The sequence below is a fragment of the Chelmon rostratus genome, chromosome 3 (genome assembly GCF_017976325.1).
Source record: "Chelmon rostratus isolate fCheRos1 chromosome 3, fCheRos1.pri, whole genome shotgun sequence".
NCBI classification, from domain to species: Eukaryota; Metazoa; Chordata; class Actinopteri; order Chaetodontiformes; family Chaetodontidae; genus Chelmon; species Chelmon rostratus.
The window spans coordinates 14667421-14951120 of record NC_055660.1 but is presented as its reverse complement, the minus strand read 5'-3'; the positions used below and the strand labels follow the sequence as shown (position 1 = coordinate 14951120).

The 283700-nt window shown below is 42.7% G+C and overlaps 19 protein-coding genes across 32 annotated transcripts in view; 10 read left to right on the top strand and 9 right to left on the bottom strand.

Moving 5' to 3' along the window:
* Positions 1-276: 276 nt before the first annotated feature.
* On the bottom strand, positions 277-10146 carry crmp1 (collapsin response mediator protein 1). 3 transcript variants are annotated; one of them, XM_041966747.1, is made up of 14 exons: positions 9796-10146; positions 7867-7955; positions 7405-7589; positions 7140-7304; positions 6588-6649; positions 6388-6468; positions 5412-5480; positions 5197-5317; positions 4890-5046; positions 3048-3189; positions 2763-2933; positions 1288-1467; positions 575-740; positions 277-456 (listed from the first exon to the last, which is right to left on the bottom strand). In XM_041966747.1, the coding sequence occupies exons 1-14, from the start codon at positions 10144-10146 to the stop codon at positions 365-367; spliced, it is 2031 nt and encodes a 676-aa protein (XP_041822681.1). In that variant the 3' UTR covers positions 277-364. The 3 variants fall into 3 exon arrangements, with proteins under 3 accessions (XP_041822681.1, XP_041822682.1, XP_041822683.1); XM_041966748.1 differs by having other exon boundaries at positions 7867-7957; positions 9837-10146; XM_041966749.1 differs by lacking the exon at positions 9796-10146 and adding an exon at positions 8959-9006.
* Positions 10147-11626: 1480 nt separating this feature from the next.
* Positions 11627-20449, top strand: wfs1a (Wolfram syndrome 1a (wolframin)). The gene is made up of 12 exons (XM_041933984.1): positions 11627-11727; positions 12649-13254; positions 14844-14923; positions 16437-16581; positions 16672-16845; positions 17162-17239; positions 17311-17450; positions 17559-17696; positions 17802-18047; positions 18180-18458; positions 18971-19134; positions 19270-20449. Exons 2-12 carry the CDS (start codon positions 12654-12656, stop codon positions 20447-20449), a joined length of 3225 nt encoding a protein of 1074 aa, XP_041789918.1. The 5' UTR covers positions 11627-11727; positions 12649-12653.
* A 4386-nt stretch (positions 20450-24835) lies between these two features.
* On the bottom strand, positions 24836-30142 carry ppp2r2ca (protein phosphatase 2, regulatory subunit B, gamma a). Its single transcript, XM_041933439.1, has 9 exons — positions 30010-30142; positions 29340-29437; positions 29013-29196; positions 28345-28457; positions 27956-28133; positions 26329-26493; positions 26030-26199; positions 25454-25545; positions 24836-25133 (listed from the first exon to the last, which is right to left on the bottom strand). The coding sequence occupies exons 1-9, from the start codon at positions 30071-30073 to the stop codon at positions 24836-24838; spliced, it is 1362 nt and encodes a 453-aa protein (XP_041789373.1). The 5' UTR covers positions 30074-30142.
* A 2003-nt stretch (positions 30143-32145) lies between these two features.
* On the top strand, positions 32146-41967 carry pde5aa (phosphodiesterase 5A, cGMP-specific, a). The gene is made up of 20 exons (XM_041933980.1): positions 32146-32411; positions 32667-33345; positions 34392-34475; positions 34654-34734; positions 34919-35008; positions 35099-35251; positions 35366-35433; positions 35598-35746; positions 36539-36714; positions 36809-36859; positions 37251-37397; positions 37704-37832; positions 39005-39099; positions 39244-39331; positions 39815-39915; positions 40015-40092; positions 40193-40256; positions 40357-40431; positions 41091-41174; positions 41297-41967. The coding sequence occupies exons 1-20, from the start codon at positions 32146-32148 to the stop codon at positions 41468-41470; spliced, it is 2832 nt and encodes a 943-aa protein (XP_041789914.1). The 3' UTR covers positions 41471-41967.
* Positions 41968-43125: 1158 nt separating this feature from the next.
* Positions 43126-49783, top strand: LOC121604492 (histone PARylation factor 1). Its single transcript, XM_041934021.1, has 8 exons — positions 43126-43242; positions 45948-46131; positions 47183-47369; positions 47572-47670; positions 47953-48106; positions 48454-48541; positions 48828-49000; positions 49494-49783. Exons 1-8 carry the CDS (start codon positions 43126-43128, stop codon positions 49626-49628), a joined length of 1137 nt encoding a protein of 378 aa, XP_041789955.1. The 3' UTR covers positions 49629-49783.
* Positions 49784-67282: 17499 nt separating this feature from the next.
* LOC121604459 (ankyrin-3-like) lies at positions 67283-117730 on the top strand. Its single transcript, XM_041933972.1, has 57 exons — positions 67283-67408; positions 70774-70875; positions 77683-77781; positions 78847-78945; positions 79059-79157; positions 79302-79487; positions 79911-79934; positions 80423-80431; positions 80999-81097; positions 81497-81595; positions 81781-81879; positions 82096-82293; positions 82644-82742; positions 82859-82957; positions 83132-83230; positions 83434-83631; positions 83789-83887; positions 84123-84221; positions 84497-84694; positions 85142-85240; positions 85826-85924; positions 86046-86144; positions 86259-86357; positions 86467-86539; positions 86658-86708; positions 87530-87656; positions 87856-87947; positions 88088-88184; positions 88526-88561; positions 89465-89689; positions 89790-89888; positions 90368-90522; positions 90836-91047; positions 91136-91343; positions 91616-91712; positions 91805-92033; positions 92376-92501; positions 92627-92749; positions 92856-92888; positions 92982-93003; positions 94719-95950; positions 97286-97583; positions 100500-101021; positions 101472-101942; positions 102759-102851; positions 103598-103675; positions 103906-104037; positions 104314-104454; positions 104575-104776; positions 112943-113067; positions 113683-114092; positions 114791-114880; positions 115370-115453; positions 115691-115855; positions 115992-116165; positions 116417-116508; positions 117523-117730. Exons 1-57 carry the CDS (start codon positions 67283-67285, stop codon positions 117728-117730), a joined length of 9048 nt encoding a protein of 3015 aa, XP_041789906.1.
* A 2852-nt stretch (positions 117731-120582) lies between these two features.
* camk2d2 (calcium/calmodulin-dependent protein kinase (CaM kinase) II delta 2) lies at positions 120583-157096 on the bottom strand. 4 transcript variants are annotated; one of them, XM_041933181.1, is made up of 22 exons: positions 156943-157078; positions 156700-156859; positions 153461-153555; positions 137969-138028; positions 136664-136718; positions 135791-135856; positions 135118-135190; positions 133454-133556; positions 133208-133291; positions 132867-132961; positions 132061-132183; positions 131726-131809; positions 131391-131433; positions 129865-129905; positions 128599-128658; positions 127127-127171; positions 126661-126709; positions 125671-125691; positions 125199-125274; positions 125008-125102; positions 123359-123587; positions 120583-122175 (listed from the first exon to the last, which is right to left on the bottom strand). In XM_041933181.1, exons 2-22 carry the CDS (start codon positions 156759-156761, stop codon positions 122172-122174), a joined length of 1563 nt encoding a protein of 520 aa, XP_041789115.1. In that variant the 5' UTR covers positions 156762-156859; positions 156943-157078; the 3' UTR covers positions 120583-122171. The 4 variants fall into 4 exon arrangements, with proteins under 4 accessions (XP_041789115.1, XP_041789114.1, XP_041789113.1 ...); XM_041933180.1 differs by having other exon boundaries at positions 123349-123587; positions 156700-157096; XM_041933179.1 differs by having other exon boundaries at positions 156700-157095.
* A 1136-nt stretch (positions 157097-158232) lies between these two features.
* Positions 158233-159502, bottom strand: LOC121603808 (permeability factor 2-like). The gene is made up of 4 exons (XM_041933044.1): positions 159254-159502; positions 158972-159104; positions 158752-158838; positions 158233-158607 (listed from the first exon to the last, which is right to left on the bottom strand). Exons 1-4 carry the CDS (start codon positions 159318-159320, stop codon positions 158595-158597), a joined length of 300 nt encoding a protein of 99 aa, XP_041788978.1. The 5' UTR covers positions 159321-159502; the 3' UTR covers positions 158233-158594.
* A 3467-nt stretch (positions 159503-162969) lies between these two features.
* Positions 162970-166715, top strand: LOC121627792 (interleukin-8-like). Of its 2 annotated transcripts, XM_041966854.1 has the most exons (5): positions 162970-163126; positions 163562-163694; positions 163841-163927; positions 164075-164132; positions 164435-166715. In XM_041966854.1, exons 1-5 carry the CDS (start codon positions 163075-163077, stop codon positions 164552-164554), a joined length of 450 nt encoding a protein of 149 aa, XP_041822788.1. In that variant the 5' UTR covers positions 162970-163074; the 3' UTR covers positions 164555-166715. The 2 variants fall into 2 exon arrangements, with proteins under 2 accessions (XP_041822788.1, XP_041822789.1); XM_041966855.1 differs by lacking the exon at positions 164075-164132 and having other exon boundaries at positions 164435-166714.
* Positions 166716-168824: 2109 nt separating this feature from the next.
* On the top strand, positions 168825-175951 carry fbxo10 (F-box protein 10). The gene is made up of 11 exons (XM_041934116.1): positions 168825-169055; positions 169341-169970; positions 170140-170970; positions 171126-171275; positions 171783-171919; positions 172501-172571; positions 172741-172893; positions 173019-173369; positions 173465-173775; positions 173889-174076; positions 174735-175951. The coding sequence occupies exons 2-11, from the start codon at positions 169386-169388 to the stop codon at positions 174913-174915; spliced, it is 2958 nt and encodes a 985-aa protein (XP_041790050.1). The 5' UTR covers positions 168825-169055; positions 169341-169385; the 3' UTR covers positions 174916-175951.
* Positions 175890-181184, bottom strand: polr1e (RNA polymerase I subunit E). Its single transcript, XM_041934117.1, has 12 exons — positions 181105-181184; positions 179598-179701; positions 179384-179460; positions 179209-179294; positions 178950-179005; positions 178717-178861; positions 177691-177801; positions 177411-177507; positions 177181-177311; positions 177006-177087; positions 176532-176663; positions 175890-176175 (listed from the first exon to the last, which is right to left on the bottom strand). The coding sequence occupies exons 1-12, from the start codon at positions 181178-181180 to the stop codon at positions 176010-176012; spliced, it is 1263 nt and encodes a 420-aa protein (XP_041790051.1). The 5' UTR covers positions 181181-181184; the 3' UTR covers positions 175890-176009.
* An 824-nt stretch (positions 181185-182008) lies between these two features.
* Positions 182009-189393, top strand: LOC121604854 (zinc finger and BTB domain-containing protein 5). Of its 3 annotated transcripts, none has more exons than XM_041934486.1 (4): positions 182009-182052; positions 183412-183625; positions 183779-184633; positions 184988-189393. In XM_041934486.1, exons 2-4 carry the CDS (start codon positions 183416-183418, stop codon positions 186152-186154), a joined length of 2232 nt encoding a protein of 743 aa, XP_041790420.1. In that variant the 5' UTR covers positions 182009-182052; positions 183412-183415; the 3' UTR covers positions 186155-189393. The 3 variants fall into 3 exon arrangements, with proteins under 3 accessions (XP_041790420.1, XP_041790418.1, XP_041790419.1); XM_041934484.1 differs by lacking the exon at positions 182009-182052 and adding an exon at positions 182278-182496; XM_041934485.1 differs by lacking the exon at positions 182009-182052 and adding an exon at positions 182527-182548.
* Positions 189394-189603: 210 nt separating this feature from the next.
* On the bottom strand, positions 189604-193148 carry grhprb (glyoxylate reductase/hydroxypyruvate reductase b). 2 transcript variants are annotated; one of them, XM_041934122.1, is made up of 9 exons: positions 192976-193148; positions 192444-192577; positions 192252-192324; positions 191922-192038; positions 191744-191832; positions 191538-191642; positions 191270-191405; positions 189860-189990; positions 189604-189725 (listed from the first exon to the last, which is right to left on the bottom strand). In XM_041934122.1, the coding sequence occupies exons 1-9, from the start codon at positions 193146-193148 to the stop codon at positions 189604-189606; spliced, it is 1080 nt and encodes a 359-aa protein (XP_041790056.1). The 2 variants fall into 2 exon arrangements, with proteins under 2 accessions (XP_041790056.1, XP_041790055.1); XM_041934121.1 differs by having other exon boundaries at positions 191922-192072; positions 192253-192324.
* Positions 193149-194757: 1609 nt separating this feature from the next.
* Positions 194758-207101, top strand: uba6 (ubiquitin like modifier activating enzyme 6). The gene is made up of 31 exons (XM_041965407.1): positions 194758-195078; positions 195267-195361; positions 195483-195511; positions 195632-195726; positions 195871-195982; positions 197764-197844; positions 197968-198090; positions 198405-198528; positions 198741-198844; positions 198956-199018; positions 199273-199349; positions 199500-199566; positions 199720-199863; positions 200051-200197; positions 200288-200368; positions 200478-200555; positions 200706-200887; positions 201105-201210; positions 201371-201460; positions 201563-201643; positions 201744-201872; positions 202001-202052; positions 202154-202217; positions 202307-202376; positions 202460-202531; positions 202617-202740; positions 202952-203145; positions 204093-204220; positions 204438-204525; positions 204643-204737; positions 205046-207101. The coding sequence occupies exons 1-31, from the start codon at positions 195038-195040 to the stop codon at positions 205185-205187; spliced, it is 3078 nt and encodes a 1025-aa protein (XP_041821341.1). The 5' UTR covers positions 194758-195037; the 3' UTR covers positions 205188-207101.
* Positions 206986-224615, bottom strand: polq (polymerase (DNA directed), theta). Its single transcript, XM_041933970.1, has 35 exons — positions 224584-224615; positions 224323-224431; positions 223765-224225; positions 223421-223665; positions 222378-222554; positions 222145-222275; positions 221893-222049; positions 221703-221814; positions 221397-221598; positions 221149-221290; positions 220922-221068; positions 220623-220835; positions 220311-220453; positions 219779-219968; positions 219427-219569; positions 219008-219201; positions 218274-218398; positions 217563-217806; positions 215350-216913; positions 213620-215267; positions 213329-213469; positions 213047-213249; positions 212155-212362; positions 211879-212072; positions 211627-211755; positions 211371-211545; positions 210920-211043; positions 210336-210436; positions 210161-210243; positions 209963-210064; positions 209760-209871; positions 209427-209551; positions 209166-209301; positions 208959-209065; positions 206986-207820 (listed from the first exon to the last, which is right to left on the bottom strand). Exons 1-35 carry the CDS (start codon positions 224613-224615, stop codon positions 207707-207709), a joined length of 8433 nt encoding a protein of 2810 aa, XP_041789904.1. The 3' UTR covers positions 206986-207706.
* A 989-nt stretch (positions 224616-225604) lies between these two features.
* ptpn9b (protein tyrosine phosphatase non-receptor type 9b) lies at positions 225605-236232 on the top strand. The gene is made up of 13 exons (XM_041933103.1): positions 225605-225639; positions 227887-228030; positions 228825-228914; positions 229207-229331; positions 229521-229626; positions 229753-229863; positions 229966-230867; positions 231061-231157; positions 231889-231958; positions 232072-232150; positions 232293-232443; positions 232691-232898; positions 233486-236232. The coding sequence occupies exons 1-13, from the start codon at positions 225607-225609 to the stop codon at positions 233707-233709; spliced, it is 2340 nt and encodes a 779-aa protein (XP_041789037.1). The 5' UTR covers positions 225605-225606; the 3' UTR covers positions 233710-236232.
* A 3936-nt stretch (positions 236233-240168) lies between these two features.
* adamtsl7 (ADAMTS-like 7) lies at positions 240169-250117 on the bottom strand. The gene is made up of 13 exons (XM_041933966.1): positions 250114-250117; positions 249778-249821; positions 248899-249028; positions 248400-248575; positions 248211-248319; positions 245554-245697; positions 244822-245002; positions 243876-244098; positions 242960-243133; positions 242656-242829; positions 242370-242549; positions 241749-241893; positions 240169-240323 (listed from the first exon to the last, which is right to left on the bottom strand). The coding sequence occupies exons 1-13, from the start codon at positions 250115-250117 to the stop codon at positions 240169-240171; spliced, it is 1839 nt and encodes a 612-aa protein (XP_041789900.1).
* A 3665-nt stretch (positions 250118-253782) lies between these two features.
* On the top strand, positions 253783-263427 carry melk (maternal embryonic leucine zipper kinase). The gene is made up of 18 exons (XM_041933451.1): positions 253783-253912; positions 254191-254303; positions 254397-254482; positions 255113-255229; positions 256051-256194; positions 256313-256381; positions 257109-257201; positions 257462-257560; positions 257878-257946; positions 258256-258354; positions 258707-258793; positions 258982-259113; positions 259301-259465; positions 259593-259884; positions 261619-261715; positions 262124-262280; positions 262374-262477; positions 262573-263427. Exons 2-18 carry the CDS (start codon positions 254225-254227, stop codon positions 262748-262750), a joined length of 2067 nt encoding a protein of 688 aa, XP_041789385.1. The 5' UTR covers positions 253783-253912; positions 254191-254224; the 3' UTR covers positions 262751-263427.
* A 9775-nt stretch (positions 263428-273202) lies between these two features.
* pax5 (paired box 5) overlaps positions 273203-283700 on the bottom strand; it is a 56444-nt gene continuing 45946 nt past the window's right edge. For all 5 annotated transcript variants that reach the window (XM_041965790.1, XM_041965792.1, XM_041965794.1 and 2 more), the window contains 3 exons: positions 283464-283550; positions 281988-282074; positions 273203-280464 (listed from right to left, as the gene is read on the bottom strand). In XM_041965790.1, the coding sequence (XP_041821724.1) occupies positions 280382-280464; positions 281988-282074; positions 283464-283550 (257 nt within the window). In that variant the 3' untranslated portion in view covers positions 273203-280381. The remainder of the gene's footprint in view (positions 280465-281987; positions 282075-283463; positions 283551-283700) is intronic.

Below are 283700 nucleotides of genomic sequence, written 5' to 3'. Positions count from 1 at the left end.
ACACTGGGGTCACATTTGGGTGCTTGGAGGATGTCCAACACCGGATCTGTGTGTTGTTGTTGTGTGCGTGTGTGTGTGAGTGCCCCGATAGTGAGTCTGTGAGTTTCTCATATTTCTGAATGACTTGGCTGATTGTAAATCACACTCTTCTTTCATTGGAAGTGTTAATGTGCTTCTTCTCTGTGACTCAAGGCAAACTGATGAAAATCATAACGGTCAAAAAAGAGCGCGTCACCATTGTACCAAAAAATACAAAGGTATTCATTCATGCCGGCGTGCTCACACTCTCAGTCATACGCACGCACTCACACACACTCGGGAGGTGAAACCCCACAACGACCACACTGGGCGCACAGTCGGGCCTTCAACCAAGGCTGGTGATGTTGGAGCGTCCACCGGGGGGTGCTACAATGCGGTGGCCAGACCGACGAGGGACGTTGTCATCAATCTGTGCCCCTGGGAAATGACGACAAAATGAAAATAATACATGAAAGGCTGTGTGATGCATTTATGTCCCATTTAACACACTGGAAACACTGGATTTTCAAACTTCCTCATGTTTTGTTTCTGTTACCTGACAGGCTGAAGTTGGACTGGTGAAGATTGCGAATTGGTGGTGGTTGGTGAGAGGTGGGTGAGGTTTTGGCTGACGGAGCAGGAGTGATATATTTGGGGGTAGGGACCACATCGTACACAGGGCCGTCGTACATACCACGAGTAACACCCTGCTTGCCTTTCACCTGAACAGAAAACACACAGAGACGCAAACACAAAGCTGAGCTAATGGAAACCCACCACTCACCGTAACACATATGCTCACATTACTCAGCGACTGTGGAAACAACGATAGAACGCTACTGCACTGATTCCTGTATAATATATATATTTATTTGTAATCAAAGCATGGGTGATTGAGTTGAGTTGTTTTCATAACTTGAGCTTTACTATAGTTATCTTACAGCTACTGACCAAAACTGAAGCTCCATTCTTGCCTCAGTTTTCTGAACATAACAATGAACAACCACAATTAGAGCATGACGAGGTTTTAACGTGTGATTTCCTTTATTCTCCCTAAATATCATCGAAGTTCATAGGATTCAGTTTTGTAGTTTTTTGCTGTCCTACTTTCTAATATTTCTTAATGTCAGACAAGAATGCCTGTTTCCAGTCCTTTCCAGGTCCTTTTGAAGACAGCTGAGACAACCATCGCTGGATGTTGAATAATCTTTTAATGGAAAATATTTTTAAATGCAATGATTGCAGAAATGGCGCAGATGCGTACTGTACCTGGTTCCTGAACTTGACACGCTGGTAAGCATGGTCCGGGAAGTGCTTGCGAGGAATAAATCGGCCGGTGCCCTGCTGAACCTGCAGCTTGCCGTCCTCATAAACCACCTGACCTTGACTCATCACCAGCGCCGGACCCCCACGGCACTCCAGACCCTCAAAGATGTTGTATTCTGAAGCCTGTGTGTAGAGAGATAACACACACAACACAAAGAATGTGGAAAAAGGGAATTAAGCAGATCGACGAGGAAGAGCTCTTCCATTTCCCACGACCATTTCTAACGCTGATACCCTGCACTGTCTGGCCCCACCGTACTATTACAAGCATGTATTGTATCAGAAGGCTTAATACATGCAGTAAAGTGCAGCAGTTGAGAGGATGGGGGATGAATAAGTGAGAGGCTTGGGGCATTTAGCAGGCTCGACAGTGTGAATACAGGGGGATGGGTAGAAAGATGGCAGCACAGAATGGGTGAGGGGTGAAGGGGGATTATAACCTAAAGCCAGCACCAGTCTGGATTAGGGTTTTTGAGAGTGGCAGAGCAGACTGAATACATTACCCGCTGTCTGATATCTTTCACTGTATTGTGTCACATTGCTCGAGGCAAATTTTCACCTCTGAGGCCATCCTGCTGAGTTTAAATTCACCTTTGTGTTTAGAAATCTCAAAGGTTGAATCACTTGAATTACAAAAAAAGACGCCATATTTTCTTACCTAACTCTTGGAGCATCTGCAGATAGTTATGATTTTATTCCTCTAGGATTTGAAATAGTCTTCACTGAGACTGATGCCACCACAATGCAAAGGGGGTGAACTGACAATAAAACAAACAGTGTTTGGATAAAATCACTGCACTTCACTGGAACATCTTCCTCTTTAAGAATTTTAACTGTAAGTGAAATAAAGCTGCGTGCACCACAAATAAAATCATCATTCAGTCATTCATTCCCCTCAGTTGTTTTATGGTGGCAAAAGAAAGAAATAAGCAAACACCATCTGCATGGCTAGATACCACTCAAAGTATCGTTTATCATTTTTGTTCATCTAAAGACAAATTCAAATCCTAATTTCATCTTTCTTTAAACATACTCTATAACCTTGATAGCCAGTGGCTTTGTATGGAATGCAATGCATGCATTGTATTATTCTGATACTACCACACCAACGCAATATGGCATCAAACCACTCACAGTAATGCCAGGTTTGCCTGAGTATTATATTCCAACTTAAAAGTACATTTCAGGTTTTTCTTCACCTCCTGTGATCTTTCACTCGGTTTTTATCCTATTTCACAGTCCACCATCGCCCTTATGAAACCCTCTTGCCTCCTGCTCTTTTATTGTGCCTCTGCTCCCTCGCCTGATGCAGCATTTGAGTTCAGTTTAGCTGTCAGACACCTTGTGACTCTTTGTATTCTATTCAACAATTTATCCATCTTTTCTTTTTCCTCTCCCACGTTTTCTTTCGCTCTCACCGACTGCTGGAGTTTGGCACTGATGGTTTTGACGCTGTCAGGGTCCCAGATGACGATGTCGGCGTCAGAGCCCACCGCTATCCGGCCTTTGCGTGGGTACAGGTTGAAGATTTTAGCAGCGTTGGTAGATGTGACTGCCACAAACTGGTTTTCATCCATCTTCCCCATGGCCTAAGAGACATAGAGCAGGATGTGTGGAGTGCTACACTAAACTCACACTCGGAGCCACACAAAGGACACACACACGCACACACACATCCACACACACACATCCTCATTGCTCACCACGGCCTTGTCCCAAACAAAACCCATCCTCTCCTCCACTCCGTTGGTTCCCTCTGGGATCAGGGTGAAGTCATCTTTACCAATTGCTTTCTGTGAAGTGCTGTAGGTGCAGTGAGCGCTGCCCACCACCTGGAGGTCCCCACTGTAGGGAGCAAAGTGACAAAATGATATGAAGTCATCAGAATACCCTTAATAATTCAATGATTAACATGTCACATGTCACATTACATGCAGCTTGATCTTTGCACTGAGAGGATCTGTTAAGAGACATTCGACTGCAAAAATCAGCTGAAGACAATGTTCACATTCAAGCAATGATCCTAATAACAAAGGCAGACATTCCTAATATTAGCCACCAGGTGTCCTCATTGAGCGTCTGAGTTAAAGTACAAGTCATGCAGTGGCCGGGGGGCAGAAAAACCAGCCAGCTAAACCAGTCAGAATGGTGCAACGCAGCTGCAATGCCAGTCCCTAAAGCCTTAACTAGATCACACCACAAAGATCCACAGCATTATCAAAAAGTGATCAACATATATACTCACTTTACCCCTGAATACACAAGAGGATTTGACATGATAAATAGCTGTGATTAGCGTAATTTCTCATCTCAGGCCCTTTATTCATGTGTTAATTACAGTGATTATTTCATGATAGTGAACTGTGGGATCATTGCTCCGGTGCCATGACAGTGCTCATTATGGAAATAATGGGCCTCACTGGAAAGTGAGGAAAAGTGTTGTTCTTTTGTTCACGCCTCCAAAAAAGAGCCTAAAAATACACCCCGTCGCTTCAGCGGAAGCTCAAACACAACAGCAGTATCACACCACCGGTCTGACAGCACGGACCCGCCCTGAGAAGCTGGAGTTGCAGACGAAGGGTGGAGGAGGAATGAGGAGGAGGAGGAGGAAGGCAGTTGGTAGCCAAGGCAACAGATGATGAAGGATCCTAGTTCCTGTGCTATTTATGGAATCGGGGACAGTCAAAAACTGTACAGCAGCATGTTCTGTGCATTGTGTATGTATGAGAGTGTGTGTGTGTGTGTTTGAAGTGGGAGCTGAGGTGAGTTTGGCTCTGGACACGTTATCCCTCGCTATGATGCTCATGAATTACAACTTAACTTACTATCATTAATGTCTTTTACACATTTTGCAAATAATAACTCTCTTCTTTGCCTCATACATACAGCTTCACCTTCTCTCCATCTGTCTTTCTCTCTCACTGAAACTGGTCTGACATTGTGCATCGCACGAGCAGTTGTTTGCCTCATGAATACCAAACTGATGCCTAAGGGCAAACAGTTAGAGTTAGATCCTTGGTGCCTCCTTTGGTGTCATCCAGCTGATTTGCATTTCACTTTCTGCAGAGGTTATAGCTAAATTAAGCACTCTGTCTGCCCTCACTCTGCATTAATTAGAAAAGTTTTTACATGTTCTAGTGTTCATGAAATACGCCGTGGTCTACATATTTTTTAAGGCTTCTTAGATCATTATCATCACATGCTGTAAATGCTCTAATCATGCAATGAAGACCCACCTACTGCCACAGTATTTAAGCACCAGCTCTGCATCCAGTATTGGTGGAATTGTCTGTGAAACAACTGAGCTCCTCTTCCTGTCTTTGTATTTTACGGTGTCCGAGTTTAGCATTTGGGTTCAGTTTCTCCAGAGCAAATCATTACATCGTTGCCTGACTTCTTTACTAATATAACATTTTTTTGTTTTGCTGCCCCCAGAATTATGTGATCTGTTGTATCAATCCACATTTGCTGTTACCACCAGTAACTACAGGTGTCACCAAATCAACGAGGACTGAAATCTTTGAGATTGCCACTTTAAGACGTACCAAGCCAGCAGTGTGTGGAGGTGGTCTGGGGTTGTGGGGTCAGGACTCAGAGGTGGGGAGGTCACACAAGCAGCCGCTTTTGCCCAGTTCTTGTTCCAATAGTGAGAACCGTCTGTGGCCAGGCTAGCTGTAATTGGCTCCCCAAAAACGACAGAACCTGGATGGGAAGATAGTGAGACAGTGAAGCGCAGGATGTGAAAAGATGTTGATAAACATCAGAAAAGTAATTTGAACAAGTATCAGAGGCATGAAACGACTGAGAAGCTGAAGAGAAAAAGAAATGGGGTTAACAGGAAGAGAGGCTGACCTTTCCTACGGGCCTGAGTGATGGTGTCGGCTGCACTCTTGCTCATCACCTTGGTGATGTACACAGGACAGTTCACACGGTTGCCAAGGGTGATGGCGCGGAACACCGCCTCAGCCTCAAGCTGCGTTGACAGGAAGTAAAGTAAACATTTCAACCCATGGATGGATGGATGGATGATGGATTCATAATGGAGTATAAAATGAAAATGATATCACCTCTTCAGGACGACTCAGAGGATGGCCTTCAGGTCCGGTGATTCCCATTCCAAGGATTTTTCTCTGTTCCTAACACACAAATTAAAAGAATTATGTTCATACACTCCTCAATAACCGTCAGCATCACACACAGTACTTGTCAAATCATGTTTTACCCACAAGATTCACGTTTTAGTGCCTTTGCTGGTATCTCATGGCTGTAAAATGAAAATCTCATGGTCTGTCATGCTATCAAAGAAAATAAAGCGAGCATTGTGATCCTAAAAAGCCCAGCTGTTCTGCTTCTGACAGCGCTGTCTGGAGAACAGCAACATTTGGATGGAAACCAGACCCCCACCCCCTTGCTGTTTTTTTTTTTTTTTTTTTTTTTTTGGTTTCATTGTTGTTATCAAGGGGGTTGCTGCTTCTAAAGGTATTTCATCACCCGTCTCTGCGACTACAGTTAGGTTAACAAGCATGTCATTGTCATTCATCAGCACTCCCATTATCATCCATTACCCTCATTTATCTTCAGATATATCGGTTTCTGCCATAATTGTGGACGTAATAAGGACCATCACCTCTGTGACCACAACCACCACTTTTGATCACTGCTGTCAGCAGTTTCAGCACCTTCACCCTCATCATCTTAATCACAGTTACATCATCATCATTAGTATAATAATGGCCAACAGCAATGGTGGCCCGTGATAAAGCTGTCATACCCAGCAGCAGCATTAATCTTCTCTCTCTCTATGAGAGCTGGGGAGTTACGTAACAAGAATAACTCTGAAGTGCAGCGGAGGTTGCACAGGACTATTAAGGTAAAAGATGTGATTCAGTTCAGCTGTTACATGTTTTTAGTGGTTTCACAGCAGCAGACATCTGCGTCTGCAGGCTGAGTAAAGACACGGAGAGGTTGTGATGGTGTTACAAGAGGTACAGGGTGCCAGTTGCCACTGTGAGACAAAAATAGAAGAGGTTATGTGGCTCTTACCTGTGCAATTAGATCTCCGTTTTCAGCATGAACTAACACCACAGCACCCAGCTGCTTCAGGAAGGAGAAAGCCTCATACAGCTGAGGGAGGGATGAGTCCAAAGAACAGAAAACAGATTAATAGTGACAGGAAAGAGTCACAGATTCACATGAAGAAATTAGCGTTCATGATCAGTGCAATTAGTGACTATGAAACTTACCTCAGAGTCCGACATCTGGTAAACACCCTTATACGCCATGTACACTTGGAAGGAGTTGATACCTGACAACAGTGTAAGCGATGACAAGAAGGTAATAAAGGGAACCCAAAAGCATATATTATGTCAAGATGAAGAGCCAACATCAAGCAGCAAACTACAGAAACTGACCTGCAGCCTCGTCTGCAGAGCATTTTTATGTCTAGCATCTGAGCCAAGAACTACAACTTTATTTCTAAAAGAAATTAGTCACACAGGCCTTGGCTCAGTTTCTGCATTATGCTTGAGCCTCCCCAAAAGAAAAGTCATTTTTTACTTAGAAAAGATTACAAGCAAAATTTATACACTGCCACCATGACAGCACCGTAATGAGGACAATGGATTTCCGCTGTGACTTCGCTATAAGAGGATTCAACTCTGGGCCAAATTGTTTCTAAATCTGTCCCTATTGTTTTTGTGAAATGGGTCCAAAGTAGGGATGAACATGGATTGAAAAAGAACTACAGCAATGACCACGGCTCTGAAATGTTAGAGAACCACTGGAAACTGACGTACCTTTGTCGTGCACCAGCAGCTCCAACTCGTCTTTAACAGTCTCATTCCACTGGGGGATGTCCACGTGCAGGGAGTAATCGCAACATGCCTTCTTATCTGCAGCCTCCTGCCAGCACTCAAACGCCTCCAACAGGCTCTCCCCAGGCTGGGGGGTCACATGGTCGACTGAAAGGTGGGAGGGGTCAAAGGTTAAGATGGAACGAGCGCAAACCAATATTTTGCATGAATGTGTGGCTACAGCATGTACTGTGGCATCCACACTCACTGATCATGGTGGTGCCCCCTGCAAGTGCAGCCTTGGTGCCCTGGAGGAAATCATCGACGGGCTTCGTGCCAAGGTAAGGCTTCATCAGGCAGGTGTTGACATCTATCCCCCCCGGTATCACCATGCGGCCATTAGCCTCGATCACCTTGACACCCCCAGGTACAACCAGATTCTCGCCCACCTGCCTGCCAAGGGTCAGATGCATGTTGAGACAAAGGGGTGGGTGAAAGGGAGGAAGAGAGCAGGAACGATTCGGTGCCGAGACGATGGGAAAGCACGCAGTGCAGGAAAATATATGGTTGGAGGATATAAAGGGGTTGGTGGAGGATGAGGAGATGGAAAAGAGCATAAAGGGAATAAGGAAATCATTATCAACTGGAAAATATTCAGAATGCTACTACACAAAGCCATATTTAGTTGCCTCTGCAGTTCTTTGACATAATTGGCTCCTTGTGTACGCACTTGATGAGTCCATCTTCAATGTAGACATCAGCATAGAGAGACTGGTCATCATTGACCACCCGCCCTCCTTTGATCAACAGCCTTTCATTCTGCAGGGGAGAGGCACAGAGAGGGAGGGGGGTGAGAGAGGGAGAGGCACAAGAGGGGTTGAATTCAATCCTGACATTTTGATATATTGCACAATCACTTATGTAATCCGGGACTTTATAGCTATATTATGACACAGTGCAGTGGATGAGGGTGGCAAAGAATGGGTGGAGTCAGCTAATATCAGTGCTGTTTCCCGTCCTGTCTTATTTGCATCCATTGTATGATCATATACATGTATCCATGTATAATGAGATTATTAAGTACAGTCGAATGCTGCAAGGTGTTAAACAACCGCAGGCAGGCTACCATGCATCCACACCCTCTACCACCATGAAGGTTGCCTGGCAACAGCATTAGGAAGATGTTATGTCTCCATGGTAACCAGTGATCACCCATGGTTCGAGATGACGGCAGCTGACAGCCCTGTTGGATCCTCAGCATCTTTGGCCAGTAAGGTTGCTCACAAAAGGAAAAATGTGATCACAGTCTGGTGTGTTATGTCCTGTCTTCACCGTGAAATGTAATGCTTAGTTATGTTTATTATACTGTACGATTCGGATTCATTTCGCTTTTACTTTTCCTCTGGAACAATATTTGAGGCTTTCTACAGAGTGCATGCTTTAGCTGAAAAAGGATGCATCTTTGCACAAACCCAGTCTCACACCTTTGTGTTTGTTTCATGCAGCCGCTGTTTGACGTGCGAGTCCAAGTTCAATCGTCACGTCAACCGAGTTAATCCCTCTGACAGGCGGCGAGATTACACAACACCGTCCAACCCTGAGTGAGAATAATAGGCGCTCGATTTGACACACAGACACTGACAGCTGTCACCTGCTCGTCTTGGGTTTGCTGTTACAACCTGGAGAAACAGTAGAGGGGCCTTCTACTCTTTACCGCCTTACTAAGAATTTAATCCCTTCCCTGCCGGCACAGGCGGCAGGGATTTGCATACCAGCGGAGAGCTTCTCCGGCCAACGCCGCTGACCAGGCCGGGTCGCTTACCGTCAGATGGGGGATGCTGTTCTTCCCCTGGTAGCTGCTCCCAGACATGCTCTCCACGTCGCTCTGCCCCCGGGAAGTCAACTCTGAAGCGGGTTGCAATGACTCCGGCGCCCTGCGCTGCGCTTTGCGCCCCTTTGTATCCCCCCGATATTAGTGTTTCCTTGTGTGTGAGAGAGGGAGAGCTATGAATCCGCCGCCGTACGGCTGCGTAACGATGCGTGGAGCGCGCACTGTGAAAGACAGGTGACGATCCTGTGCGTGCGCGCGCGCGCGTGCGGAGAGCGAGCGTCCGCCAGCTTCATGGCACCGAGAAAGATGGAGCACCCCGCGACAGCCGCGCGCGCGCGCAAACAGCTCACGTGAGAGCACGAAAACAATTCACTGTCGCTGTCCGGTTCAGCACCACAGGCGAAGATGAGCGTCACGGTGTCGACGTGCTTGCTCATTTGCATATTTTTGGAAATTTTTGTTGGAGCTGCGTAGAGACGCAAACCAAAATGGCCAAACTGCAATGCAGCACAAAAGTTCATCATTTATGCAGACTGATTCATTTGAGTCAGAATAAAAACCCCTGAGGGGTTAGAAATAAATAAGGCGACACTTTTAATCTCCCAAATCGAGGCCATCACAACACCCTCTGCTGCTAAAAACACGTTATGCACGCAGGCTATCCATGCTTTCAGTCATGCTTTGTTCTTTGTTGTTTTCCACCAACTGTACGGTTTTTTTTGTCAATGCACTTCATTATTTTTATCAGAAAGCCTATTCATACAAGGCACCTCCATCAGAATCTCAACCAAAAAGGCAGAGAGAGAGAGAGAGAAAAGCCACCAGTACCTTCCCATCAGGGCTCTCCTTCCCGGATGAATATCTGATCTCAACACCGGCGCGACCGTCGTCTCTCTCCCCGGGCGAGTTGCTGAGTGACCCTTCCCGGGCCTCGCTGGGCGTCTTGCCGATGGGGTCACCTGCGTCCAGGAGCCTCTCCCGGCTCCCACTTCTCGGGGTGCGGCTCCCTTTCCTGCCCACCGCGTAGTTATCGAAGTCTATGGTCTTGCTTTCAAACGCCCCCTCCACGGAGCTGAACATCCCGAAGCTTTTCCTCTGGTTCGGCCCGGTGCTGATCGGTCCCGCCAGGTAGACCGGCAGCTCATCCTCCCGGTTCCACTGCCTTCTGCAGTCGGACATTGCGGCTTCCACGAGAGACTTCCCCCAAATCTGAAACGATGGAGACAGGAGCCTGGCTGGTTTTGCGTCTAACCGGGTCACAGACGGCCCCGCCTCTCAGGCGCGCTCCGTGAACTGTGAAAAGATGCTCTCTCTCCGGGCTGCCGGAGGATGCTGCGTCTCCAGGCGAGCGCACATAAAAAAAGTGAAGTGATGCAGTGCTCCAGTTTTAATAGGAGGGGTGTGAACTAGTTCGAAGAGCCTACTTAGTGACCAGACCTTCAAACATGCGCGCAAATAAAAACAGAGCAGGTCTGTCATCCCTCCCTCCCTCTTCCCTTCCTGATGTGGGGGCTTTGTGAGCAGGTCACACCATCAGCGGATTAAACCAGCATGTGTCATCTTTTAACCCACATCTGGAGGCAGATTGTTGAATGGGGCCTTCAGAGTTAGCTCTGTTGTCGCGTGGGGCTCGGCCCGCTGCAAAACACCATGAGTGCAACCTGCAGGTGGGGCTCCTGGATGCAGCAGGGGTGCTTTTATCTCGGCTGGGCTGAAGCCAGTGAGCTGTCGTGCTCATGGGATGTTAACTGATGTGAGCCGACAGTGAGAGCTGAAAGTTTGTTCCAGGCGGCAACAGACCTGTCCTTCTCCTGGCCCAGGGGGATACTGGGAAATAGTTAGGGAGAGAGAGAGAGAGAGAGAGAGAGAGAGAGAGTGAGAGAGTTGTCCTTTCAGTACTCGCGCAGGTGGACAGCTCCCAGAGGAACAATGCACCAATCAGCAAACAGCACCGAAACATGGGGCCTATTGGAATGCACTACAATGCACATTCCTGCCACCGCATACCGGGAAGCGGGCCCACAGCCGATATAGCACATGAAATAGACATTATTAGGTAACATTTTACAACAAGGGTACACACATGACAAAAACAGCTTTATACTGAAGAAAGTGTTAGCTCCTGAAGTGATGATCCATTACGCATGAACCAATCACATGTACTCATAGTGGCTTATCACTTCTTAACGTCGCCCAGCAGGGATCCTTGTTATTTCCTTCCCCCACATTGCGCTGGTCGGGGTTATTGCCTGCTGGTGCCATATGGGAGAGAGTCAGACTCGATTAAGAGCAGGCCTGTAGCTTTTAACCTGGAACCCAATAATCTACTTTAACTGTGCCACAATTCGGCAAAAGAACGACACATGCAGCGTCATTGGACCTCAACCAGCCGCTATTTAAAAGCGCTTATCATATCATTCGAGGTTATTTTTGAATCCAAAGAGAGACACTAGCGATTGAGCCGAAAGAGCTGAGTAAACTCATAACCAATCGGATAGGTTGCACGTTTGATTGGCATGTCTTTCTGCCTGTTAGGGGCGGGTCTATTTCAAGAGGGCGGGCCTTGAAGTTGCGGTGTTGTTGTGAAGCAGACACACGAGAGTTTCACCACAGACGGGCCGCGTCTCTGGTTTCGCGGAGCCGTGTGGAGCGCGCGGAACTCAGAATGGACAACGCGCACAGCTTTTAAATCCACGAGGACAATTTGTTTTCTTTTTTCACCGCAGAAGAGATCGGCTCATTTAGCCACCAAGTAACCAAGTAAGGCGTCTTTATTTTGGTTTGACTCAGTGTTGGCTTGGCGCATGTTTAGCGTTGAGAGTTGAGCTGACATGAAGCGTCCGCGTATGCAGGACGAAGCAAATTCCAGGCAGTTCAGATTAGAGGCTATGACGCGGAATAATTAAAGTTATCCTAATGTAAACTGACTGAATGTTACCCCTCTATATTTCCCTTTTATAGTTGAAACTTTAAGCAGCAGTGAGATATTTTACTCAAGTGTGAAAACACTCCATTTCAAGTAAAAGTCCTGCAGTCAAAATCTTCCTTAAAGTATCAAAAGATAATTAAAGTACTGCAAAATGTTTGCACACTGAATATTATCAGAATATTATTGTGGACGCATTTATGTAAGCAGCATTTAACCTGAAACCAGCTGTCAGATAAATGCAAGGGAGGGAAGAGTCTCTGAAATGTGAGTAGAAGTATAGCATAAGTAGCGGAAAATGGAAATACTCAAGTAAAGTACCTCAAACTTGTACTCTATTGCCGTACTTGAGTAAATATACTTAGTTACATTCCACCACTGGTATTAGGTCAGCAGAATGTTTCTGCTTTCATTTACCTCTTTGTTTTTTTTAATTGCATTATAACTGCAACAGATATTCCTTCTAAACCCCTGCATCCTCATTCATGATGCTGACTTTAAGTAGAGCAGGGTTTCACTGATGTATGCTTGCCTGTCAAGATCTTTCTCCTTTCAAAGAGAAGGTGTCTTATTTTAGGTGTAAAATATCCAGAGGAAAGGGTCCTCCAGTTTCTCTGTGAGAGAGTTCTGACGGACCCGCCGCCCAGCTGTGTCTTCACTGATGAGCCACTGTTAGAAATGACCTTCATTATTTTGCTGCAGCGTATGGTTGTCATTAGTTACATGATGAATTACTCACACCCTTTTTATTCCAGGTAATATGGAGAAAGATTTCCCATCAACCCAAACTGCTGTCAACACCCAGGGGTCATGCCCTGTCCTGGATGAAGCCCCTCCTCCCTCCCCCATACAGATTCCTCCTTCACTCGTCTCCAATAACCTCTCTGCTGCCCCCTTTCACCCTGCCAAATCTCCATCCTCCACAGAAAACACTACAGAGCCCAGGAAATCATCTTACTCCTCTCCCCCATCCGCTCACGCCATCTCGAAACCGAAGGATTCCCTGCCTCCTTTAGAGGGGTCAAAGTCTTCTGCTGTGTCCTCTAAACCCACACCTAAAGCTGTTTCCACTAAACCTTCCTCTCCGGCTTCAACCAAAGCACCACTTGTTACTTCTCCTAACTGCTCCACCACTCCAATCCCCAAAATTTCATCCCTTTCCAAGCTCTCATCTGCACCCTCTACGTCAGCTAGCTCGCTCTGTAACACTCCAGCAGATTCCCCTGCTTCGTCCTCCACAATGAATCCTGCAGCCTCTCCCACCTCCCCCATGAAACGCACCTTCGCCTCCATGGCCAAGCGGGTGATAATACAGGAAAGACTTAGGAAAGCCGAGGAGGATGCCAATGATGAAGAGGATGGTAAGAATGCCTTTATTTTGAGTTGGGGTTTAATTACACAGAAGTCAAGTCTCTGACCACAGACCCATTGCTGTGTCGAGGTGGTAAGCCTTGTAGCATGTTTTGGAATGTCTTGAATGTCTTTCCGTCGTGCAGAGCAACCCTGCACTTGGATAAACATGTCTCATAGCCAGACTGGAGAATTACTCACTTCATTTTTTTCTATAATCCAGTTTTGTGAAGCATCTTTGGCTGCGTCTCTGCAATAACAGGCATCACACAAAAATAGAGTTTAATAATTAGTTACTAATTAAAAACAGTTAGATAAAATAAAGGCAGTTTCTCTATCCAGTGGTTCAATTAAATTCAACCATTCAGCATTTGAATCCCTATCTGTTAGACCACTATTGCTCAAGAACTTCCACAGAGAAGAAGAGCATACGTTACCACAGCTCCTTTACTGTGTGACTGACAGGTTACGAGTAGAGAACATGCAGACAAATAGTTTTGCAGCGGCTTGCCTTCCTTTCTGCCATGCGTGCAACACATGTGCCTTAGTGAACTATTTTAGTCAGGCCAGCAGCAAGGCTGTAGAGATGGTCACTATCTCAACTACTTGACGATTGCCATGAAATTTTGACATTCGTGGTCCCTTGAGGGTGAACTCTAATCTCTATGTGATGTTTCATCTAGCGCCACCATCTGGTCAAAATGTTTATTTGTCTGGCACTTTGGTTTGTGACAAAACACCTGCAAAACTGATGACATTCCCATCAGTCTTAGCCATGCTGTGCTTTTAGTGATAATAACCAGCATGTTAGCATTGTCTTTGTGGGCATGTTAGCATGATGATGTTAGCATTTAGCGTAAGCGCTACTGTCCCTTAGATAGATGGATAGATAGATAGATATACTTTATTTATCCCAAGCTGGGAAATTGCAGTTAGAGCGTATCTGAATCTGAACATGCTGTTGCTACATACTAATCTTTTGTCAGCAGTATATGTAACTTTCTCTTTCCAAAAATCCTTCCACATTTATTTTCCATAAATTCGTCAGAGAAACTGATATTATTAATTACCAATTTTGATTTTCGCATTTTTTGTATTTTAGAGCTGCTGCAAGTGAAACTAGTGAGCTGGCTGCACCAGTAAGAGGATTTGTCTGTGTATAAAAGATCTGACATTTGAAATATGCCTAAAAGGGAAGAGGCTGAACTCCATTGCTTGAAGGACACTGGGAAGACAGTAACAGTCATGAAAGTATTGGTGTGACATAGGAGCTGTGCACAGTGTTGATGGAGCTCTGGGGTCTTGTCACAGGATATCTGCATACACAGACAGATACACAGACGTGTTTAAAATCCACACTCTCTCACGTCTACTCCACCTCTGACTCCTTGTTATTCTCATGTTACACGATATATGTCAGATGGGATTTGTTCATTGCTGGCTGTGAACACAGTGTGTGTAATAATCAGCACAGTTCTACCACTATGCAAGTGTGGAAACGAGGGCATTATGCAATCCATCAATTCAAAAAGCTGTTTTCGAGTGATTGAGATGGAGTTGTGTATGTTTAAGACATCTCCTCCTCCTCCTCCACCTCCAGATGAAGAACCAGAGGAGGATCTGTCCGTGGAGCAGATGAAAGAGAGGGCCGAAGCCGGTGATGCCAGAGCTCAGACCCGGGTGAGTGAAAGCACATGCATGCAGGCGGACTTGGCATTGTTTTCAGTCCTGCTGCTTGACTCTGTCTGCTTGTGAGCATGTGTTTATTTTTGGCCGGTTGGAAGATGAACCCAGGCTTTCAATATGATACTCCAAAATATTGTCACACATACAAATCATTATGAGCACTATTACAGCACCGCACTGAATTTGTACAAATACTAATGAAACATTCACCTTTTCTTTACTCCTCCTTCTCTACCGACAAGATCAAATGTAAAAAAGAGGAGTCAGAGGTGGAAGATGAGCCCAGGCTTTGCATTTAAGACTCTCCAGCACTGAAAGATTAAATTCCCAAGTGGCTGGTTGTGTGACCTGAACTTTCACATGCTATATGTCATGCATTTGCACATACGAGACACCTAAATAACCACAGGGTTCCATGTAAGTGAACAGCTCAATATATGTGACCACGTCAGTACAGTGGTTGGACATACATGCTGCGAGGAGTGGGTCAGAGTGAATCAGTGTTTATTGTTTCTGTGTAAGTGTAGTTGCTTTTATTTACATAATTAGTCGTATTATTCAGATGTTTTAACAACACTGTGAATTTAAAATGCATGCTTATAAAGCAGATTATGAGATTCTATGTATGTAACACAGACAGGAATATATTAATGCTGAGCCACAAGTGAAGACACATCTCATCCTCCTACAAATAGACACATTTGATGATAACTGTGAGAGAGGGGAGTTATGAAATGAAAGTTAAGATTAGAAAACAGCCACTTGATATGCCACTGCGGCCTCTGCCACCCCTGATAATTAGCCATGATGGAGACAGTAATGGCCACAGGGACAGGGAATTATGGGCTGTGTAGTCATCTGGCATCTGTGGATTCTTTACTATATTTGACTATATTTTCTCCCAAAGAAATAGTCCCTTTAAAACCAGCCAGCCTTGAGGATTATCCAAACTAATGGGGACACTGGTTCTGCAAATACAGGCTCCTGTTTAATTTAAATTTTTCAATGCTTTGTGTTGTTTAAATAAATGACTGTAACAAATGTATTTATTTATTTGATGATGAGCCACATCTCGTGCTCTGCTCACTATCTTCTTGGTAGCCTGCTTTTACCTTTGTTTTGTCTGTCTGAGTATAAACAATACCGGTATTACGTTTATAATGTTACACAAAAGCACTGATACATTTAAGCAGTCATAGATATAAGCACATATAGACACACACACACACACACACACACACACACACACACACACACACATAAATGACTTAGTGTAACAAATAATCCTAGGTCTTACTGATCAATATAATTCCATTAAATAACACTGTTTATGAAGTAATAAGCTAAACAAGTAAATCAACTCTAACGTAATAATAATGTAGTATTGTGATGGATTTTAAATTCCACGCATACAATACAGTACATTAAGCTTTAAGGTGAACTTTTTAGTAGTTAGTAGTACAATGGCCACACAAGTTAAATTCATATCCTGTCTTCTGTGTTTCAGCTGGGTCAGCACTACTTGATTCTTGCTGAAGAGAAGGACACAGACCTAAATAATGGTCTGGCTGTTAACTGGCTGATTAAAGCCGCCAAACAGGGGAGAAAAGGTGCAGCGAGACTGCTGCAGCGCTGCTGGATCCAGAGAAAAGGTTCACTTTACTGAATTCAATGCATGCCTCTGCGAGTTTGTGTATTTGTGATTGTAGTTCCCTGACCGTTGGCGTGTCTGTCGTCCTCAGGGATCACTCCAGAGAATGAGCCCGATGTGCGCAAGCTGTCGACAGAGAGTAAGTTTGAGCTGGCAGTGCGTAAAGCAGCCATGATGATGTACTGGAAACTCAACCCGGACAGGAAGAAGAAGGTGGCCGTGGCTGAGATGCTGGAAAATGTCAGCCAGGTCAATGCAGTGCAGGGTAGGGTGCGCGCACACACATACACACACACACACACACATACAATCACACACATGAGGATAGAGGCACCGTCCACACTATATCAAGTACTTTTCTGAATTGTGACAACAATCTTGCCTGATGTACTGCAGAGTGCACAGGATGCTGTAGCATGTAGTTACGTGATAGCTGCCATTGCTGTTAAATATATCATATATTCCCCCTTTGTGATTTCAGTATTTGCAGCTGTCACGGTGAAGAATATCACATTACATGCAGGCCTCCGGGGAAATGTCTGTAACTCACTCACAATGCTGTGATCATTCCTCGCCAATAGGTGGCACTGCGAGCAGGATTCCTGGCCCAACTTCAGGCCAGACCCAGAAAGTGTTGGAGAGCATGGTCAGCAATGAGTGTAAGTATCCAGACAGAGACAGAGAATTTGATGTGTCGCCTTATATAACTGCCTGCTCTGTGTCCTCTCAGCCACACAGTTGGTGGACCTGGATGACTTTGTTGAGATGACTAAAAAGTATGCACAAGGTATTGTCCCCTCTGCTCCCCAAAGTGGCAGCCAGGCTGCGGCCAAGACGGAAAGCCCTAGGCCTCATGACAGTGCTAAAGAGGTAAAAGACACAAACAACAAAAATAGAGATAATCCATTTATATAAGGACACAGATGTCATGTTATTTTGAATTTTAACTATTCAGACTATTGTGTATTTGTGTTGAAGCACAAGGCTGAGCTTGTTCCGTCAGGATACAAGAAGGCCCACAGAAGTTCGTGGAGTTTTGGTCGGAGTGGGATGATGCTAGACTCCAAGCAAACGGGCGCCATGAAGACAGCCATGGACATGAAATCACGCTTAATGGTATCTTGATTGTATCTATTATTACCATATTCTGTTGCTTTACATATCCTTCATTAAATATCAGTCATTAAACTCTTGTCAAATCATTGCCTCTCCTCGCGTCAGATGCTGCAGTACCCGCTGCATGCCATTGTTGAAATGAAAGAGCACCTGGTGGACTGGGCGTCGCGGGCCGGGGTCCAGTGGCTGAGCACAATCATCCCCACGCAGCACGTCAACGCGCTCATTTTCTTCTTCATCGTCAGCAACCTGACCGTTGACCTGTTCGCTTTTGTCATCCCGTTGCTCGTCTTCTACCTCTCCTTCGTCTCCATGATCATCTGCACGCTACGTGTCTTGCAGAGCAGCAAGGTGAGTGTAGTTAGCGATTCTGAAAATCTCTGTTGCTTTTCAAAGATCTGAAGAAAATCCATCTTATTTTCAACTCTCAGCGATGTCTTTCCTCCTTTAACCTCACATCTTTCTTTCTCTTTTTCTTCGCAGACTTGGGAGAACTTCAGGGCCCTGACATCTCTGCTGACACGTTTCGAACCTGGCCTGGATGTGGAGCAGGCAGAGACCAACTTTGGCTGGAACAACCTAGAACCATACCTCTATTTTATCCTGTCCGTGTTCTTCGTCATTTTCTCTTTCCCTGTAGCCGACAAGGGCTGGATCCCCTGTTCCGAACTCTCCACTGTGGCCATCTTCTTCACGGCCGTCAGCTACAAAAGCCTCAGTCCTACTGCTGCGACGTATGCACGCAGAGCAATGGTCATAGAGGTCAGGGGGCACACAACGCTGGCATTAAATATGTGATTAACTGATCAGAATCAGTTTTGCATGTTGTGGCCTATTAACTGCAAATCAATCAGTATATTTGCAATTATAACTACAGTCTTACATATAGTAATAAAGTAAGTTTGTAGATGGATTTTCTAACTTTTCATTTCTAGCAAACATCAATAACTGTGGAAAATAAAATATCAGTCTGAAAGCTTCAGACTTGCTAAAAGCTTGGACAAGAATTTTAAATGTACTTCACAATTTGTATTTCATGAGTTAAAACATGCAGAAATTTGGTCATTTTAGTGTTGTTGAGTGACTTTGACTTGAAATAAAACAGTTCTTTGTAACCTTTACAGCCACTGTTTCACTAACAACCTTGGATCCCTGTCTTCCCTGTCATTGTTAATGATTGATTAGATTTGTGGGGTGCGAACTGTTTCCAGCTTCTGAGGGAAAAAGTTTGAGAACCGCTGAAGTAGGCCTATGCACTATTTTTTTTAATCCAGGTAGCATCATCTCTGTGCTGCCTGACCCACTTCCTGCCAGAGAACATGACATTGCTTCGCTTACTGGGACGCACCTTCGCCACACTGCCACTAGGGGAGTCAGTGGTGCTGAAGCTCAGTCTCCCCTGCCTGTTGTATGTGTACCTGTTCTATCTGTTCTTCAGGTGAGGAGCAGCATTTGGGCTGTTGGATGTGTTTGTTGAAGTTCACACACTCGATTGTGTCAGCAGACTTTAAAATGCACCTCAGGAAGTTTAAAATTAAATTCTTATCTTCTGTCTGTCTGTTTTCACCTCTAGCATGGCCAGGATGCGTGGTTTCAGGGGGACTTACTGCTTCCTGGTTCCATACCTTGTGTGCTTCATGTGGTGTGAGTTCTCGGTGGTGCTCCTCCAGAGCTCCTCCGCTGTGGGTCTAATCCGCACCTGTGTGGCCTACTTTCTCTTCCTGTTTGCCCTGCCTGTCCTGGCTTTTGGCCTTGCCGCCATGCTCCTCATCCAGCTCTTCAAGTGGTTCCTCGAGCTGGAACTGACAAAGATGATTGTGACTCTGGTCGTTTGTGCAATCCCGGTCACCCTGCGGCTGTGGACACGGTTCAGCATGTCTATTCTGGATGTTGCCCGCTCACTGACCCACCGCGGCCCGGTCAAACTTATCTTACTCTGCATTTCCATGGTGATCCTGTTGTTCTCTATCTACGTGTACCATGCAGAGGGACAGAAGGTGTACAATTCCACCCTGACTTGGAGCCAGTATAGCCATGCGTGCGGCCCACCTGCCTGGGAAACTAAAGGCATGGCCCAGACGCAGATCTTCTGCAGCCACCTGCACGGACACAGAGTCACCTGGACTGGGCGTTTCAAGCATGTCCGTGTGGCAGAGACAGAGAACGGGGCACAGTCAGTCATCAACATGTTGCCAGTGTTCATGGGAGACTGGCTGCGCTGCCTGTATGGAGAGAGGTATCCCAAATGTGAGGCAAAGAACATGACCATGGCAAACCTGACAGCTGCCAGTCTGGCAGCTGGTTCTGCATCAGCTACCGCTTCAGTACCCATACTGCTCCAAATGCAAGAAGAGGAAGAGCTGTGTCAGATCAAGGCTCTGGCGAAAAACACCTGCCACATCAAGCGCTTTGACAGCTACCGCTTTGAGGTGACGGTAGGGATGATCCGGGATGTGGAGGACCCAGCCAGGGATATAATCTTAATGGCCAGCCATGAGTTCAGACAAGTTCTCCTGAACCTGAATCCTGGCAACATGGTGGAGTTCAGCACCAAGCTGGAGGGCCGTCTAGGAGCCAGAGCTCCAGCCTTCGAGTTGAAAGCCATCCACTGTCTGGACTGCGTTTCTTCACTTCTGAGCGGAGGCCGGCAGGTGAAGATAGAGAGAGACTGGAGACGCACCACAATGAGAGCCCTGAAGTTCGCATTTGATTTTTTCTTTTCGCCCTTCCTGTCGGCAAAAATCACTGCCTGAGAAGAGAGACAGTGAAGCTGAAGTAATAACGACTCACTTGAATCTCTGCAGGGAGCCATGCTGTCTGGTTACTTATGCGACTTACAGTATTGTTTACAGTTTGATCTAACATGTATCTACACCTCTTGTTTAGGCGATGGCATCTAGGAAAGGATTTCATCCATGTAATACTTCCTGCGGGCGCATGAGTTTACACCATCACTTTGATTTTTAAATGCCCTTAAGCCAATTTTCAATTCGTTGTAAAGAACTGGACAAACACCCATAATTTGATGGTTCCAGATTATATGCAGGGAAGCTAATGTTGGGTGCTGACCATGTCTGAGACACAGAACATTTAGCAAATAAAATATGATACCATAAACTTTATCTTTGATAGAGCAACGTTGCTGTTGACTTTGTATTAAGGAATTTCTTAGATGTATAAAGGAATATGGTAGCATGCACTGTATGTGTGTACTTTTGTGTGTCCACTTGAGTGCATTTTTAAATGTGCATTTCCCTTTTTATTGATTTATAGGTGTTCATTACAAAGGGTGTGTAGCAGAATATATATTTCTAGCTCTATTAGCCAACATTTTCTGGCTTTGTGGTCTTAAAAGAGAAAAAGTCTGGTCTTAATTCTTATTTTTAATGATCAGATTTTACTGTGCCTGGAGCTACAATGCACATAAAATGGCATTTGAAAAGCCATTTTTTCCGTTTTTGGGTTTTTTTTTTATGTTTGCAGTGAGGCAGTGAGTTTATATTAAGTCCACAAACTTGTCAAAGAATGCAGCTGTAGTCTCAGGTTCATGGTTTGTATTACGCACTCACACAATAAAATGCCAAAGATGTCACAGCCAATGATGGATCTTATGACAGTATTTATGATGGTTAGCCAAACAATGCAGCCATTTCATTTTATTTTCTGGCAGGGATGACTTCTAAATGTGACTTTTTTTTTTTTTGTTCCTCTGGGAAACAAATATCCAAAATCCTGGTGTTCTTCTCGGTGGAATCCCTGACCATAGACAAACAAAACAAAACATTGAACAGTGTTCATTCCGTAGAAATAGAGCCTCAGTAGTGGGAATATTTGAAATGATTTGTGTTGCTTCACAGCACAGAGTGCCTGAATGTTTGTAATTTGTAATGACAAAATAAATGTCAGCTTTTAATTTTGCTATTTGTCACTTTCCGGTGAAACCATTTATCTCCCCATTATGGTGATTTTTTAAGATAAACTGTATTGAGTGTTTCTTTATGGGTTGAGAAAGTTCTCCTGCTTCTTACGGAAGATAAACAATTTAAAAAGCAATTTTTAAAATCCTGAAAAATTACTGAAAAATACAGTCTCAAAGATGAAAAAAGGGCCGTTTTCTTTGAGATACATGTTTTTCTCAGGACAGTGACCCCGACATTTTACAGCAGTACGGGAGGGACATATACATGAACACTATTAATCAGTAACCTCTGCATACCTGTGAATGTACTGTGAATTTGAGTGCCTTCTATATTTAGTTATGAGTTTATGGGAGAGTGCAATGACCATTAAAGAGCCTGTCTTTCAAACAGAACCCCTCCTGAATGTTTTTATTCAGATTTGTAGTCTGAAAGTGTTGAAGCGATGAGTAAAAATGGCGTCCTATTCAACACAGGCACACACGACACATTTGTCTGATTTCACATTATTTTATTAATGCACATTCCTTTCATTCACCTCATTTGAGTTATGTTTTTTCTATTGTTAGATTTGTCTTCTTTTTTTTCAGTATGATAGATATACACGCTAGTAGCATTGAGTAATGGCAACATGCTGCTGCTGCTGTGCTCCTGGACACGAATCCTCTCACTGGGTGTATGTGGTGGTGGTTATGATGCGATTACACCCGGCCGGCTCTAAACTACAGCTCGCTGTCGGAGGACTGAGCCCTGGGACTTACATAATGCTTTGGGTGGCCTGTCACTATGTAAACCATTTTCTTGTGGGTTGTCATTATTGTGGATTTTGCTGTGTTTTGTACGCTTTGTTAAACCAATCAGTGCAAGATCCTGTCTGCATTCAACAATGGCGGACAGTCAAGACCAAAACATAGAAGTAGCACACAGGCTGCAACAGAAGTGATTTTGAAACCAAAAGGAGGTGAAAAGTGAGGAGAGTGGAACATACAGTATATACTGTATTAACAATATTCTTCTTTCCTTGTGGTTTAAGGTTTACACAGAGAAGCTGTTGTTGAGGGACTTTGCACTGACTCTATTACTCCACCTCCTACAGCACGCATCCGGACTAACGTTGTCTCCAACTTTACATTATTGTTGATACCAGAATTTAAATACAATACTAGTACAACAAAACAATACTCGATACCTCTTTCGATACCACAGCAAAAAGAAAGCAAGTCCTAGGCACATACAAAAATTTTTTTTGGTGTTTTTCTTTTTTATTAAAAAACTGCACACAGAGCTGGTATAGAAAAACTCACTGAATACATACCAACACATTTGTAATAATGTTTATAGCAATGGTTGAGGGCCAGTTGATTGTATTCCCCATTGTTTCATCTGTGCAGCCTTGGGTTGAAATTTGATCAGTTCTTTTTATAGCTTGGGTACTTTTGATAGTGTTAAATATAGAATCGACAGAGATTTTCAAACAAGTGGTATCAAAAAAAGTATCGTTACTTTTGACAACCTTAATCCGGACGACAATAACTCCCATCAGCGCCAAGGTCACTTGAAAACAAAGCACTTCACTGTAAACAATCAAATCTTGACCAAGTCACATAATTCAGTCCAACACAGACATCACCTGACTGCTGTACATCCTGGGCCTTCAGGGTCGCACCCCAGAGTAGCATGTGGCGCTGTGAGGTATACGGTATAATGACATTTAGAACCTGTGATATGATAAACTCACACGACGTTGTCGTTTTAATGTTAAAGACGTTTCAGCAATGTACACAATGAGCTATTGCACTGATGATAACCTCTGACCTTCAAATACACTGGACACACACGTACTCACCGAACCTTTGACTGGCTGAATCACAGGCCTCGCTTCTGAGCAATGTGCTTGGTTTCCATCTTTTTCTTGATTGTAAGATACTTCCCCAAACTGTGCTTATGCGTTATAAAATGAACACTGCTCATCTTAAATTAGCATAACACTTAAAATAAATTAAGCTTTTGTCTTCTTTTTGATTCAAACGCCAATCGGCCTCAATTTGAGCATATGTGAGGGAGCTCAGCATGAACACACCATCGCCCTCATTTTCAGTAATGTGCCACATAGATATATAGACTTTAGACAAGAAAATGGCCTTAATACAGCAATCAAAGCCCAATACCTAATCTACATAACGAAACAGTAAGTGTTGGTTTGTGCACAACTCACCCCTCTCTCTTCACAGCCAGCTATATCTTTCTATGCACTGCTGCAAGCAAAAGCCCCCACATCTTTAACTGGAATAGTGTGATTCTGCAACTTTTCTATACACGAGGTCCCAGGTTCATCTGCAGTGTACGAGACAAAACTCATCCTTTAGCTCTCTGGAATCATAATTAGTACCACTTTTCAAAAAAAGAAAAGAACACAGACTATTTACAGCCAACAGTAAAAAGAGTGTGTACCTGTAGAAGAAGAGCTCATGTTTTAAAGCAGGAATACTGCTGCACTGTGGTTTTCTTAGTGCTGTTATTGCAAAGTGAATGGGCAAAGAGTATGGGTCATTTATGCGTGCAATCTCCAAGAGCACTGCTCGAAAGGAGGGTTCAGCTGCTGTTGTCACCCAATAGAGGAAAAAGGATGCTGTTGTGAAGAAATGTACAATAACAACGCTCCTAATGTTCCTCAACACTGAACTGAAAATGCTTAGATTTAGCGCTGTCTGGCAAAGTCACTGGGAATCTGCAATCTAATCAAGACCTTTGTGTTTTTGTAGCATCATTCCTTCTCTGTTGCTACCCAACATGCATCTTCCATATTTTGTGTCAAACCAGAGCACATCCATGAGGAGTGCAACATCATGTGGTCACTGCAGATGGAGAGGTGTCCCCGCACCTCTTTTACTGCCCCTACAGTGGGACAGTTATGCAAACATCTTCAAAAAGTGGGAGTAGTGGGACCAAAAACATGTCCTGATAGGTGCTGGAGATGTCAGTTCATCAAAGTGTTGAACAAAAATGATTGTACACCTTCCTTGGGGATCAAATAAATTAACAGTCTTCTCATTTTATCATGAAGCCAATCTTTCAGCGTGTTGTGAAACAGCTTGGTCTTGACTTAATCTTCTCACACAGGCCGTCCACCCCCCAAGCCCTCTCTAAGACATCCAAATATACCTGGGTCATAGTCTGTGACAATCGACAAAAGCACTGTGTCTGCCACTGTCCATATCTCTGTCACTGTGCCTGCGTCTCAGGGTTGACACGATCCTGGAAGATGTACAGGTTGTTGGTGGCTGCTATGGCAATGATATTCTCTGATGGATGCCAAGCCATGTGCAGGATTTTCTTGGTGAAGTCCAGGCTATCAACGCCCACATCTCCTCTGCGACGCTTACCGCCAGTGTACACTCGCCGCGTCCGCAGCACAGCCCGAGGCTTGCTGCTTTCTCGCCAAGCCTCCAGGGTTACGCCCCGCCCCGTCTCCCTGTCAAACATCCGGAAGAAGCTGTTGTACGCCCCTGTCATGATGACGCTGAGGAGCGGAGAGGAGAGGAGGACATAATGAGGCGTCATATTGAGAAGGGCAAGTGAATGCAATGAAGAGAGGAAAAGCAAGGTTCAGGGAACGGCGAGGAAGTGGATGGGACAAAAACAAATTTGAAGGCAGAGGGATTGATTTGATGTCCGCAAAGCTTGTCTCCGGGATTGATTTAAATGTCAAATAACGGCAGAGGCAGAGCGTTTAGGGAGTCACTGTAAGCAGAAACACACAGACACGAGGCCTCTCCTTTGCTTTCAACAGGAGTTAAATACACCGTCCTTCCTTTTCTCATCAGTATCTCTGCCACTTACCTGTCTGAGCTGTTCCAAACACACTCAAACTTGTCAAAGATGCAGTCGTTTTCATAGAGGGAGCACAGCTTACTCCTCAGGTATTCATGGACCTGAGGAACATGCAGACAGTCAGTGGACTGACCACATGCACAGCTTCTATAACAAACTGCATGTGTTCATATTCTCATCTCTTATCTCACATACTGTAATATACAATCTTTCCACATGTAATACCAAAATTAAGCAACACGTGCAGCATGTCTGACAACATAGGTCTCCAACTAATCAGTATTTTCAAGTGTTGCCCATTGTTAGATTCATTATCATAATTTCATCTACAAAACGTCGGCAACATGTAGAAATTTCGCATCACAATTTTTAAGAGCTCAAAGCTCTTTGAGCTTTGAGCTCTTATTGATGTCCCAGAATTAACTGGTTTGGTTCAAAAACCAAAAGACATTCGATTTACAATACCACAAAAACAGAAAATCCTCCAGTGTATGTTGATTAATTAAAAGAATAACTGATACATTTTATTGTGAAAACCATTACTCAGTTATCAGATGAACACAGAAACCTGATGTACTGCCGTACCTGGTATGTCTCGACGGGGCCCTTGTCCATGTTCAGGTCCCACACCTTGGCGGTGAGGTAGTCTCTGGTCAGCAGGTAGCGTCCGCTGTGGCTGAACTTCACGTCCGACACAGAGGAAATGATCTCTGAGAAGAAGGAGCGGCTGCCTGGATCCTCAGGTTCCTCAAACACTGACCAATGAAAAATTGATGAGGTGTATTTTCTGGACTATTTACAATCACAGATTTTGCTTTGTGAGAACGATTGTTGCAAAATGTTGTGGATGCAAATGAGCCCTCTAATCTCGGCGGCATGCTCACGTTTGGTGTGTTTGTCACAGAGTGCGGAGGCTCTCATGTCACAGAGTCGAAGGGTTCCCTTGCTGCTGCTGTACACAAACAAGTGGCAGTGGTGAGGGTGGAACTCTGCTGCTGTTATCACCTCCGTCAGATCCTCCATGTTGGCTGGTTTGATGTCCACAATATCTGTGAAGAAGGTCTGTTAGGGATTCAACACCACAGAGGTGGCACCACGTTCTTCGGGAGGTGGCAAACAGTGGAAAGGCTTTCCTGGGTAGAAAAAGTATGATGACTATGCACTTGGTATGATGTACGGATACCCAGGAAGCACATACACAAGAGGGCAGAGGAGGCATGCCAACACATTCACCCGACATCCTTTTCAGTTTTCAGTGTCTTTTCTTAGCACCATCATGTTCTCCACGCACCTCAATCCATAATCACAACCCAGAAAATGCTCCCCAACCACTAGCAACCCCCCCTACCCCAGTATGCATGCACACTCTGCTCCTCTCCCTGTTCTATTTGTGGTAGTCCTGCGTGGTTCAGTAGAAAGTGTACTGCTGAGTGAATTATTTAAACTCTTCCTCCATAGATGCCTCTATGATTTTCTAGGTCAGCTTCCATTTGAATGGGAAATCACCAAATGCACCCCATCCAACATTCTACAGCCGGCGCAGGATACACACTCACATAAATCCAAACATAGCCGTGTGCTGTTTACATTAAATATAAATCCAGGCTGAATTCAGATAAGCAGGAATGTAAAGTATATTTCAGCTGCAATGTATATTTCAAGAGGTGGAATTGTGTGTGTGTGAGTTTAATTAGGCACGGTTTAAGACGAATAGTTTTGCTGTTCACGGTGGCGGTAGGAGTGGACGAATGGTAAAACTGACCAAAACAAACTATGCACAATACAATTCAAAGCGAGATCATTCTTTGCAGCAGAGTGACACGTGCACGTGCAATGTAGTCCACGTGAGTTTGCTTCTGAGAGCCCTGGAGAGCATGCAGATGCATTTTGGTGCACTTGCATGTGGTGCACGTCAACCCTATTAGTTCATGTGATCGAGTCCTGCAAGCTAACATGCGTGGGATTTAGTGTTCCCTTGTTTTGACAGTACACTTTAATGCAGAGATTCACTGCCAATTGGCAAACTATGTTATTTTATTCCAATCAACCAATAAATCAAATGTGATTAGCCTTTAAGCAATGCCATAAGCATTCATTTTAGGTCAAAATATTATTGACGTATTATTACACTATTTTTCCCTTAATCTGTAGGAATGCACCTGGGGTTTCTGCTACACATTGAATCTTCCGCTCTCCTTATTTAGTTCTGGAAATGGATTTTCCCTTAAAAATATCCAAGTATAATGTTGACATTGCTGCTGCAGAGTTAGTTGTGATGACACACACTAATACTTTCATAACAGTGAAAAAGATAGCCTCAGTGATCTACTTTGTTCTGGGAATTTCATACCCTGTGAAATGTGAGTCACCTCCTCCAGTAAAAGATTACGTTACGCACAAAAATCTGAGGCGAGCTATTATAGGAAGCAGAGGGTGATGTCTCTGAGCACCATGGCATCAAAATGATACGTGTAAGACATAAACAAGACGAGTCGGCGTTAGGAAGGATACTGAAGCTGCGGTCCGTGATGCCCAGGTGCCACATATTGATGCGGAGGTCATCAGCAGACAGGTAGGTCTCCCCGTCGCTGTTGACCGAGATGGAGTTAACATGGTAGGTATGTCCGTTGGAGAACACTCGCCTGGGACGAACCTCTACCATCAAATCTGTAGGTTTCAGCACCGGCACCTTGGATGCAGTGAGGGAAGGAAAGATGGGGCGATAGAAAGACAACAAGGAAGACATGAAGGACAGAATTAGAGGACACTGACAAGTCAGGGGTCATATGAGGGCTGGAGCAAAAGCATAAAAGGCAGACGCTGGGTTTGCCAATCGAACATCAACTTGATACATACAGCATCTGACTGACCAGAATAAAGGTGTGCATGTGTGCGCGCACCTGCAGAGAGGTGATGGTAGAGATGTCCTTGAGCCGTCCCTCCTCATCTTTCAGGTTGTATCCCTCCGGTCTCTTGTCTCTCTCACTCACCTTCCACAGTTTAATGGTCTTATCTGTGACAGGCGGAAAGATTTGCACATCACAGGAAGCTGATTAAGTGCACAGAAAGCTGACAATAAACGCTACAGACAACTGAAGCAGCCTTGGGGGAGTGGAGACGAGCCCTGATAATGATTTCTTCTTTGTGTGGCCAGTTTCTAAGGCAGACCAGATGAAAAACTGTCTAGTGTATTTTAAAATGTATTGTTTATGTAAATTGAGCTACATTTCTTCAAAATATGATCCCTGTCTCACAGATTTCAGGGCAATTCAGGTTTATGACAGGAATATAATTAAAGCACAGATCAGATTCTGTGGCTTCCACACTGGCCGGTCAGTGTCTCTACTGCACCCACAAATGTGACCCCAGTGAGCTTGATGTAAAATTATCCCACCCAGGTAATAGAAGATGAAGCCAGGCTGGCATAATAGGTTCTGGAAGTAGGCTGTGCTGATGTCATTTATAATATCAACCAAAATTCATGCATATTCATGGCTGATATCTCATTGTACAAACTGTCTACTCGTTGGGAGTCATGGTTGATTTCCTGGTCTCGTTGGTTTCTCACCATTGGTGGAGAGGAGGAAATGTGCTGCATTCTGCTGTGGCAGCCATCTGATCTTGTTGATTTTCTCTTCAATCTCCAGACTCTTCAGGTAGTCAAAGTCCGGCTCGTGGCTCTGGAACGTGCTGTAGACATTGTACTCCCCAGAGTCCCCTGTCTCCCCCACCTCCTCTGACTCCCCTTTAGACTGTCCATGGCAAATGGTGAAGAAAACGCAGCTTTGAATGAGCATTTACATGCAAATATACGATGCACAGAATGCTGTAGTGTTTGTGGTTATGCTGAGTATAGAACGGGTTGATCATTTCAAGTTTAACGTGCTAAACTGACCTCAGTCTCTCTCTGGAAGATGACCACTCGGCCACCTTTATCCCCCGTGGCCAGCAGGTCCCCCGTCTGGTTAAACTCCACCGTAGAGATGACATCAGCTGGGAGGAAGACGGGAAAACATGAGGTGATTAATCAGAATAATGGTTAGAATAAAGGAAGAAGGGGTAAAGGAGAAAGAGAAAGAGGTGATAGAATAGAGAGGAAATTAATTAGGCGCAGAGAAAACGAGGGGCAGAGAATTAAGAGGCAATAAGAAATGTAGTAGGGCATGGGATTGAAAGATGCTGGATCAATACACAGTATCCTGTTCAATGAAACCAGAATAACTGGTACTCATGAAGCCTGGGCCCGGCATAAATTCTCAGTGGGAAAATCACTGATTATTATTTCTGCTGCCTTCTGCTCCTTAGTCTCCAAACCATAAATCAAACATTTATCTGTCACAGCAGAATACAATGTCAAAATCATATCTAAAATTTAAACCAGGCCCAACAAAGCAGTGTCTCTCAGTGAGCATTGAGTAAGTCATGGAGTGATTAATGTCAGCATCCATTCCCTATATCCAGCAGCGCAGGGATAATGCACCCATGAAGCTGAAATGAGTGCACTCAATCATGCCGGCATGTTATCTGACACCAAAGAGACGGCGATGACACACCGTCTGTTCTACCTTCAGTGACGTAGTCTCGCAGGAAGGTGTGGTTGATTTTGGGGCTCTCAGCGTCCTCGCCCATCTGAAGCTGAGGGAGGCTGACCCGCCAGCGCGCCCGTCCTGAGGGGAAGGGTCCAATCCGTGCTCTCTCTCCCCGCCCAGGCACCGCCCATGCTGCTGGGGCCTAGCGGAGCGGCCTGAAACAAGGCATCCTGGGAAACCAGCCAGCCGGAAGGAGAAGAGGCGTGAAGAAGGGATGGAGACGGGAACGGAGAGGGAGGAGAAAGAGGGTTTTGAGGGAGAGGAAAAGTGACAGAGAGGAGAGAGAAGATGCAGGTGGAGAGGAAAGTGGTGAGGTAGAGGGCGTGAGGCAGGGAGAAGAGGATAGGAAAGGCTGGCGATGAAGGTAGTTTTGGAGAGAAAAGAGGAGGGCTGTCATTAGGCAGGCTGACAATACATGCACACAGCATTCCAAATGGTGTGACCTTTGTTAGGCATTCACCACACTCATTAGCAAAGACACACGTGTGCACAGACACAAGGCCTTGTCAACGCTGAAGCAAATCCCAGAGCTGTGGAGTGGAGGAAAAACAAACAGCTCCAGCAAAGAAGCAGAGAATATAAAACCTTCTGCATGCACGCAGAGCAAGTACAGGATGAAGAGGATGTGAGTATGAAAATATCCACTGCAACATTCACCCCTTGAAGCCCCGCCAGTGGTTCCAAATGGTCCCAAGGTGTGGTAGTCCTCTCTGCCTACTTTCCAGATCTCTGCTCTCCCTCTCTCGCACACACACACTTCTCAAACAGATAGTCCTTGACGGAGATCAGAGGAGACCGCGATTTCTTGCCTGTGCTGCAGGAGGGAGACAGGCCTCAGCACACCTACCAGTCCGCCTGCTGCTGCTTCTGCTGCTGCTGCTGCTGTTATTCCTGCCTGTCTGTCGGAGGGAGAGGAGGAGGGAGACGGAAGAAGAGAGAGCAAGGGTGGTGGTGAGAGGACGAGAGGCGAAGGAGGAGAAAAAAGAGAAGGAGAGAGGGATAACGAGGAGGATGGAGGTCCACTGCCTGCTGATGCTGTGGAACTGATTCTGTGCAGCATCCACTGTGTCATGGCAGCCTCCTCCTGGAGCAGCCAATCGCGGCACAGCTGTCATCCGCGGACCCACCCACTGCAGATGGGAGAGGAGGTGGAGGCCAGCAGAGGGAGCAGTTAGACTCCGAGAGGTGTGAGGTTGCACGCTGGTACAATTCAGAACATTCGGGGTTTTCAAATAGAAAAGTACAAACATGGAGTTGCTTTAAAAGGAATCAGAGGCTCTGACACCCCCTCAACAGAACAAAAAATGCTCTGACCATGTAGCCTTCATCCCTTTATCCCTCCTCCTCACATGACTTCTCAAAATTTACCATCTCTTGTCAGAAGCTTTTTATTGCTACCATTGTTCCACTCTTTTAAACCTGCATGCCCTAAACGAGGTTACACCCTCATTACTGCCTTCTTGTACTAACACCGGCAGGTATTTCTTTATTATGACACTAAACTGGACGTATGTTTTATTCATTTGCTGTTTTGGTGCACTTTTTTAAAAAATATATATAAACTGCATAAAATGTACGGAAGTTTATTTTTTAGATATTTCTGACAGTTGGTTATTACAACATGTACTACACAGGCCAATTAAAGCAAAGCTATTTATCACCAATGTTCAATGTTTGAAACTAAAAATGCTTCCTATGTCTTGTTATAAAGAGACGCACAGAAGCGAACAAGAATGCTGATACAAATAATAAAACGCGACAAAAACTCGTTTAAACTTAAACTTTGTTCCGGTGTCCAAACGCACCAAAATATGACGGGGAGTCCGAGCCATTTCCATCAGAGCAAAGCCCAGTCCATTAATTCTGTGATGAAGTTTAAATCGGATCCGTTTAATGAATAAACCCGTGGCGCCAGATCGGCTAAATAAAGGTCAGGGGATTACCTTGACGCAATCGTTTCCACGGGCTCTTCCACAGGCATCGCTCTCCTCTCTGGCGCGTCACCTCAGTCTCCCTCACCAACCTCCACATGGCAAGTGTTTCTCCCGAACAGGCTCAGATAAACTCAAACTGAGTCTAGTCGATCTTTTCTCGCTGTACTTGAGCGAGGGGATGCCTTGTCTGGAGTCCATGGAGCTCGGCAGCGCGACTTTCAGGCCATCTCCTGCCGCTGGGGCCGAGGAGTCCTTCCGCAGGGAAACGGTGACTGCGCCGCCGATGGCGCGCAGCATTGGCTGGTTTTTCTCCCCGCTGTGGGGCCCTCGCTCCGAGGCGCGCCGCAGGAGGTTTGGAGACGGTATGAAGAGCGGCCAGGTGGAGGCATGGCTGGATGACCACTCCGACTTCACCAGGGCGTACTTTTTACGCAGAGCTGCCGCGTAAGACATTTTACACTATGACCGTGAACAGCTGATATCTAAATCTATTAGTATCATTAAAGCAGGACTGCATGAGGGACTGACGTACTGTATTTAATGTTAATGACTGTAAGCCAAGAAAATGTGGCCTTTGAAAACAGTTTTTCAAGTGTTATTGAAATAAGGTGATGTCTGCTCCACAAAAACATTTTTCATGTTCTCATTTGTGTTTTCCTAGCAAATGAGTTGTGTAATCTGCCTCCTCTGTGACTTCAGGGTCAGTGGTCCACAGGCAGAGATGTCTCCACAGCTGCCCAGGCTTCCCAGGAGCAGCTCTGACCACTCTGACCTGCTCACAAGGGCTCATCATCGCAGAGCTTCCTCTTCACTGACCGGCTCACACTTGAACATTGCGTCCTTAACCGACCGGCTCAGACCCCTCTCTTCCAATCTCAGCGCCCCTGAGTGGTTGGATCGTTCCAGTCCAGATGTGCTGGGCTGTCACTCCCCTTGCTCCCCCCGCTCTTCACGCTTCTCTTTTTCTCCCTGCCATCCACTTTCTCCCGTCTGCCCCTGCTCCCCCGACTTGCCCCACTCTCCTCAGCCTCTGCGTCCCTCTGCTGCAAAGGCCGCAGCCTGTGGCCATGGCGAGTGCTGCCCGTGGATGATGGAGCTCCTGAGAGGAGGTCTCAGCTGGATGGGCTCTGTAGCGGAGCTCTGCCAGGGGGCTGTCCTGCACGCTGGGGAGCTGCTGTCAGCTGAAGGCAGCTCCCTCTCTCTGGTAAAGAAAGACTCCAGTGGAAGGAGCACCTTGGAGGAGGTGATTCCCCCGACAGCGTTTGGGTGCTTGAGCGAAGGCAATCTGTGCAGCCATGCCCACCTGGAGCTGGTGAAGGGCATCATGGGGTGTGTGCTGGCTACAGGGTCACCAATGAACCTGAGAGACGTATCAGAGGTAAACCTTCAAACTGGCACGTCAGTTCTAGCTGACTCTGCAGTTTGTAGTGAGCTTTACACACAACAGCCTGACGAGTTTCTACACATGACAAAGCTGTCAGTTTTTCCAGGTATTTTAAATGAGGAATGAGGACTGTGCACTAAGTGAGGCACCCACTTCCTGATAACCTGTTTTTAGATGATGACAGGGTTATTTTGCGACGTGTGGGGGTGTGCTAGGGAATCCCAGATGACGCACCTGTTTCTAATCCTTTTAGAGGTTCCTTCCACTGATTAACCTCTGATTACTGAGACGCTGATGTTCTCTACTACACAGTGTGTCTTCATCCTCGGACACACCCCCGCAAAGAGGGAAGACAGCACAGCTTACTTAAGGGCTTATAGGAGGTGCCCAAACCACCCGTCCCTTTCCTCAACGCCAATGTGATTAGGAACCAGAGCCAACACCTGGCAGGGTTACACACAGCTGCTGCGTTCCAATGCCCATGATGGCATACTATTTAGTATGCCAGAGAAAGGATTTAGTATGTCCCCATACATAGTGTGTCAAATGCAGTATGCCAAAAATACCAGAAAGTCCTACTGCAGCTGCAGAGAGCAGGGTTCATACACAGTTTTGGCATCTGTTTCAAATCAGTTTGTATGAGCAAGAAATGGGCAAAGTCCAAGGCGTGATGTTATGACCAAGCAGTATGTCCAATTGTGTTTATACTTTATGCAACAGTACACACTCTGTGAGGGCAGCTGCAGCACATACTAAAAGTAAAAAGAAAATGCAGGCTATTTGGAATGCGGCACAGGTAATCCCCGGTCAGCGTGGGTGTGGATGGGTAGTTCCTAGCAACCTGGCAGGATGTGTTTAAAGCTGATGAGGAACACAGACTAATTTAAGCACACAAGAGTTACGTTTGGGAAGCGTTAAAGTCTGCTGCTCCCAAATTACATAAAGAACTTAATGCACACAATGCTTCACACACAAATGTGTTGCACTTAAGTATAAATTGTGCTTGTCTGCAATGGTCATTTAAGTGTTCACCTCCTCAGGACCCCCAATTCAACTTAGACGAGGAGCAGTCATCAAAGATCAGGACTGTTTTGAGCGTTCCCATCAAGAACCACAGGGCAGAGGTAACATTCACAACTCTTAATATTTTATTTGTTTTTTGCACACACCTCTTGCTATATCAGGACACATATATAAACACGCCTGTGGATCTTATAGCCGGATTAGTGTCGATATACTGCAGCAGTGGTTATAACACAGACTGCGTAAATAAGCTCAAACATGTCTCCTTTTCATGGACAGGTGGTAGGTGTAGCGGTAATGATCAACAAGAGAAATGGCTGCGATGGATCAGCTTCTGTTTTTACCAACATGGATGAAAAGGTGAGGGAAGGGGCTGTTATTACAGGAGAGCAAATTTTAGAGCTCTTTTCGATTGTATATTGCTTAGTATGTATTGTAAGCATGTCTGTCACTTTAATGCAAAACATATATTAACTTGCACATTATGTTAAGTGACTAATGCATTCAATTTGAGTAACGTCTGAGTTGAATTTTTATTGGCTAGGTCCTGTCCAATCATATGGATGTGCTGGGGTTGGTTCTGGACAATGTTCAGCTGTATGAGAGCTCAAGACAGGAAGCCAAACGCAGTCAGGTAACACCACCAGAGAACAATATGAAATCTGTTTCTATGTCTGTATTTCTATGTAATCTATCCGTGTGTGTGTGTGTGTGTGTGTGTCAGGCCTTGATAGAGATGGCACAGGTATTGTCAAAGGAGCACCGTTCCTTTGAAGTTCTGCTGAGTAAGATGGCTGCCACCATCATGCCCTTCACACATGCTCAGTACTGCACCATCTTCATCCCCGGCGAGCAGCCCTCAGTTGTTGAAGACGAGGTGTGTTATCCTGTTTTATTCCTGTTGTTTGTCTGTTTGCTTGGAAAATCATGCATCAAATCTAATCTCACCTAATGCGCGGTGCTGCCTGTTCCTCTGTCGGTTCTATTTCAGGTTTCATTTTCCAGAGTGATCCACCTGGAGTGTGAGGAGCTGGGCTCAACCTGCCAGATCTACAGAAGGTGGTGCCCGCATGTTGCTTGATTGATAAAGACAAAGCTTGCTTATTACCTGGTTGTAGTTAACTAACATATATTCCACGTTTTGCTTAGATGCATCAACCAAATGCTATTTTTCTTCATCCGCCATCAAACATGGTGTAAATGGTCCCATATCTTTCATTCAGGGAGCGTAACATCAGTGATATAGACCCATCGTATGCCCTTCGAACTCTAGTTGCAATGGATACACTTAATATGTCGGTGAGCTCTGAGGAATCGATGAAGAGTCTGATCTGCTGCCCCGTCAGAAATGAGAGGTCTGAAGATGTTATTGGTAAGTCCCCTTTGAATGGCAAAGGCCATTATACATTATTCATCAGTCTCAGTACTCATGGTATCACATCACAAACGCTACAGTCATTCATGCTGTGCACACTAAACGTGTAGCATGTTGTTGAGTGTCGACTTCCTGGAAAGGAAAGTTAGCTGTTTGCTAATGTGGTTCAGACTGTTAGATCAAACAGGAGAACACTTTAGTTTATGAGAAATTATTTACTTAAAATAATTTAAGTATAGAAAAGCCTTAATTGAAATTCTATGTTTGACATTTACTTTTAGGAAGTTTGCTTCTAAGTAGATGTTATTAAGTTCTACTTAATTAATGTATTAGAAATGAATATACTAATTCAGCAATACTTAAAGTGGTATTTCAAAGTGCAGAAGAAGGAACTGCAGCTCAAAGTGCTTTACAAGGAAGGCAATTACATGCATCAAGTGAGTGCTTTACAAGGAAGGCAATTACATGCATCAAGTGAGTGCTTTACATAGAAAAGACAGGATGGACATAAAAACATAAAAATGAATGACTAAAATTACAAGATATAGGTAAAAGTAGAGTAGGATAATGATGAAAATAGCATTAAATCACAGCATAAAATAATAAAATATAGGTGAAAAGAGATCCCACAGAATGCATATGCACTAGTGCACTGGTCCTGGATCTCCAACCAAAGTCCAGACAGTTCCTCCTCCTCTCAGGAGGATATAGGTTAATTTGAAACATGTCGTTCACCTTTCTCATGCTGCACAACTGTCCTCTCTGTTTCTTTATTGTCACACACTGTAGCGGTGTGTCAGCTGATGAACAAAAGGAGCAAAGACTCAGACCAGATGGAAGCCTTTAACAGATACGATGAGCGCCTGCTAGAGGACCTGGCGGTGTACTGCGGCCTGGCTCTGCAGTACGCTCAGGCTGTGCAGATCACGGAGGAGCGGAGGGCCAGCATAGAGGTCACACAGGAGGTGGGTAGCCCCCTCATTCCCCTCACATCTGTAGCCCAGAGCCAAGTGAACCTATTCAGATGTTTGCATGTGTGTTCTCTCCTGGTTTTTGCAGGTTCTTGCCTACCACATCACCGCAGCAGAGGAAGAGATCCAAGCGTTGCAGGTGATTCTTAACTTTCTTTGGTGGAAACCAACGTTTTCTCTCAGTCCAGTCTAGCCTCGCTACAGCTCCTGTTTTTTTTTTTGTTTTTTTTTTACCACCCTTCCTCCCTCGCTCTCCCTATTGTTTTTTCAGTTGTCCTGGAATGACCCCTCAGTTTATTCCTGCAGGTCAGATTAACTGGCTTTAATGCAAACGCACAGCTAATGTTCTACTGTGGTAAAGCTCTTGATTAGCTGCTATCACCGGCTGTCAGTGGCAAAGGTGACATAACCTCCCTCACCCGCATTAAATCAAGATGATTTCCCTGCCTGAACTCATGTGTTTTCACTTGTGTTTGTGGGTGTATGCGTATGTTTCAGTGGCTTTTTTTTTTCTCTTTTTCTGTTTTCAGGAGGCCACTATTCCTTCCGCTGAATCGCTGCTTCTTCTAGACTTCGATTTCTCTGATTTTGGTCTGCCGGAAGATCTGACCACCCAGGCCACCATCCGTATGTTCCTGGACCTCAGTTTGGTGCAGGATTTTAACATGGATTACAAGGTAACTGAAAGGTTACTGTTGATTTTATTAGTTTATTGAAGGTTTTTGAGATTAAGCAATAAACATGATTTAAATTTATGTTTTTACCAAATGAGCCTTTATGAAAATTGCGAGCATATTCAGTTTTTTCCAACATTTTTGAGGGGTTTTCAGTTGCTAATTTGTTGTGTTTTTTATAGTTGCTACATGTGATATATGACAGGATGTAGTTCACCTCCAGGAGTTTGACTGTTGGCAACAGATTCCTGAAGAAGTGGATCACTCCTCAGTTGCTCACCACCTCTTGTGCATGTCTCTTTCCTTCAGAGTCTCTGCCAGTGGGTCCTGACAGTGAGACGTGGTTACAGGAACAGCGTGCCTTACCACAACTGGAGCCATGCGCTGAGCACTGCTCAGAGCATGTTTGCTATGCTCATGGCCACAGAGCAACTCCAGGTCGGTGCATGCAGTTTTTGCTCAGGTTGTCTGCACAAGTCTCATTTAAATACAGTCAAAAAACTGTGTGCATCTCCTAATATGTTGTGGGCCTTGAAAGGTGACAATCGAAGAAGTGGAACTGTCACTGTTTTGACAGTTGAAGCATGTTGATGAATGTCTACTGAGTGTCTTCTGCATCTCTAAAGTTTGTCTAGAAGTCATTCAAGGACTGCAGGGTTTCTCTAGTACAGAGCAGTCTTAATTATTTGAGGAGGATTAATCTTAGACCTCCTCCAAACCCTCTTAACTGGTTTCCACGGGGATCACACACCAGACTAAATCTCCACTTAACTGACCTCTGCTGCTCACTTATTTCAGTCTCTCTCTCTACTCTGTGTGTTATAGTACCGTGAAACCGGTCATACATCCTGTTTGATGTGTCAGCATTTTGCACATCGGATGTTTTGGTGTTGTTGTGTTGGAGGGAAATAAGTTTAAAGGACACTTTTCTGTCATTTATTTGGTCTATGTATTTGTGTAACTTCTGTATCTTTGTCTTCTTTTGGGTCAGTCAGTCAGATCTGATGTGGCTTAGTCCTGCTGAACATAAATCTTTTTATCTTTTCATTAAATTAGCTCTATTTTTTTGCTCTGTCACTAGAAATAGCTGTGTTTGAACAGCACATGGACCATTAATAACACATCCATGCCAACTTAGAAAATATCCATATGACACTTGATATTTCAGCCAAGCCCGTGGCTCTGTTTTCACATGCCAGTACAGTTAAGCATGGAATAAAAAACAGCATGTTCAAAGTGCATTATCTTCAACTTCTCTATTGTGCATCTCAGTTTTTTTTTTTTTTTAAAGAGCTCGTTTTTGATGTTCTTTCTTGAGAGGTGCAATATGCATATGTTTTATTTAACTTAACTCACCAGTAGAGAATAGGGAATGTTTTTTATCCTTTATTCAAGGGTTTTGAGGTTGCACACAAAACAAAGTGTGAGTCTTCTTTCCTTGACTGTGAAAACTGCAAGAATGTACAAAATTAAACAGGTGTTCATTTCATTTCAAGAGACGAGGAAATATCTTTCTTTTTGATCTATTTCTCATTCTATTTCTCTCTCTCGCTCTCTCTCTCTCTATCTATCTATCTATCTGTGTCCATCTCTTTCTGTTTGTATTTCAGACTATTTTCTCCCGTCTGGAGATCTTAGCATTGATGATAGCCACTCTGAGTCATGACCTCGACCACAGAGGAGTCAGTAACTCTTACATAGAAAGGTAAACATCAATTTCCCTTCATTCATGGTTGTGTACATTTTCATTTGATTTATATTTATCCCATATTATACTGGTTATTCTATCAATTGGCAGTCACTGTCGTGTATTCAGCCTTTCTAATTCCTCTGTCTCTCTGTTTCTCAGGAGTCAGCAGCCTTTAGCTCAGCTGTATGGACACTCTTCTCTTGAAAACCACCACTACAACCTGTGCCTCTTCATCCTAAACAACCAGGTAAGACCTCCTTCAACCATCTTTTCATTCATTTTCACTCTTCGCTCTTCTTCTCAACCCACGAGTCACCAGTACGACCAGCCGCTCGTAAACCATGATACACTCCAGTGTTCTTCTCCAGTCACCACACTTATCTGCACACTGTCAATGTGTCTATATCTCTTTGTGTTGCATTATAATGTATGATATCATTGTTTTTGATTATTAATTGTCAGTTGTTTTTAGAATTATACACTTGGAATAGCTTCTGCTTGCTAGACAAAATGAAAATTATAATTATTCAAAAATGGCAAAAGCTGCCATGCTGGATATTCTCTCAAAGAAATGTTGCCAAATTTCCATTTAATTCTCTCTTTTATTCTTTTTGTTTTATCTGAGTCTTTGTTCTCTGAACAGACAGCTTGTTTTATGCCTGGCTGCATCGTATAGCTGGTGGTCGCTGAGTCAAAGTCTTCATTTCATGTCACTCTCTTCTTCTCTCAGGGGAGTCAGATTCTTAGCGGTCTCTCTGCAGAGGACCACCGAGCTGTGCTACACATGATCAAAAGGGCCATCCTCGCCACTGACCTGACCGTCTACATGGAGTATGTTGAGCCAGAAAATGTCAAAATACCTGTAGTCAAGCAATGCGTATGTCTTGTTTTACCCCTGATACCCTTCTTTGTTTCTGCTTGTCTCTCCAGGAGAAGAAAAGAGTTCTTTTCTCTCACGAAGAAAAGCAGAGTGAGCTGGAAGAGTGAGAAGCAAAGAGATTTACTGAGGTGAGAATCGAATAAATGAGAATCAGGGACATGTGATAATGACATCTATGATGGAGTGGGGCAGGGAGCTGTTATTTCATCACATTTATTCACCACACAGGTCGATGCTGATGACAGCCAGTGACCTGTCAGCTATCACAAAGCCTTGGCCTGAGCAGAAAAGGGTAGGTCTCACAGAATGGTGTTCATCTGAACACTTCACGCTTAATCACTCAGCCATTCTGAGTTCATCTCAACCTTTACCTCACTCCTCCTCCAAAACAGATTGCCAACCTGGTTGCCATGGAGTTCTTTGCGCAGGGGGACAAAGAGAGAGAAGAGTTCAAAATCAAACCCATTGTAAGTCCTGCTAGCAGGATTTTTGTCCTGTTATATTTTATACTGGTTATCAAAATGTTTTAGACTGAAATTCAGATTGGGGAGCCTGCTCTGGATTGAGGTGCCTTGAGAATCCTAATTAATTAATCAATCATTAATCACCATAATAATAATGTTGTTTATCAGAACTGTCAAATAATACATGATTTTTTCACACTCTACTTTTATGGTAGAATAAGAACCAGGTTCACCCTGAAATTCTTATTTTGCCTGTCTGATGCAGCCTTTTTTTCATGGCAGAGTCCTTCAGGTGTGTTTTAATCGCAGTTAAATTCTCACTGTTGAACTTATGTAACTTGCTTTAAAATAGCATCACACCTACCCAGCCGATGTCAGACCGTAATAACAGTAGAGAAGAAATGGAGAAATACACACAGCTATCTTTTTGCTATTCAAACACACCCGGGCGTCCTCCAGGAGGACTGTTTGAGGTGACGGCACTTTAGTTATGGAATCATGAGTGTTTTCTCATGCAGTTTCATCTCACAGGGCCTTTATACAGACTTCACAAAGTATTTTCATGGGCTGTTATTGCCTCCCAGGCTGCACTTTGACTTTTAATAGATCAGCTACAGCTGGCCTCCTATTCTAACAGCCCCTTTCCGCTCTCTTCTCACCAGGACATAATGAACAGAGAAAACAGCACTCGACTGCCGTACATGCAAGTCGAATACATTGATGACATCTGCTATCCACTCTACAAGGTGGGCATATGTGTGCAGGCCTGCAAGGAAAAGAAAACCCAATATCGTCTTTATGTGCTGTCCTGTTCTCTCATCCTCCGCTCTGATTTCCATGTTTACATCAATGTCTCCGTCTCCCTCAGACTGTTTCAAGACTGTTTGGCAGCTGCTCCCCACTGCTGAACGGCTGCAAAAAGAACAGAGAAAACTGGCTGCATCTCACTGAGGAAGCAGAGGAAAAGAACAGTGAAAATGGCCGTAGTTTAACTCTGGAAACACATAAAAGCATTGAGGACGAGACACAGAGAGAGGAGTAGAGGACTGCACAGAAGATGAAGACAAATTGCTTTGGAAGCTAAAAGGAGTTTTACTCACATGCGCCTGTTGTTCTCCATCCTCTCTTGGACAGATCTGGACTAAATATTGACTTTATTGATTAATGGGATACATACTCATCTTGAATAATCCAAGCAATGCTGCAGTTACTGTCTAAGGGCATGTCCTATCAAGTGTATGTAATGTACAACCTGTCAGTAGTGTCAAGTCTCACATAAGCAACATCCATCTGTTTCATTACTTGTTAAGAGTTGAGAAAAACAATAATTTCTTCACTATATCTGCACATCCTCTGTACTTTGTATGTGTGTATGCAGTCTTGAGAATGTATAGATTTGTGAACACATCCAGATTAGAAAAATTGCAACAAATCAAATAATATTTTGATGTAAATGATTTTCCATGTTATCACCTAATATCAAACCAGCACGCAACTTTTTGTTGTCCACCCTTTGATGTAGTCAGAGATGACTTATACTGAGATTTAATACTGTATGTCTTTTTTACAATAATGAGAATTATTATTGACATCTTGTGCTTTAAAGACCAGGCAAACAGCAGTTGGAGACCAAACAACTATGGATCGCAGTCACAGGCCAGCACTGAGGTTTGATGGCTACAGCAGTGTGGAGAATTCTCCACACTGTGCCAGTGCTACTAAATGTTTGCAGTCTGGGGTCACAATTGTTAGGTTAGCTAGTGAATATGCAAACTGCAAAGAAGTTTCATGCCAAACACCACGTCTGGACTCTGAACTAAAAAGTCAAGGGTGGAACAGCATGGCATCGGTGACATTCAGTCCAGATCCAGCAGCGTCTTCTCACTCAGATTCACGCAGTATTACTGTTCATTACTGTTTAAATGACACAGTACCTATTTGTTTTTCTTCAGTACCTTCATTATGACATGTCCATATGACTTAAAATGAATTATGATTAAAACGTTATATTGAATTGGTCTCATACAGCACATTTATTTTGATTGCTAACGTGTAATTAATTTATTACTGTACACTTCTTTATTTTGGGCTTCAGTGTTTTTTTACTGTATCAAATTACATGGAAGCTATTGAACAAAAACATCAATAGTTTTCCATGAGACTATTTCTATAACATAGAAAAAACACTAAATTTCTATATAAAGAGATTTGTCCTATGTGACCTGTGTAGTAATCATTTTTGGTAATGATTTGGAGTCAGTGGGTCGCATGATGTAGAAATTATTTAAAAAGCCCCAATAATTTTCCATAAAAATATTTCTATAAAATAGAAAAAGCACTAAAATCCAATATGAAGAGGTGTGTCTTATTTTTCCAGTGTAGCAATTTTTGGTATTGATTTGGAGTCACTGGATGACACATGTGGTCACTACTGACAAAAGTGTCACTATTTTCTCTTGAAATATGAATGAAAAACACATTAGCAACAAAAATATAAAATAAAATCAAACGATATTTTAACAGCACTGGACCTACAGAGTGTGTTTCTCCTGTAGGACCAGTGTTGTTTAGAAAGCCTTACACATTTATGAATTTTATCACCAATGAAAATGACATGCCTATTGCGCATTCTGAATTTCTTAGCATACTGATGCTATTAAGCTCTGCAGTTACCAACCTCGGCCTCTGGGGGCAGTGATGCGCTTTAACGCAGCGCAGTTGCTACCGAGTCCTACCCGCAGAAGAAGACGCCGAAGGAGAGACAAGAGGAAGAAAATGACAGGGCGCGCAAAAAGAAAACCTAAATCCAGCCAGGTAATTTTTCTGACCATCACTTCTGCTAGGCTCCAAAAATATCCGTTTAAAGCGCGGGTTCAGCAGGCAACGAGCTGCTCTGCCTGTGGTTAGAATAGCTACGAAGCAACTTCTGATAAATGCAATGGGCAGAAGTGTTTGGCACGCTGTCTGAGCAGCAGCGGTCAGACGACAACATGGCAGCAGCACTGCTTGTTCATTGACGTTCACAAGTAGCTGCACACCCGTCTTAACACAACGTTTCGATGGTGTGCGCAGTATACAATTCAGCAGCGCTGTCCTGGACCGCAGTGTTTGTTTTAGCTAGGTCACCTTAACGTTACCTGCTAAAACACTGTCGCGGGGGAACGAGTGAGTGACGTATTGATGTGATTCGTAGTATGATCCCACAAAGGCCATACATCAGTGCCCTGATGGCCAGCATTTGTTAGCAAAGGTTTCACGAAGCTGTTTAAAAAAAGATTTTGATTCTTAACTTTTGCCATGGCCTCGTCAAAGGTGTCGTTCTCGGTCCCTTAACAGTCGTTTGCCCGATATAAGACATAGAGCCCCGAGCACAGCTCTATTTGGACTTGATTCAATGCAGCTCAGGGTAATAATGATCGTTTTTTGTTTATGCTGTTGTGCCAATTCACCTTGATGGTCATTTTGTAGGCTGTGGTTGTGTTACACTGAAATGTGTTGTCATTTTTTGTTGTTGTTTTGTTATTTCTTATTTAAGGCAGATGTGGAAAGCACAATCAATAACATTCACGTTATTTGACAACAAGACTCTGTAACTGTATGTCAGTTAAAACATGAAATCTTAAGAGTAAAAGACAGGGGACATTAGATCACAGCAGATAAAGTAAAATAAAAATGTATACTGTGGTATACGGTCAACTACGTTTGACCAAGGGTCAGTGTTTCCAGACACTGCACCAGACTTTCAAATAATAAATACATTAATGTATTTTGGCCTAGTTAGCCTTTTATTGTGTAGCATTTTCACTTTCCGGCATTCATGTTTGTTTTTGTTTTTTTTGCCCATATCAGTGTGAACAGATATGGGAATATCCATAATGATAACTACTAGATACTTAACTAGAAAACACTCTCAGACCTCCACCAAGGAGGCTGTTCACTGAGGAGTGATGCTTTATAAAACAGGAAGACAGGGATTTTGAATTATTTGTCAGGCAGGCAAAAATGTCGCTCTCGAGCCTAAAGCAGAACACTAATGGAGAAAACCACAGTTTAAATGAAGAATAGTCAGACAAATATGTATTCATCATCTGCTTTCATTAAGGCTCAACCTGTCTGCCTCATTTGCAATTAAAAGGCTGCTTTGCAAAAGAATACACTCTTAGGCGTCACCATTACACAAAGCATGCAACTTTCCAAAAATCATAACCTGAGCAGTCAGAGGCCGTCGCTGACAAATTGCCACCTTGATAGCTGGATATTCCAGTGGCTTTATTAATCAAGCTTTGACTGAACAAGACAAGCCACAAGTGCATCTTTTAATGCTGTCTGGACTCTCACCAAATATAAACCTTTTGCAGATGCTGAGGTTTTTAATGTGTGTGGTCACTGTTTTCAGATCTGTGGACAGGATAATTTCCTCTGTTAAGCAAATACTTCTGTCTGCTTCAAGTACCACCCGACATATCTATGTGTTGGCAGAAGATGTCCAGCGACTTGTACTTATTGGGCTGAAGGAAGCACTGACCACTTGCGCATCATGCAAGACAAAGAATACATGTGCAAAATCGCATTTTTAGCAAACATATTTTCCAGTTTGAAAGCACTCAGTGTGCAACTACAGGGGAAAGAAAAGTCTGTGGTGGATATGGTGATAAGGTTTGCTGCCTTTCGGAACAAACTTGATCTGCCCCATGAAGATTTGTTTACACAGTTATCAACACGTTAATGACAGTTGGTGTAAGCAACGTCACAGAGAATATGAAGAAATTCATCACACAACTGAGATAGAATTTCTCTGCCATATTTGATGACTTTGACATTACCAGCGATGTCACAGAGTTTGTGCACGATCCATTCCCGATCAGCACAGGTGAAAAAAGGTGGTGCTGTTGGAGGAAGTGCTGATGCAGAGTAAACTAATTCACATCCAGGCCTTGAGCCAAATGAAAGCTGCTCTCCGTGGTGCTGAAAACTTGAGCACTTTTTGGATGGCTTGTTCCAAAGGTTAATATGTGCTTGCCATGTTTGTGTCAAACCTATACATGTGAATTTGCATCCTCAGAGATGAACACCATCAAGACGCTGCTTGCTGCGGCAAGATATCCTAAATACTGGAAGGCATTTTTTTCCTCATCACATTTTCTAAATTCATTAATATTCTGTGGGCCGGATGTGGCCTGCGGGCCATCAGTTCACAATCACTGCTCTTATCTCTCTCTTATAATAGTGTTCTTATCCCCACAGGAGCTTAACATATAAATACTAAAAGATGTTGACACATAATGTACCTGCACATGTATGTTCTGTATGCACGCACACACACACACACACACACACACTTTAAACTGAATAGAGAAGGTATAACCAGTAGGTCAACTGGTTAATCAAACACCTACCAGTGTGACCCAATGCAATTCAAGTAATTGCTTTGTTGCTGTATTAAAATGCACCAGTTGTATCAAATTAACTGACAACTCAATGTCTAACATAGATGTTTGTCTTACAATATATTTCTTCAGGAGTCGGGAACAGGCAATGGGGAGTTGAAGAAAGCCCGTATTGATGAACCCAAAGCCATGCCATTATCAGAGGTGGATTCAGATCAGCGTGATGAGATGATGCAGCTGTACAAACTTCAAATGCCAGAAGATCTGTACCACTTCTGGGACTTCTGCAAGGAGCTTTGTCCTGACAGCCCCTGTGGTATGCTGGGAACATTAATCTAATTTATCTTGTTACAGAAATACTGATAGAACAGAAGGTGCATCTGACATTTAATCAATTCTTCTATCTATAGACCTGGAGAAAACAGGATGGACCCATATATAACCAATGAAAAGTCTGGACAGATGGGCTAGATGCACAAATGCTCTACCAGACTGTTTGTGAAAATACACAGTAACAAACATCATAACAACATTTGAGGAAACCTGCTGACCAAACTTTACATAATGTCTTTGTGAGATGTCGCATTTCTGTTTGCCAGTTTTGCATTGATCTTGTGGTCTCGAGTTGCCAGTCAATGACAGTTTAAACAACATTATATTCCAACATCCCATATAGGCAAAACAGTTACTGACAACCAGTAATCATTTATGTTATTAGGAGTAAAAAATAAAATAAAATAAAAATACTCTGAAGTATTTTCTTAAACGTTTCCCAAAGTGACATTTGAAAATTCCTGCTTTTGTGTTACAAACAGTCCAAATGTATAAAAGAGGGAAAGAAAAGAGAAAAATATGAAATCTCAACATATGAGATGCAGGAACCAGAAAATTATGGAATATATTCAGTGTGATTATTATTGTACTAATTTGTAAATTATCTTTCCAAAGTTTCATCTTGCTTCATTGTTCAGCAAGATGGAAATCACCCATAAAGGACAAAAGTGAGGACACAGCATATTACCAAAAGCTTTTAGTTAAAACCTTGAATTCACAATCAGTCGATTTATTGATCCAACAAGAATCCCTCACCACTGTGTAACATGTGCTGGATGATCTGTCTTTGTTATTGGGCTAGTGTTTTGTAAGATCAAATCAAGATAAAGGGAAACTACTGTAAGAATTTGATTTGAGCATTTCTTTGAGCTTTCTTAGGTTTGTTTATACTGTTGACTGAATAGAAAACGATGTATATATACAGTGTATATTAACCTGAGTTTCAAAACCGTCCATCGAAATGTAATTTGTGTACTCAAATATTTCAGCTATGTCTGTATGTCAGTTTTTTTATTATGTTTTAATCTTTATAGGTGCACTGAAAGACACACTTGGTTTGCAGCTGGTTGGTCCCTTTGACATTCTGGCTGGAGCTCACAAAAACTGCAAGAATCCTCAGCCCAACTTCCACCTTCACTGGAGGTATTATTATGACCCGCCGGAGTTTCAGACCATCCTTCTGGGGAGTGAGGACAGTCAGCATCACATCGGCTACTACAGGTATAAAACACATACCCTCTGAAGTCTGTGATGGTGTTGGATCAGTGTTAATTTTACTTGTATTAACTTTGCAAACGAACAGTCACTACACATACCAGCTACAGTAAGAGAACACAGTCTAGCCAGTGAGGGGTGGATAATATGTAAACAGTAATAACTCTATGTAGTAGGCCTGATCTGCTGAATTTATTGTTCCCACCAGAGATACTCCAGACTCCCTCCCTTCATTTGTCGGGGAAAATGAAGCCAAGAAAGGCTTCACTATTACACAGATGGGGGACAACGTGTTTGCTGCTGTCCTGTGAGTACTAACCACCACATATTCACCACACGGAAACATATACTTGTTTTCACTTTCAGCTGCTTGGTTAAAAAAGAAAGTTTGGTCACATTTTATATTAAGGTTCAGATATTCTCCATTAACTAGTTGCTTATTAGCATTTATATTAGTAGCTCTACTGATTAGGATAATCTGCCTTATTGTGTGTGTGCCCTTGTCTTCACTTTATTGAATAAGACTTCTCTCTCCTTCCATGCATGTCATCATCCCTAATGTTGATCCCTTTGTTCCTTCCTCCATCAGCCTGTATCTGTTGAGAAGGAGGAAAGAGAAGGGCGGCAAGAAAGCAGCAACAGAGGCTTTGGAAAGCTTGGAGGCACAGCTGAAGGACAGGGCAGAGACGCTGGGCCTGTCTCTGGAGCAGAAGACCAAAGGCATGAAACAGAGAGATAAGAAGGTAACATACCATAAACAGTAGCATTGTCTTCAGTGTATTATTTTTGGAACTCACTCCTGATACCTCTCTGGATTTCTACCTCTGTGTTGCTTGTCCTTAAGACTAAAAATGGAAACCATTGCCGTGTATCAGTTCAATAATATTTACTGTTGACCACATGATATTCGTCTACCAGTATGCCACGACCATTTGGAAAAGAGTCTGTATTGGTTTCAAGGAACGTCCTTTGTACAGTCACAGTGGACAAACTGAAATCATTTTAAAGTGGTTGTGGTTGTGGGTTTAAAACCACAAATATGTCTGACCAAAGTGTTTTAGGTTATAAAAAAACCTCTTGTCTACTATAGGTGGTCACCAAGACATTCCACGGTGCCGGCATCGTTGTGCCCGTCGACAAGAATGATGTAGGATACAGAGAACTACCAGAAACAGATGGTGAGCTCATGCACTCTGTATATATAGTCATAAATATAGTAATAAACCTTGATGTTGAAAAAAAGAGACCAGTGACGTCAATTATAAGTGTGCCTGTTTATTATTATTATTTGTGTTGCATCTGCGATCACATCTGTTATTACTCCGCATATACGATTGATGATGAGAATTTGCCGTTTTCCTGTCAGCTTTTTTTTTTGAGACTTAAAGAATGTATTAAACTCCAGCTGTATTTAACCTGTGAGTGATGACTTGATAATTATTTTTCTCCCTCCTCCGTATCCAGCTGGTCTGAAAAAGATCTGCAAGGCAATCGCTGAAGCCCGGAATGATGAAGAGCGCGTCAAGGCCTTTGGACCTCTCCAGGAGATGATCACGTTTGTTCAGTTTGCCAACGATGAGTGTGACTACGGCATGGGCTATGAGCTAGGAATAGACCTCTTCTGTTTCGGATCCCATGTGAGTCTCATAAAGTGGTGCATGAAATCCTTCAACGCTCACACTCAGAGATGTGACTTTATTACACCCACTTTCTTTCTGGTTCCTGGCCGTTCTCTTAAATGTACTGTATGAAAGAAAATATTCAGCATGCAAGTGCTTGCTTCAATGAACGAATCAGTTCAATTCTGTACACTGTTTTCTCAGTGTCTTGTGTTAGGTGCGTATTGCACAGAGTAAAGTCAAAGCACTCATCACAAAGCAGTGCCTAATAGGCTTGTTGACAGTTCTCAACGGTTCAAAAGATAAATTTGAGCTGCGGCATGTTGGGATTTAGTGGGATATGACGGACAGGAAAACAGATTGCTGCCTCACACTACACACATACTTTACTCATTTTTGGGATTTACAAGCCAGAGTTTCATGTCATGCAAAGGAGCGAATGTTGCAAAACTGCTAAGACTGTACTTGAAAGAAATGCATCAATAATCTTTGGTTTCCTGACTCTCCCCAGTATTTCCACAAGGTTGTCAAGCAACTTCTGCCCATGGCCTACAGCTTGCTGAAAAGGAATTTGTTTGGGGAAATTCTGGAGGCCCACCTCTCCAGCCGCAGCCATGACAACCTGGACCAGCTCTCCACACAATGAAAAAGACTAAGAAGTACACTTCAGTTCTAGCTCTTATAAGCTTTTCTCCACCATTTGTCCTCATGTTCTGTTGTTTGTCATTGTTAATGTTTCTTGGTGGTTTTGGTGCTGCTGTCATTGATTGGAACCAGTTCAATGATATCTTGTTTGTAAAAGGTAGATGTTTAATAAAGTATTTTTATATATTTACCTGTCTGATATTTGTATCTGAGGTGATCTCGATGAATCCTTAAAGTACAGAGTATACACCATTGTGTATACTTAACCTTAGTTTCACTTTTAGATTAAGGTAATCAAGGCGGGGTGTATTTTATAATTGGTTTGACTACTGCCATGATAGGTAATCTTATAAAACATGGTTTGTAGGACAGTATTGTGTTTTGGGTGTGATATCATGCAGTGGAAACAGAGGGCAGTGTTGCATATTGAAAAAGCATCCTTTGTGAAAGATGTGTCTCTCTGAGTCATCATGTCCCATAGTTAAGATAAACTCAGCAGTCGGTGATCATTTAAACTGATTAGGTAGAAGCTTTACAAAGTACGACACTCAGCTTGTGTTCTAGATGTGTCATATATTAAGCTGCAGGCCCACTAGCCGTTGCTTCCCGGTTCCCAACAAATACAGTGCACACAATTCTGCACAGATGGCCACAGATTTTGATGAAACAACTTTATTTAGGAAAATCCACCGTGTGACCACAATAAGAGCTAGAATAATATATTACATTTTGACACAACTAAATGATCACACAGGCCACAAGATTACATAATAATGGAGGACTGGGTCGATATTGTACTATGGCACAGATATATAAGGTATCAGCTAAGCAGCAGGCACACAATGAACCTAGGGCTTTTGTCGCTCCAGTGGTTTCTGGCCTTTGGGTAGTTTCCTACTTTGCTGGTTGGTAATCCTGCCTTGCTTTGGAGGTTTCTGGGGGTGACCAGGAAAACAGCGGTATGATAAGGTCATTGCATTTAATATTCCTCATATAACCACTAAAATGTATTTGCAAATGCATGTATGTACATTTATTGTGACCAGATGTCTCTGGACTAGTAGAATAATGAATTTAGACTGAGATACAGGCTACCTGCCTGGTGTGGAACCTGTGTTTGAATCCAAGACTCTCATTTCCTCCCAAACAATCAAGGATTAACATAGTCCCATTTCAACAACAACAAATCATCTGAAAGCTTATTCTCCTAGACCTTTAACAGAACAACCACAACAAACAAGACATTTCTGGATTGTAAGTCCTTGGTGTTATTAAACTATGGAAAAGCCTTTGGATTTGTTTATTTGGTGTTGGATGCTCACCGATACAATCTTACAACACCTATTACATGTCAAAAATCCAGCTGCTACAGCAGCAGAAGGCCCAAAGTGGTCATTGCTGATGGGGCAAACCTCTGTGAAATAGACTTTATATGTATTTCTGGAGCCATAACAGTCTAATAATTACACCCATGTGTGATAAGTAAACACTGCCAAAAGTTTCTTCCTGTTGGAATCAGGGGCATGTCTGGAAGGGGGGGTCTGGGCTGGCACTGACAACCCCTGAAATCTGATTGGCCACCCCAAGTGCCATCCCATTATCCTAAAATATAATTGGCTATTCGATTGTGAGAGGCAAGATCTTAGTTTGAAATGTTTGAATGTGCATTGTTTTCTTTTGCATATAGTCTACTTTTGGATGTACAATTTAGTTTTGAGGACTAAAACATTAAAGTATGGACGTTTTTTTATTATATTTGAATGGTACCATTGTTGTGTTGTGATTGCTAGGACTGTTTATCTTTTAAATCTTTTAAATGCACTTATTCTAAGTTATTTTGGATAAAAGGATCAGCCATTTAATGTAATGTAATGTAAAAAACAAACAAACATAGAAATGTAAGAAATGGTAAGACACTACAATGTTAGTAGTTCAGGTAAATATGAGAAATGGTAAATTAATGCTATTCTGCATCAGCCAGTGCCCCATTTGGACCACCTCAGTGCAAAAAGTCTGGACACACCACTGACTGGATTCTTTAATACAGGATGTTTCGACCATGTGCTTGTTGAATAAACACATAAATGCACAAAAACCACCTTTGGTCCACCTACCATACATTTGTCTTTTACCCAGCCATTTAAAGAAAATGTCATTTAAAATTATATTTAACTTGGAATAATATTGTTCCACCGTCCGCCTCAGTCTGAAGACTCTAACAGTGACAAGTTTGTGTCTGTTTAACATGATTTCTTACGCCCCCTTCTCCATTTCACCCTCCTCCACAAGAGCCCTGCCTGGTTTGTAAATGTCTCCAAGACACTGTTATTGATTTTGCCCTGTCAACCTCCATTAAATTTGCAGCTCAGTGAGAACACACAGGCCAAAGTGGAGGCGTAAGAATACTAAAAGGGATATTGTATTATGTAAGACAAACCCATTGTGCCTGGACTCCGATGGTTTCATGCCTTTATAAGCAATCTTACATTTTTCACTGAATCATGGGACATCATGTTAACTTCCCCGTCTGATGCCACTGCTACTGCTGCAGAAGCACCGACGGGTGGGGGGCTACGAAAAGCGTAACAGGGGCACACTATACCGCTTGGCGGTGCATTCATGTACTATTGGTGAGGAATGTTCTCTTCGCATCATCATCATCATCATTATTATAGGAATCTTACAGAGCAGGGCTTTTTTCCCTTGGTGCTAGTAAGACATGAGTGATCTGCTGTGGCAGTGGTATTTCTGTTATATGTGGTGTAATATAAATAAAAAAAAACGCAGCTTGTAGTATTAATCTTGTGACTTTGGACTATTATCCATTCAAAACATACACTTTAACAATTGCTCATCGCTGCCTATGGATCGTATTTCAGCAAATGGAATGTCAGAAAATTATAGTTTTTCAAACCGCTTGTCCTTGTGACAGTTCGTTAACGAAGTTTCCGACTGTCTATGAAGGCAGCATTGATCCTGCGGAGTTTCGGGAAAGCGCATTCGAGGCGCGTTCACGTCCTCACACACATACGCACACGCAGGCACACAGCAACACACCGGGAGCATCCTCGTGCGGAGGGAGCGCTCGTGTTGGTTTGACAATCTGGGATCCCAACCGCTGTTTTATATTTTGTCACGTTTGTTAACAGACGGTCTCTGACGCCGCAGAATGACCCCGGGCCCTGCCGAGCCGTCCGGAGTTTGAGGCCCGCGCAGAGATCCACCTTGCACCGGCAAAAGGACCACCGCTGACCGCCTCCAGGAGCAGCCAGCCCGAGACAGAATGTCAAGTACACCCGAAGAAAGTCACTCCAGGGGCGGCGGCTCCGACACTGACTTGAAAATGGCCTCTTCGAACAACACGACCCCCGACGGCGGACCTCCACCACCGCTGCACCAGAACCGTATACGGCAGGTGGGTGTCTGTCTGTCCGCAGCCCGCTCTCTGCATTGACTGGCCCAGCCAGCCGTGTAACGAGCAGCCCAAACCGCTGCTGATGCTGGCCGCTCAGGGAGAGCGCTCCAAGGCGTTGCCGTACATCGGCGCTGGTGATCTGACAGATTTTCTCAGATGTTGTGTTAAATTGTGTTCAAATTAGCTGCTAATAGGAGCGAGCCTCTCTGCGGAGAAAACACCATCTGCTTTGATAAGAGACTTACAGTGATGGTGCTTCAGGGGGGATGCGATAATACCCAAACAGGCCAATTGTGCCAGTTATTATGGCCGTCAAAATAAACACCACCAGACTTGCACCGACTCTGCCAGTGACTATTGCAGGCTGCAGTGAGGGATGTTTACAACTTCACGCTCTGCCATTGGAGGTTTACTGTTGGCATTTCTCTTCTTCCCAAAAACATGGCATATTGCAGGGAGTGCATCAACTGGGCTCTTGTGATTTTTAAAAGCTGGTCTGTGTGAAACAGTGGTACTCTCAAAGCGTCCTGTGTGAGCCACACAAGCTCATATATTCACACACTGTATGTGAAGTCTGCTTGCTTGTGGTTCTCCTCCAGCAAAATGCATTGCTGGGTAAATAGTGTGTGTGTGTGTGTACACACTGTGCTCTCTCAGGCCACTCTCGGGCTGGGCTGGTGTGCCATTAAGTCCTGAAATACTGATATTACTGTGCAGCCTCTTCCCCTTCCCTCTCCTCTCCTCTCTCGTGATCATCTGTGTTCGTTTCTATGCGTTTAAGGCATAAACCAAAAAATAAATGTTAGGTGTTACCGTCCAGATTCGATCCTGTAATGTGAGTGTTGGTGTATTCAGAGAAAGCGAGTCAGGAGATGCTAGATGGCCGTTTCCTGTCTCGGTGCACTCTCTCAGGCTAATGTGATTTCAGTAATGGACTGTAGTGCTACATACACAAAGGCACACACACGTACATAGACACACACTTTAGTCCCTTCTTTTTGGGTGGGGTCTTTGCTTTGGTGCAATCAGGAGTTTTTGTATCATCAGAACTGAAAAGAAATCTCAACTGGTGTTTGTGTGGTCGTGATTAAGATCATGGCGAGGGAATCTGAAAAGCTGTGTGCTTTTGTTGGCGTGTTCTTCATGTACACAGGCGGAAGATTAGACAGTTAACCAGTGCTCAGCCTGTGCATCTGTGTGTTTATCTCGATACGCTCTGTAATGAAAGTGCAAAGGTTACTTCTCCTTAATTTCCCTGAAAGATTTCTTACTTCTGTTAAGTGTGAAGGCCAGGGCTTTTATCTTGTGGCATTTACTGAGGTACGCATCCACATGTGTGCAGATCTTATAGTATCTCCAAAGCATCAGCTGCACTTGGATAAATACGTCTCCTCAGTTGTGAGCTTGTCCTAAGCAGTTTTTGACATGGAAGTACAGTTGTAGTTTTACTTTAAGTCATCCTATCACCGCCTTGGAAACTCCTTCTTTTGGTTGCTTGTGTGCTGGCAATTGTTAAACGGTCACTTTACCCAAATCGCAAAAAAAACCCCCACTCTTTTCCTACACTCCTACACTCTCACGAGGTTCGTTTTTGTACTCAGATGCACAAATTTAACAGATTTCCTAGAAAAGGCTCACAAGATTAAATATGTGCCTTTTGATCCACTTTAAGTAGTTTTGGGTGGTTGAAGGAACAAATTTGTAAACCTATCACGTGACCTGAGGCGGCTGGGTGGTGCAGGGGAGGAATCATTTACCACTGCAGAGATCCATGTTTAGTCCCAAAGCGGCAGTGTCTCTAACTTGGCTGTATTGATCGATCACAAGTGGCAGCGGTGATGAATGATCTTGTCTTTGTCGCGGCACCAGTAACTCCTACTAGTTGTTTTCATTTTGTCTACACCCTCCCCTGACTGAGAGAGTGACTTGGCATTAGTCAGGACTGAACTTCAGGTAAACAAAAGTGCAAAAATACCAAAAAAATGAGACTCAACAAAGCCCATTGATTATAGCATTGTTTAAAAACACCAACACACCCGGCAGGTTGAAGCTGGGTGGGGCTATGCTGTGAGTTAACAAGGTCACCAAACTCGTGTACCTGTTAGAATGATAGAGGTGGGGGTTGCTCCTCCTTGATGGGCGCAGCGGAAGAATGAGAAAGCTGCCGATCAAGCACAACCTGTGCATGCCCACACAATCCTGACAAGAGGTCTAAAGTAAATGAAAACACCTGTGTGGGTGGACCATGAGTGTGTACAGCCTTTATAGCTGAAGTAATTGTTGTGGCTTTTTCTCCACGACAAGCTGACCGACACAGCCCTGACATAATATTAACTCATAAACATATGGCTATTTACAAATGCAGCAGACGCGGAGCAACATTAGCGTTCTTCTGGAGTCGTGTTTCTAATATTCACTCTCCTTTTAGCTCTCGTTTGGGCCTCCTCCAGTCCAGCTGCTGTGCAAAATATCTGTGTCGTTACCTTCCTAGATGTTCCTCTCCAGCTAGCTGCCGCTTTGTCTGCAGTTTGGTGCTTGGAAGGAACTATACAGTTGTTTTATTAGAGCTTCTGTTTTTGACTGAGACAAGCTGGGTGTGATGAAACCAGTGAGACTGAAGTATATTTTTGTGCAGTAAAACCACAGCAATTAGCAGGAAGCTATAAAGAACTGCAGAGTTGGGTGAGAATCCTCTGTGGGTTCATCACTGTGCCCATTTCACGTTACACGCAGTCATTCCATTCATTGTTAACATAAAATATTGAGTACAAGAGCTTTAAAAGTGCAATCGCTGATTGTGCTTTTTGAGGTAACGTAGCTGTTGTATTCAAAAGCTACAATCGAAGTGCATCGAGTCTTGAGGATCGTTATGGTTTTATTTGTTGAACATCAGGAAATCTGTCTAGAAAAAAACAACCTGGTTTCTCTGGACAATTCACAGACCTTGCTGTGCATAGTTTTTACTATTTCCTCCCTTCATGTCTCTAAATTCCACAAAAGTATCACCATGGAATATCTCACAAGCTCTAAAAATAACTATATACATGGCTAGATGCTAGAGGTTAAGTGGAAAACTGTGTTTTCTGTGATTTGGGTGAACTGACACTCAAACCTGGGGCTCTGTGCGAAAAGTGCGAGAGATGCAAAACATGAATTGACAGGTCGGGGAAACTTCAAATTAAATACAACTAATAATACTTAATGTTAAGATAGAACTCAATGTAGAAATGACAGATCTAAGTACGCGAGACAAAAATGACAAAGGGACACGATGCGATGGCAGGCTGTTACTTGCAGGTCTAAAAATACTGCTCGTCTCTCATGTGATGTGAAAAATAGCTTCTTCCGAGCCAAGTGGCTGTGTGTCCACTGAACCCGTGTCACTGGGCATTCGCTCTCTGCTCCGGTGCTGAGCGATTGTCTGCTCTCTCCTCTGTCTGAACAATACAGAGACTGCGTCATATACGCTGTCGACCCTGTGCCTGTGCCAGTCCACTTCCCCGTGGTTGAATAGTGGGTACTTCAGAGCTCAGTTCACAGAGATCAATTCAGGGCTGGATTTTATATCCACTGCAGTCTGTTATTGATAATTGAAATCTTAGAGCCTCCAGGCTTCAGTTGAGTTTGAGTCCTGCAGGATATAAGGCTATCTAAGGAATTTGTTTCTCTCTGAACATGTGTGTGTTCTGGCCGTGTGTCTAGAGATGACTTGTGTGTTGTGTGTGTTTAAGACCAGACAACTTGACCTATTTCTAACTCAGCTTTGTGGGAAGATCCCTCTTCAAGTGAACTTAGTGTATCATCCCCTCTTTCCCTTCATTTCACAGCTCTTCCTGCACCACATTCCTCCATCGCTTCCTTGTCGTCTTGCCATCCGTCTCTCCTCCTCCAGAGCCTGACTTCGTCTCACTGCCTTAAAATGGGGGTTTGACTCTTTACCCGGCTTTCCTCCTCTTCTTCTTGGCTCTCATTCCTATTCATCTCCCATTTCCCTCCATAATATCTCCCTCCGTCCCTTCACCCCGCCCGCCCCACACTCTTCCCCGCCGCTGGTATCTACACTAAGTTCCTGATGTGCCAGGAGGTCAGATTTCACTGCAGCCTTTGACATTTTCATCTGTCTCTTTTCCGCCTCTGTGTCTGTGTCTCCTCTGCCTCTCTGTCTGCCTCCCTATCTGTCTCTCTCCTCTTTCCACTGGGAGTGGCATGATGGGATTCTGCAGGAAAGGAGTCCTAATGGAGCCATGGCCTTCATTACATTACCTCTGAGGAGCCACACACAAACACACACATAGCCATGGCTTGCATGATCTTCAGTGGCAATGTTGGGCCAGCTGAGGTCTCTGTGGGTGTAGTTATACAGGGCGCGCTGTATTGTGTATGTATGTATGTATTCCATACGGTTTGTCTGATATCGCCATGTTGGTGTTGTTCCAACATTAAAGTTAATATTGCTGCAGCGACATCATTGCAACTGATCAAAAAGCAGCAAAGGCCACACAGGGAGCAGGTCATGGTGGCTGAATGATGAATGGGTCAAGCACAGAGTATCTGTGTCCTGTGTGGAACTTATTGTTTTATTGTTGACTTTTTATTTTCAGTTTCTTGACCTTCAGTTTTCTGTTACAGTTTGGTTACCGCGTTAGAAAGACTGATGTTGCAGGAATAACACCAACAGACCAGATCATGCATGCCCGTACTCACTCAGCATTACAGAACTGTATTTACCAGAGCTGTTAGAGCACCAGTTTGGTTATAAGTGCTTACACAGAGACCTGAGAATGACCGCAAGTCAACCGCTCCAGTACCTCTACTGATGGTTACCAAAAGCCATTAAGAATAAATAAGTGTTTCCTGTGAAATACCTGCACTGTTGTGGACTGCAGTTAGGCATGATTCAGCAGGATATGTCTGTCCTGTGCGCTGTCTCGCTCTCCATGTACCATCAACATAATCAGAAACGACCGATTGTCAGTTGATGCCATAATGTCGTAAAAAGTAGTTTTGACAAAGCTAAACCCAGTGAGTGACATTTGTAGTCTTCAGTCTTTGTTTTTTATTAACGGGCACAAGTGTAAAATAAGGCAACATCAAGTATGAAGTTACCAATTCTAATTTTCATTGTCGTTTACATGATCAAGAAATGTTTTGATTAATCAGTTCATCATTTCATTCATCATTTAATCTATAAAAGTTTCCAGAGTCAGAGGTGAGACTGTAGATTGTAGATCTGAAACAGTTAGTCAGTTTAGCAGTAAGTCGATCAACACAAATACAATCATTCACATTTCTGATAATTGATTAAATCTTAGAACAAATGCCAAGCATTCACTGGTTCCTGCTTCTCAAAGGTGAGAACTTGCTGCTTCATGAATGGGTTGTGTTTTTTTTTTTTTTCTGCAGATTAATCAATAATCATTTGTCGCAGCCCTGGTGGATTGTATGTTTACTGCAAAAGGCAAAGATTTGGCATTTGCAAGCATGCAAATCCTCACAAGGTGGCGCCACAGAGTGCTTGGTATAACTCTATAACTTGAATGATTTGTTGATTATCAAATCTGTTCCAAATGATTGATCAGATAAGTGACCAATCATTTCAACACTATTGTTATCATATTTAGTGCTCCAACCAACAATTATTATTTCCAATGTAACTTAATCCAAACATTTTCTAGATTAATCCCATTTTTTGAAAATGTCTTTTTCCCAGAGCTCAGGGTGACGTTGTTTAGTTCGATCAACAGAACTCAAAGATCACTGATGTCTCAGTGATATAAAACAACAGAGACGCCGCAGATCCTCATATTTAAGGAGCAGGCACCATTAAATTCAGCTAATCATTTCATCTTCTTTCTTTTGCTCTCGTGCACCGTGCAAAGTTGACCTGAAGAACTGACACACGAATATTCACATCCCAATTGGGTAAATTCACCTCAGACAGTGACCATATTTGGCATGATACTCAGACCTCCAAATACCAAGGAGCCACTTTGTCGACCAGCTCTGATGCAATATACAAGCAACAGTCATGTGATGGTTATCTATGGGGTAGGGATGAGTTTCCATACTGTGTAATGGTGATAGGGCAGTGAGGAAACCTTTGGCATTCCTGCCCCAGATCCAACATCCATATGGATCGGCAGCATGTCTATACTTAGATACAAACGGCGTCCTGACACCCCTGAACTGTCCGTCTTGGTTGTCATGTTAGAGCACCTCATAAGTAGTTGGGGTGGCCTAGTTATAACTGACACCGACTCCCTCCTCTGACCTATTTTACCCTGATAGATGTTTGAAGGGCGCAGATAGCATCATTGATGAGTCATAGTTAGTCATCATTGTGCTTTTCTTGTTTAAGTGAAAGGCTCTTCATCCAAAAAGTCAAGGCAAAGTCAAAAAGTGACAAAGCAGACTTTGTGGGAGACAGCGAGAGTACATAATGCGCAGAGATGACTGCATTAACCGGCCACAGATGCAGGATATACAGATTAAGACTAAAATGCATCCTCAGGCGAGGAAAGAGAAGCATTTTGTGTTGAGTTGCATCCTTTGCCAGTCACGCTCTATAGAAGGCAGGTGTTTTTGGACTGCAGACAGTGGGAGGCATTTAGATGTCAATTATTCATCATGGCCTTATACTGTAGCTCTGTTTCCTGTCAGAAAGAGGGAGAGAGAGGAAGGCGTGGTTGGTGATCAATGGACTTCTCAGAAGCTCCACTCAAACACCTTCATGTAAATGTGGTCTCTCTCTCTCTCCTGTTCTTCTAACCCCCCCCCCCATCCCCTCCCCTGTCTCTCATCATGTTTGAGTTGAGTAAGTGAAGGTTTTCTCACAGGAAAACACATCGAAGCTCTTGGCCGTGTTGTTGAGAATAGCACGGCTCACAGCACCGCACGCAGAGACAAACACGCACAGATGTGGCGGCAAAACACCAGACTGCTTTTGCTGATGAAGATGCTGTGACGCAATTTGGAACTTCTGAAGTGGGGGAATCAGAAGAGCACAGTTTACTCAAACCCATCATGTTTGGTTTTAGCCTGAAACAGAACTGAGAATCGGGACTGCTGATTAAATGTTTACACTTGAACTCACATCTGTTTTATTTGGTCTGAATCATTTTCTCTCTCTCACAGTTTTACATTCTGTCTGTCTGACTAATTGTCTGCCGGGTTATTCCCCTCTCTCTCTGCGTCACTCAGCTTTCCTCGTATGGCTGCGTGCTCCTGCGAGTTTTAGGTCACACGCTTCATTATTCATCATACATTCAACTTGGAGGTGAAATCAGTTTCTGCCTCAGTGCCCTTTGTCATCTGACGCTGGGTGAGATCAGCCATCGGATCAGATGGAAGTTCTTTATGCCAACACTTTAGCAATGCTAGCACTGTGGGTCAATGGTTAAACAGAAGCTTTTTCAATGTGTACCGCAAATGCACGTTCACAGTATCTGATCTTTTAGTCAGTTCAGTTTTGTCTCGTATCGGGACTCAGTGTGCACTTTGGGTTGTTTTGGGGGAAAAAAATCTGTAACTCCGACATGTTTTTACTTATTCTTGCAATTCCAGCTTAGCTATAGAAGAACTTATTAAGTCAGTTAATGTCTCAATGGGTAGCTGAGTGGTTTGTGTCGTACTGCTTTGGACTCATAGCCTGCATGCTCATCCACAGCTACCACGTCCTCTGACGTGAAAAAGCCCTCCTGTGATCAAGTGCATTACAGGCTTATGCACACACTTTTTACAATCTCAAATCCGTAACACCCTGATGCCGAGATATTGATAATGTTTTAGTATTGGTAAGTAATGGCAGTCGGCATGCATTTGGACTGCAGTCTCTCTGGACTATTGTAGGTTACCATCCAGTCAAGACCTCTCTCTCATCTCATTAACAGGAACGGCAAACTGACGTCATGTGTTCCCGGTGGACTTGGGCAGCACTTCAAGGAGGAAAAAAGGGAAAGCCATAAATTAGTATGACGGCCATTTCCAAGCAGCGGGTGTCATACCAACCCTCCTCTGTCATGGTGAAGCAGTGGATATTGGTTATGCTTGCAGGCATTGCATTTTACTGATGGCTTTTACATATAACACCTCATAAAACCTGGCGTCAGCCGCAGGAGGTGAATGATGAATTTACAGGCGTATTTAGTTGCTTACTCTGCATTTCTTGCCATTCTTCTAGAGTCCTCAGTTTGCTTTGGAAAAAAAAAACATGAAGGCTTCAACCTCACGTAGTGACAAGCTGCAAGCAAGCAAGCAGAGCTGCTGTCTGCCTGTAGGGCTGCTGTCTGTGGAAGTGGAGAGGCTTGTTAATGTGGTAGCAGCACTGAAGGACATGTTGCTGGTAAATCAGCTATGTCACGAATCAGAGGGATCCATTTGTGTGCGTGCGCTTGCGTCGGTGAGTGGACGTGGTACCGCTTCGGTTACAACGGGGTGTGGTCTTCTTGACTTTCTCCCTCCAGTTGTCTCTCCCTCTGGGCGTATCATGTGACTCTATCAAGGTTATATGCCCCATCCACAGTGCATCTCTCTATTCCCTCTCTACCCATTTCAGCCGCACCCACCCACGTCTCGGTGCCATTACTCACCGTATAAGGGTGTGGTCCGGCCTGGGTGCTCAACTGCCCGCTATGTCCACTGGCAATTCAATTTGAATCTGCGTGATTTGGTTTTGTGAGAAACAGAGAGAGAGAGTCGGTGTGTGTTGTGTACGTTATAGCTCTGACCTTTCATGAGCGGCAAGAGAGGCTGCAAGATGACTTGACATTTAAATCATATCTGTGAGCCAATCCATTAGTCCGCTCTCTGCTCTGTATGTGATCACTCTGTTAGGTGTTTAAAAAAGGCAGATACAATTTATGCTGTAGACTAGCAATTTAGACATTACCAGTATTTACACAAGCCTGCCTATAGCAGTGTTGTTTTTATAGTGCTTGTTGGATGGTCTATGAAGTCCACAGGTTTGTCACATACCTCACTCCTGCAGCGAAGCTTGCACTAACCTTGTAAAGTTGCTGTGTAGTCTTTTTAACTGCAATTTAAGCACAAAGCCACCACTCACATTAAGAACCTCTACAACAGGAAACTATGTTTGTTTGAACATGCAGTTTTCAGGCGGGTAGTGTAGGCACTATAGACCTCCTGTTGTCTTGTACGTAGACATAGAAAAATATTCGCTCAAGTTTCTGGATGTGTGTCTTTATTCTGAAGCTCTCGTGAAATATAGCGAAGCTTGAGTTGCAGGTGTTATTTGCCACGGCTGGCTGATGGGCTCAAAACAAATCGTGCTTCCCTTTAAAGGAATAGTAGATATTTTGTGAAATGTGCTTTCTTGATTGAATTGAATTGGAAGCTCTGTACAGCTCTCATGAGAGTCAATTATCTTAGCATAAAGATGGAAAGCAGTGGAGGAAAAATCTCTCCAGAGCTCCAAAATACACCTACCAGCATCCCAGTGTTTCATTTATTTAATCTTTACACAAACTGAGATGCAAAAAAGAGAAGATGAGGTTTTAAGGGAGTTACCAAAGAATATATTGAAGAAGGCACTGTTTCTGTCTTGCACAGGAGCAAGTCAGTCAGCGATACGCTTGTGTTGATACTAATGGGAAATGTATTGAAGCATGGAGAGCAGTTGGGCCTCTTTGGTTTTACTTTCTAGTCCACTCTTTAGAAAGTGTCCGTTGATGAAGTACAAGGAATTTCTGCTGCACATAAAGATTTTTCAGTCACTCACACACTCACTTACCAGGTTAACGTAAGCCTAATGCATCACTTAAACCAAACAGATGTAAGCACTAATGACAGCTAGCGTTTCTTAGTGAGGTGCAATTGGGAGGGGGTTGAAAATTGTGCTCATGAAAAATGTATGGGCTTCTAGAAGTCTAAATGAGTCATCTTAAACATAGAGATCCTCCCGCCATTAAAATCTGAGATGCATTATGTGCTGCCAGACACTGCCAGTCACTGGCAGAACTCCACTAGCCAGCACTGTGGCTCCATTATCAGGCGGACAAATGATCAACAACAACAACAACAACAACAGCAGCAGCAGCAGCAGCAACGTCCAAAGCAACCACGGAAGCAAAAATTAAGATACAGACCGATGAGTTGGAGAAGGCACAAACCAGTGGTTTTCTATGTTGTAGCTCATTTACTATTAATTGTATACTTTACATTACAGTTAACCATGTGCTGAAGCACAATATACAATCAATTCATGCATTTCTCCTGCATCCCAGGAAGCCATTTAAGTTCACGTCAGTTCATGATATGGAAATAAACTGGCAGAGACGAGCAAGTTGCACGTAATCCATCACAGTGAGCGTTTATTTATTTATTTGCTGTCATTTTTGCTTGGTAATGGAGCTAAGAGCAAGCACTGAATGCAGAAGCATTGAATTCTCAATATTTGTTGTTGGATAATCAAACACAAAAAACAAAGAATATGTGTGTGTGGTGATTTCTCACATTAAAAAAGGCTGCAAGCAATTCTTTGCATTTCCATACCTGTAAATGTGTGTGTGTGCGCGTGACGAAGTACATACGGGCACGTGCAGGGGTACGTGCGCTGGTCTCTGCATCTCTCATATCTGTCTATCATAGAGTCCTAATGGGCCACATAAAAGCCTTTGGATCTATAAAATGAAAAGTAGACCATTAACCCCTCCCCATGTACGAGATCCACTAAACCAACAGAAACAAGAGCTCACATCAGCTCTCTATGCCCCCCCCTTAATGTAATCTGACTCCTAAATGGACACACACACACACACACACACACACACTTCCTTAGTTTATAATGTATTCTCCTAATCTTCATTATCTGCATGATGGAAGGGATCAATAGGGGTCATTGATCAGCCTTTGCTGATGCATAAACACTGAAAAGTTAGTAGTAATAATAGTAGTAGTAGTATTAATAAAGACATACTGTGTGCGCACACACACACACACACCACTGTAACAGTATTACAGTAAAAACAGTGTTTCAGGCTCAACTAACATGCGGATCAATAAGCTTATAGATTTTGTCTGAAATGTGAAACTCAAGAACTCAGGCAGTACAGTAGTTGCTTAGATTTGCTTGCGTTGTACAATGTAGTGTTTGTTACGGGGAAGGTTTTTGTTTGTGTTTTCCTTTAGATTTTCGGGGCTTTAAAGGATTAAATGGATTATATGATATGCACATAGTTAAGTTATTGCTAGGAAGCTTGGTATGAAGCAGAAAGACCACATCAAAATATCAAGGAGAGTCAAGTACCAAAAGACTGGGACATAAAGACATGACAGGACTCGGGGTAATAGCAAAAATTGGTGGACACCATTGAAAATCTGAGACCCAAGTCATCCCAACACTCTGTTAAAGTCTTTTCTTTGCACAGTCAAGTGTTGGAAAGCAGTTTTTACAGGCCCTAATCCTCCTATGTGGAGTAAAACTGTATATATACACATTATAATGGGCACAGATGAATCTTGATTTAATATTAATCATTTAATGTCTGTATGTAGAAAAAAAGGGTCATCATCAAAGTATTATTGTTCTGTTACTTCTTCTATTTGTTGCGTTAAATAAATGAGGGTTTAAGAAAACAATTCCTTACTCTCACATCCACCAGCAGAGGGTGCTAGAGGTGCAGAGCACATCTGCAGAGCAGTTCCAGCAGCCGGGTCATTAAGGAGCTGAATGAAGCACTCTGGCTTTATGCAGCAGGGTAAAACATATTAGACTGCATTACAGCGTGGGGTGATTCAGCAGATCTGTCCCATTCATGCCTCCTGGTAGAAAGAGATGCTGCTGATGTTGTTGACCGAGCCTGTGAAAACATATCAGGGAAAATGTGTGAACGGAAATAGAGGTGTGAGATAGTGTCCCTGTCCCTGGTGCTGAAATTTCAAACTCCTAACATTAGCTGCATTGACAGAGGGGGACCTTGACAGCCGCATGCTGGTGGCGGACGCACACACACGCACACACACACACACACACACACACACACACACAAACACACACACACTGTCAAATCATATTCTATCAGCCACCAGTACTAACGGTGCAGTGCAGTTGAGATTCAGACCGACCCACTTTCCCCACCATGCTGGGGGTGGGCTGTAACTTGCAGGTGCTCGGGAGCCACTGTTCTGCGCTCACTGCTCACTGGTCCCCCTCTGGAGCAGGTGGTCTGTCCCGTCTTCCCTGCTCTGCACAGAAGCTTCTGTACACAAGTTCACCCTGTTTCTCTTCCTCCCCACTCATTTTCCTCTTATTGTATTGTATTGTTTTTGTTTTAATTCATTCAATCACCTTCTTTTATTTCTTTTTCCCGTAATACCTCGCTCCTCCCACTTTCCCCTCTGCTATCTTCTTATTAGAACCCTATCAAATATCTTCATACCCACTCTGATTTAAAGTCGAAATGAAAAACGCCTTCTGAAATGTTTTAGATCACGTCATACTGTGTAGCTAATTAACAATATATGCAAAAATACAATCCATTCCATTTTATTCTTATATCAAAATCCAGTTATGTTTACACAGACTTGAGCAAATAAGTTTCAACCAGTAACATCATGACATCCACCCCTCAGTCAATTTTCAGCCTTTAGCGACACAGAGCTAAGATTCAGCAGTTGGCTACAGAGCATGGTGTGTCGGTGTTTCATCGGGTGTCACCACCTAAAACCTTGTTCTATTTCCCCAGCATACAGTGGTTAGGAGCCCGCTGACTTGACTTCATTCACTTTGATAAAAGTGACAGCTCCAGATTATGCACATGGTATTTTAGAGTAGACCGCTTCAGCAACAACATGGACCCTCTCTCTCTCTAACTGATGCTGCGATCCCATTGGTGTTATGGCACGCCAACATTCAAATAAAATTCCTCCCAACGTTATGTCCTGCCTGCCTGTCCTGTTTCACCCAGAAATGCACCACAATGCGGAAACTTTATCTGGACGCGAAGGTCTGTTCTTCATCGCCAGATGTAAGGGTTGACTATGACACACGTCCCTGCTTTTGTGTTGTGTAAGTGAGCAAATCCTTTTTAAAAAGGAATTTAAGAAAAGGAAACGTTGGATTTGCGTTTAGCCAAAACGGCACATGTGAGAACCCAACTAATTGTATGACATTGGTAAATAAGCTAAAATAACAATTCATTTGGCTAGTTGGCTGAACCTTTGCAAATGCTCACTGAATTTAAAGCCTCAATGTGTGCAGTTTTTAAGTGATTATGTCATCAAAATTATTGTTATGGACTAAGTTTTTGCTTGTAAAAAAATAGGCAGTCAAAGGAAATCCTTTTAGTCCAGTGTCCCTGTGTCAGATCCATTGGGGGTAGCTTTTCTCATGCGGGGCACCAACACTGGAAAATCCCACAGAAAATGGCTCCAATGTCCATTTCATTTCCCCTGTTTTCTCCCACTCTCCCCCTCTAATCCACCCCATCTCCCCTCCTCAACCATTAACCGTCCTCTCTCCCCATGTGTCCCTCTTCCCCTCAGGACAGAGTGCATTTTCACAGCGGTAGTGAGGGAGAGAAGCCGTGGCTGTAGCAGTCAGCTGGCTGTTGACATGCAGCCTCCCTAAACCCCCTCACACAATACACATTTCCTGTTACTGTGGCTCACGTAGACACATTAATACTGACACACACACACACACACACACACACGTTTTGCAGCCACATCTGTTCACTTGGAGCAGGGTTTTCATGTACATCTGGACTGGGTCATTCCCTGTGTGTGTGATTGAGTGTGTGCTGGGATGTGAGGGATGTGATGGGTTTTACTCTCATCATTCATCAACCCTTTTCAGTCATCATCTCCCTCTCTCATGTCTGTGCACATGAATGTGAATGGTTCGTTTTCTGCTGCTGCGTATGGATGTGTGGAGTGTCTTGTGTGAGAATTTGAAAATCCGGTAGCGGTTTCCTGGCTTGATTTGGAGGGACGAAGGCTGATTCACCTCCTGATCTTGCTCCTAAGAAGAAAAAGGAGACTGAGGAGAAGAAAACAGAAGAACTGGAGGAGGGAAACTGAAGAAAGGAGTATCTTTTTTACAATCCACATTCTCTTTTTTTTTATTCCATTTTCAGTTGAGGAGTTCAGATTAGTGCTAATTTGCAAAGGCTAAGTGTATATGTGGTACTAAGTCTAAGTTAAGGACGTATGAAAGTTAAAGTGAAACATCAGCACCTACGAAGACTACTTTTCGAGACGGACAGAGGTAGAGAGGCGAAGTCATGGCCCATGCTGCGGCCCACCTGAAGAAAGCTCGAGAACTCGAGCAAAGTGCGGAGTACAGAGCTCTGCAGAAAGCCAGGGAGAGGAGGAGACGGCAGCGTGAGAGAGCCGAGCGAAAGCGGCAGGTAAAAACGCACGTCATCCTCTGGCAAAGCCATATTCACAAGTTACCGCTGTAAGTTACCAGTTTGAGCTCTGCAACGCATGCTCTCGTGGGCTTAAGAGTGTACTGTAAGCGCTGTGTGTGAGAGTGGCTTGTGGGGGTTGCACAGACGTGGATGTGGTTGACCATAGAGGTGAGCCACATCATTTCATTCACAATACGGGCGGACGACAGACTGACCTGATCCCAAGTAATATGAGGGCCAAGATCATCGACTTGTAATTTAAAGCCGCTAATTTGCTATCAGAGAGAATTAAGGAATGATTTGTGAGCTGAATGAACTAATAGGCTACTTCTGAATATATTTAGTGCCACCAAATAATTTGCCAAACAAACTTGAGGCATTTCTTTTTACTTTTTCTCTGTTAAAGACTTATAACGATAATGATAAGGATCAAAAACTCAAAAACAGACTTCCTATCAGTAGTATCAGATCTTTGGGGATCAATCTGCCCACCCCTGGTTCACAATGATACTGATATAATTTTTAATATGATAAAAAAAAAACATTGTATCCTGACCTCTGAAAAGGTCAAGTAGTCGAATCTTACTTTATTTGGATCAAACCTGTGTTTAACAGCACTTGACCTCATCAAATCAATATTGTATGAGTATACTTGGTGTTATAATACAGGCCCTGACACTGGTATAAAATTACCATAAGTGGCCTTGTGTGCACATTAATGCCGCTGCTAATGAGATGTTTATGATACCAAGCAGAGTTTTGATTTCCCTCCAATGTAAGCATAGATTTGGACAGTAGTACTGTACAGTGTATAATCCAGTATCCTCCGTTACATGACCGACTGCAGGTCAAATCCTGTGCAGACAGAGATTACAGCTGGTTCTCAATCAGTCCGATCCGTTTGTGTGTGTGTTTGCTGACCAGAGACATGAACCAGGCAGCGATAGCAGTGGGTGAAAAACATACCGAAACATAGAGAGCACTGACACACGTGGGCCGTCTGTATACTGCTGGATTCTGTATAGTGGTTCTCGTTTTGTTACCTGTTTGAAAGTCTGTGATGATGTGCATTTGTGGTTACAGTCTGAAGAGACATATGAACTTGTTATTCAGAATGAGCCAGAATCTGGAATATTCTGCAGTCATGGCAGTAAAAGCAGGTGCTGTTTTCTGAATTGTGTCTACATATCATACGTTTTCTACATTCCCTCATTGAACAATGTGTTTTGTGTGAAGTTGCTGAAATTTGAGCACTGTGTTCAGGCTTCACTTCTATCACTCCATCATGACCCTCGCCGTTCCTGGAGAGCACCGCAGGCCATGCGGTCTCCAGCCCGACTCAGACCCAGCTGTCATGCACCCCACCCTGGGTACACACAGCAATGGGTTGTGGTCTTCACTGAAGGAGAGGGTCTGGAAAGGTAAAAATAGCCAAGGCGGGAGAGATAGTTAGGGTTTAATGTTTATGGCTGCAGTTGTTATCCTACGGAGAGAGGAGAGGTATGAAGAGGCAGGAAGGACTGGGCCTTGGCTCACACACACTAAGACAGCAGCAGAGGTATTCAAGACTCAAGAGTTATTGCTTGGCAAGGGATGAAAGAGCACAGAGTGGCGGTAATACTGATGCAAGTGAGATTTGGAGAGAAGACATGGACAGATTTAATGGATTGTATGATTGAACTTCAGGAAAGTGGGATTTTAACCTAAGGACGCAAAGGGAGAAACTGCAAGGATTGGACTTTGGTGGACCATACAGTGAGTCAAGTGAAGAAAGGCCACAGTTTTGAGGCTCAGCTGGCATTATCACCTGGATTTGGCTTGTAACAATGGGCAACGCAGCAACATGCCAGGCCTGTGGATCAGATAAAGCTTTAAAAAGCAGTGGGAGTGACAGAGATTCAAACCATCACGCTGATTACTACAGAGCTGCTGACTCTGGATCTGACGCTGATGATTCGCTGGTAAGAGGCGGACAGAGAAACACCAGCTTTTCTGTTGCATATGTCGGACTGATGGAGTGTTCAAGAAAACATGTTAATCTCTTTTCTGCTGTTATGTGTGTGTGTGTGAGAGAGAGAGAAAGAGATAGAGAGGTTGACCTTTGACCCTCTGCAGCGGTGTGGCCTCATCCCAGACATGTGATTGGGAGTTCGACTGTTCTGACCTCACGAGTTAACACCCAGAAGTGTTTGACTGACACGTCACTGTCTTAACCCCACTAATAAGAGGTTGAAACCTTGTCAACACTCTCTCCAATCAATACATCCAATAGTCCGATGTAATTGTCCCATATAGCAGAATAGAAGCTCGACAGATTTTGAGGTGATGTCTTTGCACCACATGCACTAAAAGTTCATTATTAGTTGATTAATCAATGAGGAGTTGATCCACAGGAAATTAATCAACTATTTAGATTCTTCACTAATTGTATAAGTCATCATTCAGTGCAGCTTTTCTTTGTCTTCCTCTGTGTGACAGTGAACTGAATTCTTCAGGGTTTTCAAAAACTGTTTGATGACATTGACTTAATGCATTTTTATGTGCATTTATTTCCAATTTTTAGGCATTTTGAATTAAGCAGGAAAATAGTCATCAGATTAATTGATAATGACAGTGATTGTTATTTGCAGTCCTTAACTCCTCAGCAGACTTATATTACTTGCTGATACTGCCTTCTCATTTGTATGAGTCTATATGTTGGCAGATATGCAATTAAAAATTATAATATCGTTTTTTTTATATTGTAATTTTTTACGTATTATATATATATTTGTCTGTTTTTTGTGTTTTTATTTCTTATTATTTAGAGAGATTTCATGTCCATTAAAGTTTAAAATGTGGTGATTTTACTGTACTGTTGTTATGAGCTTTGATAAACTGTTCATCTGTAAAACATCCTCCAGTACAGGCTGCAGGCTGTCAACATTTGTGTGTGTGTGTGTGTGTGTGTGTGTGTGTGTGTGTGTGTGTGTGTGTGTGTGTGTGTGTGTGCGTGTGTTTGTGTGTGTGTGTGTGTGTGTGTGTTGCAGCTGCTTGTGTAGCCTTGATGGCTAGTGGTTAAATTTAGAATAGCCTACTCAGACATACTATTGACATAAGCAGGAAGTCTGACTTCCATAAAACCCTTTCTGGACCCTCTATATTAGCTTTTTATATCAAATAATGCATGTGCATTAACAGCAATAACAAAATCACATCCGTCTTTCCAAAAAGACATTTTTAATCCAGTTGTGTACGTAAACAGAACCAGACAAAACTGGGGGTTAAATAAAATTGCTTTTAAAACCAGAAAACTGATAAATAAATACATGCTTGTCTTCCCGTTCCTAACATTAGCCTCCTTTCTGTCTTCGTCTCTCTAGTCCGACAGTAACACCAGTTTCCTGCGGGCTGCCAGAGCCGGGAACATTGACAAAGTCCTTGACTTCCTGAAAAATGGAGTGGACATCAGCACCTGCAACCAGGTAAGGAAACTTCTCACCAGCCTCAACAGAAACTACATCTAACATCTGGTGCCTGATGAGATTTCTGCTGTTGCTTCGGATGTATTATGTATTTTTTCTGTGTTATCTCTGCAAATGGACCGCTACACCACACCACACTGCAAAAAATGACATCTAAGTAAGATGAAATATCTTAAATCAAGCCAGTATAAGCTTGTTTTCTGTCTGACAGGATATCTCTTCTTACCTGGCGGCTTTTATGTTAGAGCTTTTCTCTTGTTTCAAGCTTTTTTTGTGTCTTTAATTATGTTAATAAGATGTTATAATTTCTTATTTAGTTTTTATAACTGGTTCTCAGTAATTTCTTTGTAACCAGATAAATGTGCTTGCTTTTAGTTTGGCCACACTACTTTTAAGATAAGGTTTTTTCTTCGTTTTTGCAGTGTAGCTATCTGTAAAGTCCCATTACAGCCTATTCTGTAATGTACATTCACTACGTCCATCTGATCATTTACTGCCTAGTTTTGCTAAACTATAGTCAGGTCATATTTGCCGGTAATCCAGTCCAGCTAGCACCTTTTTCAATCCGCTTTCATGTCTCCATTATAGATTAAATGAATGAATGTTTTCTTCTACTCTCCCCCTCAAACCTGACGCCAACCTCCTGCAGCAGTTAAACAATTTCCACTTTACCTCTTCAGTGAACATGCTTCTTTCTTCTCTCCCATTTCCAAAACGGTGTTGATCATTGTTTTCATGGAAATTTGGAAACAAACGCAGTGTGTCCTGTGTTTTTGGTCGTTGCTGTGTCATTTTGACTTGTCTGAACATTATAAATTGTTAACTTTTTTTGCATCTTGCAAATATTCATAGCCTAAACAACAACTGATTTATGGTCTTTAGAACAAGTTATTGGAAACTTAATCACAAATATTGGAAACAGTCCCACGCAGTCACCACTGGAATCTAATCCTACAAATAGTGAAATACCAATTCTGTAAAAAAATCATTAGAGAAAACACATTTTCTGAAATCTGCTGTTTAATGGTTCATGTTACACATGCAAGTAACATGCAGGACATGCATTACTACATTACATGCTACTGTCACGTTAGTAGGTCAAAGCTGGTCTGTCTGTGAAACCTGCTGAATCTAACCTTCACTCTGCTGTGTCACGGTGGCATCGCACAAATGAGCCAGGTCAGCGCATACCTTAACCCACCAGACCACCCTCACAAGATCGTCATGAGCACATCTACAGTTGCTAACTCTCCCCTGCCTTATCCTCCACCACACCCGTTCTTCCCTCCAGCCTCAGCTGTATTTGATGGGTCTAAGTCCTTCTGACAGCTGTTACCCCCCCCACCCACCCTCACTCACATTCCACTGAGGAGGAGGGTGCAAAATACTTCGCCCTAGATCTCTGTACACCCCCGCCCCCTGCCCTGGCTATGTCAATATGATTTACAGTAGTCACAAGGTAGCTTAAAGGAGTGTGGCTATGTGAGTGTGTGTGTTTGTGTGTGTGTGCATTTGTGTGTGTCGACGTGTGTTACTCAACTTGTATGGACGTAAATCTGTTTACGCAGTCAGATTGAGAGGACTTGCCTTCCTTACAGGGACGAAATGCAAATCCCCATACAGTAATGTCTGTGTGTGTGTGTGTGTGTGTGTGTGTGTGTGTGTGTGTGTGTGTGTGTGTGTGTGCACGCGCGTTTGTGTGTGTATGTTTTATGTGTGCGGCCGTGTGTATTGTGCATAGCTCCAAACACTTTGTGCTGTCTCATTGCTCTTGGCCTTTTGTAATTTTCCAGTTTAATAGCAACTATTTATACACTGGGCTGTAATTGGTTGGCAGACAGGAAGTGGCAACTGCCCACCCATAGCTCTGCTATTTGTTGCCATGGGCACCAGGGGTTTTGTTTTGTGCACCAAGAGGATAGCCTGGCTGTTAGGGTCTGTTATTCTACACATGCTCTCTCACTCAGTCGCACACACAGAAACACATGCATTCACACACACACACACACACACACACACACACACACACACACACACACACACACACACGCATACACACAGCGCTCCCTCCCTGCAACAGGAGAGCCCTGCCCTTCATAGTATCTGTCATGGGTCAGATGATCACATTTTGGCCCTTGTCAGGTGACCAAAAATGTGAGTGACATTTTCATATATATCTCAGTGGTGCACTTTGTGTGTGTGTGTGTGTGTTTAGTCAGGAATCTCAAGAGATAAACTGCTATGACCATGCCCTTAAGCAAACAGTTGTAGCTTATTTTACTTTGTATTAGAGAGCTGATCACATGGATCACACACACGCAGACACACGCACGCGCGCGCACACACACACACTTCTTGTTGGTATTGCCACTGAAGGCCACATTCAGATTTACTTTACATGAATGTAATTTAACGTGTGCATGTTTCCATGTGTGTTTTAGACTTGAATGCGTGCTCATGTTTACACACATACAGACACACATTCCCACAAGTCCAGTGCTTTTATTCGTCCTGTAGTATGGCTGATGAACAGTCGTCTGACACTTCATCAAACAACTTTACTGCTCAGACTGCCGTGCTATCATGGTCACATTCTTATGGCTCCACTGTCACAGCTTAAGTATAAATACTTTAGATCCACACCCTAATACTCATGTTTGAAATCTCTCAGTGCAGGAGTGTGGTCAAACAACGCACAACACCGCTTTCTGGTGAAGAGTGTCTGTCACATGTCAGCCAGATTCATTGTTTGTGTTGATGGCAGCTGAGGAGTGGCTTGACCCTCCTGACACTGCTAATTGACATTTGCCCAGATATGATGCCATTTGAACCGCAACGATTTTTTCGAGGAGACACCAATCTCCACAAGCGCCACAGCGATAAGAGATGATGACTCAGGCGTATCGTGTTACTCGTGATTAGCCGCAGAATTGCTGTCAAGGAAGTGAGTGGATCAGAATCACGTCAGTAGAAAAGCACTCCACGCAATTAGAGGACCATTATCTGTAGCGCTGTCTGCAGTGCAGTCAGTAGAGTCAGAGTTCTGTTGATAAGAGCCCTGAAATTATATACATCAAGAATGTGCAGTCTGGTTAACTGGAAGAAATGATCTGCAAAATATCTGCAGTGACTTTAAGGAACCTCAGATGTCCCAAATTGTCGACAACATGAAGTGTTATGTTCTGTAATGTCATCAGATACGAACTAGGAAATGTATCCTAAAATGAATCATCAGTGGCTTCATCTGGAAAACAGCAGGGGGGGCGCTGGAGGGTCGAGCAGGAATTTTTAGTGTGGCCCTTGGTGGCGTGTTCATTAGTAACTGAAGAGTCAGATCCTAGAAAGCTGCAACAGGGTGGCGAGGGCCAGAGTCTGGCGCCAAGGGCAGAAGGCTGTCCAAGTTAGTCAAAGAGAGGGAGAGAAGGAGCTACGCTACGCTGTCAGCCAAACCCAGCGTCAAACTACTGCACAGATTTTATGAATGAGATAAACAAAACACCTTCCTGACTTTTAGACGGTGTAGCTGTGTGAACATGCAAGCAGGAATCCGTTCATTTCGGAATGGCAGAGGGAAAACAGTGGAGGGATCTGTGTGTGTATGCGTGTGAGCGTTTGCTCCATATGAGCGTGTCATTTGTGTGTTTTGTGTATGGGAGCTGTTTGCTTTCCATGTCCTCACAATTAAAGGCCAGACTTCCCCCTCTAATCTACCCAAATGTTAATCCTTAGTGAGTGATATTGCTCTTTAATCTGCACGCATTTACATTATTTCCTCTTCTTCCTCTCGCATTGACCCCCTCTGCCACTTTGGCCTGTAAAACAACACCCAATAAACTTTATTTATCATGCATGATTATAATGAAGGTCTGCAGTCATGGGGGCGCGAATATTAATCTGCATCGGACGGAGCTCAGCTGCGTCCCTCCTGCCAGGAAACACTACAAACTGCCAGGGATCACGGCGCTGGGCTGGACGTCCATTAGCTAAATGAAGCTTTCGCTTACAGCTCAGAGGAAAAGGGGCTTTGGATCAGTTTGTGTGAGCGAGGGTGTGTGTGTATGTGTGTTTGAGCCCGTCGTGGGTTCTGCTTGTCTCTCCTGGAATACATACTGGTTGAAATGTGATTGAAACGCTCTAATAAGATTGCATAATTCTTGCTGTCCATCATTCAGAACTGATGGCTGAAGCTGATACTTTCTGCATGTTCAAACCGCGGCAAAGAGCATCTCGTCTCACATTTGGAAGTTGTTTCATCTCGCCTGTTGGCACTGCGGTGAAAATGTCGCCGACTGACTGACTAATGTGATTTATGATTTACTGAAGTGATGACGTTCAGCAGCACCACCTTACAAACGTCATGAACATTTCTCCGTAGCAGAGCATGTCAAGTCTCACCAGCTCAGTCAAACCACACCCATCACCTGATGACTGGGATGGTGCTGATGATAATGATTCTAATGATAATGATGATGACATCCAGGTTAATGCTGAAAGGATTAGTCAGTTAATCAACAAGATGATCAAAAAAAAGACAATTTCATTCATTGTATTGTGTTGTATTTAAGTCATTTAAGTAAAAATGTCAGTGATTTGCTTGCAAATTCTCTGATGTGAGGAATTTTTTAAGCTATTTGAAAATGTAGCCTTTGGCTCGAGGAAATTGTGCTTGACATTTAATATTAATCAATTTATTGTAAAAAAAAACAACAAAAAAACCCACAGATATATCAATTATGGCAATAACAGTGAGTAGCAGCCATAGTTGATACCAGTGGGCTTGGGCTGCAATGCAGTTCACAAAAGGAGATGAGGTTTGTGTTTTGTTTGTGTGCGTGTGCTGAAGTTAGTAATCGATTAATCATCTAGTTGTTTACAGCATCGTAAATTACAGAACAGAGTTGTATTCTGGGAAACTGTAATGGTCATTTTTCACAATTCTCCTGCATTTTATAGCCTAAACGATGCATTTGTTAATTGAAAATAACCGACAGGTAGATTGATAATGAAACTAATCATGACTTGCAGGACAAGTATGCTGAAGATTTTAACTAAGAATTCACATCTCTTCTGTTTTCAGAGGGCTTTTTGCTGATCTTCAGCATGATCAAAGTTTTCTACTTGTTGCTTTAAGCTCTTCTTGTCTTTGGAGAGCTGCATTAAGACATACATAATTTACAGTATTGTATTTTCTTTTATTGTAGGTCATGATGATGCTCTCGTTTTTACCTTTTAAAGTCATGTCATATACTGTATCATTGACACAGTCGCTCGCTTGACCAGACACTCACTTACATGTGCTTTGGCCTCTGAGGAATGCCCTCTTTTTTCTTTTTGAAAGGTTGACATTTTCAGAAGCTTCTAAATATGAGTGTGTGTGTGTGCGCGTGCATGTGTGCGTGTGCGTGTGTGTGTCCTACATACCCTCTATGACTGTGCAGAAACATGACACCCCTTTGGCTGTTTGGCATTTGGCAACTCGAGAGAGAGAGAGAGAGAGAGCGTGTGCGTGTGTGTGCACGCACGCACGCGTGTGCGTGTACTCGTGTGGTTATTTGTGTGTGTGCATGCGCATGGTAGGTGTGTGAGGGAAGGAAGGGGGCAATGATAGAAGTGTTAGCAACATAACAGCTCCTCGTTTACATCAGTGCCAGGAGAGCCTTCAGAGCCAGCAGGCACAGTTCCTTTCTATAACCAAGCTGATAGAGCCTGCAGGGGGAGAAGAAGACAAACAGACCCGGAAGCTTGGATCTAAACCACGGGCGGGGTGGTGGAAGGAGGCAGAGGACCGCTGTTGATGGTTGACGCTCCATCACTTCTGAATCCAGCTTGAGCAGCATTTAGAAAGGCAGCAGATAGAAAAGAAAGACTTACGAGGGAGCAGAACGCACAGAAAGCAAAGAAGACGGAGAAAGTTTGACTGGTGGTTTGACAGAAGAAGAAGGACCCTTGAAGGATAAGAGCGAGGTCTCTGTTTGAAACACTTAGTTGGAGAGTCGCAGCACAGAATGGAAGAAGAGGAGGATGAGGTGAATCACTCTGCTTTGTGTTTATATATTTGCGTCTCAGTGGAAGTATGTTGTACATAAATACTTTTTTGCGATTGCCTGTCAGTGTGAAGCATTTACACTCTACTCTATTCTGCTCTACTCTACTTTACTCGTCTTCTGCTGCTCCTAACCTGTAGTTGATGAATCATAAACCTTTGATGCAATGCTCACGGAGAACATGCCTGAGGGACGTATTTTCTCTGACTGAGCTGGTGTGAGCAGTCCAAAATGTCGATCTCCCAAAACTTTTCTAGAAATATGCATCTCTTTCTTCTCTTCCTTCTGTTTATTGACATTTTTTAGAACTGTAAATCATCCCACTTCAAAAATTTCTTTTATCAACATGCAAAATTGATATCAGTGTTGTTTTTAGGTGCATATTTTTGACCACTGTCAGAAATGTTCATTTGACACATACTAACATCTGTGCAATACAATGTAATTCACTAGATTACATGCTACGTGCAAGCCTAACATTCCTTCCTCATAACTGCATGATGCATCAAGACATCAGCAGCTTTACACTATGCTGTCTGCAGGAATACGTATTTCAGTGCACCAGGTTGTGCAGTTGTTGATGCTACTGTGTTCACTCCCTGTATTTTTTGCTCATTCTAATGCAGATACTGCCTTTGTTGGTCAAGCTCTGTGGTCTTGGGCTTAATGCATAATGCCCACGACTCATGTATGCAGCAATCACTTTACTACACTTGTTTTCTTGAAGTCATATGTTGATGTTTTGTGTTTGCTTTCTCTCCAGAATGGTCTGAACGCACTACATCTGGCTGCTAAAGAGGGACACAAGGATTTAGTGGAGGAACTGTTGGAGAGAGGAGCACCTGTTGACTCTTCCACCAAGGTACATATTAATATTCTTCAAGTTTTTATGCTTGTCTACATTACAAATATGGGGGGTTGATCAGTTGGAGCCACTGAAAATCTTGGGGTCGCACACGTGGGGGAGGAGGAGTAGTTGATTGGGCAGCACCTGACAAGTGACAGAAAGAGGGCGATGACATGACGGGGGTGCACATGAATGCAAGTAATATATAGGGGTATCACTCCTTCTCTTTTGAACTGTGTAACTTGATTCATAAGGGTGGTGGTGGACATGAGGGTGATTTAAGGGGAAGAAAGTCACATCTAAAGAGCTTAATTTTGTTACTTTATATACTGTAGTCACAAGCAACAAATCCAACAAGAATGTCTCGCCTATGCAGTTCTGGATTCTTTCTTTTTGATGGCTCCCTTTTTTAACTTGAAAACAAAACTTAAAAAACAGTTTCTCCAAGCGGTCAGCTCTGAAAGAGGTCACAATGGACTCACGAGTGCATCACGGTGAGATGTTCTACCTTTACTGGAAAGGACAGAGAGGGATGAGAGTGAGCCTGTGGTAAGCTGCTAGGCGAGCTGTTCGTCATGTGACTCTGTGGATGTGTCAGCTATCAACAGTAAACAGCCGGTGAAGAATCTGTCACCCTGCCGCCCATGAATTTGCCTTTGATATTAATCAGCCAGTCACCTTCAAGGCCTGAAATAAAAGCACAGTTTCAAGGAGGAGATATTAATGTCAGTGGTCAGTGGTTCTCACAGGACAGCGAAGCTACAAACGTATGATGATATGATGATATGAGGCATTGCTGTAGATTAAACTACCCAACAGCATATAAAGTAGATAGAATTGGCTTTATTTTAAATAAGTATAGCAGTAAAATGCATCACACACATTAATGCAGTATGCATTATTAATCCATAAACATGATTTTACTTCTATACTTTTACTGAAGTAAAGTTCTGAATGCAGGACTTTTACTTGTAGTGGAGTATTTTTGCATTGTGGTATTAGTACTTTCACTCAAGTAAAGAATCTGAAGATGAATGCCCATACGCAGCATGGTGGCCATAACCCCGTTTTCCTCTGCAGAAAGGAAACACCGCCCTCCATATTGCCTCGCTGGCCGGACAAAAAGAAGTAGTCAAACTGCTGGTGACGAGAGGGGCAGATGTCAACTCTCAGTCACAGGTGAGAAGCTCCTCAGTTATCAAAATCTACGATATTATGCGTGAAAAGGTGTGTAACATCAAGCATATGATGTTACGTTCCATGTGTGAGCGTGTATGTATTTGCCTCGACAGAATGGCTTCACTCCACTTTACATGGCAGCCCAGGAGAGTCACTTGGAGGTGGTGCGATACCTGCTGGAAAATGAAGGGAACCAAAGCATTGCAACAGAGGTATGTTTGTGTGTTAAACACCTGTGTACAAGTTGAACTGCACAAATTATAAAGCTGAATACTTTATATACTATCATCTCCCTCTCCTCTTCTCGAAATCGATCATAGTCATTCACTCTCGCCTCCTCTTCTCTGCTCCTCCAGGATGGCTTCACTCCACTCGCCATCGCTCTCCAGCAGGGCCACAACTCAGTGGTCTCCCTGCTGTTGGAGCACGACACCAAGGGCAAGGTCCGCCTCCCGGCCCTGCACATCGCAGCCCGCAAAGACGACACGAAGTCTGCCGCGCTGCTGCTCCAGAACGACCACAACGCTGACGTTCAGTCTAAGGTGAGGGAGGGCTACGGGCAGTAATTGATGGAGGGCGGAGAAGGGTGGAGGTGGAGTGCCAGAGGAGAATGGAACGAGAGATAAAGGGAGAATAGGAACAGAAAGGAGGGGAGGGTGTAATTACAAAATGGGAGAGGGACGGAGGAAGTGTGTGATAATGCATCTGACTGAAAGGATCATTTTTCACGTCGACAGGTTTATTTATTTTATCGACTATTTTCCGTCTGTCCATTTATGAATATGATAATATTAATGCACAGAGCCTCCCTTTGGAGGCTTTGTTGTTTGCGTCCTCTTCTTTTTGTTTTCTATTTGTGCGACCTCGTAAACTTACCCTGTGTTTTATGTTGATGTCGTGACAAGCCCTTTCCCTAACAACCCTACACCCTGTCCCCCCTCTCTCTCTCTATGCATCCTAACCAGATGATGGTCAATAGAACCACGGAGGTATAAAGTCTCATCACCTCATCATTTAATTCTGTCACTTCTGACCATCTCTTTCAGCTCTTTTGTCCCTTATTTGATGAGGATTTGTGAAGTCGTGCATGTCGGAATTATGTACCATTTATATGAATGCATGCAGCTGACTATGCTGTACTACACACTCCTGCATGGCTGACAGTAAAAGACATTGTGTTGTATTAACGGGTTCCAGAGAATGTTAGTCAGTTGTATTTTATTTACAGATTGTTTTGCATTTCTTCATTTTTAAATGAATAACTCATTCTTTGAGATATTTTAGCACAACAGGTTCTTAACTTGAACGCTGACATCATGAAACTCACCTCTTTATTTCTTGCTCTTTTTCTCTGCATTACCTACAGCATGTGTACTTCGAAGCACTTTGATAGCATTGTTTTTTTTTCCTCTCTGAAACACGTTGTTGATCTTTAAGTTAACTCTGTTTCTTAATTAAATTGCACCATGTCTGTCAGAATGGGAAGGTAAGGAGTGAACCCACCTACAACTGTGTACTGTAGATATTTATATATTCTTATATATACCTTATATATATAAATGTCCTTTTGTCCATCCAAGCAGACATTGTAGTGCATAGTTGCTTCGTGTATTTCTGTTTTGTTTTTTAATGTCCTTCATGTTGAGCTTTTAGTATCCAAAAACCAAACTACTTTGATTTTTTTTCAGTATTTGTTTTTTTTTTTTAGCAAGCATGGCAGAATTACGGGGTTTTTGCATGCATTATGTATTGCATGTGCTATTTTGGGGGTATGCTCATTTTTTATGCTTCTTCTTACACCGACGTGTCTTGTTTCTTCTTTCAGCACGCTGCCTCATTGTAATAGTGCTTCAGTAAAATCAGGCTCCTGTCCTGTATCTGCGACAGAAAAATCTCTCTTTTGGCTCTTTCTTTCTTTCTTTCTTTCTTTCTTTCTTTCATCTTGATTTGCTCTTCTTTTGCAGCTGTTCTGCTTTTTTCTCACCTGCTGTTTCAACCAGTCTTCTCTTTTTTCCTTTTTTCCAACTTCTTCTTCCTCACCTGTCTCAAACAGAGCGGGTTCACCCCTCTGCACATAGCGGCTCACTATGGTAACGTGAATGTCTCCACCCTGCTGCTGAACAGAGGAGCTGCTGTCGACTTCACAGCCAGGGTAGCTCCCCATTTCCACTTCTTAGCATGACATGACACTCTCTGTACTGCTGTCTATTAAAACTTGACACTCTGAGGCTTGCAGAACTGCATGTTTCCTTTTTACCATAATAAACTTTACCTTTTTAATCCCAAAGCCTGTCAAAGATTACATCTGTTCTTGCACGTTTTCAGGTGGATTGCTTTCTTGAGACTGGTCCATGAACTTAGCTTCTTTTTCTATAAAACATGATTGGTAGTCAGTGATGTAACTTTCTATAATTGCCCTCAACTCAATGGAAACAGAAATTAAAATCATACAAACAAAGCAGAATCTTGGACTTTCAGCTCCTGCTCACAGCCATGAAGTATATTTTTGCTGTGTAAATTGACCCGTATGTGTGGTTCTTTGCATTGTCAGAATGGGATAACACCTCTCCATGTGGCCTCCAAGAGGGGAAACACCAACATGGTGGCCCTGCTGTTGGACCGAGGGGCTCAGATAGATGCTAAAACCAGGGTGAGACTCTTCTGTAAAGTCTGGACATCAGCTTTTATTAAATGCATTTTGTTTTCTGCCGCTACGCCCGAGCGACTGCTTATTAGAGTATACCAGCCACTGGTCAATTACCTCTTTTGTCTAAACAGAAAAACTGGATTAATGTCAATACATTGTGTATATTGACATGTTTGTGCCTTTGTCAGGATGGGCTGACCCCCCTGCACTGTGCAGCCCGGAGTGGACATGACCCAGCAGTGGAAATTCTGCTGGAGAGAGGAGCCCCCATCTTAGCCAGAACCAAGGTATAGCTATGCAGCATACCCCACATTTGTCTAGAGTTGTTCATTTTGCTCCGGGATACAGTTTTAGACAGGCTTTTAGTGTTATTTCACTTGGAAAGCATACAGCATGTTGTACCTGTGTTTTCTCCTCATTTCGCTGCCGTCTCTTTCCATAATGTACTGCTCCATCTGACCTTTTGCATCTCTCCGTGTATCATCGCTTTTGCCCTCACACAGAACGGACTGTCCCCACTGCACATGTCGGCCCAGGGAGACCACATAGAGTGCGTTAAACTCCTGCTACAGCACAAGGCGCCCGTTGATGATGTCACACTGGATTACCTCACGGCGCTGCACGTCGCCGCTCACTGTGGCCACTACAGAGTCACCAAGCTTCTGCTGGACAAGAAGGCCAATCCCAATGTTCGAGCACTGGTGGGTATTCTCAGCAAATAACTGTACTGTATGAGCACAGACACATGCAGGCACACACAATCATTTAAACATGTTCAGACAGAAAGAGCAGAGGACAATATAGGTTTGGGAATGAGTGCTACAATACCTGTCAAACTAAATTTCATGTAGGAAAACTGCACAATTCTCATCAGTAAGACACAAGGCCATTAGCCAACAGTGGGAAAGAAGTTGTATACTGTAAATTCAGTGATTATTTACAAAGAAAATATTTCACAGATTATACAATACAGATTAAAACTGCATTTTCTGCTCCAGATGTACGTAGATATAATATTTACCTGTTTATTTTCTGTTCCTCTCTTGACCAGAATGGTTTCACTCCTCTTCATATCGCTTGCAAGAAGAACAGGGTTAAGGTCATGGAACTGTTGGTCAAATATGGAGCCTCCATTCAGGCCATTACTGAGGTGAGACACTATGTGGGGATGTCTACTGTCTACCACCTGTGAACACAGTAAACTTTTCTTTGTAGAACTCTGCATTTGATGCTCATCTTCCTCTCGCTGTCTCCCTGTTTTTCTAGTCTGGCCTGACGCCCATCCATGTAGCTGCCTTCATGGGCCACCTCAACATTGTTTTACTTCTGCTACAGAATGGAGCATCTCCAGACGTCCGTAACATTGTGAGTACAGACAAAACAAAGAGTTCAGCTCTCTGTAGTCAGTAGTCAGGAATGCATATGGCAGGAAGTAAAACATGTTTTTTCAGCCATCGGGTTTCTTAATGTGACCAGCCTGCGGGGTGTTCTCCGGCACAGCATCTTAATGCTTATAAATGTTCTGTGTTTGCATATCAGCGTGGTGAGACAGCTCTCCACATGGCAGCACGCGCAGGTCAGATGGAAGTGGTTCGCTGTTTGCTGAGAAATGGAGCGTTGGTGGATGCCATGGCCAGGGTGAGTCATCAGATTTAATCACTGTTTCCTTCTGTTAATCATAAATAAGCATATTTCATATACTCATGGGTCATGTGGCCTGCTTCAGCTCTGACTACCGTGTAAATTCTGTTTACTCTACCTGTCTTATTCCTTGTTTTGTTTCTCTCCCATATTGCCTCTCTACTCTTAATTTGGACACACTTTTCGTTCCTCCACCACAGGAGGATCAGACTCCCCTCCACATCGCGTCCCGCCTGGGGAAAACTGATATCGTCCAGTTGCTGCTGCAGCACATGGCCCATCCAGATGCTGCCACCACCAACGGCTACACTCCCCTCCACATTTCAGCCAGGGAGGGCCAGGTAGAGACGGCTGCTGTGCTGCTGGAGGCCGGAGCCTCACACTCACTGGCCACGAAGGTGAGCAGAGGACAGAGCATGACACACATAGACAGAGAAATACCTAATTCTCATCATAATAAACCAAAATTCTTATATAGGCTCATAAATATCCAGTTAAAAATGAACAGCTGGGACATGCAGGTTTAAAACAAGCTTCTTCCTTTTCCGTCCACAGAAAGGATTCACTCCATTACATGTAGCAGCAAAGTATGGAAGCCTCGATGTAGCACAACTTCTCCTTCAACGCAAAGCTCTCACTGATGATGCTGGCAAGGTGAACCGAAAATCAAGCTTCATTTCGTATTTGAATAGAAGACACAGAGTCAGATTCTGACGTTTTTCCAGGGCGAGGTTACTCATTTCAGAGAGGTGCACAGAGCGCTGAATCTTTTAGTATCTGACTTGAATTTGTGTCTGCAGAATAGACTCATTATAGAGTAGAATAGAATAGTCTCAAAGGTATGCATAACAGAAATATCAATCATTCAATCAAATGCTTCCTCTTACAGAATGGCCTGACTCCGTTACATGTGGCAGCTCATTATGACAACCAAGATGTAGCTCTGCTGCTGCTGGATAAAGGAGCATCGCCTCATGCCACTGCAAAGGTTGGACAAAGGATTTTAAAGAAATTTGTGCTGCATTCTACTCTAGTAGTTATTTTGTGATTAAGCATTGCAGCTAATGTTTTTACATTTTGTTGAGGATTTTATAGTTTAGCATTGATAGCAGACCAAGAAGTTGAGAGTGATGCTAAGAAGTCCTTTGATTTGTAATGTTTTAGATTTTAGCTGCACTGGAAAAAAAACAAAACACCAGCTGTTTCAGCCATATAGAGTGATGATGTTACAGCATATAACTGTTCACCTTCCTCCCTTTCCAGAATGGCTACACTCCTCTCCACATTGCAGCCAAAAAGAACCAGACAAACATCGCATTAGCGCTGCTGCAGTATGGAGCAGAGACCAACATTCTCACCAAGCAGGGAGTCAGCCCTCTGCACCTGGCAGCCCAGGAAGGACACGCTGAGATGGCCAGCCTGCTGCTGGGCAAAGGAGCTCACGTCAACGCAGCCACCAAGGTCACACACAAACAGAGACACGTTGTAATTCTTCTGTCAGACACTTATGTTTATACTGATTTAACATCTATTACTAAGGGTTCACGCAGCACCGTTAGTTATCACATTTTCAGGAATCTGCAATATTAACATAGAGTGTTATGTCTTAAATCTTGCAACAATTCAGAATATGCAGCAGGGATTGAGCTACAGGTTTGTGTTTTTTTGTAGTGCCCTGCAGTACTAACTCTATGTAAAATGTCACTACTTCGTGAACACATGATTATGTGAAGGATGTTACTGCATGGGTCAGGAACACTTTGTAAAACCATTTTGGGAGACAAGGTTTGTTTGTTGTTGATTGCATTCGTTTTTTATTTACACAGCGTCCCAACTTTTTTGGAGTCGAGTTTGTTTGTTTGTTGCAAACAAAGACACTAAGACAAATCTTTGCTTTGTATGTTGCAGGCTGGACTGACTCCTCTGCATCTCACAGCCCAAGAAGACAGGGTTAATGCAGCAGAAGTACTGTCCAAACATGATGCAAATTTGGATCAGCAAACTAAGGTACAAACATCACATTTCATTCAAGCAGAATGTTTTCAATTCTGACATGGAGCTATCCCTGTAAGGCCCACTGTTGCAAAATTACAACATCAGTTCTAGCTATACTAAAAAAAAATCTGCATTTTGCACAGTCAGTGGGTCGTATTGTTTAACCCTGCAATGCTATTCAATGGTAAATGTGCTTGTAGGTCCTGCAATCTGGCCAAGAACTCACACAACTTGACAAACTTTGGGGGTATTTTGGGTTTTAGAGGTTTTAATAAGCCCCCCAGGAGTATTATGTAGCTTTGTTTGTGTGCATTCACTGCAAGAGGTTGTGTTTATTAGATGCTTTTTAATTGTGAAGAATGCCCCAACCAGTTAATCACAAAAAGTAACCCATGCATACAAATTCAGTGTACCTGCCACCTAGTGGCTTTTGAGAGCCATGACATTGTCCGCATCATGCGGCTACATCCCTCAGAGCATCTATGACAGTTTGTTGTTATACACAGCTTCGTCACAAACAAGTCAAACAAATCAGGCAAATTTGGAAATAATTCTTTTTTTTCTCTGTATCACCTTCTCATCCTGTTTACACCTCAGCTCGGATATACCCCTCTAATAGTGGCCTGTCACTATGGAAATGCCAAGATGGTGAGCTTCCTGTTACAGCAAGGGGCCAGCATCAACGCCAAAACCAAGGTAAAATTCAAAACTGTAGAAAGTCGGATCAGTTTATTCTGCAAGAATGCAAGCACATGACTTAATACACAAGTTATTTTAATTTTGACAATCATAAAGTCTCCCCCCTTTCGTTCTATAGAATGGATACACACCCCTTCACCAGGCAGCACAACAAGGGAACACACACATTATCAATGTGTTGCTACAACATGGCGCCAAGCCCAATGCTACTACAGTGGTAAGGAAAGAACGTGTTTGCTCTCTCATTGATAACCAGTATTTTGTAAAAACTAGTAAATGCATATTCTCACTTTTATGTCACATGAACACTTTGTCTCCGTCTTTCTGTTAGAATGGAAACACTGCTCTGTCTATTGCCAAACGTTTGGGTTACATCTCTGTAGTGGACACACTGAAAGTCGTCACGGAGGAGGTCATCACCACAACAACGGTAAGCTTGTGATAACAGTAAGTTTTGTCCGACATTTTCCAGAACACCCAGTTAACTTTTTTACTTTCTGGTTGTCTTTTTCCATGACTGTGAATGGGGCTCACATCAGACGGTCACAGAGAAACACAAGCTCAATGTTCCTGAGACAATGACTGAGACCCTTGACGTTTCTGATGAGGAAGGTGAGTTCCTAGATGAAGAGTGTTGGCTCTCTTTCCCCTGTTCAGTAGTCATAAAGAGCTGTGTGTTGTGGGTGATGTAGATTTGTAGCTGTGGGTCATAAAGCTGTGTTTTTCATAGCTTTGAGGATGGAAGATGAGCCATTATCTGAGATGCCTGTGGAGCTTGAAGGTACTGCAGAATGTCTGCCCTGCTCTGCCGGCTTGGTGTGGACTATATTTGTGCCCTTGTAACTAATCAGTGTAATCACATTGGTAGTGTGCACTAATGCACTTACTGTTTTTGCTGAAACAAAGAATTTTGCAAATATGATCCTTTTGTAGCCTTTTATTTTCAAATTTCTGCCTCTAGATAGTCCACGCTATTAATATGGCTGACTTTTATTGCTGTGCACTTTATATGCCTGATTGTACACCTTCCTTGGTCCGACACCTTGTTGTTTATAGGATGTAAAGCAGAACTTTGTTGATTATGTGCTCATGCAGTGGTGGGAGCTAACTGCATGAAGTGTTTGAGGCTGTGGATATGATCATGACACTTGATGATGATTGGGTATGATTGAGGAATGCACTGATTTAGTAATGCTGACATACGAAAAATACATTTTCTGCAACGGCGTCAGGTCTTCAGAGCCAGTGACTCATTTCTCAAATGATCACACACAAAGTGCAGATAAATTTGTGAGGTGTACTACAGGACTCTCTCATGCTCATGCAGGATGGTGTTTCTAATGATGAGTTAAACGTGTCAAAATTAGCCAGGAGAAAATGATCTTATGTTTTACACTGCAGCTATTAAGCTGTAAATTTGATGAAATGGGTCAGAGACTGGAAGTTCTCACCTCGGTCAATAAGCTGAAATAGAAAGATGTAGCAGCAGGACATGTTTAAATAAATACGCTGATAAAAGGTTACGAACAGACTTTTTAGTTTTTCATAAAAACTGATCTTTTTTCTTCACAATATCTCAAATGGCACACGTGTGTTCCCCAGGTGAGGACACTATGACAGGTGATGGAGGAGAGTATCTGAGAGCGGAGGATCTCAGAGAGCTGGGAGACGACTCTCTGCCAGGACACTACCTGGACGGCTTCAGCTACATGAGCCACAACCTCGACAGGTCACCAATAACACACACACACACACACAAACACACACACTCTCACACTTATCAAAATGACTAATTTCACATCTCATCTCATAAAGGATGTGTGATGGCACATCACTTATACCTCCTTCTACTCCTGTTGAATGACCGGCCATGATGCAGTCAGAGAAATACACAGACCCTTAGAAAACCCAATTTGTTTTTCAAACAGGCCGCAACACACTCCCATTCACCAAAGCTTCCATCAGAGAGAAGGAGTCCTCATCGAAGACATGCTGACAAGCCACCAGGTGAGGACAAAGTGTAGAAAAAGGGTTTTTCTGTCATCTTGTTGGTTTTGTCCAACATCACCTTACTTCAGGTTTTTGTACTTCAGAATATTTGACAATATCTTGACTTGAAGCCAAATGAGCTCTTGATGTTTGTTGGTCTGTAGGTGTCAGCGCTGTCTAGAGAGCACGACAAGGACTCGTTCCGTCTGAGCTGGGGTGCTGAGCACCTTGATAACGTGGTGCTGTCCTCCAGTCTGCTACACTCTGGGTACGCACACACACACACACACAGACACACACACACCGTTAAAAGTCTTTCACTTGCTTTTGTTCACTATCAGGTGTGTATGAGTCACCTCTGGATCAGTTTTTATTATTCCTTACATTATTTTTCAGTCCGTCATGTCTGTGTTTTCTTCTTTCTACTCTCCATCATTCTTTTATCTTTGCTGCTGTGTCCTTTTCTATGTGGTCAGATTTTTCTCACTTTTACTTATGCTTTATTCTCTTTTTCTCTTTTTGTTTATTCTCTTGTTGCCTCTCGTGCACTCTCTGGTCTTGGCTGTGTTTGTGATTGTGTGTGTGTGTGTTGTTGTATTCTGCTTCTAGCCATTCCTCTCCGTGCCTAGACCATGACAACAGCAGGTGATACTCTTTATTTTGGCTTCTCTCTCTTTCTTCTCTCCTCTGTGCCCTTACTTTTTTCCCATTCACTATTAAATGACCTTCTCATCCCCATCATATCTGTCGGCATGACTCCATAACGCATGATTTTGCATTTCCAGGGTGCCGGTTTTGTTAGCTAGAGATGTTCCAGACAAGCTGTTTTTTTCTTGATGCAGATGTGACTCCTTTAATCTAGAGCATCTGCTGATACACAGATATGATACACCATTTATATTGTTCTACCTAATGCAACATCACTGATATTTTGATAGTCCTATAAGAATAAGTGGTTTTATTCTGAGTTTTTCTTAATGTCAACAAATCCCATGAAAAACTCAAAATCAGTATTGTGGTGGTCTCTCAATACTTTTCAACTTCCTCCAAGCCCATTTGTTCCTACTGATGACAAAAATCCTTTAAAGACTGGTCACAAATATATAGTTCCATTGTACTGGTTCCAAATGTTACTCAACCAGCATTTTGAATATGGACATCTTTAAGTTAGACTTTGCTAACATTTCAGAAACAGAAAACTTGAGTATTACTGTAAGCACTTGCTTGCCTGAAGCTGTCTAATATTTGATACCTATTTTCTTGACAAAAAAGAAAAAATCTTGTTCATCAGCTTTGCTTGCCTGGCTTGCAAATTTGAGTGGAATTAAACTTGAAAGGCTTGAAAACAATGAAAGAGGACAGGCTGGAATGACATAATTTCTGCTGAGATATGCTTGTTGTTATATCAGTACTGAATGGCTTCATAAAAATAGTTCCGTCTGAGTGTCTGCATGAAGGCTCACAGGCGACACACTTCTGTGCCAGAAACATCACATTTGTTAACAACCAATCTTAAAACCAAGTTCCCTCCTGGACCCTTCTCTTTAGCTTCCTGGTCAGCTTCATGGTAGATGCCAGGGGCGGGGCCATGCGTGGTTGCCGTCACAATGGGCTGCGAATCATTGTACCGCCAAGAAAGTGTTCTGCACCTACGCGGGTGACATGCAGGCTGGTGAAGAGACACCGCCTGGCCTCTATGCCTCCTATGGTGGAGGGTGAGGGGCTGGCTGGTCGCATCATAGAGGTGGGACCCACTGGTGCCCAGTTCCTGGGGTAAGTGTGTGTGTATTTGCTTGTGTGAGTGTGTTTATAGTGTTGTCTGGTGTGTTCACATTTTCTTCTTCACTCCCCCTCCGTGCTGCGTATGGATCAGTAAGCTCCACCTTCCCACAGCTCCGCCCCCTCTAAATGAGGGTGAGAGCCTGGTCAGTCGCATCCTGCAGCTGGGTCCTCCAGGGACCAAGTTCCTCGGGTAGGACACTCTGGTTGGGGGACACCCTACCATCCTGGAAGTGGTCACATGCTCACCCATATTTTTCCACTGTGTTCCCGCTTTTTTTGCTTTTATTTTGTCACTTCCTTTGTTTCTGGGTACTATAAAAGTGCAAGCCTTAGTCTGCAGCCCCCTGACCTGTTGCCTTGTTGCTGAGTTATCCTCATGCTTTAGTACCAGTCCCCAGACTTGTTTCTCATTGAATTCTTTACCTGTGAAATGGACCTTTATGGATCTTCATGTGCTCTTTATGTTATCTTTTTCATTATTATGTTTGCTTTTATTAGGCATGAAAATGACATGTTTTTAAACTCAAATTTGAATTTCGTGTCTGTTTTTTTTTCATGCATAAATCGACCCAACATCATATTATAAAGCCAGCTTACCTGCCAAACTGCTACCACAAATGCACTGTTATGTCCAACACGTGTTTGACTTTACCTTGTCACCCCTCTCAGGCCTGTGATTGTAGAGATCCCCCACTTTGCAGCTCTGCGGGGCACAGAGAGAGAGCTAGTGATCTTGAGGAGTGAGACGGGGGAGAGCTGGAGGGAACATCACTGTGACTTCACTGAAGAGGAACTGAACCAGATACTTAACGGCATGGATGAAAGTAAGGGACTTTAACTGTCATGCCAAACAAGGGTTTGTTGATAGGGGTTTATGTCTTACATCACAACATTTTTTTATTGCAAAAAACATATGGCAGCACAGACACCACAGACACTATAGTAGCCACAGTATGATCACATTAAGCCATCACACAGGCCACAGTTTATGATTAGACTGCTGGGATAATAATGCCAAGCAGGAGGTACAGGAAGTAATGAATGAAGGAAAAACTAAAATAACCTTACATCTGGATCTCAGTTTTCCAGAGTAGCTCTTCATGGGGTATCTTGACCGAACATTTCTTATCTTCACAGAACTTGATTCTCCCGAGGAACTTGAAAAGAAAAGAATATGCCGCATCATCACCCGTGACTTCCCACAGTACTTTGCAGTGGTGTCACGGATAAAGCAGGACAGTCATTTGATTGGACCAGAGGGCGGCGTCCTCAGTAGCACTCTTGTGCCCCAGGTCCAGGCAGTCTTCCCTGAGGGAGCCCTCACCAAGAAGATCAGAGTTGGGCTACAGGTACATACAGTGCATTTCTTGGCAAGACATGAATCAGTGGTACGTTCACTGTTCAGGCAACCAATAAAGTTATGTTACTTTGTCCTAGGCTCAGCCCATTGATGTAGAGGTGGTGAGAAAGATTCTTGGTAACAAAGCGGCATTCAGTTCAATTGTCACATTGGAGCCAAGAAGGAGGAAGTTCCACAAACCAATCACCATGACAATCCCTATCCCCATGAGCTCCATCAGTGACGGGCCAAGCACAGAGTTCACTGGGGAGACACCCACCTTACGTTTGCTTTGCAGCATTACGGGTAAGTATGGGGAATAATTCATCATCATCAACATCAGCAAACAACAAAAAAGATGAACAATAAAAAAATGAACAGATACTTAAACTCACCTCTGTTATGTAATGTCATTTAATGCAATGTGATGCATTGACATGATTTTGGCTGCTTTGGCTTCTTCCTTCATTGCATGCTTGGAGAGAGAAATACATAAATACAAAAAAATAGAAAGCAACCGTGACAGGTTAGATAACAAATCATGGGTCTATTAACAAAATCATGGGTCTGTGTTTCAGGTGGAACCACTCCTGCCCAATGGGAGGACATAACCGGCTCTACACCTCTCACTTTTGTTAACCAGTGTGTTTCCTTCACCACAAATGTGTCAGCGAGGTAAAGTTTCTAAAGGCCAGTGTCCCTCACATAGAAGCTTAACAGCTGGTGATATTTATCAGCAACTGACTAAGTCTCATTCATATTCTTAGGTTCTGGCTGATAGACTGCAGACAGGTCCAGGAGTCTGTTAGCTTTGCCTCTCAGCTGTACAGAGAGATCATCTGCGTTCCATACATGGCCAAGTTTGTCATTTTTGCAAAGACACTGGACCCCATTGAGGCCCGTCTGCGCTGTTTCTGCATGACAGACGACAAGATGGACAAGACCCTCGAACAGCAAGAGAACTTCACTGAAGTTGCCCGTAGCCGAGATGTTGAGGTGCAGTGTGATGATGGGGAATATATAAGAAGAGGGATCATAGTGAGGAATGGTTCCCACTGAGAAATGAGAGAAGTAATGCTGAATTAGTCTTAGAAAGATATAAAGAAGATAGAAAAAGATTGTGGAGAAAGTATAATGGAAATTAATGGAAATTAAGAGTGAACTGGGTGATGTGAGTATCTTGATGGACTCTGGAAAGAGGTTAACGCAGCCTGTCAACTGTTTCTTTTTAATACAGTTCATGTCCGTAAACATTCTGACAATGCTGTTTTTCAAGATTCGAGGAAGACCTTAATGGTTTGTTTGAATCATAAAAATGGCTCTGGTATCCACTCACAGGTGCTGGAGGGAAAACCTATATTTGCCGACTGCTTTGGAAACCTGGTGCCTCTTACCAAGAGTGGACAGCACCATGTGTTCAGCTTCTTTGCCTTCAAAGAGAACAGACTGGCCCTCTTCATCAAAGTATGACAATACATTGGATTAAAATGTCTGAAATTTCTACACATGTGCTCATAGATTCAGAAATCCAAATGTGTGTAATTTATGTAACTAATGTGTACCTGAATTGTTGCTTAATTAATGGACAGATCAGAGACACAGCGCAGGAGCCATGTGGTCGCTTGTCCTTCACCAAGGAACCGCGCACGTACCGTAGTCTTACCCACAATGCTATTTGCAACCTTAACATCACTCTCCCAACTTACTCAAAGGTTTGTTTTCAATATATTTCAGGTTGTATTTATAAAATAATAGTAAATTATTTTAGTGGCAGCAACTGTATTGTTTGCTTTCTCTCTGCTTCGTTCTTCTCTTTAGGAGTCTGATTCAGACCAAGATGCAGATGACGAGGTAAATTAAGTTTACTTGATATGGTTCAACAACAAATAATAATCATCATAATGAGACTGAAACTAACTACACCTTTTTTGTCCTTTTTTGCAGAGCGAGAAGAGTGACAAGAAATGTAAGCTGAACTCTTTTGTTTAATAATATTTATGTTTCATGTTGAAAATGTGAAAAGTAGAATTTGTGTGATTTTTTTGACACATATTTTCCAGGAATATATTCGTGCATTTAAGAATTTATATATATATAATTGTATTTATTTTTTATAGTACAACATAGTCTGAATTGCAGTCACATCAATTGATTGGCATAAGATTACTGGTCATAAAGGTTGTAAAATATTAGTTTAGAAATATGAACATCTACATGTGCGAAGAGATGCACTAATTAATATACAGTATGTTACTTTGTATTTGGATTAACCCTGCTCTCTTGTTTTGCTCTACTAACACTGTGTATAGTTAAATGTTTGTTACTGACAGCTATGCTATGGCTGATGTACTCTGCATTCCCTTCACACTGACTTTATCATTTATTGTGTCATTTTAATTTTCTGTAACTGCTGTGACCCTCTTTTATTTTAATGAATCATAAATTAAGGTCAAAATAATGCTTTTTATTCACTCCACTCAAAATTTCTTTGACTTGGTCATGTTATTTGTGTTAGAATCCCATTTTATCAACACAGTAATTACTTTTTGTGGTAATGATGTATAAGAAGTATTCATTTTGACCTAGTATTTTCTCAGATTACATTCCTATAACATTTTTTTCCAGTTGCATGCTGAAAAACTTAATTTGTTCTCATGTTGTTTGTTCTTTGTGTGTAGATTTATTGCTGGTTTGTTTTTATTATTACCATTAATTTTGTATGAATTTGGCCGCTGCTTTTTTGCTTCAGGTTCATTTACCAACTTTCATAAGTTGCTGTCAGTCATTCATTTAGTTTCACTATAAATCATACCCCTCTTCACATTTTTACATTGTTATTTTACATCAGTACATAATTCCATTATGTGGACTAATAATGTTATAAGGTCACAAAGCAGAGTGAATTACTAGTTAACAGTATTTACAGATTTTAACCTATAATGATATTTGATACCATGGAAAAAGCACATACCTAAAAAAAAAGTGTGAATTTTTCATACATTTAAAAAAAATTAAGACTTTACTATATATCATTTCTCAAATTTGAGTGAAGGAATTAACATTGCTTACAAATACTCAGCTCTGTAAAATGGACTCAAAAAAATCCAGTAGCAATGCCCCAATTTCTTGACCTGAATATTTTACCTCACACTCCCTTTTGCTAAAAACCCTCTATTAATTTTTGTATTCAAAGTTTATGTTTTCTATGCTTTAGAACTTTAATTTGTTGGCAGACATGAGTCTTCATGTCAGCAACAATCTTGAGAAGTTTTGTTTGTCTGTTGTCCTTCTTTCCCGTCCCTTGTTTCTTATGTAGGTTTCTCTGTTCCCTTTCATTCTTTTTGTATATTTTGTGTTCAGTTTCTGAATGTGTCAACAAACAAATTAGATGAATATTTTTCTTGTCATTCTACCTGTTTTGTTACTCCTCCTGGCTTTGCTTATGCTGTTGCTGCTCTACTTCCCTCCAAACTCTTCTGGATCACTTTGTCATCTTCTTTTTGGCCTTCTTTTCAAGATTCCTTTATCCTCTGCCCTGTCATTCTTCTCCTTACTCTGTGAACTGAAGATGGATTTTTGATGGCATTGTCTTGATCACAGTTTTCTGATGTTTCTCTTCCCCACTTCATTTGTCCCTTATGTTCTATACCCTTTTTGGTTATTAAACATTTTCAATTGGAGATGATGAATCTGAATCAACTGAGACATTCTCCCTGAGAACTAACCAACCTCTTGACCCTGCAACCCTTGCAAGCCCCGATCTTCTCTCAGACATGTCGGATGTCAAAATGTCTGTAATTTTGACTGCAGAGCAAATGGAGCATTTGCTATATGAAGAGAGAGCTGGAGCTAGGGGTGTAGAGGAAAAAGAGCCTTTGGCCATTGTGGAACAGTTCAAAGACAGGCTGGAAAAGGTTGGAGAGATTCAAAGAGATGGAATAAACAATAGTAGACAGGAAGCACAACGAGATTATGCTAAAAAAGAAAAATGGAGTTCAATCTATGAGACTAAGACTGTTGAAGTGAAGCATCCACCCGTCATGGAACCGGTCTTACAGGAGATATGCATTGAGGGGAAGAGTTCAAGTAGAGCTGACACAGAGGTCAGGGACATGACAGGAATGGTCTCACACCTCACAATGGACATTGACCAGTACCTGGAACAGAGACCTGTAGTGACATATGGTTCTGAAGAAGACCTTCTCCAAGACAGATTTGAACAGGTTATTGTAAGGCGTGATGGCAAACGGCGTCCCCCAGATATCAAGAAACCTATTAGGAAGAAACTTAGAGACAGAGACCGTTCTGGATGTAGCAGCTCTGAGGGTGAGCTGGAAAGAATGAGCTCTGAGGAGTCTTTAGATGGAGATGCTATTCTTAAGGAGAGTGCCCATGTACCCACCACAGCTATGGGTCCTCCAGCTTCTCCTTCAGTGGTTGAGACACCTATAGGATCTATAAAGGACAGAGTTAAAGCTTTACAGAACAAAGTCAAAGAGGAGGAGGTACAAAAAATTACTCAGGAACTAATTCCTCAGGCAAAATCTTCTATCACCATAAAGAAGACTGAGGCAGACATGCCAGAACTTCCCAGAGTTCCCAAGTCTCCCAGATCCCCCAGATCTCAGACAGAAAGATTAGAGGAGACCATGTCTGTGAAGGATCTGTTGAAAGCATTCCAGACTGGACAGGACCCTTCAAAAAATAAAGCTGGGCTTTTTGAACACAAAGCAGTGGTGTCTTCTCGTATTTCACCATTGATATTTGAATCAGATGATTCTGAAGAGACACAAAAGACTGAACAAAGTCCCATGCAGGAGCCAAAATCACAAATCCAAACTCGGGAGCTCACAATTTTCAACCAACAGAGTGGTGTTAAAATATGTGACAAAACAGGCCTTGAGGATCAACCAGTAGAGTTAAACAAACAAGACTCTAAGGAATCACTATTCATTTCTGATAGTGCTTACGTTGGAAAGACAGTAAAATTTGCTGATATACTTCAAAGGGACAGTTCAAGTCTGAGCACACAAGGAGAGACATCAGAGTTGTCAGAGAAGGAGACTATGTCTGTGAAAGACCTGATGAAAACATTCCAGACTGGGCAGGACCCCTCAAAAACGAATGCAGGACTTTTTGGACACAAAGTTGTGGATTCTTCTATTTCAACATTGATAACTCAGTCGGGATATTCTGAAGACATACAGAAAGATGAGCAAAGTCCTACGCAGGAGCCAAAATCACAAATCCGAACTGGGGACCTCACAATTTTCCACCAACAGAGTGATGTCCAGATATGTGACAAAACAGACTTAGAGGATCGGCCAGTAAGCTTAATCAGACAAGACTCAGAGGAATCACTATTGATTTCGGATAATGTTGAAAAGACAGTAAAATTTGCTGATACCATTCCTTGGGACAGTGGAAGCAATAGCCCACAGGCAGAGACACCAGAGTTGTCACAGCAGGAGACTATGTCTGTTAAGGAGCTGATGAAAGCATTCCAGACTGGGCAGGACCCATCAAAAAATAAAGCTGAGCTTTTTGAACACAAAGCAGCAGCTTATTCTCATATTTCAACATTGACGTCTGAATCAGCAGATTCTGAAGAGATATTGAAGACTGAACAAAGTCCTACGCAGGAGCCGAAATCACAAATCCAAACTCAGGACCTCACAATTGTCCACCAACAGAATGATGTCAAGACATATGACAAAACAGACTTTAAGGATAAACCAGTAGGCATTATCAGACAAGACTCTGAGGAATCACTATTAAGTTCAGACAGTGCATATGTTGGAAAGACAGTCACATTTGCTGATACCATTCCTTCGGACAATGGAAGCATTAGTCTACAGGGAGAGACACCAGAGTTGTCACAGAAGGAAACTGTGTCTGTGAAGGACCTGATTAAAACCTTCCAGACAGCAGAAAATCCTTCACAAACTAAAGCAGGAATTGTTGAACACAAAGACAAAACTTGTATTTCAACATTGATATCTGAATCAGGAGATTCTGAAGAGATACAGATAACTGAACAAAGTCCTTCACAGGAGCCAAGATCACAAATCCAAACTCAGGACCTCACAAGACAGAGTGGTGTCAAAATGAGTGACAAACCAGACTTAGATGATCAACCAGCAAGCTTAATCAGATATAACTCTGAGGAATCACAGCTAGTTTCAGATATAGATCATTTTGGAGACACAGTAAAAATTACTGATACAATTCATTTTGCTAATGGAAAGGTTAGCCGTCAGAGAGAGGAGCCAGGGTTGTCAGGGGTGAGCCTAGGCAGAATCCAGTTAGAAGAACCAGTCATTGGCACTGGTAGGAGTTTATCTGAAGATTTACAGATCAGCCCTGATCGCAGACCTTCTGAGGACTTCAGTGCCGACATAAAGGCTGAACTGGAAGAAAGTCCTGAGTACCAGCTTTTTAAGCAGACATCAGCAGCTACAGATATGAGCTATCAGCTGGAGGCACCTGAGCAGGAAACCTTGGATGATGATTCTGTGACAAATCCACTATCAGTCTCCAGTCACTGTATGAAAAGTTATTTTGGGGAAGGTGTTTCTCTTATTGAGAATCAAATAAGAGGTGATGATGTAAGTCCAGAGAGTCCCAAGCATGAAGGTATGACTGAATACTCCAACACTAGTGTCCATATTAGGGCCCATCTTTCCAGCTCAGGGGGGAGTGAGAATTATGAAGAACCGATGGTGACTCATCAAATGACCAATGAAATGCTGACATTCGATCATGGGAGCAAAATAATGTTTAGCCATTCTGACACTGAAGTCACAGTGGTCAAGATCGAGGAGCCACAACTTCAAGAAGTCCGCATTGAGAGAACATCCGACCAGGTATCCACTGCAGTAAAAGATATGTCAGGGATATTGTCTTTGATGAACAGTGACTTGGATCAGTATCTCCAAGCTAGGCCTGTGGCAAGGCAGACACAAGAAGAGGATGTTGCTCAGGAGAAATGTAAACAAATTATTTTAACAAAGGACAAAGATAAAGAAATTCACACATTTGTTACTGATGAAAATCAAGGAAAAATAGATAATGCACCACCAGAAAAACATTCAGTTACATGGGGAGGTGAAGAGGCAGAGAGTGAATGTAAAGAAATAAAAGATACCTTGGGTATGTCACATATGCCCATGGCTAGTCAATCAATAGGAGAGGATAACAAGCAGGAGAATTTTGAAAAGATCACATCCTCCTCTGATGAAAATGAAGGGTGGATAGTGGATGGCACAACACAAGAAATAGATTGTGCTGAAGTGAAGCATGAGGTCACAAGCAGAGATGAAGCAATTGTGAGGAAATTTAAAGAAACTGAAGCAGCTTTGGCTGAAGAACTCCCAATGAAGGAAGAGTGGTTAGAGAAAAAGACTTCATATCAGCCATCTACAAAACAGAAGGAGATGTCCGGCATGCTGTCACTGCTCAGCAGTGATCTGAATGAGCACCTGAACGACAGGCCTGTGAGGAATAGGCCTCCAGAAGAGGACATTATCCAGGAGAGATGTGAAGAAGTTATCCTCACCAAAACCACCAAATTCTCAAGTGAGGAGCAAGCGCTTACAATATGTAGAAAAACAGCAGCAGCTAGTGCTGATGTTGAGGATACATTCAGTGGAGAGGCACATGAACAGACTGATGTGTTTGAACTCAAAAAACATTCAAGTTCTGTATTGGAGACACCATTCCAAGAAGTTTGCATCAATAGGAAGACACATGACCAACAGTCTACAACTGAGAAGGATATGTCAGGTATGTTGTCACATCTCAGTAGTGACTTAGGTCAATATCTCAAGGAAAAGCCAGTGGCAATACAATGCCAACCACAAGAGGATTTAGTCCATGAGAGCTACAAACAAGTTATACTGACAAGAAAAAGTTTTGAGGATAAGATAGATGTAGAGGAATATGAACACATTCAGACCGATGAAGTTGTAGTCGCCGAATTTTCACCAAGTATAGTATTAGAGACACCATTCCAAGAAGTCTGCATTGACAGAAAGTCACAGCAACAGCAGTCTTCAACTAAGAGGGATATGTCAGGCATGTTGTCACTGCTCACTAGTGACTTAGATCAGCATTTAAAAGAAAAGCCAGTGGTGATACAGGCCCACCAACAAGAGGATGTAGTTCATGAGAGCTACAAACAAGTTATACTGACGAGTACTAATTTAGAGGATAACATAGGTGTCGAGGACTATGAACACATTCAGGCCGATGAAGTTGGAGTCACAGAATTGTCACCAAGTTCTGTACTAGAGACACCGTTCCAAGAAGTCTGCATTGACAGAAAGTCACAGCAACAGCAGTCTACAACTGAGAGGAATATGTCAGGCATGTTGTCACTGCTCACTAGTGACTTAGATCAGTATCTCAAGGAAAAGCCAGTGGCCATACAGTCCCACTCACAAGAGGATGCAGTTCATGAGAGCTACAAACAAGTTATATTGACAAGTAGCAATTTGGAGGATAACACAGTTGTAGAGGACTATGAACACATTAAGGCCAATGAGGTTGGAGTCACAGAATCGTCACCAAGTTCTGTAATAGAGACACCGTTCCAAGAAGTCTGCATTGACAGAAAGTCACAGCAACAGCAGTCTACAATTGAGAGAGATATGTCAGGCATGTTGTCACTGCTCACTAGTGACTTAGATCAATATCTCAAGGAAAAGCCAGTGGCCATACAGTCCCACCCACAAGAGGATGTAGTCTGTGAGAACTACAAACAAGTTATACTGACGAGTAGTACTTTGGAGGATAAGATAGGTGTAGAGGATTATCAACACATTCAGGCTGATGAAGTTGAAGTCACAGAATTGTCACCAAGGTCTGTATTAGAGACACCGTACCAAGAAGTCTGCATTGACAGAAAGACACACCAACAGCAGTCTACAATTGAGAGGGATATATCTGGCATGTTGTCACTGCTCACTAGTGACTTAGATCAACATTTAAAGGAAAAGCCAGTGGTGATACAGTCCCACCCAGAAGAGAAGATAGTCCATGAGAGCTACAAAGAAGTTATTCTGACAAAAGATGCTAAAAGAGAAACACTGACATTCTCCCCTGACCATGAGATGACGTCGCCAGAAGACACAAATTTAGATATTCTGGACATCAGTAAAAAGAGAGCTTCAGAAAGTGGATTGCAGACATGTCGCCATGAAGATGAAGGTCCCAAGAGTTTCTCATCCGAGGAGGGTCAGGCTACAATCTCACTGCGTGCAACGTCACTTTTCAATGACTCTACTGAAGGAACAGCTGCGACAGGTGATGACTGTAAGAATGGTAATAGGGATGTCAGTGTTGTTGCTGCTCATTCAGTTCTCAAAACACATGATTTTTTGCAACTAGCAAGCAGTTCTAATACACGACAACGACCGGCAAATTTGGATAACCTATACACTATGGATTTTGATGACCCAGCGAAAGAGTCATGCCATCCAGACTCGCTAGAGGCAAGTCCTCTCATGGAGGATAGATCTTCAAAGACATCCCCTGATTCAATTGAGCCAAGCCCTACCAGAGAATCCCCTTGTCCAGATTCTCTTGAGGGTAGTCCCAATCAATCAAAGGATTCAGAACTTAAGATGCCATCCAAAACAGCTGTGTATGAGGATTATGCCTCCCAGCTAGAAGCATGTTTTGCTTATGGCAAAAATATTTACAAGGATGAAAATGAACATGGTGAACAAGAAAACAAATATGAGATCATCCAAACAGACCCCAGCATGTGTGACAGTGAGAACCCTCACACACCCATAAGGCAAGACTCTCTTGAAACAGATGACGGTGAGGATAATACCACCAATAAACAATTCACCCCAGAAGAGGAGATGTTTAAAATGGCTGCAAAGATCAAAACATTTGAAGAGATGGAACAGGAAGCTAAAATGAAGAGAGATGCATTTTTAGATGTCACTTCACTGTCAGAGACAGATGATCACAGTGATGATGAGCTAAATCTGAAATATGGCCCAGATATACACTCTTCCTCGCAAGATACACCACAGAAAAATGCTGAAAAAAATCCAACAGAAAGCACTCACACACTTCTTGAAGAAACAGATATTAGTTTGAGCAGCAAGGAGAAAGGAGAAATTATGTCACAAATAAAAACTACTGAATCAGTTGACGGTTCATTGTGTTTGACTGCAACTCACAAAGAGGAACCTGATCCAGAGAGTGAGGAGTCTGTGCCGCTCTCAGCAGAAAGAGATACTGAAATACACAAAGATAAAGATGCTGTAGAAGCAGACAGTTCCTCAGTCACTGACACACATTTTTCCAGCTGTGTGACTGATGAGCACCATCCAGATGATGACAAAGAAGTTGAGTCGCCACTGACAGATTGTTCAGGTTCTGTTAGCAAAACTCTGTCTATGGTGTGTACTGAAGAACAAGAATATGTTATTCCACGGTGTCAGGGTGAAGATGATGAAACCTTCCATGCACAGACTGAGGCTAAGGAACAGATAAATCTTTTTTCTGTGGAGGAGAGAAAAACACCTAATGAAACACCTGTTCAAACACCAGTTAATGAGAGAACGCCTGATCCATTTCAGTTTCAAGAGGGGAAACTATTTGAAATGACCAGAGGGGGCGCTATTGATATGACAAGAAGAAGCTCTGATGAAGAAGGGGAAGGATATGCATTTTTTCACATAGGAGAACATCCAGTTGATGAAGTTATGCCAGAGGAGACAGGGGGTTGTCAAACAAAGTCTTTAACCTTAGAGAATAGTGATTCTATTACAGATACCACCCTTCAAGAGGTCCCACAATCATCTGTGACTGAGAGTGCCAATGACAAAGTTCCTACTCCCAAACCTAGAACTCTCATCAGATCCTCAAGTCACAAGTCAGAGAGTGAGAATCAAGCAGATCTTGGAAGTTCAAAAGATCTTCAGCCTGGTTCCCCCAGTGCTTTGGAGAAACTAACGATTATTCAAAGTGAGGCTAGAACCCTTGAAAGCCTTGGTCTAGACTATCTAGACTCTACCATAGCTGACCTTCAATCAGACCCATCCACAGATGCACATTCAGTATACTCAAAGCAGAGCGATGATTCTTCAGACTCCTATCTTGATGATGATGATGAGGAGGAGGAGGAGGAGGAAGAAGATGAAGAAGACCAGTGCTCAGTCATAGAGATGTCTTTTTCAGATGCACAACCTGGCATTCCAGCATATCATCAGGATTCACCCCCACCTTTGGCAATCAAACCAGGCAGCACAACTGAAGAGGAAATATCCACGGGACACTCACAGGTATCTGAGCTTGATCAGGTTCAAAGAAAAGGTGAAAAAAGCTCAACTTTGGGTCGTAGGACTAGATCTGAGGCCGATAGTGACACAAGTAAAACCTCTAATAAAGACAGCAGGAGTTATTCTGACAGTAGTCAACCCACTAATAACTCCAACCTTTTCCCCTCCAAACTTCCTGTCATGATGCAACACAAACCTCTAGCTCAGACGAGCTCCTCCTCCTCTCCCCATAGGAAAGAAATCCAACTCTCTCAGACTATAGGATCATCTGTTAGGTCTTCGTTGGATACTGATGATATAAGCAGCGCAAGTCACAGGAGTCCAGATTCTGTTATCTTCAAATATGACATCCCAGCCTCACACAGTTCTAATTCTGATGGAAATCCTTTGCCGGGTGCCCAACCATCTTCTGGAACAGAGGATGTATTTCAATCCAAGCATACCTGGGATGACACTGTGGAAACTCAGATGCAGAGAGTCATCGATGACCAAACTCCAGAATGCACGCCAGGTATGGCCAGACCTACATAGGCTTTTGTTTTCCTATCTCTTCTCCCCGACAGCAACACCCCTTTTCCTCTTCCTAAGAACACAGCGTCGCCATTTGTCATTTTGTGTTGTTTGTGTGTATTGTGATTTGTCTAGACCCAACTATGTGTGGAGTTTTCTTGTCTGTAATTTGTGTATGTGTGTGTTGTGGTGTTTTGCATGTTCGTCAGTCACTTTTCCATCTGTGTTTGTGTTTATGCAGTCTCAAGATTGAATGGCCACGTTGGTTAAAGAAGTAGTAGCTTTAACCATTTTTTGCAGACTTCCACTATTGAATTGGTATTGATATCTGCACTACTAATAGCTCTACTAATATTAGCATGCAAAATGCTTAATCAGCACATTAATGTCACTGCTCACACTAATGACTAAAAAATATGATGTGCTGATTGTGACCAAATTATATGTAAACAAGTCAACTCCTCATCAGAGTGACAAATCCAGCCTTTGTTATCATCCATGTCAACATCACAGATCCACATTTAATTTCAGAGTATTACAGCCCATAACATAAAAAAAATAAAAAATAGAGCAAATAGAATTTGAATCTACACTTACAAAGTGTATTTTTTACGTGACTGGTACCTGCAATGTGATTTTTTTTGTTTATTTTGATATTTTGAATTTACATAGTTACAAGCATTTTACACTTTGAAATGCTGATCATGATATTAAAATGTAATGTTTGGCTCTGATGGAATTTTTTAGTGGATTGGCAGGATGATGCTGACAGGAAAGAGGAGACATTAGCTATCATTGCAGATCTTCTTGGCTTCAGCTGGACTGGTAAGATGTAAAATAATGCATTCATTTTCTGTTTTGAATTTAGGGAAAAGCAGTATGTCGTGCATTTTGTTTGAATTGGAGCTGATGTATCTGTGAGGAGAACCAAGGGAATTGCTGAAATTGTTATATACAGTAGGAGTATCCATGTTCTAGCAGCAAAACACACTAAATACTGTTGAAGACTTTCAGTTCAAGATTTTCAGCCTTTGTTTTGTTATCCATCACCCCAGAGCTGGCAAGAGAACTGGAATTCAGTGAGGATGATATCCAATTAGTAAGAACAGAGAATCCAAATTCCCTCCAAGAGCAGAGCCATGCCTTGCTGCAGCGCTGGGTTGAGCGGGAAGGTAAACATGCCACAGGTACATGATATTTTAGTCTGGCAGATTTCAGTTGACATTTTCTGAGTATTTGTCAAGTATTTCAAATCCTGAAAAGATTGTTTATTTATGTGAGGATACTGAATGCACTATTAACTTCTCTCCAGGCGATGAATCTAGTTTATCTTTAGCTTTGAATAATGTTATGTGTATTTATTAGACCTATATTCACACTGTAGATTCAACGTAATCTTGCATTTACAATTTTTAGTTGAATGTTTTTTATTGTCTATTAATGATTGACATATCATTCCACAGAGGACTGTCTGATTAAGAGACTAACCAAGATCAACCGCATGGACATCGTCCATCTTATTGAAACCCAGATGAACAAGTCAGTTCAAGAGCAAACATCTAGAACTTATGCAGAGATAGAGAAGACTCTGGATCACAGTGAAGGTACTACCACCTCTAAACATTTAATTCAACAACCAGTTTGATGACTGTGTCTAACACAAGGCTCGATTTGAGTGTTTGCACTCTTATCCATCACTTGTGTGTAATTTTTAGTGTCAGTAGCCCTATCTTCAGTGCAAGAGGATGCAGACAGTCCAAGAGTTGTGAGAAGGGTGGAGTCAGACCGCAGACCACCCCCAGCTGTTTCTGAAGAGGACCTCTCAGTGGCTTCCCTGCTGGATATTCCTTCATGGGCCGAGCCTGCTGGACACACCCACTCAGAGAGCATGCATGGTGACCTGTTGGAGGAGCTTGAGATCCCACAGTAATTATTCATTTGACATTAGCACTGAATCTGCAATACACATCACCAGCTTAGTGTATTGTCACATCATTTGACACATTGCAACTGACACACACAGCACACACCAGAAATGGCATACAAGCATGAAGACATAAACAAGTAAAGACTGCTACTTCTCTGGAGGTCAATATTTCCCGGGATGTGGATGTTGAGACATAGAATGGTTCCCTATCCTCATGCCAACATTACGCATGATTACAAAGAACACAGTGGGTGCAGGTGTTTGCCCTGCCCTGTGTGCATTGTTTGTGGGTGTTGTCCTTTGATCTTGGAATAGAAGAGTAGGGCTTTGATCACATTAATTTGAATTCATATTCTGAGACCTAGCCCTCTTTCTTTGTTACAGTGAATTGAACACTAGCCTGTGGACCTCTGAGGATTTAATTACGCAAGAACCTACAACATACAACAACTTAAATGAGCAAGTAAGTACGCTTCCCACTTCAAAAGAAGCTGCACTGGGGAGCCAAACATCTCAGGTTTGTGACCCAAAATTGAAAGACCATCAAGATTGCTGCAGTGTTGAAGTTCATTTCGTCAGACCTTTCCAAGGTGGCTCTCAGTGCCAAGTCAAAGATGACTGCAGCCAAACCCTACCACTGAAGCAGTGTGGTTGTGAAGATGAGCAAAGGAACGTGAAATGGGAGATTTTGAAGTTACCCTCATCTATATCTATTAGAGACTTCAGTCTGAGCCTATCAGAATCAGACCAAGCTGAGACTGACTTCAGCAACCTTTGTGATGAGTTTAGCTCTACCCAAGAGCTTGGCAATACAAGCACAGCTAAAGCCATTGTCTCTGACCCTTGCCTGTTAGTCAAGCCACAAGATCACCACCAAGCAACTCTGGCCATTACTGAAGATGACACAGATGTAGCTCAAAAAAGCAGGCTCCTTCAGAAGAGCGATGATAAGGTCACAGCCCAATTCTTCAAAATACTGTATGGTCATGACAAGGTCCCACTGGTTTCTGATGTGGACACGGGCTCCAAACCCATCAAGTCAAGAAAGGAAGAAAACACAAAAATCCAAGTATACAGTGATTGGTATCCGGAAAACATGCCCTTCATTGATGATAATGGTGATGTCCAATCAGTTGAACCTATTATTCCTACAGCTAAGTACAGCATGATGAAAACATTCAAAATGAAGGTACCAAAGACCAATTTTCCTCACAGTGTCACAACCAGTGGCCCAGCTCATATGGCTTGTGACTCAACTGATAGGTATTCCAGCCTTTCCCTACCCATTAGCCATCTTGCACCACAATCACCTGAGCAACATGTGTCATTGCCTTCCACTTTCATAGAGTACAGCCCCTTGACCCCTGATTCTTTGCCATCTGAGGATCATTGTGGCTCATTTACAGCTGTTAATGAAAGGGATCTCTTCCTTGCAGAAGCATGGATATTAGATGACCCCATAACTAGACTGCCATCCCCTGAATCTGTCATGTCAATTGGTGATTACAGGGCAATGTCACCTGACTCTCCACAGGGGAGAAAATGGGTCTTACCTGACATTTCCAGTGTATTGGATGACAGCCGGCCACTCTCTCCCATATCAAATGCAAGTAGTTCACAAAATGTTACAATTAATTACACTAATAAATTACACCACAATCAATCACATACATGTGATTTTGAATTTGAGTTTTGTAATAAATATAGGCCACTGTCCCTAGACTCTCAAGAACCTAAAAAAAGTTCACCTATACCTGAAGCTCCACAGATAAAGGGAGAGTTCAGAGCCTTCTCACCTGTGACATCAAATATTGAGTATGATGATTTTTTGTGTTGTGCTTCTCCTAATATAAGAGTATCTTCACCTGACTCAGCTACAAATATTCATGGATATGGATCTTCAGATAGGGGCTGTCGACCAACCTCACCAGAATCTCAGACTTCTCAGTGCAGTTTCTCATTTCTTGAACTCTTGCTCTCAGAACCTATTCGTGCCCAACTTATGAGTCAACATTGTGATTATTATTTACTATATTCAGGAGGAGATTCACCCTCATCACTGCTGACATCAGCTCTTTGCACGACAGGCTGTGATGAGGAAGTGGGTCAGGGGAGCCCTTTGACACCAGAATTAGTAGCCACAGATGACGAACATACACAGTGTAGTTACGTACAGTATTCTATGAAGGCTCCGTCATCATATCAACATGAATGGTGGGATGAAAAATGTACAAATGCACAGGACTCATTGTCATGGCATGTGAAAGCTGAAGAAAAGGCACCTCTGTTTACAACTGCTGTTTCTGCTGCAAAATTTGGTACACATGCAGATGTCAAAAGTGCAGACTGTTTAACTCAGACAGAAAAATCACTTCAAGTCAGGCTACAATCATCGGATGCATTAACACTAGATGAGGAAAGTAGTCAATCTTATCTTGACTACTGGTTTTCTAAGTTGAAACCACAATCCTCTAAATGTGTATCATCACCATGTCAACCAGATAATCATTTAACAAATATTAGACAAATCACCTCAGCACACAATGAAGTGCAAGAGTCCAAGAATGTTCATTATGTGAAAGAATCATCGAGAAGTAACTCATGCTCAGATCAAGAAAATGACAAACAGTCTTTTGAAACCTGTCACATCTATAAACAATTACCAATACACAACCCAACTGTCTTTATCTTCATTGAGAGACCAAAATACATTTTAGAATTTCCAAATCAAGTAGCTTCAAAATCAACCACAGGAGAATCATTATTTGAAACACAGATTGAAGCTAAGCACACAAGCCCAACTGTAACTGCACCAGCACCTCTTTCCGCTTCCAGACCTCTTACGTATGCAGATATTGTGCGGGGAATGAAACATGATAAAGAGCCAGAAGGTTTACTGAGCGCCAAATCGTGTGAGTTGAGACCTCTTTGGCCTGAGTCAGTGTCGTCAGACAAGGAGTGCACTCATTCCTCCCTTGACGATTTTGTCACCCAGTTCAGGCCACAGTCTCCTGATTCAGTGGCATCTCAAAGTGAAGTTAGGCCCCTCTCTCCTGACTCACCCCTTCCTCAGTTCAGATGTCCCCATATGGGTTACGATGTGGTTTTTGCGGGGCACAGGTCTTTTACACCAGAATCAACATTTTCAGACTGGGAAGGCACTGATTTGTGTCTGGACATCCTGTTTGACGAGCCCAGACCAGAGTCCCCGCAGTCGGTTTTATCCGATTTTGAACTTGATAAGTTATTTAGTAGCAGGGCGTTGTCCCCGGAATCCGTGTCTTCCGCTTTTGACTGTGCGCTCCTGCAGGGCTGGTTGGCAGACTTTAGAGCATCCTCCCCAGAATCTGTTGCTTCGGTTGAGCACGGATCGCAGTGTCCTGGCATGACATTTGGCCAAATGACGAGTCAACATTGTAACTATTACTTGCGGTACTCTGGTAGCAGACCAGTATCACCCCTGTCAACGCTGTCAGATGCTGAGTATTCCGGATTTTGTCTGGAGGAATTGTTTGACGAAAACAGACCAGACTCACCAGACTCATTTACTTCACCGATTGAAGCTAAGCACACAAGCCCAACTGTAACTGCACCAGCACCTCTTTCCGCTTCCAGACCTCTTACGTATGCAGATATTGTGCGGGGAATGAAACATGATAAAGAGCCAGAAGGTTTACTGAGCGCCAAATCGTGTGAGTTGAGACCTCTTTGGCCTGAGTCAGTGTCGTCAGACAAGGAGTGCACTCATTCCTCCCTTGACGATTTTGTCACCCAGTTCAGGCCACAGTCTCCTGATTCAGTGGCATCTCAAAGTGAAGTTAGGCCCCTCTCTCCTGACTCACCCCTTCCTCAGTTCAGATGTCCCCATATGGGTTCCGATGTGGTTTTTGCGGGGCACAGGTCTTTTACACCAGAATCAACATTTTCAGACTGGGAAGGCACTGATTTGTGTCTGGACATCCTGTTTGACGAGCCCAGACCAGAGTCCCCGCAGTCGGTTTTATCCGATTTTGAACTTGATAAGTTATTTAGTAGCAGGGCGTTGTCCCCGGAATCCGTGTCTTCCGCTTTTGACTGTGCGCTCCTGCAGGGCTGGTTGGCAGACTTTAGAGCATCCTCCCCAGAATCTGTTGCTTCGGTTGAGCACGGATCGCAGTGTCCTGGCATGACATTTGGCCAAATGACGAGTCAACATTGTAACTATTACTTGCGGTACTCTGATAGCAGACCAGTATCACCCCTGTCAACGCTGTCAGATGCTGAGTATTCCGGATTTTGTCTGGAGGAATTGTTTGACGAAAACAGACCAGACTCACCAGACTCATTTACTTCACCGATTGAAGCTAAGCACACAAGCCCAACTGTAACTGCACCAGCACCTCTTTCCGCTTCCAGACCTCTTACGTATGCAGAAGAAAAGATGACCTACTTCAATAATGTTTTCCCTGAAATCAAATCATTATCTCTTGAAGCTTCTGGTCCAGTATGCCCTTCACACCTACAACTGGCCCACCACATGCTTGCTCCTTCAGAATCCATGTCATCAGATTCCACACCATGTGCTATGCAAAACACTGTAAAGCACAGACCTGTCTTCAATAGCTTAATTTCCCATTTGTTTGAGCCAGTTTACAAAGGGAAATGTTCTTGTTGTGATTCACCACAACATGATGCCAGTCATTTCAATGATAGTCCTTCATTTTCAAATCATCAAGTACCATCACCTGAAATTTCTCCTCTAAAAGGTGACAATTCTTTATTTTCAACTTGCTCATTCCCTGACCAGAGGCCACCTTCTCCAGACTCATTTGCCTCTATTGACGAGTTCACTGCCCTATCTCCTGACTCAAGAATTCCTCCATTCGAGTGTCAACCTTGTGACGACATACATTTCTCACAAAACAGATCTATTTCACCAGATTCCATAAATCCCGAGAGAGATTGTACTTATTCATGTTTTGATACTTTGTTTGAAGAGGTTCGACCAGATTCTCCTGAGTCCATTGTGTTTGACAGTGACTTTTATGAGTCCCTCAGTTGTATGCCGTCTGATCATGAGTATGCACAGTCATTTCTTGACTACTGGCTGGCTGAGTTAAGCCCACCTTCACCTCAGTGTGCTGAATCAATAGATCAAGTTTTAAACCAGTTGACATGTGGGCAAAGTCTGCCAGATGAGACTGTTACTGTAGATAATAGGCGTGTATGTAAGCCATAGGCCAGGAGGATGACAGCACACATACATGATCCAGTCTTTGATGAAAAATATGTCTGTGATGAGGTTAATTTCTTTGAAGACGCAGTCAATAAATGGTCAGAGAAGGCTTGCAATCGAAACAAATTTAAATCTTTAATAGTCGTCATGGGACAGCCGCATATCCCAGCCCTGTCTTGTCATTTTGAAAGTATCATATCAGACAAAACATTACAGGATTCCTCTAGATCCCACTCTGCAGTACTTTCTCAGACAGTAACGGATTCACATCCTGAAATGCTGATGCCACCAACTGGAACAGTTGAGATAGGACCCATTGCTCCCTCCTCAAACACAAATTGACATGGATTTTCTGATGCCTCGTCACGGACCAGATTCTGACTGGATCAGGTTCAGATTAAATTATACTGCCTTATTTTTAAGTCTTAACTGTATCACTTTAGCTGTAGATTCTAAGTTTAAGAAGAGGTCAGATTTTCTTCTGGAAAAGCACAGAGTCTGAAATGAATGTCGAGTCCAGAAGTGTTGGGTCCAGAGAGCTTTATTCTCTTTACAAATCACAAAGCCCAAGTACGCTCTGCAGAACAGACTGATGTTCTTTGTGGAAACATCACCTTTTATACTATTATTGGGGCCGTGAATACATGGTTATGTTACGTTCCCGTAATCCCTCTTTTACCTTTTTTGGTCTTGTTTATACATGTGTCTTGTCAGATGTTGTTTTTCCCCTCATGTGTCTTGTATTTACCAGAATCTGATGACTCTGAAAACACCCCCAGTGTATGAGTTATCTTGCTTGTAGTGGCTTTATTGGTGCCAGGGGACATGTGTACACAATGTATCCAAAGACACCCCAAGTGCATGAAGCATCCAAGGACATGATGTGTGAATGACCCAAGTACACCTCCACAGATTGACACTATAAAATGACCTGTCGTTTTTTGTCAGGGCTCCTCCCTGGACAGCAAAGAACCTAGACTACATCAGGTCAGACCACACAATATTTGGCAGGTTTGCACTGAGTTGAGTCACATGCCATCTGCAGAACAAAAATTTCAATGTCATCATGCTGCCTGGCTGGAGGAGGCTTTCCATGAACAAACTCAAGCAAAGAGACAATGAGTGAAAAGAAGACAACTTGTCCATGAACATAAATGGACTGACCCTGAAACACAATTAAAGACGACACATGCCCAAGATTCGTTTTCTGAGAACATGAAAAGAAAATCCATGAGCATGGACGAGAACAAAAGTTCCCTGGTGTCGGTAAGACAGCACAAGCTCTTGCTTCACAGTGAATGTAGTGTTGCTTTAGTATAAACATGGCAATGCATAAAGTGTGAATATAGAAGAAGCCTCACTAATAAAACCCAGAGACTTCACTGTCTTGTTGTGGCATGTTTGCATTAGAGCAGAAGAAAGGATTTTTTTAGTGAACCACAACTAATGGAAATTATAGTGACCAGTCTCAGTGACATGAGCTTCTTGTCATGTTATGAGATGTTCTCCTAAACTACATAAAAAGCGCTAACCAAAGGACTTAGTGATACCATTAGACTGCCTGACTTGACTGCTTCAAGTCTAAGGATAGTCAAGAGCCTTAACCTTAATATCTTACCTAAGTGTGAATGCATTTTTTGGAACTGTCGTTCCAATACCTTGCAGCGGCTATGTGTTAAGATATTTGCTTAACAGGCTCAAAAGTGAAAACCAACCAATGTACTTGCCACAGCTAGGGTCATGTACTGTCTGTTCTGTTTGCCTTCCTGTTTATAAGACACAGGCTCCCACTACTTTCATAAGCATTCAAGCATACTGTAAATACAGATCAAAGTGTAGATGTGTATCATTTTTACAAAACATATGACTTTAGTATTACATTAGTATTGCATTATGCTTCTGTTGGTGAAGCAGGCCAGCAGTGGAACAGACAGTTGCATTTGACCTTGTCATTTACTGTAAACTGGTGGAGTGTGCATTCATACAAAGTGCAGTGCTTCTTGCCCTTATGTTGTGACAGGGCAGTGACAATTTACTTGAAAATAGTGTGAAATGATGCATGTACACCTTCAGTTACTCCAAATCCTAATTTTGACTGAAGTTCATTTGTGCCCTGCTTTTATTACTGTAAATGTTGTCAGTGATGTTCTTAATGTAGTATCTCCAAATATCAAGAATATTTCATGAATAACTTAATGCAGCATCTTAAGCAGTCATTACATGAATATAATGCATTTTAAGTTGTGTGTGGTCTGTTAGATAAATGTAACTAATGTATATAAGATACGACTGCTATGACCTAGGTGCAAGTGGGCAACAAGTGAATTTCCTCATTGGAGACACTGCTCTCATGTATAAAGCCAGAGCCTGTCCCTGACAAATGCATGCTTTATTTGACTGTTTCTTTCATGACCAAAGGAATTCACAACTCATATTTATTTATATTTTTCCCCACTCCATTGTATCATTTCTTGCAGGTATCAACAGCATCTTCCAAGACAAATGTTTCAGAATCTTCAGATCAAAACAATGTTCATTTAGAACGGAGTAAGGTCTTTCCAACTGAGACACCATCCTCGGCACATGATTCAAACACACTTTCCACGGAAAGACTAGTGTTACCAATTCCAGGCACCTTTGACCTACATAAAACACAAACTGAAATCCCATTGACCAATGATAGAGGCTCACCACAGGAAAAAGATGAAAAGCCGTCATTCCCCAAACAAGGGGAAAATTGTGGCTTAGCTAAACAAAACTCAGTGACCTCTGACTCACTCTGTCAGACCAATCAAGACAGTCAAGATGAACAAATAATCGCGTCCTCAGGATCCACTCCAACACCATCAGGGTCTGGGTCCCCTCAGCTTGACCAACTTCTGTCAGATTTGAAGGAGATGAAACTTAAGTTTAGACCAGAGACACTTGACCCATCTCTGTCAAAATCTAGTGATGAAACCTCTGAAGATGATCAAATTGACGACTTCGAAGACCTTTCACCTGAAGATCGATGCCCTACAGAGGATATTGATACCCGAAGAGTGAGCATGTCATCTGTTGCACAGCTTGCAGAAGGTACCAACCACATAAATGCAGATGTCACAGAGCCTGCACATTTCCAGACATCCATTCAAGATGAACATGAAATGGTCTCAGTTACTCCTGATCCAACAGAAACCTTTGAGACAACTATGCCATCAGGCCTTTGTAGTTCTAAAGATAGTCCTGTATCCCCTACTAAGTCCCTTTCAATTTCTGAATCTCCTGAAAGATTTTGTGAAGTGATGGAACTATCACTGAACTCAAGTTGTCCCTTGGACATAATTCAGTCCAGCGAGAATGAAAATGCTACTGAGACATATTCACCATTGTCTTTCCACAAAGTAGCTGTGAAGGGTCAGTCTGACAAACCTGAGGATCATCTGGCGAATCTTTGTGAGGAAGATTTTGGATTTATTCAAAATCAAGAGGAACACTCAGCTATGTCATCAAATGACTCAAGGGTTGTGACGGAGGAAATATCAACACAGAGTACCCAAGATCACCCTCCACACTTATGGGAGGCAACTTCTTTTGAAGCCAGTCAGAGTGAAGATTTCTCCTCTCAGTCGCTTTCTGATTTCACTCCGGAGACAGTTACATGTGCAAGACATTTTAGCTTTGAGCAACTGATGCCGTACCACTCTTTAGGGAACTTGGAGACATCCTCAGATGAGGATAGGCCAAGGACCAGTGGACATCTTTCAGAAGAATCTCTGACTCCAGTAGACTCTGAGTGTTTTGCCTCTCAGCCCACTTCAGTTAAACCCAAAGCAGAGGTGACTTCATCAACCTCTGATGAGGAGTACAGCATTCCACCTGGGTATGCAGAGAGCTGCTCTGCCACAACCATCTATCACGTGCCTCCAGAATACTCAAAAGTTGTGCGTAGTGGTCCAGACAGCCCGACCTTTGAATATTCTGACCCAGAGCCTTACTTTGACTGCAAGCAGGCTGCATCAGATTTCTCAGAGACTGAGCTTGATGAAGCTGATCCAAGTACTAGGTCAAGTGGAGATCAGCCCCACGATCATCTAAGCCATCCCAGAGTGGTGGAAAAGGTGAATCGAAGAGTCCTTTTGTCCTCTGGAAGTGAAGATTATGAGGATGCTCCTTTTGTCCATGAGCCTCTTTATAATGTACATGAAGTGGATGAAGAATTATTACGCTATTCAGAAGCATCGGATGAGGAATATTCCCTGTGTGAGGGTTCACAACCGCCTCCTGTCTGTGAAATTGGGGCATATTATGATACTGATAAATATCTGACAAGGGTAAGATGAGATTCAGAACCACCCCAGCCTGCAAGCTTTTCCCAGAGCTGAGCTTAACCAAATAAATTTGCTTCAGAAAGGAATGACTGCTAACCCTCTGGCCACATGGATGGGATCTAAAACTCCTTATAGCCCTTATTTAATTTTGATTTCAAATTTAACTAGTCATGACGCAGCATGTCACTTTGTTGCCTGTAACCAGCTGTTTTACTCACAGTAATAATAATCGCTCAATGTTTTTTCATCAGCCATAAGCATATTAATTCTTTAATGATGTGTAAGCATGGTATGTTTTGCAAACGTTTTTCCAAGTGACAGACTGCCATGTTGTACTTTCTGATGTAAGATATGAAAATTCAACATGAAATACTCAAAAGCAGTGGAAAGTGCACCATATCACTCTGCTTATTGCTTGCTTTGCTGCAAACATAGAATTCATATATTGTCATTCACTACATCTTAATGGGTTTGTGTTGCTTGGTCAGGAGATCACCGCAGAGCTCGGATCAATGTCAGAAAGTTCAGATGATGAATTTTTGACTACCAGAATAGTGCGAAGGAGAGTTGTCATTCAGGTATCTGATTTAGCATGGTTGTTGGCGTTTTAAATGAGCATGGAGGGTGTGACTTCCAGAGTGCAACTTTAACCAGGCTAGGTCCTCTTTCTAAAGTTAAAAATGTTTACTTTCTAACAACTTTTAGTCTCATCTAATGGGTGACACTTTTGTGTTTGGAGATTCATTTAGAGTTTCCAAGTAACACGGCACTTGATTTGCATAGATGGCTGAACCTCGCGGTGGTGTTTTATGCTGCTGTGAGCACTTCTTTGTTGGTTTATTTGTCTACTCTAACCTTCTTTTTCCCTGAGAATGCGAGTTTGTTTCCTGTGTCCCAAAGCCCTTATTCTCTCACTGAATCACAACCTAAAATGCAAGTTTTGCGTCCTAATTTTTTCTCTAACATGTGTTTGCTTTTTCTTTTTGAAGTGGAGCATTAAACACGGAACTGTTGCACTGACCCAAGTTAGCATTCCTGATTTTCGTTTGTCTTGTTTCCTTTTACAGGCTGATGAAATGCCTGACCTCCCTACTCAGTCAGTGACGGAAGAAAAGTACAAGGATGAAAATGGACATATTGTTGTCAAAAAGGTAAAGCAAGACTCTATGTAGGCTCTCGTGCACATATCACAGCAGTATTTAACCTGGTAGTGGCAACAGCCAGCAAAGCAAATTTTTGATTGTGCAGCAATACCAAAGACATTTTGTAGCACTCCATTTCATTCAGGGATAGAAAACACTGACTTCTGAAATTGTGTTTTTGGTTACATTTTTCTTGAAACAAATGCTTAACCACCTCATGGTCTTTGCACATGTGATCCTCCTCAGGTCACCCGTAAAATTATACGCAAGTGTGTTTCTGCGGACGGTGTGGAACATGAACAGGTGTCAGTAGAAGGAGATCCCCAGGGGTCCATCAGTATGGCGGAGGGAGACGGATACTCTAAGGTGGTGAAACGGACTGTCCTGAAGAGTGAGGGAGACCACACAGAGGTGTGTGTGTGTTATGTATTATGTGTGTCTTCGCTATCTGTTTTAACAGAATGCGGCAAAAATGGCAACATTTATATTGGTAGTAGTGTATAAAGGACAATTAAATAACAAACTAATAACTTCTTTTGATCTGTAGGTGACATTTGCTGAATGTGAGGGTTTCTCAGCATCAAGGCAGGACACAGTTGAAGGTTGTAAGGTCAGTCACGTAGAAAAGACAACGGTGGTGGAGGGTGAAAGGACACTGACACACCAGGGTGATCCATCTTTGGCTTCAGACCTGCCCTCAGCCCAAGACGATTTCAGACAGGTTTGTTTATAACTTTGTCTCCATTATTCCCTAACTGATTTACGTGCTTGTACCTGTACATGGCTACCTGGTACTGTGTGATAGGGCAATTTTTTCTTTTAAATTTGAGAAACATTAAGTCCTTCGATAGAAAAGTATTTCACATGCATATGGAGAGGTACTGAGTCTTTTTTTTTCTTGACCAGTTTTTGTTTTCATAATTAATCATTCCAAATAAGGTGAATACTGTTTTCTCCTTTTCATGCCACTAGGCACTAGGTTATATAAGCGGTTTTAGCAGAACAGAGCTCCCTCATGTGGTAGAGAGGGAGACTGTCAAAGAAGATGGAACTGTGGTCAGGAGGTGTGTGAGTGCTAGAGTGCACCTGTTTGTGTGTGTGTGAGTGTGTGTGTGTGATTTCTCACAATGACAGCCGTGCTGTAGGTTTGTGAGTTTTACTAATGTTGACTAACGTGTGCTAATGTTGCTAACATTAACCACTTAGTCTCAAGTAGCTTACTGTAAAAGGTCTGTTTTCCTAATCAATCGAAGGGAGATAACATACAACGAACCCAATGAGATATAAGTTTATCATTTTATCATTTGGGTGACAACATTTTCCGAATCTAATATCTGCTGTACTATTTGTGAGGAATGAAAGAGTTGTCCCATCTTTGTCCTGTGTATAGTGTACACTCACTATTTAAGGGAACATTTTCGCCGATTGGTTCAGTTAATGTGTTACTTACTGAATCAAAGTTTTATTTTGTGAATTATATTGTGTTATTTATATTATTATTTTTTGTGTTTACATATTGTGACACCTTAGGCCTGTCAGAGAGGGCAAGTTAGAGAAAGCATGCTGTCGGTACCACATAGCCTCAAGTATTCCACATAATCAAACAGGAGGTAAACAGCAGGCAAAGCCACACAAAGGTAGTCTATTCAATTTAGTACTGGCCTCAGTGGTGGTACCTTGCCATCAACAAGGTTTATAAAGGCTGATAATGAGAGATATATAAACAGATATACACAAATCAAAGAACCCCCTGCATAAATAAGAGAAGAAACATGAATGCAAATTCTTATGTGTTGGTTTTTCTGGAATTGATCATTAGCCTGTTTTAAGTGTTGTCTAACTTAATCTTTAGGTTTTTGCAGCTATGAAGTTGCTGTGCATGTGATCACAATTGAATGCTGGTTCTATTTAGCACGACATACAGTAATTTGTGGGTGTTTTGTTTTTCTCCCATAACATCTTGCAAGTGTGGCAACATCTGTTCATTCAATTTAATTTCCACAGAGCCTCAGGTGTGTTTTTCGATGTCACTGACCCGTCTCTGTTTGCCTCCACCCCCCTCCTTGCTCCATCTCTAGGGCCCACATGCGTAAAGGTCGCACCCTCAGACGAACAGTGGTGAAGGGAGCTGGGCAGCGCAAACAGGTCCTTCTAGAGCAAGTGGACAACCCCAGAAAAGGGTCTAAACCACGTGATCTCCAGCAGCATCTCCACCAGCTCTTTCACCATTATTACGAAGAAGAAACGGAGGACAATGATGCGGACGAGGAGGAGGAGGAAGAGTAGAAGAATATGTAACACTCTCCCCAACTCCCTGGCCAAGACCATGCTTAAGTCCCCCCCTAATCCTATGCATTAGCCACATGCGTCCCGGTGTGCACCACGGCACCTCAAAGCAACCACAGTCTTCCCATTTAAGTCCTGGATGACCCTTTGTTCGCAATTTGGAGTTTCCTCTCCTGGCTTGTATGACACATCCACGATTTTCTTTTCATGTTCTCATGTTGTTTTGACTTTTTGTGACCAAAGAAAGCCTTCTGTTGTTTTTCCCGATTAATTTTACTTTCCAGAATTGTCTTTGATATTTTTGTCTTGATGCTGTGGTAGGGCAAGAAAAAAATACATAAGAGGAACACTATTCACATCAACTAACTCACAAACCTCGAGGAGGTAAAGAACACTTTACCTGCATAATACTGGTACTACTCACCGAGTGGGTACTTGGACTGAAAGACAATATCTCACACTGCACTGCCTCTCACAATCAGAGTTTCTCAGATATTCCTTACTTAAAAGTTGTCTCACTCACTGTACTAACCTCTCCGCTCTTTTGATTCAGGTGGTCAAGATGTCACACAAAGAAAACCAGACTGTATCGACACTGAATTTAACTGCTGCTGCTGTGTTTTGTGTAGGCTATGTGTAATCTGTCTTTGGGAATTATATATTATCTATAATATAGACATTACTGACATCAGTAGCCTAGGAATTAATAATCACTCATGTGAAGTAGAGCAGGCATGACTAACCACATGTGTCATCATGATCCTAGCTTTGACTGCTTTGTAGTTCTATGGATTGCCCTTCTGCCTCTCTTTCCCTTCTGTGTGTGTGTGTGTGTGTGTGTGTGTGTCTTTCTGTGTTATTATGTTTTATTCTATTCTTGGTTTTTCTCTTAAATTTTTGATCTTGAATCATGCTGTATGAATGGTGAACGTGTGAGTGAGGTTGTAGGTACTGAATGTATGAGTGTGTCCATGCATGTGTTGAGTTAAATACTGCACTATCAGCTTGTTTGAAGGGGGTGTTGTCAGAATTGTTTCATTTGTCATTTGAGGATGTCTTTATTTTAGAGTTTGTCTTTTATTTTTAGTTTACTAGTAAGTATAGAGAACTTATTTAATCTTCAGAAATTGCCACTGGTAATAACATCATCACAGCTCTTTTAGAGATACTGACATGGCATCTGTGGTGAGATAATCAGGTGTTTCTGTTTTATTTAATGTTTTAAACTTAATTAGTTTATTTTTTGGACAAGAACGTGTTGGACCAGGTGCTGGCAGCTGCGTGGCGTGTGTTTGTGAGTGAATGAGTCTGCGAGTGTAGTGCAAGAGTGCGTGCCAGTTTCTGTCAGCAAAGAAAAGAAAGATTTATTTTACACAAACCGCATTTGCACTCCTGAATGTCAGGAGGGAACACCTCCATGCTTTTTGTGCACAGGATATGAGAGGTACAAAATGCTTCAGCCACAGAGAGAGTCTCATTTTGGCGGGACAGGCGCTAAATACAAGATATCGTCACACCAGGCTCACGCGCAATGAGGCAGGTTGAGAGCTTAAATATACTGTTATTCACAGCTCTGAGCATCGCTTCTGTATGTATCTACAACATGTAATGTATTTCTTTCACTCTCACTGTTTACTTTGTGATTTAGAAAAATGTAAAATGCAAACTAGTGGAAGTTCACTGTGACAGATATGCTTTTAATTTGAAGAATCAGCATCCCTTTTCTGTGATGATGACAGTTATATACATATACAATGCATATATAAATATCTATAAGGGCATGTATTACTGTATCAAAATTCAAAAAGACAAAAAATGGCTGCAGTGTGTCTATGGCTGATAGAGAATAAAAGTATTCAAAAGTATACTGTTGTGCCTTGAGAATCTTGTATCTTGTGTAATCCCATCTGAGCTGATGTATTTAAAAAGATTTACATAAAACACATTGTGCATGTTTTTGGTTTTCAATTAAGTAACTGCTGCTCTGACAGTTGGACATAAGAGAAGCAGGGCAGGTCTGTCCTACTGAGTAGACCTGGTGCTGCCCCCATCTGGGCATCATGGGTACTGCAATAATAGAGGAATCGCTGCAGGTTAACACAAGAACGAAATTCGACAGAAATAAGGCAGATTTAATAAAAGAATCGAATAATTCTAGTTAGATTGTGAAGTTTCATATTTCTAAAACATAAAAAGTAATACCATTAATCCATGTTATTTCAATCCAGCAGGGTCAACCATTCCACAACACTGAATGTACCACATTTATTTAGACACTCAAATCAGTTGCTTGGGGAGAAATGTCACTCGATATGAAGGCAGTAGCCATTTCTGGAGGAGTTTTAATCATAGATTCATTTAATCTCCTTTGTTTTTGCACCCCACAACTGACCTGCCTTTAAATACATAATAATTATGTCCAAATGTTTACACAAAAAAATCCCTGTTTTTGCCGTGCGCAAACCAGATGTGCCTCCAGTCACCTTGTTACCTCAAGCTTTTAATAGTTCCAGCCATCGCAAGTTGGGGAGCAAATGACAGCAACAAATACAAAGAAATACAATGATCAATAGATTCTTAAAATGACAAATTTAGCACTTCAGTCTGAGGGAGTAAAACTCACCATTCTGCTGCCAGTCCAACAGCTGGTTTAAAGTGTAACGAAAAAATAACGAAAAAAATAAAATTTTATCCAAACATTGTATTAGGATAAAGCAAAGATTGAAAGAAGTAATCCAAACAATGAACTTGAAATCTATCATGCACAACAGCAGCTCCCCTCCATGTCCGCACTAGGGCAATACTGATCAACCAGCGACACAAAACAAGTGAAAACTCATTCATTATCACACATTTTAGCTGATTTATTTATTTCTTAAACATGTTAAGCCGTCCATTGCCGTGCTGGCAACAGGTACACACCATATAAGGAGTGGTGCATTGCATTGACATCATACGTTTCGTTTAAAGAAATGTTTTATCATATTTTCCCTTTAAAAAAGAAGAGACCAACCAATTGAAAAGAGCAAACAGTAAGGATGACGAAGACACTGGCATTGTCCTGCAGTGGTAAAGAGACCACTGGATGGTAGAAGCACTGATCATCAAGGAAGACATCCCAACATTTAAAACAGTCCAGTCTCATTTTGACTCCTTCACTGCTGTCTTACCATCCTCTTGTCTGACTGCAACGTTCTTCAATCCAATTTCCAGATTTATAAGCCCAACCATCAGGTAAACACCTAACCTGACAGAAGGTAAAGACTATAGTGCCTTTGCTCCATCTTCATCATCTCCACCTTCTCTGTGCAATTGGCAAAGTAACACACCAGAAATGACGAGAATAAAATGACAACGGAAAGCCTACATACAGTCATACAATACGAGTACAAACATTATGAAAAATGAGCTTGTTTTCTTCTCATTTTTATACAAAATGTAAGGGGTGCTTCGGCAACCAGGAGCTTAGTTTTCCTCCTCGTAGATATGAGGTTTTGATATTTACGCTGTATGTTAACCATAACTGTGTTATTGTTCTTACAACAGTTCCATGATACTGGAGGACATTAGAAACATTTGGGACAGGACTGATGCACAACATTAACAAATGCAAACAAACAAGTCAGTGATTCACAAATCAAACAGAAGATATTATAGTTTCATATGATCTTACTTACAATATTCCCCCCATGCACTACACAATAGTCTTGAATTTTCATATATTACATATATGCTACATTCTCTTATTTCTTATTTCACTGATATAAAGGCAAACATATCTCAATGCAAAGTGTAAGCTGCTCTGCTTTTCTTTACATTTAAATTAGTATTATAGGTTGAAACTGGACAATTCAAACAGTATGACTTAGCTCATAGCAAACATAAATGTAGCTCATAAACTGGATTTTACATAAACTCTTAATTCCTCTGATAGCAAGAATAGCAATTTCAATGTTTGTTTTTGTTTTTATCAACAATCACAATGTATATACATCACCAGAACTAAAGCAAGCTCAAATTTTAACATTCTGATCTTCCAAATGTTTTTGTATTGCACACACATAAATACACATAAAAATACAGAACTAATTTTTGGGAGAGGTTACAGTAGTAGATTTTTAAACATCTCTATTTTATATTTAAAATGCATACCAAAACATCTTAAAAAACAAACAAACAAAAAAATGTCGTCAATATGCTTGTTTCATAATGTCCAAATACTGTGTGCAGCCACGCGGTGGTGGTTTCGAATGATGTCCATTAATAAAATGCCATAACAATAAAATGTATTAATACTTGTGTCCTGTGCGATGTCATGTCCTTACAGAAGGGTCAGAGGGCGGGCAGCAGTCATGGGTTGGCTAGTTGACTGCCCTACTAGATTTGCTGATGGGATTTTTTCTTTTTTCTTTTTTCTTTTTGACCACATGTTGATATTCCATTAACTGCAAAAAGAGAGAGAGAGCACAAATATGAGCGTGTAGTAACACAGAGCACTGGGTAGAGATAAATCAGACCAGCAGACATAATTTCACAGTAGGTATCAGGAAGTGTAAGAGCTGGGAAAGCTCTTGTGTTACACACTCCTATTTAATAACAATGATTAATAATGGGTACCGGCACTATATTGTGCATGCTGGCTCACTGGCATTAATTACTGGGAAAAGCCCATTACACACCTGTGGTCCACCCATGATTATTCTGCATAATTACACCTCCTCTCAGGAATGTGAGGGTGTGAACGGACGTGTGTTTGATTAACATCTCCTGTGCTCTCGTGTCACTTTTTTTGCAACTGCTGAGGCGGGACAACACCTTCGTGATTCATATTTGCTTGTCTTCAGGTTTGGTGACTCCAGCCAATGTGTAACGTGCAGAAGTCAAACGAGCTAGAATGAATGAAAAAACTTGCTTGGGCGTACAGGGCCTACAAATGGAAAAGAGTTGTCATTGATGTGATCGGTTACACCTGTGCTTTTCCTGCTGTGACAATGTTATCCTGAAACTAAACTCCCCCACCAAACAGCAGTTGTCCAACTGGAACTAGGCACAGCAGGTCTGTCCAACACTGGATTTTTCCATGTTGAAGCAGTGTGCTTACTCCACATCTCATGAGTTTGGAGGGGGGTGTCTATTTTTCTTTTAGCCTTTAAGCAAAAGCATTATAATGCACACAGCCATCAAGTGCATATTTAAGATGCTTTTACAGGCTCATCTGCTAGAAATGAGAAGCCTTAACCTCATTATGTGTCATCCTAGGATGGAAAAATGGAAAGCTTTTCAGGTGTAGCAACAGTAACTAAGGGCCAGGGCTAAGTGGCTGGCTAATTATCTCCTGGTCAGTTTAATTTAACCACCAAGTGAAATGCAGCATTTCACTGCCCTCTCTGGTTGAAGGTTTCAAGTCTGTTGCACCTTTAACTAATGGATATGCTTAGGTGTGGTCAGAGGTGTGCTCTGTTGCACCTGTAACCACACCCAGCAGAGATGTCATAGTGTACGAACCACACCCTGGACCACGTCTACATCACCGCAGCAAGGCGGGAAGTTAAACCACCGGAGGTCAGCAAAAACAAGGTCTCCACTACTGTTTAGTTTAGCTGCTGTGTGCTTCTTACTGTCTCTTACTGGGAGGGGATGCTGGGCGAGCCGGAGCGGTGGAAGTGGATGTTCTGCCACTTTCCGTCGCGGCGGTGCCACACTCGGGTCTCCTCTGACTGCATGGTGCGGGGCATGCCTGCACCATCCATGTACTGGGTCAGTCGAATATAGGCGATACACGCTGCATTTTCCCCAATTAGGTGCACATGTGGGTTCAAGAGGATGGTGTGCACCGGCTTATTTCCTTTGGACAGGGCTGGAAGGCAGACAAAATGACTGATTACAGAGAACAAATGTCACTTAGTATCACATATTAAATGAACATAAAGTACTTTCCACGGTGAAAACACTAACCAGAGCCTAGAAGGAATGATTACTGATATGAAAACAGGAGGAACTAAAAGTCTCCATATGTTGATGTTGGATAGTGGACAAGCACAGGCTTGCCAAGTGATTGAGGTTTCTAGGACATATCTGGTTTATCTGAACTATTTTTACCCAGACTGAGGACATTCTGCCATTTATAGCTGTCATTATTCATTAGTGATTTTTTGCTCCAAGGTTAGTCCATCATCACAGCCATGACCTTCTAGTACACCAGCAAGCACGAACTGTAAACTGAAAGGACTAAATGTTGACATAGAACATGCCCATTCATGCATTATTTACTCTCTTCCACACACTTCCTTATTTTCTAAATATTGATATCAGTCCACATGTTTGCTTTCTATATTGTTTCACCTAAATTAATTGAAACCAATTAAACACATTTCTATGCAGTTTTTGTTTTTTTTGTCTCTCTGTACATTATGTGTTGGTCTCCAGGCCTGACTCCACATCACCTGTCCACTAGGATATCTCAGTGAGTTTCCTGCACACCTGCTTCCCATCAGCTTGTGTCCTGCCTCCACAGCTGCTGCTTATTGGCTCATTATGCTGCATGCACATATAGCTCTTGCAAGGAGGCAAGCAGCTGTAGTGTGTGAGCTGTTTGAGTTACATTGTGTGTGTGTGTGTGTGTGTGTGTGTGTGTGTGTGTGTGTGTGTGTGTGTGTGTGTGTGTGTGTGTGTGTGTGTGTGTGTGTGTGTGTGTGTGTGTGTGTGTGTATATTACATTATGGGGCAAAACCTCCCTTGAAATCTGAATAATTTTAGTATGCATGGTGACCCAGTACTCAAATGCAGACAGAATTTTGTATTGTGTGCATTTGTTTGTGATGTGCAAGCTTTTCCCACCGTGCTTCAGAACAAACAGCTCATTCATTGCATCATTCAGCACATCATGTTAGTGTAAACAAGCATGTTTATCTCCAATTTATCTCCAGAGCAGCTGGAAAAACTTCAGCAAATCGATGTGACTGAAGAATACACAACCCTTAATCCTTCCAAAGGCCAAATTCTCTTTTTCAGTGTTTGGGTGCAGAGCCAGCTGGCTAGTCGCACCTTCTGGAGCAACCCCAGACCCACAGCTACTACATATTTCAACTGCTCTGGACAACAAATGGCACAAGCAAGCATTTCATGTCGTGATAGATTTCTCTCAACTAGTCGATTTTCTTGTTGCTCTACTCGCTATTTTATTTATCTATTTTGTAAAATGTGACACTTTCAGGCCACATACAACTGCCCCGATGATGCTGCTAACAGTAAGTCATGCATAATGTTTCCGAACTCACCATTCTCAAAGTAAAAGCGATGGAAGTCATGTCCTTCCACCAGGTTGCCCAGAGCCTCAGGCTCAAAGGAAGTTAGACCAGGATCACAAATCTTCCTGTTGCACCAAGAAAGAATGCAGAATCAGCAAAGGGAGTAAGCAAATCATTATAGTCAAGGTGTTGCTGCACAAATGGAGAGAGACAGAACTTACGCATAGGCCTCAAAGTCTCCGTTGTTGATAGACTCAATCAACTGCTCGGTGACTTTGATAATTTCCTGTTTGCGGGCTACAACACAAGATCACAGAACATCATCAACCACACAAGCTGATGTAAAAATTGCTAGTTGTTGCTGTATTTCAGGCAAATAGGTCTGAGTGCAGATAAAGTAAATCTGACATCAAATCAGCTTCAGATGGGTTCTAGTCTACGAATTAGCAGGATTTCAGAGTTATTAGAAATGGAAGGCGCTCAAAGAAAGTATTTCACGGAATTGTTATTTCATAACTGAGTCAGTAAACAACCAGAAAGCCTCCCATGACTAATAGTGATATCAGGCAGGAAAATGCAGGATGACACGATTCCTTTCACCCAACACAGCTCAAAATGAACAAAGACAAACCAATGCTCAGATGCAAGTATTTGCTACAGAAGCAGTTTCAGCTAAGTAATGTTGACAGTTACCTTTATTGTTATTGGTGCAGGCTGGGGGATATTAAAAAAATTACTTAATTTGTGCAACAAAAAGACATGTTAAATAGTAAAGATATTATAAATCAGTACAGCTCCATTGCCTTCACAGCCATAAGCTACAACAGTGTCTGTGTACATGAGTGTGTAGTGTGTGAGTCAGCTTTCTACTGTGTGACTCAATATTTGGGTCAGAACAGAAGGCAAACAGAGGAGTGAGAACGGCATCTGTATCTGCAAGACAGGAATATACAGCAGGAGAGCATCTTCAAATGCAGAAGAATAAATCGGATGGAAGGGGCAGATATTTAGGGGTAAAAAACAGAGGTTTCATTTCACTGTAGTAGGGGTGGTGGGTGCAGTATAAGGACCAATACTATCACTTATCTAAGCTATGGTGATGAGTTGAACATCAGGAACACAGGATTTGAGACACAGATCACTTTCCTCCAGTGATGACTGGGTAACAGGAGGGAGACAAAACAGGGCAATTCTCCCCTACTGTGGAGGGACTTACTCTGAATTGAGGAGGTGGGAGTCTGCCTTGAGTCAGACATCTGTGACGAACGGCTCTTAGAGCTCAAGATACCACTCACTAAGCTGCCCAGACGAAGGGCTGTCAGAGATTGGATGGATGGGTGTGTGATCGGGTGTCAAATGCGTTTGTTTGGGTGGGGGATGTAATAATAGGGTTGTTTAGGGCATACGTGTGTATGCATGATCAAAATGAGGATAGAATCACAGGATTTTCAAACAAAACAAAAGAATGGGGGGAAAAAAATGAGACAAATTTAGTAATACAGAAAACATAAAAAGGTATGAAAAAAAGCAGGCAGTGTTTTAACTGCAATGCAAAACAGAATGAAGAAACAGACAAAGGGGTGATCAGTGTGATTGGAAACGGCGAGGACCGACTACTGTAACCTTACAGTGTAGATGTAGACTTTAAGCAGGTAAATCGGACAAAAACACAGACTTCCATACCTTTTACATCCTCATCCTCTATGGTGGTGTTGGCACTCTCAATGGACTCCTGACAAAGAATAGATTTCGTATGCAATAGATGTATCGATAAAGATATCGTACAACTTTATATTTGTAATATCAATGAGCATTGAAGGTTTTTACATGCTCTTGTGAAGCCAACGAAAACATCTTGCTCCACTAAGTATTTTCTATTGCAAAATAGCCAAAACAAGAGGAATGACATGCAAGAAAGGTCCCTGGCAGGACTTAAATGTTGCGACTATGTGGTTTGGGTCTACGGGATGCCCCGATGAATTCATTGACAGTTCATTATATCACAAGAACACATAGATCGACAGGTTGCTGGAAATAGATACCGTTATTAATTGTACTTGCAAAAGGAAAAGGCCTAAAGTACAGGAGCAAACCGCTTCCACATCAATACATGAAACTAACAATGAAAACGGTAGTTTTGTTCTAATACCTTGTTTCCATCCACAGGGTTGTGGATCACAGTTGTCTGTGGTTCCTAAAGAGGACAGATGACAGAGAACTTGTGGGAAGACATAACTAGAGAAGACCAGAAAAGGTATGATGGTGCAAAAACTGTTAAAGGAAATGTATTTGTGTGTAAAGAAGAATTTCAAGGTCGAAGGTGGTTCCCACTTAGTTTGATCTGTTTTTCTATCCATCTGTCTGTCTGTCTTCATACACTAATCTAAAAACTTAATTATCACAATCTGACATCAAATAAAAAAGAATCCCTTCTTCAATTGCTGTACCCACTTCTTTGTCCTTCGTCACGCTTTCATCTCCCTTTCTGCATGGCATTGCTGCTCACTGTCTTTTTCTGTGCCTGCTTCTCTCTCATCAGCCCTCAACAGAGTCCTGCCTCAGTAATCAGATGTCTGGGCTTTTGTGGAATCGATTCTGATGACCAGCTCAGTCCTTCTAATCACTCACCCTGATTACAGTAGATTATAACATCAGCAGCCTGCATCTGTGTGTGTGTGTGTGTGTGTGTGTGTGTGTGCAGGATGATGGAGAGAGAAAGGAGGAGAGACAGACAGACAGAGAGAGAGAGAGAGAGAGAGAGAGATGCCATGTGCCTGTGTTCATGCGTAATCATCTTGACAGCAAATGGGGGGACAGAAAGCCTTTGACATCATGCAGAGCAGCAGTCATGTGGCCTGACGTAGGCGGCCAGTCAGCAGACACCATGCGCAAGCCAATGAGTGACGGCCAAATCACTTGGGAATGTAGCATCATAATGAGCCCAAGCAGCCGACATCCTCACGCTCCAGCCATGCACAGGCAAACTGAATAACACATCCTTCCTACCTGTCAAGAATTTTACTATCAAATGCAACTCTGCGAGCACTAAAGTACATTTCATGGCATGAGAGGAGCACATGCACGGTGTTGGTGTGTGAAGAGGAAGGAGAGAGGAGGGGTTCGAGCTGTAGAAAAGGGGGCAAGGACAGGGGTGGGTTGAGGTAGAGGTTGCCCCTAACTACATATTTAGAAATACACTACTCATGTGTGTAAATGCTTATTGTTTCAGCCCAACATTAACAGTATACAGATCCAGCAAATCCAAACTGGCCAAGCTCTGTATGCCCCATGCACGCTCTACTAATTCAGATGACTGGATGAACACATCGACCTGAATTATGAATAATATGGTCAGCTGTACCAAATATGCTGGAGCTTGGACGTGCTGCGCAGCCACAAAAGCTTTTACACACTATTTCATTCAGGGATAGCCTAAAGTTTCAGCCCACGTTATCACCCATTACCTATCACCCCTTTTTTGTTGAAGAAAGTGATCTGACCCCATGTGAACGGGTGAACCTGTACCTCCTCCACAGCCTGGCAGTGAGGTGGGGAGGTGTAGAAGTTTTGTGGATGAGGGTGCAGGTGTAGGTGAAGTCGTGTGTGAGTGTGTGTGTATACCAGAGCAGGGGCAGGGCCAGTGTCTTTAGGACTGGTCACTGTGTTGGCTTTGTTGTTGACCTGCAGGGGGTAGTGTAAAGGGGACATGACACACATACACACTTTTCAGACACGCACGCACGCACACACTCTGGCTGCGAGCCATTCCATCGAGATCATCCAAGTCATGTGTCCCAAAGATCTTGCGTTAGCATGACATTGTTTCCAACCAAACCTTCAGTGAAAATCTGTCTTTTTTTAAGCACACTCAGGCAGAAGCAGAAGGACGAGAGTTAAACTGGGCTGTGGTCAAGGCAGGGAAAAATATTGGAAGTAGTTGGAGGGATTGCTTATGTTTCTAATAGAATAGGTAATAAATTTTGATTGAGTCCTAAAGTGGTAAATTGTGGAGAATACAAAAGAGGCTGTTAATAATGACTTGGGGAAGACCAGGAGCAATTTTGACCTCCCACCCTGTCAGATAAGGTTTTAACAAGTAAGAAAACGTTTATTCAACAGCCAACCAATAATAAAATAGGAACCTACGTCAACAAATCCTCCAATTTAAAATTTTCCGGGTCTATTCTTATGAATGTAGATATGTATTGGTCCAACCATCTGCATATCAAAAAGCCCAACACTGCAGACAAGCCCCTGCATTTTTGAATCTAATGAGGTCTTTTTTTGTTTTTATTTTCATTGGGGTCACATGGATGAGGGATAAACTCCCTGGAATGGATCTCGTAGCATGACATACTGTAGGCCTGAGAGAGACCCAACCACAGTAACACTGATTCACAGAATGTATGCAGAGGTCCAGTCTGAAGTCAAAGTACAGAATCAGTCAGTCAAATAAAATTCTCAACATCGTATGTGCGTGGAGATGTGCACATGCACTTCTGCATCAAGTGTTGATTTCAGACTGGGCCCCAAACACATGGAGGAACTGGGATAGAGCACATCAGGGGCTCTACGGTCAAGATTAAGTGATTATGGAAGATATGAGACACGGTCTATTCAGGAAATACAGGCGAGAAGAGGCACTTAAGACTGTAACTGTAACACTGTAACTCACATGTAAATCAATGTGGTCTGCTGTGCCACAAAAACAACTGGCAGAGCTAAGAAAAGAAGAATCATTGCCCGCTGCTTGGGGTGACTGTCCCTGAATGATGATGTTAAGTGCACAATGCATAATAATTATCCAAAAGGGGCCTCAGACACTGAACGTTCCAGCAGACTAATGCAAGTAACAAAGCATTTTCTTCACTGTGCAAAGCAACTCACCTTAACGCCGTCTTGCTTCTTGTTGAGCAAACTCTTGGCTGCTGTAGGAAGGAAGAAAGAGACAACACTTCAGCATGAGGGTTCACAAACAGAGTCCTGAGCCTAAGGCCACACTAACATGCAGCAAGCATATCAGTCAACTGTGCTTATCTTCAAACTCCAGATGCAAAATCCAACTGCAAAATCCATAATGCAATGCAACAGATGCTTAAAACATCACCATCATTTATGCAAGGTTGTTCTCCTAGTACATACTAATTCACATGTGAACAGCTGAAGAGTGGGCGGTGTATTTAGCAGGTGATGAAAGGGATAATCTACCCATCTCCACCAGACTCACACAACGTTCTTAAATTGACATTTGCACTCACATGCACATAGCACCCACACATCCAACAATCCCACCACTCTTCTCTCCTTGTATTTATCATGGCATGAAAAGAATCCAAACACTAGATTGCATTTAAAAATGCATGCTGCATCCTTGTCGAAATTTCATTCTGATCTCATACTGGCACTTTTTGTGAGAGTGAAATTCAATAGTGTTCTGTCAAATAAAACCCTGACTCCATAAAAGTTGGGACGTTGTGTAGCACGTGAATAAGAACAGAATGCAATCATTTGCAAACAGTTTCCTGAGCACAGGTAGTCATATTCATATATCGTATCTTATACAATATACAATAGAATAAACAGGTGTTTTTGGATCATTCCACAACTTTCCCAGTCTTTTGTCCCAACCTGTTTGAAACATGTTGCTGCATCAGATTCAGAATAAGATGATATTTACAGAAATCAATGAAGTTGATGAAGTCAAATGTTAAATATATTGTCTTTGTACTGTTTTCAATTGACCATATATCAAAAAGGATTAGCAAATTTAGTCTGTTTTATTTATGTTTTACACATTATACCAACCTTTTTGGAATCAGGGTGGTACCAAACACCTCATCATCATGCATAAGTGATTGACTATCAGATTAAATATGGCCTAAACATCTTAACTAGTTATTGGGCCCATCCCCACATATTTCCCTGTCATTCCAAAAATCTTACCTCAAACGGAAACCACAATCCAAACAAAAGAAGGAAAGAAAATTGAAAAAGGAAGAAAATGATGAATAAAAAGAGACACAAATGCACTAATGCATTTTACTGCAGAATGAAGACAGAGAGCAGGCCATTAAGAGCCCAAGAAAATAGAGAGAGGTCAAAGGAAATGCATGCAAAAAGGTATGAGAGTGCAAAAAAGAGACAGGGTGAAAGAGCAATAGCTAGAGAGATAAAGAGAGATGACTGTTTACCAATGGCACCTTTGTGCCAAGATCATCTTTGTTCTATGGAGAAACAGATCGAAGGCATTCAAAAATAGGTTTAAAAGCCTCTACTACCTCCAATATTAAAGGCTACGAAGTATTTCAAGCCTCCTGTTTCTTTTTTTTTTCTTTTTGAGATGAATGTTTTTAGTTTGTAAGATACCAGGTTTGGGAAACCAGGTCTTGGGCGCCAGGCTGAGAGAGACATACCTGAGAAGTTTCTTGTGACCAGCAAAGTGGTCAATATGGCTCCCTGCAGTGACAGAAAAGAAGGAAAGAAGATGGTGATGCAGGGAAGGAAGGAAGGAAGGAAGGAAGGAAGGAAGGAAGGAAGGAAGGAAGAAGCAGAAATAGGAAGATTGATTATAAGGTTACAGCAAGAAAGAGGAGCACAGCAAAAGGGCAACTTGAAGGTTTTAGAGAGAAAGTCATCATTTCTGAGTTACCCTGAGAAGTCTTGAGTGAGGAAGACAGAGAGCAGAGAGAGATGGCTGGATGGATTGTTCTACATAAATAGAAACTTGAAGGATTGCCAAACGTCTCACCTTGAGTTTCCTCCTAGCGTTGAATTTCTTCAGGCACTCCACTGTCTCCTGCCTGTGCATCATGGAAGCTACAGTGGACCGTTGCTGCAGGAAGAAGAAGAGAGAGGATTTGGAGGATTAGTAGAGAATGCAAACAATGGCTGGGAGGAATGTATGGATGTGCGTGTGTGGGCGCTAAGACTGTGCAGAGTTGTGTGCATTTGCACAAGTTGGATGACTGATGCGACTGAGGCCTTCTTTTACATTAATAGTTCATCATTGTCAGTGTGCGGGTCTTCGTTTCTGTATATCTGTTTGTGTGTGTTTCTGCATCTGTTTGTGTGTGTGACACATACGCAGATCCAGGGGTGTTTGAGGGCCTCCGCAGCAGTGATGCGTTTACTGGGGTTGATGGTTAGCATCTTGTTGATCAGATCTTTGGCCTCAGGAGTTACAGTGTCCCACTCTGGGGATGGGAACTGTCAAAATACAAGAGGGTTCAATGCTCATTACAGAGGAAGCTAATAGGGGCAAAATATAGAATTATCACGTACTGACAAAGGAGGCAAAGGAGAGGAGGAACAAAAAAACATGAGTAAAACAATATTCTGAGTAAAAGCGACAACCAAATAGAGTTCAAAATTGCACATGTTTGTATTAGGCCTGTCACTTCTTATTTCAACATTGTTTTCATTTAATTTAAAACACCAAGCTGAGGAAGTCAGTGGGCAAGACCATCACTATTTTCTTTGCAAACATTTGGGTTCTTTTAAATTTTTACTGATTCAGATGGCATAAACTTTAGTGCGATTGGGGTCAATGTATGCAGATGTGCAATTTCAAATCAAGGGAAAAAAATCAAAAACTAGAATAGTAATGATCTGCCAAAATTTAAAATTCACAGCGGGGCAAAGAACATTGTCATAACACTAAACCATCTGAGAAGGCATCATAAATGACTCAGTTGTGGATAGAGGTAAGGCTGTTTGCCCACTGCCTTATGAAAACTTTACCATGACCACACATCTTAAGGTGTCAATTCTACAACATATTTTAGGATTGGGCTACGTGGATTGCATTTAAATGAATTTAAAGTAAGTATATGTTGATTTATTTTTAACGACAGCCCTAGTTTATACTGTATGTGTGTGTGAATGCTTACATCATAGGCTCCAGCCTTGATTTGTTGGTAAAGGCGGTGCTGGTCCTCATCCCAGAAGGGAGGGTAACCCACCAGCAGGATGTATAAAATCACACCTGAAAGGAAGTGTCATGGTAAGTTAAGCATGTTAACAGGAAATACCAATATACAGTATACTGATATAACCAATTATATTCCCTGACAACATCAAATCCACTCACTTAATGCTGCAGAAAACACGTGAAACAACACGAAGGTGCAGTGCTGGTGCAGAGCCACAGATGAAAGCCTTCGATTGAGGCTTTGGCTGCAGCATCAAGTTCATTCTAACAGTGCAGTGAGAGAATGTGAGCGTTATTTACCACAAGCCCACATGTCCACTGGTTTCCCATATGGGTCTTTCCTCAGAACTTCCGGAGACAAGTATCCCGGGGTGCCGGCAAAACCTGGAGGAGTAATATGGAGGGAGGGAGGAGATGTGGAATGGTAGGCAGGAGTGGGCAATTCAGTGACCAGGCTGTTTCTCAACTAACTGAATGAGCGATTGATCGACTGGTTGGTTGCTTGCCAACTGATTCAGGTTGAAAAATGGATGGATGAATACTCACCAAACCATGCCTGCTGGTCCCCCTGCACCTCGATAGCCAGCCCAAAGTCAGCCAACTTGACCGCCGCCCCCTTCAGCTTACTGGCCAATAGAAGGTTCTCAGGCTGGGGGGGGCGGAGTCAAACAGGTTAGAGGTGAGAGGTCACACGCTCTGGGAACAAGCTGCCCACAGACACAGATCTAAGATCAGATTAGCCAAACCAAATCCTAATCCAAACTATTAGGGGTCAACAATGCTAAACTGCTCTTAAATCAGTGTCTGAGGCAACTCCCTTTCTGCCACACAAATGACAGAAAAACATAAATGTGCACGGGACCAAATCTCTACGTGACCACGGACAATTTCCACGCTGGAGCTGTGGACTTGCTCCCCCAGCCTCATGGATTCTGAGAGAGTGAACTGGTAGCAGACGTGCTGTGCTCGTCCACAACAACATCAATCCACTGCTAAAATCCATGAGTGGGAACAAAGTGCACACTGCAGGGAGAAGGATAAAGGAGGGAGGTGCGGTGTAACAGGAGACGTGGGTGTAAAAACAAGTGACTCAGCCACATATGAGTAACAACAAACACACATCGCATGCTAACACAGTTTAGCACAACCATAAATATACGCACACGTGCACACACGCTCACATGGACACAGGTGCAGAAAGGTCTTTGCTAACCTAAGGCAGTTAGACGGTGTGCTCTACTGAATAATACATTTCCTAACATTTAGAGACTCTAAACACAGACAGCCTGTGAGCACACAGTTTATGGCAGACATGACTCAACAGGACACTAACTGACAACTGGACACATAATCATTTAGATAACGATGAATAAATCCTCCTGATCACAAAGTCTCCAAAAAACTTTCAATCACTTGAGCAAAGGACATCTCGCCTAATAAAGTCGACAGATTGGATTTTTTTTTTCCTCTTCAGTGTTTTTTAACAGCACACGTTTCACAGTCCATTTGAACATACTCAAGAGAGCTTTCTTGCATCCTCTTTCCTGCACATAAAAACACTCTGGGGAGGTTATGAGAATACAGACTGCCATTAGAATATTCATGACCTTGGAAAATCTTTCACATCTCAACAAAATTTTTACATAATTATGCAAATGGTGATCATTCCCGAGGTTCTGGCTTGTGACTGCCCCTTTCCTGTCACCACAGCGCTGCTGCACACAATCTACACGCACATAAAGACTAGCACGCTCTCTGCAACATCAGTGGTAGTATTAGCAGAGGATCCTTATTCTTGACATCAGCAGGACAGGTATTAAACCCAGAATATCGAATCAAACCATTCTAATGCAACAATGTAGGAAGGCAGACTGTACGGCCTTAAATCTCTCCAGTTTGGTTTGAATCTTATTCCTGCACACCAGAATTGAAGCCAATTTCAAAGCCAGGTCAAGGTCAAATCAGCTTTACGAGCTTTTTAACGCCTCTACAAGCCAGAATGGAATAATGTGGCAAATACAAAGTCTTTATCAAGGTATTTTTCTCATCACATGAGAAAACACATATCAATTTAATTTATTTTTACAGCTCATAAATAAAAAAACAAACTGTTTGGATGCAAAGGGTAAAGACAGCGAGGGGAGTCACTGGGTCTTTCTGAATGTTGCCATCTGTTGTACAGAGTCACGGCTGGCTGCAGTCATACAAACCTTCAGATCCCTGTGGACGATCCCATTAACATGGCAGTGATGGACACTCTCGAGGATCTGCTGTATGCAGTGGCTGTGAGCGGCGGGGTAATGAATGAGCGCAGGATTGAGACGGAGTGAATGGAAGGAGGGACAGAAAGGAAATGGAAGAAAGGCAGAGAAGAGAGGATGATGGTTATTAAGTGAGTGCAAGAGAAGAGGAAACAATGGCATAGCAATGTATAATATACAGGTATGCCTCTCATTAGACCTCTTATGTATGATGCTGTTTTCTTGATGGATGGCATTAAGTCACATGAATGCAACTCATTTTTCACAAGATTTAATGTATTACTCTATATAGACAGAGCAAAGCTATATGTGAAAACACAGATTCTCTCTCTCTCTGTCTGTCTGTCTCTCTCTCTCTATCTGTCTCTCTCTCTCTCTGGGGAGGCAGTGCTTCAACATAAAGCTGGCAGCGTAATGTAGGCTGTGTATGATTAATACCGCAGGCTACATGTCGTTAATCACCTTTATAAATAACTCTACGAGATGCCTCTGAGACAAGGCAGCTGCATCACACCTCTGAGACGACCGTAGGTGAAACACACAAATGCACACACCAGTAAGAGAGAGAGTTGCATACTGGCTGCTGTGCTCAGCAGCGTGTGTGCGCGTGGGCGTGTGTTACCTGGCATCAGCCTCACTGTAGTACTCCCTCGCTACGATGTCCTCAAATAGCTCTCCTCCCGTCACCCTGCGGAGAGGCAGAGAAAACACTATAGTGCACATGTTCCTGTCTCTGCATCGACGACCGAAACACAATCATTCATTGACTTTGAACAGTACTCAACCACACACACATGCCTCTTGCACTTATGGACATCCTTTCACACACTGCGTGCTTATTACACCCATAAACAATAAGCTAAAGCATATGTATTGGTGTTTCACATGTGTGTTTGTTTGCATGTACACTTGCGTGAGAATGCGCAAGTAGACATGGTTGAAGATATGGTGAACAGGGTTGCACATGTTTCTTTGCAGTTTTTCGTATGTGTGTGGGGGGGTGAATGTGTGTGCAAATACTAACAAGGTTCGTATGGGCACAAATCTACTAAGGGCTTTCTACAAACACACCCTTAGGCCACAAACAGGCACACACATGCGGGAGAAGCAATATAGGTCGAGACTGTTGCACCAGTTCCTCATAAGCTCTAACTTAGCCTAGTTACTCAACCGCAACAGTGTGGATTGTGATGTTTTCACCTTGTCAGCCTTTGTGTGAGAGTGTGTGTGTGTGTCATCGTGGCAAAATGTGGTCATGGAGAAACTTATAGTAGGGGGGGGGCGACCACGGAACATCCTAAAACATAATGGTTTTACAAAAAGCCAGTGTGCTTGATAAGACCTGAGGATATTTTTATCCCCCTGTTAACCTTATACAAATACACAAGTTGGATGGGAAAGTAAAACAAGACTCAACATGTGAGATTGCTTGGTTGGTCACAGACAGAGTGTGTTTGTGTGCGCGTGTGTGTCTGAGAAAGAGTCTGTTACTCACAGATCAAACACCAGATAGTGGAAACCCTCTTCTGATATGCTGTCATGGAGTCGTACTGTAAAGGAGGAAAAAAAATGCAAAAGAACACAAACACAGTGCAGAAAAGGAGGGGAGTCAACACCTCAATACACACACCGCCAAATACTCATTATTTACATTTTCCATTGTGCTGCTGTGCCTCAGAGTTCGGATGCAAGTTGCCATGTGTATCAGACATACGGCGAAGGAGCAGTGTGAAGTACAAAGTGCAGAACAAGTAGCAAAGTTTCTGAGCATAGTCACCATCCCCACAATCACTGTGATTAGATGAAACTGCAACTCCAACGAGTCCCATTCCAATTATGTTTGCACACAGCTAACCATAGATGGGAAAGTTTATGAAATGGGCCATCGCCTCGAGCATTAATTAAAACAAACCTGTATACACGCAATTAGCCTTGTAACGGTTAAAGATTTGTGCGTCATTGCTTAAACATCTGAACTGACGATCTAGAGGCTCAAACCAGAAAAGAAAACAAAGGGATATTAAATCAAATCCTACATGTGGGTATATCTTTGATCAAATGCATTAATGCTGATTGTTAAAGACAGTGAGTTAATGTCTCTAAATCCATTCAACCGTTCAAATATTTAAGGAAATAAACTTTCTGGCTTTGATCCCTGCAGCTGTGCTGATGTTGCTACTGTTTTAATCTGAGGTGTTAACATACACAGGACTTTGTATTGATAAGTCAATAATGAGCATTTGGCTCCTGATACTGAAGAACTGTCCAAAGGAATGTCTTTGTAGTGCCTCCAAAAAACATATTCTTTAAAGGTTTCAAGAGGGTCAAAATGTTCAGTCATAGCTGCTCTGAAATTTTATAAGCACAGAGTTATCTTAGGAAACGGACTGCAATGGCTGCTGTGGTGCAGAACTGATTTAAGAAATCTGAAATAATGACAGTGAAGAAGAGAGAGAGCACGAGAGGATGAGGGTGAAAAGAACAAAGGAGGAGAGGCAGGTTCTATCAGAGGTATAATGAGGAGGAAAGAGTGTAAAGGGTCAGTGGTTTAGAGAGAGGGCTTTCTGATGACTCGGCTGGGAGAGCACACAGATACATCATCATTAGATACCTGCACACACACACACACACACACACACACATACACACACACACACTGGGTTTCTCTCTCTCTTTCCTCCTCATAACTGTGTCTAGAAGATGAATAGCCATGGCAGGATTCACCAGAGAGCTGAACAAAATATGTGTGTTTTCGTTTGTATCAGCATGCGTGTTTTAAGATCGAGGACTCGCAGCTCACCGATGTTGGGGTGCTTCAGTAAACGACAAATCCTCGCCTCCCTCTCCAGCTTTTGATGATCTAAAAGAAAAACAGAGGAGACACAAACACGGAGAGAAGCAGAGGCAGGTTATTTTTAATGCTCTTCATTATTCCTCGGTATGATTGGCCTTCTGAATCATCCGACATGAAGTTGGCTGCAAGTTAATTTTGACCGTTAGGGCATCGTTGTCAGCATCAGTGTGGTGTTTGTGTATTTGATATTCACACTTCTGAATGTGTGTGTGTTTGTGTGTGTGTGTGTGTGTGTGTGTGTTGGCTTGGTGTCAGCCCGGCTCTTTTCCTTATCAGACCTGAAATGCTTGACAAAAATAATGTGACCTGATATGTGCTTGGTTATGTGCCACAAACAGGCCGGCAACAGCGCACAACAAACAGAGTGAGGCTCCACAGCGGATTCAGATTGACCTCCTGTGTCGCGCCTAATATATGCCCGCAGTGTGCTTGCAGGATCCTTTTGCTGCCCTGAGGACAAAATACATTCACAGAGATACGAACAAAATTTAATTTCAAGTCTCCTGAGGCCAAACCCAAATTTAAATGTAAAGATCACATTTTCTTGCTCTTAAGTTTCTTTTTTCAGTTACAACAGAATATAAACTGTGAGACTAGAGCTGGGCTGTAAAGGTTGAAACCAATGTCCAAACAATATATATAGCGATATATGCAAAATCACTTGTTAAATCATCAAACTGGTCCTCAATAAAATGAAATGTGTTTCACTGTTAGATTAGACAAAACTCCTCAAATGTTTAAAATAAAACTTTAAATAAACAAGTCTTTTAAGTACTTAATTACATAGATCGATATTAAAATAATAAACATGAGTAAATAATAATTCTGAATTATCGTTAAGGCCGGGACACGAAAGTAAACTTTAGTCATCAGACATGTTATTATATGTTTTTCACAGGTATCTCAGGCTATATTACATTTTTGCAAACAGTGTGGCAAATTTAATGAGTTGCTAAGTGACAATATTGAAGGCTTGATGATTGGTCGAGCATCTTTTAGACAAAAGCAGAACATGACGCCTGCAACAGTGGATTTTTTGGCCACTTGGGGCAGCGTTTCACAAGCTGTGAATGCAACACAGACACTAACACTTCCTAAAGTTGATATATTTGTTGTGTTTGGTGAATGTAAGACCAGTATTCACTCTTATCTCTTTTAGCTCTGCTTTGGTTTCCACCAGCTCCTGAGGGAAATATCTGGCTCTTTAGCTCCTAAATGCTCCACCATGTTCACCAGCTTGTCGCTAACTGATGATGATGTTTGGTGCAGGCAGTGTGCCGTGGGTTTTTAGAGAAACCCGCTGCCTGCTGCATTTATTTTTCTACATATTTTCATGTTGAATTTTTCAGACCTTATAAATACTGAAATCCTTTTGAAGAAGAAACTGTCAACCTATGTTAAATGAAATTTTTTTGATGTAAAAGGGCATGTGAGAAATAACCAAAAAAATGAATGAAGAAAAATTTCAGCCTTACACCCCATGAGGGATTGATGTGAGTATTGTGCACCTATTTTAACAGAGGACACTTAAATTAAATACTGTATATTCTGCTTGTTTTATTCTATAGCTCAAAACGCTCCGCTTCAGCTGTTGTTAATCACTTCGTACAACATGTGCATGCCTGGCATCAGGAAAACCACCACAGTTCATGAGCTCAACACAACGCTGCCTTCTGGGAGCGACAGACAGGACATCAGGTATTAAGGCTACTGTACTCCGTCCATGTGACCACAGTCACATGGCGGCCCTCAGACAGAATCTCTCCTCTATGAGACCACACTGATTTTTACTGACTTTGTGACACAAGACGTGACTCTCAAATCTCCCTGTCGGAAGAAGCCAAAGTCCAGTGACTCTGATTCGGAGCAACTGAGTCAGAGCAGCGGTCGTTATAATGAGTGATGCAGTACGGTGTTGAGGCGACCCATTTCAGCTCTGCCTCGAGACACAGAGTGCAAGAGCGAGAGAGAGAGAGAACGTGAGGGAGAGAAAGAAGAGCAGCGGGTTCTACTTTCTTTTTTTTTTAAATAAAATAGGACGCCTATTTTTCACTCTCATCCGTGTCTCCATCCTCTGCGCTTCTTGATGCTATGGAAACTGTGGAGGCAAGACCAACAAAGAACACCAGGCAGCTTGTTCCCATTATAGGTACAGGTGTTTGCCTGTTAGTGTCCACGTGGTGCATCTATAGGAAGCAACACTCAGACAAACTTCGGGCTGCAGTATACTTTCAACCAAACGGAACTTGGCGTGCTCTCAAATGCTGGGTAAAAATGCCAGTACAGTATGTTCACTGTGACTGAAAGACTGTTCATCCACACCAGAGGGTGGAGTTTATCAGTCGCAGTGAAAGAGATGAAGCCAGAATAAAATCCCAACAGCGACATGCAAAACAAATACAGGATGAGCTGTGGCTGCACTACAGTTAAAGCTAAAAATACAGGAGGGGGAAGCTGATTTAAAACCTGCCTTGGTGCAGAAAAGGAGATGGTATGTTCACTCTGTAAAACACGGACGAAGACTTTGATTATCTTCCAAAATCCATAATCATAAAAAAGTAATAAAAAAAACACAAAATGATTAACATGCCAAATGTAATAATTCCTTCCTCTCCAGTCTGGTGTAGCAGTGATTGAGACATGTAATGACACAATGCTATTAATATTAAAATGTCGAGGTAAGTTGGAGAGGTGACAAAGGTGTGAACAAACAGCAGATAAACTGTGAATGTGCAGCCCGAGGCCAAAGCACGATCAATCATATGACAGTGTAAACCAACATCAGGGGTGGTGGAAGAAGACCGCGTGAAAACGTCTGTCGAGAGGCCTGCACACGCTGCGACAAACAAACCCCGGCGCAGCTCTTCTGAGAGGCGGTGAGTCTGCCGTGTTGCCTCTGAGAACACGCCAATTTCTGTGTTGCTTGAAGTGTACCGCCGGCCTCAGAGACAAGCACAGCGGCAGACAGGCATCCTGACAGGCAGAGCCCGAAACAAGGGCAGCTCAGCCATTATTTCATGATTAGCAGGACCCTCTGAGCAAGGTCACTAATCTGTCCATCTCTGCCTCAGTCTTACCACGTTACTGAATGACACATAATCTCTTTCTCTCAGTCCAACACACAAACTCTGTGTTTCACTTGCTAAAATAAAATATTCATATCAGTGACCTCAGCTCTTAGTTTTCTTAATCTAGCATTTTATGTTTTGACTTTGAGATTTTGCCTTTTGGTTATACATCTTTTTCTCTCTACCACCATCAAATTGAAAGTCTTTTTATTGTGGTGGCCCCACCATGAGCTTTGTCTCACCAACCATAGGGTGAAAAATGAATTCCAACTGACAAAAATACTGTATATTATTTTAAATATTATTGTTTTTGTTTTTCTGATTGCATTGCAATTGTGGCACCTACTATTTTCTCTTTTTCCCTTATCTACACTTCTGTGTATATTATATATACTATGCTATTATATAAAATCTCAGTATAAATAATAATACAGACACAATTTTTGATGGAGATACCAATAATGAGTTCCAATCTATTTTATAGTATGTGAACAATCAGATAGTCTGTGTTCATTTTTAAACCTCCATCACTGGCTAGTATAATAGCTTCATTTCATAATTTATCATGACAGCATTGTACAACAGTTACTGTAGACTGGTGCACATCATTAGCCCCCAGCCCTTCTTGTACATATTGTAAAATATATCTTGTAGCCCACACAAATACATTTGCCCAGACGTGATGTCCAGATGTGTTTGAAAGTGTGAAAAAAAACATTGCAGGAAATCTGACTTTCCTGTTCATATGTAGTCTTTTGAATGCACTGTTTTGCAGCTAACCCTCAAAAATGTGACCAGTCTTCAGCTGGTTTAAGGTGCCACTTGATAACATTCAGGTTCTGGTCTCTGTGTACGTGCTCTAACTTCAAAATCGATTATTTGGGCTTTGTGGAGCTGTGCACCAATCCAACCTTAGAGTAGCCCCAGTACAGTAATAAAGGCTAAACTTAAGGCAGTGCAATACATCAGCAAAATTTAACAGAATGCAATTTAGAGCATTTCCTGGAAAGCTGCTCATACATGACGTATTATAAATATCATCATCGACCATTTTCAGTTGCTAAATCCCTCTAATACTATCTTTAGGTCACTGACAAACTTGTTGAGCTAATAAGCAAATTTCAATAAGAAAATAAAATCAACATGTTGCTGCTTTAATTGGCTGCTTTTATCTGTAGCAGATATTGAGTTTAAATAACATTTTCATTTGTTTTAGACCTACAAGAGGACGACAAAATAATGCAAATACTTAAAGAGAAAAATGTTTCCTGTTGAAGTGATTAAACCACCATGGAAAAACACTGCTTTCAAGGTACAGTAAATACAAAGGTGGTTATATTAGGTTGGCAGTGTGCTTCACTGTACTGTATCTCACTGTGCACTGTGAATGTCAGTCTCTCCATCATTTTCCACCTCTACTTTTCTTTCACTCTCTCTCTGTCTCCACTCTCTCCCTCCTCCACAGGTAGTCCACCTCCCAGCCGGCTGGACATCTGTTGTCTAGCAACTCCTGCACCAATCAGAGCGTCAGGCCTCTCCTCTCCTCTGCAGTGGAACCAGCCTTGCATGCAAATGGCTGACATCGAGAGTTCACACACAACTATCAAACTCTACAGAACTACAGGCAGGAAAGCGCGAGTAACTAATTCTGTACGAGCATACATGCTTTAAATAAAAGAGATTAATAATCTGAACACATCTCTGGAACATCAAACCATCAGAGCACGCAGAGCACACGCTCTGGACATGCATTAGGATTGAAAGTGGAAAAGGGAACTCTACAGATGCCTGGAAGTGCTTATGTACTGCAGAAGCCGGAAAGAGCACACAGTACACAACAATAAATAGCAAAACCCATACTAAATGTTTGTCTGCATTAGATGCTTTTGTTAGACAGTTGCTTATGTAATTCATTAAAATAGCAACTTTTTGTTGTAGCCCTCTGCAGCTGCAAGATGCATTTGACGTGATTGAGCAGCAAAGACGACACATTTGTTGTGGAAGACAGGAGGCTGCTGCTGAAAATGTGATGATTTGTGCTGTTTATTTTAATAAGTAGAAATACAACTACGCTGTGAAACTTTTCAGTTATATTGCTGTAGCTGTGCTAGAGACAACCCAATCATCCTCATCTTCTTCAATTAAAAAAGCTATAGATAAATAGGTGACAACATGTCAGTAATTTTTACTTCATCGCAACAAGAGGGTTGCTCAGTCTGTCCTGCTCCTGTCTATGTGGAGTTTGTATGTTCCCTTGAGAGTTACTTTATTAAACTTCAAAGATATACAAATAAACTCGATTGGAGCACCAAAGTGCCCATAGGTGTGAGTAGAGTTTTGATTGTCTCCATGTTAGCCTGCCAGAGCAACTCTATTTTTCAATGGATTAGAAAATAACATTTTACACCTTCCCCCGAGCCAACTTGTGCTGCGTCCGACTCTGAAATCTGCCTGACTCTCGAAAAGTCTCAGACTGACAACAATGAGTTGTGAGCGGGTGATAAAAATACTTGACAATCCGTTAAAGTGTGTGTGTGCAAGCTTGAGCCCGACTGCCACAGCAACTGGCGAGAGGCTTTTTGCTTACGTGGTTAAGACTGACAGCAGCGCTTCTATATAGTGTAAAGCCAACGCAAATGTGAAGCTACCTCAGTCAGCTGTTATCATTGAAGACTGTCGGGGCTGGACCTTTTTGGTCTGATCTAAGCTGCGTGTCTAAATGACCACGGTGACTGGTGATTAGTTTAATCTACAACACACTGAGTTGCTTCCTGGTGTGAAGATTTTGTTTTTTTTCCTGAGCCTGAGTTTTCCCTTTCGCTTTTTTAATAAAGCTAAACATTTGGAAGTTTATTGTTCATCTGCTGCTAAAGAAAAAAAAAGTTTTCAGTGTTTGTTCATGGCAAACTCTAAAAAGTTGTTGTGATAATCATATACGGCTATATCATAGATGCAGCAGATTTAAAGAGACAAATTCTTAATGATTTAGAAGATAAAAGCATGTTGCACGTCATTTGAGCCTTCTTAAAAATGCGGACTGAACAGAGCGGTGCAGGGACACTGCTGTGCTGGATCTCCGTCAGCTGCTTTGCTGTCTGCAGGACACTGACCTCTTGCATTTGTCACGCCATAAACCATCTTGTCTAAAACCATCTATTTCTTGGCATCAGCACTGAAAGCACTGTCTTGCCCAGATTAGGATTTCACACTTCATACCATATTTAGGACAGTCCAGTTGTCATTTATGTCGACGTCGGTTAGTCGACAGCAGGCCTGACGTAAGCAGAGCTTCCTATATGTTCCCGTTGTCTCATCACGTGGAGCTCCACAATTTTGCAATAACTGCAATTAAGCAACACTCACACAAGAACTTCCCACATCCCTCTTTCATAGCTCATAGAAATATTACCAAATACCAAGTCACTTCCTGTGAATAACTCTAATGGGTTAGGAATAAATGCATTACCTTACTTTGTACTGGTTCTCTTTTCTATGAAGAGATAAACCGTGAAGTAAGAATACTGAAAGGGCAATGTAGGCCGGCAGGGAAGAGGTCCTTATTGCAAAATAAGCCTTAAAAAAGATATTATATCAGCGGATATTCCAAAATAGGAAGCACGTACCTGTGATTCAGTATGAACATTTTCCCTCATTTAATATATTTTCTTGTTTGTTTTTTGATATCTGCTTTGATTTGAAACATCCTTCCACCCTGGATTTCCCTGCTGCAACACTTTCTTTCCACCTGTATGAGTAAAACCTGGATAAAAGGTTGCTGTTGGTGAGTAAAGTCGGTCGAACAATAAAAACCGACATAAAAAATGCACAAAATTGCAAACAGCAGGCGAGACAAAGGCCAGTTCAGCTGCTTGTTGAAGGCGTCAGCAGTCTACAATAGCAAGTCTATAGGAAGTGTTAGCTGGGTTAGTGCTACCTATACCTGTATCTGTACTTTTTAAGACACTTTGCAGGCTTCCCTTAACTCTGAAAATAAGAACCAGAATCCAGGTTAAAGGACCTGTTTGCTTACAGAGTTTGTTTGTGTGAACAAACTCCAAAATTTCCAAACCGACCACCCTTCACCTCTATTTCCCTCTCTGTCTCTCTCTGCCGCTGCTTGTTTCTCTTTCAGTCAGTTTCAGATGTGTCGCGTCTGCAACCGCACTGCAGCAGAGTGTACCGCTCTGTGTGTATGTGCGTGTTTGTGTGTGTTTGTGTGTGTGTGTGTGTGTGTGTGTGTGTGTGTGTTTTCTTTGCCTCTCGTAGTTTGACGTCCTGTAAGTCTATAACGCGAACGGATTTTTGTACAGACAGAGGAGACGTAGAAAGCGAGAGGAAAAACAAGCCAGAGACTGAAATAGAGACAGGTAGTCTAACACACACACACACAAAAGAGGCCACCTTGTGTGTCTTCACTGAGCAGTATGCTTTAAAACACTGCCTCCCCAGTTTGTATTTAACATCTGATTTCTGGTCTCTTGTATTAGTCAGATCCACATTATAATGTCAAGCACTCACTTCACTGAAACCTACAATTCACTCTCACACACACTTGGAAAGAGGTTTTTGGTCCCATGCTAATGTCAACTGTTACTCTTTCAGATAACTAATATGATGACTGTATGCATGTAATATAAATTCAAATGTAATTTGGGATTTTGTACCTTGACAGCATCTAGACCCGCAGTAAATGTTTCCACCATTGACTTAAATGGTGGGTTAACTAACTAGCTAGTAGTGGTGGTGTGGCCTGTACACCACAGAGAAACGTAGCTGCATTTAATGTGACGAGGGTGATTTGTTCCTCAGGAAAAAATAACAGAGGGGTACGTCTTGCTTTATTTTTGCTGTATTAAGCAAAGAAAGCATTGTACAAGAGGAGTAATGTTACTTTCTGTCACAAATATGTATTCATGTGTGCATCAGATGCAAACTGCAAAGGGGGAATAAAACATGATAGGAACAACACATCTGTGAAATAATCACATAGAATCTTCTTGGTGTATTATGATAATCATGATGATTTTGCCAACAACACGCATATTGTGTGCAACCTTCTCTGCATCTCCGTGAAGGTAAGATGATCTCAACGGCCCCACAATGTCTAGAAATGTGTGTGTAAATAATCTGCAGCACTAAACACATTTTAAAGGAAACAACGCAGATAGGCAACCAGCAGGCGTGTTGCACCCGCAGGTGTTAGGGATGTTGTGACAGCTGCACTTTCACAGACATGTAATGCACAAACATTACTTCAATTTTCTTAGTGGCTTTGTCTTGTTACATGACGTGTCAGCAAAAGCTGCTGTGTGAGTCATGGCGATGGCCGAGGTGGACAGCGTAGCTCAGTGATGTTTTCTATACATAGTTCTATACCAGGACGTGTGAGTGAGGATTTGTTTGGTCTGTTTGTTTTAGTAATGTGAAAGCTGCTGTGTTCTTGCTAACTTCAACTGTATACTGAAGAGGTGCAGCCACCTTTAGACTGTGGCTTTAGTTGCTATATATTTTATACAGTCTTATAAGTTTTCTACAGAAGCCAAAGAACGTGCTTGCAATTCTTTTTAATGCCAGTTACTTATAATAATTGTATTATACAATATACTTCAAGTTAGTTATTGTCTAAAGAGCTTGTGTTCTCATGATAACAGGTCAATTTATCTCATTATTTCAGGAAAAGAAAAGACTGATTTATCGAGATAATGAGATCATTTATCAGGAGAAAACATCAGTTCCAGTCAGAGTCATATTATAGATTATGAATTATCATCATGAATGATGACAGTCAGAGTAATGTCATCTGTTTTGTATCAACATGAGGAAAGTTGTTAATTAGCCCATCTGAAAAGTCACAGCAATGAGGAAAAAGTCCACAGTCACTCGAAACACGAAACACATCATATTTATTAACATTTAACTGAGACCATGATCTGTCATTAAACTTCTATGCAGTACAGTAAATGCAGCATGTCCTCCACTAAACATTATTTCTAGGAGAAATAGGGTTGATGCATCTGTATGCAGGTAGTATACATACCTACCTCTAATTATCTTGACAATTCTGACAATCAATTATTAACTGAAATTATTTATCACAGTAAAAATACCCAAGCTTCTCAAATGAACCCATGTTTCAAGGCTATCGCTATAAATTGAATACCTTTTGGATGTTTTGACTGGTGGTCAGATAAAATTAGCAGTGGCATCATTTGATGAATCCATTTAAACGATCAATAATTGAATCGATAGTGAAAATAAACCTTAGTTGAAGCGCTGGTCTGAACACACGCGCAAATCGAGCCACCACACACACCACAACAGGGTGCCAGAATTGCTCTGCTCAAATTTAATTAGGAGTTTTAATTAAAAAGATGTAGTGGGGTGAATGTAACATCCTCTGTGGCCAGCGGCTAAGTAGTCCTCCTCCATACGGTTCCCTTCTACCCGACACAGAACCTGGGGTCTAATGAAACCATCCAGGACGCTGAGACACCGTCACCCTCTGCTGGTTCCCAATAGAGGAAGAATTATGAGCCTGATAACTGCCTTGCTTTCTCTTCTGAGGAGAAACAAAAGGTGGCTGGTGTCAGAGATAAAGCTGCCCCCGGAGTATAGCTGGGAGGCTCATAACGCGCGGTAATGTCGGCTTCTATCTTATCCAGCGTAATGCAGCCGCACGCACATTAGACTAATATGTAAAAGTGGTTTAATCTGAGGGTGGTGGTCTGGAGACATCCTGGCAAGGAGAGACAGACAGAAAAAGCTAGATATTTAAATGCAGCAATGACGCCCTGCTAAACAGTGAATTCTTATAGTGTGTAATGAATGGAAGGCTGCTAAAGAGCACTGCAGCACCAAGATATCAAAACACTGTTCCCATAATCACAGTATAAATGATTCCTGCTATTTAAACAACAGTAAAAGCATGGGTGTTTTCTGAAAATGTTCCTGTAAGGACAGTATGTAGCTCCCTGGTTATACAAAGAGCTGGCATAGCAACCAGCAAAGCTTTTATCAGTAAGGAAGGCAAATACATTGCCTAATATAGTGAGCTTTGAAACAATACGCACATGCACTGTTCCAAAGTGTGCAAACACTCAAGAACACACCAGCTCATAGTAATTAAAGGAAAACTCCACATTTTCTACATCTACAGGGGCTAAATTCTAGCTGCATGTACCCGCGCTGCTTTCCAGCAACTCCCAAGAGATCATGCCTGAACTTTCCATCCAGCGTTCACTTTTACATGAAAGTGGGGAAAGCAATAGCGGTACTGTATATAGAACGAGTTGTTTTGCAGCCGCACTGCATTCCACGCCTACAGCTGCTACTTTTGTCAGAAAAAGACCCCTCCTCTGCTTGAGATTTTGGAACATCAGTGCAAAATGGCACTTGTGGAAAGAAGAACTTGTGAAGCAGCACTGACACAAAAAAAGATGATATTTACAGTTACTGTTTTGAAATCAAAAAAGGTTTCTGTGCCTTTGTGGCAGCAGTGCTATAACCTGTCTCCATCTGTTTGAATTAGACTTGGATTTCACTTTAATGCCTCCCTAGGTGCCCATTGTCCAGTTTTGATATGGTTGTGCTGGAAAAATAACACAAGGCACATAGACAAACACGCACATTTCAACAATCCAACAGATCTTTTTCTGATTTGTCATTTCAGCTGTCATCGTTATCTATGGCCTCGGTCTATCCAAATGTTTTCCATCACAGCTGTGAAGCCGTTTCCTGGTTCATTGTTGAACAAGTTAAAGACTGTAAGGCCATGAGTTGTAAGCCCTTGAAAGGGAGAACAGAATAAAGATTTCCGCCATGAAATACAGAGACTGAGACTGTGGTTTTATTGTGAGAGCAACACACTGTCAGGGAATGTGGGAGGGAGGACAGAGAGGAGAGAGTTGTTAGGGAGAAAGGGTAAATCAAGCTGATAAAAAAAAACAACAGAGGTTGAAAAGGACAGAGACAGCGAGGAAAAGGCAGAAGGAGATGCAGCTCTCTGTAATTAAGAACGCCCTCGCTGTCTACAGAGTCCATTACCCTTGTTAGTCATCCTTTACGTTCTTCCTGGGCTCAACAGTCATAGTTTTTATATCGAAATCCTAACATTTTAAAAACGCAAGAGCTGCAATTTTGATTAGAACTTACATTATTAGAAGAGTTTTAAGATGGGCCATTAATCCATAACCAAGATAGTCCAAAAAATGTCCAAAAAGACCTGCCAAATGTCCCTGTTGTCCCCCAGGGTCAGGCTTAGAGGCTTGGTTAGCTGGTTAGCTTTGGAAAAAAATGTCAGGGTAAGAACCAGAGGTAAGTAGTGGTGGGTCTTCACAGAATATGGGTGGGGGGAAAAATAACACAGGGAATCGGAATAACTGGCATGGCACAGATTAGTCACCAGGAATTCATACAGCCGCTAACACGTTAGCTACGACTGTTGTGTGCTGTCAGTGTGCTCTTTGCATCTCGATCTATTTAGTACTACCAGCTGCACCTATCATGCAAAGTCGGTTTTGTTGCATTTTCAGACAGTTACTGCAGGTCACAGCTAGTTAGGTGATTATCAAGTGCAAATGACGAGAAAAAGGTTGTGAACAGCAAACCCAATCTCTATGTTAAACAGTAAAGTATGTGATATTATTGTTTCAACAGAAAATCATTACTCTAGGTTCACTCACCAGATTTGTTCCAGAGCTTTCAGGCACATCTAATGACCTTTATTACAGATTTTGCTCAGTTGTCATGGAGATGTATCCCATGCATTTGGCAACTAAGTACTTGACAATTAAGCAAACTCTAATTTGATCTATTAGAGAAATGACAGTAAGTTTACCTTGAAATTGATTTTTCTCTGAAAAGTCAGTTCATCGGTTTCTTTTTATAAAGGAACTAGAAGCTGGTGAACATAGTGAAGCATTTGGCAGCTTAAGAGCGTTAAGTGCCGAAAAAATTAGCCATTGCAGGATGAACTCGTACAAGAATTACAATTGGACAGAATCCCGACATTGTTCGAAATACAAACATACACAAAGATCTCATCGGTCTCGTGCATTTTCCTCCCTATGTGGACCGGCAGTCTGGTTGGTCAGACAGGTGAGCGCTGACTGAAACCAAAAACCTGGCTCCCTTAAAAAGATGGAATATTTTCAACACTGTGTGTCTCTCTCTGTGCGAGCGTGAGTGTGTGAGATAGAGAAACCCAGAGTGAGAGAATGACCAACATTTATTTTTAGCCCTCAAGTACCCAGTGAGTCATGTGATCCCCCTTCTTCCCACTGATCCCTCCTTCCTTTCCTCCCTTCCTCTCTTAGTCTCTCCCACAATCACATCGCGTCTCTCTTTCCTTCACTTCAAAGTGAGGCGAAACAGAGTCACAGTGACACCGGAGGAACGCAGGGATGAGGACGATAAGAGAGGGAAGGAAAAGCAGGAGGGAGGACAAATCTTTATCTTGCCTAACGAGGGAAAACTACAAGAGGCACAATATGCAAAAAAATAAAAAATAAATGCACACACACACACACACATATATATATATATATATATATTTACCACTGAGGCAGACTGGCTTGCACCTCAGCAACAGCTATCATCTCTGTTACCATGACACCTCCATATAACAGAAATAACAACGGCACATTGCTATTACCAGGGAAACTGTCCACTATGGGGAGGGTCAGTTACAGATCAGTGCACTGGAACAACATCAAGCCAGGAACATCCATAATGCATCCTCTGCAGAACCGACATGGTACACTTAAAATAAATTAAAAACAAGAGTTCAAATATGGGGAAGAATGGCATGGGAGAAAGACGATGAAAAGCATCATCAGCGCTGCATCAAAACACATATTGTTAAATCTTTGTTTTCATTGCACCCTCCTTGTAAATGTAGCCCTATTTCTTTACCCCATCTCCTTATCTCTGTGTCACTCTCACAATGCAATGTGATGCCCTTTTTTTCCCCAATTCAAAACGTCTTTATTGCGATAGATTCAACAATGCAAGCGCACCCAGCTGTTAAGACAAGCTGAAAGGGTCACATAGTCGGGGAAGGAGGCTAGTGCACAGATGTACAAACAAGGACGATCATGTGTACAAACACACACGGAAACTGGATTGCCGACACACACACAAACACAAGCACGTGCACACTTGCACACACACACACACACAGACATCACAAGCAAATACAAAGTGACAAAAGATAGCAGACAGAGTTATAGTGACAGGACACTGACGCATGCACGAAGGGAGAGGACAAATATTCCACTGCTGTGAGGGAAACAGCGTGCACAAACACACACACACACACAGTTAAATGTTGACTTTCCGTCTTCTCTTTCTTTCTCTGATTATCTGTCTCTCTCGCTCTGCTTCCCATCCTTTTCTCTCTCTCTCTCTCTCTCTCTCTCTCTCTACTGCTTCCTCTCATTCACTGACTCATCTGCTGGTCTTAATGAAATGCTGCATAATCAGGATTGCAGATTGCAGTCCTGTGACTGGTCCTATAGGCCCACCACACATGTGTGCATGTATAACAAGAAACACACACACACACACGCACAGTGCCTTGATCTGCCCGCTTTCCAGCCACCAATCCGACCCTAAACCCTTTTAAATTATATATACTCACACACGCACATACACTTGCATAGGCAAACACACACACAGTAGTGGAGCGGGGTTGGGGGGAGGTCATGATCCTGCCAGAGAGAAGGGAATCAAGAGTTGCAATTCTAGGGCTTATCGCGGAAAGAGGGTAAGACCATATCTGACACGCTTGCATGCCCGGTATGTTAACCTCCATACACACAAACACACAGGCAGAGTGATATATAGAGAGAAAAAGTGTGTGTTTGTGCACACCCGCAGATCCACATGCATATGTGGTGAGATAACCCTTTGCAGTATTTTTGGAAAATCTGTCCCAGCACGCAAGTGGTGAGATACTGATCCGTCTGCCGAGGTGTCTATTACCAACACTGCACTCAGCAAGCGGGAGGGTCAACACGGGCGGAAGAGAGACAAAAAGAGGGACGGATTGGTGAGGGAAGAGAGAGGGCAGCAGAAAGGGGAAAAAAGATGCAGCACGAAGGGCGGAAAAGAAAAGGAAGCGATAAGAAGCAGAGCGATGGGGGGATGACGGCATAGATAGATGGCGAGGTATTAGTGGAGGAGAAGATGTGCGGGAAGGAGGAGGCAGGTAGAGGCACCTGGTGACAAATATGGCTGTGTCTTGTAAGTTGAAAAAAGAGACAGAACAGATATAAAAGAGGGAGAATAAAGAAAATGCAAAGTAGGGAAGAAGGGTAAATGCAAAAGAGCAGAGAACACGGAGATGGATGCTGAGGAGGAGAGAGACTGGGAGCTGCTGGAAAGGAATGAAAGGTAAAATACTGCAAGGAGGAGGAGGGAGCTGCTTGTTTATACACACATAGTACAACACTATAAAAAAAACATACATTTGCATAATCACAATGAGACTATAGGCACAAGTGCACAATAACAGCCAAGAACATTAGCAGCAAATTATTAGAAATTAATTCATAAATACATTTTAGTTAAATGGCTCAGCCCGCATCTACAGAAGCCTGACGCCTTGTGAGGTAAGACAGCAGTCATTGGCTATCACAGGCCAGCAAGCTGTGACAAAACACGCCATTGGCTGAAGAGAGGGAGGAAGAGCAAGGGCGCAAAACACCATTGGTTAATAACCACGAATATGCTGTAGGCAGTTCCTGGGTCATGTGTGTGGTTGCGCATGCACGTATGTGTGTGTGTGAGCTAGTGTGTGTGTTCCAAGCCTAAGGCAACCAGGCCAGCGGCTACAATTACAGTGACGGATGTGAAAGAACTGGGTCGGCTTCGCAAGAGATCTGCCCATGGGACGACAAGACCAGCCAGAGCCCTGAATCAATACGGAACACACGCACGCGCACGTACAGGCGCACGTGCACACACACACACACAAGGTTGTATGTGACAAACATTTACATAGAAACCAAAGGACAGATATGAATAACACGAAAAGGAGAACCAGTGCGGCGCCACGCGGCACAAGAGGTGCAAGCATTTAGTCGACATATCTGCTGCTTCCTTCACAGAAAACTTAATCAGCCAAAATCCAGATGAGTCTCTGCCACTGTGTGCCCGTCTGCCTCTCACTCACTGACTTTCACTCTCTCACACGTGCACACACATTAACGCTAATTCTCCCCAAAGCCTGTTTCAGGGGCAGCGATGTTCACAGCTCATCCGCACGTAACTCAGTGACACTTAGGGCATGTTTGTCAGCCCATGTGTGGTGTGTGTGTGTATGTTGTGTGTTTTGGTACATGTTCATGCGCGTGCCTGTGTTTCCTACCTCTGGCAGAAAGCTTCTTGGTATTGATGATTTTGGCGGCATATTCCTGTCCAGAGGAGATCTTCACGCACCTCCTGACCACAGAGAATGCGCCCCTGGTGGGTGAACAGACACGGAGAGACATAGTTCTTGATGTGCTCCAAAAAAGCTCAACATAACATAAGGTGTGACCCATATGGGCAAGATACACAATCAGAGGGGTGCTTTGATGCAGAGGCCTAAAAAACAGGGTTCAGTGTGAAAAAGCTGGTTTGGGAGAGTCTAAGTAAGTGAAACAGCTATTTCAGATTGATAGGTTTGGAGAAAAGAGAGTCTAAGCCTGGGGTAAAGTTAAGACTCAAAACTAGCTTGACTGGAATCAAGCTAGTCTGGAGGGATGCGTTTCCATGGCAACTAAAATCAAACTTATTGCAGCCTGCTTCGTAACAAAGGATTTCCTGAAAACAGAAAAGATTTACTGACACAAACCTGATTAAACCGATCATTTTGCTTTATGACACGGCCCTCGGGTATCACGAGCAAGTAATAACAAACATGGCTGAGTTGAAATTGATGTTTTACAGCCACATTACAACATTAAATTGCACAAAAAGCTTGGCTGCAGTGTCTGTGCGGCTGCTCACGTAAACACACTAACAGGTGTGTACTCGTCGCTGCACGCACACTACACGAGGCACCAGCGAACATGCCTACCAACCAGCCTTCTATTGTTTGAGTCATGTGTTGTTCTGGTGTTCCAGGCACATGTATGAAGATCAAAAAACTGGGTCAGCTACATTTGAGGGAGGAGAAGAGCGGAGTGCTGCGTCTCTCATCTCTGAATGCAGCCGCGGAGCTTCGGCTCTGCTCGGCTCTGCAGCCATGCAGGCCGCTCCGCTATTCAGCCTCCATCTCTCACGTCTGTGCACGCCTTTTCTTTCAAATAAAAATCTGTTCTCATCCTGTCTAGCTCCAGACAACATCAGAGGTATTCAGGCAGTATCAGAGCTATCACACACACACACACACACAGTGAGAAGCACTTGGATGCAGACGCTGGAGAGACAAAGCAGAAAATGTACTCATTACCTCAAATGAACCCTGTTCTTTCATTGCTGTACGTCTAATGGCTGACAACTGTAGCATGGTGTTACTGTACAATTTTATATTATTTGGCTAAATCTGTGTTACTATATGAGAAGTAGCGTAAGCTTTGTGCCTATGTAATCACCGCTGAGTATACAGTGATGTGTAAACATGTTATCTAACATCCTGTGGAGTGAGCAGCTTGCCACTAAAGCTTACCTCTAATTTATAGGGGATTTGTTAAAGGAAATGATCATAGCATAACATGTTATGTAAGAATTTGACTTGACAATCCTCTATACATGGGTAGTATGGCACAGGGAAGTGCATATGCTAACTGAGTCTGTGTAGTCCCACATGACAGAATCTACAGTAGCTGCACAGTAAATCTACACATAAGCTCGAAACCTCTTTTGAGACTAAATATTATCAGTTTCAGGATATTGTTTTTTTAATTTTTGATGGAGTTGGAACGCTGTATTGCCTTTATTATACCATTGGTTTTGCATGTTTTATTCCAATCACGTAAATCAACAGCTCAGCATTTGCAAACCGTGCAGCTACATCTTATAAATTTGAGTGAATTCTTTCCATTTCACTGAAAATCCCCCCAAAGAATTCCATTCTTGAAACGTGCTCCACTTATTTAATACTACATTTGTTTGTCAGCTGCAATAATATCTTGGAGAACACACTGCAGTCTTTTCAGAACAACCTGCAATAAAACTGCATAACCACTCAACAGTAAAGTAACACGGACAGAAACAAATGCAGACTGGATCTTTCAAGTTTCCAGGGTCTCCTATTTGATTTTCAAGACTGGTAGGAAATACAGATTTTTTAAAATCCAAAACTGAATATTATGCATTTGAAAAAAGCAAAAATGTAAGTATACATGTCTGATTTGATATAGGGGAAGTAAGGAGATAAAACTGACTGAATGTGTCACTTTACTAACCTTTCCAACATTTTCCTGCACTGTGTAAATATTTCCTGAAATGATCATTCCAGGATTATTGAAACAGTAACAATATCTCAGTATTAGGGCAAAAACACTGTGCTATTTTCATTGTTTTCAGCACCAAACTTGTCTATGTAAGTGTGGAGGGGGGGTTGTGTTGCACAGAGCACAGAGATCAGGTGAGTTTAAAGGTACTATAAAAGCAATATGGCTGCATTATTAATGACAGATGGTGTAAGATGAACACGGCAAAGGATCATAACCGCAGGGGGCTGAGTTTGTGGAGACTCCTCACTGGAACTCAGGTTTCCATCAGGAGGGTGCTGGGATGCTAAGTGGGAGACACTGGGTGACTCCATCGACCGCGCTGCTTTAGCTGAAAGTCGACCCAGGATCTGGAACAGCGTACACTGACCACGGGGTGCTGGGCAGACTGCAGGCCAGGTAGCGCACGACAGTACAGGTAGAAATACACGTCCAGGAGCGCGCACACACGCGCAGGTACATGGCGCTCTCTCTCTCTCTCCCTCTCTCTCTCTCTCCCTCTCTCTCTCTCTTCCTCTCTCTCTCAGGGGTGAGGAATTCCCTGCCCGTGTCTGATAATTGACCGCAGCTCGGTGCTTGGCTGGGGAATGTGTCATCGCCAACTACATGGTCTGCTGTCGCATTACCGAGTGTGTATTTCTGTCACGCGGGAGGAGGAGGAAGAAGAGGAGGAGGAGGGTTTGGGGAGGGGTGATAGAAGTACAGAGGGAGGGGGTGGGTTACCAAATCTCACCATTTCACACACCCCGATGCATTTCACGCCGGTTCAGTTTACAACATGGGGGCTTCTCACTCTCCCATGGCACCCAAAGGTCGAAATGCAACATCAGTGGCTCCACAGGATGGAGGCAAATGACGACACGCTCGCTTCCACATATTCTTTCGTAAGCACCAAACGTAAGCAGGGCTTCAGATGTGGGATTAAAACAAACAGGATGCAATTGCACAGGCCTGCGTGGTACATGATCGCGTATTTACCCCCCCGCATCAAAGATTTCATGGCTACGCTGTCGCGCACAGTCACACATACAAAAAAAAAAACAAAAAAAAAAAACGCACAGACACACAGAGCCCGGAATCCGCGTCCCTAAGCCAAGGCGGCCTATTACATAACAGGCTGACATTTCATACAGAGATGATGCCAGATGATAAAAATATACTTCCTTACTTCCCCAGCTCCTCGAACAGCTGATATTCGTCGGTAAATCTCGTGCAGATCGTTAACGCCATCCTGAAGGAGGTGCCACGGGGTGTGCGGAGACGCGGATGAGGTGCACTTCACGAACAGTATCCACCGCACACAGTCGCCACCCGGTTTTGTCCTGGACCTGCAAGCCAAACGGAGGGATTCATGCACGGCTGAGGCGCATCGGCGGGAGCTCTGATGGGATGATTTCTGCGGCAAACACACTTCCTGCGCGAGTGCTTCGATTCGGACGGGAGAGAGCTTCCGGCGTTTTCCTTGGCTGTGTCTTTATTGTCTTCACATGCAGCGGCTTGTCACAGCTCGTGGACGCAGCATTTTGTGTGCATTCCCGTGTCTGTGGTGCGTGTCCGTCCAGCGAGGGTCGTCTCTCTGCGCGCATCAGACGCCGCACTACCGCACCTACCCCCAGCTGTGCGCTCAGTCCCGCCCCTTTGCCTGCATCCTCACACGGCCCAATTACAAACAAAGAAAAACAACAACAACAACAACAACAATGTAAACGTTAACAACAGTGCCATGTGCATTAGTAATGAAGGCTATATTTAATGTAGCTGCCACAGACAGCAACAGACAGTTCATTGAAAATGAAAATTACTAGAAACACACGAAGATCCACACTAGGCTCTGGTGCTTAAGCATAAAAAAAAGTTGATGATTTAAGTATTTATTCAATTCTTGCTAAAGCAAATGACAGCACATTTGTGAGCATAGTATGCAAAAGTAAAGTTGGTGCCTAGTTGTGATACAGAAGCCGCAACAAGGCATTTGCATAGCCTTGCCTTACTGGTATTCATCGTTATTACCTCCCATTCCTTTAAAGGCCCTTTGTGTAAGATATAGAGGGATCTAATAGGAGAATACAGCAGAAATCAAGTGTCACATTCATAAGTATGTCTTCATTATTGTATAATCACCTGAATTTTAGAATTTTTGTGCTTTCATAACCTTAGAATGAGCTCGTTTTTAGTATTCATGGTAGGTTCTCCTGCATGCTTGGTAAGGTGAGGGCTGTTCAGTTCATCGCAATCTGCAACCTCACCGCTAGAGGCCACTAAATCCAGGCCACTGTCCTTTAAAGAACCACGCCAACAGTCCAGTGTCCTCTTGTTTTGAAAAGACCTTTGCTGAGTCTGAGAAAATAACTCTGAGGATGCCATCCAGGTTAATCTGGCTCGAAGACTACACATTTTAAACAGGGGTCTGCATTACAAACCGGGGCTGTGGGGTTGAAACAAGGAGTTGAAACTAATGATCACTAACATTATCGATTTGATTTTCTTGACCAAGATATTAATCAAATTTAAGGAATATTCTGAAAGTAATGGCAAAGAAGATACAGATAGAGACATATCATAGACATATCAGTTACTAGAAGATGACATTTTTGACTGATTGATCGATCGATTGCATTGCATGACTACATCCTCGCAAGGGACATAGAGCATGAACGGAATATTATTGATATGTAAGAAAGACAAAACAAAGAAATTCCATTTTCAATTTCATGTTTGCTTCTTTAATCAATAGGTTATCAGCAAAGCAACTCAATGCAAATAAATTTACTTTCCATAAATACACCAATAAATATGTTAAACACATAAGTTACTGAACAGTGACACACAAGTGACATACAAACATGTATAATATTCACTGATAAATAATGTTTGATACAAACAACCTGAGTGGGTAAATACTGTTGTCTTGTCCAACAGCTGATCAGGACATTGAACAGTCCTCTGGCATTAAAACGAGATGTCGTGGCTTTATCATCTTATTAAATAAATACTTTTAGGTACTTTTCATTTGTCTATACAGTAAACAGCTCAGACTCATGAAACACATCTCTCCCAGTCAGTTCAGCGTCTTCTGCTGCAGAGAAAAGAAACAGAAAAGCAAATTAATTTGTGGATCAAAAGCAAACGCTGGCATTTTCTGTCACATTATCCTGTTAAATCACGAGAGCAGACGACCGTGTTTGACCGGCCTCGCTCTGTATGAGTGGCCTGTACTTACTTGGACATGATCTTCTGAATCACTCTCTTCACCCAGGGGGCCTCGGGGTCCAGGCAAACCTCCTGGCCTGTCTTTTTCAGAGTGGCACTGCAACGCCAAGCAAGAAACAGACATGCAGTTAGAACAAGTTGGCGAAGCCAACAAGTGACAGCGACAAAATCTCAAAGTATCGGCACCATCGCTATGTAGATGAGACAGTGGCTCTGAAATTAGGTCTTACATGATCTCAGTCTCCTCGCAGTGGGAGTTGGGAGGAATCAGCTCCACCTTGCCGATGTGGCGGCCGATGGGCTTGCTCTCTGTTTGGATGCAGCGGCAGTGCAGCTCAACTCCCAGGCTTCTCAGACTCATCGCTGTTAGGAGAGAGGAGTCACATATGGTCACAAAGTGCAACACTGAGTGTGGACAACTGTTGATGCATTGAGGAAAAGAAAGACAGTAGAATGTGCACAGTAGTGAGCTCAATACTATAACATTCAATTACTGAATAGCAAAAACTTACCTTCACTGATGGTCAGGAAGGCCAGGAGCACCGCAATAGAGGTGACGAAGACTCTGCTGCTCATCATTTTGCCTTTTACAAGTTCTGCAACAATAAACACTAAAAGATGAGAATGTCCTTCAGAAAGCCGTCTGATGAAGCCAGAAGCGCTTTGTGAAAATAGAGAAGACGGTCTTTATTCTACTTCTTCTTTTCTAAGTTGCCTCTCTCCTCTACTTTTCCTTTTCCTGGTTCAGCTGCCTTCTCGCTCTGCTGTTTGAATCTAGCGCTGAAGAGGAGAGACTTGCCTTTTATAGTTCTCCAAATGAGTCATTCCTGTGGCTCAGCCAGGTTGCGCAAGCTGGGACTGTTGGCTGCCGAGTGGGAATTTACACTGTAAAGTATTTGACTAACATCTCTGATTTATCAAGAGGATTCACGGGTCACCGATAGAGACTTATCATTCGGAAAAATACAGTGACTAAAAATCTGCAATAAGCTGGTTGATGTGACAGGAATGCTTGAGAAAAATTCTTTTTAAATTAGGCATGACTGTTAAAAGTATATTGAAGCGTTGCTCACACCAAGATCACAGATTAACCTTTGATGAACTGACAGCTGATTCACTGATTGCATGCAATAAAACATACAGCCAGGTGCAATCTGTGAATGAGTGGCAGATGAATGTAACTCACATTTGTCATCTAAAATGTCACCTTCAGAAGGGGGAAATTGCTTTACTGAGAGTTCGTTCATGAACTTTGTGTTGGTGTGTCTCTCAAATACTGGCAGCTCCTTGTTATTTGTTTCAGTGTTTGTTTCAGTAGTGTTCAATTTGCCAATAAGAATAATGAAGCTAAAGTAAATTCAACTACAATCACAACTTTATGATTATTCAGTATAATCACAAAGAGAAACTTCTGATTATAAACCATATTCATGCATCCTGGATTAAAAGCACGTTATTGCAACGTAATTATGACACTCACCACAAAGGTACTGTATTTGCTGGCTCATGCATGAGCAATGGCAGGCAAGGTGCCAAAATATTTGTGAGACTGAAGTCTGATGCAACCGCGAAAACAAGCTCAAACACATCTGTCTGCAGTAATCACGTCACTTCTGCCACTCTCACAAAGCAGACGGAAGTGTGGAGTAACTTATGGGGGGGGGGGGGGGTGTTTTGACACATTAATCTTGTGGCTTTGACACATTCATTCTTCAGTTGTTGCCCCACTAAAAATGAATATGTGCTGATTAAAAGCTTTTGGGCAGGAGGCAAAATTATGTATTAAATGTGTGTGAGGAGTCTCAGTTTCAGGAACTGAGCCAAATCTCAGACAGGCCAGAAGATATTACCAGATCATATCTAGATCCACATGTGTCCTCATCTCTGCTTTGACTGACAGAAATGGAAACCGGCTGTGAATAACACATTTGATTGAATAAAGCATGTGATGAAAGTTGGAAAGTTTCATTATGTCTCTGTTGTGGTTAACACCATGTATGAAGTGAGATGAGTGAAAATGGCATGACGGGCAGCGTGTGACCAACGGAAATTTGGAAACATATGATCATTTCGTGACCAAATTTTCCCCTGGGTGCAAACATCAGAAAATGTTTAGAATGGAAAATATCGTGAAGAGAGAATTGCTTAGGATGTGTGCAAGTATGGCATTTCATGTTTTCTCATGCATTACAAAAAAAGCTCAGCTCAGACTCTGTGGCTCCTTGGAATCACAAAAGGAAGTCTGATGAAATCTTTGACAGCATGATGCACAGATGTTTGGATATTTCAAAACTTCCCTTGACCTCACCTAAAATTTTCAAGGTTGCAGAGTAGAAAACTACTTGAATTTGGTAAATATTCCAACTCAGACTAAATATCATGATCATGGTTTATTATTTGTGATGATAGCATGTTGCTGTAAATATAAGAGGGGTGACAGTCAGGAGATGGCAATGTCAGCTGGTCAGTACACTACTTTACCACCATGATGTTCACAGTTCTGGTTCAGAGTAGAATGTGTTGACAGCTATTGGATGCATTACCATGACATTAGGTACGTATATCAGGGTGAACTGTAATAACTTTGGAGATAAGGGTTTTCATCAGGTCAAAGTTTCAATTTCTCCAGTACTTAGTTTTGCAGATATTTGCATACAAACCAGTCAGCCTCAGTGGCACTTTGTGTTTACTGCTAACTTTTATGCTAGAAAGTGTAAAAAATGCAAAGAATGCTGAAAAAAAAGATGCTATCAGCTCCACGGCTCCATCCACCTCGCTTTTCAGCCTTGGGGTTACAGCCAGGGAAACACCAAACAAGTGCAAAGAAATTGCTGTACGACTGCTCTGGCTTTGTGCTGGCATGAAAACAAAGTGATGATGTGGCACATATTGCCTTCTTCTGCATTGGTATAACTTAGCATAACATTGCATTGTGCATTTAAGTACTGCATAGCATTCCATAACATAGCATACTTTATATACAAGACTAGACAAGACTAGCGTATGATCCTGTATAATGCTTTAGAGAGAGGTGCTCTGACAGAAACAGGCACATATACACAGAACACAACACACTGATACCAAACACAAGGAGCTGGGAAAATCAGGAATGAATCATGAACTTGTCATCGCCTCGTCTTTTTTTTTTCTTTTCTTTTCTTTGTGTTTGAGAGCTAAATTAATATTTGAACATCACTGTGCCTCTTTAGTATAACATTGTAAAATGATAACAATAAGTTTCAGCTGGACGGGGGTTGGACTGCTGTTAACAGGCTATTAATTACATACAACACAAGGAAGTGAAACTCAAGACTCAGTCAGCATCTGGGGATTATGGAAATGTCAGGGACTTTTTGGATTTACAAACAGCAGGAGGGGGGTGTTGAAGATTGACTGACTGCTCTTTCTCCTTGCAGAACTTTGAGTTGGGGTGTCTAACGGACGGTGGGTGGCCCTGCAGCAGTTTACATTCCACCTGTGTCTAACAAGTTTCATCTGACGTTAAGCGTCAAGCCTGGACTAGTTTGCTGGCTTGTCATAGCCTACCCTTATGACAGCTATAGTTGTGAATCTATGCTTGCATGCACAGCTCATACTACATGCATAATACTTCTGCTTTAGTTTTACACAGCACTTATACTTATTTACACTGAAATGAATAATGAGAATTATACCCATGGTGTTTGAGGGAGAACAAAACAGGCTTACTGAAGTATTTCAAACTGCAAATAAAACAGGATAAATAAAGTGCTTGGCACAGATATCGAAATTCCAGATAACTTCCAGCTAAGTGGCCTCTGCTGTAGCAGTGTAAAAACAGCTTTCATGAATCCCTGATGGCCACCTGCTTCATAGGAACATTCTTATCCCAGGAAATCAAATATTTTAAAAGATAGCATAAATTTCACCCAGGGTTGCTGACTTGACCAGTGCAGTGAGATAAATCATCCAAAATTAATTCTGCAAAGAAAATGAAGCATGAAGAAAAAAAACATTCAGGTTTCCATAAAATTGTTTAGTTTACTTAGTCGTTGCAGCTCCAGTGGATCATAATAACGATTATAAATGAATTTTGTTTCCTCTAGATTTACAAGACCAGTCCTAAATCCATTACTTTGGTCCAAAAATAATAGTGCTGAAAAAAAAAAAAACTCCTTGTAATAAATGAAGGAGGGAGAAATGAAAAAAAGGTGTTTACACAGAAGACTTGCATCATAGTTTGCAACGGCGGAGGAAAGAGCTGAGCTTCATACGAATGTCTGCAGTCTGGTGACGAACATTAGTCGTATAAACTACTGCAGATAGCATCTCTGATTTCAGCTCCAGAGCAGATATGTCTGTCATCACCATTGTGGCACTCCTGGTTTTCCTGACTATCCCTGAAGGTGAGTCTCATGTGTTAAAATATAAAATTAGTATCTGTTGCCAGCATTCATGCACAATGTGGTTTTGTGCCAAGTGCCTGTTTTTGGTCTGCATTTAACAGCAGAATGGTTGCAGCAGTGTACCGGTTTCACCATAAACTGACGTACCATGCACATTTGCTACTGCATTGAATTTTATTCATTGGTGTGTTTTTTTTATTACTGTTTATATCAAGTTTCATGTCTGTCAGGCCCAGTGTAACTGCTAATGCTACTACTACTACTACTACTAATAATAATAATAATAGTAATTGTCTAATAGCATGTACCATGATATTTTCTGAAATGATTTTCATACAGTGACAATCTCATACCATTGCAACCCTAATCAGCAGTATGCTTTACCTTGTTTCTGTTCAGATATTGATACCCTTCTCTGACCTCTTACAACCTCAGGTATCAGCCTTGGGGATCAAGGAATAACTCTGCGATGTCAGTGCATCACCACGGAGAAAAGACCCATTGGACGTTACATAGGACGGGTGGAGGTGAACCCTGCCAGCTCCCACTGCAACAACATTGAGATAATGTAAGGCCTCCATAATTCAACTGTCAATTTGTACTCATGAAACACTTGAAGTATGCCTGCAGTGATTGCCTGTCTTAACCTGTCTGGTCTAATATTACAAGGAAATATTGCTGTCTGATGTCTCTGACCTGTCTTTGATCCCGCAGTGCCACTCTTAAAAGGGATGGGCAAAAGATTTGTCTGGACCCTAATGCCCGTTGGGTCAAAAAAGTGCTTGAGAGGAGACTGGTTGAGTAAGTCCATCTTCACTGCATTTTGGTGAATGCATGAATAGTGTGAGGGTGAGCATGAGGGTGCAGGGTTTTATTACCTGTTGACTGAAAGGTACGGTTTGGCTATTTTATGGCTGTCATATAAAGAGTTACTCATTGTGTTTGCAGGAAAAGAGGAGGATGTTTATTAAAGAGGATCATTACCACTGAACTTTCCAGGAAGCTGGTTAGTCATTAACTAGCCATTGTTGAGAACTAGGAGGTGGCAGCTACCTTCCACCAACGTAGCAAAAGACACTTTACATTGAAAAAAAAACTGAAATTTAAGTTAAAATTCATCACATTCCATCTCAAGCCACCGCATTTCAAATGTTGTCATAAATACTTTAATTCAGATATTTTCATATTTTGAATTAATTTAATTGTGATCATATGGTGAACAAACAGCCATCTACCACCAATTCCATATTTAGTTTGTCTGGCTTGAGGCTGCCTATTCTATAATATATGTCTATTTTTTCTATGTAGGCAGGCACCTTAAAGAACAAACCATCACAGATTTGGCTCAGAAGGAAAGAAGAACCTTTGAGAGACACATTTTCATCACCACTGATTCAAAGTTCAAAGTGGAGGCACGGATTGCACTGAAGAGGACGTTTTGCTTTTTAATTTCCTGAGTGCTGGCGAGACGGGACAGCATGGAGACACAAACCTATATTCTGAACTACATGTACAGTATGTCTGTTTAAGATGTCTTTTTGGAAGTAATCAAAATACTTGTATTTCAAATGTGCAGCACAGCATATGTTAAGAACTGAAAAAAAAACAGCTTGGAGGTTAAATGAACACTAAAATAATCAAGTCAAGTGTTTGCTTTTCTTCAAAAACATAACGCACATTTTCATCTAAAATACTAAGACAATGATTGTGACATTACTTCGAAACCAGAAATCTGTGAACGTCTGTCTCAGTCCAGATTATTTCTTATCATTTCAGTGTAGGTTCTTGTTAGTCAGTGGTGTAGAGGGAGGATAAAGCAACATGGTTTAAATCCATGATTTTATCAGAATGCTGAATTTATTGTGGCTGTGTAGAACAAGTAGTGATAAAAAAGAACACTGCTGAAAGATATAAAACAATATATGCGTTAAATACATAGCATCACATTTTTCTTTCTTTAAATCTTTAAATGTAATTCTGTAGGCTACACAAAATATACAAAAATACAATTAGGCTCTTTTGTGTAGACCAAGTCAATGGTGAAATTAATGTGTAAATGGCAACCAAACACAATATGTTTCATTTGATATTGCCTGTAACATCGAATGTGACGTTTTCTGATTGGACTCCACAATAATTTCACCCAGAGGTCCAACATGACCTCTCATTTTGTCTTTCATAATGCAAAACAACTCACCAAGTTCTGTGTTCAGAGAGCACATTTTAACAAATGTCTACCTGGAAGAGCTCTATCCCACCACACGCTGCTCTGTCCCTTCACATTTTCTATGTCCCGCGTCCTAGAGACAAAACCTGATCAGTTTTCGGGAGGTGTTTCTGCTGTTTGATGATGGAGAAACCACAATAAAATGCCATGAAAATACAATTTGAAAAAATTCCAAACAGTGTTTCTCGTCTTGTGTCACATACCCGCAGGGACAGATTAAATTCTCTGTGGAAGGACATCGCCACCTTTTGGCAAAGGTGCACATCATCAGGACAAGAGTCATTTATGGTGGCTGGAGTGCACTCCTTCACTGGCAGCTGACATTGCTCATTTTAGTGCAACATTAGCCCAAAGTTAAACGGTCTTCCAATGAATCATTTTGAAGAAAAACATCTGACTACAGTACAGCTGTGTCTAACCACCAAAAGCGACTGAGACAAGAGCCAACAACAACATGATACTACTGTTCCTGGCTCAGCTATTAGCAACACAATCTCAAACTCCATCAAAACTTCTGCCAAAGTACATGTAGAGATCCCCTGTTGTTACTGCAATGCTGTTTATTTTGAAGAAGCTGAATTTGACCATTCAATATCAATGAGAGAATTAGACATAATTAGATTAGATTAGACTTTATTGATCCCACAATGGAGAAATTCACTCATACAGAAGCTCTTCAGAACACACGGGGGACTGCCCCGTTACCACTGATGCCATGCTCTGAGCTTCAATGTGTTCTTTCTATCCACAGAAAAGCTCATTTTAGAAACTTGCTACATAAAAACTAGTGCACACTTGCCTTAACTTCTTTAACTATGCCAGAGCACCAGCATGCACATCTTTATAAATTCATATGTGTGGCCGAGCACTGTCAAAACCCACAGAACTTCACTGTGGAAGTGGAAAAGATACTAAATAAGTAGGCAGGTTATTTCAAATCCACCACCTTCGCCTGCAGCCATGGGATATTACCTCCAGCAAATTCATCTACCTGTAAGGGAGAGAAAAGGTAAGGGAGCTGGTTAGGATTGAACCATTAGAAATAAAATCTATTTAAGCAACTTTTGCAAAGAACAGAAATAAATAGTGACACTGATAAGGAAAAACCAGTCCCATTATAGAATGGAAGTTAGATGAAAGGGGAAATAAATTGTCCTGAAATTCTAGTTGGCGTTAAGAGAGGAAAATATAAAAAATAGTTTTGAAAACCAGAAGGCAAAGCACCTGGCATGTCACAACATCAGCCAGTTCTTAATCCCATGGCTGCCTCTCTCCAGCCACTCCCACCTGTTCTGCAGTAACTCCAGCGTTCCCACCATTCACCGCCACTTTATTCACACGCCCACTCACACTTTTATTCTCCATTAGGAGATTGGTAGTATTGATACCAGCTCATCCCTTCATTTCCCACCAGATTGCCTAGTGTTCCTATGCCAGCCTTCTTCTCTGCCTGCCAGTTTTTGCTGTTATGAACCGTAGCCTGTTTTTCTTTTGGACTTTTGCCCATCTGCCTTTGCCTGTTTTTTGTTTTTTTTTTTCGTTGTCTCCCTCCTGCTTCTGACTCTTAACATTTATCTTACCGCTCTGTCTGTAAGTCATGCTTTTGGGTGTAAACCTTGCTTATCAAGTCATTTAAGTAAAATCACCTCCAGGTGTCGCTCACCTAATCAAGTGTATTACAGTCATTTAAGACAAATTTTACCTACTGACCCTTAAAGCACTTCAAAACTCAGTGGGAAGAAGCTAACAGTCCAGCGAAGTCAGACATTTGAGAAACAGCTGCAAGTCAAATGACTCTGAAGCTGGACTCAGCGTTTTTGCTTGGTGGACTCCACAGGGCTGTAAAAGCCACCACCTCTTACAATGATGCAAGTTATATATTTGCATACATGCATGTTTATGACATTTTTGGGCATAATTTTCCTCTAATGTAAGGCTAATTACATAGCATCGTAAAAGAAAATAGCTCTTTCTGTCTAAAATATACCCTAATGTTACACCAAGCTGTCCTAGATGTCAGTATTCTCCTGTTTCTTTAGGACACATGTTTTGGTCATGCCCATCTCTGTATGGTTTCTGGTCTTCAATCTTTCAGTCACTCTCAGTGATACCCAGCAAGACACTGCAACCTGACCCTTGGATAGCCATTTTCGGTGTAGTCAGTGATGAGATAAAGCTGTCCCGTTGCCACAAAGATGCAATTGCCTTTGCATCGTTGCATGCCCGTCGTTTGATACTGTTGAACTAGATGGGGAAAAACCCTCCTGCTTATGTTCAGTGGATTAGAGAAGTAATGTTGGGATTGACTCTGGAAAAAATTAGGTATACAGTACGCGGGTTGGAGGATAAATATGACAGAACCTGGTCACAGTTCATAACTCATATCAAGAGCCTGCCTTTTACCTGACTCCTGGTTCTTATTTACTAATTTTGACAGTTATGACCTTTTTTATAACGTCAGAGGTCCAGATTGTTTTGAGTCTGTATGTTTTTTTGTTTTGTTTTTTTGTTTGTTTTTTTGTGTGTGTTTTCTTCTTTTGGTGTTTTGTCTATGTGCTGTGATGTGTTTGTGGGGACGCCACCTGGATGGGGTGGGGGGTGGGTCCACAACTTTTGTACAATATTTTCAATTAATGATGCCTATTTTTGTAATATGTAAAAATGAAAAATAAAGTTGAAAAAAAAAAGAAATTAGCTCTTTGACAGTTTAAGTCTGAACTCACAACACCCATCAATGTAGTCCATACATAACCCTTTTTTATCATATACACAGAATCAACTGATACTCAGTGTATGTCAGCTGATTCATAAGATTACAGATACAAGTCACTCATTGTGATAGCTCAGTGTGGAGGTAGTAGCCCTGAGACACATCCCATCTAAAGTACCACTATCACTGGTTTCCACAATGGAAATGCTATGAATAACAAATAAAATGGTTTGTTTTCATTTTTCCTTTGTCTGTATCATCACTGATTTATGATGATTTATAGTATGTATATATGTATATACAGTATGTACCCCTGTATCATGACACTTACTACATTGTTTGATTCATTTATAATTAAGGGAAACAATGTGCAAATTAAAACATTTCAGCAAAAACTTTTTCGCAATTAAATAATGGGGCCACTTAGTTCTTTAGAAATTGTGTTTTATCTGAAAAGGTGTTTCATTTGAAAGAAAGTGATAACCTTCACTTTCAGAAATGTTTTTTTTTTATTGGCCTTTTTAAAAAAATCCAGATTTATGGTTATAATGAAAGAAACAAACATCAAAACACAGATGTTTGAGTAATGTGAAGAGCACAGTAGTAAACTTTTCTGGGGTATGTTGAGCTGAGGCCACAGATGAGAGGCAAAATGGGGTTGGACTAAAGCGCCACCCACTCTCTGTAGCATCATGTCTAACCACATGCGTATTACATAGGATTTAACTGGTTAACGACACAGCAGTCCACTTCCACAACGCCCACTTATGGGAAGCGAAAAACGGAGCAGCTGTTTGTTTCATGAGCTTTTGCCGTCAACGGGAAGCAAGTGAGCTCCATTTCGATGGCACATCTGCAGTCGTCATGGACTGTTGTGAACGCTGGAAACAATGCGAGAAAAGTCGCTGTCGCAGACATGTAACTAACGCCTGATAGATAGCATCGAACAGACATGTGCTGACTCACATTTAACTATGGCAAACTGGTAAAAGGTAAGGCTTTTATTTCTGACGGATGCGATGCTTTCCTGTGTGTGGTGATGTTGTAGCTAACGTTAGTTTCACACGGTTTGCAAATAACCAGCGCTCAAGTACCTCGCTTGTTAACGGTTATTAGTCGCAGCAAACTTTTAACACAACACTGCGGGCTCGAGTGGAGATAAAAGTTGAAAACACATAATAGTGTTCACGGCGTCATCTTTGTTGTTGTTGTGTAACCGGTTGAAGCTAGCGGTTTCCTGTTGCCTTAACTGCGCGTGCGTGTGGGACTGTTTCCAGGTGCCCCTCCCGTCGCGGTGCTCCCCAGCCGGTGTCTCTGCTGCCATGGAGGTGGGCACCCTCCCCGTGGAGCTGTGGAGGGTAATCTTAGCCTATCTTCCTCTCCCTGACTTGGGCCGCTGCTGCCAGGTGTGCCGTGCCTGGCGAGAGCTCATCCTCTCTCTGGATAACACCCGCTGGAGGCAGCTCTGTCTCGGCTGCCCTGAGTGCCGACACCCAAACTGGCCCAGTCAGCCCCACCTGGAGCCACCGTCCTGGAGAGAGGCCCTGAAGCAGCACGCCGTCGCCACCCGCACCTGGACTCAAAATGGGCCGGAGCTCCAGTCCTCTGCCTGTCTCCTCTTTTTCCGCCGCCGAAAAGACCGCAGGGTTTGGCACGTGGGACCGGGATGCGAGTTCGAGACCCTTCGCGGGGTGCTCGGGGTGGTGGGGCCATATGACCGCGTGGTTCTCCATCCAGGTGTGTATGAGGAGCAAGCTGAAGTGGCGCTGAAGGTGCCTGTGGAGCTGGTTGGGCTGGGACGATTAGGTGAGGTGGCCCTCCTGGTGTGTATAGAGCAGCAATGTCCCACTGCCAGGCTGTGCAATCTGGTGTTCATGCCACCCTGGTTCTCCACTGTGGTCTACAAGGTAAACAGCTGATCTTGATGTTTTCTTTGCACAGCAATGTCTTATCAACCTAGTTTTCTCACTCCTGTGTCCTTAAATATCTTAACAAAAATCAAGTCTAATTCTACTTGTTTCTTTCTTGCTGAATCTGTTTGACTTCAGTCACCTTTCTCTCCTTGCTTTGTGCTAGACGTCGTGGGGTCATGTCCAGCTAGATAATTGCAACTTTGAGGGAGCTCAGTTGCAAATCCGTGGCCCAGGAACCTGCCAGGCTCGCTTCTGCTCCTTCTCACAAGGCAGCTCTGCCCACTTGCTAGGTGTTGTCCTCAGTTTATTGGACAGCTGTGACTTCTCAGGAAGTGACACTGCTTCTGTGACTGTTGAAGGTCCTCCAGTCTCAGAAAGGAACTGGGCTTGTAAACACTTGGCTGCACTGGCCAGGACGTTCCCATCATGTGGCGCAGCTGGGACTAACAACAGTCCTCCCAGAAGCCATCAGGTTGGCTTCACTGGTGGACATCACCCTTCAGGTGCCAATGTGAAAAAGGAGCATGTGAGCATAGAAGACTGGCAGAGGAGGACTGGAGTAGATACAGTGTGTCAGGGCACAGTGATTGAAGACTGCTGGAATGACGGTGACTGCAGCGAGGGAGAGGAGGAGAACCAAGATGGAGGAGGAACTACCAACATTAAAAACCCATTTACATTGGATTACAAAATCCCATGTGACCATCATGGCCTATCCCATCTGCTCAAACCCCGGCCAGATGGCTCTCTGCCACTGGCCTCCTCCCCGGATCCCCCATCTGTGACCCCTGAACTCCTCACCTTTCAGCAGGAACTAGACAGAGACCCGGAGGCTCAGATGTTGGCAGCATCCACCATTGGCTGTATCCTCAGACGCTGCCTCTTCAGGGAAGGGAAGGGCGGCATGCATTTGTCTAATTACGGACATGCTTGGCTGGAGGGTAATGTGTTCCGTGGGCTGAACTATGCTGTCCGCTGCATTCAGAACTCCACAGTAAGTAAGATTTTAGTAGTGTTTTCAGACTAATGGAGTGTCACTTGAATGCACCTTAACACATTTAAATTCAAGATCAAGGAAGGAGCTCGGATCATGAGTAATTAAGCAGCAGTCAAGGGTTACTTGATCTCCTTCTCTCTCACCTCCTTCAGATAGTGATGCTGAGAAACGAGGTGTGTGAGTGCCGTGCATCAGGTGTGTTCCTGCGCCTCTCTGCTCAGGGCCTCATTGCAGAAAACAACATCCACTCAAATGGGGAGGCGGGGCTGGACATCCGAAAAGGGGCTAACCCCATCATTGTGGTAATTGCTGGTCCACTGTCTACCTGAGTCCAATATACAAAAAGATGAAACAATACCCACGTTTGACAAAATTATCTAAACACAAGCTCCACTTACTAGCTTTTCCCAGAGCTCTCACAGTCTGTTGTCACAGATAAGATTTTTTCACCACTATAAAATAAGACTTGGTTCGAAAGACTCAGTGAAGATTGGGAGTCTTTTGAGGTCCCACTGGCACATTGTATGCTTGTCCTTTACATCTTATCAATTGCTTCAGAGCTTGCAGACTTCAAATATCTGATGCAATGATGTGAAGAAGCTGTTTTGTGCAAAGAGGTGTCTGTAATACAGACTGATTCGTAGTGACATGTGACATTTATAAAACACAATAAAAGTGATGTATGGAAGCATACATTAGATTTAAATGGAACACCATTAAATACACTTCCAAATGTAACTGAACTTACTTGTAGTTTGATCATTTTTTCCACCCCATTTTTACTCCCTCTTCTGTCCTTCAATCCACAGTGCAACAAAATACACAGTGGTTTGCGTTCAGGGGTTGTTGTCCTTGGCAATGGGAAAGGTTCAATTCGGAGCAACCAGATCTATAACAACAAGGAAGCGGGTGTGTATATTCTCTTCAGCGGGAATCCTGTGGTCAGGTAGGTGGGACTCCACAAACATCCAACTTACCCAGGAATGCGTAGACCTATCGCTTGGATTATTGAACTACTCATTGTGTTCATTCAGCAGTTTGTTTGTTTTTTGACAGGGGATTTTAGAGCTTAGCTCTTTGTTTTTGCATCAAATTAAAGCAATATTGTTTAGCACTCATTGTTTGAAACCACCAGAAGAGGCCGTCTTTACAAAAGACATTTTGAGTTGTCACAGATGATTCCCAGGAAGCCATGACAGGGTGACAGTGAGTCACCATACAAACCATATCAAACCATACAAAAACTTGTGTTGTGTGGTTTGATAATTTTGCTCCAGCTACTTCACAATCACCATGACTGTTACAGTGCATTGGTATATTTTTGCTGCCACACATAACCTAGTATTGTACAGTAAAAGCGTGGCGATGTTGAATAATGTTGCTGATGATGTGGTGCTAGGGGTGCAGTTTGTAGCCTAAATAAGCAACCCTAGCCCAATGTTTCTAAACAGGCTACTATATAAGATCTGAACTTGTTCAGTATTTGCTCCTGTTGCACTCACATGCTCTCCTCACTTTCTCTCTTAGTGGGAATCACATCTTCCAGGGCCAGGCAGCTGGGATAGCTATAAACGAGAACGGCAGAGGGATGATAACAGGTGTGTAAGTGGATCTGTCCCACTTCATTTTCCACATTTCACATCAGGATGTCAAATGGGTTGTTCATTTTCCCCCCATTGGTGTGCCACTTACAGATACTAAAGCGCCATTTGTGGTTATGAACCCTGATTGTCTTTATCTTTACATGTAAACACATTTTTACTCCAGAGAATGTGATCAAAGAGAACCAGTGGGGAGGTGTGGACATCCGCAGGGGAGGTGACCCCATCTTGAGGAACAACTACATCTGTTATGGCTACTCAGATGGTGTCGTGGTGGGAGAGAGAGGACGTGGACTTATTGAGGGAAATCATGTATACTGTATGTAATTTTAGCCTGATAGAGGCAGCATCACGTTTGTCTTGACATAACGGCTCATCTTTGATCTCATCTTTACCAACCGTGGCACAGATGTTTCATTTCTCCTCTTCCTCTTGTTTCTTCAGGTAACAAAGGCTGTGGTGTTTGGGTAATGTCATCCAGCCTCCCGCAGCTCCTGGGAAACTACATCACACATAACTGTATGTATGGGCTGGCAGTGTTCTGCAGGAAGGACCCAGAGAACATCGAGGCCAGGGAGGGGAACTGGCCAGGGCAGGAAGGGATTGGTGGAGATGGAGGCAGTGGGGAAAGGAGGGGTGTAGAAGGAGAAGGAAGAGAAGGACAGGAGAACTTGAATGAAGAAGGGGAACTGTTTGCATGGGAGAGTGATCTGGACAGCGAGGATGAGCGGCACTCTGCCCGGCGTTCCATCAGTGTGGCCCTCGTGGAGAGCAACTGCATGAACTACAATGGAGGTAATGAACAGTTCTGTTGTTTAGTATCAAGTGCACAAAGTCACTTACTTGCTGTCTCTAATGGTCCCTCCGTCTTTCCCTCTCCTTTTCTGCAGCGGTGGGTCTGTATGTGAAAAGCAGTGAGCCCCTGAATGTTTTTGCAAACCTTGTCAACAGTAACCATGGCACCGGTATTGCTGTGCTGCAGAGCAGTCAGCTGACCCGACTGGTTACAAACTGCATTCTTGACAACGGTCGAGGCGGCGTTACAGTGGAGAAAGACTGCCGAGTGGAGCTTCGTGGTAACGGCATCTATAAGAACAGTAGTCATGGTGTCAGTTTCGGTGGTAACGGGCAGATTGTGGAGAATGATGTGGTTGGAAACCATGGATACGGGATCCAAGTCTCTGGCAGTGCTGACATTAAGGTGAGATGGCGTGAGGCATGAACACAGTAAGATTACTGATACAACACTGTACATAGCTCCTTAATGAAACATGAACACATTAGTTTTTATGGTTTTATCTTTTTTATTTTTAGGTGTTGCGCAACCGTGTCCAACCAGCACAGGGCTGTGGCATTGCTGTGCTGGGGCCAGTAAAAGGCGTTGTGCATGACAATCTCTTGTTCCAGGGCCACCCTGGAAACAAAAAAACACTGCTGCATATGGATCCTGGCAATGAGAGCTGTGTGGTGCGCAACAACAGTGTTCTAAGGCATAATAACAGGTAACTAGGCAACCAACAGAAAGTGCCAGAGATTCAGAGACCACCAGTGGCTTTACTGTCTGTACTTTTTCTCCATTTCCTTCTGCTGCCCACACACTTAAAGCAGCTATAATTTATATATTTATAGCAGTATATCAAACAACAATGTGAAATGAGCTTGTAGTGATGAACCTACTGTGTATAATCACCTGAATCTGCAGCTGCACTCAGCTTTACGAAGATTTATAGCGAGTCTCAGCTCGTTGTTTAGCTGTCCTGGTTCACTGTCACCACTCTCATGTTATCATTTGCAGCCACAGAAGGCAGCTGTCCATTAATGCCCTAAAAACTCACTACACAACCTCCTCAGCACCAATTGCCAGACAGACACAGTTAGCAACTAGCTGGTAAAAACAGTGGAGCATTTAGCAGCTAAAGAGCCAGCTATTCCCCTCAGGAGTTGGTAGAGATCAAAATTGGACTTAGATTCACCAGATGGCCATAAACACGACTCCAAATGACTAGTAATGTTGCTCTTTATCTTCTGGATGTCTAAATAAAGAACTGTTTGCTAACACCGTATCAACTCTGAAGGTGATATGTAAATTTATTGCATCTTGATTTTTGCATAAATAATTTTCATTTACTATTTATTTTTTTTGCTCTTTGCATTTTGTAGCTGTACATCTGCTCCTCCCTGGATTTTGGAAAATCCTCCACCTCGTCCACTGGCCAGCTCCCCTTCTGGCCTCTCCTCATCCCAATATCCTTCCCGACTTGGAATTTCCATGACGACCAGGATCAGCGCTACTGTAGAAAGTGGTTGCCACAGCGGCAGCATGTTCTGCTCCATCCTGTGAATACTGGCGAGCACTTAGAAACCAAATGACTTTCCCAAAAGGTCCGCATCTGGTCAATTTTGAACTCACATGTATCGACATGCGCAGCACTGTGACCTTCTAAAATGACGCCCTATTGTTGAAGTGGAATAACTGCCCAAGAAGGATGAGGCTGCTCCAAGTATAACCACTGAAGGGACCATCCACCTTCCAGTGCATTGTAGGGTGGTGCAACAGTTTTTTTTTATCTGAAATCAAACTTTTGTACATTTTATGATAAAATTCCAGTGCACTCGTCAAATATGGACTAATGAAGTGAAGCTGAACACATTTAAGTCCAACAACCATTTCCATACTGAAGCTTTAACTTGATTATGTTCTTTTATGTCATATTCATGCACAGAGCTGCTGTAGACTCTGTTGGGTTCGTCAGTGTGCTTCTGAGACTCACTGGTTAGGAAGTGCACATATATAAATCCTAGCAGGAGCCAGAGGCTTCAGAGATGCAGACTGCTTCAACCATGTTTCAAGTAAAGCTGTGCCTTGTTTGTTAATTTAGTGATTGTAGCTAGGGGAGGAGTTGTCATAGTGTGCAGTGTACGTATATGCAAAAACAAAAAACAAAGCCAAACTTAAGCTTCTGCCTCTTGCACAGAGCTGCTCTGTTTCCTGGTGAGTCTGTTTAAATCGTGTCCCCCGTGTTTATAAAATGCGATGCCTTTCAGCTTTCTTGGACTCGCTGAGAGAGGACACGTTATCATTCCAGATACTATCAACTCGCTGCACAGTGACACGATCACACAGACTGACCTGGTAATAGCCAGTTCAAGAAGGAAAAATGATGTTCAGTGTGCAATATGTGCTGTCTACAAATGTGCCTATACGTTCTGACCGTCTAAGCTAGATGTTTTCTGTCATCTAGAGTTTGTTTACAGTTCATTACTCTGCTTTTTTTGTATCTTGCACAGTAAGCATTTAACAAAATCATGTACAACTCAAAGTTCACCACTTTATTTGTCTACAAAATCCATTAATAAACAATCCTCATTTGTGACATTTCCAATTCTTATAGTCCCCCCTCTCTATCCGATTCTCATCTTTTCTTGTTTTGATCTTCAGTGCATTTTCCTGCGTTTCCGTCTCTCCATGAACTGATCATATTTGACCAGAGGAAGAACAAGAGAGGCCTGTCTGTGTTCGTCTTGCGGTTCAGCCTTGTCAGCCTTCCCCCGGGGCAGTTTATTTAGGGTCAGTCCCATTGATTTTGCCACTTCAATCATCCTTTAGCAAGACAAAAAATATTTCATTTAAAAAAATCTGTTCTTCTTATGCACCTCATATTGATTGTTTTATGTGGTGTGCTAATCATCTGTAGACAACCAGAATAATACAATTCACAGCTCGAACTGACTAACCATAAGCAGAAACAAACAAAAAATAAATACATACAGCAAGTCAACACCACTGACCTTAACATGTTCTGGTGTCATTTGAATGAACAATAAGTTTTCTTAATATGTCTTTTAATGGTAAATACATTTGTGGAACATATGGCAACAAAATGCCATACATATTAAAAAAGCAAACACATAGTAAAGTTTCTACACACAAATGCAGCCTTTTTTTTTTTTCCTTACCTGGCCTCTGTGATGCCCAGGTCACGGTGCAGTAATGTGAGGTCGGCACTCATGTGACCCATATGCAGCAGCAGGGCCAGGGAGTATGCTGCTAATTTTGCACGCATTGATGAAGACACCATGTTATGGACCCTAAAAGGGAAAGGTGAAGTGAAAAGGTGAAATGCATATGCTTTTCTATGCAGGACAATTAGACATAATGTGATATAAGAATTGGAACCAGGTGGAGAAAGTGGTGCAAAATACTGTAAGAGACAATTACAGCCTCTTTGTTCATGTCATATGAAAGTTGGCGAGGCAAGTGAAATTCAACGGATTTTTAATATGCATTTTAACCAAATCAAATTTCAGACACATCCCAGTAGTTATGAAATACATGTTCACGTGTTGCTAATCATAGAAAACGATGCAAAGCAAATGCAATCCCAACAGATGTTTGACTTGAGCGATGCAAAAGTTCCATCACCATCATACCTGCCATTGTTGAAAGTCTCCACAGTGAATGTTCTCAACAGTTTGCTCTGGACGATGCGAGGACAGCCCTCCTCCTGCCCAACTGTATATGTAAACATACATCACAATTAGCCTGTGCTCCAGAGGCGTGCGTAAAAACACTTTTGAAGGATGAAAGGCAAACAGCATTACTCACACTTCCGGGTGATGCCTTTCTGCCGGGTCATTTTAAGGAGCAGAGAAAGGTAAAATGCACCACGTGACGTCTTATCTCTCGCTTCAGCGGCACTTGGCATGTTCTCTAGGAGCTTCACAACACACAAGCACCTTAAAAACAGAGAGCAAACAAAAGTTAGAATGCATGGAAGCTAAATGCACAGTTGCTATAAAACCTCTGAGCAAATGTGAGGCCTTTCGCCACCCTACCCTCCGTCATCCTTCATCTTCTGCAGCTCCTCAGAGGTGAGTTCTGCCATCTTGGAACCAGCCTGCTCCAAAGCCCCGTACTCCACTGGACTCAGGACTGCAGATACCGATTAAGGATGGAGACCCAAACAAACAAACTCAGCTGCAGCTTTTTCACTATAGCCTCCAACTACATTATCTGTTCCACCATCTACACTTCTTGCGTTCCCGTATTCACACACACACACACACACACACACACACACACACACACACACACACAGAAGAGAATGACGGATACGATTGTCGAATAGGTAGACGTCCTCAGGTCTGTCCGCGTCTGTGTTGCAGGGAGGCAGGTGGAGAGCCAGTTCTGCCTGGGACTCGGTCTCAGCCACTTCCTGCTGTAGAGCTGAGAGGAAAGAGAAGACAAACTGATGACAAAATCATGATTAGCAAGAACAGATGAAGACTATCTTGAGAAAAAGATGACAACTGGATTTAAGGTTAACTTAAAGTAACAATCTTGACGATTTTTATGTCAATAAATGTCTGCTGTCCACCACTGAATGAGGTAACACAATGGTGACTGAGGCTGTGGCTCACTGATGAAAGTACTGCAATACTCGTATAAATGCAGTATCACAAACTGGGTGCAAAAAAATGCTGTATTAAGTTACCACTAATGCAAACCAAACATTTCCCACTGCTGCAGCTTCACATTAAAAGCATTTAACTGGAGAAACACTGGTAGACTTTTATTGTGAAGTGGTCACAGGGAATGCAATGTGTTTGTCACATGTTCATCAAAAATGAATCTATAAAACAAGAGAATGGTCATTTTCTGAAATTTCTGACAGTGGATCAGTTTGAAATATTTCTGGGGCGCAAATGAAAGAGCAGCCACACTGAGCTGTTAGATGAAGAGCTGCAGGCGACTTTTCAGCGAGGTAACCGACTTTCAGTTTCACTGTGGCCTGGCTGTTTGCAGACTCTTGCCATGCGCAGCATAAAATAAGATCCTGGTTTCTCACACAATAATGGAAAAGACCAATTATTGTCTGACTTCTTTATAAAAATGACAGTAGATTGTTTTGCTGCTCCTCCAAATTCTGTGACCTGCAGTATTAAACCACATTTGCTGTAACCACCAGTAACTACAGGTGTCGCCAAATCAACCTGGACTGAAATCCTAAGGATTACAACTTTAACTCTTTCCCTTTGTTTCCTTTCTCAACCGACCTCTCTTTGAGATTTCGTTCAGAAGACTGCTTGACAACTGACTTTCACATCCATGACTTTGACGATGTGTAGCTATGTAGCTTACCTTCCAGACCCTTTTGGCCAATCACTGCGTTGGCAGCCTTAGCCACTGCTTGATGCAGGGTATCGCTGCCCACCTGATTCAGCCTCCGGGAGCTCAGAGCTCTCTTCTGTTTGTTGGTACCAAACGCTTCAATCAAAGAATCAACCTAAAGAGGAGATGCAACATAAGACGTAGAAATTAATACCAAGTTTAGTCTTATTTGAGCCCAGTCCTCTCAGGTCAACTTGTAGTACCTTGTCTCTGTAGGTCTGAGTAGTGTCCTGGGGTTTTGCAGGCTCTGTTGTCTCTCCTGAAGAAAAAAAAAACACCTATGAAATACATAAAAAAATCGCATTTACATTGACAAAAGCAAGCAAAGCACCAAATATCTTCCTTTTAAAAGATGATCAATCGGTAACTTTGGGTATGCAGACTCCTTATAAGAAGCCTTAAGGCTTTAATGTCACATACTGTATGTAATCAATACATACTGGAGATTATTTTGCCTCTTACCTGGTACAACAGGTTGCATGTTGAAGAGCTGAGCACTGTGCACCTCCATTTGCATGGTCTGCTTGTTCAACACTCCTACATAGTATCTAAACACACACCAAAAACAGTGCTTTTTAATGTTTACCACAGCAGTGGTTTGTCACAGTCAAAATATGCAACATTAACATTAACCCACTTGCAAAGGTTGTTGCATTTCAAGGACCCCACTCCAAAATTACTCCCAACATAGGACAGTCTGTCTGATTCAGCAACCTAGACAGAAGAAAAACAAAAGCAACACGGCCATGAAAGCACTGGACGTAGAGGAATACGTACTCATGAAGTCATCTTTTAGATGTGAGGTACAGAACTGCAAACACATGAGGATGAAAGAAGTTGATCACTCTCACCAATATCCGCCGATTCTTTTTCCTGGGGTTACGCTCATCTGTGTTCTTGTACATCGTGAAATCCAATTTGTCTGCATTTTTGACGCTGCCATTGGAAAACTGGACTGTGAGGAGGAGACACACAATCAGGAACTTGTCATTACACAGAAGGTGTAAAGTACATTTACTGAAGTACCTGCGCTCAAGGGGTCGATTAAACAAAAAATATCTGCAGACACGTCAGAGACAATGCACAGTTTTTAATTTTCAAATATTTTTCTGTGTTCAAGTGAATAATACATCACTGTTAAATACCTGCTCATTCGCGCCAAAAATAGAGATGCACTGTTAGCATGCATTGTATTATTATTTTCTATTTATTTATTTATGCAAGTTTACATTTTTCGTTGACTCTAAGACTTAAGGAGATGCTACTATCTACTGATACATGCTGTTGCTAAGTGCACTACAACTTTTTATTCCTACTCTTTTTTACCAAGCTAATTTTTTAGTAACCTAGTTGATCATCTTTTTTTATTTTATATAAGTGCACTGCAGGCAGAGTGCAAATCTACTTAAGCAAACAGAAACAATGCTGACAATGTGTTAAATAAATGTTCATTTAGGTTGAGTACTTGTTAACCAACGTGTTTGATATATATTGGCCATTGCCCTCCCTGCTCAACATCTGTTGACCACTTCTCTACTTTCCTACATTTCACAGGGAGATATGGTACTTACTCCATTACTTTTATTTGATAACTTTAGTTACTAGTTACTTTGCAGATTAAGAGAAAGCAAATAATTCAAAATATAAATCATATCAGTTATGATGTGTTATTACTGGTTAAGATAAGGCATTTATTGATCCCTGGGTGACATTCACAAGTTATCCAGCAGTATATACAGTAAAAATAAATGAATAAATAAGATCCTTTAACCAACTGCAACATTAAAGTATGATACATATTCATGAGTTAATTATAATATGTTGACGGAATAGTAAAATCATTCTTAATATTATTTTTCTTTTCATACGTAAAGTATATTTCAATGTTTTATATTTCAATATCAAAATGTTGAATGCAGAACTTTTACTAGTATATCCACACAGAGGTAATGATACTTTCACTTAAGTTAAATAGTTTTGAGAAAGGTTAACTTTACTACTTCTATCACTGTCAATCATCTGTTTCAAATCATTATACCTACATTCAGAATGATACACACGTGAACATTAACTTGTATTTATGCAAGCAGCAGCTTACAAGATCTAACACGTTTATAAGTGATGTTTTTCCCCTCACTTTGTCTAATAATGTGAAGTTTAACTCCACACACACGAGAATAACCTCACACTCTACTCACACGAGCACACGACTAAACAACTAGCGCAGTTGCTAGCACACACGTGTGCAATACAAATGACCCCTTAAAACTGAGAAGATAAGCACAACGTTTACAGTCATTATTACAAAAATAATTTGTTCTAGAAAGCTCGGACAAACAACAAATGCTAGATAGTCACCAATAACAGCTTTATCGGAGTCGTTCTCCTCTCTACAACACACCAACGAGCAGGAGGAAGCCATAGTTGTTGTCATGAGTTTCCAGGTGAGGCAAGATGATCAACTCCTTTGTGCTTCCGGGTTCGCCACAGAACAAAACTCGCACATTCGGTTTGAAGGACAATTGAAGCTGCATATGGTTTGTATTCTTAAATATTAACTGAATTATTAGGACTAATGTTCAGTGGATGAAATCGCTACTCGTAGTGTCGCCTTTCCTACCGTTTGAAAGTAACAGGTGATGGTGAAATCCATGTGTGGCAGTGCACTCAAACGAGGCCATAATATAGATGTACATTGGTAGTGTAAGTTTTTATTTTGGGCTAAACCCCCCCCTTAATGTGACTTTGTAACTGTTTCTAAGTAACTATGCTGCTAGCTAATAGACAGTTGTGCACTGCTGTTGTATAACTTATAATTTTATAATTTAGCATTTATATTGCGATTGCAGACTGATATTAATTAAATGTTTTTCTTCATATAGAAAGACATTTTTATCCATATTCTATCAAAGACATTTCTATTAGGGGAAGACTTAGGAAATGTATTTTGTGTAGGCCTATCTGAAATGTATCCAGATTTACAAATGTTTACTGTGAAATACAAAGAGTTTTTGTTATAGATTTATTGAACATTCCTCATCAAATCGGATAAAATGAATACTCATCATATTTGAGAAGATATGTATGAAAAGACACGAGCAAAATGAGTTGCCAGGTGGGGGAAATCATGGGGTGGTAATCATCTTGACGCTGTCTATAATCTTTGCATACACAGGCTCTGAGGTTGCAGCAGCGGCATCTTGTGGTGAATCGCACAATTTCAACCCTTCACCTCGTCGAGGTCACGGACATGGAGTTGAAGCACAGCGCCACCCTGTGAGTCTGGTTGGGAAAACGCGTCTGAGGGTAATAAATTACTAGAAATAATAACACATTCAGGTCAGACCCGGATAGATACTGAGGGTCAGTTTCTGTCTCATTAACGGTTGGTATATGTGACTGTGCCTCGGGGGTGACACGGACAGACGTGACAAACAGCCATCACTGGCAGCTTATCACCCCACACGGCCAAACCATTCAAAGCGAGTAAACTGTTAAAGGAGCTAGTGAGTGGAAGGCAGGGGACGCGGGGCGTAGCAGCAGAAATGTCGGCTGGCTATAGCTACGCTTGATGGTGGAAAAGGCTGTTTCGATACCGATAAGCGGCCCAGCCAGGTGGCCGAATGCTACTGCTCCTGTTGTAGCTAACAGGCAATTTGTTGGTCGGTAGCCAGCTAACTTTAGCCTTGTCAGTTTCTGGTTAGGGCCCTGTTTCTTCCGCTTGTTATCAACGCTTCCGGAAAATTCAAGGTAATGTTAGTATTTACTGGTTCCCTAATCTCACCGTCGTGACAGTAGAATGGTAGGTTTTTGCTCATTCAGCTAGAAACGTTCGCTAACTGCTCCTGTGTTAGCTAATTCAGACTTGCTAGCTAACTGTCCTATACCTATATAACGTTATTACAGTGCAGAGTACAGTCCGCGGCTATGCTGTTTTATCAATGCGTTTGTCTCGTTAACTAGTTAAGCATCAGTTAACAGATGGACCGGCTAAATTGTAAATATTTCATAGCATATGACTTTAGAGCAAGAAATTCAGTCCACTGGAAAACATGACTCTTCGTGCACATTAACTGGAAGTTTTGCAGGCCTTCTTTATCTGTTTGACCACAGAATAATGCCTTTTATCCTTCTACAGTTTCTGGTTGTTTTGTTTTGTGTCCAAATAGCATCATCTGAAACAAAACTGGCACATGAAAACCACCTTCACCTGTGTAAAACCTCATTCTGACCCCACCTTTACCTCCATCTAGTCCTTCCCTACTCTCTTTTTAGGCCTCCATCGTCTTCTCTACCTGAGCCTTAGAGATCTGCGCTCTCTCAGGCTGCAACTAAAAAGTGTTGTCTTATTATTATCATCATCATTATCAGTTAATCTGTGGATTAGTTATGTTTAGTCAAAAAATATCATAAAATTGTGATGTATCATTGTTTCCATTATTGACCAACAACTCAACACTCAAAGATCGACAGTTTACTAGAACATGTGACAGAAAAGCATCGAATTTGAGCAGATGGAAGCAGCAGATGTTTGGCATTTTTTGTTAATAAATAAATGTTTTTAACAATTTGACAATCAAAACTGGTGTCAATAAATATCATGACATTTGATGCTTCCATGTCTCCCCGCTCAACCTTTTTAACTGTAACCTCTTCCTGTTCCAGGGCCATGGATTTTCCGGGCCACTTCGAGCAGATCTTCCAGCAGCTCAACTATCAGCGTGTCCACGGTCAGCTGTGCGACTGCGTCATCGTGGTGGGCAGCAGACACTTCAAGGCCCACCGCTCGGTGCTGGCGGCCTGCAGCACCCACTTCAGAGCCCTGTTTACTGTTGCGGAGGGAGATGCCAGCATGAACATGATCCAGCTGGACAGCGAGGTTAGGATCTTAACAGCACTGGTTTAAAAAGGGCAAGGATGATGATATTACAGTAATATTTATAGGGATGAGAATGAGTGGAAGTTGAGCGGAGACTGACTCTTCATAGCAGTAATACTAATTAAGTAAAAACTGCTTCTTGTGTACTTGCAGGTGGTGACAGCTGAAGCTTTTGCTGCTCTGGTGGACATGATGTACACCTCCACATTGATGCTGGGGGAGAGCAATGTCATGGACATCCTCCTTGCAGCCTCACATCTGCACCTCAACAATGTAGTCAAGGCCTGCAAACACTACCTGACCACGCGCACCCTGCCCATGTCCCCTTCGTCCGACAGGCCCACCCATCACCACGCTCAGCAGGAGCAGCAGAGGCACAGGCAGCAGCAGCAACAGCAACAGCAGCAGCAGCAGCAAGTCACGGATTTAACAGTGAACCCTACCCTAACGGCTAACGCTAACCTCGCAGCAAACACTGCCACGTCAAAGTTGCAGCGCTCATTCCTCCTGCAGCAGCTGGGGCTGAGCTTGGTGAGCTCCGCTTTGGGTGGGATGGAGGAGGACGGGGTTGGAAGTGTAGTTGGCAGAGGAGTGGTCGAACAGAGAGCCTCCTTCCCAATCCGGCGCTTCCACAAACGCAAGCCTTCTCTGGCCCTGGGCCTGTCAGAAGAGAGACCCAGACAAAGGCAGCGTCCCTCCGCCCCAAACCTGGGCCTATTAGGAGAAGGAGGCATGAACGCAGACCGAGAGGAAGGAACACTACTCTCCCCAGACTCCCACAAGATGGGGGATGAATCCAAACTGGATGCTGCAATCACTGGCCTAGTAGGAGTCTCCCAAGACGATCCTCAGATGCCCAGCCAGTCGGACAGTGGACATTGTGAGGGGGAGGACTTGGGGAGAATGCAGGGAGGGGTGAGCAAGGAGGAGGACATGGAAGACCAGGACAACAGAGCAGGGGTGAAGATCAAGTCAGGGACAGAGGAGGAGGAGGTTGAAGAGCAGAAGGTAAAAAGTTGATTTGTTGTTTGTGACAAAGTAACTCTTCGTAAGCTTAACGCAGCAACGCTTTCATGTTTGTAAGTACTAAAATATGCAAGTTGCCATAGAAAATATGCTAATAATAAAAATCTGGTTTGGGTAAGTTTATTTTAGTTGTTATTTTTTATTTTTGGTGATTTTTGTAACATATTTAATCTGCAAATTTATGTAGATTAAAATGTTGATATTAATTCTTAAGTCAAACAAATGTTTTTCCCTCTGTGGACAATGATCTGTCAACAAACATGTCAACAATCTGTCTGTGAAATCTGCAGATTTTTTACAGTTAACATTAATGACATGTTAATTTGCTTCATGTAGGTGGTCGTTAAACGAGAGCCGCTGAGCTCGCCTGAGCCAACTGATGAAATCAGCGACGTGACATCGCAGGCTGAAGGCAGCGACCCGGCTGAGCCCGGAGGCCAGGAGGAGGAGGAGAAGGCGGAGCTGAGCCCAGAGAGCAGCGATCGCAGCTTCACCTCTGAACCCCAACCCAGCTCTGACTCTCTGCTGCAGCCCAGCTCGCAGCTTCTCCTCAAGAGCAGCATGGGAGGAGGCGGCGGAGTTGGAGGAGCTTTTGGGTGTAATAATGGACTGAGTGGCAAACCCGGTTTTAGTATTTCTAGCTTCCTCAGCCCTAAAGATTTCGGAAGTGGTGGGGCAGGGTTGATTGCTGGAGAGGATGACCTCCCCAACACAACCACTGGCGATGTAGCACATCACTTCCTGCTCAGACAGGAAGCTGCTGGGCCATCTGGCTCTGCCTCTTCCTCTCTTCTGCAGTCGGGTCCGCTCGGTGGCGACGGCGGCAACAGTTTTGGAGACAACCTGCAAGCTGATTCTCTATTCCTCCGCCCCCTGCATGATGGTTTAGGGAACCCTAGAGGAAGCGGGGGAAGTGGAAGTGGAGGGCCTGGAGGAGTAGATCCCTTTGGTTTGGACTTCCAGCGCTCTAGCCTGGGGCTTCACTCCCTGGGGCGACCCTCACGAGTCGCAGGAGGAGGGACAGCCGCCGCTCTGGGTTATCCAGGTTACAGACGTATCGCTCCGAAAATGGCCAACGGCATGGGAGGAGAGGAGGGAACAAGTGGCGTTCTGCAGGACGCCGCCTCTTCCTCCTCAAGTCTGGCAAGTCCTCTGCTTCTAAACAAGAGCGGTGGGTACGAGATGAACAGTGGCAGGCCCACCTCCCTCCCCCCTCAGCTGACGCGAGCTTCAGCCGACGTCCTGTCGAAGTGCAAGAAGGCCCTGTCGGAGCATAATGTGCTGGTGGTCGAGGGAGCTCGGAAATACGCCTGTAAAATCTGCTGCAAAACCTTCCTCACCTTGACTGACTGTAAGAAACACATCCGAGTCCACACAGGAGAGAAACCCTACGCATGTCTGAAGTGTGGGAAGCGCTTCAGTCAGTCCTCCCACCTATACAAGCATTCCAAGACCACCTGCCTGCGCTGGCAGAACAGTAACATGTCCAACGCCCTGCTGTAGGGCCCGGGTTCCTGCATCAAAGTAGAGTGAGCCGACAGGATGAATGCATTAGAAATCAGTGATGGGCAGAATTTCAAGTCCCTAAAATGTTTAGATTTTTCTGAAAGCTGTGACAGATGTTCTGTGCAAACTAAGCAGTCCTGCTCACAGACCAAAGACAGGGATGATAATGTAATCATACGTTTTCTTTTCTAGGAGGAACCCACACTATCAAGTCAGTAAAACTTATCCTAAAGACATTTCGCCTGTTGAAAGATTGTTAGACATGCAAAGCGCTACATTTATTGCTATGGATTCCATCCACAGATAAACACTGTAAGCTCCCCTGTAGAACTATCTTAAGTATTATGATCCGGGCCAGTCTGGGCTTGGCTTTGAAAGCAACCTCACTGTTGGCTACATTGTAAATGGAGTCATGCGGGCCTTCTCGTTGTTAAGTGAAATGTAGATCTGTTGAGGTGATCCCTTCATGCTGAACATTTGTAGTTTGTGGTACTCCTATGGAAGCAAATCCATAATTATAACACTCAGTCTGAGTGTTTGCAGATCAGAGGCAGCTGGCAGCACCAACATTAGGAACAAATGTTATGTAAAAAGTGTCCTGACGTGTTCATTTTTCATTGCACATTTGTTAAACATGTAGCAACGTCCAACACAGGACTGCTGAGTCACTGTGCCCATGCATAATTGACTGTGCCTCGTCGTATAGAGTGTGGACTGACTGATTCAGTTTGGGTTCCAGGTGTAACGCCTGTAAGAACTGTTGATACTCTACAAGAATCTAGATGTCAGCAGTCAGATTCAGTCCTGTGAGCCAAGCCGAGGTAGTGCTGAATTCTCTAACTTTCTGCAGTTCAACGGGCAGGTAACACAACAGAATCTACTGTCGTGTTTGTGTTGTTTAGTTTTGTTACTTTTTCTACCCTGCTGTTGGTATGCAGGGAAAATGTGGTCAACTGGACAAGTAATATGAACTTGGTTCCATTACATGATTGAATTTAAGGCCATTGACATTGTTGAGATGTGAGATGTTTGACCTCAATAGCTGCCTTTCAATTCAAGCACCTTTGAATTACCATCATCAGAAGTGTCACTGAGTGCAGTTCAGGTTTAAAATATGTCTGGTGGCTGGCAAGATAATCCAGTTTGCTCTGATGGGGCCTTCACACGTCATGTACACCTGTAGTTTGTCAAATACAAGTTTAAGAGAAATGGGAAACTTTGAATTGCACTAATCAGCTCTTTTCCCCCAATTTGCACTTGCCAGCAGAGCTATTAACCTTACAACTAACTTCTGTTGTTTAGGGGAGAGAAAAAAAATGAGGGAGAGATCAGCGTGAACATGCACCATCTCTCTATTAAAAGCAGGAAGAAATCTGCATTCAATCGTCTCTTTTTGAGAAAACAAACATTGATGTAATTTTGCATTATAATGCCATTTCAATACCTAAATAACAACACCGCAGGAAAAGTTGCTCTAAATGCACCTTATTTTGTGTCATGGTGTGCAAAGATACAGCACTAAGTGATTATCCTTCCTTATTGGTTACTGACTGGGAATGACCACAGAGAGTTGGGCTGAGGCCAGCAAATTTACTGACCGTCCACACATCAGCCAAGTTTTCCAGATCGCTGGTGTCGTTGTGTGTACAGTGTGTGTGTGTGTGTTTATTAAAAGGGCAATGAAGTTGCGCCAAGAGGCAAAGTCGTAAATATTGCACAGTTAGTTAGTTTCATCATTTTTCTCTTCGAGGAGAGACAAAACAATTTATGAAGAACAAAACATTTGCCTCAGTTTGTTTCTGTACTTGATAATGGTGCTTTATACATGTCTCTTCAGACATCTAGATCTATCACAAAAGCACTTAGACAATTCATTCTTTTTTGTGACTAGTATGTTTACTGGAATGTTGAACTATGTGAAAACGTTGCTGTATTGCAATTATCCAACTCTACCAGCTCTCAAGGGTTTTTTTGTCTGTTACATTACCGTCAGGATGAGTTTGCAAGCTAAGGGTTGTAGCACGTTTGCTAGCAGGAGATCTGTAATACACCATTTCAACAAAAAAATACACATGTCATTTTTAAAAAGTTAATTTGAGGAGTTTTAGCTGTTTTTGATGCATGTAGCTGTGTTTTGGTGTAACTCGATAAATGCTGTCATGTCCTGTTAGTTTGACAGCTCTGTTTCAACTGACAATTTGGGTAAGATTCAGAAGGAGAAGGAATCTTAATTTGTAACATGTAAAGGATTTTTTACATCAACCCAGTTTTAGATGCCTGACCTCCTGCAGGTTGTAAATAAGAGCAGCTTCATTGGTAGACAGTTGGTTAATTGAAATCAGTGTTCATGCAGTGTTGTAGAGTTCTGTTTTAGTGAACCAAAATGAAAAAGTAACACTTTAAAATACATGTTTGCCTTCTTGTAGACTTATTGCTTGCTGTATTGTGTCGCCTACACTGTCGATGAGAACCACATGGTCATCGCTTCCATTTCTAGTTGGCACATTATTGTACTGTAGAGTCATCCCACTGTTAACCTGTACAACATTTTGTTTGAAGCATATGTTAAAGGATAATCTCGACTTTTTACTTCAGAAGAAAAATTGCCTTGTAGGATGCTCTCCCTGCAAACATAAGCTAACCCTCCGTTTGCCCTGAAATTCTTAAGAGTATGGAATCAATAGTAAAGTCTCTAAAGCTCAGCCACAGAATTTAAAATGATGGTTCAGTGTTAAATCTGACATGTTCCTCTGTGTTCTCTACTCACATTCAGCCTCCCCCGCGTTCTGGAAAGAGGTAGCTGGGATATCCTCTAGAGAAATTACAAAGGTGTAGAGGTGATGAGTCGAAGGAGAGATGTAGTCCTCTGAAATGACTCCCATGTCTCACACAGTGGCCTGTTCAGGATTATTATGGTGCTGTATTCTGAAGCTGTTGCATTAACGGTAAATGTGAATCTCTGAAAAATGCACTGACTGTATTAGCCCTGTATAAATATGCCAAAATGTTAAAAGACATGAAAGGCCTAAATTGATTATGAAAGTCACTGCCTTATGCCCTCTAGCTTGAAAAGCTGGGCCTCTGTTGATATGCCAAATCTGAAGTATTTCTGTGCTGTTGTTGTTTTCTGTGTACCTAACATAGTGTAACCATGAGAGGAGTAAATGTTTGTCTCTTTCCTGTTGAAGGCTATGAAGATTGTATAGTATGTTCAGTTGTTGCATAGACTGAATAAAAAAAACAAAACACCAAATTCGGTTTTGTTGCTGGTGACATTTTTATGAAATATGAGCCAAAACTGCGCAGAGATTAGGCACGAATAAGGAAACATACAATCACACACTTCAAGTCCTGGTTTTATTGCAATCCTCTGAAGAATAACTGGGAGACGAGTTGAGCAGATGTTCCAGTGTTCAGCCAGTCGTCAGAGTGGAACCAGTTTCTTCTTACAGTTTGAGTTCTTTGATCATCGGCTCACCTCGCAGACCCAGGAGGAGGTTGTTTGCTGCCAGGGCAGACATGGCGTTACGGGTAGTATAGGAGGCGCTAGCAATATGTGGGAGAATTACTGTGGGAGGAGAGAATTAAAAAGACAAATGATAGGCAGTGAGAAGAGAGTACAGTGATAATACATCCTCAATAGGTTTCTAGAATCAGCAGTTTTTAAGTCAGATTAAACACCAGTAAGTCTGACAGACTCACCACAGTTTTTGAGGGTAAAGAGTGGGTGGTCTGTGGGCAGGGGTTCAGGAACCGTGACGTCTAATCCAGCTCCAGCAATCTGCCCAGTGGACAGAGCCTCATATAGGTCGTCCTGGTGCACCACACCACCTCTGACACAGGAAAAGCAGTATACATGGCAGACAATGAGACAATTATTTAGTTTCAGTATTTCAAATATGAATATGTGATAGAAAACTAAACTTAAAATATTCAGGTTTGAGTCTCTTGGTAGGAAAAAAAAGACATTTAAACACTAATTTTAAACACTAAATGATGAATCAATAAAGAAAATAATCTGCAGACTCATAATGAAGGTAATGATGAGTTGCTCTGTGGTCTGGGGCAGTAGCATGCTTTGCACACAAGTTACTTAGTACCTTAAGTACTGAAGTACTAGTTTATGCTACTTACACTTCTACTCCACTACATTTCAGATGGAAATATACTTTTACTTCACTACATTTAGTTAGCTGCTGTAGTTACTAGTTACTTTGATTTTACATACAAATCATATGACCAATTTATTAAATATGACACATTGTTCTAGATCAAAGGCCCCACAGGTGTTTTCACCAAAGCTATGCTGGTATTTATAATCACAATGTACTTAAGTCCTGCAAAAAATGTTTTTTTTTTTATCTTGCTGCAAATGTGGTGCTATAAACACCAACCATTCACATATGTTTTGGCTCTGTACAAAGGTACAACCTTTTTGGGACATAGTTATGCAGACTCTTGATGAGATTTTTGGTTGTAAGATTCCTAAAGACCCACGGATAGTGTACTTAAGCTTGACCCTGGAAGGTATTATTCACACGAAGGACGTCTACTTGTTCAAAATCCCGATATTGGCGAGCAAGAAGACCATCACCAGGAACTGCCTGAAAAGCAACCCCCCTATACTAACAAACTGGTTGGAATTAGTAGAGGAGATTCTCTCTATGGAAAAACAGACTCACTACTTAAGAAACAAAGCAAAGTCTTGTCATCAATGCTGGGAAAAATGGACTGACTTCCAAAAAAGGATGATATGAAATGTAAAAATTCTATTTGTCGTTTGACCATGTTTTGTTGTGCTTGTATTCTGAAAGTATAAATAAAAAGTAGGGAAAAAAAACAAGATTAAAAAACCCTTGAATGCTCCATCATTTGACACGCTTAGATGTGCCATTTTTCAAAATTAGTACTATCACTTTTGATACTTTAAACTTTTACTGAAGTAAAATATCGGAGTACTTGTTCAACCACTGGCAGTTGGTAATTCAACCCTGACTGCACTGCAGCTCATGCTGGGTTACACCTTCCTTAGTCAAGCGTGGCATCACTTGGCATTGTGTACAACATGTGTTAAATTAATTCAGTGAGTGTTTGTGTTTAAGATAAGGGTACCGGCTTGTGTTGATAAAGATGGAGGTGTTTTTCATTTTGGAGAAGAGGTCCTTGTTGCAGATCTCCTTCGTTTCTGGTGTGAGCGCACAGCACACAGCCAGGAAATCTGACTGCTTCGCCAGCTCGTCCAAAGAGACTAGACCAATAGACAGCGCCATCGTTATCACATTAAAATAAAAGGCTGACTGTGCTCCCGTTGTGTGCTGATTTTAACAACATAAAATGCTGACATGAGACATCTCAGTGCCCATGGATGTGCAGTCCTTACCATACTCTGCATTGATGATGCTGGCCAGCTCAGGCCTGGGGGCCACGTCTGTGTAGATGAACTTCTTTACTTTAAATGGTGCCAGACGCTCAGCGATAGCCACACCTTAGAGCACAAAGCCACCGTGTAGTGTAAGAAGTTTCAGATGAACAAAAATCAGCAGTTTGTTGATAAGCTGACGTGCATGTTGTGTGGAGTATGCTCACCAATCCTCCCCAGGCCCAGGATACCCACAGTGCTGTTGGCCAGCTCATGTCCACACAGCCACAGAGTTCTCCATGTGCCCCAGCCACCACTGGCACGAGAGAGAGAGAGAGAGTGTATTTGACCTTTGACCCACAACGATTTGCGTATGTGTGTGCGTCACTGTGTATGTAACGTTACGTCTTGGCTTCATGTGTGGCCTCTATGAGCCTCCTGGAAGTTGTGAGCAGCAGCGCCACAGTCAGCTCAGCCACAGAATCTGTCAGAACATCAGGGGTGTAACCCACACGGATCCCTCTGCAGGAAAACACACACACACACACACACACACACATTTCTCATGTCACCAGGCATTACTAACACACTTTTTTGGGGGGTGGGGGTGGGGTGTCACTATAGGGAAGTCTCTTAGGAGCAATGCGTTTTCTTTGGTTTTATCAAGTCTTACTATACACACAAATCAACACTTTTTGATTCTATGTTTGAAAGAAGTAGACAGATAGAAATCACCTTTTCTTGAGCTCCTCCAAAGAGAGATGGTCAAAACCCACTGACATGGTACTGAGGACCTTTAGGTTTGGACCTGAAAGGAGTACACCAAACACGAACACACACGTGCACACACACACACACACATACATACATTTTAGAGGGGTTTTCATTGCATTTGACATTCATCTGACTCAGAGGCTGTCCTCACACCTGCAGCATCCAACAACTCTGCATCAATCTTCTCTGTCAGCACGCAGAGCAGACCATCAACACCTTTGACCTTCTGAAGCAGCTCCTTCCTGGGCACGGGGGCGTCATCTGAGTCCCACAGCTCAAACTGCACCCTGCGAAAGACGAAAGCGTGACTCAAGATCCAATTGTACTCCTAATTATGCACAGAAGAAAATTCATAGACTGTTAAAGTGTCAGCCAAAGCTACAGCTATAGCTATATAGCCTATCAAGTGTATCACATGGGCTGCAGGCCTTCACAGAATCACTGGAACTTTACGGTGCGGTCAAGTCTGCTATGGGGGAATACCCTTTAGGCTGCCTGTCTTATCTGACTAACCTAAGAGCAAACATTAGCAGTCCTGTTTACTCAAAGTAAATGATGAACCTTACAAAGCAGACGTTTCAAATTTAGAGAGGTATCACAGTCAAATCAGCTACATGACACTATTAACTGTTCACACAAGATGTTCTACATAGACATCATTTACTTTAAGGACACTATGACTCACTGTCCAGATTCACTGAGGATCTTCAGGCCCTCAGGTGGGATCTGACGGGTGACATAGACCCGTGGCAGGGTTGACATCTCCCTCTGCGCACTGCTTGTTAGACCTCCAGTGATATTCAAAGGAGTAACGGCGATCCGCTGGAGCCGACGCAGTGCCATTCGACTGCACCACATTGCGATGAGAGAGTGTATCTGTGGGCAGGTGTCCCAGACGTGAAAGTGGTACTTTGGAGTCTGTCGTGTGCATGCGCATGATTTTGGCTCTGGTTCAGGGGAGGTCCTTGTGTGTGTCTTTGGCCAATATGATTGGAGGAAGGTTGTCTCTAAAGGCTGAAGTTGAGGGATACTGTCCAAGAGAACCAAGCAAAACATCACTGAGTCAAATCTTTGTTTGCCTTTAAGTAAAATTTGAGGTCATTGCACATAAAAATGGAATTTGAAGCATGGACACTTACACACTGATACACTTAACAAAGACACACAAACTGTTTCTTTGAACACACACACACACACTAACAAACACAGAGACATAGAGCACGCAGACACAAATTGCACAAATATTTTAAAAACAGCAGTAGACTCGTGTCTTCTTTACATCGTCAGTGGGGATGTAAATGTTTCACTTGGCAGTTGACCTTTGTTTCTTTAAACAGTGAAGGACCCAAACGCTGTTTTGTATTCTCTGTTCTGTCCCTCCAGTTGGAACCGGTTCAGCAAAATGTGTTTACTTCCTAAATGAAGCTGGGTTTTATATGATGATGTACTACATTGTAATAGATCAGTCAAACAGTAGAAACTGATGTCCAAAGCAGTTCTACATAGATATATATGCAAAAACAACAACAACAACAACAACAACAACAACAAGAAACAAACAAATAAAACAATGTATAAACCAAATGAATAAAAGTTAGCAAAAATAAAATGATGACTTAAAGACTCAATATCAAAATGTATCATTTTTTAATGGTTTGAAACTGTTTTTGGTATTTTGTTTCTGACACTTAACAATAACATTTTTGAAAACAATAAATAATAGTTTGCTTGCTGACCATTTAGTTTTGTGAGTGAAATATTGTGATGATGAGATCAGAAGATTTAAAATCAAATGAATGACTTGCTCTGATTTTCCACAGACTGAAAAGGACACCACTACCTCACTACCTGCAGCATACTGTATATACATACAGTATACACACACATACTTATATATATATATACATATATATGTACTGTATATGTGTGTGTGTATACACACACACATATATATATTCTATTTTTTTTATAGTCATGGAGGACAATGGAATAACTTTTATAGAGTGACATTTCGGATGATAATGCACAATAAGTGAAGTTTTATGACAAATGTAGTCCTGAAAAATATTGTCAATCTATTGGATGACCTTGATCATGTGACTGTGGTAACCCGGAATCACTCCAAATTTTTAACCAGTCACAGCCATTCATTCGCTATTGCTCGTCGCGCATACTGACAGGTAGCTACGTATGATTATTTGTGTTATTTTAACAACATTTACAACGACTTTTCATATCGATTGGTAGAATGATAAAACATGAAACGTCTGTCTACTCTGGGGAGTTATTTGTAGCCTAACGTATGTGCCATTACTTTTAACGAGTTTATGACAAGTGTCCTCGCCACCGGCACCAGGCAGCAGTGGCACTCAGTGCTAGCTAGCCGTAGCTGCTAACGTTGAGCTTTCTTCACTAGGTTTATGTATGGACCAGCGTTGTTATGGTAGCTATAATCTCTGACTGTTACAAGACGTCACTTCGTTTGTTCAAAAGAACACTTTACATTGGCGCGCGACTGACAGCTGTCAGGTCATGAACACTGCTGACAACTACAGTTAGCTGGCAGTTACAGCAAGTTAGCCGTTTAACGCTAGCTAACTTAGAACGGGGCGTTGGTTTAAGATCATCACCGCTAACAAGCAAAACGTTTAATCACTTTTGTTATCACTGTGTGTACTTTTATATATTTTAACAGGTATAGTCGTTATCTCTCAGACAGTTGAATTCCCCCCTCTTCCCCTCCCAGTATGGCTGCAGACTCGATGGAGATTGACGACTCTCTTTACAGGCAAGTCTACCTGTTCGGCTGTACATCACAGTCTTCCTTGCTAAAGCACTTGAACACGACGGTGAATACAGGAAACGACAGTACCGTGCTTTATATTACAGGAAGTATAGTCATTGTTCCTCACTGTTCCTTCTTGATCTCCAGCACATTTCCTCACTCTTCCTCTTCCTTCTTCTCCCTCCGTCCAGCCGCCAGCGATATGTGCTGGGAGACAGTGCTATGCATCAGATGGCCCAGTCCTCAGTCTTTCTCAGTGGGATGGGAGGGCTGGGGATTGAGATAGGTAAGATAAATGTCACAGTATTGCATAACAGCACTGTAATATATTCAGTCCTGTGTTGTATTCACATAGTCTGCTTTGCCAATCGTGGTTTAATGTAGTAACTTGACCTCTGGTTTTGCAGCAAAGAATATTGTCCTGGCTGGAGTAAAGGTACGCACTCTCGCTAAATATGATGATTGTCCAACACCATGATGACAGTATATAATGCTTCCATGTGGAGTGACTCGAGAGTTGGTCCTCCTGTGACCTATTGTATCTATGTGTGTGCAGGCAGTCACCCTTCATGACACAAAGCAGTGTGAGACCTGGGATCTTGGCTCCAACTTCTTTATCCGCACAGAGGATGTGTTGAGCCAGAGGAGGAGGTAAAATGTCTGACTTTACTTACACTCCGAAATATACTCTTCTCCTGTGATTCACATCCACTACGTATGCAAACTTTTCTTCTCTCAATTTATTTGTCTGACTTTTATACATTCTTATCCACCCCTTTTACTTTCCTACCACAGAGTCGAGGCAGTGTGCCCTCGGGTTGCAGAGTTGAACCCTTATGTCCATGTTGACATGTCTTCCTCTGCCCTGGACGAGAACACTGATCTTAGCTTTCTCAGAAAGTATCAGGTAAGGTGTTGCTTTTCAGACTCGGGGTTGTGACCAGCCTGTTGCTCTAAGTAAAATAGTTGCAGTTTCTCTGGTGATTAGAAAATGTGTTTTGCATGCAAGTATGAAACACCCAATCCCTGCAATCTTGCAAGGTGGCTGTTTGTAGTTTATTCATTTTAATTTATGGAGAACAGATGGTGTGGTCCATTTCAATAGAGAAGAGAAGTTATGGAGAAGTTATGGTGCAAAACGTTTCAATAAAAACTTCTCAAACGATCCCATGAATTATCCCATTCACGGCCGTAAATTTATGTTCTTAGTTCCAAGCTGCCATATTTTATACCAAAGCGTGCGCAAAGCGGGTAAACACTTACAGTGGGAATGCTACAGTTAAAGGTGAATGTTTGAAAATATGTAACTGCCATAACAATGGTTTGGATTTGATCAAACTTCCCGAGTATCCAGTCACAGACTGGCTGAGGGGCTATCTGCATCATACAGTGGTGGCCAAAATGATTAGAACACTTGCTATATTTAAGAGGTTTCAGTTGTTTTTGTTGAATTGGACATTAAAATACCCATAAAACAAATTAAATATCTACAAAGTCCTCATTATGCTCTATAAACCATAGAATAGAGCCATCATAAGAAGATTTAGGCCATTGCCCTTGCAAACATGTTCCTTCACAGAAGAAGCCAAATTAATTGTGTGATCATTGTCAGGTGTGATTGTGGTTAAATTGATGCAAGAGCCTTAGGACACAGCTGTGTGATTCTTTTGAAAGTACAAGGCCTATCCTGCTCATTACGTGATTGGTAACATCAAGGTTTTGTCACTGAGGCCACACCACCAGTTGGTATAAATTCAAAGCCTCTAGAAGTAGTCTTGAAGCACATGTTGCTCTTTGAATGTGGCTAAGGTGATGAAGGAGCTAACAAGTGAGCACCAGATTCAAATCAAGGCTTTTTTTGATGCTGGCTGGAGTTACCACCACATAGCCAAGGACGTGAGATACAGTCCAAGCACTGTAAAGTACACTTTAGACTGCCGTTATGCCACCAATTCACATCAGAACAGAAAGGGGAGAGGTAGAGTAAAAGACACTTTCAGACAGACAAGTGAAGCATCTCAAAATCTCAGTCTTAAGAACCGAAGAAAGACCTCATGAGAACTGTGTGACGAGCTCAACACCACAATGACTAATGTTGCAGCAGTGTCTTTAAGATCTGTGAGTCTGAAACAGGGAGAAGAAGGACTTATTGGCAATTAAGTGTTGTGGACTGATGAGTCCAAGTTTGAACAGTTTGGCCTCAAGCAAAGAGTGTATGTTTGACGGAGGTAGGGGGAGGGATATAAAAATGAGTGTCTCTTGCCAACAGTTAGGCATGGGATAACATTAGTGTTGAAGTTCTCAGGAAATATACTCACACTATGCCAGAGGAATGTGCAGCTGTAACTGCTGCAAAAGGTGGACATGCAAAATATTAAAGTTAAGAGTGGATAAAAACAACAGGACTCACTTCAATCTGATATTTGTTGTGCTCAAAACAACCATCTGCATGCTACATGAACATTATGAAATGAAATCATGTTTTGGAGGCAATAAAAGTCAATATTTTTAGATATGTCAGGTGTTCTAGTAATTTTGGACACCACTTTATGTTTGCTGGACACCACTGTAATTGAACAACTAAAAAACTGGGTCATTGTCATTTGGTTTTAGTTAAAACCTGTATTGGAGACTGCGGGTAACATTTGGTGTCTGACAGCCAGGCCTGTGCTCTGCTCTCTCCTCCAGTGTGTGATTCTGACTGAAGCCAGACTGAACTTACAGAAGAGAGTGAATGAGTTCTGTCACTCACAACAACCCCCCATCAGAGTAAGTCTACAGTCCATATAGTGGTTATACATCACAGAGTATTAGCTAAACCACATCTTACAAATGGGAAACTCACAAACAATCGAATATTAACCGAACTGTTTTGCATTATGTCCTTGCCAGTTCATTGGCTGCGATGCATATGGCATCTGTGTGCGGGTGTTTTGTGATTTTGGAGATGAGTTTGAGGTGTCAGATCCCACAGGAGAGGAGCCCAAGGAGATTTTCATCCAAACAATCACCCAGGTAGTCTGAACACTTCAGTCCTCCTCATCCCACAGTTTGTGCCCCATTAGCACAGTCCATTCTTTCATAAATTTCACTATCTGCATGTTTAGGTGTTTGTCCGTTTTAACTTTTTTGCCAATTAAAAATAATTTATTTAATCCTCTCAGACATATTTTTTAAATCGTTAAACATGATCATAATTTACATTTCTCTGTTGGAAAAGTAAGATAGATTTGCCAGAGTTTGCATGATTTAAAAATGCAGTTCCATGAGCCCACAAAGACCATGCCTGCTCCTAAAGAAAAACACTTTATCTCCTTTCGACGATTCAGGACAATCCTAGCGTGGTAACCTGCATGGACAACCAACCACATGGCCTACAGACAGGCCAGAGTGTTGTCTTCAGAGAGGTCAATGGCATGGTGGAACTCAACGGCACTGTGCGGCAGGTTTCAGGTATTATTCCTGCATTGTAAAAATTAAGCAGAGTGTATTTGATGATTTACAGTTTATTTAGCACCAGCATACCCAGGGAATCACAGATTTGTGTGTGTGTGTGTGTGTGTGTGTGTGTGTGTGTGTGTGTGTGTGTGTGTGTGTGTGTGTGCGTGTGCGTGTGTGTGTGTGCCTGTGCGTGTGCCTGTGCGTGTGCGCGCGTGTCTTATTAGTCCTCTCCCCTCACAGTTTTGCAATAGGAGACACGTCCCAACTACAACCATATGCACATGGAGGTTTCTTTGTTCTGTTGAAAACTCCCAAGACATTCAGATTTGTGAGTCATATCAAGTAGAACTGTCACAGTTAATAAAAAAAAGTCCATGCATTTCTAAATAAACACTTTTGTCTGTGTGTGCCCTTACATTGATCTATTTATGTATTTCAGGAGACAATAGAGAGGCAGCTGTGTGATCCACAGGTCCTGACTCCAGACTTCAGTAAACCAGAGGTGAGACACAGGAGAGATCACAGAGCAAGTGAAGCGAATGGGTCAGTCAGCCAGCTAACTGTGGGCTCAACCCACTTACCCAGGCTCATCAGCAAAAAAGCAATAACTATGCAGGATAGCTCCATGACAGCCAGCCTTCTGAGAAGTTCTTCCTCAGTCAGATACAGACTCCATTTCACAAATACCTAATCATTTTGGCTTGAGTTTAACCAAGCAGTTTCCTCACAATCATTTTTTTTATATCTACTCATCAGGCCCCGCTACAGATCCATGCAGCCATGCTGGCTCTTGACTCCTTCCAGGAGCAGCACAGTAGACTTCCCAACATTGGGTAAGCCAAATATTTCTCTGCTTTTCAATCTGCTGCTCTACTTTCTGTACTGCATCAGTACCTTAAGATATCATTTGTCGTGGCTGTGGTTTTCAGTGTGTTGAAATGCGACACGTTCAGTTCTGAGCAGTTTCACTTTGATGCCATCAGGTGTTTACAGGATGCTGAGGTTTTGCTGAAGCTAACCGAAGACGTGAATGCAACTCTCAGGAACAAAGTGAGTGTTTTGGGGTTTTTTTTTTCATCTCATGTTTTCATTGTCTTGAACCTTCAAAGATGTGTATACACCCTCTTTGACTGATTGCTGCATGCACACAGATGCCTTAATGTCTCTCTGTTTATCTGCTTCCTCTCCGCCTTTTTCTTCCAGGCTTCTGTGAATGCTGAGTTGGTGCGCTGTCTGTCGAGAACAGCGAGGGGAACTCTTCCTGCGTTAGCAGCAGCTGTAGGAGGTCTTGCCAGCCAGGAAGTTCTGAAGGCCATCACAGGGAAGTTTGCACCACTGCAGCAATGGGTATGTAACTGAATTTATACTGAATTTCTGTAGACCTCCTTTTCAGAACTGAAATGGTGCTTATTGAATGTTCAGTAGCTCAATATACACCTTTCAAATCCTTGACTTTTATAGGTTTTTACAATTTTTTTTCAGTCTTTAAAGTAAGTGTTAATTTCATCTCCTTCTGTCTTTCTCCTTTGTTTAGTTTTATCTTGATGCCATTGAGGTAGTCAGGCCACTACAGTCCGTTTCTGCTGAGGAGTTTTTCCCAAGGGGGGATCGGTATGATGGACTACGAGCTTGCATTGGTGAATCAATGTGTCTACAACTGCACAAGCTCAGGGTCTTCATGGTAAGGATTGTGCAGTGCATAGAAGGCCTCTTGTATTTACTTAATATAAAGTTTATGTCCAAATGAACCTTAGAATGTCTTCTCTTCCAGGTGGGCTGTGGTGCCATTGGCTGTGAGATGCTGAAAAACTTTGCCATGCTTGGAGTGGGGTTGGCCAAGAACTCAGGAGAGGTGGGCAGTCTTTTTGTGTTCCCCCTCCTCTTTTTGATTGCAAAATATTTAACTGCTTATATACTATGTATATAATGAAACCGTGCACTCTGCATCTGTCAATGCTCAGGTATGCATCACAGACCCAGACCTTATAGAAAAGTCCAACCTCAATCGTCAGTTTCTCTTCAGACCACATCATATACAGGTGAACAGCTATCCACTTTTCTTTTCTCCACCCTTCTCACCTCCCATTTGTCTTCTTTTTCCATAACCTTAAAGAATTAAAGACAAAAATCAATCAGAATCAACCACATAGACATTCACCAACGTTTTTTCCCCTGTCCTCGTGTCTCAGAAACCGAAGAGCACCACTGCAGCAGAATCCACTCGCGATATCAACCCTGACCTGCAGGTAGATGCTCACCTCAACAAGGTGTGTCCGGCTACGGAGAGCATCTACAGTGATTCCTTCTACTCTCGCCTAAACCTAGTGGTCACCGCGCTGGACAACGTTGAGGCTCGGAGATATGTAGATAGGTTGGTGCAAATATTTAAGTGATGCGGTCAGTACTTTCTCAAGCATTCAGTTTATTTTTGTTCCCCTGAGCAGTGGCCCTAATTTGATTTCCACTGACTGAACCCACCATAAACCAAGAGAGAGCATGCCTGTGACATGAATGTAGGAGTTGCAAAGGTTTTTCATGAAACATCTCTGACTATTGATATTATATTTCTGCATGTATTTGTTTTTCAGCCGCTGTGTGTCCAATCAGAGAGCTCTCATGGACTCTGGCACCATGGGAACTAAAGGACACACAGAAATCATTGTGCCAAATTTAACAGAGTCCTACAATAGCCATGTGAGTATGTGTGAAAATTTGATTATGTGTGCACATGTTTTTTGATCTTGTTTATTCCCTGCATTATGGTGGTCACAGTCTATACCAGACCTGCTTCATAGACTGTATACCATAAGTCCTTCCACTGCTACTAAATATATCCTTTCATTTGCTTTCCTAGAGGGACCCCCCAGAAGAGGAGATCCCATTCTGTACTCTGAAGTCTTTCCCTTCAGTCATAGAGCACACCATTCAATGGGCTCGAGACAAGGTCAGCCCGCTTAAAACCCAACAAGTGATCATTGTTATCATTGTTGACAGTATGTGTCAGCGTGCTGTCCAAATCATAAACTCTTTCTTTGGCTTTCTCTAGTTTGAGAATGCGTTTGTCCACAAGCCCTCCATGTACAACTCGTTCTGGCAAACCCACTCCTCGGCTGAAGTGGTGTTACAGGTAAGACATAAGTGTTCTGACTTACTATAAGTAGCCTTGGTGTTGGTCTATGTCAGCAATGTAATACTTAATAAAGATTTGTGTGTGTGTGTATGTGTAGAGGATGCAGACGGGGGAAAGTCTGGAGGGGTCATTCCAGGTCATTAAGCTGCTGAGCAGACGACCTAGCCAATGGGAGCAGTGCATTACTATTGCCCGTCTGAAATTCGAAAAGTATTTCAAGAGAAAGGTAACGTGTCTCCTCCTGAAAATACTTATTCATTAAGTGGATAGTATGTATGTACTGCATGCTGGTGGTGTTGGTTCAGGCTCCACAATATAATTCAGTGTTTACATGTTACTGATGATTTTATGTAGGCCCTACAACTCCTGCACTCTTTCCCCCTGGATACAAGGTTAAAAGATGGAAGTAAGTTTTTCTCAAACATGTCTACCTATAAACAACAAGTTAACATGCATAACTGCATCACAGCTGCAGAGATTGTAGTGAATTCTTCTTCCCTTTCTTAGGTTTGTTTTGGCAGTCCCCAAAAAGAACTCCAGCACCTTTGGATTTTGACTTGAAAGACTCTTTGTGAGTGTGGTCTCATGTTACAGTTTAAGCCTTTCTTGTATTCTATGTTGTATATCTAAGATTGCCAAACACGCCTCTTTTCCCATCAGGCACTTCACTTTCATTGTCAGCACTGCCCGGCTCTTTGCAGAGATATATAACATCCCTTACTCAGAAAAGGTGGGTCACGTACACTCACACATACACTCTCTCAACCACATGCGCTTACTCACTGACTAACCGAACCTTTCCTTCTTTCTCAGGATATCTCTGAAGAGGCGGTGACCAGGATTCTATCAGATGTCCATATTCCTGAATACAGGCCTTCAGAGAAAGTAAGCCTCTCCATCTGGTCTTTGATTCCTGTCTTAGTGTCAAAAATCCTAATCTTGTCGATCGTTGTGGATCTGTCCCTTTCAGTGTATAGAGACAGATGAAACCGCAAAGAAGCCTGATCAGATAAAGATGCCTCTGAGCAGTGAAGAGGAGAGGGAGGCCATCACACAGCTGGAGGAAGCCATTGCTACTGACAGTGTCACAACAGGTTCACAACAAATACTCAACTCGCATGTTTCTAAATGGACACTGAAGAATTTAAATTTAAAAAAAAGTTTTATTTTAAATCTGTGTTTTTACATCCAATACAACAGTGTGAAAAGTTAGGACATTCTATTAAGTGTCCAAGACTATTTTACATATAACGCTGTTAAACTGCTTTGAATGATTATTGATCATGTCTGTGCTTTCCCGTGTAGAGAGGTTACAGTTGAGTCCACTGCAGTTCGAAAAGGACGATGACAGCAACGGCCACATGGACTTTGTCGCATCAGCATCTGCTCTCAGAGCCAGGATGTACTCCATCGAACCAGCTGACAGACTCAAGACCAAACGCATCGCCGGCAAGATCATCCCTGCTATTGCCACGGCAACAGCTGCTGTGGCTGGTTTGGTGAGAACAGTTTGAAATTTTGCCATATATTGATGGTTTAACATGGTGTTGTTGAGTTGAAACATTTAGAGATTTGAGGAAATGTCAATTTAAGCTTCAATTTAAAAACAGCAGGATAGGTTTTTCAACATTACTGCTTCATAATATGATTATCAGTTTTTTGTCTGTTTTTTTTACGCATGCCAATGGACACGACCCCAGTACCTATCTCTGTGGGTGGAGGGCTTACAGGGCAGCAGCTCTTTTAAGCCCATCGGTCAAGGCCTGGCCTCTGCCTGTCCGATTGGAACCTGAGTGGTGCTTTGTTATCGGACTTCGTTGTTAATCATGACTTGCCCATAACAAACACCATGTTTGAGCATAGGGTGATTCATAAGTGTACTTGCTACCAGAACACCTTAGGCCAGTGATCAATGATAGACTTTGTGGTCGTATCATCGAGGTCTCTTCTGAATGGCAGCAGGAGGAACGAATGAGAATGAGATCATGGATACAAGAGGCCAAAATAAGTTTCCTCCGTTGGGTGGCTGATCTAAGACTTCAAGAGAGGGTATAGAAACTCCAGATGGAGCTCGGAGTACAGCTGCTGCTCCTTGATGGTTCAGGCATGCTGGAGTTTTTCCAGACATGTCCAATTGGTAGGAGACCCAGAGCATGGTGGGGAGTTTATGAATCTCATCTGGCTTGGGAATCTCTTGGGTGGCTGGCAACAGGGACTCTTGGACTGCCTTACTTAGCCTGCTGCCACCACAACCTGGCCTAGGATAAGTGGCAGAAGATGGGTGGATGGATATTGGGACTGACAATATTAATATTAGGACGTCAATGTGAACAGATTTCATGTGTGTGGTTGAATTACTGAAATCCATTCCATTGTTCAGTATTAACATACAGTATTATATATGTATAAAAAAAATCATTTTGTGTTATTATTTTGATGTACTCAGGTGGCCCTTGAGTTGATCAAGGTGGTTGGAGCCTACGAGTTTGAATCATACAAGAACTGCTTCTTTAACTTGGCCATCCCTGTCATGGTGCTGACTGAACCTGCTGTGGTTAAAAGGACACTCATCAGGTAGGGGCATGTGAGCAATTCCTCACTACTCTCTCACACTACTCAAAGGTTATGAAACATCTTTAAACTTTTTTCTGGTACAGTAGCATTGCTGTTTTGACTCCATGCACTGAATATATCTTACCAACACACCTAACTATTATTTTACCATCATAGAAGCCAAGTGAAAATTTCAGCTATATTGTTTCATATTATAGCTCTGTGACATCTTTTGTAGGGATAACATCTACTTCTCCATCTGGGACTGTTGGACTATCTTTGGCCATGAGGACTTCACTCTTTCTGACTTCATGAATGCAGTGAGGGTGAGAACCATTTACTCATACTTAATTTTATTAGCAATTCAGATGCAATTACCATATTAGCATATTTCCCTGATGTTTTAGTTGCTTTAATTGATTTTGTTATTGATTTTTTTTCAGGAAAAGTATGGAATTGAACCGACTATGGTCGTTCATGGTGTGAAGATGCTTTATGTGCCTGTGATGCCTGGACACTCAAAGAGACTCAAACTAACGTAAGTCTTTTCTAATTTACCCATTTTTTAATACTTTGGCCTTCAACTTTGCCTTTCCCAAAATAGGGATCAGAGTTACAAAACAGAACCTTTTAAAGGTTGTAGGAAGCCAGTCTCTAGCTCGAGGACACGCACCTGGACAAAGGCCAATAAGTAGATATTCTATTTGGTGAAGCATCTCAAATCTGTGCATGCTCCTGTTTTCTAAGCCAATTTGAAATGATTTCCCTTGATGACTCACACTGAAATGATTCATCCTTTGGCTAAACTACACTGAACAGATGCATTTTACCTGTGACTCTCTGCAGGATGCAGAAGCTGATCAAGCCATCAGTGGACCGCCGCTACGTTGACCTCACCGTGTCATTTGCTCCAGAGGCAGACGGAGACGATGACCTCCCTGGTCCTCCAGTCAGGTACTACTTCAGCCGCAATGGAGAGATGCCCTGACACCTTCCTAGATGTTGTCCTCAAACCTCTTGTGTCCTTACTTCCCTTCTTTCATGTAAATTGTTGTACCCCAATAACCCTGTACTTCATGGAGCAAGAAAAGGCCAGTCCTGGTCCCAGTTATCCTTGCCCCAGATCAAGCCAGTGGAACACGAGGCTGCTTGAGTAGCACTTACCTGTACCTGTGTACATATATTTTCTCTGTTCTGTTTTCTACTCTGTTGAAATGCACAGCTCCACCTGTGCCGATGCCTTAATTAATTAATAACCTTTTTCTGTTTGTGGCAGTGAGTCTGACTAAAAACTCTGTTTACAGAAACCTGCATACTCCCAACACTCCCATTAGCCTTCTGTTTCAAGTCTGCTAGGCCCTAAAAGGGGGTGGTGGTAGGACCATTGGGGCTGTGAAGTCGATTTTCAGTTGGTAGGCATCACACCTTCTTACTCAGAGTCCTCTCAATGGCTTTGAAATGTATTGCCAACCACAGAATTTGCCAGTTGTTGGTCATCTCCCCTTGTAGAAAAAGGTCAAGCCCATATTTGTTGTGTAATTTAGAGGTGCAAAAGGTCAGTGGACAATGGCAAAAACCACCAAAGATACTGATTATCATTGTGTCTGCAGATGATTTTTCTCTTTTATGATCACTTTGACTGCCTCATAAAAACACGTTGATATCACAGGAGATGGGCATTACCCAAACATTAAAGAGCAACAAACGCCAGCAGCGTCTTCATCACAGGTTGATGCACGTCAACTCTTTGGGATATATCACTATCCTATTGATTGCTGCTTCACATAAGCAGCAATTTTATCTCATTGCTCCCCAGTCAATTGATGTGCATCAGATGACGCAGCAGATGCGTGTTGCACTTACCACTTTGGGTAAAACCACCTACTCATTGTAGCTGCTAGTCGTACCTGTCTTGTTAAATACTTAAGAAATGACAGTATTGACACCAGTTAACACCTCTGGGTAAATAGTATGTTCTTCATTAATGGCACGAGTTCAACTCACACACAAAGACTTTTTTTGACTATAAACATCTGGAATCATAGTAAAACACCTTTTTTTTTAAAAAAAGTCTTTGCTGTTCATGATTTATTTGTTGTATTTGTTAATGGATGTGTGTCTATGACTTGTATTTATTTACTTGTTACTCATTTTTGTCACTTTTTTGTGTCAAACTGAGCCTGTGTTGATGAGCTCTGTTGAGTCATGGTGCACTGGTTAAATATGAATCAGCAATGAACAAAAGTCATCCTAAAGGGGTTTTTCCAGGGGTGTAAATTCATTCTGTTTAGTTCCAGTTGAAGGTTGTGAAAAGGGTCTTTGGGCTTACATTGCCAATATTATCAATGCAATTTTGAATGGAATCGTTAGAAAATGTAGTGAAATCCACCTGACAGTCCACCTGCAGTGCACGAACATCGATCTTCAAAACCAAGACTTAAGTCACGCAAATGTTTCCTGGACCACATTCATTTTTCTCCCCATAACCAGAGGTGGTGAATTCCGCTTTGCACAGAAAATGTCTATCATAGTGACAACACTTCTTGTGCAGTGAATGTCATAAGTGTAAAATAAAACAAAGCAGTGTTAATGAGTGACAACGATAATGATGTATGTTCTTGTGACAGACAACCAATCAACCAATGGTCTAATAAAATGTGAGATTTCAGGATGTCCTCTCAATAAAGCTGCTCTGTGTCTTTGTTTCACATGCACCGCAGTAGAGCTGAAACAATGAGTTGACTGACAGAAAACTAATCAGCAACTGCTTTGACAATCAGTTCATCATTTCAGTCATTTATTCCAGCAAAAATGTTAAACATTCTTCAGTTCCAGCTTCTCACATGAGGGGAATTGCTGCATTTCCTTGTCATATATAATTGTAAACTGAATGTCTTAGGGTTTTGGACTTTTTGCAGAATAAAACAAGACATTAGCGTGACCTGTGACTCTGGAAGTTCTGATTCTGATCAATATTTTTAACATTTCATAGATAAACAAATCATTGATTGAAACAATCAGCACATTAATTGATACTGAAAATAATTTCTTAAATTCTTTAAATATTGAGAAAGAAAACTTATTACAGTAACAGAATATCATCTTACATTAAATCTCATGGCAAATGTATAGAATTATAAATAAATTCAATAGTTCATTTAGAGTTCTGGGTTATCTTACATTTCATTATTGTTAATGTAGCGATTTAAAAAAATACTGATTTTAGTACAAATTATAGTATTAGCATATATTACAGAACCCTTAAGCAATAAGGAGATGGTATTTCATTTCATCAAAGCATTCACATTATAGAAGTGCTTTAAAAGGCAGCTGGACTTGTTTGAGGTTCTAGAGGACGTTTTGCCTCTCATCCACAAGGCTTCTTCAGTTCTAGCTGACTGGTGGGGAGTCCCAGCGGGAAAACAACCTCAAGCAGGTCCAGTTGCCTTTTAAAGCACTTAAAAGTACCAAGACTGAAGATTGAGAATCTTCACAGACACATTCCCATTATATATCGAGGTCCTGCAAGTTGCCCCAGCTGGGTCCCACCTTGACTTTGGCTTTAAGCTTTACATACAGTTTTACTGCTGACTCCATCTCCCTCTTGACTATCTGAGCAACCTGACAGGAAGTGGGGTTGGCAGAAAGAGAAATTATTATGTATATAGATATATATGTTGCATGTTGTTACAGTTGCATGAAAAGGTTTGGGCACCCCGGGTCAAAATTGATGTAATTCTAAATGATTAAAATCTTTTGATTTAAAGGCTTTATAAATACTCCTCAAACCTTGCCCCGATGATCAGCAGCCATGAACTCCACTAAGCAGCAGCCTAGCACTCTGAAAATTAAAATAATTGATGCTCACTAAGCAGGAGAATGCTGTAAGAGTGTGTGTCCTCCTTTCATGATGTAAGTAGGACACAGCAGTTAACAAGAAAGGTTGAGGTCAAGCTGAGGTCTCGAAGGCCAAGAAAAGTGTAAGAGAGAACTGCTCATAGGACTGCTAAAAATCAATCAGAAAAACCCCATTTCACTTGAGAAATTCAGCAGACTCTGAAGTGGTGGTGCACTGTTCTACCGTGCAGCAAAACATGCACTTCATGGAAGAGTCATCAGAAGAAAACTTTTTCTGTGTCCTCAATTCAAAATTCAGTGTCAAAAGTTTGCAAAGGAACATCTAAACAAGTCTGATGTATTTTAGAGATAAGTCCTGTGGACTGCTGATGTTAAAATGGATCGTTTTGGCCACAGAGAGTAAAGGTTTGTTTGGAGAAAAAAAGGGTGCAGAATTTGATGAAAAGAACACCTCTCCAATTGTTAAGCATGGGGGTGGATCGATCATGCTCTGGGCTTGTCTTGCAGCCAGTGGCACAGGTATTATCCACTGGTAGAGGGAAGAATGGATTCGATTACGTACCAGCAAATTCTGGAAGCAAACATCACGCCGTCCGCAAAAAAGCTCGCTTTGGCCCTTTTCCTTTTTTGTTTTAAATTTTAAAACTGTAAAAAATAGAAATAAAAGTAATTTCGCTTGAACTATTAAAGTAACAAGTCCTCTTTAACTTAACGCTGTTTGGGTGCCCAAACCTTTGCATGCCACTGTGTATACAAAGGTAACAAACCAGTCGCCTGTCGTTCAGGTGAAAATCTCATATAAAGTGTAACTTTGCAAATCCACTCAGCCTCATGCTTTCTGTGAACAAACATTTAACAAACACCACTGATGAACTCACAATCCAAATAATTATTTCCATACCTGTATGAGGTCTTCCTCTGTGGTTTCATAGATGAGCTCATCGTGCAGCTGCAGGACAAAGTAGGCTCCTCTGAGTTGAGCTGTCCCAGCCCTGCGGTGACTGCTGGCTGTATAACCGACACCATCAGACATCGTCAGGCACGATTCATTTACACATGTTTGAAATGATGCATGTTATCTCTGTCTGCATGTTTACATGCAAGTCACCTGAATGTGTGTGCTGGTGAGAGAGCGGAGCAGCAGGATATGTTTTCCGTAGTCGTTTCTGGATGTTCACCGTGGCAAGTTTCACAATGTCTGCCGCTGATCCCTGTACGGTTGTGTTCACTGCCTGACGCTCTGCCTGAATGAGCGAGGAAGACAAAAACACAGAAGTTATGGGACAAATGAAAAAAAGTCGCGTTCATTTTACAGGGCGCAGCTTCTAAATATACTTTTTGGCAAGTTCTGATGGACAAGCATGCTTACATGTGCTTTGACATGCGTATTGCTGTTAGTGATCCCTGGTAGGTATCTCCTACGGCCCATCAGAGTCTGAACATAGCCGTTCTTCACACAGTTCTTCACAGTTTCTCGAAGAAAAGCACTGATCCCTGAAACACAAGACAGGACATGGATGTAATGTCTTTGTCTTCCCAGTACCCTCTTTTAAATTCACATGTACATGCATATTCACAGCTTTTATAAAAATGTTAATTACACTGAACAATGGAAGGAATACAAAACATATTCTGAGCAGCTGTGTGTGAAGGATGGAATAATGAGTGGCTAAAATGAATAGAACTAAACAGCAGTGTATACCTTTGTATCTGGCCTTGAAACTCTCTATGTAGCAGGCCGCGTCATTCTCTTCCACTCCCATTTGCTCCCCCAAAGACTTGGCTCCCATCCCATAGATAATGCCATAGCAAATCTGCAAAGACCAATACGTGCACACACCGGTGAGACGACCTGTGAGAATGCATGCGAAACCGTCCATCCTCTCTTCCTCTGCCTGGTTGTACCTGTTTTGCCTGTTGTCTGAGGCTGTCGTTCACAGACTCTGGGTCGACACTTTTCCATTCGGCAGCGATGCAGCGAAACACGTCTGCTCCTCCATTCAGCACCTGGAGACGCGCGCGTTTTCATCATGTCTTTACCTTTTTATTGAGGTTTGTTGTGTCATGTTTTCTCACTATTCGCGCTGCGTTTTGGCCACTGACCTGCAGAAGACGTTGATCCTTGGAGAGGTGAGCCAACACTCTCAACTCCAGCTGAGAATAATCAGCCGCCAGTATCATCCCACCTACAGTACAGTGCCGAAAGACACAGCTGATAGAACGGTCTGAGACATAAAAGGTGATCACACGCTCAGAACAGCAATTTCATCATAGTAACCTGAAAAAGGGATGAAGGCATGTCTCATGCTGACGGAGAAGGCCGGGCCTCGTTCTGCGCTGCCAGCTGCCACTGAAGGCACCACAGAAGGTCTCTTCATTCTGTTACAAAGCAGATGTCTCATTCTATCATTCCTAGTGACTTTACCTAGTTTGACATTTACCCTCTTCAACTTTGATACTGACACTGACCTAATGAAAATATTATCGTACACAAATTTTTGCAATCAAGTGCCTTCACGAAATCAATATACAAGACAATACTGAAGTATTTAAATACAACTGTGTCTAATGCAGCTGGGTTGGATGTAACATGTATCACAAAAGAGCTGGTGTGCTTGAACGAGCCTGAATGTACTTCATTTGTTTCTGAAGAAGGCAAGTTTATACAATAGAGTGAAAGTTATAAATAAGGAAGTTATGATTAGAACAACAGTTATTTTACATTCGTTAGTGACATTAAACCATGTCTCGCACCCTTGAAAGCCCCTCAGTACTCCCTCAATGGTCTCAGACCCCACTTTCAGAGCCACGTGACCATAGATCAGGTGACCTGAACTTTGACCTGAACAGTTGTTGACCTACCCTGGTTTGGTGGTCACATGGCAGCTGTCTTGTGAAGGTGGGCTCTCGCCAACCACCGTGGGCATGTGAATCTCAAAGTCTTTGGGGACATTCTGTATGTTGGGCTCAGTGAAGCTCACTCTACCTGACGACAGAATGAGCTGGGTCACGGCACGATCTAGATTTTCTTCAAATAAAATCGTATTGCACCTGTCCAAACTTCAAATTCAGAGTAATCACGAATTTACAAAAATCAATGAAATTGATGAGGTCAAACATTAAATATATTGTCTTTGTACTGTTTTCAATTGACCATGTGTCAAAAAGATAAGCGAATCATCACATTCTGTTTAATTTGTTTTACACCGCTTCCAAACTTTTACATCACGGTGCATCTACATTAAACACATTACACGTGATAAAGTCAGGTGCATGTAATGTGTTTGTGTATCTGTGTGTGTGTGTGTTTCACCTGTGGCTGTGTGTGTCTGGGCGATGGGGTATATTCTGTCCATGGTCAGTGTGGGGTGGTATTGCTTCTCCCTCTGCAGTGGGAACACCACTTTAGTCAAGGCGTTAGTGATCCGCCTCCACTCCAGAATCACACCTGGCAGCGGGTGCAGGGGGCGAAGCTTCTCCAGAACATCCTGCCAGTGTCATTACAAACCAGTTTAAACATAGTTGGTCATACTAGTAGCATGAATTTCATGTAAAAGGAGTAGTTTCACCTTGGTGGTGCTGAACTGCTTTCCGAGTCGCACTCTGCCACCGCCCCTCCTGGTGTAGCCAAGAGTCTTCTTACTTTTCGATCCACCCACGTCACCGTTTGGAGGAAGGTGGAGCTCTAAGAACAACACCTACAGTCCAGGGTGCATGTTAGAGAGAGTGAGATTGCAAATTGTGAGTTGCTTTGCTGTACTTAGTGAGTGGTTTGGAATTTGTTTGAAAACCCCAGCTGGGATATAGAAGATCTGTCTGACCTGTGCTATGTCGTCGATGCTGGTGAGGGAGAAGTTGTGTCCAGCCAGGTTGTAAGCCTGAGATTCCAGAGCTGTGAGTTTGGCTTGCATCACGTGTTTTTGTCTTTCGCACTCTTCAACACTGAAGCCCACTCCATTCAATTCCAACAGAGCCAAACACACCTGGGACGGCATCTCAATGCTCCTGAAAAGGTCTGTTATGTACGTACAAAAACATTACAACAGTGAAACCACTGTCCACAATAGTGGAAATATTGTATGAATGTCTGTTTATACCGAGCGTGCTATCTTCCTCCAGTAGGCCAGTGAGATGGTTCATGACAGCGTGTACGAGCACACTCTTGGTCGCTGCCCTAACACGTGGACAGTGTGCGTGTGCGTTCCCGAGTCCACCCAGCAGAGGTAATTCTTCAGGACAGTAGACGGTCACCATGTTGGGTAGAGTCCTCTCCTCACTGCCAGGGTCCAGCAGCCAGCACGCAACCTATGAGAGAGTCACATTGCTGCAGTATGAACACAAGGTTCTGTTCTGTATTTCTATATTTTGCCCCTTTTATATTAAATCTTCTCCTTTAAAGTCCTTATGTGTTGGTTTTTTTTATATTATTACAGCACCATTCAAATTATTCTGATTGCAAAAGTTTTTGTAGTAAAGAAACGGTCCCAGTGATGCATACATTTCTGTCTTCAAACACTATCAGATCAGTCAGTAAGGGGCTTTCAATGAATCCCCATGTTATTATTATTATTATTATTAGACTATATTACATTATTAGAAGCATTGACTACAGCTGCACTGCACTCTGTCACCTTGGGTTTACTGAACCTTAATGGCTGGTATTATTTAAGCTACCTTATCAATACAACCAAACTACCTCACTATACATATATTATATATACATATGATACAATTCGACAGTTGTTTACTACTGTTTACTGTTGTTGTTGCTGTTGTTGTCCTGCACTGTTATGTTGAACTATCGTGTGTCATGGATGTTGTACTGCAACTCAGAGACCAGCAAATAGTAAGCTTTTCGTTAAGCGATATACCCAAGTATTAGTATAATGAAAGTTGAATTGAATTGAATGTAACAGCTTGCTCATGACTACCAGGATTTGAGTCAGCTGTGTGCTTTATATGCACGTGTATGAAAATGATTTGCCTCACCTTGGGATCCTCACATCTTCCCTCCAAGCTGATGCCACAGCTCAGGACCAGCATCTTGTACACCTGAATGATGTCATACGTGACAACCACACCTCCTCTGTGACCAACAGACGACCGGCTCAAACAGCTCTTCAATTGTGTCAGCCTCTCGCTTACTGGCAAATCCTCATCCAGTGGAGGAGGGGCCAGACTGGAGCTCAAACCTGAGGGGTAACAGACAGACTGAACTAAGGAAACACTTTGGAAGCTTGTGCATGCATTCATGTATGTGTGAGTCTTTACCTTTGCTCTGCTCTTGCTGCAGAGACATGTAGTACGCATCTCTTGCTCCCCAGCAGACAGACAGTCCAATCAACACCAGTCCATCACTGTCTCTTACTGGGAAACCGTCGACACTGTGGAGCTTCTGATGAGCTGCTGATCCTGCACAGAAGACAACCGCAGGGATGAGGAGACTGCATACAACACAGGCTATGCTTATAATGTCCTCCATTCAAAACTTAAGTATTAATTCAGTAAAATGGCCCATCGGGTTTAGAACATCACATTTTATGGCAATATCACTTCTGTTACCTCTCTTATGTTTCCCTCCAATTTCCCCCTCAGACTGTGGTCTGTGCTCCCTCTTTTCATAGGCCAAAGCCAGAGAGTACCGCTGCTTTGTTTTCCACTCATTGATGAAAGTGTCAAAGAGGTGCCTGTCACTTGCCACGTCGATGATGGAGAAGGTCCCCGAGTTGCTGGAACAGAGTGACGCATCCTGGGACAGCTGAAGAGTGAAGCCTTCGTCAGTCACGGGTGATTCCACATGAGAGGGAATCCCGGCCCGGATGGAGGATGGGCTGAGATTCTGGTCGGCGTGTAGCAGGGGTTTTGTTTCTGAGTGTGGAACAGGCAGAGTCTTTGGTTTCTGTCCCAGGTGGTGTTCCTGGCTGCGTTCGGATGTAGAATTAGGCCGTTTAGTCTCTGGCACAGCTTCGGATGGATGATCACTGCGTCCCGGGTGAGATTTAGAACATTTTGTGATTGCTGGTTTTCGTGGCAGGAGTGTCGAGGGAGTCGACTGGTTTAGTGGCTGAGCGGTAAGAGGCGATTGGACCGATGAGGTGGTCAGTTTTACTCTGGGTGTGACAGGTGGCGTTTCCTGAGTTGGGGGAATAAGATCACCAGCAGAGCCTGGTCTCTCTGTTGCACCCTCACTGTCACGTCTTGAGGGTTGATCCTCTAGAGAAACACTCTCAGCAGCAGCAACCTGCACATTTGGCTTTCCCCTGTTTCTGTCCACCTGCACTGAGGGCTGACGTAGATCTGGAACTTCTGCAGCATTTGCACCATTTATAAGTGTATGACTGGCGGTGTGGGTGTTTTGCCAGGGCTGGTCAGACATACTAGGCCAGCGGTCAAAGATCTCTTGCAAACCAGGGCTGCAATAAACCATGCTTTCAGATGCATTTTGGACATATGGGTGTTTTAACCTATCTGTAAATAAAGCACTCATTTCCTGCCCTTTATTTATTTTATTCTCTACTTGCTTCCAATTTTCACCCTCTTCATTCAACACTCCCTGTCTCCTGTCTGGTTTACTGTCATTTTGTGCATTATTATGCTTTTTAATTGTCTTCACATGGCCTTGATTATTGGTGGTTTTATCCTTGTCGCACTCATTTTGAGTTGTGGTAGTAGTTGCAATGGTGGGCTGTGGGTGTGTCTGACCGGGTTTGGGTTGTAATGCTGGCAGCTGCTCCTCAGGCAGAACATGGTCTGTGTCGGGTTGCTGAGCCTCATGATGACTGGCTCCTTGCTCTTTTTGACCTCTCTCTTTCTGTTTGATCAAGTTCTGTCTCCCCAGAAAGTGTTCGCCAACGAACAGTGAGTCGCCCCACTCCGACAAGTTGAAGGAGGACTCGCCCCATTGGATCGCCTCCTGCCGTTCCGCCTCCTGATTGGCGAGAAGCTCGCTGCGTCTCCTCTCCTGGGTTGATGGAATAGGGCACTTGTCTCCGATCTCCTGGCAAACAGATTCCTCTTCATCCGATTGGGCAAGGAGCTGGTGTGGGCTCAGCCCAGCCAGCAGAGAGCTGTCATACAGGCTGTCGAACAGGAAGCTACTGCTTCTGTTGACATTCTCAGAGGCAGCCTGACCAGCACCGAGGATATCATCATCATCACCACCTTCATCTTTATCTTCAGCTACATTATCACCACCTGGTTCAGGAGAAATCTGTAAAAACAACATCACAGCTGAATAAGATATCTAAAAAACATTTATAATCAGTACATAATGGATGGTTCTGGTCTCTCACCTGGTGGCTGGTGTTAAGAATGAGCTCCATCTGGCTATCTGTGAGTGATATACTGAATCTGGGACATGAATTGTCAGGGGCTTCAAGGCTGTTACTTCCCTCGTTTGTGTCCTCATCCAGCTCTTTTATCCTTTCTGCTTTTACCGACTGATTCATTCCTCTATCACTCCCATCTCTGTGTTGGCATGTCTTTTGAACAATGATTCTTTCTGTCTGAGTGTCCAGTTCAAAGCTTTCACCGAAACTTTCTTCTCCTCTTCTAACAGCTCCCTCGACTTCTTCACCTCTCTCATCTCCCGCATACAGCTCGGGAGATGAAAACTTATCTACCTCTCTGCCGTCTATCCTTCTTCGCTTGGCCTCGGGAGAGAATAAGGGAACAGAGGTGGGAGAGTCTTGCATATCTGCATTTGTAGGAGCAGAAATGCCAGGAGGGATTTCTTGCATGGGGCCAGGAGCGTGATCGGGAGTGGGCACCTGGCCGGCAGGCAATGAAGAAACTCCTGTGGGCTTTGAGTGTGACGTCTGAGCATTAACCTGTGGGCCTATGTCAGTCTGTATAGACTGGAGGACTTTGCTTAAGGCTCTCGAGTGCATCAGTCTACCTGGTTGCACAGGTGAGGCAGCGAGCCCTGTGGTACCATCTCCCTTTGATGTTCTTGCAGGAACACTGTGTTGTTCTGCTACTCTGGATATTGGAGCTCTAAACCGAGGAGGAGGCACCGTGGAAGGAGATGGCTGTGGACGTGGCATCGGCTGAGGTAAGGGACTGCACACAATCTCTGCCAATTCCTGTGTCAGGCTCCTTTCAGCAATAGGACGATTCGCTGTATGACTGTCCGGCCGGACTGAGACAGTCCCTTCACTACTCTCCCCTTCTTTTGGCTCTTTGTTGAGCTTTTCCCTTCCTTCCTTTAAACTTACGTGCTTCTGCCTTTCTCTTTTTTCATCTGGATCTTCTGTGTCATTTGCCGTTAATATTTTTGTATTTGTCTCATCTTTTTTTGTTTCTTTGCTTCTTTCCACTTGCACTTCATTGCTTGTTAGTCTGATTTCTGGCTCCGTCCTGTCTTGCTTTCTGTGCTCCTCTAATTTTCCATTCACTCCATTGTGTTTAGGCTTGGGCTCCCCTTGCTCTCTCTTGGCTTCTCCTTCTGCTCTCTCCATTTTCATCCTTTTCTCACATTTGTATTCTTCCTTATTCTCTTTTTTATGCCTGTCAGTATCTCTGCTCTCACTTGTCTTGACCCTGTCTTCTTGGTGATCGTTAAGGTTGGCCGCTGGTGCTTCACGAGAGCCGAGGTACGTGGCAGATGAGGTGTCTGACTCCCTGCTGTGATGCTCATCAGAGCTGTTCACAGCAGGAGCCCCAGGGGGAAGTGTGGCCGGGTCCCATTGAACCCCTAACTGGGCCAGGTCTTCCTGAAGCAGGAGCCTTGCCTCAGACACGATCTGAACAGCGGCTTCCTGTTCCGTCAGCGCCCGACCACCAGTGACCCAGACGCAGCGGAGGCTCCGTCTCTCAGCTGCTTCCACCTCACTCTCGTCCACAGCACGCTTAGAGCTGGGGAAGACCGACAGAACGACATTGGCTTTAAGTCTGGGGACATGTTTCAGGAGGTTATAGCTTGGTGTGCTGATGCTACAATCACACATAATTTACGCATGCTTATGCTTTTAGACAGGTTTACAGGAATGTAGCTGCTTCTATCTACTTGATTTTGTCAAAATAAGGGATTGGTGTGTGTTTGTAGCAGCAGTGTAAAGAGTAATGCCTGCACCCTCCAAATCACATATTGTTGTTTATTATCATTGGCAGAACGAGAGACCCTACTATACAATCAGTGATTTCTAAAAGAATTCAAACAAAATCACTTCCCCGTTGGATCTTTAAACCCCTTGCTTATGGCATATTTGTTGTAATTGATGATTGAATAAATGATAAATAATTGAAAAAAATGGCTTTCCTTTTGATAGAGTAATTAAAAAATGGAATATATAGTTACTTCATCATAGAAAACAATCTTGTTAATGTGTGTAAGATGACGATGGAGACAAACTACGTGCTATTTTATATGCTCATCTCAGCTGCTGGCCCTTAATTTGAAATAGCCTGTGTGTGCTGTAAAGAGACTCATGTCCTTGTTTACCTAATATACATTCATATCTTAAAGGAATACACACACAGACAAACAACACACACACACACTTACCTCTTGAATGGGACAGCATTCCTCAAGGCTTTCTCCACCTCTGCTACGGTCGCCCTGGCTAGCTCAGCAACAGTACAGAGGCCTTGTGCGTAGAGTGTTCTGGCTCTAGTTGCATTCAAGAGGGAGACCCTGACAAGGTCCACCAGCTCCCTCTGGACCCCAAAGCTCAGCCTGGTCTGATACTGGGACAGCAGCAGCTCCATGTTGTGCCAACCCAGACGCTTGCAGAACACTGTCACCATGCCTGAAGGAATGGCAGAATGTTTTTTTGTCAGCTGCACAACTGAGAATATGATATTAAATTGTTGAATTACTAATGTGTTGCTTTTTGGTTCTGGTTTTCTTTGGGGTTTTTTTCTGTGTTTGCACCATTAGTATGATAATAATTACTATGATATATGCTCACACCCAGACAAAAATGGTTCTGATCCACTTTTAAAAACGCATCCACCAAGTCTGAATGACACTATGACCTCATAAACCCTCTCACAGTAACATGATGCGGGATGCATTAGCACTTTAGAATGATGGCTATGTGTCTCTGTAGGTGCTGAAACATCAGCTAATGGAATGAAGTCTATGTTGTATATCCATCAGTCTAAAGTGCTGCTGCTTCTGGCAAGTTACTATACTTGTTACTTCCCTTCCTTTTTAATGTAGTCTTGTGTAGAATACATGTTGGTATATTCTACAGCGCAACACGACACATACCTGCATATGTAGATGCAGACTGCTGGAGAGACTGTAACTGCCCACGATTGCAGTTGTATTTGGACGCCACTGTTCCCAAAGGTACCTCATTCACCAGATCCTGTAGTACAAGGGTGGTGAAAAACCTGTGGCGAGGTAACAAAGAGGGAACATAAAGGACAAAAGCGGTACGCGATGAAAACACTTCTAAAACTTTGTTGTTTGACACCCGGTGGGATAGACTGGTCTGTTATAGGGTCTCTCTTCTGGGTCACCTTTTATCCAAGGGCCGCAATGTTGGGACTCAATGTGCATTGAGCAAGTAAACACAATAGCACAAACATCTGAATAAAATAATATAATCATGAACAATAACCATCCATTAACTACAACTACAGTAAGCTTCACAAAGATATCTTTGTTTATTTATGGAAGACCATTGCTGCCAATGATGCCAAGATGAAAAAAAAAACTAAAATTATCTTGAGATTTTTAAAAATTATTTGAGATACAAACATATTATTTTCAGGAGGTGTCTCATTTATTGAGAAAGAGTCTCATTCGAATGACTTTTTTTTTTCATCACTGGCAGTAATGAACTTCCATAATTGATTATGTAATTGTGTAACTTTGACTTTAATTTAGTATTAAGTTAGGTTTGGAAATTCCTGAACTGTCAGTGCCTTTTAAGTTCAACAACAAAAAAAAAACATGAGGCGACTATTAGCCAGTATAATATTACACACATAGTTTACCGTTTGTGAATAGCCATCTGTCTACGCTGCTTCTCTGTCTTGGCAACAAGTTTACCGCTGACAGATCGTGCGAGAAAACTTTCCTGGACGCCCACCAGCTCTGCTACTCTCTTCATCGAAGACGAGAGCTGTTCCCACAGACAGAAGAACTGATACCAATCTATGGTGGTCCACTCTGCGTACAACGGGGTGATCTGAGAGGGATTTGGAGATAGATCTTTAAATAATTTCAGTAAGACCGATCTGGATTTTGTGTGTTGGGTGGAGACGGTTTTAGTCAAAGGAAACTTAGAGCTAGTGTTCAGATTTAGTTACCATTGGGAATATATTGGTGAGTGTTCAGGAATGAATGAGAGTGAATAAAGCTGACAGAAACTTATTAAGCACAGTAAAAGAAAACAAGACATGTTAATGCATACCAGATACAGAATGTGCAAGTCATTTTCCAGGACAAAGCCCTTCATGGCCCGCTGGAGATCAGCGAACACTCCCAGAGCCTCCGGAGGGGAGAGCGAGGAGGAAAGGGTGGCAGCACCAAGTTGAGTTGGACAGTAACGCTCCTCTGCTTTTGCAAAGACAGATCAGAGGATACACAGTCGTTCTTATAGTGGTAAAGCTGATACTTTGGCTTGTTAACTTCTTAATTATTTAAAACATTATTCATCTATATTAAGTAAGAACACCTTTGTACAATTTGTGACAAAAAGTACTTTCATCATATGTAAAGATCTGAAGAATGCCCATTAAACATGAAAAAAGCAGCACAAGTACCTTGTCCGTCTGTCTGGATACTGATAAATTCATTGTCCATCAGCCATTCAACACAGGCCTCAATAGCTCCTTTGTTGGTCTCCTCATTTGACTCTTTTTTGCCATCACATTTCATGCTGGCAGCCAGAAGTGAGCACGCTGCATATAACCTTACATCCTGTGGAGTGCTGGCTACACCTCCAACAATGATCTGCAAGTTGGGATGGTTCAGATTAGGGACAGAAAACACGGGGCAAACATTTACTCTGAGGTGAACAACATACACAGTCATTTTGACGACCTTAGGGACCCTAAACGGACCCACCAGCTCACTTCCAATAATCCAGCCCAAAACATCACTCCACCTCCCTGCTCACATCACAGTCTTGTTAGAACAGGGGGACCACAAAGAACTCCATCCATGCGTATAGTATGGATGGAGTATCACTTCCATAATAATTTGGAACACAGTGTAGAACTTTTCTTTAGGGACCAAATCATGATCTATATGTTATATGTCTATCATGTATCTATCATATATCTATCTCCATACCTCTAGGATGGCTCGCAGCATGCTGGTGGTGACACCTTCTCCCTCCCTTCTCACCAGGCAGCTGCTGATTGGCTGAAGAGCACCCTTGAGGAGACTAATACCTTTCTGGCGCTCTGCCTCCTTACACACCAGCACACTCTCACCTGAAAGAGGACAAACAAAATGACGTGAGACCAAAGGAGACGTGTCACACGTCTCAACTGATGTGTGCTTCATTACCACAGAAGATCACGTTTTGTTTTCTCTCTGTCTGCGACTAGAATAACGATGAACAAGCAATAATCCAGTCTTTTGTTTTGCTTTGATTTTTACCTGTTGTGTCTACCCCTTTTCGCCCTGCTCTTCCAGCCATTTGTTTGTATGTGAGCGGGTCCAACAAGTGTCCATTGAAGGTGGGGGTTCGAATGATGACCCTGCGAGCTGGCAGGTTAACCCCTGAAGAGAGCGTAGAGGTGGCAGCCAGGACTCTGACCATGCCCTGACGAAAAGCTCCCTCTAACACATCCCGCTCATCAAACGTCAAACCTAAAGAGACAAACCTGATCTTATTCATACACTTAAAAAACTGATTGCACTTTGTTGTGGTCAAGAAGTTGTGTGACTGCGTTCACCAGCGTGGTGGAAGGCCACCCCCCATCGCACAGTCCGCTGGAGGATGGGGTCTAAACCGGCCGGAGTTCGTCTCAACTGGGCTACAACATCCGTTAATCCGTCCTGATCCAGACTCACTGGCTGAGGCTCTGCTTCGCCCCGGCCATCTGAAAGGATGAGGCATTAGCTTCAAATATAGTGTGCACAAAAAGTAAATGATTTTGAGATGACATTTAAATTAAAGTACCAGCATGTCTGAGGTTGTAGAACTCTCTGGCAATACCGTCTGCCAGCTTCTCACACCAGTTCTTCGACGGGCAGAACAGCAACACCGAGTGGCCCTCTCTCACAGTCTCATAGCACAAGCTCACTATGTGGTCATCATCACCCTTTATGAAAGTGCAAAGTCACACAAATGATTGTACCACTGGTTTTGAGAGGGCGGGCATCCTTCATGATAACACATTGGATAATATTGGAACTACACTCAGTTACCTTAACGTGGAGCACAGGAGTGAACTGCCGGACCACGGAGAGGCCCTTGTCGTAGATGTTGCAGCCCACCTTGAGATGCTCCTGCAGGGGTACGGGTCTGTAGTCTGTCTGGTAAAGCTCTGCACCTAACCAGCTCGCCAGGAGGGAGAGGTTCGGCAAGGTGGCGCTCATACCTATGATCTGCACCCCCTCAGAGAGAGACCTGCCGAGAGTTGAACAGATTAACACGCGTGGCAGAACAGGATTTTTAAAGGCTGCAGCTGTTACACAAGACAAATGCAGATAGACATACGAATGGACACAAACCCTGTGGTGTTCCGCTTCTGTGCAATGTAGCGGATTTTGGTTAAGAGCAGTTCTAGTAGGTATCCTCTTCCAGAATCTCCAACCATATGTAACTCATCCACCACCACCATGCCTAGTAGTACACAAATAACATACACTATCAAACTCTGTTTTATACTCAAGAAAACACACATCATCACTGGTGTATTACCTAGTAAACCCATACTGTCCTCCTCAATGAGTCTGTTAATGAGAGAATTGGCTTTTTCTATGGTGCAAACAGCCACATCCAGCGCTGTGAACCCTCCAGCAGCCGAGGTGCTGCCCATATATCCCTCCACACGAACTCCTGCCTCTTCAAATACACTCTGCAAGGCCAGAGATAGATGGAGATACTGTATATACAGCGACGCACAGCATCCATAACAACACACATGTATCTTTCTGTCCACCTCTCCCTCACCTGAAGGTAGTGCATCTTCTCTTTGGCCACAGAGACAAACGGCAGAATCAGGAGAGCTTTTCTTTTAGTCTCCAACACGCGCTTCAACATCAGCAGCTCTGACACCAGAGTTTTTCCAGCACTAGTGGGGGCTGACAAATAGAATATAAAGAGTCGGTCGTTTTCAGAATATAAAGCTGAAAACGACCGAACAGTGACTGATTCCTTCGGTCACGTGGTGGAGGGTTTCTTACCAGAGTACACCAGGTTACCTCCCTGCAGCACCTGTCCAACAGTGAGGCACTGGGCCTGCCATTCGAACATGTGAGTCACTCCGTGTTTCTGGTAGCGCTCCAGGACGGGTTTTGGTAAGCCCCAGCTGGATAACAGCAGCTTTTCAGCTTGCCCCGCAGGAGCACACAAGGCAATGCCTACAGTATAGCACAAATAAAGTACACCCTTTACACATGGTATTAAATGCGGCTGGTGAAAGGAGGCTTTTGTGTATTCTGAGCACTGCAAAGAAGATTTTACATGGGAAAGAGAAATCTAATTTCAGGGTGTACATCAGAGACACAATCTAATGTCAGACATAAATGTGATTCAGTTATACAATCCGGACACACGATATCTCTGCACAAGAGATCCATTCACACAGGGTGCAAGGCAACAAAGCTCAAAGCTTAATATGTGTTCACTGGTCTATACCACTGCATTTTATTAGATCAATGAGACTATTCATTCGTATCTAGCACTGCACTGCAATATTGACTTTTCTCTTTATTATGTTTTATTTACATTTAGATTATTTTGATCTTTTATTTGACTCTTTATATCATTTTTATGCCCACTGCAAGGCCTTTGAATTACTTTGTTGTTGAAAGGGCCTGTACAAATAAACCTGGCCTTCCTTGAGCTAATTTAATCTAAATTTTGTTTGGAAACACCATCAAAGCGCAATATGAATTGACACAATAAGAGGTCAAGATTATCTGATCTTGAACCCATGTCCTGAAGAAGGTCCTTGTATCAAATCTAATTCATTATCTTAGTTTTGTGCTCTTATTCTGCTAAATTCCTAAAATCCCAAAAAAAACACCAAGATGTATTTCTGCACCCAGATGTTAATGCTCTGGTGTAGTTAATTATGTGCAAAGCACAGAGAGTTGGCAGTAAGGGGCAGTTTAACGGGGCACAGCAGCTCATCCTTGGCCGGGGGAACCCTGGCAGGTTAATCCCACCATGATGAGTGTGAAAGCATCAATAACACAGATAAACAAATTACAAATGACTTCACCTGGCTGAGGTAAAGTGTCACTCAGAGTGCTGAGGTCTAAGCCACTGGGGACCGTGAGCACAGAGGCCGACTGGTTCTGTAACGACTGGTGAAGTTTGGCCTTCTTCATGGCCGCTGCGAGGCGGGTGGGGCTGAACAAGATGTAGTCCCTGGATACATCTAGAGGTGGGTCAGCCTTCATGTTTGGCCCACTTTTGTCTTTTCTAGGAGAAGAGCTCTTTCCTCCGGATGCAAGTTTCTGCCGACTGAAAACACACAAAGTACAAGTTTGTTTACAAACAAGCAGAAATGCAGATAATGGAAACAACAAAAAACCTGGGCAATAATGTGTAATGAAGGCTCACTTGGTGGTGCTGCGTCCTTGCTGACTGTTTCTTGTGTCTTGGCAGGATAACATATTGATGCAGGCAGAAGCTGGCGATGGCTGGATGTTCTCTACACCCCTCTGAGCATGCCCCACTTCCTCCAAATCCTCACTGAAGAGAAGCCTCTGAGCCAGGTCTTTGCAGTCAGCTCTCCATCCTGGTCTCTTACAATCACCACTACGCCCAAAGACTCTCTCCTGGGTGCTTGTGGGATGACGTGCTCCATCACTCTCCCTCTTATTGTCAGCAACCAGGGCAAGAGGCTGTGACGGAGCAAAGACAGCTGACGATGCTGGCCCTTCCTGAGCATTACTGTGTACTGCTGTTGGACAGGCATTGTTAGCCGCAGGCTTCACAGGGTCTACAGCATCCAGTACCTGCAGCATCTCTTCATCAAGAGCTAATGTGGATTCTCCCAGTGGAAATGCTGCTCCTCCACCCTAAGATGGAGATTCATACATGTCATGTGTGATCTGTGTAGATGTGAAAGTGAATCAGGCGACACAGAAAAACTCTCTTTCAAACTGTCACACTCACCATGAGGCTGTCACCGTTGATGCTCTCTGGTCTGCTTGTTTTGCCTGGCAGAAAACGGATTTTCTGCAACGGTCTGTCTTCGTCTGGTGGCTCATTAGGAGTTTGGAAGCTGTGCTCAGAAAAATGTATGTTCACTACAGGTAAGAAGGTCCACCGAGAGAAACGCTAGAAAAACTGTCAGATGTCGCTGGGTGACAGAATGAATGTGGTCAGAATTCTACAAAATCAGCCAACAAGATAAAAACTGTGACTTTAACTCACCCTTTTTTCTTCTTGATCTGATGCTGCCCCATGTAGCTTTTCCTTTTCAGGGGAGGACCCGAGGTGCTCATACTGAAGACGTTGGACTATTCTTCATAAACGCGTGAGCAGGCGGACGTTAACTAACATGACATCAGTTTGAGTCTTGACACGAGTTTAGACACAATGCTTAGCAATGTGTAGCAAAGATAAGGAAGCGAAAACAACCGCCATGGAGTTAATTATTTTGGTTGCTAAGCGTAAACATCCTCTCTTCGCTGAACAACACTGAACAAAATCAAAAAGTCCGCCTGAGCGCCGCCAGGGTGCTCCACAAAAACAGTTCGACGGAACAAATACTCAAATACAAACGTTCCCACGCACAGGTAATACTCCTATTACTAAATGTAATACCGATATAGATTATATTAAATGAAAACCCTCTATTAAATGTGAGGAATCAAATGTTTATCGACTAATTGCTTTTAGTTGGATAAAAGAGTGGTAGGCCTAAGCTATTGTATCAATGCTCTGTGTGTGTGCTCAATTGGTAGAATAACGGTTACACTTATTATAAATTAAGCAACCATTGTTATAGGTCGCCACTCTCGGGCTGTCCATAGTAAAGTGTATGTTTAAATACACTTAGCTAGTACGGGTACATGAACTGTCTGTGGTAAAATGCATGAATAAAACTAGTTATTAAACTATATGGAAAATTAGATTTTGAAAATGTCTGAGGTAAAATGTAGTAGTAGCAGTAATAATAATAATAATAATAATAATAATAATAATAATAATAATAATAATAATTAGTACTGGTGGTAGTAAAATGAATACATTGTATTCATTGTGAATGATACCATTCGTGGACATAAACAGTTTATCACTGGTCAGTAGTGCAGTACATTGATAAATTCGGTGTTAGAACCGTCTTTGCTGAAGTGAATGCATATGGGCGGGGCCTCGGTCTCTGTCTCGGGGTGTAGGGCGTGAGCGAGCGGCTGGTGGGCGCGCCCGCTGCGACGTTGCGGAGGCTTCAAGATGGCGGAAGCCCTGACAAGTCAGGAGCAGCTGGTAAGGGTTGCTTTACGGATTTTTTTCATCGTCTCCCCAACATGTTCAGTGTATATACATGTCGCCGTTAGTTTCTTCTCTGTCCGGCGATTTTTTTTCATATATTTGGTTCCGGTGATTGTTCCCGGGAACGATGTATTCCAGTACATAGCTCTGGCCCGTTCGCACCCTCCTGAGTCTACTGACTCCGGTGTGACTGACAGCAGTTAGCATGAGTGTTAGCATGAGTGTTAGCATGAGTGTTAGCATGATGGCGTTTGTTAGTAGTAGTAGTAGTAGGGATCACTTAACCGGCTGTGTACCTCGAATACTCGCTCCCTTCATAACCCAGCTTTACAGGAACCGCAAAAGATATATTCATATCGCTAATTTTAACTAGCGATAGTTCGTTACCTATGTTTTTCCCCATACATGTGGCTTCTACTGTCTATAACGCTATCGTTAGCCTTCCAGCTGCCACATGTAACCTAGCCGCTTGCTAATGCTAATAGCTATTGTTGACTTGTAGGGAATTTCCTCGACAGCTATCTTGCTGGACGTTAAAAATCACGCTGGACCAAGAGTGAAGGTTAAAAGGACCAAACACTGATTGCTTTATGTGTTGATTGCCATTATGTACCATGACACAGTTGAGACAGACCAGGATTAAGACTCTCATCGTACAACGCGAGTTCTCGCTCTGAGCCAACTAGCTAGCTGTGCCTATCCGATTTACGGTCGAGAATTCAACGAACTGATTATCCGGTTCCTAGCATTGTTGTTGCCATCACTTTCTAGTAAAGGGGGTGGGCCTGACACTGATGGCAAACATCAAATGTCACCGAATAATTCCAACGACAGCTTCGTTTTAGACGTGGTTGTTTTATCATAATCAAGCATTCTCAAGGTTAACTATCGGTAATTTACAGGACACGCTTGTGCCGCTTCACTGATTTTCCAATTAGTTTCTTGATATGTAAAATCACATCGCAGTAACGTCAATCGCCATACCGCCCTGATCAAACTAAAAGTCAACATCTTGTTGAATTGCCTGATTATCTCTACTAGGTTAACAATCACCCTGGTGCTGATGCTCGGTTACTGGTGATATATCAAAAGCTTGTGATTTTAGTGGGTTATAATTTAGTGCCCAACATCTCAAAACATTACCCCAGTTACTGTTGCCCATTTCAAGATACAAACATGTGGCAACATCAACATTGATGTAGGAAACGATTTGTGGAGCAGTAACAACATTTGTAAGTGAGTGTACCTTCAAAACCTCTATTACTTTCTAAACAATTATTAAGAAGTATAAAATATGCTACTTGAGAAGTGTCAGTGGTGTTAAATTGCACCCAAGGATGTAGTTATGTGTCTGATGTGATCCTTGCTCCTATTTTCTGGATTGAAATGCCGGGACCAGGTGTTGGTTAGGTTTCTTTAACGTGTGTATTCCTTGCATGTTCGATATGCATCCAGTCCCAGCATTGCAATGAGTACATTCTTGACACAGAGTTTAGACTATGTCAGTCCCAGAGTCACAAATCCAGCTGTTGTGTGGTTAAATGACCAAATCTCACCTTTTTGTGTAGGCTCATTATTGTGTTGACATGATTCCATACATGTATGTTTAGGCTTCCCAAAGAGTTTTTATAATGTGGTGCTGTGCTACATTACCTTCCACAAAGACCACCTTGTGGACATAAGAAATTGATTGACTTGCTATTTTTTTCATTTTACATAGCAAATTCATCAGATTCAGCAGGGTTTGGGCTGGCTTAGTTTTTCATCTGCATTCTTCTTCTTTGTCCTATGAGAGAGTAGATTCAAGTTTTGTATATAGCTGATGAATTAATCCGTTGTGCCCATTCAGAGACTCCTTGTGCTGGTTACATATTTGGAAGACAGGTCAGTTCACTTGGGTGAAAACAAGCCGACTGTTGTCTCGTGGTATATGAGTGCTCTCATCCCGGGCATCTTCCAGAGGCACAGCCTGCTGCTGCCATCCGTATCACAAATTATTCTGACTTTGGCAGCAGAAGAAGGACAAATCTGTTGGGGCTGACAGACTCATGCATTTTGCTTGCCCTGTCAGCTGTCATGCCTAACTTCTCTCTGTCTTTCTTTCCTGTTATTCCTATTCCAAACCTTTTGATGTATTTTCAATAGTTTCTCCTTCTCTCGTTATTGACCTTATGCAGAAATCTCACGTTTCACACCAGTACGTCACCTTTCTTCTTCATCTTCTCCCTCATGTTTGTCCAGGCTGTGGAGGAGTTCCTGGGTGAGGTGCGTAGCAGGGAGCAGCCTCACAGTGCTGGGCTCGTGTCCCAACCTACAGCTGTAAAGTTTCTTATGGCCCGCAAGTTTGACGTCTCCAGAGCCATCGAACTCTTCCAAGCATACAAGGTACAGCAAAGCTTTGATTGGTGACAAAACTGAGATGACCATTTCCTTTTTCTGTTGTCAGCAGGACACCAAAGGGATAATTAGGACTAAAGGGTCTGGGGAAGATGTTCCATTGCAAATTTTCTGACTTGAACTTTTCTGAGTATTGCAATTGTGATTTTATTTGCAAATGATTTCTTTGTGCTTATTTGGTGTCCACTTATGGTTTATAATTACAAATTCCTGCTAAGTGTTGTCTGTCTGTTAAAGTTTTGAAATCTGACTGCCACACATAATGTTACATTGACAGCTCTCCACTATAGTCAAGTCAAGCTTGCCATTCAGAACCATATCCTGTTATAACATGTCATAGCCTGTTATTCAGATTTGAATAATGAAACTGAATGACAGCATGCTATGCGAAGTCGATACACTGAGGTTTCTGTGCAGATGCATACTGTGAAGACAACATTACCTTTGTGAAGCTATTTGTTCTATTTTTTTGTTAGTGCTGGGGTTTTTGAAGATGCATTTCTTAGCATTGCTAAATGTACATGATGGGTCAAAATCACATCACCCATAAAGGCATAATCCACAACAAACGCAGATGTTCTATTTCTCCGACAAACAAGTCGCAGGATTAGAACCTGCTGCCATTTGTTTGACAGGTCTTTTGACGTAAAGACGAACACCAGATAGCAACTAGATTCAAGTTAATCAGGTTTTGGAGATGCTGTTTGTTTACATGTTATTTTAGCTGCAAGCTAATGAGTTCCCCCTACTCTTCTGTCTCTGCCGTCATATATCAAAATTAGAACACAAGAATCAAAGAGGGCATCATCAATATCAACCCTGACGAGGAGCCCCTACGCTCTGAGCTGCTGAGTGGCAAATTTACAGTCCTGGTGAGTGTGGAAGCAATTTTACACCGGAACAGCAGCTTATCACTTCACAATTACAACCCAGGATGCAAAGAAGATGGTGCACATGCTGGTCTTGAAAAAAAATCTGTCTGTCTGTCTGTCTGTCTGTCTGTCTGTCTGTCTGTGTGTGTCTGTGTCTGTGTCTGTGCGTGCATGCATGTCAGTCTGCACATGTGTGCTTCTATTTTTTGCTTTTTGAATTGAGATAGACTAAAATGTTTGATTTTGACTCACAAATCACATAAATATAACAACCTGTTGCTTTTTCTACCAGCCTGGCCGTGATGCAAAGGGCGCTGCTCTGGCACTCTTCACTGCACGTCTCCATCGGCCAGACGTCACCACCCACAAAGCTGTGCTGCAGGCCATCATTTATCAGCTGGACAAAGCCATAGAGAGGTGATGCCTCAACCCTTTAGACATACAACTTGTCTTTTGCAAATTCACATATTTTGGTCAGTTTCTCAGATAGCTTTCCAGGTTTCTGTCAGGTATTTTTTATAAAATGACAATGTGTTTCTTGTTATAAGATGTTTTTGACCTTTCTCTTCTGCTTTTAATTTGAAAATCTTGTTCATTTCACCACAGTGTACAAACTCAAAGAGACGGGCTCATATTTATCTACGACATGACCAACTCCAGCTATGGCAATTTTGATTATGAGCTCTGTGTAAAGATCCTCAATTTGTTGAAGGTGAATATAAGGGAACATCCTCTGTAGCTCTCTGATCTACCTGTCTTCAAGTTTTTTGGTGTCAGACTTGTCTCTCTGAAATTAAAAGCCCATTTTGTAATTTTTGTCTGACTTTTTGTTTTCTAGGGGGCATTTCCAGCTCGTCTAAAATGTGTCTTCATTGTGTCTTCACCTCTTTGGTTTCGGGCACCTTTTGCGGTTCTTCGCCTATTTGTGCGCGAGAAGCTGAGAGAACGGGTACGTATATATGTTTTCATTTGGACTTTCGTCACAGTGTGTGAGCTGTTTCGTTGTCATTCGTCGTTTGAAATGTGTTTTTTTTTCTTCTCCATCCACTAGGTGTGCACAGTGAAAGCTCACGAGCTGGCCAGTCACATCCCAGTCTCCTCCCTTCCTGAACACCTGGGTGGGACGTCCCAGTATAGCCACGTGGCTTGGATCCAGTCCTGTGTTAACATACACACAAACGCTGTTCAGGGTGACACACAAGAACATGACATGCACGACTGTGTGGGAAGCCTGCTGCGCTCGTACAGCCTAGAGTGCAGCAACACAAGCGCAGGCGCTACACTGTCCCACACCCATATAAACACACAGTTAGGTTCTGAGCTAGCCGTGGCTAACTCCAACTGCTACGATGATAGCAATGCTAACCCACACAACCACTGCGGTGTGGTGGAGGGCAGGACTCGAGGCCCAGGACAGTACCAGCAGAGCCCGCACTCTGCTGCAAACAGGCCGCAGGGGAACCACCAACACTGGAACGGCTCAGCAGTGAGCGGGGCTAACATGGCTGTTAGTGGCTCCAGCCCCAACGCTAACATGAACGGTCGTGGCCGCCAAGCCCCTCCCCAGTCAGACACGCCCCCTGAGACACCATTTTCCCAGAAAGGTAATGGGGATGCGGTGGACGGCAGGGCATCAGACTTCACCTATAGGTCCCAGACCAAAGGTGCAAATGAGGAGGAGGACGAGGAGGAGGAAGGGGTGCCTCCGTTGCCCCAGAAATCTTTGCCTCGCCCCCCCCACCAGCCTTCCTCCCAGTCCCCTCCCCTGTCTTCGTCATGGGGTCCTGATGATGAGGACCGCTGCATGGAAGTATCTATTCACATGCCAGAGCAGGGAGGCATGACGGTGCATGAGCTGGTGGAGTACGTGAAGAGGAAGAAGAAGAAGGGGATCTATCAGGAGTACGAGGAGATCCGCAAGGAGCCACCAGCAGGCACCTTTGACTACTCCAAGTAAGAGATAAAAAATATATATCTACCCATTGGTTCTCATTTTTCTGGGTGCTTCTGTCTCCCTGCTGGTCACTTCCTTTATTCTTGGTCTCTCTGTACCAAGGTGAAGGAAAATTACTCCACAGATAACACATGAGCCAGCTGTTTAAATCTGTCGCGTTGCCTCACATTGTTTTCATTTCTGCCTTTACAGAAAACTCTCCAATCAGATAAAGAATAGGTACAGTGATGTCCTCTGCCTGGATCAGTCACGAGTGCGACTCTGCCAGCTCTGTGACGACGAGGACGAGGTATTAATTTATTTATCCAACTTCAGACCTCTCTGCATTCAGGTCATTCACAAATGTTCTCTCAAATTTATGACTTTGTAAATGAAAGGTGATTTTGTGGATTTTTGCTGGTAAGTTGTGACTTTGCTGCCAACACCAGTGCTATTCAGATGGGCCAATGGTCCACCCTCTCATAAGAAATATGAATCAGCTTTTATATTGCATCTATTCAGTTGAGAAGTTAGTGGAGGGCACTGAGATGATCAGTAAATCATTGGCTGTAGACATAGATATGGAAAATTGATGTTGCATTAACTGCTCCATTAAGATTTCAAGACTAACATTTGTGTGTCAGCATTTGGTTCTATTCTTTGTGCTGTCTTCACCTGTCTTTATCTACTGTAGCTGTTATGTGTGACTGGAAAGTGGATTGATTGACAGTTATCATATCTGGTGGCTTCATGTGGCACAGTGTTATTGTAACAGACTCTAATATACACAAGACTAGGTTGCAAAAAGTCCCTCAGATAAAATAATATATGTATATATTAACATTTCTATCTAACTCCAGTTTACATTTTCAACCATTTACTGCAGGTAGGCAGCTGGGCTAAAAATCAATTCTGCAGAGCAGTCAGAAAGTTTGTTGGCCCCACTCTATTAATAGTAATGTCCAGTGTCGTCCTACAGGAGGCAGTAGATCCCTAACACCAAACAGTGAGCCTCACCCTCCTCTGCTGTGTGTTTTGCAGACATCAGATTACATTAATGCCAGTTTCATGGATGGGTACAAGAGGGGCAACGCCTACATCGCAACTCAGGGTGAGCAGCTGTTGACACAAACTATGATCCTGCTCCTTATTGTCTTTTATGTAGTCGTCCATACAGTACACAGTTTGGTGTAACCATAGCCTGACGCATTTTGTGGCCCTCAGGTCCTTTGCCAAAAACGTTTGGTGACTTCTGGCGCATGGTGTGGGAACAGATGGTACTTATCATTGTCATGACCACCAGGTGAGGCTACTTTACCTCTCATTTTTCAAGAGTGTTAGAGATGTGCAAAGGGTGTTTGTATACAGAACTGGTTGTCCAAGTAATGACATATCCTTGGCAGGCTAATGACAAGATTAAAAATCTGTTATTCCGTGCGTCTCAGGGTTGTCGAGCGTGGGCGTGTCAAGTGTGGTCAGTACTGGCCTCTTGAGGAGGGCAGGACTGAGCAGCACGGATACTTCTTGGTCAGGAACACACACATCCAGGTGTTTCAGGACTTCAAACTCTCCCATCTTGAACTATACAACACACAGGTAAGTCACCCCCACTACATATCTTTGATAGTTTGAGGTATTTCAAATTCTAATAAAAGAGAACTTGATATAATATTGATGACTGTAGGTTGTTGGATTCCTTTTGTCAGAATCTTAGTTTTTGAGATATAATTTCATGTAATCAGACGATGATACTTGGCATGAGCACTGGCCCTCATGCTGATACACGCCAGTTCAAAAGGAAGAGTGGAATATCTCCTCATCAAACTTTGTGACCTTTGCTTAGTCGGGAGAGAGACGGGAGGTGTGCCACTACCTCTATGTCAGCTGGCCAGACTTCGGGGTGCCCAAAAGTGCTTCAGCTATGTTGGACTTCCGTGAGCATGTACTTCAGAGGAGGGAGGCTGCAGTCCAGAGTCTGGGCTCTAGTTGGACGGGGCCTCCGGGGGGCCCCCCTGTGGTTGTGCATTGCAGTGCCGGTATTGGCCGCACAGGTAAATACATGTGCTATGAGGTTTGAATGTGCTTTACTTTAATACATTTAGTGGCTGCTCTAATACATATACCGCTGTCTTTTTGCAAAGACCTTCTTTCTTTGAGTTATGTGATTTGTCTTGGCATGCAATAGTGGTGATACACAAGCAATTGGGCAAGATGTGTAACTTTAGTAAAGCTGGATATCATTTAAAATTTTTCAATACAAGCTGGTGCACTCCCTGAGTTTCGGTAAGAGTGTGAATATGAGCAAGTGTTGGATGCCAGCTTTCAGTACTTAACAACTTCTGATACTTGATCTTATGGACACATTTGGTCTCAGAGTATTTGAGTAACATCAAAAGTGGCTTTAACATATTCGTGAAATTAAAAAATATAATGAAATAAAATAGAAACATATTCTTAAATGTGTGCCACCAAGAATTCAGGCCACTTTGATGGCAAAATGAAGTCCAACCCAGCACTAGAGTTTTAAATTTTCTTCTGGTGTCTGTTTTGTCAAGTCTTTTTTGGAACCTACTAAGTACGAGTTCGTAATTAGGTAACGTTTTCTCCCTCCATTCTTTCCTCCCCACTTCCCGACCAGGCACGTTCTGTACACTGGACATCTGCCTGTCCCGGCTGGAGGACATCGGCACAATAGATGTCCGTCAGACGGTGCGGCGGATGCGCACACAGAGGGCTTTCAGCATCCAGACCTGGGACCAGTACTACTTCTGCTACACAGCAGTCATCGAGTATGCCCAGCGCAATGGGAAACTGAGCCCAGTGCAGTGGTCTGACTCAGACCTAGAGACTGACAGCGAGTGAGAGACACATGGATGGGTGTGAAAAAAACAAATGGGATAGCTGACCTAAACCGAAGTCATAGGAACGAAAGAGTGAAGAATGGCGTTTCAGAGTAGAGGAGGGAGATGACTCTTCTGCCATAAGAGAGAAGAGACAAAGGATGGAGCTCTTGTTGTGGCTCTTGATGTAATGATACAGACTCCCAAAGTAGCTCTTCCCTCACATGAATGAATAGACAGAGGGAGGTGAAGAGCTGTTGGAAAAAATACAGGGAGTGGAGACTGTGCATTGCATCACTGATGGAGCCAGCTGTCCTGCCAATTTCCGAGCCCCTTTTTATTTAGCAAACTACAGGGGGACTTGGCCTGCCCTGAATCTGTCTTGTTGACAAGAGAGTTGTATGAGTTGTAGCATTTTTATACTGACTTGCACATGAGGAGTGACAAACTTGAACTTTACCCCTTGAAACCCTCCAAACCCAAGTCTTTGTTCCTTTTTTGTATTTCTAGTTCCGTTTCAACCCTGAGCAGTCTGTGAACACAGATGAAATGTGAAGGGTATGAAAAGGTGAAACTTGACAACTTTGTTTTTTTTTTGTTTTTTTTGTTTTTTTTTGAGAGGAAATGGTTCTGTGTGAGTAAATGGTGGTAAGTGACAGTAGATCAGTGTGTGAGCCATTTAGTCCATTTCCGTTTTTTTCTTTATCTTCCATGTCCTTCTTTTCTATGGTGCATTTTCTACGTGTGTTTATATTTGTGCATATGTAGACTAACTTTTCAAAGCCAAAGTCTTCACCCTGAATGCTTGGATGTACTCCTACCTGAGATATTATAGACTGAAGCCCATGTATATTCTTGTAACATACATTTATACATTATTGTGCATAATAACAACCTCTGAAAGAAGAGCAAAAAAAGCCTTGTTTAATATAATTGACTGAACCTTAAGAAGAAATATCTATGTAGCGAGCCAGGCTATGAAAAAATATAGATAAGGGTTGTGGTATTAAAACTGATATCGTATTGCAAATCTGTGTGATTTGTCAGGTCTAACATCATCTTTGCTGTCAGAGCGTTCTGATTGGACGATCTAAAGTAATTTGGCCTTAACTTGATTCACTGCCTCGTCGTTCTCAGACCTAAACCATACCTGAAACTGTAAACTTTTCTTTCCCCTTTTGTTCTTTCCCCTTTTTGAATCTTACTCTGTTGATACCACAACTGTTGTATTTGGTTTCTCGAGGAATATTCTGCCTCAGATAATTGTGCCTTCAAGTTTTCCTTAGCTTAACGTCTCGATAGTGTAGTAATAACACCCAAACTAGTACACTTGAATAGTACACATTGACTATGTGTCACACAGGACACCCACATTTTGCCTATAGTCCTGTACATAGCACACTACTTATGAATAACATGAAAGTAGTGAGTTACCTGGGACTAAGCTTTGGTTTGAGACATGGCTATTCTTTTATCATTTGACCTCAGGGGGTAATTCTGGTGTTTTTTGCCTAGTGTCAAAGATCCATTTCTGGGTTTGCCTCTGGTAAATTATCATTTAAGAAAAATACTATATCAACTTTATTTTGTATTTTTTACTGTATTGTATCCTACTATATTTATGTCTTTGTAAAACTTCTACAATATTGAAATCAGTGAATGTTGGTACGATGCTACAAAGAAAACAAACCAGTTATTGCATTTGATAAGCTGAACAAATCAGATGGGGAGTGAAGTATATTTTTTGTTGTTCACAGTGGGTTTTTGGTGGAAAATGTCACTTGCCATTGTATTTTCAGAACTGACTTGTATAAATGGTGATTGTTCAATTCTAGGACAAAAGGGGGGTGGGGGAAGCTAACGATTCTGTTTTTAGAGAGCTTATTGTTAAACTCTTCAATAACAATTACATTAACGTCTTACTGTCTGGTACCCAATGCCAAGGACAAAGCAAAAGCAAAAAAAAAAAAAGCTATCAAGAGGGAAAAAAATGCAAAAAAGACAAGCGGCTGCCATTTCTGTTCACAAAACCCCAGCTTGGTGTCTATGACTAAAAAAAAGAATCTATATATTTAGAATGGGTTAAGATTGATTAGCATGGAAAGCGAGCCTTGAATGTTTTCGGGGTAATGGTGTCTGAGCAATTTAGTCCAGACAGACATGGATTTTGTTGGTGAATGTGGACCCTGCATCCCTCAATGCCAAAGGCCCAGGCTCACCCTAAAGATTTTTTTCCTACCACACACCCTCGACAGCCTGCTAGCATGGACCTACCAGTGCAGCCTTGCCTCCACAGACACCGAAAGACTCGGGAACATCGCAAAAGATTATGTATAGCTACAAAATGGGAGAGTGTGTATGTGAGAGTCTTGGTCCCCATGCTAGTTTTAATTTGTTTTATAAGAAACAAGAATGCGATTTGCATTTGTCATTGGTGTTCATTTAATGTTTCTTTCTGTGCTTTAAGTTCTTGTGATTGAATTATGGCCTTTTACATGCTGTCAGCCCGGCTGTCCCATTAAAGCAATGGTATTACTATCTTGAATGAGTACGAAGCTACAGTGATCTCTTCTTGACTGGATGGAGTGGTGCATAGATTACATGTGCAGCATAAACATGTTACGCCACGTTTTCAGCTTTGTGGGGGAAATTCTTGTCACAGACAGTAGACGGGAGGTGGTGAGTGATAACTTTTAGGGCCTCATCGATAATTTAAGCATTTTTTTAAACATTTAGTCCAAACAAAATCTTCACTTTCCATTCAGAATTACTGTTTTTCATCTTGTTGTGCAGTTCTGCTGACCCAAATCCTCAAAATCAGCCAGCTTTGTAGATGTAGGTTTGTGGCAATAGATTATGGTCTGTGCCTGGCTGAAGTGGAGGAATGTAACAAAGTACAGTTACTCAAGTACTGTAGGTATGTCTTTGTTTCAGAAACAGGACTTTTACTTGTAATGGAGGGTTTCTACAGTGTGGTGTTGCTACTTATGTGAAGGGTCTGGATACTTCCTCCACAAATTCAAAACTGAATTTGCTAATAAAAACATAACTGAGCACGCTGCAGGGTGAGAAGAGGACACAGGCAGCGCAGCAGCGAGTTATTCAGGCCATCAGTGGGAAAGTGAGAAATACACTTGAATGTGTTATAGTGTCATTCTGGCTGCAGCATTGCTTCCTCTCTTCTCACAGGCAGGCAGACAGAGTGACTATGGTTATGTGTCTCTGTGGCTCTGAAACTATGTTTTTAGGTTAGTGTAATGCACTGAAATGTAGCCTCAAAGCCTCCTTCACAATGAAATAGACTTATATATAAGCTTTCTGTGCACAAAACCTAGGCTTGTTTTCCAGAGCACGGTTTGTGTGGCTTTAGTCAGAAGTGAGCACGCACACCACTCCAAAATCGAAAAACACCTCTCATGTATGTAGGCTAAGGTTTTGCCTCACTTTGCTGTTATTTCATGTCTATTACTGATTGAAATATTGATTTAAAAAAATACGACTTTTAATATCATTAAGACAGGTTGGGTTAGATTTATTAGCCTCATCAATAATGTGACACTAGAGCAAATCTGAATCATCGAATCATCATCATGCAACGTCATTGGTTAATAGCTCAATTTAGCTGCCAAGCTGTCAGTGAGAAAAATATAATAAACCCAAACAAACTAGTTCAGCTAAGAACTCTTGGCTTAGTTTAATATAATGTAGTTTGATTTCTGGACAAAATCGTCTTTGCGGGATCCACTTTCTTTTCATACAACCAATGTTTACTGTTTATAGATGTAGCCAACCAAATTCTCCTGAGAGTCCCATTTTTCAATGCCCCCTTCCTCCCTGTCCTCCTGACTCCACGTTTTATCAACACGATTACTCCATAAAGTCACCAGAACGTCAATGCCAGGTTCAGCTGCTTGTTGAGTGCTGGCTCTGGCTGCCTTGTCGGTGCCGGCCTTTTAAAGCAATGGTGCAACGCTCTATACAGCTGCCAACAATGAAAAATGGCAACAGAGCATCAAACAGTAAATAATCAGAATTACAATCAATCAAATAGAAACAAAAGAAACAAAAAGGACCGATAAAAAAAGTGTATGAAGATGCAAACTGAGGCTCGCAGGATTATGTAGGTGCAGCAGTTATAAGTCTATTAGGGTTTACAATGGAAAGCAAACAGAGTCCAGTTACAAAATTACTTCCTCATTTCTCATAGTTATTTCTCCCCATGAACAGTGCAAAGCCAAACACCACGATCGCCGTCACACAGCCCAGTGATCAAATGTCTACGGCCTCGGAAAACGGGAGACCCCACGTAACTTCTGGAGCTCTGAATGTGGAAGACAAGCAACCTAAACAATTTTGTTAGGAAAAAGCTATCACAGCAGGTAATCACCCAAAGCAGTTCTTACAGTTATGGAAAGAAAACACACACACACACAGCTGGGAAACTACAAATGCTGCAGTACAATAAAGATCAGTGATTCTTTAGACCTCACCAATAGAAAGGGATCTGGCTCTCTCTCTTGGCTCTAGACCTGAACATAGCCAAGCCGAAGTGGATGAGCTTGACCTCTAATGGTTGTCTCACATGATCCACCAGCATGATGTTTTCCATATTCACATTGTGTGGATGACGCCAGTGTCCCTAACGATCAAATGCATCAAACCAGATAATAAAAAAGACAGTAAAATGTATTTATGTAACACTTAATTGAAACAAATGAACATAAAACAAAATAAGCCATTTACAAAGTAAGCCTTTGCTGTTCCGGGTTGTTGTCCACCAGGACCTTCAGCATGGATGCCTGGAGATACATAACAAGTTTGACATGTTTAGTTGTGGATGCAGAGTTTGCTCACACACCAGGAGACGGGAGATCCAGACATTTGAGCACTACTCCGAAGCCGCCCTCCCCCGCAGCTTTCAGGACCTCAGATCTTTCGGGGGGTCGGCACGCGTCCTCAAGGCTGGAGCTGCTGGATGTTGAAGTTGAATTCTCTATTGTGGATCTGAAATTGCTGTTTGCAGCTTGATTACGAAGCTCACTTCTTTGGATTATGTGATACTTCTGTTCACTCACAGCTTGTGTCATAAACAATTCTAACATTTCGTTTGAAAAGTTAATTACAAGGAATCTAGCACAACAACATTCCTTAAAATAAGAGCAAAATGCAATAAAGATTTTATGAAATATATTTGAAAAGTTTTCACGCCCACAGCACTGTGAAGAAAGTGGGTGGGTAGGGGCTGCTGTCGGTCTGTGCAACATGCAGAAAACACTGGTATGGTCCCAATAAATTGTACATACAGGGCATGAAGGACCACGGTGGAAATGAGTATTGGACTTTGTTGCATCATTCTTCACATTTTGTGAGACTTATAGGTTGTCATTTTTTCAAGCCTGTCTTAAAAAACAACAGTCAGGAGGCACCAGTGTGAGCGCTGAAACAGGTTTTACTCGCTGTAATTATTTCTTTCATTCATAGCAACCATTCAGAGATCCCTTCCTGAAATGCTTTTAGTGTAAGTGACGGGAGACAAAAACCACCACCACCTCATATTGTGCAAACATACATTCAAAAGTTCATCTGAAGGCTTCAGCTGCACGGGTGGGACAATATATCATGTGTGCGTATGTGTTAAAGAGGCATTGAGCTAAGACTCAATGCATTTTTTTTTATGCATTGTTGCCATTTTAGGGGTATTTTCTTCTCCTTCAGTTAAACATCATAAATATCATAAATTGTTCTGCAATGTATGAAGAATTACAGAATCTCTGTACAGTGATACTATCATTATTGTGGGCATGTATCATGATAGTATTGTATCATGAGTTACTCTGTGATTCCCTCCTCTCTTCAGCAGATTTGCACTGGATTTGACAGCTTCTGAATGTCGACGCCTCACTTTAACTTCATAGCAGCATAACAGGCTGTATTTGGCTCTATAGACCCTAACACACTACAGTGGGGGTTTGAGACACCATGTAAATACCAAACACTTAAATATCGTGTGGAGTATCTGTAATAATACAACAAACAACAGATGAGTAGTTGAAGTTACACACCCTTTATTAAGAATAAATATACAGGGACGTCACCAAATGTGACCAGTCCAGTTTAAAGTTAAACTGACAATCAAAACTCTAAACCTATGAGTAGTGGATTCTTACATAGTATGTGTTTGCATGTGTGTTGTTGTGAGTTGTCAGAAGGTTTCAGGTTATTCTTCATCCAGTTTGGTTTCAGGATGAGGATGAAACAGGGTCTCACCCTTCCAACAGCAGTATTTGTGCTGTGTGTGTGTGTGGTGCCGTGTTCACAAAATAGAAGAAAGCATCTGATGAGCCGGTCGGTTAATCTGTTGTGGACTGAGTGACTGAATATTAAACCATGCCTTATATTCCCGCATACTGAGGCGCCCTCCAAACAGAGCTAGCTGTAATGTTCACAGTGCTGAATTCTGGCCGGCGGCGATGTGGCAGCATCACCTGCGGATGTGGTTCTTTTGAAATGAGCTGGGGTACGTTTTGTGGGCCCGGGAGCAGGAGGCGCAGCAGACACGTCTGTAGTAAGGGTAAATGCAGAGCCGGGCTTGAACCACCACCATGCAGTTATGATACTGGTCGCTGCATGATGGGTCTGTGGAAGAAAAGGAGAACAAGCCAGAGAAGCAAATTTTACTCTTCCAGTCATGTTAACTACACTCCTCTGCTCAGAGCCAGCAGTAGGCTGGTCCCATCATGTTTTGGTGGAAGCATTGATGGTAATTCACCGAGCCTCCGAGTCACCTCTAAAGCTCTCAATGCTCAATAAAGAGTGGTCGAATGAAGTTTTATAACTAGGTTTGGGAACAAAGACCATGTCTGCACAGAAGTATTTAAGCTCACCTGATTCATTCATTTCCCCTTTGACTCAGTCTTTGCATCCATCCCCCCTAAACTTTTTCTTTTCTCTCTCCCTTGTCTCTGGTTTGTAGACAGGAACCACTGGGGGCTTAACTGAAAACGTAAGAACATCCAAAGATACGGCTCCTCCACCCAGAGTCTCAACTCCCCCCGATTTCCTCCGTCTCCACGCCAGCAGCTTACACCGTTCCATCATCGCATCCATTCACAACCCAGGTTTCTCCCTTCATCCTTTCATCCCTCACTCCTCTTCCTCTACCCCTTCATTCCTTTATCCCTCATCCACTCATCCCTTCCTCCCACTTTCACCAACCGCATCCTCATACATCCTCCTTCATCGTCTCTGCTCTCCTCCACCCATAATAAGCATTAAACCATTCTAAATCTGTATCTCATGAGCGTGGTCTTTGTTAGTGAAAGTCCAGCAGTTTTTTTTAGTAATCATATAATATCATATCATTTTAAATGTTTGAGAAAGGATTTGCCAGGATGTAATGCCATGTAGTCACAACTCTCAACGTTGTTTGTTGGGCTGGATGGTAACATGGACACATGTTGACATGTAACATGTCACCCTCCATCACCATCCTACATGCTCACACAGTGCAGACTTTAATAGTGGTGCACCCATTAACCAAACAATGCAGAACATGCTGGCTTGTGAAAGCCTAATTAATGGCTGAAAGAAGACAGTCCAATCACATTACCAGGTCCAACAAACTTTCTTATTAATCACAGTCGTTAATTACACCAAAACAACTAAACACCGAACATTAGAGACATTTGTAAACCAAATGTTCTTGCTTGTGTATTTTTACACATTCATAAGTCACATATAGATCTTTTTGAAATTGGTTCTAGAAAACATTTGCTTGATTTGTGCAGGGAGTTTCCTTCATGCATGAGTCATCAAAAAAACATGATCTTTCCTGCATATTTCCTTTCAGCCCCTCAGTTATTCCTGGTTGAGGCACCAGGCCCCAGATGAACATCTTCACCACGGTACAGTAACATTATCAACAATGACAGCATCACAGAGAAATCTCCCTCCAGCCAGGTCCTCTCTGACCCCTGTGTGAACCCTGACCCAACGGCACATGCAGCAGACACACAGTGTGCAATTGCTTGGGGCTAGTATGACACTGCTGGGCAGACTTACTTATCTCGGCTAAACACGGTTGTGTGTTGCATGCCTCTCGGCTCTCTGGGGTCAGACTGGGGTCACAATGGTCGCTCGGTACAATGTTGTCAGCAAGACAACGCACCTCACGCACACGGTAGCCGCCGTCGCAGGACCGTGAACACTGAGGTGACAGAAAGAGAGAGCAGATACACTTACAATGTACAGTGTATAAAGTACTCTTAAACTTAATGTTCTACCAACTTCACTGATTTTTGTAAATATCTGCTTATTCTGAATTTCTAGCTACAAAAGACTGGGAAAGTTGTGGAACGCTCCAAAAACACCTGTTTGGAACATTTCACACGTAAACAGGTTCATTAGTAACAGGTGATAGTATCATGATTGGGTGTGAAAGGGACATCCTCCACAGGCTCAGTCGTTCCAATGCAAAGATGGAGCGAGGTTCACACATGATTGTATAAGGGATATTACCACATGGGCTCAGGAACACTGCGTAAAACTGTTGTTGGTTATGCTGTTAAAAACTCCAGGATAGAACTTGTAGACCTTTAGCTGTCAGCCAAGACTTTATGAGGACAGATGCTATATGAGGGGTTAATAGTTGCATGGTAGAAGGATCGGCCTTTGGACACTTACTGCACTCCACTCTGTGACGTACCACTGGACACCACATGGCTTCAGTCTGCAGAGCTGAGCTGTGACTGGCTGAGAGAGACTTGAACATTTTAAGTGGTCCACAATCTCCATGTGACCATTGTTGCTGAAAATACAAGCCACATTCCGGGTCTGTGTGCCATTCCCGCACTCTGCAGAACACTTCACACACACACAGACATGCACACACACACATAGACACACACACGTAAGGGCAAACGTCAAATCGATGATGTTTTCATAGCGTGTATGTGTGCTTGTACATTACCTGACCCCAGGGTCCGGTGTACCACTCCAGGCGGTTCTGGCAGGGGCCTGAGTCACACGATGTCGCTTCTGTTGGCCTTTCCCCTTCGCAGCTGTCCAATGGGAGATCAGTCACATGATCTATCAGGCACACTGTGGTACGGGTTCGATTGCCTCGACCACACTCTGCAGAGCACTGATGAGTGACACATGCACACATATACCCTCTCAATTAGTGCCACTTCAAGATTTTAACATGATTTCCCCTTTCAACAGCAGCATCATTTGTCACACTCCTCCCACACAAACACACACTTCTGTGTTACCCGTTGGCTCCAGAGGGAGGTGAACCAGCTGCGTGCACAGGCTCCCATGTCACAGTTCTGTAGTGTTTCTGGCTTTAGGTTCATGTTACACTCTTCATCCTCCTCTACATCACCCTGGTTGCTCACACACACCACCTCCCTGCTGCGCTGGCCCACCCCACATGGCACTGAACACTGAGGGACAGAGGGTGGGAGAGAGGGGTAGGGGGAACAGAGAGGTAAATGTTTTTTTTGTAATGAAAATGTACAAGTTCATTGTATTCAATAATACTATGTAGAATTTTTCTTCAATCTAGTTTCAGCAATAATGGTGCAGTTAAGGCTAAACGGATTAGTTACTTTGTGCACTTTGCACATTAAGATTTTAATTACAAAAGATGATCATTGTATAAAATATGATGCATTGTTCAAGATTAAACAGCCAGTGTGCATGCATGTTTAAAAGTCTGTAGTGTATCTCAAATTGTCTCCACTGACCAGCTGCAGCACTAAAAAGTGTAATCATGTAATATAATAACATAAAAATGTGAAAGGGTTCATTTGCAGCATAAGCAGTGTTTCTTTAGATTCTTTCAGTACATTTTGCCAATAATACTTGCTTCAATAAAATTTAGAATGTAGCATTTTTTTTCTTGTAATTGAGTAATTCATCAGATTAGATTGAAGCATTACTTCTTTGACTTAAATCAAAGATCTGAAGACTTCCTCCAGCACATGTTTATTAGTATAGTCATGTACTTGTAATACTAAGGTGTGTGTGTGTGTGAGAGAGAGAGAGTTACACAAGTAGTGGTTATGGTTAGGGCAAGTCTCCAGGAACTGAGTGTAAGTCTATGAAATGTCCCCAAAAAAGATGAAAACACTGTGTGTATGTGTGTGTGCGCGTGCGTATGCGCATGTACGAGTGTGTTCCCACCGGGCTCCACTCAGATCGTATGTCCCACTGACTGCAGATCTTCAGCTGACATGTGGACTTGGTCACCGGCCTATCAGGCAGCCCACACAGCTCTGGTGCCACGGTAACCGAGGTCTCCGTCCCATTGGCATGAACGTCGGTAACCTGGCGGCAGATGACCTGACGGTGCTGGGTGCCGGGTCCGCACCTCCTGCTGCACTCTGACCATTCCCCGACATCCCAGCTGTCAGCCGATCACAGAAGACAAAGAGCGGGTTAGAGGGAATAAAGAGCAGCCCGCAGACCACCACAAAAGATGTGGTTACATATTTAGCAGTGACCTTTCTCAAGAGTTTGTCCCAGCTCTATTACGACCACAGTTATTGTATGTGGTCAGTTGATCCTGGCCTACAAGGGGCATTATAAAGCCTGTACTTTCCTCTAAAAGCAGATCATTAAAGAGACAAACAGCATTAGCCAATTTGTACTACACAAGTTCAGATGTTTCTTCTTGTTCTGTTTGAGTTTTGCAATCCTCGCTGCCGCTGCCGCTGCCGCTGCTGCTGCTGCTGTTGTTTTGTAGAAGCGTATATATCTCAGACTGACAGCTGTCATGGATCACTGACACTGTGGGTGAAATATCTGACAGACCCACAACCAAACGTACAGTTAATGTACTAACATCTTGGCGGTGGTAAGATCTAGTGGTATTTACCACAAGACATGAAAACCAAAAAGCCGCACCAAAGTGAGTCAGTGTGATTGACTGTGACTGACTTATGGCTGGAATGTGTGTGAGTGATGAAGGCTTCACCCTGAGAGTCACAGCGCCATGTGGAACTAATGGAAAGTACAATACATGTATGTGTTTCTCACTCTGTGTATGTGTCATGAATGTATGGGACATCAGGTATGTGTGTGTGCGTGTGTTTGTGTGTGTGTTCGTGTGTGCTTGTGTCTTGCTCACTATGCAGGACAGGACTGGGTGTTGCAGTCTTCTTCCCGGTTTGTTGGTTTAAGGGCAGGGTCACAGAGGTCAGCAGGAACAGTCGCCTGGGAATCTTTCTCAACACACTCCCAGAGGACCTGGCGCCTGCCTGGTAAGTGCGCAGACACACACACACACACACACACACACACCAAACAGACTAAGCAAGTGAAAAAATGTTTGCAAAAATGTGACTGTATACATGCACATTTTCTGAGAAAATTCAGTTGTTTTCATCCACAGTAGTGATTTATGAGGCTCACGTATTGTGCCAAAAATGTCAGCCCTTTGGCTGCGTCACAGCTACTGTTAGCAGTTAACAGCTTTCAGTTGCATCTGTGTGTGTCATCTTTGATTTGTAACATCATATTATTGTTTAGATGTATTTCCTCGCTGCAGTGTCGAATATGAACATCCCAATGGTCTAAAGGCCTTACACTGTCAATGTTCTTAGGTCTATATACTGTACATGGTCTTAGGCTGATATACTGTAAATGATCTCAGGACTACACAATGTAAATGTTCTTTGGCTTTTTTGCATTGGCAAATTTAAAGTGAGGATGTCTGCACACTGATTTCATGACCTGAATCTTTATCTAGTCTAAATAAAAAGTGCTCCATAAAGAAACGTGCTAAATAAAGATGTGGAAAGGATCAATTCAATGTGTTTGCATCATATTATCTTTCTTTGAATTACACGTGTTTCCTCACCAGTGCCACAGGTCGTGCTGCACTCCGCGTGCCCACTCTTTGTCCAGGTGTAGGAAACCTGGCTAGGGTGGGGTTTCTCTTTGATGATGTCATTGTTGGTGACATCACCTTGGTGGACCTCCTCACCTGGGTGGGTTGGGCCAACTGTCTTGACAAGAAGAAAGTGTAACGTTGTCGGGTGGAGCCCAAATTTGACAGGTTAAAGAAGAAAGGCAGTGAAGTCATTTGAAATGTTGACTAAATAAAGGTAATGGGGTCATATAAAATCGAATAATGTCAAAGGCCCTGTACATCCATCGTATACCCACACAGGAGATAACACTAATTTTGTCTCTTTAGACTTAGTTCTCAGGTCTGTGTGTGTGCGGGCCGACTGTGTTTGATTGACACCTCATTGACTCTCTTTTTTGCTTTGTTTCACCTGCTTGGATGGGACAAATTACACTTTTATCATTTCTATTAGTACACATGCTGTGTTCAAAATCCTTCCTGTGTTCATTCATTTACTTCTCCCTATGTCACAGCTATGGCTGTGTCCCAGCTTTTTCCTTTGTGTTTCCTTATCTTTCCCCCATCCCTGTCTCTCCTGTGCCTCTGTCAGTCTCTCTCTGTGTCTGTGTTACTGTGGTGTCACCATAGCAATCACTCTCTCATTCTCCTGGCTCCTGGATCCCTGCTCATCAAGCACACCTGCTGTCCATCAGCTCATCAGTCTGGTGGTATTTTACCCCTGGCTCAACACTGGTTCCACCACTCATCGCTGGATCACTCATCGATGTTTCAACCACTGTGGATCACTACCCATCTTTCAGTCTTCCTGCTCATCCATCTGCTGCCTGCAACTTCTCAACTTCTACACTATCCCTGCCAACCATGCCTTCACCTCAATAACGCTGCCCACACTGGCTCCTTGCCTCTTCACCTGTATTCCCCAGTTTCCTGAACTCATCTGAAGCTTGTGTCCTCTGTCCTAGGGGCAACCATAGTAACACTCTAACAGAGTGATCCGGCCACAAACGGTGGATAGTTTCTTTTTGTTTGAACTTTTTGTCAGCTAGCCACTGGTCTCCTACAGTCAGTTCCTGTTCCTGAGTTGGCTTGCTTCATGCCTGATTCCACCCCCAAAAATTTCCAGGAGTCTCCTTTCTGGCCAGACAGCCTCAAAACTGCTAACCCCCTGCCTGTTCAACAGTCGGTTAGCTTGAAACCAGCTAGTTCCCTACCTAATTCTGCCCTGGAGCCACCTTCTGGGAAGCCCTTCAAAAGGAACCATGGCTCCTGCCCATGCCTTTCAGCTGCCCAGCTCCTCATCCTCACCACTGCCCAAGACTGTGGAGGACCCCTTGCCCAGCCCCATGGAGGTCCAGCTACTACTGTTTGGCCAACACTGCCGTTGCCACAGACCTCCAGCCTGACCTCCAGAGGGGTTCCACCTTGCTGCTGGCCTCTTACCCAGCCTTCAGAGAGGTTCCATCTTCGCGATTAGCCTCTTACATGACCCTTGGAGAGGTGCTGCCTTTACTGCAAGTCTCTCTCACCTTCTCAGCTCCCTGGGCATCAGAGTGACCCCAAGCATCTGGTCTTCCTCCTGCCTAACCTTCCAAGCGATTCTTCCCATGTGTCCTGGTGTGTGGTCAACCTGCTGAGTGGTTCAGCCCATCCGTCCCGCCTCATGGTCATCCTCCTGCTAGTCCTTCAGAGTGGCTCCACCCTTCAACCCTGCCTCCTGGTTATTGTCCATACCTGCTCCACCCATTGGTTCTGCCTCCCAGTCATCCTTATGATGTCTCTGACTCTGCACCTGCCCAGCCTTCTATTCTTCAGCTCCTCAGTAGACTTACCCCTGGGCTTGTGAACGATTGAGCCTTCGAGGATGCCCCTTTCATACCCAATTATCATCATCACCATCACCTGTTACCAATGATCCTGTTTACCTGTGGAATGTTCCAAACAGGTGTTTTTGGAGCATTCCACAACTTCCCCAGTCTTTCGTTGCTCCTGTCCCAACTTGTTTGAAACGTGTTGCTGCCATCAAATTCAGAATAAGCAGATATTTACAAAAATCAATGAAGCTGATGAGGTAAATCATTAAATATATTGTCTTTGTTCTGTTTCCAACTGAGTATACAGTATGTCAAAAAAGATGAGCAACTTGTCACATTCTACGTTTTACACAGCATCCCAACTTTTTTTTGTTAGATAGTTCAGGACATCTCTGATAATATAATAATATTCATCAAATAACTTCAACAGGCACAAATCAAGCAATTTCTTTTATCTCTTTAATGAAGGTTAAACATTAGGTAATGAAATAAATCTGGCCCAAGTGACCGATTATTGCCTCAGTGTGCGGTAAAGAGCTCTTTGCCAGAACAAAGTTTGGCTGCCTGCCGGTATCAAATGTTGTCGAAATTCTGATTAAATTTTCAAAAGGACAATTTTGCTGAAAAACGATACATATTGGCGTTACCATGACCCTGCAGTAAAATCTGAACTAAACACACACACACTGCACTGTACATGGAGACACAAACAGAGGCATCTGTTATGTGTTATGCTCCCTGAGGGCAAATCAGAATATTTTGTATGAGAAAATGGCATTGTGCTCCTTTAGGGGCACTCTAATATAGTTTATGCATGTTAGTGTGTGCACTCACCCAATGGCAGAATATGAGAAGGTGTATCTGGCTCAGGAGTGGGGGGGGTGTTTTGTAAAGGAACACTGTATTCATAGTATACACTGGGACCTGGTTGCTGGTAGATCAACTTTGGAAAAGAGACAGAGAGAGAATTTCAATAAGAGACTTGGATGCTGGTCCCATTGTATGCGCCGGTTTGCATCTCACATAAACATGTAGGTCCTCAGTCAGTGGCCCAGGTGCAGTGATGGACTCTCCAGTGCGAGAGCGGATTTCGTTGGGTCGTTGGTACGTCAGCTGTGTTCCCACAGCAGTAAAGATCCCTGGCCTGTCAATCACCCAGTTGCCATTGATGATGGAGACGCTGCTTTGGGTCTGCAGAGCTGGAGGGAAAAAAAACCCATGTTCATTTATCATTCAAGTGTTTGTCATTCTGAAAATATTTCTGCATTGAGACATGTGTGTGGATGTCCATGTGTGTGTGTGTGTGTTTGTGTGTGTGTGAATGTGAGTCTGTCTGGATGTGTATTCTTCATGTTGTGGGGACATAAATCTGTTTACTCAATGCATCCTTATGGGGACAAAACATCCCCACAACGTAAATCATTACATTTTAATGACCAAAGACTTTGGTTAGGGTAAGGGTTAGGCTAAGGCAAGTAGTGGCTCTGGTTAGAGGTGTGTGTCTGTGTGTGTGTGTGTGTACCCAGGTAGTTACGGCTCTTTACTGTCTCCCGTATGCTGATGTTCTGTGCTCCTACTGGAATCTCTGCAATCTTATGGTAGCCAACTCGGAGGAAAGTCCGTGAGAAATTCCCCTTCACCACCTGAAACCCCTGGCAAAGCATGCATGCGCACACTTTTTTATGCACACAAATACTCACAGGTACAAACACTGCATGTGCCCCATGCTAGCACATCTGCAGACACTCCCTGCACGTGCTCTCTGTGCCATGGTTTCACCATCACAGGCATGTGTTTCAACAGTACAATCATAAATTCCGCTGGATCACATTGCTGCTCGTTTTCTCTCATTTTCACTCGTCCATCCTGCTCTCCCTCTCTCTCGCTGGAAATCCCACAGCTCACACAGTTCACTCCAACAGTTGGTTTGAGTTGGGGAACCTCTCTGGTCTTCCTCTCCACTCCTCTGCTTAAATCTCTATTTTGCAAGTTTGGCTTTTACATATTTTTCATATTCATGTCTATTTTACTGGGCCCCTCTGGCTCTTCCCTTCTGATGCTTTGATAAATAGCTTGATCTGCTTCTGATTAGTTAGCCTGATAAAACAAACCAGTGGTCTGTCATGGAATTAATCCCCACTGCCTGATTTTGGCAAAGGATTTCAGTTGTGGTGAGCTGCAAATTCCAGTGAGCTAAAGCTAAATATATTAGTTACAGTGATGATTTCTCTCATAAATTGCAATATAAGGATATAACTCAGCAGAGTGTCTTATGCAAATAAATCACAAACACAGCTCTTAAAAAGCTTGCATAAACAACAACTTTATAACTTGAAACATGCACGTAGTTATGGTATGAATTCCATTTAGACTTTTTTCCATGACAGTGTGGATGTCTTACCTCTGGCGGGGATGGGCTGGCTTTGGTATCCCAAGGAAGGGCACCTGAGGGTACAAGGAGAAGAAAAATAAAGTGGAGGAGAGCCAGAGCACGACCCTGCCATAGGGAGCTGAGCTGCTGCCACAATCCAGCCATGGAGAGACTGAAGGAGGAGGACACTCTCACACACACAACCATACACACACATGTTTAATGGGGGAGTGCTGTGTTTGTGAGGTGGGGTTGGCTTGAGGGGTGGGAGGGAAAAAAGACACAGTTCGGGAGGGATGAGAGGAGAAAAGTTGAGAGAAAGTGTTCTGTCACATTTTGAGAAGTTGTTTCAAGCTGAGATCACACCCATTTTGCACCTCAGTACGAATGTTGTGACAGCTCATGATGTGTGCTTGTCGCATGAGGACAGGCTCCTGTAGTGTATCCTGAAGCTTATCCAAAGACAACATCTCTCCCTGTGAATCGTCATGCAAGATTGTGAGGCTTTGGACACACATCACTCTTGATCTTGTTCTGGCTTCTCCACCCACTTCTTGTTTTCACTTTATTTTTCTTTCTTGTTCTGAGTTATTCCTTTTTCTCATTTCACTGGTGATGGAAAGAATGAAGGATGAAAAATCTAAATTAAAAATACCACAGTAAGAATGGGCTGGATTGAGGATAATAGAAAAAATATGTTAAATCTATTCACAGCTTATCATTTTCTCTCTTGTCTCTCTCTGCGCAGCACACAGCACATATAAAATGCAGTTGTGCTCTGATACACTATCCCTTCATCAGTGATTCGCACCCAAACAATGCCAGATTTATTGTGACTCAGTTCACCAACGTACAATGTCGGGGAACAATCAGATTGAATCAGAAATTACTGTAAGTGCACTGGCCAGGAATCAAAACCCCACAGTGACACACTCAAAAAGTCTTCATCTGGCGAGGTTACGGCAATATTTGCATGGATGTAAATGATTTGGAGAAGTTCAAACACATATGGGTGCAATATATTCCCCTGGCTGAATGTTTTACTTCTGGGCAGAGGACTGTTTTAGCCCTCTAAACCCACAATGTAGTGTAGCTTGCCTGGTTCTTTAACTTTCCACTGTGTCATGTTGAGGAGCGAGGAGAGATGAGAGTTGTAAATATCAGATGGTACTTTAAATGTCGACTGTAACTTGCGGCGTGGAGAAATTGCGAGAGATGGGGCAGAGGTGATGTGTTTTTCCTACCTGCTTTTTCGGAGTGGCGGAAAACCACAACATTTTGGAGCTCAAAAAGCGTTTTTCCCTCAGATTGCCAGCTGATTGACGCCGCAGCTGCTCACAACATGGGTGTGAAATTGCCAAGGCTGAGAATTTCACAACTTCTTCTAACGTTTCTCTGTGATTAAGTGTGTGTGCTTGTGTAGGTGCATGTGTTTGTGCGTGGACCAGACAAAGATATACGAGTCGCATATGTGTGGATGATGCAATGTCCGTAATACGTGGTGAATCAATCAGTGTGAAAGCAGCGTGAGTGAGAGTGACAAGCAGACTGTGATCCTGTAAAGCTCTGTGACGCCTCATGAGGACGCTGGAAGCAGTGAGGAGAGAGATGACGCCGGTGTGCCTCCATCTGTCTTTCTGTGCCCTTTGACCTGAGACACCGAAGGACACTGACACGCTGCAATACAAACCATTTTCACAGCACATACCTGCATCTGAACACACTAAACATACATGCTTTTATTTTTTTCTTCCTCCTCTCTCTGGCACACAGCCAGATCGAAGACGCCGGTCCCCTGCAGTGAATACCCGGTAGTCACTGAGCTATGACACAGGCATTCAGGGAGCCTCCAAATGTCTGTCAGGGAATACTGGGAATTCTGTCCAAGACGGGCGCTGTTAGGGCTACAGCGTCTGTTTTCCACTGTGACAGCTTAATAGCTGCCATGTCTGATCACACACCCACACAGTGAGTCCACGAGAGCTGCTGGAAGTGGCAGAGCACCTCCTCGGCTGCTCAGACAGTGAAATGTGCAAGCATACAACCACACATGAATGCAGCACTCAGACAAACATATGCCTCCTGAACATGCATATTCTGTAAAGATGTTGTAGCTATTATCTTTTGCATCTTCTGGTGTGAATAGTGTGGCATTTAGCTGAGGATGTTGAGTGTGCCTGATTGCTATGATTCACTACTGAAGCTTGCATATGTGAAACTTAACTGGCAAACCCTGAGGCAAATGCAGGTTGGCCATGGCCATGGAAGGCCTGGGCTGTCTGTTAAAACCATTGACTGTAGCAGAACTTGCCCTCAAAAGCATTACAACCATTTCTAATTTTTTATTCATGAAAAAAAAAAAAAAAACACGTTTCTCTTGAGTTGCATTTTATAAAGGGACCCAGAGGGGGGGGAACACCCACTGGCTTACAGTATGTTACAGTACATTGAAAATATGTTTTAATGTGCAGTAAAATTGTGAGCTCATGCAGATTTGGGAATGAAGGAGCCCTTACTGATAGATAAAAAAAAGTCATTTTTTTTCTCTATTGGCTTCCTGAGAATAAACCATATGTGAATATTTAAAATGTTTCTCTATATAATTCCATGTGTGTGTGTGAGAGAGAGTCCTAGCTGGCCACAGTGACCACAAAAAACTGAGATAAAAAGAAGACAAAATGGTAAAAGACACTGAGAATGAATAATACAGTCTACAGAAATTTAACTCAACACTTAAATTAAAGATTCTCTCCCTTACATCTCCTATTGTTCTCCGTTCTCCCTTTCCCTCTTTTTGTCATCTTTCTCTGATCCCATTTCTCGTTCCCAGTTTCTCCTCTTCTCACACTCGCCTTCCCCTCTCTTTTCCTCCAGCTGCGGGTTGTTTGATGTCGCTCTGTCCCAGGCCAGCTGCCTCAAAAACCAAATGAGGGGTTTTGTCATCCCGCTGACACCTGGACGTCCCCTAACCACCGGTTACTTCCCTAACAACCAACTCCTTCCCTAACGACCATGAGAAACACAGGGCGACCACCGATCAATCACTGAAATTCCTCTGCAGCTGTCCGTCAATGTTGGCTAAGTGTCAGGACGTAATATCTTACTCAGTAAACATGTTTTTCTTGCGTTTTAAAGGCAAACGTATGACTGGGATGGCCTCAGAAGCATGATGTCTTGCCACTTAGCTTAGCTGTCATGTCCCCAATTGACAACAATAGGTGCAGAAAGCTGTCCCTTTCTAATGAATTTGATGTAGGTCAATAACCAAGAGAATAATGGCAACTGTGGCATTTACAGCCCAACAAGAAAACGGTGGCAGTGAGAGTGGTGAATACATTCATTACAGATGACTGACAAGAAGACAGACATCTGTAAAAAAGCATCCAGTCATCTCTGAGCTCACCTCTCACCTTTTCCTAATTACAGGCTTGTGAAGTTGTGCAGGTGAAGACAAACACACCTCCTGACACCATAAATACACCTCTCTGGTCAGCTATTGCAAGGGCATACCTACAGGGTCAAGCAGACCGGTTCCCCCACAGAATGCTTTTCATCCCACAGGTTGTATATACCCGTCAATGAATACACATGAATGTGTGTTTGCAGGTACATTTCACAGCTAACCACTGCCTTTAAAGGGAGGTGTTACCGACCATGTGCCATACATTAAGCTGTGGAATTGTTTTCATTTGTTTGTCATTTCCTCCTTTAGTACCTCAGTCAAACAATACTGCAGCTAGGTGGGACACAAAGGGCAGTTTTATTCATACAGTGTGGATAAAGGTGTCAGAAGATGAATAACAAATTAAATAAAAAAATATCCAACATTTTGTCCACCCTGTTTATATTGAGAGTAGACTAGAACTTGAAAACAGTCAGGATAAAGCAATACAATTCAACAGCACCATAAACTACAGCATTCAAAATGTCCATGAAGTTGAGTAAGCACCTCTCGAAACAGCAGTGCTTTCTTATGATTTGCAGTACTATTAATCACCATAAGGGGGCGGACGAAGCACAAACCGGAAGCAGGAAGTGGAGTCAACGTTGACGTGCGAAATTCAAACTTCTGTAACAAAACATCTCTGCTAGAGGGCTTTTCTATACGCCATATGGTTGTTAGCTGATTTTACCCTCTTCCACTCCCGTCTTCATTCAAATTCAGGTAAATTCATTGTGTCGAGAGACGTCATTCACTTAGTTTGGAACAACGTTGGTTTTACCAACGCTGCTTGTTTTAGTTTTTGTGGTATTAACGATTTTTGTCGGCTACACTTCTCTTTTAGCTATAACGTTAACTGACGCTAGCATAGCTCGCTAGAAAATGTTAGCGACTTACCAACGTTTACTATGAACACAATGAGAGTTGTGAGTTTCGAGTTTTCCTGAGTGTTTTAGTGAGTTGAGAGCTGCTGCCATAAACCGTTTTTTTTCCCACCGCAGGGAAGTTTATTATCGTGCGGCTGAAACAGGGAGGATGCCTGTGGAAAGGACGGAGCACCGCGGAGCCGACGAGCTCTTCAAGTACTACGAGGTGTATGAGACTATCGGCTCAGGTAAGGGCAGTTTTGAAGTGTGTCGTGAATGAAACAACACTGTGAGTCCCATATCCTCTCTCATGTGTGTTCTGAACCTTGTGTGTTTTTCAGGAGGCTTTGCTAAAGTCAAGCTGGGTCGACACATCTTGACAGGAGAGAAGGTTGCCATTAAAATCATGAACAAGAAAGATCTAGGGGTGAGTCAAAGACCCTTTGCCCACTCTGGCTGTGGGAAATCCGTCTACATGTTTGCATTAAACAAGGCAACCTGACACAAACCACGAAACAAAATCAATCAAAAATCTTAGAAAATTAATATATAATGAATGAATAAGAGTATTGATATAAAAGCAGCAGCAGCACTTATTCTCATCATCAACAGCCAGTTTAGTCAGTAGAGACTATAAAAATGTCAACAGTAAAAATATATAATCTTTAGTCTATAAAAAAAAATCAACACACCACAATGTGATGAGTGCTTAATTGAGGACAGTGATACTAAATAAAGAGAGGTAAACAAATGATGAACTAGTGAACTTATGGGTGACAGTTTTCAAAATTGTCCAAGATTAATTTGCGTTTGATTGATTTACCATATTCATATTTTCAGAATTGAGGCTGGATGAAATGTTAGAATAATATTATAGATATTTATATAATTGACATATACTTACAGTATATTACCATTTTGGCAAATGTATGCAAAATACATTTAGAAATTAAAGTTACTGTATGATAAATGCAATTAACTGTCATTCCACTATCATGCATTACATAAATAAATTAAATATTGCACATCAGGAATCAATAACAAACTGTCATCCCAGGACGACCTGCCCCGTGTGAAGGTGGAGATTGAGGCCATGAAGAGCCTGAGTCATCAGCACGTCTGTCGTCTCTACCACGTCATAGAGACCTCCACCCAGATCTTTATGGTGCTGGAGGTAAGCGCATATACACAGAAACTGTGTGTGAGTGTGAATTAGAGGTTGGCGATATGACCTAAGATGTATATCATAGTATTTTTTTGTTTCATTTTTTATGGTGACAGTACTATACCATGGTATTACAAAAATGAAAGGGGTGGTCCGCTTACTCACTTCCTTTAACAACAAAACCAGCTTAGCTTGTGTTACTGGTTATTTGATTGACTTCAAATGATGCTTGACGTTCACACAGTTTGCCTTGACTGTCCCTAAATTTTAAATACTCCATCATTGCTCCAGTGTGTGGGTCTACAATAGATACCACTAGCCTCATTAGCTGTGGAACGTGTTAATGCCAAGCTCAACAGGCTAACCAGCGAAATAAACAGTAAAACAACATAAAGAAAACACCATAAAATTGGCAAAGCTTACATGTCCTAAGTTTGAAGTCGGTATCGATCCATCCTTGAAGCAAATCCTGCTTGTTTTGGCCCCTGTGCAGTCAGAAGTAAAATGATTAGCGCGCACATATCTTCTAAGAGATTTCGAGTTGTTGTAATCGTGATGTTACCTTCCACATCTTCATGTTACAAGAGTGAGCGTTATATAGAGGAAAATAGTAGTTAGTCGATGTAATTCCAGTTCTATGAGTACATGCATATCCCTCTACCTTCATTTTATCACAGCCTTTTTAATATGTAAGACATTTATCACAGTAATGATGCTTTTGCAAAATCTATGTCGTGCCAGAATGTGACACCAGTGGCAGTGACAAAAGAGGTATACCGCCCACCCCCTGTGTAAATATGACATTGCTACAGAATTCTTGTCCTTCTCAGTATTGTACAGGTGGGGAATTGTTTGACTACATCATAGCAAAGGACCGTCTGTCAGAGGAGGAGACCAGGGTGTTTTTCAGACAGATTGTGTCTGCGATGGCCTACGTCCACAGCCAGGGATACGCACACAGGGACCTCAAACCGGTACAAACAACCTTTGTTTGCACATGAAAGAGTGAAAATATGAACAAATGTGTCTGCTTGTCTGTGACTGCATATTCTTTTTAATGTTGGCTGCAATGCTTGTCTCTCTGAACTATAGGAGAATTTGTTGATTGACGAAGACCACAACTTGAAGCTCATAGACTTTGGATTGTGTGCCAAACCAAAGGTACATCACCACATTCTGTGTGTCACTGTACTCAAAGTATTATGCCCTTTAGTGGTTTGTCCAAGCAGTAACAATGAGGGCAAAATAGTAAATATTTATCTTTTTGGGTAGAGGAAAATACATTTTACAGTAAAACACTGTATTTGGCCATTCAGAGTATAGATTTTAAATCTGTAACCTAAATTAATTCTAAAATAAAACTCATGTAGGTGATCTTGAACAATGGTTCCCAACCTGGGGGTCCCGACCCCCACTAGGGGTCACCAAAGCTTCACGTGGGGGTCACAAGGCCATCTTGATTTTAAGGGTTGTAAGAAAGTGTTTTAAAAAATGTTATTTTAATTGTTAAAACAGCCAAAGAGCTAACAGAGCACTGGCCAAGCATCAGAGAGAAGAAAACCCCTGAATGTTTAAGGCAATAATCTGCTCCAAATTAATCCATGCTTTTTTTACACAAACTTCCTGCAGTTCTCGTTTGCTCTGTACTGTCATTGTTATGCATTCAATATAATATGAATTATCCATTAAAATATGTCGCTTAGTCAGTGGTCATCAGTTTACTCAATGACAGAAAAGTCTCTAAAGGAAAACAGTTGGGCACCACTGGTCTGGCAGATAGAAGCTGATGTCTGTAAGACAAGTGTTTACATTGTGATTAATGCCTATAAACATGATGTGTGCACATATATCCTGTTGTGTGGCCATCACGTGGTCATCTCTCTTCCAGGGAGGTTTGAGTTATGAGCTGATGACATGTTGTGGGAGCCCTGCGTACGCTGCTCCTGAACTCATCCAGGGAAAAACATATATTGGTTCAGAGGTGAGAGATGCATGCCCTGTGCGGTTTACAACTTTTAGAACCATCAGGGTTACGTTTTAGAGATTTGTCCTTATTTAAACCCACAAAACTTGCATTTGTTTTTCCACTGAAAGTCATGATTACCTGCCTGTTCCACAATTCTGCTTTTTCATGGTGTGCTGATCATATTCGCTGGTGCATGACTCAGTGCAACTGAGCTGTGAAATCCCAACTGTAACACTTGAAGCTGAAATACTGCTGTGCGGTGTGTAACCCTCCAGGCTGATGTGTGGAGTATGGGAGTGCTGCTGTTTGCGCTGCTCTGTGGATACCTGCCCTTTGATGACGACAACTGCATGGTCCTCTACAGGAAGATTTCAGTAAGCCAATTTCCCAGCAGTCTGATATTGTGAAAATGAATGATTAGAAACTCTGAACCCCATGCTTTATTCTGTTTATTATTTTTTCTGTATTCTTTGAAAAATAACTGGATGCTATATACGTTTTTAAAATGATGTTCCCAAATTCCTATTAAACATCTTTTGTCCATTTCCTGCAATTATTGTGTGTTCTAATTGTCCAACACTCTGTGAATATTGCTATCTAAGGCAAAAGGCCAGAGAGCCCTAATGTTTTTATTCTGTTTCTAGTGTATCAATGTTTTATAATGTGTTTTTTATGTCTTTTATATCTTCAGAGAGGTAAATACGATAACCCTCGGTGGCTCTCTCCCGGCAGTGTCCTCCTCCTCAACCAGATGTTGCAGGTAATCTCTCTATTTCCTCTTTTTATCGACTGTGTAGTCTCCTCCGTCTTTCACCTTTAGCTATTTCACTCCATGAGCTGTCACTCATTAACTCATTGCAGAACATTGGAACTCAGTTAGCTTTGCGTATCTGTCACATCAACTTGCCATAATAGATCAGTGTAAGGAAATTTAAGTTTGCAAGTTTCTTAAAAGTGGAATATGGTTTTATTTATCTGTTCAACATGCACAATATTCTAGACATACTTTGGATTATTGGACGTGTAGTCTCTTGCATATTGAGCTGTAGTTTATGTGTGTGGCCTGTAGGTGGACCCCAAGCGGCGTCCTACTGTTGGACGGCTGCTGGACCATCCCTGGGTGATGAAAGACTACAACAGCCCTGTGGAGTGGCACAGCAGGCAGCCGGTATACACATACACACACACATTCATGCATGACCACACTGTATTATAGATATGTATATAAACAGGATGCTGCCTGTAACACCAAATTTCCCCAGCTGGGAATCAATAAAGTTGATCTTGTCTTATCTTATCTTAAACACCATAGTAGCTTTTAACTGTTTATGGACTGTATGCTGCCTATTTTACTTTGCCATGTTTCTGTTGACTTGGTTTGATTTTTGCTTCAGGCACCACGCAGGTTATTTCCCTGAAATAAGAGCACAGTCCTTAATATGAAAATACTTTTTTTACATGGAAAAATGTCAATCTGTCTGTCTTGGATTTTTTTGTAAACTTATTGGTCTTTTTTGTAGCTTGGTCACATAGACGTGGACTGCATCACTGAGATGGCTGTCAGCATGAAGCGATCGAGGGAAAGCACCACAGCGCTGGTCAACGAGGTGTGTGCCTGTGTTAGCATTGATGTTTATTATGCTGATCAGTTCATCATTAGTTAGATTTTGTCATGTTATGGATTGTGAAATCACAACAACTGCACTTGTTAATTATTTTTGTACTTGTGTTCTGTGCAAACAAAATATTTATAATATCTATTTGACATGCAGTTTAATGCATTTCTGCTCTGCAGTGGCGGTATGACCAGACTACAGCCACCTACCTCCTGCTGCTGTCAAAGAAGCAGAGGGGCAAACCAGTCCGCCTGCGCCCTGAACCAGCAGGCTATGAGGACTCCTGCTCTCCACTGCACCAGGGACTACAGGTCAGACTCAGGACCACAACTTTTTGTAGCTTTGTTCTTTTTCTGGCCTCCTGACTGTCTTTACAGCTGCATGTTGTGGTCAGTCTTTATAGCGTTACCCTTTACTTCACATACTTACCGTTTCCTAGCTCCAACTGTTGTGGATCAATTTTGTCTTGTTTCTTCCATTTCTTATTTTCTCTCTCAGACTAGGGAAGCCCTTCACTTCAGTGAGGACGAAGACGCCGTGATTGTGGGGTCTCTGGACTTTTGCTCAGACTATATTGATGATTGCCCGTGGATTTCTGTCACACAACATACACCCCAGGGGGTCAGAGGTCAGCCAGATGGATCTGCAAACAACAAAGACACGGTATGTGAAAGCAGGGATGAATGTATGTTTCTGATGTATGTTTGGCAGCAGTGATGAAGGGCCATCACTCCTGTCTTCCAGAGAAATTTACTCGTACTGCATTTATATCTTCTTTATGTTCCTAAAGAGACTGGCATCTCCATCAGTCGAGAAAAGATGCGCTTACACCCCGACCCCAGAGAGGGGACGAAAAACGACACAGCACCACCAGGAGAGGAGGGAGAGAGACCAAGAACGAGCTAACGAGAACAAGGAGAATATTGCTGTGCAGGACAAAGATGTTGACATATTTGTTTTGCCTCCTCCTCGAACGCCTGTGTCCAGTAAGAAGAACGCACGACCCAACAAGAATGTGCTGACCACACCCAATCAAAATGCTAACATCAATGGCACTAAAACCAATGCAGTCACACCTAAAGGTAAGAGGAGTCCCTCGGTTACTCAACCAATGGCAACAATGAAGTGGAGACAAAGCTTTCAGTCCATCATACGGTTTATTTGTATACTGTAATTGTTTTTTGTTCCAAACAAGGGCTTTGAAGTACGGTCTCTATTAGATTATTTGCATTAGCCAACTGCCCCTCTCCACGTTGCTCTCTTTCATTTATCCGTCCCTCGCTCAGTCTCACACAGCTCTCATAATCACAAGTGCCACATCCACATGCCACACATTTGCAAGTAAATTGTCTTCTGGTAATAAACTCATTTATTGGGCCTGTTTTTATCCCAAAGCCTCTCATATTTCTATGATTTAGCTGTCATTGCAGCACTGAAAAATGGACACACACACACACACTCACACACATATTTTCCACTGTCAACTCAAAGGTGAGGTTATTATCAGGAAGCTAATTCTGTTCACTTATCTATAAATGAAGGACACTAATATGAATGGAGAATCATTAAAGTCTTAATTATTTGTCAAAGTGAATTCTCTGCTCAGATGTCCGGCCTCATTAGTTTCCTCGGACACAAGCCGGCTAACGCGCTGTAGCTGACCCAGTTGGTGTTAAACCCTTTGGAATCTGGCTCAGTCCTGCTCTCTTTACAGCCTCTTGTTCTCTAAGCTACAGTGCAGACATGCTGCCTCTGACACACACATACACGCACGCACACACTACGTGGTCTGTATGTGTCTGTCCCTAGGCGTGTGCTGTGACAGGTGTAGCTGTCTCTTTCCTCTGCTCACTGTCCCACGTGGGCTGTAGTGACATGTGTTCTCTTGCCACTAAAGCCTAGCCTCTCTCTGTCAACGTGTGTGTGTGTGCGTACGAGCGTGCGTGTGCGTGCTTGTGTGTGTGTGTCTGAGAGAGAGTGTGTCATGCTTCTTCTCTCTATGTATACCAAAGCCTTTGTGTTCACAACTCCAATGTCAAAGCCAGCAAGCTCCACGCATGGGAGCAAAGGGCTGTGGCGGTCAGTCTCCCATTTAACCCCATCCGCGTTTCCCCCTTTTACTTCCTCTTAAGAGGCTTTGAGATTTGGAAAAAGCACCTAATTCCGTATTGTCTGGCTAGTGTTATATATTATCAGCTTTTTTTAAGTCTTTGTTGAAGTTAGAAAATGTTGAGTGACATTAAGTGAAATATTGCATTTCCTCTAATTCAGTGGTTCCAAAATTCCATCAAACAGATATATATCGCTGATGTCTTGTGCACTGTTTTGTATCACATCAACTCAAGATAGTGCCTGACATTTACATGGCTGCTGCTAGCAATTATGTTAGCTATTAATTAATCTGCTGATTATTTTCTTGTTTAATAATTTGATCTATAAAACATTCATAAACAGTAAAAAAAATGCCCATTGCAATTTCCTAGAGCCCAAGGTGACCCCATCAGATGTGTTGTTTTGTCTGACAAAGAGTCCAAAACTAAAAAATATCAAATTCAGTCTAATCTAAGACCAAGAAAAACAGCATTGTAAAGTTGCAGATTAGTTTTCTGTCAGTCGATTAATCAAAACGTTGTTGCGGCTCTATGTATTTGGGTATCTAGAACTTAAAATAGATTTCTGCTGATTTCAACAATGTTTGGCTGCACAGGAAGAGTATGTAATGACCGGCACAGCGATGGGCCAGCAGCAGGTGTGCGACATTAATGTGTCTATACACACTTTTTAAACTTAAGTGTATCTTCCTTCGTGTGTTGTAGGTGGAGGCAGTGCCTCTAAAGAGCACAATAAGAAGAGGGCAGCAGAGAACAAGGAGCTTCCAAACATTGAAATACTGGCCTTCAGTCCTGAGCGAAGGTGAGTGGACCTGCAGGATGGATGGAGGCTCTGAGGTGGGAGTCAGAAGTTTGGGAAAGGAGCGTGTTAGCAGCTAAATGAGGTTGATACTGATGATGAAAGGGCAGAAAGGAGGCTGAAGCTCACATGTAAGAATGCTGAAGACTTCAGGGTGGCCTTTGTGTTGAATCACAATTGAAAGGTGATGGGTTAATGAAGAAGAAAATGCTGTCCTTCAGTAGCCTTGCTCAAGTCAGTCTGAATAAGATAATTACCTAAATTATTAAAGAGTTGGATAGATATGGATATAGCACATTACCGTTTCTGTCTTTATACTGAAATGGAAACCTGTGATCTAGGTTAGGTAAGAGCAGTTTGATGAAATGACTCGCCACAGTGATTAAACGTGAAAACCTGCTTGCTCTCCAGGTCTCGGTCTTTGGACTTGGCTGTGACGGGAGACAGCGGGAAGAAGAAGAGAGGAGGAAAGATGTTCGGTTCCCTGGAGAGAGGCCTGGATAAGATGATCACCATGCTTACGCCCAGCAAGAGACGAGCCCTACGTGACGGCCCGCGCAAGATCAAGGTATACAGAAATCACGCACATGGTCACCTGTTCTGTGCGCCAGGCAAAGTAGTGTACACTCACAGCATGTCTGTGTTGGCCTTTTCCCCCAAGGCGCAGTACAACGTCACTCTGACCAGTCACACCAACCCAGAGCAGGTCCTTAACCAGATCCTCTCCATCCTGCCGGAGAAAAACGTCGAATTCACGCAGAAAGGGTAAAATAAAAAAAAAAGACGTTCCTTATCCCCCTTTCTGATCAGGCAGCCCTGTCTGTGATCCAGTCCTAATCAGCATCTCCACCCTTCTTTAGGTATACCTTGAAGTGTCAAACCTATGGCGACTTTGGGAAGGTAACCATGGCGTTTGAGCTGGAGGTGTGCATGCTGCAGAGGCCGGAAGTCGTCGGGGTCCGACGCCAGAGGCTGAAGGGAGACGCCTGGGTCTACAAGCACTTGGTGGAAGACATCCTCTCCACATCCAGTATCTAAATAATGCACTTTCCTGGCAATATCACTTTCCGTTCCGAGTCAGTGGACACTGGCCTTTTCGTCTCTGCAAAATGTGTCTGTGTCTAAGAATAAAGGATGATTGATTGGTGAGTGATGCAGATTCACATGTAGGATGTTGTCTTAGCACATTAACGATCAGTCCTTCATTATTCCTAGTGAATATTTGAAATTGTCCATAGGCCAACCTCTAATCCCCAGAGTGCACGTTACATTAAATTCATGAGCTTTACATGTCAGGATCCTGTACAGCATATCTTGTTTTATAGAGAGTATTGTTGTTTTACTTCCTTTTCTTAAGCCGAGTGTGATGTCTGTCAATCCTCTTGAGATGAATGTGTGTGTGTATGAAATGTAACAATGCTATTTCCAGCATACCTTCTGGCTACTTATTACCATATTTATGTCTAGATGCTGTTATTCTTCCCTGTAGGTGCTAAACTTGATTGAATGACATAAAGAAATGGAGCGTTGCTAATTTACTGTCATTGTTTTTTCATGTACATGTTTACAGTTCTTCCATCATGACGTTTTTACATGGTTGTCTTGTATTAATTGTCTTTTATTTCTTATTGGGGCTTCTTGTCTGCTTTTAAACTGTCCATCACAGCGTGTGTGCAAGATTTCTATTGACATGTAAAAGGAGCAAAATAAATGGTTTCCGGTAAATGTAATATGCCTGTGTTCATGGAGACAGATTGAGATGAATTTATCTACTTACTTGACATCAAATGTTGTTTGTGTGTGTGCTGCGTTTTTTTTTTTTTTTTAATTCCTTCAGCAGTTTGATGGAGCAGTGGTGTGTTTTACGCTCTGTCATCGTCCTTCTGTTCATCTTCTGGTCTTCACTCCTCTGTACTAAGATTGATAGTGATAGTTAAGCTTGGTGACAGCATTTCTCAGTTAACATTTAGCACCAGTAAAAAGTTCTGAAAGGTGTCAAACGTCTATGATGTTCCATCACTTCAGATACTCTGGGTTTCGAGCTGCACTCACATTGTAAATATAGATGGAAACTCCAAACAGCAGCAACAGTATGTTTTCAGCATATTTTGCAATAGTAATGCACATACCTGGAGCGTAGCCAAAACTTGTTTTTAGGCGTATTTTATCCTTGATAATTGCAACTTTGTGTCACTGAACTGCAGGAATTTGTCCTGTATTGTGAAGTAAATATTAACTACAATGAAGGATAATTATTTGGCTTTTTCACTCAGAATGGTGGATGATCATTGTTATGGTAGAAGTGTAGTTGTTATGACCAAATGACTAAATAATGATGATTATTGCCTGCAACATCTGAGCAGGGTTAAACAGAAGAGCGTGAGGGCTCCTCTCCCCCCGTTTCAAGACAAGATGCCACTTAGTCACAACAGCGCTGCAGCTGATTGGCATTTATCTGTGGCAGGTTCTCCTTGGCGTCTCAGCAGGGAGGGGAAGGGTAATGGTGGGTTGAGAGGATGATAAGGGGGGTTTAACCTTAATGGAGTCTGAGAGAGGGTGGGTGGTGGGGATGATAATTTAAGACAGGGGTGAAGGTTGGAGTTGGAGGGATAAAAAAAAAAAAACATCCTAAGCACTATATCCTCTATATTATTGCAGTGGTGGTAAAGACTCCTGCTGGGCTGAGGTTGAGGGATCAGAGCAGTGTTTGTGTGTGTGTGTGGTGTGAACAACAGCTGGACCAAAAGCCAGCTGTCACCTTTCTCAGATATAAGGGACTCCGCCCTTCTCTTCTGGCCTTTCCTCATTGTCTCCTCCTCACAAAATATCCAAAGAATCTAACGGAGCCACTGCATGGGCCGGATGGTTCTCACCTATTCCCGTGCTTTCCTGTGATTTTCCTGTAAATGCTCTGGTTCTGTTTCATGAATTTGGTGCATGACGTTGTTTCACTTACTTCAACCTCTCAGTGTTTGCAGGAGTAGCAGAACAGGTTGATAATTCAGGGATTCCTTAAACCTTGTGGTGATCTGCTCATGGTAATAATGTGCCTGAAATGGTTTGTGTTGTTGTCCCTCCACTCACACAGGTGGCGCTGAAAAATCCCCAAACTCAAGCTGTGCAGGTCAGTCTGGTTTGAAAACTAGAGCAAGGGAGAACGTCTTGCTCAATGTCCTGAGGAGGATTACTGAGTTAAATCTTAGAAATTCAGCAGAATAGCGAGCAGTGTGAAACCCACAGTGGGACTTTTGTCGTGTGAGAAGCAGGAGTGAGCTGGCGCACAGTGCATCCAGTTTGGGAGCAGTGTTGGGTGAGCAGAGATGTGAATCTATGATTACCTGAAACTGTGCAGCTGCTGTCACTGAATCATGTGTGAATGCTGCAACAGATTAGAGCAGCTCTCTGTTTAACCGTTTTGTTGGTTGTTTTCAAGCTCGTGGGTGCAAAGGTGTGCAGAAGAAATGAGGCCTCTGCTGGCAATCGCCCTGATTCTCCTTTTCTTATGTGAGTTTATGTTTCTTGAGAAATGCTATTACACCGATATGGTCCAACAGTTTTGCCTGCTGTTATTTTTGTGTGTGTGTGGCAGCTGGATGACACATCCATTTCTTTCTGTTTCCTCTGTCTGCATATCTGTACGTTGCTCATTTTTCAGGGCTTCACAAGGCTCAGACGTCCAATCACACCTTGCACGGAAATCCTTGTGAGGTAGGTTGATGCAAATAAATGAAGTTATTCCCACTTGTGCTACATATGATACAGAGGTTCCCCAGTCAAAAAATGGATAAAGTTACCCACATCTTACTTTTCTCCAAATACTGGATGCTTTCACCTCTTCAAGCCTCAAAAAACTGGAAATTAAATAATCTGGAGAGCCCTGGTAGCCGAATGGCTGCAGCACATGCGAAGTAACTGCAACGCCAATGCTGGGGTCCTTTGTTGCATGTCATGACCATGTTTCTGTCTTGAAAGCAATATTCTAATAATAATAATGATCTGAGAAGGAAATGTTTAATTTTCGTTCTTAATTTTTTTTATTTTCAATGGAACACTTGTATATGGCAGATTCACGGATTATTGATTAACCTGACTCGGCAGTTCCCCTCAGATCTACGGAGCATTTCACTGTCTTTCAGCTTGTTGTTTTGGTTTTCTGGCTCAAAACTTTACTGTTCTGGTTCACTCTAACAGCCCTCATGGCAGCGGAAAAGCGCTAAAGGCTGCACACTGCCTGCTGGGGAACATAGTGGAGTACTTAGCAGCTGAAGAGTCAGATATTTCTCTCAAGAGATGGTAGAGACCAAAAACGGAGCAAAAAGGAGGGTGGAAGTTGAACTTACATTTGCCAGGTGGCCAGAAACACGACTCCAAATGAGTGATAATAACACTCCCTGTCTGCTGGATGTATAGATAGGCCGCTGTCTGCTATCGAGTTCACCATATCATCTTTAAAAGTGATAATCTGTCGGTGCTGTGTAAGATGATGTGTTTGGCAACCGCTGCTATAATAGACACCACTTCCCTTCTGGCAGCTTTGTGAGTCACATTTCCACGTTGCCTTTTTATCTTTTAGACAGCGTCCATGAGCGAGGCAGCAGTGTCTCTCCTCTTGTCTCCTCTGTCTCTGTACTCCTGGCTCTCCTCCACGCTGCTCAGACTCGTCCTGTCTGTCCCGGCTCTCGTCCTCAGCTCCCTCCGTCACTCCCTGCTGCTGCTCCTGGCCGGGCCGTGGTGCGTTGCCAGCGTCTGTGCCTCCCTGCTTCTGACTTGCCTCCACGTCGCCCTGTACCTGCTTCACCTGGCGCTGGTGGTCGGGGTTGTGGCCGTTTTGACCCTCACGCAGCACAAAAAGGCTGACAGTGACACCGCCAGCGACGAAGTGTCGTACCGGGGGGAGAAACTGGGGAGGCGTCGCGCCAAAACCAGACTGAGGATGTTTGGTCGTGGGGTTGCGCAGCAAGGCTGAGCTCTGCTGTGAAATGATCTTGTTGTGTGTTTCTTTGACTAAAAATCCACCTCAGTCTGTTTGGTCCTGCTTTCACCTTCATTTATTTAATGAACATACAACTGTAGTTGATTTTTACACAGATTCTGTGTGTAAATTGGCTTTGGGACACTTTGTAGGAAGCAACAGGGGAAAAAGCACTGATTAGTGAGCGTCCTCGTGACCTAAATGAGGGTGAAAATATATCTGCTCTTTGCTACTTTAACAAACAGCCCGCACTTGTCCATTAATCTATCTCGCTCTCATTTTCTCTCTCCTCGTCTTTAAATGTGGCCCCCCAATTATCTGCGGATTGTTGTGCTGTTTTCCTCCCATCTGCAGATGTTATCATTAGACACGTCTGTCAAACGGAGATGAGCGGATAAGAGAAGAAGAGAGAGGAATAAAAGAATATTTTCTGCATTCATTGTGCCTTTAAATGTGTGTTTATACAGTGCGGTGCAACAGTGCAGGGCATGCAAAGCACATTCCTGAAAAACACTAATAAAGCGAGTTAACAGGGAGAGAAACTACACGCGGTATAGGCGTTGAGCCAAAGCAGCGAATGCTTGGCCAACCAGTAAACAGTGTGACAGGCTGTGGCTCTCAGATCTCAGGGAAGCATTCAAAACGGCAGGAACAAAACAATTTTATCAAAACTATAAACACTCCAGCCTGAGGGTGCAGCCGTAAAAAAAGTAATGGGTGAACTTTCTGTGCTGTTGTAAATGTGTGTGAGTGTGTGTGAAAGAGACAGACAGAGAGACAGAGGGGAAATGAGGCTGGATCATAGAGATTTATTACATGGCCGTGGCATCCTAATTAGCATAAAGACTGGACCGGCCCACTCAAGCAGAGAATTAAAAACCTTAATTGTGCTGTCAGCCTTCCTCTCTCTTTCTCACTATTGACTCTACTTCATTCCACTCGCATTCGTCTTCCTCCCGCTCTCCTCGCCCTCTTCTCTCCGCTTATGAAGTAGCCTCCGTCCATGCTGTTTAATTGTTAGTGATAAATGGGAAGCGGGATGTTTGTAATTGTCTCAGAGATGGGGAGAGGGTGACGGAGATCGTTTGTAGGAGGAGGAGGGGGACAGGGAGAGTTTTCCTATTTTGAAAGAGGATAGTGAGGAGGCCATTTATCAAATGTTTGTTTGAAGGAGGGAAATTAGCTTGGCAGACACAGGCGAGGAGGCGTTAGTGGGATTTGATCCCAGGCCAGACTGGGCCCTCATGGGATGCCAAAGTTTCCCAGTGTAATGCAGTGTTCACGCACATATGGGATGGACGGTAGAGATGGGAAAGCTTCCCATGTTGATGACTTGCAAATATTCGATTTGTCAGACTGCTATAACCATTAAATTTGGATTTAATTACCTCAAACAACGGACTTAAGATAACATGAGGCATCCATATTATTATTTGCTTGGTTTTCAGGCACTTCTGTGTCATTAAAGCTGGAGTTGGTAACGCTGTAAGAAAACAACTGCTATTATAATGAACATGGCAAATCCCCCCCGAAAACAAAGCAGATAATTACTTGGTCCACACAAATGCAGCAAACATGGCGTCTCGTCTCAGGCACTTGTTGAAAAGCCACACCGACGCCTTTTCGTCCTCCGTCTTTGTTTTCTTGCTTTGGTTAGCAGTGCAAGCTGATGTGGGAGGAGGTGGAAGTGGACATTTTGGCTGCACTTTGCCATTCTTGTGCAACTCGCTCATTAAAGGATTAACATTTTATCCGCCTACAGTGTTGTGGAGGACTCTGATCGTGAGCAATGAGTGCAGGTGCAGAGTGAGGTGGGCAGGTACGCAGGCAGGTAGGCTATTTAATTTTGGCAGAACTAAACAATTAGACGGGCGTATTACTGCGGCAGCCACAAATATCAGAACAGCAATTGATTTATTGATTAATGTTGGGATGCATTAGCTGGGTAATTGGGATCCAATGCAGCAGAGCCTCAATTGTTACTGATACTATTCTTTGGTGTTGTGTTTTTGGACTGTATTTCTCAGACACAACTAGTAAATCAAAGAGTAGAAGGCAGGACTGGGCATCTTTTTTGCCCTTTGATTTTTTGTTAATAAAACTTTTTCTCTGGATTTGCAATCAGTGCTAACTCTAGCTACACAGAGGATTTTACCCAGCAGAGACTGAGGCTAGACACAGACGCTGTGTTTAAAATCACTCCCTCTGTCACCTAATGCCCACAAACATTTACTCAATGAGAACTCAAAAGTGATTTTGGATTCTTGGATGGTCGCTATGATGAATCACAAGTCAGAGAGTGAAAGAAATTAAAGAAAATGCAGTCCAGAATCACCACAGTGAAGCCTGATGGCTACAATCAGTGAGGGATGCCTGCATTAGCAGACATTAGTGCAATCATTTACATTAAACAAATGGCACCGGAACTTGTGTCAGCTCATTTTGGATGACACAAGAGCGAGCCAGCTAAAATGTTAAGGACTAACAGAATAATCAGGAGGACGAAGGGAGGGAAGAGGAGGAGGAGGAGGTGCGGGAGGAGGAGGAGGAAGTGTTTTGCGAGGGTCAGTCCTGTTTGTGCGTCTCTGCTGTCAAAGCCTCTCCTGCAGCAGCAGACGAGGTTAAGACTTAAGAGGCCAGCCCCTCTCACGCTGCCTCTCCCTCAGCACTGACAGCTCGCCCACACACACACACAGACACACACACACACACAGAAAACTGTACTACCAACATGCATTGTCTTAAACTTTCCTCTTTACCCCAATCCTCCTACCTCCCTCTTAACCTATCTGCCCTTCCTCTCGATCTCTTCTTTTCCCTCTCTGTCTCTTGCTCTCCCTTTTGCTTCAGCTTCTCTCATTGTTTTTCTGTTTCTATCTTTCTTCTTCTTCTTCGTCTTCTCTCTCTCTCTCTAATTGGTCTCTGCTAGGTTAGCTTAGACAGGCCTATTCATCATAGCACTATCCTCAGAGACAAACCCTCTGGGAGCGAGGTGGAGATAGACGGAGTCAGACGGGAGGGCGAGAGGGTCTGCCGCTTGTCAACGCACTCCCCCCCCCCCTTTTTTTCCCCCTCCTTCTTCCTCCACTCGGTTCATAGATGTCAGTTTTGCAGAGGGAGGAGGGGGTGAGGGAGGTGAGGAGGGAGGGAGGGAATGTAGACACATTAGTTAGGCTATTAGTTCAACAAGCTGCTTCCATGCCTGTCAATGGTCCGACATCCACACGCTGACACACATGTACACACACACGCGCACGCTGTACTCACATCTGACATTTGTTACATGTAGTATCTGTGTAAGAGAGTGATTGTGAGTGACGGGCCAAGGGGGGGGAGAAAGAACTTTACATGGAACTGCGTGTCTCCTCGTTCCTGGTGTCCGGGGGGCCTTAATGACTGAAAAACAGCACATGTGGCTGTGTAGTCATCATCTGTGACTTCAGCGTTTGCATACGAGTGCGTGAGAACACGGACGCTGCCGTAAAGGGCAATGAGAAGCGTGTAAAGGCTCATTCTGCAGGTCCAAATGTCTCCTGTGATAAGGTCAAACCACTTTTTTTTTACGCCGCGAGTCCGTCAGAGAGTTTCTGTTCACTTGACGAGCCGACAGTCAGAGCAGCACAGCTAGCTTCTCGCCGACTCTGTGAATCTTCGAACAGACTTGCTCGAGTTGCATCATCAAAGCAAATGATGAGGGGTGATGATAGAAACAGGCAGCATGCGACTGCACGCGAAAGTGGGATTGAAGCCTCCTTGTGACCCCTTAAAATGAAACAATGTCGGCCTGCAGTCACTGGCTGGTGGCTCCTTCAGCCAAAGAGGGATTTTCTTTTCCTTCTCTGACTGTTTTATTCAAAACGTTTTTGGTGCTTTTGATTAGTATTAATTAATTATCACTGATGCAAAAAAAAGTCAGAAAAATTCAGGTCATTTTGACCTCCAGGTTCACCTGAAAACAATAAGAAACTCATCTTGGTAATAGGGTTTCATCCTATTAATGCTTAATTCTGGTAAAAGGTGAAACTGAACATGAATGTAAAGTGTGAAGAGTTTGAGGATTAAGTCTCCTTGATGTATGGAGGCTTTGGGTGTGAAGGTTGAGCTGGTGAATGGACGTTTAGCATGTTTGACTCATGCAGTTAATGAGACAGGGCTACAATTAACATTCATGTTAATGGTGTGTTTCAGTTGCCTAACCCTTAAGAATTTGTAAAACTTTGACACTGGACTTAATATGAGATACTGCATAATCATCCAATATTGACATTTTTGTCTGGGGATGCGGTTGTTAAAACTTGTGTAATCATTTTTCTTGCCCTGTCTGACTTCTTTTCAGCGAATGTCGCCTCGTTCCCAGATCTCAACGATGAACTTGGTGAGTAATGTGATGAAAACTATCTGGCGCGACCCAAGCTGTGACAAACCAGAGGAATCCTTGAAATAAATGAGTACAAAATTACAAACAATGCATGGCATTTACATGCCTGTTGCACATCTTCGGCAATGTTTTGACACCCAAGCACACAACATATGAACACAGGACACACGCACTCACAGAGATAAAACGGAGGGAGTAGAACAAGAGCAAAGATGGCATGGAGAGTGGGGATGCAAGCGCCGAAGCCATCATGAATATGCAACACGTGTATTAGCACACTCCCTGCTCCATCCTTTCCTTCTGTATGTTTTGTCAGCTTCTCTCCTGCTTCTCCTCCTGTGTGATTCAAAGGCCCTGCTCTCTCACTTCTGATATCTCCTCAGCATCTCTTCCTCTCATCCCCCTCTCTCTCCCGCATGAGCCCCTCTTCACTAATCAGCTGAGGCCCAATTATACTCAGTTGGCCCCACACCTCCTCCCTACAGGGGCTCTGGAGGGCCAAAAAATACTGATGCTGACTGACGTTAATTTGCATGACTTCTTGGCCTCCATAAGTACCACTGTTGTCTGTCTCCTGCTCTTGTATAGGAAGCCAGAGGATGAGGAGGAGGGGGAGGCAGAACATGTCAGTACCTAGTCATGTTATGTAATCTGGAGCAATAGGAGAAGAGTAAAGAGGGCAGAGGGAGTGGCGCCGCTTTCAAACTAACTAAACACTGTCAAACCCTCATTTTTCAAGGAGACATTGATCTGACAGATTCTACATCAGCTCTGCACCTGTCAGATCATTGTTACTAACAGTGAATATTTGGCCACATTTCAGTCTTGTAGTATGGCATAACTTTTTAAACTATGGTGGTGCAAAATTAAGCCGTCCATCCGTGACTTAATCTAACTGTATTTTTGTCACATGCATCATAATACAGAGGGAGAGTGTTTAAGGACCCTGAAGGCGTCAGATTGTCTGTATGACAATTAGTTTTTAGTCATTTGATTAACTGTACATTTGTTTAGTGTTGTGCACCGCTAAAGCACAACTTGACATCCTCTCTTGTCCTGTGTCACAATCTAGTTTTAATGACTGTAATATTTCAGTTGATATTGTAAGAGACAGAATAAAATTAGAAAAAGTCAAAACTGAAGCAGCAGAGGCTGAGATATCCTGACTTTTAGTCCAAAGTATGAGTCAAGCTCCAAAAACACTGGATCCTACAATTCCCATAGTGCAACTTGACAGCATCTCGCCAAACACCCACCTCTTTCAAAATTGTGTTTTTATCTCCCATGTCTATATACACTGACTCTGAAGTGTAAAATTGGTGCAATGCCCCTTTAAATAAAACAGTTTTGACCAAACAGCTACAAACGGACGCTGTAAACCTGAGGAATGGAAGTATGTTAGTACAGGAATTCTGGGGGTCTGGGAGAAACCTGAGGTGGGGAAACGTCTGGAAGGTTTCACCAGTGGCCCTGTAGCGCACAGTGATTGTTAACTTTTGCTTAAGGGTTTATGCTGTACCGTATGATGCCTTCTTACGCAGCCTCACAGGGCTGCCTTTTGTTGGCAAATAACCAAAATGAGCACACACACGCACGCACACACCAAAGCGCACTGTGCCGTTCTGGTGTCCTGGGCAGGCACCCAAGCTGTGGACAGGCCGGCCTGTGTCTCAAGCTGGGTTTGTGCTGTTTTCTGTGTGTGTGGCGTGTTGTCGCCATGTCGTGGCTTGTGTCCTATTATCACCCCTCTCCCCCTCCTCCTTTCCTCAACACACACACACACACACACACACACACACACACACACACACACACACACACACACAAACCTCTGCCCCCTCCTGGACTCGGCCAGCAGCCAAGACTGCAGCACTGGGACACTCCATTCACTCAGAGTGGTGAGGGAGGGGGTTGGCTGTGTCCCCCTCATCTCCAGACAGACTCCTTGAGATGAGATCTGTGTCCCCAGGATGAAAGCTGCGCTGCGGGGTCACGCTAAGAATCAAACACCCTCCAACCGTCCAGGCTGATGCTGGATGCTGAGGAATGTGACCTTTAGACCAGCAATGAATGTGTGTGTCTGTTTGCAAAAGTGAAGTACTGACACAGAACTTCCAAAAAATTATTTTTTATTCTGAAGGACCAATAAAATTATGGCAAATATTTACAAATAATTACTTCTTAGCTTCACATTACAGGTACATGAATGGAATAATTCACCAACAACAGTCACTCAGGTGGACGGATGGACAGGTACACAGACTGAGTATGAAGAGATGCGTCAAGCAGACTGCAATTTAATATTTCACAGTGAACTCAAACCCAGGAAATAAAATAACAATAATATTAACGATAGAAATATGAAAAATAAGCATAATATCAAATTCACCATTAATTTCCAGTTTTCTGAACAAAATTGGTCACAATTCAGGAAACAAACAAAAACATAAAGGAGAGAAATCAAGTGATATGATATCTTTGGCAAATTCGCACTGCAGTAAAATACATTCAAATATTAAGACAACACACAACACACAAAGAGAAAAAACACCAAGTTTTGTTTGCAACTACTAGAAAATCGAATAAAAAACATACACATTTTCTTAAAGAAGCATTTCTTTTTATTTTTTTTAAATCCTCCCCTCCAGAATATTTGAAGGCATTTCTTATCTTCATTTTGTGTTTGTAATTGTAAGTCTTTTCTGCTATTTTTATATGGTTTTTTTTTGTACAAGAATCTATCATTTAAAACAGGCATCACAGGCTTTGGTGAATGTTACAGATATGTTTTCTTTTTGTCGCGTTGATTTTGAAGAATAGAGCAAGCTGAATCATTGGTACCTAATTTCGTCGTTGCATCTGTCTTTGCATTCTGATGTATTTCTTTCTGTCTTTTGTTTGTTCATATTTTTTTTTTTACCAAAACATTACAGATATAAAGATCTCTTTAACACCCCAGATAGGAAGCCATGGACACAAAAAGAAACTCCAGATTGTTACACGAAAGGCCACAGTAAGGTGAAAAATTATGTTATCTATTTTTTTTTTTGATTGAAACATCTGCTTAAAAAGCACAGTTGATTTTCGTAGGCTGAGTCCTGTGTATTTCCCCTCTTCCACCGTTGAATAATATTAAGATGTACAGAACATTGTAACACTTCAGTGTGAGATCTGTCCAGAACCTAGTTATATCAGCAAGCATGAAACAGATTGTGCCACTAATTGCTGTCAAGATGTGATGCTGAAATCCCCTCAGGTTTTATGAAGGCAGTAGCCATCTTCATGGATTCATATTGAGATACAGTCAGGCGGTGCACACTCGGTGAGAAATCATAATAAAGAAAAAAACTCATTTGCATTTATTTCAGTTTTCTATTTGATTCGGAGCTGGGATTAAAAAAATCAGGATGCGATTGTATTTTCATGGATAGTAAACTGAGCGGCTTGGCTGGAAATGAAATGTCTTGGCGTGATCTGATACTAGTGTTTTTGTGCGTTTTAAATGCGCTTCAGAAACACAAAGTGAAAGCAGAATATGTGATAGGATCTCACAGAATATTCTTGGCCAAATAAAGATACCGGCAGCAATATTGCCATTAAAATGACCTCGCTTTGGCACAAAACACCACTGCTTCATTCCTATGCAGAATTTCTGACAGGACAGTGAGCATCACGTCTGAATAGTCAGAGAGAAAAGTAAGAAAGGAGAGGGGAAAAAAGGATTAATGGGGCTGTCTGAAGAAAGAGAGAGGACTTTTTGAGGAAGGTCACAGGCCTGAAATCAACAGAATAGTTTTAATATGTCTAATCCTGGTGGTGTGGCAGTGCTACAGGAGGGGAGGAGAGGAGGGAGAGGGGGAAGACGAGTGCATGAGATATGATGAGATTAGGGCTGAGGGAGGGGGAGAGAAAAGACGGGATGAGCTTCTGATGGCACAGCAGGTTTGGCCTCCCCTGGGGAACACAGGGGCATGAGAGGAGGGGCGATCACCACTCCGCAAAGGACAAAGGGAGGGAGAGAGTGTGTGTCTGTACTTATATTTGTGCGTGTGTGTGTGTGTGGCCTCTGCCCACCGTGCTTCCCGCAGTACCACCCACAACGACGGTCCCCCCTCATCGCTGCAGTCAATGTCACGGCTGCCAATCGAAACGACTGCGGGCCAATGAGAACTCATTCTCTCCCCATGTGAACCAATTAGGTCAAAGCAATGGCAAGGCAAGCTGTGTCACTATGAGATGCATAGTTAACAAATAATCCTGTTAATGTATCACTGGATTCTTGGCTACACTGGAGAACGGGTGTAGAATTTGGCTGGTTTGGCGGAGGCACGACTGGATTCACCTCCTCAAGGAGAATGACTTTCAATCCCTATTTCTTCATGTTTACAGCAGTGTGTGTGTGTGTGTGTGAGAGAGAGAGAGAGAGACAGAGAAAATGGTGTTGTTCCTTTAGAAGATGCTCTGGTTGAATAAAAAAGCAATTTTATTTGTGTAATATTTCCATCGCTTACTTGTTTTGGGTTGTTTTTTTTTTTTTTTGTATATTTTTTGCCTTTTTTTCAGTGTTCACTCATGTTCAAGCCAGTGGGTCCTGTTTAGCCTTTATCCAGGTCCTTATATCACAGTCCTGCATGGATATCTCCCAGAACTTTTAAATTTCAGCAAGAGACCTGCTCATGAAATCTGCCACGGATGAATGTTGAAAATATAAACTCAGTGGATGGTAGGAAATCTTCTTAGTGAGAGTCTACAGCCATGCTAGTGGCTCTGTGACTCTGTACTTGCATTGAGCTAAATGCTAATATGCTTACACTGGCAGTTCTTACATGCCGCTGTTTAGTGGGTGTAATATTTACCATGTTCACCACCTTAGTTTAGCATTAACCAAAGTCTTATAAGACTTGTAAAGTTTGACCTGATGATGGTGCAAAATGAAAAGTCAGAGGATGATAAAAGTTATTACAATTTATCCTGATGGGGACATGGATGTATGTAACAAAGTTTCATGGCAATCTATCCAACAGTTGTTGAGACATTTGACTGAAAATAACCTCATTGTAGCACCAGAGATAAAATCAGCGGATCGCCAGAGTAATTCTCTGGGGGACCATGCACAAATTTTATGGCAATGAAGGAAATAGTTGCATGGCTTCTTCACAAGTGAGAAGGAAAGGGGGGGTACGTTCAACTCACACTGTTATTGGCTTCTATGGTTGCAAGGCATTGTGTCGTAGATTATAATTGGTCAAGTGACATTGTAATTTGAAACCAGACGTTTTATACCAGGCTTTAAACATGTTTATTTCTACTGTGGAGTTGGGCATTTTACTGTGGTGGTCTATGGGGTTTGACTCGCTTTTCGAAGGCAGCCTCAAGTGGCCATTCGAGGAACTGCAGTTTTTTGCACTTTCAGCTCCATTAATCAGGCCCAGAGGTTGCGGACTGGGCAGCACTCCTCCTCGCTCATCGACTGGAGTGCTGCTCCACAGTCCCTCAGTGCACTCAGGCTGTAGGGCAGCAACATTAGTGATCAAAACTGTAATGTCATTGATACGCGTTCAGGCTACCACTGAGTGTGGCATCACTGATTTTACATAACTTATATTGACTTTAATGAGACAGACCTTTCTTGGAATACATTTAGTTTGGTTGTCCAGCTGACGATTTTCCATCATATGAGTTTGTATTTTGAACGTTATCCCTGTTTTTACGAGTGACTCTGCGACTCAAATTTTCTGGGATATATTGATGCAGAACTGTGATGTGTAAATCCAGTATAGAGTGCTGGATCAGGGCTAGGTGCAATGAAAATGTTGGTAGAGCGTGTAAATTGTGATCTGAAGTTGCTATTGAAAGTACTGACTGCTCCATATTTGTGGAAGGCTTTCTATAAACCCTGTGTTCGCATGGGCAGATAGGCAGAGTTTTGTTTAAGGAGTTGCAGGGAGGGATGCTGAATCTTGTTTTAGTCATGCGTGGTCAGTCAGGGGGTGTTGACATATAAAACTAAAGGCACTGTCCTTGTTTTCAGCTGGTGTGGTTCAGGTTCAATAATGCCTCAGAAAGATCAAGAGAGAAAGACAGAAATAAGGAAAGGCTCCTGCTGTGGTGCACGCTGGCAGCACAGCGGGCGAGCCGTCATAAGAATCTTCTTTAGAGTTGTGTGCACACAACTGTTAAGGTCTACAAATGTAAAAGGATCCACTCTATCACTATTTTAAATCCCAGAAACAACAAAGATTGAGAAACTAACAGCTTTGTTCATTGTAAATAGGTATAAGTTTATATAGCTATATTTTATGTCTCACGCTGCAGATTTGGTGCCTCCAATCTGTTAGCTAGTAAAACTACACAGTAGCATTGAAGCGCTACGGGCAGCCACACATAACCCAAAACAAACAAACAAACAAAAGATAAGTGAACACTTGCAGACAATGGCTAAAACAACACCACACACCTCTTAGTCTTTTTATCGGAACGAAAGCTTCATCACTAAAATCTAAATTCAAATGTGAGTAATTGAAATTGCTATTGACATTGTGACTTCTCTTCTCGTTCATTGATTACTGTACTAATCTTGTATGGACAGAAGTGAGACAGGAAGCTGCGTACAGGTTTAGGAAGATGCTGCCCCCTCGCAAGATCAACACTGTGGGCCCGCAAGCACTTAAGAGGGATAACACACTGATTTCAGATCAGCGCTCAAGGGCGAATCTGTCCTACACTGTCTGTACATGATGGGTAAGGCCTCGACCCTGGTGTCATACATTGTCACAGCGCAGAACTGATGTAGGAGACAAACAAAATTAAAAAAAGAAAACAATTTTGTTTTTTTGTTTTTTTCTTCACGAAAGCAATGCTTTTATAGAAACAATTTCAGGATGTCAAACAGCACAAGGACAAGCACTCAAAAGGGGCAGAAGAGGAAGTACTTAATGGTCCTGAAAGGAAGTCAAAAAAGTAAAATGGCGCCTTTAAATGATGATTGAGTCTCTTTGTGCTTTTGTAGTTAGTCAGCCGATCCACTAGGGGGGGCCCATCTTTGGGGAGTTTAAAGAGAGAAATAGAAAGAGAGTGAGTGAGAGAGAGAGAGAGAGAGAGAGAGAGAGAGAGAGAGAGAGAGAGAGAGTGCCACTGCTTCCTGGCTCTTCTTTTTAATATTCAGGAAGCGGATAAAAATGGCGTGTCATTCAATGGCACCTGTGTCAACTGATACCAGGCAACAAACTATAAACAGGAAAATCGCAATCGGATCATATTTATAAACAAAGACTTCATTTCATATTGAAAGTTTTTAAGATTTCATATTTCACTGCATCGTCATCATCATCATCATCATCATCACTATTCTAGCACGACAGCGTGACACATATTATAAATCATTACAGGCATTCACTCTCATCACGGAGTGCAGCGCAGAAAAGCTTAATATATTACTCTGTGTCTCCTCCATTATAAATAGCTCTTGATCAGGACTAAATCTTGGCTTGGGAGGTAGGATAGCACCTTCCTGTACAATAACACTCCCCGGTGGATTTGATTTGGTCTGATGTGAACACGAACGCTGTTCGTTTTCCAGTAGAGGGCTCAGATTCTAGGCTGTGCTTTGCTGAAAGGCCTGTCCGTCAGTGAGTGGTGTTCAGACCACTTTGAATGGAAATGTGGACGTTAGGATGCAGTTCGGGTCATGTTGGCTACAACAGCTAAAATTGACCGTTTGCTAAAGCCCGTCCCAGCTGAAGTAGTGTGCATGGGGCTGGAGTACGAGCTGTGTTTGAAGGGTTGAGTCATTTACCTGAACATTAATATCCACATCAACACCACCTATCTCTCTCTCTCACCAGTTGTGTATATTTTGTTCACTATTAACAAGTTGCCTCCCAATGTATTATTAATTAGATATGCAGCAGATTCTAATATCATGATATTACGTGTAATATTGTGGAGAAAAGCACTTGTTTTCTAGATCACTACTATAGCACTTCTTTTCTGAGCTTAGCATCGTCATAGATGTGCTCCTCTGACGGAGCTGAAGCGGGAGCTGACTGCATAAGGAGCTGCTGCCTCAGTAAATCTGAGCCAATGTGTTCATTTGCTCTAACTTAAGTTGCAAACATTAGCATATCCAGCAAACTAGCTACCTAAAGTAGGATCCAAGTATTGCTTCCAATCTGAGATCATCATTAACCAACTACGTTAGCTTGTAGGGTTACAGCTCAAGGTCTTGGTTCGCACACCCACTGTGTATCCTGGATGCTGTCACGTTTGTGGCTCGGTAACCCCAGCCAACATTCCCCGAGATTTAAATTAGATTAGCACTGGTTAGTCCTCATCCTAACAGACTTTTGTCTCTTAACTCTGAAAATGAAAACATACTGTATATGAACAGGTATGTAAGCTAAGTTAGCTTGATGAGCTTGCTAGTTTCAGCTGGTGAAATCTCCCAGCGACAGTTGCTATTTCAGTTGACAAAACTCATGGTTGCTGGCTAGAAGCAGTTTTTGTCAACCTCTGTTCGAAATCAAGGACTCATTGTTTCCGAAACTATTGCAGTTTTGGTTGTAAATCTGCCATTTATCACTGTAAACTGAGATGGAAAGGCATAGCAACAGTAACTAACGGGGGCGGCACTTAGCAAACGGTCAACTGTGAAACCGATTAAGCCCATTTATGAAGCATTGTGATCCCAGGGGAAATGTGTTGGGTCTACAGCAGAGAGACTAGAATGATAATGATATGGGTGATTTTGGTCATTTAAAGTTATGAGAATTGGATTGTCTTTACTTCACCGTAGCACGGCATAGAAAATTGATTGATTGATGTCGGGGCATAAAAAGACTGTGTGTTTGAAAAAGTGATTTTGCTCTAATCAACTCAAATAATTTCATCAAAAATATTCCCAACCTGCAAACGCAACATTTTACCCAGAAGATCACAATACGGCCCAGTCACTGCTCCACTGATGTCCTGGACTTGTAGATCGGTTAAACACATGATAGGGATACCAAGCCTTGCTATATTATGGGAGTGTCCAGATTGCGTGCTTAGAAAATCTTCTGAATCAGATATTGACACTGCCATGCCTGTGTCTGCACAGTAATGTGATACCCATACAGTTTGTCTGTGTTGCAGCTCAGCAGTGCGTTTGTCGGCTCGAGTGTCAATCAAAGAAAACTCAAACTTCACTGACGTCAAAAATTTGAACTCTTCATCTTCATTGCCGTCCGTGCGTAGGCAGGTTTTTACTGAGCAGTGCTGGTGCTATCCGTCCCTCCCTCCCTCGTCTCCTTCTCCTCATCCTCCTCTTGGTAGGAGGGGGTCAGTGGCGGTCATAGGCGGAGGCTGTCGCAGTGGCAGCAGGGCCCGCCCCCCGTGATGTTGCACTGTAGTAGTACGGTGACCCTGGAAAGAAACACAGCAGCAAATGCCTCATTCAGTTCTCTTAAGTGAGACCAAAAAAGTGAAATGTAGAATGAAAATGAATTCTGTCGCTTGATTGGTCCAGTTTGTTAAAACTTGGGCCTTGTTTTGGCCTCATTTCTATTGGATTAATGTGCTCACAGGTGCTGGAATCCAGAAATGTGATGATGATCACATGCACATAGTCGTGTGATCCATTGTTCATTTAAAAAATATTGATTATAGCAGCTTTAAACCACTATTTGAATGTAATACAGGGAATGTAGGTCATTTGATGTATATATGGTGCTAACAGATTAGTCATCTTTTTCCCTGCACACCTCATATGTTGGGATGTGCATAGGCTACCTTGAAGCAGTTTGTATGAAACTTGTATGACTGTCTCGTGCTCCTGCTCATGTTTCTTTCCCCGTTTGGGCTCCTGCAGCAATTATGTCACGTTCACAGATCTGAGCAATTAACTTGGCCAGTGCAATTCTTTATTACCGATAGGAATGATGGTTAAAATGACAAAAAAATAAGAAGTTGTAATAAATCTGAATTATCCTTTAACGACCTGAGCTTGTCTAAATGTGGAATGAGCGGCTTCAATTTTCTGTTCAGATTATATTTTACTTTGAATGTGAGTCGTGAAAGGCAGGGGTGAGATGACATGAGCTGATGAAGCTAATGACAGAAAAAATTAGTCTCCTTGTCGTGTACAACCAATAAAATGAACTCAGTCTACTTTCTGACACTCTTCCTCTCTTCATCTCCCACCTTCACTCTCTCTCTCACTGTCACACACACACACACACACACACACACACACACACACACACACACACACACACACACACACGCGCGAGCGCACGCCATCTAAGTGACAGTCTAAGCTGACACACTGAGTACAGCTCTACTACCGCTGATCCCTTGAGTCTATTCTCTCTTCAGGGAAAAGGTCAATTCAATACTGTAACCCCAAAGACACACAGTAACCCACACCCACACACCTTAATACACACAGAAAAAAACCCCACCTCCACACACACACCTGTCTCAGTCACTTCCATCAATCACTCCAGCTGTGTGTTGACAGGTTATGTCTGTCCACAGTCCAGGTAATCTCAGAAGGCTCTTTGGGGAAGTGAGGCATTAAGCCGGCCTGACAAACTATTTAGTCTCAGTCAAGACTTCAGACGCCCTCTCTCCCCTTTTGCCTCTTCTTTTTAAACTCCCCTTTCTTTCATTTGTCACCTCTGCTCTCATCTTTCCTTCACCACCTTTCCTCTGCATCACAGCCTCTCTGTTCCCCTGCCATCAATGTTAAACCTTTCTTCTAATGTGCATCTTGTCCTCATATTTCGTGGCTGCTCATCCGTTATCATACTGAAGTTCCTTTACAGTCTCTTCCGTCCTCCCTACCATCATTTTTCCTTATCCTCCCACCTCCTTCTGTACACACACCTGAGTCATCACGCAAATTCTTTCATTTTCTTTCTTTCTTGCTTGCTTTCCCCACCTACCTTGCATCTGTCCTGCCTGGCTGGTGAAGAGACTGGAGGAGCAGCCGATTTCCGTCCCCAGGAGAGACCCATAATCCTGCTGAAACACTGGGGACAGAGGGGTGGAGGGAAGGAGGGAGACGAGAGGTGAGGTGAGGCGAGGAAAGGGAGGAGGCACACTGCAGGTCAGCACGGCGCTGACCCTTCTCACCTATTGACCTTTACACCATCACCCCCTGACCGTTTCACCTTTAAACGTGACCCCTAAAATGGCTCCCTAGACACTGACTTTGAAACTGACTGTTTTGTGGCTCAGCGTTATGTGTCCTATTAAACACTAATGCAGAGATATGAAGACAGTGATGGGATGTATTTCAGCATCACATTTGCAATCATGGTTTTTAGCAGGTGAAGATTTTACGTGATGGAATTGATGAATTTTGTCATTGAGTTACTCACTGGTTGTGGTACTGATGCACTAACTGAGACTATGAGTCCTATAATCAGGGTATTGATATATATGGTGATATAATACATTTTTTTTTTGACTAATCCACCAGATAAAATACCTGACTCATCAAGGTATTCCATCACAGTGATGCACAAGCCATATAAAAATCCAATACCATATAAAGCGGTCCTGCTCATTGATTGGCAGCATTATTCGCAATGGCTTCATACCCCCAGAGATATTAGAGGGATGGGTTGCGCAGTATAATTGATATGGTAAAATCTCTGATGATAGACATTGTCTTATCTCCCAGCCCTGGACCTAAAGTAAAAGAAACACTTTGCGACATGAAAGAAAAAGTTTTGATCATTCAATCGAAGACATTTTTCTGTATTTCTGGTGCTGGATTCTGCCGCCACACCTGTCCAGGTTGCCTGAGAACACGTTTTTGGGGACTGTCATGTCACATTGCTTTTAAAAGGTGACTTAGTTCATATAAGCTAATATTGCCTGCTCATTGTAGTCCAGAAAATCACTGCTGCTGGCAGTTTGGTCCAGTCGTAATCGTTAATGTGAGGGTGACTGCATTAAAAATGAAAAACAAAGGACAACTTCCTCCACAATAACTGCATAACATGAAAATCCTGCAAATCCCAAAATGCAACACTGATGATTTATACAGATAAAAGCCTGTTACTCTGTTCCTCCCTCCCTCTCTCTCTCTCTCTCTCTCTCTCTCTCTCTCTCTCTGTCTGTCTTCCATTTTCTTCAAATCCATTCACACCCTAAATTGGCAGTCTTTTAAAAAATCCTTCCACGGAGCCATTAGTATGTCTGTGATGTATTGTACTGTATAGTACAATACAGAAAGAAATGTAATATAATGAAAATTGAACAGTGGAGCATGTAAGATACAGCATATTACAAGAGCGTATTAGAGAGGCTTGAACTGGAATGTGAGCTACAATGAAATGAAATTCATTGATATAATTATTGATCTAGTTCTGGTCAGCAGGACTGGGCACAGAGATATGGGATACACCTACCTAATAAGCTGGGGTTGGGAAATCTCCACGATTCATTGTATGTGGAATACTGGGGATGGGAATATGGACTTCCGGAAAAATCTCCCCCTGAAAGAAAACACAAAACCAGAAGCAGAGCATGTTTAGAAACAGACGAGGATGGTGGAGACGATCCTTTCTGTTTCCCAAATTGTTCATTGGAAAATGCTGGTTTGGACCATACACACGGCACTAACAAATGATCTTGTCTGTTGGTAA

Bases quoted from the DNA above. Each gene is read 5' to 3' on its own strand.
- camk2d2 (XM_041933180.1), bottom strand. From the start codon at position 156,761: ATGGCGTTAACGATCTGCACGAGATTTACCGACGAATATCAGCTGTTC. The intron at 132,184-132,866 runs GTAAGCATTCAC...GTATTTTGACAG, and splicing joins TCAAGGCTGGAGCCTATGAT to TTCCCATCCCCAGAGTGGGA. The intron at 131,810-132,060 runs GTATGTGTCACA...TTCTTCCTGCAG, and splicing joins TCAAACACCCCTGGATCTGC to CAACGGTCCACTGTAGCTTC.
- grhprb (XM_041934121.1), bottom strand. From the start codon at position 193,148: ATGTGGTGCAGTCGAATGGCACTGCGTCGGCTCCAGCGGATCGCCGTT. The intron at 192,325-192,443 runs GTGTGAGGACAG...TACTCCTTTCAG, and splicing joins AGAGTTGTTGGATGCTGCAG to GTCCAAACCTAAAGGTCCTC. The intron at 192,073-192,252 runs GGTGATTTCTAT...CATGAGAAATGT, and splicing joins TTTGGAGGAGCTCAAGAAAA to GTGTGTGTGTGTGTGTGTGT.
- LOC121603808 (XM_041933044.1), bottom strand. From the start codon at position 159,320: ATGATGAGCAGCAGAGTCTTCGTCACCTCTATTGCGGTGCTCCTGGCC. The intron at 159,105-159,253 runs GTAAGTTTTTGC...CTCTCCTAACAG, and splicing joins CTTCCTGACCATCAGTGAAG to CGATGAGTCTGAGAAGCCTG. The intron at 158,839-158,971 runs GTAAGACCTAAT...TTGGCGTTGCAG, and splicing joins TGCGAGGAGACTGAGATCAT to TGCCACTCTGAAAAAGACAG.
- crmp1 (XM_041966747.1), bottom strand. From the start codon at position 10,146: ATGTCCGACTGCAGAAGGCAGTGGAACCGGGAGGATGAGCTGCCGGTC. The intron at 5,047-5,196 runs GTCAGCCTCTCT...CTTCCCATCCAG, and splicing joins CACTCAGGCCCGTAGGAAAG to GTTCTGTCGTTTTTGGGGAG. The intron at 457-574 runs GTAACAGAAACA...GTCATTTCCCAG, and splicing joins GTCCAACTTCAGCCTGTCAG to GGGCACAGATTGATGACAAC.
- LOC121627792 (XM_041966854.1), top strand. From the start codon at position 163,075: ATGTCTGTCATCACCATTGTGGCACTCCTGGTTTTCCTGACTATCCCT. The intron at 163,127-163,561 runs GTGAGTCTCATG...TTACAACCTCAG, and splicing joins TTTCCTGACTATCCCTGAAG to GTATCAGCCTTGGGGATCAA. The intron at 163,928-164,074 runs GTAAGTCCATCT...TTGTGTTTGCAG, and splicing joins CTTGAGAGGAGACTGGTTGA to GAAAAGAGGAGGATGTTTAT.
- adamtsl7 (XM_041933966.1), bottom strand. The intron at 248,576-248,898 runs GTACACACACAC...TTTTCCCTCCAG, and splicing joins AAAGAGCCGTAACTACCTGG to CTCTGCAGACCCAAAGCAGC. The intron at 242,550-242,655 runs GTAATGTACAAG...GTGTGTGTGAAG, and splicing joins ACACCGGACCCTGGGGTCAG to TGTTCTGCAGAGTGCGGGAA.
- pde5aa (XM_041933980.1), top strand. From the start codon at position 32,146: ATGCCTTGTCTGGAGTCCATGGAGCTCGGCAGCGCGACTTTCAGGCCA. The intron at 35,009-35,098 runs GTAACACCACCA...TGTGTGTGTCAG, and splicing joins AGGAAGCCAAACGCAGTCAG to GCCTTGATAGAGATGGCACA. The intron at 40,432-41,090 runs GTAAGTCCTGCT...TCTTCTCACCAG, and splicing joins AGTTCAAAATCAAACCCATT to GACATAATGAACAGAGAAAA.
- ppp2r2ca (XM_041933439.1), bottom strand. From the start codon at position 30,073: ATGGGCGAGGACGCTGAGAGCCCCAAAATCAACCACACCTTCCTGCGA. The intron at 26,200-26,328 runs GTGAGCATGCCG...TTCATTGGTCAG, and splicing joins CTGTGACAAACACACCAAAC to TGTTTGAGGAACCTGAGGAT. The intron at 25,134-25,453 runs GTAAGTGGCAGA...TCCGCTCCTCAG, and splicing joins GTTTGGAACAGCTCAGACAG to CGTCATCATGACAGGGGCGT.
- melk (XM_041933451.1), top strand. From the start codon at position 254,225: ATGCCTGTGGAAAGGACGGAGCACCGCGGAGCCGACGAGCTCTTCAAG. The intron at 258,355-258,706 runs GTATACACATAC...TCTTTTTTGTAG, and splicing joins AGTGGCACAGCAGGCAGCCG to CTTGGTCACATAGACGTGGA. The intron at 259,114-259,300 runs GTCAGACTCAGG...TTTCTCTCTCAG, and splicing joins CACTGCACCAGGGACTACAG to ACTAGGGAAGCCCTTCACTT.
- LOC121604492 (XM_041934021.1), top strand. From the start codon at position 43,126: ATGCGCTTTAACGCAGCGCAGTTGCTACCGAGTCCTACCCGCAGAAGA. The intron at 46,132-47,182 runs GTATGCTGGGAA...TAATCTTTATAG, and splicing joins TTGTCCTGACAGCCCCTGTG to GTGCACTGAAAGACACACTT. The intron at 48,107-48,453 runs GTAACATACCAT...TGTCTACTATAG, and splicing joins TGAAACAGAGAGATAAGAAG to GTGGTCACCAAGACATTCCA.
- polq (XM_041933970.1), bottom strand. From the start codon at position 224,615: ATGGGGCAGCATCAGATCAAGAAGAAAAAAGG. The intron at 219,202-219,426 runs GTATGCATTAAC...AATCCCTCTCAG, and splicing joins ACTTGCACATTCTGTATCTG to ATCACCCCGTTGTACGCAGA. The intron at 212,073-212,154 runs GTATAAACAGAC...CGTACATAACAG, and splicing joins GGAGGAAGATAGCACGCTCG to ACCTTTTCAGGAGCATTGAG.
- wfs1a (XM_041933984.1), top strand. From the start codon at position 12,654: ATGGAGAAAGATTTCCCATCAACCCAAACTGCTGTCAACACCCAGGGG. The intron at 13,255-14,843 runs GTAAGAATGCCT...CTCCACCTCCAG, and splicing joins TGCCAATGATGAAGAGGATG to ATGAAGAACCAGAGGAGGAT. The intron at 16,846-17,161 runs GTAGGGTGCGCG...CCTCGCCAATAG, and splicing joins CCAGGTCAATGCAGTGCAGG to GTGGCACTGCGAGCAGGATT.
- LOC121604854 (XM_041934486.1), top strand. From the start codon at position 183,416: ATGGATTTTCCGGGCCACTTCGAGCAGATCTTCCAGCAGCTCAACTAT. The intron at 183,626-183,778 runs GTTAGGATCTTA...GTGTACTTGCAG, and splicing joins TGATCCAGCTGGACAGCGAG to GTGGTGACAGCTGAAGCTTT. The intron at 184,634-184,987 runs GTAAAAAGTTGA...TGCTTCATGTAG, and splicing joins AGGAGGTTGAAGAGCAGAAG to GTGGTCGTTAAACGAGAGCC.
- uba6 (XM_041965407.1), top strand. From the start codon at position 195,038: ATGGCTGCAGACTCGATGGAGATTGACGACTCTCTTTACAG. The intron at 198,091-198,404 runs GTAGTCTGAACA...TCGACGATTCAG, and splicing joins TCATCCAAACAATCACCCAG to GACAATCCTAGCGTGGTAAC. The intron at 204,738-205,045 runs GTAAGTCTTTTC...GACTCTCTGCAG, and splicing joins TCAAAGAGACTCAAACTAAC to GATGCAGAAGCTGATCAAGC.
- fbxo10 (XM_041934116.1), top strand. From the start codon at position 169,386: ATGGAGGTGGGCACCCTCCCCGTGGAGCTGTGGAGGGTAATCTTAGCC. The intron at 172,894-173,018 runs GTATGTAATTTT...TTGTTTCTTCAG, and splicing joins TGAGGGAAATCATGTATACT to GTAACAAAGGCTGTGGTGTT. The intron at 173,370-173,464 runs GTAATGAACAGT...CCTTTTCTGCAG, and splicing joins CTGCATGAACTACAATGGAG to CGGTGGGTCTGTATGTGAAA.
- LOC121604459 (XM_041933972.1), top strand. From the start codon at position 67,283: ATGGCCCATGCTGCGGCCCACCTGAAGAAAGCTCGAGAACTCGAGCAA. The intron at 87,657-87,855 runs GTCACCAATAAC...TTTTTCAAACAG, and splicing joins ATGAGCCACAACCTCGACAG to GCCGCAACACACTCCCATTC. The intron at 91,048-91,135 runs GTACATACAGTG...ACTTTGTCCTAG, and splicing joins AGATCAGAGTTGGGCTACAG to GCTCAGCCCATTGATGTAGA.
- ptpn9b (XM_041933103.1), top strand. From the start codon at position 225,607: ATGGCGGAAGCCCTGACAAGTCAGGAGCAGCTG. The intron at 228,031-228,824 runs GTACAGCAAAGC...TATCAAAATTAG, and splicing joins AACTCTTCCAAGCATACAAG to AACACAAGAATCAAAGAGGG. The intron at 230,868-231,060 runs GTAAGAGATAAA...CTGCCTTTACAG, and splicing joins GGCACCTTTGACTACTCCAA to AAAACTCTCCAATCAGATAA.
- polr1e (XM_041934117.1), bottom strand. From the start codon at position 181,180: ATGACAACAACTATGGCTTCCTCCTGCTCGTTGGTGTGTTGTAGAGAG. The intron at 179,461-179,597 runs GTGAGAGTGATC...TCTTCTGTCTAG, and splicing joins AAAAGAATCGGCGGATATTG to GTTGCTGAATCAGACAGACT. The intron at 177,088-177,180 runs GTGAGTAATGCT...TTACATATACAG, and splicing joins GAAAGGCATCACCCGGAAGT to TTGGGCAGGAGGAGGGCTGT.